At 40.5% G+C, this 288,358-nt stretch overlaps 8 protein-coding genes across 15 annotated transcripts in view; 5 read left to right on the top strand and 3 right to left on the bottom strand.

The window, feature by feature from the left end:
• The window catches only part of si:dkeyp-113d7.10, a 24,949-nt gene extending 19,936 nt beyond the window's left edge, over positions 1 to 5,013 (bottom strand). The window contains exon 1 of one of the 3 annotated variants that reach the window (XM_034113752.1): positions 3,446 to 5,013. In XM_034113752.1, coding sequence (XP_033969643.1) covers positions 3,446 to 3,836 — 391 coding nt within the window. In that variant the 5' untranslated portion in view covers positions 3,837 to 5,013. The remainder of the gene's footprint in view (positions 1 to 3,445) is intronic. The other 2 variants (XM_034113753.1, XM_034113754.1) reach the window with 2 other exon arrangements.
• Positions 5,014 to 11,620: 6,607 nt separating this feature from the next.
• Positions 11,621 to 12,912, top strand: LOC117469323. Its single transcript, XM_034113751.1, has 2 exons — positions 11,621 to 12,120; positions 12,346 to 12,912. Exons 1-2 carry the CDS (start codon positions 11,680 to 11,682, stop codon positions 12,724 to 12,726), a joined length of 822 nt encoding a protein of 273 aa, XP_033969642.1. The 5' UTR covers positions 11,621 to 11,679; the 3' UTR covers positions 12,727 to 12,912.
• A 48,353-nt stretch (positions 12,913 to 61,265) lies between these two features.
• Positions 61,266 to 128,942, top strand: stx1b (syntaxin 1B). The gene is made up of 10 exons (XM_034113750.1): positions 61,266 to 61,714; positions 100,494 to 100,568; positions 100,851 to 100,950; positions 105,305 to 105,379; positions 113,121 to 113,194; positions 115,574 to 115,682; positions 116,695 to 116,768; positions 118,776 to 118,913; positions 118,991 to 119,101; positions 120,414 to 128,942. The coding sequence occupies exons 1-10, from the start codon at positions 61,685 to 61,687 to the stop codon at positions 120,492 to 120,494; spliced, it is 867 nt and encodes a 288-aa protein (XP_033969641.1). The 5' UTR covers positions 61,266 to 61,684; the 3' UTR covers positions 120,495 to 128,942.
• A 5,839-nt stretch (positions 128,943 to 134,781) lies between these two features.
• si:dkey-89b17.4 (zinc finger protein 646) lies at positions 134,782 to 156,684 on the bottom strand. 2 transcript variants are annotated; one of them, XM_034113749.1, is made up of 5 exons: positions 156,518 to 156,684; positions 146,379 to 149,132; positions 144,772 to 145,878; positions 142,814 to 143,676; positions 134,782 to 136,486 (listed from the first exon to the last, which is right to left on the bottom strand). In XM_034113749.1, the coding sequence occupies exons 2-5, from the start codon at positions 148,925 to 148,927 to the stop codon at positions 136,068 to 136,070; spliced, it is 4,938 nt and encodes a 1,645-aa protein (XP_033969640.1). In that variant the 5' UTR covers positions 148,928 to 149,132; positions 156,518 to 156,684; the 3' UTR covers positions 134,782 to 136,067. The 2 variants fall into 2 exon arrangements, 1 of the variants encoding a protein (XP_033969640.1); XR_004554586.1 differs by having other exon boundaries at positions 136,398 to 136,486; positions 142,183 to 143,676.
• Positions 156,685 to 157,656: 972 nt separating this feature from the next.
• On the top strand, positions 157,657 to 168,832 carry thoc6 (THO complex 6). 2 transcript variants are annotated; one of them, XM_034113747.1, is made up of 13 exons: positions 157,657 to 157,788; positions 158,931 to 159,022; positions 159,557 to 159,621; positions 160,316 to 160,419; positions 160,826 to 160,863; positions 160,982 to 161,024; positions 163,544 to 163,615; positions 164,681 to 164,783; positions 164,901 to 164,950; positions 166,598 to 166,660; positions 166,762 to 166,872; positions 167,380 to 167,508; positions 168,682 to 168,832. In XM_034113747.1, exons 1-13 carry the CDS (start codon positions 157,774 to 157,776, stop codon positions 168,760 to 168,762), a joined length of 966 nt encoding a protein of 321 aa, XP_033969638.1. In that variant the 5' UTR covers positions 157,657 to 157,773; the 3' UTR covers positions 168,763 to 168,832. The 2 variants fall into 2 exon arrangements, with proteins under 2 accessions (XP_033969638.1, XP_033969639.1); XM_034113748.1 differs by having other exon boundaries at positions 160,976 to 161,024.
• A 1,919-nt stretch (positions 168,833 to 170,751) lies between these two features.
• On the bottom strand, positions 170,752 to 215,065 carry med15 (mediator complex subunit 15). 2 transcript variants are annotated; one of them, XM_034113673.1, is made up of 18 exons: positions 214,930 to 215,065; positions 206,629 to 206,716; positions 206,453 to 206,504; positions 205,944 to 205,967; positions 205,578 to 205,757; positions 199,813 to 200,141; positions 195,520 to 195,864; positions 194,450 to 194,602; positions 190,587 to 190,742; positions 189,901 to 190,019; positions 188,536 to 188,663; positions 187,217 to 187,351; positions 182,140 to 182,203; positions 181,985 to 182,051; positions 178,383 to 178,540; positions 175,549 to 175,715; positions 174,324 to 174,422; positions 170,752 to 172,378 (listed from the first exon to the last, which is right to left on the bottom strand). In XM_034113673.1, the coding sequence occupies exons 1-18, from the start codon at positions 214,995 to 214,997 to the stop codon at positions 172,242 to 172,244; spliced, it is 2,469 nt and encodes an 822-aa protein (XP_033969564.1). In that variant the 5' UTR covers positions 214,998 to 215,065; the 3' UTR covers positions 170,752 to 172,241. The 2 variants fall into 2 exon arrangements, with proteins under 2 accessions (XP_033969564.1, XP_033969565.1); XM_034113674.1 differs by having other exon boundaries at positions 194,477 to 194,602.
• A 34,730-nt stretch (positions 215,066 to 249,795) lies between these two features.
• Positions 249,796 to 259,996, top strand: LOC117469270 (all-trans-retinol 13,14-reductase-like). The gene is made up of 12 exons (XM_034113668.1): positions 249,796 to 249,961; positions 251,661 to 251,843; positions 252,238 to 252,376; positions 252,461 to 252,563; positions 253,219 to 253,414; positions 254,010 to 254,207; positions 256,185 to 256,304; positions 256,412 to 256,550; positions 256,773 to 256,882; positions 258,608 to 258,774; positions 259,603 to 259,762; positions 259,845 to 259,996. Exons 1-12 carry the CDS (start codon positions 249,796 to 249,798, stop codon positions 259,994 to 259,996), a joined length of 1,833 nt encoding a protein of 610 aa, XP_033969559.1.
• Positions 259,997 to 273,088: 13,092 nt separating this feature from the next.
• On the top strand, positions 273,089 to 288,052 carry LOC117469269 (SWI/SNF-related matrix-associated actin-dependent regulator of chromatin subfamily E member 1-like). Of its 3 annotated transcripts, none has more exons than XM_034113664.1 (11): positions 273,089 to 273,153; positions 273,732 to 273,789; positions 274,905 to 274,948; positions 275,616 to 275,714; positions 282,562 to 282,654; positions 283,248 to 283,379; positions 283,626 to 283,797; positions 284,335 to 284,507; positions 284,639 to 284,740; positions 285,443 to 285,719; positions 285,907 to 288,052. In XM_034113664.1, the coding sequence occupies exons 2-11, from the start codon at positions 273,783 to 273,785 to the stop codon at positions 286,251 to 286,253; spliced, it is 1,446 nt and encodes a 481-aa protein (XP_033969555.1). In that variant the 5' UTR covers positions 273,089 to 273,153; positions 273,732 to 273,782; the 3' UTR covers positions 286,254 to 288,052. The 3 variants fall into 3 exon arrangements, with proteins under 3 accessions (XP_033969555.1, XP_033969558.1, XP_033969557.1); XM_034113667.1 differs by having other exon boundaries at positions 273,090 to 273,153; positions 282,562 to 282,642; XM_034113666.1 differs by having other exon boundaries at positions 273,110 to 273,157; positions 285,907 to 286,253.
• Positions 288,053 to 288,358: the final 306 nt, after the last annotated feature.

Genomic DNA, 288,358 nt, shown 5'->3' with positions numbered 1-288,358 from the left:
CATTCCGTCTAGTGTGTTATTTAGGTTATTGTGCATGTAAATGGTATGCAAAGGCTAAAATCCCTATATTCCCTCCAGAGGGACACACGTGTGACACGCATTGTAAGGTCATGTATAAAAATGAGGGCTGTCAACGTTATCTCTCGCGATCCGTAACGCGTTAAAAAACAAAAATAACGAATATTAATCACAAAGTTTGACCCCAACCTCCTCGTGTAATTCCAGCACGGATGTGTGCCATGAATCACAAGGCAGTGAAAAGGCAAAAAGCGGAGAAATTCAAAAGACATGTATTGCACTGACTGGAAACCCCTGGACAACAGTAGGCACCATCACTACCTCGCTGGTGAAAACAGAGGAAAGACATTTTGTTGATCAATGATCTAGCTAGCTTTTTAAGTTGCAGATAGCGGACGGACACGGTCCCCATTGTAGGAACAGAAAGTGCTAGCAACAATAATAAAACCATACGAGTATACTCTATGCCTTTGTAGCGCAAAAGAGGGCAATCACAGTGACTTCTCCAGTTGGAAAATGTTGAGACTTCATGCAAATAATTATCTTGTTATAAAAAAAGTCTCAAAAGTATCATCATTTTCTAAATCAAGGCGACACATATTTTATGCATCTAAAGGTTGTTAGTTACAATTTCAAATCTACAAAGTTAATATATGGATTAGCAAATCAGGAAAAAAAAGTAAATTGTCAACCATTTTAAATAATGAAATAATAGTTCCAAGACATTTATCAAAGAAAAGGAGAAACAGCTTGCAAAAATTCATTTAAATCACGTATTGATATGAAGCTATATGCAAAAATCTGAAAAATATATCCTCTTAATAGTGTAAATTAGGGATGCTCCGAACGCCAATTTTGGGGCCGATCGCCGGAATCAGTATCGGCCGATACCGATCGCCGATCCGATCGAGTGGGCGGGGTCTATGGGGATCTTCCATTTAAAGTGATGTTTAAAACCCAGTTAATGGGGCTCATTCACTGATGCTTCCACAAACAACCAACATAATTATTACATTCAAATGAAGTACATTATTCAAGTTTACATTAACTTTGGATAATAACACGGGAGAAATTAGCGAAAGCGCTCTCTTTTCCTCTCTCTCCCTCTCTCTCTCTCTCTCCTGACAGCCTGTCAGTATCTCATGCAGCTCACTGATCCAGTAATGAGTGACCCGACAGTGAAGAACAAACATATTTATAACTAGTTTAGCTAGTTCCAGAGGTAGATAAAATAGCTAAGTGTGTTAGGTCTAACTCTTAGTGTGTGTTTCGCTCCGCTCACCGGTCCGTCACAGCGGGTGGAGCTGCAGGATTTCTGCTTCACATACCGCTATTTTATTGTCCTTTTCGGACACCTTAAAATACTGCCAGACTGGTGAAGCCATTTTGGCGAGCTTGTTTTGCCGCGCACTGTCATGTATTTTACGTCATAATTTTACGTAATGCGATCGGCTCTCGCGATCGGCATTTTTAGAGAGCACCGATCGAACGGTAGAGAGTGAGTATCGGCCGATATCGATCGGTTGCCGATCGATCAGAGCATCCCTAGTGTAAATAATATAGTATATGATGCTGTTTGAATATTGTGTTTTTTTGTTCAACATTTTTTTCTTAGAAAAAAGATATTCAAAAATGTTGATTTTTAGTTTGTTATTTAATTCGTTTGGGAACTCTTTGGTTCTTGTCATGGTTTTCGGTTTTTAAAGATTAAATTATTACATATGCAACAAATCCTAGATAGATTGATTGCTAAAATTAATTTCCTTCAAATTGTCACATGACAAACACACACAGCATGATTTCCTGTGAAAAACTCTCATTGTTTCACACAATAAAATGCTTTAAATTAGAATGTTAACGGAGACCGTCGACCATCTTGGATCTGTGTTTACAGCTCGGCTCATATCCTGACAGGAAGAGGAAGTCTTTCTGAAACAGAGCTCACTAATATACCCCCCTTGTGCAGAGTACACAGTAAATTCATTCTTTTAACAAGATTTTATATTATTAAACTCTGTTTTTCAGTATTTACACATTTTGAGATTATAAGGAGTAAAATGTTTGACTTTTATTCCTCAAGTGCAAATGACCTCATGAATTTAGCATCAACCTAAACTTTATATTTTGGTTTTAAAACAAAATAAGAGAACCGTTTAGTTTCAGTTTTAGACAACCCTGGCCTGTATTGACCCAATTAGTAGGGCTGCGGTATATATTAATAATATGTTTACATTCTGATATAAGACTAGACATTGTCTTAGCTGTTGGAGATCGTAATACGCGTCTTCTCTTTCGTTGTAAAAGCTGCATTAGAGCAAAGTGATGCATTTTTATTAATTGTTTCTCATTGTGTGAACATTTTATGAAAGCACTAATAGTCCACCCTACAATATTGTCACAATATAATTTTAAAGATATTTGGTAAAAAATATTCTGATATACTCCATATCGGCCAGCGCTAGAAAAATTGTTATTATTAGGTTGTTTTGTGTAATTTAGTAGTAACTAGCATCAGAAGTTTTCTATCATACCCGATCATGATTCATGACAGACCTTTCGTCGACCTGGTCCAGAGACTACAAATTGAAGCTTGTGGAGACATGTTTTGGCATATGGTGGTGGTGCTTCTCTTGATGATGAATCTGACTTGACACCCGTGAAATTACTAAAAAACACATTCCAGAAAATCTGAATATATCACCGCCTGTGCCACATCTTTGTTTGCCTCCTTTATCCCGCCTCGGTTAATTTCTTCCCCTATGAAACGCTGATTCAACCTCTATGTGGTCACAGACCCATCCAGCACCAGTCTGAGGATTCTATGTCCCTTTAGGGGCAATTTGTCAAATTATTATTTTGATTTCCTTTTTTGCATGTTGATATTTCTGTGCAATATATCATCACTTAAATAGAATACATATTTTTAAGTTTTATACTAGTTTTTTTAAATGGTCCTTTAAGTGCTCCTATTGTACAACTTGTGTTTATGTGTGCACAATTTTACACACAAGCAAATTCCTTGTGTAACCATATTGGCACTAAACCAGATTCTGATTATAGTCCAATTAAACCAGCATGTTATTCACAGAAATGAGTCCTGGTTTGCCATTATAACCAATCTCTTTTCTATTATACTCCAATTAAAAACCCCAATTATAAAGTTAAGATCCATTTTAAGCTTCCCTGAGCCATATTTCTCCCCGTCTGGAGCCTCTTTGTCCGGCTGCACATGTAGGAGCAGCCCATGCGTGGATCTTTGTTGAGCACCTGCAGGCCTCACTTTCTCTCCGAACTCATAAACCTTAAATCGGCCTGAAGAGTTACGCAACGTGTGCGTGCTGTTATACACACAGGGAGGAGTGCCCCCGCGCAACTGTTTGTTTGCGTGACTATGTGTGAATGTGCGTGTTGTGTAACGGCTGCCTACCAACGACTCGTCCCCGCTGCTCCAGGCGGCGTGTGTCGGTGTGGAGGTAGGTCTCGGTGCCGTGCCCGGCGGGGGAGTATAGCTGCGGCTGCTCGGGCTTTGTCCTCCCGCTGTCCGCCCTCTCGTCGCCCGCCGCCCTGCCAGTCTTGTTCCTACCCGCCACCGGGGACCCTCCGTTGTTTTTGCTGCTGTTGCGCTGGTTCGACTCCCACGTCTGCACCTGGAGCCGGAGCCTGCGGTTTTCCTGCTCCTTCACGGCGGTTTCCAGCAGCAGCGTGTTGAGGCTCGAGCCCACCGTCTTGCTTATTTCCTGGACGGCGAGCTGAACGACCTGCTCCAGCACGGACTCCAGCTGGCCCTGGAAAAACGAAATGTACACGGCCCCGTTCATGTTTTCGCCCCCTCCGGTTAGAGGGCTCTCTCATTATTCTGTACCCGAGCCCCCAGGCTTCCCACCTGCCCTGTGTCTCCGGGAAAACTTTGTAAAAACTGAAGCCCGGGTCGCTCGTGGTGACAGCGGCTGCTCGGCTGGGCTCCTCCGGTTGTTGCCGTCTCTGCCTCCGCGCACCGCGCGGCTTCTGCTCCTTTGCAGGATCTGCCGGAAAGTCCCGAGTAGAGGCGCAGCAGCTTTTTACCGCCCACATGTCTAGGCCGTGCACGCTCGCGCCCTTGCAGAAAGCCACCTCGCCATTTTGGCTTTCAGAGAATAACACTCCCAAATGTCAGGAGTGGACCGTGTTATTACTGCAAAATACCCACAAATTACACACTGAGGCTGCAACACTGCAATAATGGTACTTATATAAGCACTTCGGACTAAGAACTGTAGCTTTAAATTATAATTTAAACAACATTAGTAGGCTAATTAAAACAATCTTGTGATATTATTGGAGTTACTGACATTGACTCATAAATTATGCCTCTTTATGTTTTGCATAGAAAGCACTTTTGTAAAATTGTTAGTTGATACTAAATGTTGTCATTTATTTTTTGTTTCATTGTAGTCATTGTGTGTCTCTCTGAGTTGTTTTGTGTGTCTATGTAATAATTTTGTCTTTTTATGTTATTTTCTGTCTTTTGGTAGTCTTTGTGTCTCATTTGTCGTCATTTTGTGCCTCTTTTAATTTGTGTATGTCTCAGTGATTGTTTGTGTCTCTTTGTAGTGTTGGAGTGTCTCATTTGTCGTTAATTTATGAATCTTTGTAATAATGTTATGTCTCTGTCATCATTTTGTGTATTGTTTGGTGATTTTGTGCAGACTGAAGCCCTTTTGTGCCTCTTTGTAGTAGTTTATTTTAGGTGTCTGTTAGGGATATTTTGTATATTTGTATTCATTGTTTGTCTCTTCGTGGTTGTTTTTTTTTGTCTTTGAAGTCCTTTTGTGTGTTTTCAAAGACATTTTGTGTTTCCGTAATGATTTTGTTTCTCTTTGTGGTTATTTTTTGTCTCTATGAAGTAACAGTGTGACTCTTTGCAGTCAGTTTTTGTCTATATGTTGTGTATGACATGGTCATTTTGTGTCTTTGTAGGCATGTTGTGTATATTTTTGTCTTTTGTAGAGGTTTAGTGGCAAATCCACTTTCTGTCTGCTCTTAATTCTTTATCCCCCCCCCCCCCCCCACACACACACACACCCCAGGACCCATGTGTTTCCTCTCTGGGTAATTTCTCATCTCCATGCAGCCTAAAAAACAAGCGTTCCTAAGGAATGACTGGTTTCCAAGGAGGACACAATAAAAAGTCTGTAGGAGCAGCCTATAGGATTAGCCACATATACAGGCCTATACGGGAACTCACGCCTTATAAAACCACCGGACCTCCCTGCTCCACGTCAGCCAAAAAAACCTCCAATCAGCCTCAGCTCTGTTTGTTTCTCTAAGGAAGGCAAAGGTGGTGATCCAAGTGTAAGAGTGTGGAGAGAAAGAAATGTAACATATGTAAGCTTAAAGAAAAGTAGCCAAAGTAATTTGAACATACAGAAAACATCATTAGTGTAGTAGAGGATTAGAATGCTAGATTTGCAATTTATGCAAACCCTTTACTGCCTGGAATAAAACAACAAGATACAAAGAATAAGATTTTTTTAAAAAAGGTAAAGAGTAAATAAAAATAAAATAAGCTAAGAAAAGATAAAAAGAGAATAAAATAAAAATAAGATTAAACGTTATTATTACACAAATAAGTCCTTTATTTGGGATGTGTCCCATAGTAGTACTACATCAAAACTGTAAAGAAATAAAAATGATACAATAACAATAAAAGACACATTTGGTAAAATCAGTAAATTGTAAAAATAAATAAAAATACAAATAATATTGAAGCATATTATGTAAAATACTATTTACTAGTGATGATTGAAAGGATTTAAACAGTTAACATTTAAAAGAGCAGCTCTTAAAGGTCATAATAATAAGGCACAAGATTGTGCACAGTAATGCCTCATAAGCTAATTTTAAAGGGTGTGTGTGCAGTTAAAGTGATGATTAAACATTTTAAAAGGACTCTTTGATGCGTGTACACCGAAATAAATCAGGAAATGATCTGAACTTCCCCTCTGGTTTGTGTCTGCATGAGCATGTACAGAAAACACACTGATGACATAACACAGCGTTGCATTCACATGTTGTATTCACACCACAGGCCATGGATGTATAATAAGAATTGGATACAGCGTCGGAGGCGGAGTCTCGTTCTTTCCTATGAGAGCTGCACATTGGCGCATGAGGACAAAATGGCCCAACTTTTGAGAGAGCGAAATGTCACAGATTACCCATCATGCCTGGCTGTGCGCTCCCAGAGCATGCACCCCTTAAGCCCCGCCCCCCTAGCTCCCACTCTCGGCTCACTAGAATGAGTGGAGAAAAAATAAATCTAGATTCGGCTTTTAGTGCATTTTACAACTTTAAGGACCTAATGATTATAATAAGGGCTATAAAATAGTTCATACTGGGTAATTTATTTAGTTTAAAAAAAATTATCCGCTGATTTACAAAAGTCTCTTTCCCAATGTTAGTCAATGGGAAAAAGTATTTCTGGGCCCAGGGACGCCACGGACTGATACGGAAATTGTAGTACCGCCGTTTGGACACAACGAATATTTTCCTCAGAGTCCGGCGCACTTCCTGGGGGCTTGCCACAGGCCTGCAAACGGAAACTTAAAAACAAGGCTGCAGACGCAGTCAGCGGGCGCCGCTGCAGCGTCAAGCCGCCTCTTGGTTCCACAAAGGCAGCCGTAGAGCGAGAAGAGGCCGCGGAGTGGGGCGTGTGTGCGGGCCAGGTATATGTGTGCCTCCTGCAGATCCTCACAACAAATAGATGGAGCTCAGCGACCATAATGCCGACCCCGCCCCCCTTTCATGCTACAGGCCCGCGCTCGTCACAGTTACCGTAACGCATGGCCAAAACGCGCAGGTTTTTTAAGGGGGAGTGTCCCTCTTCTGCGGCATGGCTCAATGAGAGAGCAGGCTCTGCGGACACAAAGCAGAGCTCCCCCCCCCCCCCCCCCCCCCCCCCCCCCCCCCCCCCCCCTCTGCTGCTGACACGCTGTGGTGTTGTCAGTGATGTAATGCTGAATTAAAGGGCGGTGAGACAGGAAAACTAAACCATTAAAACCTCTGCAGGTAACACATGGGCAGAGCCTCCAGTGTTATTATGTGTTGGAAAAGACAATCAAATACCTACGAAAAGACACAAAGCTATCACAAAGAGACCAAAAAAAACACAGCAACTCGAAGCATGTACAAACATACATAAAACAACTGCAAAGAGACAAAAATAAGTAGAGATACAACATTACTGTAAAGAGACACAAAAGGACTGTAAAGAGACAAAATGACTACAAAAAGACACAAAATGACTAAAAAGAGACACAAAATTACTACATAAGCCGCTTTCACACCAAGTACTTTGCCGTACTTATGGCGCATTTCCATTGCAGGGCCTCGCTCGGCTTAGTACGGCCTTAGTTAGGCCTTAGTTAGGCTAGGTTAGTTAGTTAGGCCTTGTTAGATCTTGTTAGGCCTTGTTAGGCCAGGCTCACTTTATGCTGCGTTTCCATTACAGTTTAGTAGCTGAGGCAGTAACTATAGTAACGCAGTGTAGGCGGAGCCGTGACGTCATCTTCAATGCGAACCACAGAAAAACAACATCAGGCGTTAGCTGTTAGCACTCATGCTCACAGCTCCTCATATCTGTTCAGAAACTAGACAAAAGTTAAACAAGTACAAACCACAGACTGTCTGTGTCATGGTGAATACAGTCTCTGGTTTATTTATGTATAGGCCGTTGTTGTGAGTGTGGACGGTCGGAGCATATACTGCGTTAGCTTAGCCGATCTCCATTTAGAAAACACGCATTTTAAAAGGTGTTTCGCCTGCCGTCTTGTCTGCAGACTTGTCAAAGCATTAATTCATGGTTTTTACTAACCGGTATCAGTATGTTGTTACTTCGGCATCATTTTGAAACGTGTATTACAATTAAATCACGGTCAAATATGTTCATTTTGTTGTAGCCCCCTTGCCGCAGGCCGCAAACCACTTCACGACGTATACTGCCACCCGAAGTCCCCAACCGGAAGTCCCCGGAGTTGGGGACTGGCTTCAGTAGAAGCTGCTGGGACTCCCAGCAGCTTCTACTGAAGCCTTCCGAGTAAATCGCCAGAACACCGACACCTCCTCATCACTCCACCGCTCCAATGTTTTTTTTTGTGTTGCCATAAGTTATTCTCTCTCCGTTGGTGCGCAGGGCTAATGCTAATGCTAATAATGCTAATGCCAGCAAATACAACAAAACAAATACAATGCGGCTTCACAAAACTTTTCAGAGTTTTACGGGGCGTGGTTTGCAATTCGCCCAGCCAATCAGAAATTGGCACTTTTTTCTCCCCAGGATAGTACCACCTCTCTAGCAGGCACTAAAAATGGGGGTAAAAGTTCTCTGAACTAAGTTCTCTTTTTGGTGTGAACGCAAAATTCCAGGCACTATCGGAACTAAACGGGAAAAGTACAGGTAAAAGTACTCCGGTGTGAAAGCGCCTATAGGTAAACAAAATGACTACAAAGAGGCTCAAAAGGACTACAAAAAAATAAGAAAGGACCATTGCAGGACATCTATAAAAAACTGTGAGGTGACATAAATACAACAGAACTTTGAATAAAACAACATTCAGTAAAGCTGTTGTTTGTAGCATGTAAACTGTAGGAAGTGTTTTAAGATAAACTGGTTGGCGAGAAGAGATAACAACAGAAACTTCCTCCTCCACAGCCTCAAACCTGTACACTTTAACTGAAACTCTGCAGACTGGAGTCTATGCAGTTTTATTTTCCTACAATAAATCCCATACAAGTATTGTGTGCACAGAGGGGAAGAACTTATCAGATTTGATACTTTGTTCAAAGTAAATGTCTAGTATACAAACATACTTAAAAGTTGTTAGCATCAAAATATATTAAGAAGTTAAGATAAGATGGACCTTTACTAATCCCCGTGGGGAAATTCAGTAGTTTAACAGCAACAGGGTAAGATTTAAAAACAGGACAGCACAGATTCATACAATTAAGGATAAAGTCAAAGATAAAATAAGAAATGAATTAAAATGAACATATACATATTTGGTCATGTGTACATATTATTTACATGTGTGTGTGAAAACAGTGTATTTTATGTCCAGTAATTGTGTCACATTGATGACATTGTTAAGAGTACCAAAAGTAAAAGTGCTCTTAATCATATATATTATATTTTATATGAGATTCAATTATTATTAATTAATTATTTATGCGTTATTCTGTCCATGACTTCAATGTTGCACCTAATAAAGAAGACGATGTAATTACTTTAAAGGGGACCTATCATGCAAAATGCACTTTTTTATGTCTTTTATACATAAATATGTGTCCCTGGTGTGTCGGGGAACTCACGCAGCATCAGAAAATAAAACCCTTTCTCTTTTCCTCCGTACCCAAATCTTTAAAAAAAACGGGGGTACAACGAGCGTATACAGATTTGCTGCCGATATGACGTAATTTCGGATGGTGGACCCACAGAAAGTTGCTATCAGAAACAATGCCTGACGTGTTTTGGACGTAATCTTGTCTTTGTTTACATTAGCAAGCCTCGCTAACCCTCAGAGCTAACCTGTACTGGAGAGCACATGTGTTTAAAAAGCAGGAAATAAAAAAAGGAACTCAACTTGTGATAAACCCGCAAGAGAAAAAGCATTTGAGCTCCATACTGTTTCAGAAATAATCCTTGATGTGGTTTAGAACAGGATGGCGTTTTATCACAGCAGAATTTAACTTTGTCTCCGGTAGAATTCTGATCAGGCCTCCTCTTTTTTTTTTTTCAAGCTAAGGACCCAAAATCTGTGTTTCTCTAACAGGGCTGGAATAGAGGGATATGAGGGATGTCTAAAATGCATGATCTGTTTGTATTTTGAGCAAAACACATCATAGACATGTTTTTATACATTTGTATATATCTGTGACCCATAATATATGCCTTAAAATAGCATGATAGGTGCACTTTAATGTATAATAATAAATCATTATTAATTCATTTATTAATTCTTTTTACACTTTCTTCATTAGATTTTCAAGAAACATAAAGGATACATTATTTTATCAACGTACAAACATACTCGGAAAAATTAAAATACATAATTACAAAATAGTGCTAATAAAATATACAAATGTTTAAAAGAAATCTCCTACAGCTATGTCCCATTGTAAACATGTTTTTTGTATCATAAATCGGTTGCAGTAAAAATAAAAGTAGCAGAAAACCGTCAAGTTAAACTACTCTACAGTAACATCGTATTTAATGCAGTAAATGTCCTTTGTGTTTTTCTGTCCTCAGTGTTTTCATGGAGACAGATGAGGAGATTTTCTGGACTTTAGTGAGGGGAAGAGGAGATTTAAATAACTGAATAAATGAATAATGATGACGCCCTTCACATATTTGGGTAATAAAAACCTGCTGAGTGTTCTGTTATATAATATATTATTAAATAAAATAACAATCTACTCAGCACTTTTATAACTGGCACAGGGTCACTGTGAGATTTTAGGATGCAGTGTCTAGTGCACATAAAGAAACACATATGCATTATATGATGAAAACAATACTATTTTTCTTTTTAAAGGAGCCCTATTATGCTCATTTTCAGGGTCATATTTGTTTTTAGTGTCTCTACTGTGACATGTCTCATGTCTGCTTTAATGTTCAAAAAGCTCTTTATTTTGCTCATACTGCCTGTGCTGCAGCACCTCTTTTCACCCTCTGTCTGAAACCAGAGCCCAGTCTGCTCTGATTGGTTAGCTGGCCGGGTCTGTTGTGATTGGTCAACTGCTTAGAGATGTCCCGCCCCTTAGCCTATCAGGTACAACGTTAGAAAGCTAGCCAATAGAAGTGCCAGTGTTTAATAGTGATGTCACTATGTCACGGAAGAGCCAAAATATCAGCCAGAGGCGTTTTCAAAAAACATGGCTTAGCAAACAGAAAAAAAATCGTATTCATATGAAGACATCATCTTTTTATCAATTTATTATCTTTGGAATAAGTTATTCAGTGCAATATGTAACCTTTGCCAAAACATGTATGTACTGAATACTGAGAAGTGGAGACAGATTTAATATTTTCATCAGTGTGCAGATTGTGTTCAGTGTTTTACATCGAGCACAGCTGTCGGAATATTAACTGTCGAATCTTTAGAGCTAGGTAAGTTTTTACATACAACAAATTTGCTTTAGTATATCACGGTGAATACATGAGGAACTAAGTTGTAAACTAAGATCAAATATGGAACTATTGTAACAAATAGTGTAAAATAATCAGGTCCTGTGAGCTGTATTGTGAAACCTTGTTTCTGTTGAGTTCCGTTCCAGGGATAGCTTGGTCAACAATTGGGTGCGAATCACTTAATAACCAGTTTGCTTTTCTATTGAACAGAGCCCGGGAGGAGCCACTTAGGCCCCGCTCACACGAGGCCGTTTGCGTTTTATGCACAGTATTCGTATTCAAAAAAGTCTTCCGTTCACATGCATTTGTTTCATTTAACGTGTCTGTTCAAACGAGGCCGCTGGAAACTCTGTAGTACATATGCTGGGACTGTAAGTGGCGCTGTACTTCCACACGAGACCGCTCGAAAGCTGTAGTACATATGGCGGGACTGTAAGTGGCGCTGTAACTTCCGCCACAAAATACACCAAAAGCAGCGAGTATAAGATCCCCCCCGGATGTGTGTGAGGCACAAACAAAACAAACAAACGAAGATGGCTGTTATTCGCGCAAGAAAGGAGCTATTTTCGTGGTCCGACGACGAGGTGGAACTTCTTTTAAGTGTAACACTTGAGTATAAGACGACAAAAATACAGGATAATGTAGACTGGGAGTCCTGCAAGCCTAAATATACGGAGATAGCCGACTTATTTCAGGCGCAATATCCGAGGACCCCGACTGAAAAAGATTTCCCTCACGAGAAGAACACAATTTCACAGGGCCAGTTTACAGCGAAACTAAAACAGGTACAAGGGGACTTGTTCAACATGGAAGAGTCGTCGCCCGGACCAAGTTCATCCCCGAGTTTGGAGCATTCCACGGATTTGCCAGAGTCGAGTAGATCCAACGGAACTCTGCCAACTGCTGCGGTTGTGAGTCATCGCAGGGATCTGCTCCAGGTATGTTCATGATTTCAATCTTAAAGGGCTTGCTATATACTATGATGCAGTACCTTCCACTGAAAAACTGAACCGGTTTAAGCTTGGTAAAATTAGAAAGTATTTAGAGCTGTTTTATTTGTAAAATGTATTGAAAGCTATTTCACAACATGCCTTTTGTGTTCTGTTATCTGGTGGCTATGGTCCTATTGTGTATTAATTCAAACTTTCTCTGGTTTATTATAGGCACGGCTGGACGGCCACAGAAGTGACCGCATGAAGAGGAAGCTTCCAGCTGAACATGCGGTGCAGGAAGAGCTGCGATTAAAAAGCCGGATGTTGGACTTAATGGAGGAAGCAACCAGCCGCAGCGCAGCCAGCATGGATCGTATGAACAACACCATGGACAACATTAATGTGACTGTACAGAATGGCCTTTCCCTGATGAGCCAGTTCATGCAAGTTCATACTAACAACAGTGGATATGGACACTTCCAGGTGCCCTCATACCCACCCCGAAGGCCACACACGGCCACACCAAGATTAAACCCCTCTGTACCACACACCCCACAGCAACAATCTCCTCCATATTCATTCAGGCGGTCACTGGATGAGGAGGAGCAGTAAAGCAGTGAGCTTCTTTTTTTTTCACAGCACTTTTTGGTCAAAGGAAGTCTGTAAACATTTTTATTTTTAACTCCACCAGACTTTGTACAAATGGAGAATCACTTTTTTTTTTAAGCCTTTTTTTTTTAGCTAGCAAAGGTATTTTTTTCCCTTTTACTGTGTACACATTTATAAATAATGTTATTAATAAAAAACCTTATTAAAATAAAAGAACAGTCTTGTCTTTCATGTAAGGGTCAATGTACTCCGCAAGCACTCTCCTCACTCTCTTTCCTTCTCCCTCATTACAGTCAGTGAGATATCTATATCAGTGTGTGGGAGGCTGTAAGTCCTTTTCACCTTGTAAACCTAATTTTGACTAAATACACCACATTTATGAAAAGTAACCCCCCCCCTAGTGTCAAATATCTGAACTGTGATATGTCACATTGGGCCTTAATGGTAAAGCCCAAACTATTGTTAGGCATATATTATAGTCTCAGATATATAAAAAACATGTCTATGAAGTGTTTTGCTCAAAATACCAAAAAAATTACCCATTATAGCCTCATTCCCTTCTATTTCATCTCTGGAATCAATATGATCAGTATTATGCATTTCACAAAGAAAGTTTGCATTATGATTTTTATGAATTGTATAAATTCAACTTTGATTCAACATTTGCTTATATTACTTTTACTGAAAATCCTCAAATATTGGTTAAAATACTATTTAGAGAAGGGAAGGTAACACAATCTTAACAGGTTAATATAATAGTTTTTTACTACAGTGTATGTACTATGTTTCGCTAGTGGCCAATACAGTCTGAAAATACCATATCAAAATGTACGGTTCTTTTACTATATGTGTAAATAAATACGGTACAAAATATATATGGACAACCTGACTCGGTAGAATGGGCCATATAACTTCATTCATGAGGATGATGACATTTGTTGCACATTAAGTTCAAAGAAAGTCTGGAAGTGGTTGCAGCCAATTTTATTTTTAGTTTCACACTTTTGACATTGGAGAATCACATAGTTATTTGCTTAGTTTCACACATGTGACATGCATTAAAAAGTACTAAAAACAGTTAGGATATAATACAAAAAATCCTGTAACAGTCCTCAGATTTAGCAGCCAGGTACATATACCTAGCCAGGTATATGAATATTGTACAGCAGCCTGTCGCTGAAGGAGCTGCACAGTGAGGACAGGGAATGTAACAAAGAATGTTTATCACATCTTAATAAACACCTTTAAAAAAAATGTACAGTCTATGTACATACATGGTATGGCCTCCTCTTCGTCCACAATCTGTTTTTTCAGAGCAGGGATCTTTCCAGTTTTTAAGTACATGTTTAGCTTGGAATTAGCAAAGACCCGTGCATCATGCACACTCCCAGGCCACTTTACCACGACATCCATGAATCGGTACCTGTAATCACAGACAGCCTGTAACTAGTGGAGTCGTTAGATGGCTGCTTGATTTCGATGTGGGTTCCGTCCACTGCTCCTAAACATTGTGGCATGCCATGTGTACAATGGAACCCCTCAACCAGATCCGCGGTCTCGGGCTCAGTAAAAGGCAGCTTGATGTATTTTGGACCCAGGTGGATGGTGATCGCTCTGCATGTCTCCCTAATAATGAGGGACAAAGACGGGCGGGAAACTCCGAAGGCGTTAGCAGTCTTCCGTAGCCTTCCCTCGTCGCTCAGGTAATAAAGAACCGCAGCAACCCTTTTCAGTGGATCAATTGGCGCCCTCATGTTTGTAGTTTTCTTCTCGATATATGGGCGCAGTTCTTCAGTCAGGGCAACGACAGAGGCTTTGGACATGCGGAAGTTCTCCCTCCATTCATCGTCCACGACAACGCCATTGACAAAATTGTCCCACCAACTGCTAGTTCTGCCCGGTCTTACCCAAAACTTTCTCCTGGTCGCCCTTCTGGTTGTTCTCCGCGGTGGATTTAGCCACATGTCGTGTATGTGGTTCTTCATGTCCACTAGTTGCTTGTGGTTGTCGTAGAAGCACCGTAGTTGTAGCACTAACATATTAATCATGGTCAGTAGCGTCTGGAGCACAACAGCAACCCTGTGATCCGCCATTCTTGTTGTTGTTGTTGTAGAAACAAATCAGCAATGAGGCGGGGGAGAGGTGGGAAGAGGTGCGAAGAGGCGGGGCTGTCGTTATTTTTTCAGGCAATATTTGTATAGAGGCGATTAAACGGACTCGGTTGACCCCCCAGAGCGTTTCGTTTGCAAATCTATCCACCTTGGGACCCGTTATCGTTTGTGTGGTCAGTTTCTATCGGCCTCGTCTAAATAATAGGGCTATACGCACGCGAAACTATGCAGATACAAGCCGTTTTCTCCTCGTGTAAACGGCGCCTTAATGACGTCACTGTTTAGAATAATGCAATGCCACACGGTCAATAAAGTCAATGTTTCAGTTTTTTTCAGTGCAGGGGAATATCCTTCAAAACAAGAACAATGGTGGCAATCGTTCAGCCTGTCCTCCTCCAAAAAACGACCAAATAGGTTAATTGTTTAACGCTTCGGTGGGTCGTATATTCACAAATAACCCTCTCTGGAAAATCCTAAATTGTAGGATAGTTTGGCCATTAAAATGCTTTTTGATTAGATTTCTAGCGAGAAGTGTATATTGTACTTTTAGAATCTACGTCCAGTGGATGTAGGATCTATAGTTTGATAGATATTACGAAGATTATTTGAGGTCTCGCTAGGAAAACTTGAATATACTACGTCTTTCCCCCTATTCATTTCTATTGACCAGCGTCCATGTAAAGTTAGCGTCAACCCTCACGGGGTGAAAACAGTATTTCCACTCTCAAAGTTTTCATAGTAAAACCGGAAGTATTCCCCTCACTGTCAAATGATTTTACAGTGATATCTGCAGTACTCATCAACTAAAAACATCAGTTTATCCTTGTTAATTACATTGATTGGTTTAAATTGTGTAAAATGCTTTTGTGTTTTTCCTAGGGCTGTCAAGTTAACGCGTTAATAACGCGTTAACGCAAAAAAAAATGAACGCCACAAATTATTTTAACGCGATTAACGCATGTGTATTTTGTGTCCTCGGTCGCCCCGTAGTTTCAGAGCGCATCGAGTTTAAAATACCATCTACAAGCTGATGCTGACAGCCCCGCTCCTGCCGCCCGCTTGTGGCAGACCACACTTCCACGCTCACCAGCAGGCCCGGACTGGCCATCGGGAGGACCGGGAGGGTGTGTGTATGTGTGGGGCGAGCGAGGCACACCTTACGTGTTGTTGTTGTTGTTAGCATCTGGTGCTAGCTAGCTGCGCTAACGGATATAAGGAGCTGTTTCAATGAAAACAGAGGAGCGACATTTCACCGACAACTGCGCCGAGCACTTGACTTTATGCAGGTAGTCAGACAGTGGGACATTGTACGAAAAGTCAGCACACTCAGCACGGATAGTGCGCACAACATGATTGCAGCGTCCAGGCAGCTCCCGTTCGAGCATATATGCCTTGAGCTGCACATAGCTCCAACGATCCATCACAGTGTCTCCACACACACACACACACACACACACACACACACACACACACACACACACACACCACACACACACACACACACACACACACACACACACACACACACACACACACACACACACACACACACACACACACACACACACACACACACACACACACACACACACACACACTTTGTATTGTATTATTGTATGAGAGAGGTTCCAGGTTGAATTGAGGCGAATATTTGTAATGTTCAGAGGTTGTTGTGTTTAATATTCATGAGAATATTTGTCATTGTTCAAATGATAATAAACAAACATATAAAGCATATTTGTCCACTCGTATGTTGATAAGAGTATTAAAAACTTGAAAAATATCCCTCTAAGGTACATTTAGAACAGATAAAAAATGTGCGATTAATTTGCGATTAATCGCGATTAACTATGGACAATCATGCGATTAATCGCGATTAAATATTTTAATCGACTGACAGCCTTAGTTTTTCCCTTTCGATTCGGAGAAACAAATCGTTTTTTCTGAGTTTAGGATGGCTGAAGACACAACACTACCCATAATCCTCAGCTATCGTTTGGGACTACACCAGTCCGCTTTGCTTGACAAACCCCGTGATTAGTCCTCAAGCTCTGTGATTGGATGTTGGAGTGGCAGTGCGCCAAGATTACGCCGAGCGTCAAACAGCTCTTTGAAATGGAACGAAGAGAACTAGAACTACCCCCCCAGAACTACACATGCTGGATATAAAACTAGTCGCCAAAGACCCCACCGTCTCAACCGTCTTACTGTGCCACAGAACAACACAACAACTTGTATTTTTATTGTTATTATTTTTAAAGTAAAGTAACTAGTTACTTTTATAACTTAGTAACTAATAAAGTAACTAGTTACTTTTTTGAGAGCAGTAACTATAACTATTACTAGTTACTTTTTAAAAGTAACTTGCCCAACACTGGTATTCACTCTCTGTCCTACACGCCTTGTTGGAGCTCCTGCCTCCCTATGAGCCCACTGTGATCTGATTGGTCAGCTCGCCCACTCAGTTCTGATTAGTCAACCACTGTTACAGCTGAACATCAGTATTTATATTTTACAATGGCGTTTGTTAGCAACCAGAAAATGACACCAGTAATGACAAACAGATGAGAATGCTGCGTGGGGTCTGGGTGCCGTGTTGGCGGGACGTTGCAGGGCTCACTGGTCCGCCCTGTGGGGCTCGAGGAGCGGACAGTGTGAGGTGGATTACTGGTGTCGTTTCTGGGGCAGCATAGACAAGTCTTTTCTGTGTAAGAGTTTTACTCGCTACAGGGTGTACTTTCAGGGTTTGTGACTTTGCAGACCGTTTACATGCAGAACAAGCTACAAAGCACACAAGGGAACGGGTAATAACCAGAAAAGCATATGATGGGACCTTTAAACTGTGTACACCCCTGGAGGTTTAGGGGATGGGAAACACATTAGTGTTATCACATTTAAAACATATAATTAATAAATGGGTGAAAATTGCTTGTGTCCATCATGGACAGCATTCATATACCCACATGACAGCTCAGGTCAGAAGAGCTTTATTTAATAGCTGGTCTTATGTCTGTGACCCCTCCTGTTGTTAATTGATAAGCCTTGAAACATGCACTTGTCAAGGTTCAGAGGCAAATTTTGCAAATATGTCAGTAGTCATCGATCATCTTAAGATAAGATAAGATAAGATAAGATATACTTTATTGATCCCAAGTTGGGAAATGTTTTTGTTACAGCAGCATGTAAAACATGCAATTTATTGTTACTTTGTAATTCTACTCCACTACAATTCAGAGGTTAACCTGGTATTTTTACTCCTCTACATTTCAGTGGCGAGCCGTCAGGGCCCTCTAGGCCCTCTCTGAGGGCCTAAGATATTCTAAAAAATAATATTTGAAAACATTAAAAAAATATTTCTTTTAGTTATATTTTTCATTAGTTTTACCAAAATAACTTGATTTAATTGTATTTAAAATAACATTTCCAAAGAAATAAATCCTTCGAATCTGCTTGTTCAGTTTCTGTTGGAATGTGAAGGGTTAAATGAAAGAAGCTCCTTTGGCTCTCTCTGTGAGTTACTGTGAAGACAGGAGCTGATTGGTGGTCCTGCTGTAAATTCACAGAGGGCCCGCTATAGTAACTCAACGAGAGAGTAATGTCAAACGACAGTACAGTTGACCAATCATATCTTCCCTCTAAGTGGGTGGGCTTTATTATCGCAGACTTTATGACAAGTTCCGCCCGCTGTGAAGTCTATGCAAGTGGTGCAGTGACGCGTCCTAAAACCCGGTAGTAAGCTGCGCACGGGTTCCCTCGACAAAAAAGCAATGGGATTTCTCCATAGGATTTTGGAAAATAGCTCGAAATAAGGTCTGTGGAAAACGAACCTGTTAGATAAATGCACGTTTTGTTCAGCCGGATAATATCCACATGTCTACCCTACTTTTATAATTTTCTAATCATAAATCGAATCGATAGATTTATGATTAGCATAAGTTCAATCATGATGGCTCATGTCAGTGATAGTGATGACATCGTTGCAAAATTATTAACCTGTTAGGCCCCAAGCCTGTTTTTCAGGTCTCAGGCTCGAAAATGACATTTCCAGAACAAATGACAATAACTTCACTTCTAAAAGGGTTAAATTAATAATCTTTTTTCTCAAAGTAATGATAAACCTGTGAGTTGGATGTAGAAAAGTCAGAATCAATATAGATCTTTTTTATTTTAAAGAAAATTCAGATTGAACATAGTAAAACATTTTAATTTATAGTGTCCGTCCAAAAATTCTGTTTAACTTATAGTGAAAACCACCCTTGGATGATGGGTTAGTAGACTAAAAGTTTTAGGAATCCAAAGTACAACATATAATAAGTACCCTGTATCAAGATTGATGCAAAACAAGTGACATTTGACCTTTTTAGAGAGGTTTAGCAAAATAAACTCCACCTCTGGGGTCATTTATATATGTTTTATATGCAGATGCCGTGTATTATCTCTTCGATTTACACACGGCATCTATTGCACTTCTGTCCATCCTGGGAGAGGGATCCCTCCTCTGTTGCTCTCCCCGAGGTTTCTCCCATTTTTCCCTTTAAAATGTGGGTTTTTCTCTGGAAGTTTTTCCTTGTACGATGTGAGGGTCAAAGGACAGAGGGTGTCGTTTTTCTCATACTGATATTCTGAACAAACTGTGCTGTTGTATTTGCTGTAAAGTGTCCTTACTGTAGGGTATTTTTATTATATGTACAGCACTTTGGCTCGACCAAAAATCGTTTAAAAATGTGCTATATAAATAAAACTTGATTTGATTTTGATTTGATTTGGGTGGAAATGGGTGTATTTGCCGTTTCTCTGGAACCCATTGGTCGATTTTGATGATTGACATCTCTTTTGAACCGTTAGAGCCAATAGAATCGAAGGGGAATTTCCACATATACACACACGTTACCATTGAGAAATGAGAGCTATGCGCACGCAGTTTGCCCAAAGTGAAACGGGGGGTTACGTATTGGAACCCTAGTTATATAAGCACAGGCGGAGCCCTCTACTGGACTCTATGGGTACTACTCTCTATCATGCTGTGCGTGCTTTCACCTACTGAATTTACGTAAACGTAGCCGGCCAATCGGGGCGAGCCTACCTGAATGCTGACGATGCTTGGAAGTATTTTTATGACAGTTTTATTTTTTAGATAAACATGCTCCGTTTCGCCGGTTCAGGGTGAAGGGCCGTTATACCCCCTGGTTCACTTCTGATCTGGCAGCCCTCTTACGCAAGAGGAATCTCCTTTGGGCTGCTGCGAGGAAGACAGGCTCTGAGGCTGACTGGCTTCTTTTTCGTCAACTGCGAAATCGCTGTACTGCTTCCATTAAAAAAGCCAAAAGCGATTTTTACTTATCCCAGACCACAGACAGTTTGAACGATCCTAGGAGATTTTGGCATGCCATAAAATCCCTCTCTGCCAGCTCTCGCTCCTTAGAGCTGCCTCCAAACATTGTTGTTGACTCCACCCCTGTGTCAAATAAGACAGAGATGCTTAATTGTTTTAATAAACATTTTATTGCGTCCAGTTCCTTGTTTGACACATTATCTTTTGGTAAATCATCTCCCTCCATCGCCAATAGTCATGCCTCCAGTAGCCACACTTTCTCCTTCAACCCCTTCAATGTTGGGGAGGTTTGTAAGGCTCTAAAGGGCCTAGACCCCAAAAAATCAGCAGGCCCGGACGATCTCCTCCCTTATTTCTTACGGCTAGCTGCAGATATTATAGCCAAACCACTGTGTCATGTTTTTAATCTTTCTATAACAAACAATGTCATTCCAGATGTTTGGAAAACTGCAAATGTTCTCCCCTTATTGAAAGGTGGTGATCCCATGGTGATGAATAATTACAGACCAATTTCCAAGCTCTCTATTTTAGCTAAAGTACTTGAAACGCTGGTGAATGATCAAATCAAAGAATATTTAAGCTTGAACAACATTCTATCTCCTCACCAGTCAGGCTTTAGGAAGCAGCACAGTACAGTAACGGCTGCTTTGAAAGTAGTGAATGACATTGTCGAAAGCTTGGACGCAAAGAGCTACTGTGCTGCCCTTTTTATAGACTTATCCAAGGCATTTGATACTGTGGACCATGGCATTCTATGCCAGAAGTTATCTCATATAGGCCTGTCTGACCAAGCTGCTGGTTGGTTTGCAAACTATCTTTCGAATCGCAAGCAATGTGTAAAATTCAGCGGTCTCTCCTCAAGCTTTCTTAATGTGCCCAGAGGTGTTCCTCAAGGTTCGGTCTTGGGACCGACCCTTTTTACTATTTATATAAATGATGTGGGTAAAAGCATTGATGCCTCTGTACATCTATATGCAGATGATACTGTTGTGTACTGTTGTGCTAGCACTGTTGCCCTTGCATTTGAACGTCTGCAGTCTGCTTTTGACACTTTTCAGTCACATCTGTTCCACCTTAGGTTGGTGTTAAACTCAGATAAAACAAAAGTCATGTTGTTTTCCAATAAGAAAAGGTTACCAACTGTTCTTCCCTGCATCATGTCTGCACAGCATAACCCCATTGAAGCTGTTAACACCTACAGATACTTAGGCATCACTATAGATGAAAATCTCTGCTTCAAACCACATATTGACAATCTCTTAAGGAAATTGAAATTAAAACTGGGATTCTTTTTTAGAAATAAGGCCTGCTTCTCCACAAGTGCGAGGAAACGGCTTGTAGCTGCCACATATTTGCCGCTCTTGGACTACGGGGATGTTGTGTACATGAACGCCTCAGCTCACTCACTTCATCTGCTGGACGCTGTCTACCATGGGGCTCTGAGGTTCATAACCAACTGTAAACCCCTCACACACCATTGCACGCTGTACTCTTTAGTCAACTGGACATTATTATCAATGCGCAGATCACTGCACTGGTACAAATTCATCTATACCGCTATGCTTGGACTGCTGCCCCTCTACATATCCACTTACATATCACACAAACAGTACAGCTATAGCCTACGATCTCAACATTACATCACTCTGTCCGTCCCCTCATTTTGCACAGTGCTTGGGAAAAAAGCCATATCATACTCTGCCCCCTCGACCTGGAACACACTTCAGCAGGAACTTAAGCTGACCAGTTTGATACCCATCACGGATTTTAAACTAATTTAAAAAAAGCTGGAGAAATCATCTGTGGGTGTTTGCACCTGCTATATCTGAATACTTTCTATGGATTTCAATGACTACTTTTTTTACGATGTTGTATTTTATTGTTGCCTCTGTGTTTAGTGTCCTGTCTGTCTGTAACTTTGTGTGGTAGTGTTACCACTGACAGGTCTCTCTTGGAAATGAGACCTTGTGTCTCAATGAGATTTTACACCTGTATAAATAAAGGCTAAATAAAAAAAAAGGGCGCGCAGGCCCACAGTATATAAGGCGGCTACACCCGCCGCCCCACTATCCTATACACTCTTCAGCGAGCGGACTAGGAAAGACAGGGCCCCCAGGTAGAGGGCTCCGCCTGGGCTTATATAACTAGGGTTACAATACGTAACCCCCCGTTATATCTCACACAGCCCCGATGTATAAACGCCCTGTCGTCCAACAACATCGACCCACCACACCGTCCCTGACCGGCTTTTGGCTAACATCCACTTCATCCCCACTTCCTCCCATCCGGTTGTAACCGTGGAGAAGTCGGGGCCGCAACTTGGATAAGGCACACTCACACACGCTTACCTCGTGTAGAGTGTGCATGGAAAAAATTGTGCGGAGACTCCGTCTGGAGCTTACTGCGCACCATGTTCCCCAGGTCCCTCAGGAGCATGGGAAAACATAAGTGCACCACGTCCCCCACACTCACACACGCTCCGTGTAGAGGGGGGGCATGGAAAATAGTGAGGAAGGCTCTCCCAGAGAGAGTCCTCCAGCCCTGTATGGGGCTGATTGCGCACCATGTCTCCCGAGTCCCTCAGGAGCATGGGAAAACACAAGTGCTTTATGTCCAGGGGGGGGGGGGGGTCAGACACCACAGCCACCCCCCTCTCACCAGTCATGCGTTGCCTCGGCAAGCACAGACGACGAGAAGGAGCCAGACATGTCCAGGAGATAAAATGTTATGAAGGGGCCTGGCGTAGACCAAGACGCCGCCGTGCATATAATATATGCACGGCGGCGTCTTGGTCTACGCCAGGCCCCTTATCTTCTACACTCACGCCGCTGAATAAGGCTGTTGACACAGCCACAGCCCGTGTAGAATGTGCACGGACCCCAGTGGGGAGGGCTCTCCCCGCCCGTCCATAGGCATGTGTAATGCACCCGCATAGCCATCCTGTTAGGCGCTTCTTTGAGAGGGCTTTTCCAGCAACACCATCCCCAAAGCACACAAACAGTTGTTCAGTGCGCCTAATGGCAGCCGTGCGCTCTACATAGCATGCTAGCGCACGCACTGGGCAGAGGAGGTGCAATTTAGCCTCCCTGGCCCCAATATGGGGTGGAAGATTAAAGCCACCTAACTGAATAGCCCTTGATCTGAATGAACTTCTGATACTCTTAGGAGTAAAGGAGGGGTTCGGCCTGAGTGTCGCCCCGCTACGGTCACCCTGGATCAAAAGACAACTTGGGTGTACCGACAGAGCGGTCAGCTCGGACACTCTTTTAGCCGAAGTCAAGGCAAGTAGCAATGCTGTCTTCCATGACAGTGTTTTCAGGGAGGAGAGCTCCAGAGGCTCAAATGGTTCTGTGACCAGAGCCTCGAGCACCAACGGCAGGTCCCACTGTGGGGCGGAGGCGTGCACTACTGGGCGCTGCCTCCTGACCCCCTGCAAAAACTGCGCCATAAGCGGCTGACTGAAGGCTGACCTGCCTCCAAATCTCTCATGGCAGGACGAGATGGCTGCTGCATACACCTTAATTGTGGAATGAGCCAGCCCCCTGTCCACCAGTATCTGTAAGTAGGTAAGAATAGAGCCCAGCGTGCACGACAGAGGCTCTAGACTCCTTCCTTCACATCGCCGGAATCCCGCCCACTTTGGCCTGTAACAAGCTGTGGTGGATTCTGCTCTTGCTGCTTGGATAGTCTGAATAACGTTATCAGACAGCCCCACCTGTCTCAGCCTGTCCCTCTGAGGAGCCAAGCCTGGAGAGGTTGGCCCAGAGTGGGTAACGCCCCTATTGCACCTGCTTCCTGAGACAGCGCTCCCCAGACCTGAGGAATTGCCCAGGACTGGCCCACCATCATCTGTGTTACCCCCGTGTACCACGGCGCCAGGCGGCGATCTGGGGCCACCAGGATGATTGACAGCTGTTCCCGCCTCACCCTCTCCAGGAGGGGGGGGGATAAGGTGCAGCGGTGGAAAGGCGTAAAGCAGCTTTCTTGGCCATGGCTCGTGTGCAAATGGGTCGACCCCCAAGGGCGGGTTGTCCCACCGAGCCAGGGAGAACCACAGGGCACAGTGGCTGTTGCGCCGATTGGCGAACAGGTCCACCTCTGCTCTACCGAACTGAGTCCAGACCTGCTTCACCACCTCCGGGTGAAGCCTCCACTCGTCTGGCAGGGGTCCGCCTCTTGACATGAGGTCGGCCCCCCCGTTCTCCCGTCCCGGGATGTGCAGGGCCCTTAGAGACAACACAATCTGTGAAACCCACAGCCACAGGTTCTCTGCTGCGGTCAACAAGGCTATTGAGCGGACTCCGCCCTGCCTGTTGATGTACGCCACTGTGAGGCGGTTGTCGCTCCTTACTAGCACATGTTTGCCCTGTATTAAGGGTTTGAAGTGCTGTAGGACCAACATCACTGCTTGCAGCTCCAGGAGGTTGCTGTGCCGCGCCTCTGCCAGAGGCCAGCAACCACCCACAGCTCTCTCTAGGCACGTCCCCCCCCCCCATCCTGTCACTGAAGCGTCTGTGAAGACTGTGATATAGGAGGTTACCTTTACCTGCCCCAGTGGAGCTCCCCTCCGCAGATTCTCTGGGGACCCCCAGAATCGGAGGTTGCTCTCTACTGAGGGGGGGATGGTCACCAGACGTCGTTTGTGTCTTAAGATCTAAACGAAGGCCGGTAAACCACCTCTGCATCCGAGTGGCACTACGGAGTGAGCAGCCGTCATGAGACCCAAAGTCTGCATGATGATCAAAGCTGTCACCGTCGCCCCCTGACGCAGCCTGCAGACTGCCCGCAGCAGGGATGCCTGTCTGCTTTCTGTCAGGGTGGCACGTAGTCTGCCTACATCGAGCATCAGCCCCAGATATTCTACCTGCTGGTGAGGTATGGGGGAGCTCTTCTTCCAATTGACCGCAACTTCTTTTTCAACCCAACTTGGTTAGGCGTAGGATCAATTGGGCTGTGTGAAACATTGCCCATTCCCTGGACCTGGCCATGACTATGAGGTCGTCCAGATAAAAGAACACCCTCATGCCATGGTCCTGCAGCGGTTGCAGCGTCGTGGCTGAACGTGCGTGGGGATAGGGAGTAGCCGAACGGCAGTCTGTTGTACTCGTAGGCTACCCCCTGGAAGGCAAAACGCAAATACTTTCTGTGTTTCGGAGCAATTTCGCCATGAAAGTAAGCGTTCTTCAGGTCGATGGTTGTGAACCAATCGCCTGGCTGCACCAGTCCCAGTAACTGTTTCATAGTTAACATATGGAACTTCTTGCATGCAATGTGCTGGTTCAGGCATTGAAGATCCAGAATGGGCCTGAATTCTCCTGTCTTCTTGGGAAGTACAGGGAATGGCATATGCCGGCACATGCCGGCATATGCCGGCACATGCCGAGAGGAAACCTATCTCCTCCTGGGATGACAGATTTGCCTCTCTCATGCCTCTGAACGGAGAAGGGATGCTGCAAAACTGGAGTGAATAACCCAGTCTCAGTGTCCTGTCCATCCGCTCTGTTAATACACCACTGCTTTTCCATTCCCCATAACATTGTGTTAGGGGATGTGCAATCAGCTGCGGAGCCGCAGCTATGAAGCTGTGGTACTCTCTGGTGGCCCACTCCGCCGTCAAACCCTCATAAAAGGAAGTTTGACCCATGGGGGGCTGACACAGAAAGGGCCGTTTTTCTATAATGCAGTTTCCACTCAGAGAAAAAAACGGCAGATTTTTCACTGAGGTCCCTGAACGCACCATGGCACGCTCCCGTGAGAGCGCACGCTCCGCCATAATGCTGTTAGAGAGAAAGAGGCATTAATCGGAGCTTCTTCTGTCCAATTAACATCGTATGAAAACGGCCTTGCCGATCTCAACGAGACATTATGGGAAAATGTGGAATTGTGGAGAGATATGACTCTTACTCTGGGATAAATGCAATCGTTTTTACTAAATGCATTTTTCACACACACATCACTCTAGAACTAGGGTTACTATATACGTAACCCACCGTTCTTGCAACAGGGCCTCTTTTCGACTTTCTGTTGAAAGGAAACCTATCTCCTCCCAGGATGATAGATTTGCCTCTCTATTGCCCCTGAATGGAGGAGGGACGCCGCAAAGCTGGAGTGAGTAACCCAGTCTCAGTGTCCTGCCCCTCTACTCTGTCAGTACACAGCTGGGCTTCCATTCCCCACAAAACTGTGTTCAGGGGACATGCCAGCAGCTGTGGAGCCACAGCTAAGAAGCTGTAGTATTCTCTGGTGGCCTACTCCGCTGCCAAACCTTCCATAAAAGGGAGTTTTGGCATGGGGGCTGACACAGAAAAAAGGGCCGATTTTCTACTGAGGTTCTTGAACGCACCGCGGCAGGTCCCGTGGGGCCGCGGCTCTGTCAAATGCCGTCTCTTTTGAAACGGACATTATGGTGAAAAGTGGAAATGTGGAGAGAGATGACTCTTACTCTGGGATAAATGCAATCGTTTTCACTGAATGCATTTCTCTCACACACATCACTCTCTTGAACCCGCACAGTGCTTTGACAGCACTACGGTTTATTCCACTCACGTGCACGCGCCCACCTGCTGGCTCCTATACTGGAGTTTACAGAGGGGGCGGGGAGTGTGGGACAGTGTTCTTTCCTCTGGGGATGAGCAAGAAGCAGCCTACTCCTCACCCACGTGACCAAGGAGATCGATCCAAAGAGCCCTTCCGTAAACACGGGGGCTCCCAGGAGATCAACACGGTCCTTTTTGGAAAGTGCCATGCGGCGTGATCCCTCACCAGGATATCACACGGCAGACAACGGCGGCGGCCACGATCAAGCTACAAATAATCGCTCTGATCTGGTGAGGTGGGGGCATCTCCAGCAATGAGCGAGATGCCCAACACACCCGTGTTTATTTGCAGTCGCCCTGTCACGCGGTAGTGTGGCAGAGCTCTTTTCAGCTCCATGCCCAGCCTGCTGCCCGCTAGGGCGGTGGACCTCCATGGACCGAACCCGGAAGTGCCCGACAACGGCAAACGGCGCCATCCGCCCCGCTGGAATGGCGAACGTGAATGGCACCGCCTCGGCCAAAATTCCAATCCAGGACAAGTTCAGCCCATATCCAATGTCATGCTAAATTGCGAATAAAATTGTTTCTAGCTCAATCGGGGAGGTCGTAAGCTAACAGAGAATGTACCATTTTTGATGATTTACATGTCGCAAATTACTCCTACTACTCGCATATAGTTTTTCCAATATTCACGAAACGCTGTATATACATTGCTCTTATGATTGCACACATATTTCTAATTGCTTTTCATTAGCCCCGCCCCCCAGAAGGTTGGCAATTTTGAAAGACGGGCGTTTTTCATGCATTTTAACCTGTTAAGCACCAAGCCTGTTTTTCATGTTTCAGGCTCGAAAATGCCATGCCCAAAACAAATGACTACAACTTAGCTTCTAAAAGGGTTATATGAATAATTTCTTTTATCAAAGCAGTGAGTTGGATGTAGAAGTGTTAGAATCAATATAGATGTTTTTTATTTTAAAGAAAATTCAGATTTTACATAGTAAAAAACTGTAAATGATAGTGTCCGTCCAAAAATTCTTTTTTACTTATAGTGAAAACTACCCTTGGATGATGGTAAGGTAGACTAAAAGCTTTAGGAATCCAAAGTACAACATATAATAAGTACCCTGTATCAAGATTAATGCAAAACAAGTGACATTTGACCTTTTTAGAGAGGTTTAGCCAAAAACACTCCACCTCTGAGGTGATTTGGGTGGAAATGTTTTTTTTCCCATATCTCTGGCCCCCCTTTGTCGATTTTGATGGTTGACACCTCTTTCTGACCGTTAGAGCCAATAGTAGCGGAGCATGTAGGCTTACCGCTCCCCCCACCGCTGCCACCGAGGCCTGTAAACCGCCTGAGATCGGGGTTTTACGGCCCGGTGCGTCCGGCGCAGCCGACCTTCGTTTCGCCCCAGCTGCTAGCTGTTTGTGTGCTTCGGGGGCGGGGTGATCGGGAAAGCTCTGTCCAAGAAACGCCTGGCAGGCTGGCTCTGCGAGTGCATTGCACATGCCTACGGACAGGCAGGGAGAGCCTGCCCCACGGCGCAGCAGGGTGTGCTCTGTCAGCCGCAGCCCAGATTTCTCCTCGGTCACAACCGGGTTAAAGGAGAATGTGGGGCAGCAGCTGCTGACCAGAAAAGCCGGTCAGGGGCAGTAGGGTGGAATGGTGTTGGACGACAGTGCACTTATACATCAGGGCTCCACCCACTGTACCCATAGAGTCCAGTAGAGGGCGGAGCCTGTGAGAGATATAACGTTGGGTTACGTATTGTAACCCTTGTTATATTAGCACAGGCAGAGCCCTCTACTCTGGGCACTGTCTGTCCTATTCCGCTCGCTGAAGAGAGGTATAGGATGATAGTCAGGAGGCGAGGCCTCCTTTTATACGGTGTGATGCGCGCGCATTCACAGTGTGCGAAAAAGCACACGTCCCACCGTCCGGGACGTGTTATTTACAATGTCGGACAAGTAGATCTTTCAATTGACTTGTCCGGCGGACAAGTGACGTTTTTAGCCCTCATTTATTGACAAATTATTGATAAACTCAGTTTACAAAAGGCAGAACTCATTCGCAAATTGTCCGTGTCCGCCATTGTTCGTTTAGAAATGTTAGTTTCGGTTCTGCTTGTCGATTCCTGCATCTCGCCGCTTTCTGTACTGTTAGACGGGCAGGGTTGGGAAGCAAAATTCGGTTCCGAGTAGGAACAAATAACAATTGTCCGGTACCGGGATTAATAAGAGTTGTGAGGACAGGAGGCGAGGCCGAGGCCGAGCCCCGCGGACCGCAGCTCTCTCTCTCTGCTCCGGATCATCTGATCGCTGCACGGTGCAGTTCAGCGTCTCTCTCTCTCCCTCTCTCTTTTTACACACAGCGGACCTGCTGCCCGTTTAACAGCCTAATCTTTGTCAAACTTTATTATGTTCTTTCTTTAACACGTAATGAAGGTTATTAAGCGTTTTAGCTCCTACGTTGTTAATATTGACGCCATTTCCTTTATGAAATAAAGCAGCCTCCCTGTCTGTGTCCTCGCGCTGTCCTCACATCCCCCGACCCCCAGACTCGGAGGAGCACAGGGATGTCAGTATTGTTTATGAAGCAGGGTATAGAAAGTACATTATTGAAATGAAAATACTATTTATTTACAAACAGTGAGCAGCTGGGCAGCTGCAGCATGTGTATTACAGGACATGTGTAAGCATGCAAGCGTCTTTGAGTTGTAGAAAAGCGCTAGGCCTATAGGCTATAAATATAATGTATTATTATTAGTGCGAATGCTGTGCCACAGCATTCCACTATAGTACTTCAATTTCTTTATTCTTCCCCTTATTAGTGCGAATGCTGTGCCACAGCATTCCACTATAGTACTTCAATTTCTTTATTCTTCCCCTTATTATTATTATTTCAACCATACTTTGGCTCTCCATAACTTCAGCTTACTTTCAGATACAGAAACCATTCAAATATCAAACTATTCAGCCTGTTCAGGAATCAATTGGAAACCTTCAACTTTTTAAAAATATTTTATACTTTTTAAAATATTCAGCTTTTTAAACTCTTTTTTTTAACATTGAAGTCAATGGGAGATGCCTTCAAATCCTCTTTTCCTACACTTTGCGCCAAATGCTTCTCCTTCCACATAATTTCAGCTAGACACTTCATTCCAACTTTCAAATGATCACAACACCTTCAGCTATAAAACTTGTTATTCAGATTCTTCATATCTTTTACACTTCTTGATATATTTAACTTAGTTTGGAGCTTGGTAAAGAGGCTTTCTTCAGATTTTAACATTAGTGTGGATGGAGCAGCTCGTTAAGTCTAGAGTGCTTTGATCTCAAAACAGAGTGGAAGAGTGCTTGAAATTCTCCCAAAAAAAATGTTTTAAACCTGCCATAATTCCCAAACCCTACACTCCTCAGACATAACTTTTCATGAGAAATGTAGGAAAACATCTCGTAGCTTGAAAAATGACAAATAATTAAGCAAAATAATTAAACAAAATGCCTCTTGAGGGCATGAAGTGACAAAAACGTTCAACATGTCTCCATTAAAGCCCATTGTAATTTCAGGCAGATATTTCCTCACAGCAGCAGCCGCACACCTTTCTTAAACTGCCAAAAAAGCCACATTATTAACCCTAAAGTAAACAAAAATTACACTTCAGATACTCAACTACCTTGACATGCTTCACGTTTTGAAATTTCACAGATATCTGTTATCGTTCTTCCACAAAACGTTCACATGTAAGAGGTTCATCTCTCATTCAGAACAATGAAGCCTTTGATCTATACATAGCTCGTTAGCTCAACTGTCAACACCTGTGTTATGGAACGCGATGATGTCATCACTCCAACTGACAGCAGTCAGTTCTAACTGACTGTCATTTCATACTCACACACACACTCTCTCTCTCTCACACTCTCTCTCTCTCTCTCTCACACACTCTCTCTCTCTCACACACTCTCTCTCTTTTATATTTTATTATTATATATCATTATATAGAGTCGTTATTCATTTGTTTTAAAGCTCAATAACTAACAAAGAAGACCTTTGACCGGCACTTTTATAATTTTGTCCGGAAGATTTCAACTTTAACACACGTTGACCGGCGAAAAACTCTGCCCGGTTCCCTCGGCCCCCACCGCGGAGAATAAACAGAAGTGCAGCCATGACAACCATTCTTCTTCGCTGCTTTTGTGGAGGAAGTAGCTGCTTTTGTGGAGGAAGTTACAGCGCCACGTACAGGCTCGGCATATGTACTGCAGCTTTTCCAGCGGTTGGATCTAAATGGAGCTGTCTCGTGTGGGAAGACACTATCCGGTGTATATTGCGTGTGGACGGAAGCTTTTTGGCGATTGCGTTTGCGTTAATCCTATGCGTTTTGCCGTATGCGTTCCCGTGGGGCCGGGGCCACAGACAGACAGACAGACAGACAGACGTAAACAGGTATTTTGATAATGTCATCACCATGGTAACCTTTGATCTCTGGGCTTACACACACAGGTGTTTGTAAACATTCCTTCACTACTACTTACATGTAATATCTTATTTAACTCCTTCAGCCTAATTCCAGCTGCAGGAACCATTCAAATATCAAACTTTTCAGCACATGATGGGAAACTTTCAACTTTTTCAAAATATGTTATACTTTTTTAAAATATTCAGCTTTTTTAAAGTCTTTTTTTTAACATGGAAGTCATTGCAATGCATTTGAGCTGTAACAATTTGATTCAAATCATTTATCTTTTCTGCATTTCTCTGCTAAGTTCAGCAACACACTGACTTGGTCTCTGTAGCTAAAAGCAGCTACCATTCAGCTAATAACATATTCAGCTTTTTCTGCATTTTCAGCTAAATTCAGCCACAAATGTTCACAGTTTACAGCATTCGCATGCATTTTCTGCAGGAAATGCATTTTCTAGTTATTATTTCACCAATATTTTGGCTCTCCATAACTTCAGCTTACTTTCAGCTACAGAAACCATTCAAATATCAAACTATTCAGCCTGTTCAGGAATCGATGGGAAACCTTCAACTTTTTAAAAATATTTTATACTTTTTGAAATATTCAGCTTTTTAAACTCTTTTTTTTAACATTGAAGTCAATGGGAGATGCCTTCAAATCCTCTTTTCCTACACTTTGCGCCAAATGCTTCTCCTTCCACATAATTTCAGCTAGACACTTCATTCCAACTTTCAAATGATCACAACACCTTCAGCTATAAAACTTGTTATTCAGATTCTTCATATCTTTTACACTTCTTGATATATTTAACTTAGTTTGGAGCTTGGTAAAGAGGCTTTCTTCAGATTTTAACATTAGTGTGGATGGAGCAGCTCGTTAAGTCTAGAGTGCTTTGATCTCAAAACAGAGTGGAAGAGTGCTTGAAATTCTCCCAAAAAAAATGTTTTAAACCTGCCATAATTCCCAAACCCTACACTCCTCAGACATAACTTTTCATGAGAAACGTAGGAAAACATCTCGTAGCTTGAAAAATGACAAATAATTAAGCAAAATAATTAAACAAAATGCCTCTTGAGGGCATGAAGTGACAAAAACGTTCAACATGTCTCCATTAAAGCCCATTGTAATTTCAGGCAGATATTTCCTCACAGCAGCAGCCGCACACCTTTCTTAAACTGCCAAAAAAGCCACATTATTAACCCGAAAGTAACAAAAATTACACTTCAGATACTCAACTTCCTTGACATGCTTCACGTTTTGAAATTTCACAGATATCTGTTATCGTTCTTCCACAAAACGTTCACATGTAAGAGGTTCATCTCTCATACAGAACAATGAAGCCTTTGATCTATACATAGCTCGTTAGCTCAACTGTCAACACCTGTGTTATGGAACGCGATGATGTCATCACTCCAACTGACAGCAGTCAGTTCTAACTGACTGTCATTTCATACTCACACACACTCTCTCTCACAAACTCTCTCTCTCTCACACACACTCTCTCTCTCTCTCACACACACTCTCTCTCTCACACTCTCACACACACTCTCTCTCTCTCACACTCTCACACACACTCTCTCTCTCTCTCACACACTCTCTCTCTCTCTCTCTCTCTCTCACAGGTGGCAAAATTGTCAGATATACTCCTCAATGCATTATTATGGGACTCAGTGCTGCAGTTGGCTGTCTTTGATCTCTGGACACACACACAGGTGTTATGATTGGGTGTTATGAGTAGGTGCTCAGGAACAGAAACAACACTGACAGACTGGACTTTAACAGACTGTCTCAGCCTATTATTTTCTGTCTGATGGAGACTTCATACTACTTACATCTGATATTTAACTCCTTCAGCCTAATTTCAGCTGCAGAAACCATTCAACTATTAACTTATTCAGCTATTTCAGGACATTGAGGCTATCAATGTTGTTGTTTATACCTTTTTTAAACCTTTTCTTTTAAATATTAAGCTTCTTCACTATTTTTCCTACTCTGCAATGCATTTGAGCTGTAACAATTTGTATTCAAATCATTTCACTTTTCTGCATTTCTCCGCTAAGTTCAGCAACACACATACTTGGTTTTTGTAGCTACAAGCAGCATCTAATCAGAGCAGACATGCCCACAGACAGACAGACAGACAGACAGACGTAAACAGGTATTTTGATAATGTCGTCACCATGGTAACCTTTGATCTCTGGGCTTACACACACAGGTGTTTGTAAACATTCCTTCACTACTACTTACATGTAATATCTTTATTTAACTCCTTCAGCCTAATTCCAGCTGCAGGAACCATTCAAATATCAAACTATTCAGCCTTTTCAACACATGATGGGACCTTTTCTTTTAAATATTAAGCTTTTTCTGCATTTTTGTAGCTAAAAGCAGCTACCATTCAGCTAATAACATATTCAGCTTTTTCTGCATTTTCAGCTAAATTCATTCACAGTTTACAGCATTCGCACGCATTTTCTGCAGGAAATGCATTTTCTAGTTATTATTATTATTTCAACCATACTTTGGCTCTCCATAACTTCAGCTTACTTTCAGCTACAGAAACCATTCAAATATCAAACTATTCAGCCTGTTCAGGAATCAATTGGAAACCTTCAACTTTTTAAAAATATTTTATACTTTTTAAAATATTCAGCTTTTTAAACTCTTTTTTTAAACATTGAAGTCAATGGGAGATGCCTTCAAATCCTCTTTTCCTACACTTTGCGCCAAATGCTTCTCCTTCCACATAATTTCAGCTAGACACTTCATTCCAACTTTCAAATGATCACAACACCTTCAGCTATAAAACTTGTTATTCAGATTCTTCATATCTTTTACACTTCTTGATATATTTAACTTAGTTTGGAGCTTGGTAAAGAGGCTTTCTTCAGATTTTAACATTAGTGTGGATGGAGCAGCTCGTTAAGTCTAGAGTGCTTTGATCTCAAAACAGAGTGGAAGAGTGCTTGAAATTCTCCCAAATAAAATGTTTTAAACCTGCCATAATTCCCAAACCCTACACTCCTCAGACATAATTTTTCATGAGAAACGTAGGAAAACATCTCGTAGCTTGAAAAATGACAAATAATTAAGAAAAAATAATTAAACAAAATGCCTCTTGAGGGCATGAAGTGACAAAAACGTTCAACATGTCTCCATTAAAGCCCATTGTAATTTCAGGCAGATATTTCCTCACAGCAGCAGCCGCACACCTTTCTTAAACTGCCAAAAAAGCCACATTATTAACCCGAAAGTAAACAAAAATTACACTTCAGATACTCAACTACCTTGACATGCTTCACGTTTTGAAATTTCACAGATATCTGTTATCGTTCTTCCACAAAACGTTCACATGTAAGAGGTTCATCTCTCATTCAGAACAATGAAGCCTTTGATCTATACATAGCTCGTTAGCTCAACTGTCAACACCTGTGTTATGGAACGCGATGATGTCATCACTCCAACTGACAGCAGTCAGTTCTAACTGACTGTCATTTCATACTCACACACACACTCTCTCTCTCTCACACTCTCTCTCTCTTTTATATTTTATTATTATATATCATTATATAGAGTCGTTATTCATTTGTTTTAAAGCTCAATAAATAACAAAGAAGACCTTTGACCGGCACTTTTATAATTTTGTCCGGAAGATTTCAACTTTAACACACGTTGACCGGCGAAAAACTCTGCCCGGTTCCCTCGGCCCCCACCGCGGAGAATAAACAGAAGTGCAGCCATGACAACCATTCTTCTTCGCTGCTTTTGTGGAGGAAGTTGCTGCTTTTGTGGAGGAAGTTACAGCGCCACGTACAGGCTCGGCATATGTACTGCAGCTTTTCCAGCGGTTGGATCTAAATGGAGCTGTCTCGTGTGGGAAGACACTATCCGGTGTATATTGCGTGTGGACGGAAGCTTTTTGGCGATTGCGTTTGCGTTAATCCTATGCGTTTTGCCGTATGCGTTCCCGTGGGGCCGGGGCCACAGACAGACAGACAGACAGACAGACGTAAACAGGTATTTTGATAATGTCATCACCATGGTAACCTTTGATCTCTGGGCTTACACACACAGGTGTTTGTAAACATTCCTTCACTACTACTTACATGTAATATCTTTATTTAACTCCTTCAGCCTAATTCCAGCTGCAGGAACCATTCAAATATCAAACTTTTCAGCACATGATGGGAAACTTTCAACTTTTTCAAAATATGTTATACTTTTTAAAATATTCAGCTTTTTAAAGTCTTTTTTTTAACATGGAAGTCATTGCAATGCATTTGAGCTGTAACAATTTGATTCAAATCATTTATCTTTTCTGCATTTCTCTGCTAAGTTCAGCAACACACTGACTTGGTCTCTGTAGCTAAAAGCAGCTACCATTCAGCTAATAACATATTCAGCTTTTTCTGCATTTTCAGCTAAATTCAGCCACAAATGTTCACAGTTTACAGCATTCGCATGCATTTTCTGCAGGAAATGCATTTTCTAGTTATTATTAGTGCGAATGCTGTGCCACAGCATTCCACTATAGTACTTCAATTCTTTATTAGTGCGAATGCTGTGCCACAGCATTCCACTATAGTACTTCAATTTCTTTATTAGTGTGAATGCTGTGCCACAGCATTCCACTATAGTACTTCAATTCTTTATTCTTCCCCTTATTTCACCAATACTTTGGCTCTCCATAACTTCAGATTACTTTCAGCTACAGAAACCATTCAAATATCAAACTATTCAGCCTGTTCAGGAATCGATGGGAAACCTTCAACTTTTTAAAGATATTTTATACTTTTTGAAATATTCAGCTTTTTAAACTCTTTTTTTAACATGGAAGTCAATGGGAGATGCTTTAAAATCCTCTTTTCCTACACCTTGCGCCAAATGCTACTCCTTCCACATACTTTCAGCTAGACACTTCATTCCAACTTTCAAATGATCACAAGACCTTCAGCTATAAAACTTGTTATTCCGATTCTTCATATCTTTTACGGTTTTTGACTTATCAACGTTTAAGTTTTGGTAAATGTACAGGCTGTTTTAGATTTTAGAGTGCGTGACATCATCACTTAGAGTGTAGAGGGTCTTAAAAATCTTCGGAAAAAATATTTTAAAACTGCTCTCAGAGCCAAAATATACGATCTATTAAAATAATTTCAAAAGATTTCAGGAGCATTATTAGTCTGGCCTGCTCAATTGCCTTCATCATATCAAACGGACACACCGTTCTGGCCCAATAGTGATCAGAGTGACAAAAAGTCCACCTAGCTCCCAATAGACTCCCATGTTAAATTTGACCGGAACTTTCTTCAGAACAGAGAGAAGTCAACTTTAGACAAACTGCTCCCATCTTCACATTTGACACACAAAACCCCAAAAAAACCATATATCAGTTCATTGGGGTTCCCTGATGCTCACGGTCTGGTCATTTTTGTATAGGAGCCATAGTTTTTGAACAGGTGGCAAAATTGTCAGATATACTCCTCAATGCATTCTTATGGGACTCAGTGCTGCAGTTGGTTGTCATGGTGTTGCTGGGCAGATTGGAGCCACACACACACCTGAGTGACATCATCTAATCAGAACAGACACCATGGAAACCTTTGATCTCTGGACACACACACAGGTGTTATGATTGGGTGTTATGAGTAGGTGCTCAGGAACAGAAACAAACACTGACAGACTGGACTTTAACAGACTGTCTCAGCCTATTCTTTTCTGTCTGATGGAGACTTCATACTGACTTCAACAGGTTCCACATATTGTATACATTATTGGTGACGTATGCTTTTAGTCGAAAAGTTTGCAGTCAAAATATTCTGCTGCTTTCCCAAGCCTTTTTACTTTCTTTTCTCTTCTTAATACAAATTCATTCACTACTACTTACATCTGATATTTAACTCCTTCAGCCTATTTTCAGCTGCAGAAACCATTCAACTATTACATTATTCAGCTATTTCAGGACATCAAGGCTATACATGTTGTTTATACCTTTTTTTAAACCTTTTCTTTTAAATATTAAGCTTTTTCTGCATTTTTGTAGCTAAAAGCAGCTACCATTCAGCTAATAACATATTCAGCTTTTTCTGCATTTTCAGCTCAATTCAGCCACAAATGTTCACAGTTTACAGCATTCGCACGCATTTTCTGCAGGAAATGCATTTTCTAGTTAGTGCGAATGCTGTGCCACAGCATTCCACTATAGTACTTCAATTTCTTTATTAGTGCGAATGCTGTGCCACAGCATTCCACTATAGTACTTCAATTCTTTATTAGTGCGAATGCTGTGCCACAGCATTCCACTATAGTACTTCAATTTCTTTATTCTTCTCCTTAAAATTATTATTAGTGCGAATGCTGTGCCACAGCATTCCACTATAGTACTTCAATTCTTTATTCTTTCCGCTTATTATTATTTCAGCCAATACTTTGGCTCTCCATAGCTTCAGCTTATTTTCAGCTACAGAAACCATTCAAATATTAAACTATTCAGCCTGTTCAGGAATCGATGGGAAACCTTCAACTTTTTAAAAATATTTTATACTTTTTGAAATATTCAGCTTTTTAAACTCTTTTTTTTAACATTGAAGTCAATGGGAGATGCCTTCAAATCCTCTTTTCCTACACTTTGCGCCAAATGCTACTCCTTCCACATACTTTCAGCTAGACACTTCATTCCAACTTTCAAATGATCACAAGACCTTCAGCTATTCAAAATCGACTTTTATTTTTGATATCTTTTACACTTTTTGAGATAATTAACTTTGTTTGGAGCTTGGTAAAGAGGCTTTCTTCAGATTTTAACATTAGTGTGGATGGAGCAGCTCGTTAAGTCTAGAGTGCTTTGATCTCAAAACAGAGTGGAAGAGTGCTTGAAATTCTCCCAAAAAAAAATGTTTTAAACCTGCCATAATTCCCAAACCCTACACTCCTCAGACATAATTTTTCATGAAAAACGTAGGAAAACCTCTCCTAGGTTGGAAAATAAAAACAAATTAAGAAAAAATATTAAACAAAATGCCTCTTGAGGGCATGAAGTGACAAAAACATTCAACATGCCTCCATTAAACCCCATTGTAATTTCAGGCTGATATTTCCTCACAGCAGCAGCCGCACACCTTTAGTTAAACTGCCAAAAAGGCCACATTATTAACCCGAAAGTACACAAAAATTACACTTCAGATACTCAACATCCTTGACATGCTTCACATTTTGAAATTTCACAGATATCTGTTATCGTTCTTCCACAAAACGTTCACATGTAAGAGGTTCATCTCTCATTCAGAACAATGAAACCTTTGAAGTCTAGGCACCTCGTTAGCTCAACTATCAACACCTGTGTTATGGAACGCGATGATGTCATCACTCCAACTGACAGCAGTCAGTTCTAACTGTTCATTTCATTCTCTCTCTCTCTCTCTCTCTCTCTCTCTCTCTCTCTCTCTCTCTCTCTCTCTCTCTCTCTCTCTCTCTCTCTCTCTCTCTCTCTCTCTCTCTCTCTCTCTCTCTCTCAAAACAGAGTGCAGCAGTGCTCCCCAAAACATGTTTTAAACTTGCCATAATTCCCAAACCCTACACTCCTCAGACATATTTTTTCATGAAAAACGTAGGAAAACCTCTCCTAGGTTGGGAAATAAAAAAAAATTAAGAAGAAATATTAAACAAAATGCCTCTTGCGGGCATGAAGAGACAAAAAGTCCAGCTAGCTCCCAATTGATTCCCATGTTAAATCTTTCCGGAACTTTCTTCAGAACAGAGAGAAGTACACTTTAGACAAACTGCTCCCATCTCCACATTGTACACACAAAACCAAAAAAAACAACATATATCAGTTCATTGGGGTTCCCTGATGCTCACGGTCTGGTCATTTTTTTTATAGGAGCCATGGTTTTTGAACAGGTGGCAAAATTGTCAGATACAAACCTCAATGCATTCTTAATGGGACTCAGTGCTGCAGTCGTCACCATGGTAACCTTTCATCTCTGGGTTTTCACACACAGGTGTTTGTAAACATTCACCACTACCACTACCTCTACCTCTCTACCTCTCTACCTCTCTCTCTCTCTCTCTCTCTCTCTCTCTCTCTCTCTCTCTCTCTCTCTCTCTCTCACTGACTGACTGACTGACTGACTGACTGACAGACACACTCTCTCACACACACACACACACTCCCTGTCTCTCACAGACACATCAAGAGAAGAGAGCGCGATCAAGAGAAGTGAGAGAGGGTGATAGAAGAGTGATAGGGTGATCAAGAGAAGAGAGAGGGCGATCAAGAGGAGAGAGAGAGGCCAATCAAGAGAAGAGAGAGAGAGGGCGATCAAGAGGAGAGAGAGAGGGCGATCAAGAGGAGAGAGCGAGGGCGATCAAGAGGAGAGAGAGAGGGCGATCAAGAGGAGAGAGAGTGGGCGATCAAGAGGAGAGAGAGAGGGCGATTAAGAGAAGAGAGATGAGGGCGATCAAGAGGAGAGAGAGTGGGGCGATCAAGAGGAGAGAGAGAGGGCGATCAAGAGGAGAGGGAGAGGGCGATCAAGAGGAGAGAGAGAGGGCGATCAAGAGGAGAGAGAGAGGGCGATCAAGAGGAGAGGGAGAGGGCGATCAAGAGAAGAGAGAGAGGGCGATAGAAGATTGAGAGGGTGATCAAGAGAAGAGAGAGGGCGATCAAGAGAAGAGAGAGAGTAATGTAACCTCCTAATGTAATGTATAACTCCTATGAAAATGTTCAAAAAGTGCTCAAACTTCACATGTGTGCTAACAGCAGTGTTAATTTCGTCAATGAAAACTATGACGAAAAAATCGATAAGCAGTATTGATAAGACTAGCAGTACCGTAGAAAACCTTAATGATACCCATCCCTAGATATTACACAAGTAAAGTGTTAAGAGAGTGAAATGTTGCTTTACGAATTTCAACACTTGATGCTGTCACCTTGATTACAATTTCAGATACCTGTATTTGCCCAACTGAATTGGTTTAAAGAGAGAAAACATTTTGACTAAAAGTTGACTAAAATGTAATTTTTCATCGACTAAAAGTAGACTAAAACGTTTTGAGTTTTCGTCGACTAAAACTAGACTAACACGTTTTGAGTTTTCGTCGACTAAAACTAGACTAAAACTATGAAGGATAGAAATGACTAAAATGTGACTAAAACTAATTACCATTTTCGTCTAAAGACTAAGACTAAGACTAAATCAAAAACAGCTGCCAAAATTAACACTGGCTAACAGTCCAGCCGTGAAGACATCTACGGGACAGTTTTGAGATTTCTTCAAATGCCGTTGCCATGGCAACACAATGCTCACCATGAAACACGGTTTTCTCATAACTTCAGTGAAAATGCTCGAAATGGCCCAAAACTTCACAGGTTTGGTAACGATGCAGCCATCAACACATCTAAGCGTATTATGGGGTGTCATCAAATGCCGTTGCCATGGCAACAGATAATTCACCATCAAGTTAGTTCAAAAGTTTGTAGTTCAAATATTCTGCTGCTTTTCCAAGCCTTTTTACTTTCTTTTCTCATCTTAATACAAATTCATTCACTACTACTTACATCTGATATTTAACTCCTTCAGCCTATTTTCAGCTGCAGAAACCATTCAACTATTACATTATTCAGCTATTTCAGGACATCAAGGCTATACATGTTTTTTTAAACCTTTTCTTTTAAATATTAAGCTTTTTCTGCATTTTTGTAGCTAAAAGCAGCTACCATTCAGCTAATAACATATTCAGCTTTTTCTGCATTTTCAGCTAAATTCATTCACAGTTTACAGCATTTGCACGCATTTTCTGCAGGAAATGCATTTTCTAGTTATTATTATTATTTCAACCATACTTTGGCTCTCCATAACTTCAGCTTACTTTCAGCTACAGAAACCATTCAAATATCAAACTATTCAGCCTGTTTAGGAATCAATTGGAAACCTTCAACTTTTAAAAAATATGTTATACTTTTAAAAATATTCAGCTTTTTAAACTTTTTTTTTTAACATTGAAGTCAATGGGAGATGCCTTCAAATCCTCTTTTCCTACACTTTGCGCCAAATGCTTCTCCTTCCACATAATTTCAGCTAGACACTTCATTCCAACTTTCAAATGATCACAATACTTTCAGCTATAACACTTGTTATTCAGATTCTTCATATCTTTTAAACTTTTTGAGATATTTAACTTAGTTTGGAGCTTGGTAAAGAGGCTTTCTTCAGATTTTAACATATGGTGGATGGAGCAGCTCGTTAAGTCTAGAGTGCTTTGATCTCAAAACAGAGTGCAGCAGTGCTCCCCAAAAAATGTTTTAAACTTGCCATAATTCCCAAACCCTACACTCCTCAGACATATTTTTTCATGAAAAACGTAGGAAAACCTCTCTTAGGTTGGAAAATTAAAAAAAATTAAGAAGAAATATTAATCAAAATGCCTCTTGAGGGCATGAAGAGACAAAAAGTCCAGCTAGCTCCCAATTGATTCCCATGTTAAATCTTTCCGGAACTTTCTTCAGAACAGAGAGAAGTACACTTTAGACAAACTGCTCCCATCTCCACATTTTACACACAAAACCAAAAAAAGCAACATATATCAGTTCATTGGGGTTCCCTGATGCTCACGGTCTGGTAATCTTTTGATAGGAGCCATGGTTTTTGAACAGGTGGCAAAATTGTCAGATACAAACCTCAATGCATTCTTAATGGGACTCAGTGCTGCAGTGGGTAAATTGTCATAAGTCATCACCATGGTAACCTTTCATCTCTGGGTTTACACACACAGGTGTTTGTAAACATTCATTCACTACTACTTACATTTAATATCTTTATTTAACTCCTTGAGCCTAATTTCAGCTGCAGGAACCATTCAAATATCAAACTATTCAGCCTTTTCAACACATGATGGGAAACTTTCAACTTTTTCAAAATATGTTATACTTTTTAAAACATTCAGCTTTTTAAAGTCTTTTTTTTAACATGGAAGTCATTGCAATGCATTTGAGCTGTAACAATTCTCTCTCTCTCTCTCTCTCTCTCTCTCTCTCTCACAGACAGACAGACAGACACACACTCTCTCTCTCTCACACACACACACACACACACACACACACACACACACACACACACTCACACTCACACTCACACTCACTCTCACTCTCACTCTCACTCTCTCTCTCTCTCTCTCTCACAGACAGACAGACACACACTCTCTCTCTCTCTCACTCTCTCACACACACACACACACACACACACACACACACACACACACACACACACACCACACACACACACACACACACACACACACACACAACACACACACACACACACACACACACTCTCCCTCTCTCTCACAGACACATCAAGAGAAGAGAGGGCGATCAAGAGAAGTGAGAGAGGGTGATAGAAGAGTGATAGGGTATTCAAGAGAAGAGAGAGGGCGATCAAGAGGAGAGAGAGAGGGCAATCAAGAGAAGAGAGAGAGAGGGCGATCAAGAGAAGAGAGAGAGGGCAATCAAGAGGAGAGAGAGAGGGCGATCAAGAGGAGAGAGAGTGCTTTGATCTCAAAACAGAGTGCAGCAGTGCTCCCCAAAAAATGTTTTAAACTTGCCATAATTCCCAAACCCTACATTCTTGAGACATAATCTTTCATGAGAAACGTAGGAAAACATCTCATAGCTTGAAATATGACAAATAATTAAGCAAAAATAATTAAACAAAATGCCTCTTGAGGGCATGAAGTGACAAAAACGTTCAACATGTCTCCATTAAAGCCCATTGTAATTTCAGGCAGATATTTCCTCACAGCAGCAGCCGCACACCTTTCTTAAACTGCCAAAAAAGCCACATTATTAACCCGAAAGTAAACAAAAATTACACTTCAGATACTCAACTTCCTTGACATGCTTCACGTTTTGAAATTTCACAGATATCTGTTATCGTTCTTCGACAAAACGTTCACATGTAAGAGGTTCATCTCTCATTCAGAACAATGAAACCTTTGAAGTCTAGGCACCTCGTTAGCTCAACTATCAACACCTGTGTTATGGAACGCGATGATGTCATCACTCCAACTGACAGCAGTCAGTTCTAACTGTTCATTTCTCTCTCTCTCTCTCTCTCTCTCTCTCTCTCTCTCTCTCTCTCTCTCTCTCTCTCTCTCTCTCTCTCTCTCTCTCTCTCTCTCTCTCTCTCTCTCTCTCTCTCTCTCTCTCTCTCTCACAGGTGGCAAAATTGTCAGATATACTCCTCAATGCATTCTTATGGGACTCAGTGCTGCAGTTGGTTGTCTTTGATCTCTGGACACACACACAGGTGTTATGATTGGGTGTTATGAGTAGGTGCTCAGGAACAGAAACAACACTGACAGACTGGACTTTAACAGACTGTCTCAGCCTATTATTTTCTGTCTGATGGAGACTTCATACTACTTACATCTGATATTTAACTCCTTCAGCCTAATTTCAGCTGCAGAAACCATTCAACTATTAACTTATTCAGCTATTTCAGGACATTGAGTCTATCAATGTTGTTGTTTATACCTTTTTTAAACCTTTTCTTTTAAATATTAAGCTTCTTCACTATTTTTCCTACTCTGCAATGCATTTGAGCTGTAACAATTTTGATTCAAATCATTTCACTTTTCTGCATTTCTCCGCTAAGTTCAGCAACACACATACTTGGTTTTTGTAGCTACAAGCAGCATCTAATCAGAGCAGACATGCCCACAGACAGACAGAGACACAGGCCCCGGCCCCACGGGAACGAAAACGGGTTGTATCCGCATATTTCTCTTGCGTATAGCCCTTTTTGCCACACGAGGCCGTAACGAAACGATAGAAACGGACCCCGCAAACGACAACGGGTCCAAAGGTGGATAGATCTGGGAACGGAGCGCTCTGGGGGGTCCAACGGCTCCGTGTGATCGCCTCTATACGATCATTTTGTGATAATGACGACGCAATAGCCCCGCCTCCCCCCCCCTCTGCTGCTCACCCCCGCAAAAGTACACTGCACACTGAATTCAGATTATTTATCTTTATCTCGATATGGACATAAACGCGAGTGAAGTCTAATCTGACAGGACAGAGACACGCAGCTCCTCCCGCTGTGATACAGCGGGAGCAAGTCACACACTTCAAGTCAGATCATCACCCTTAGCTATTTTAATTACCTCTCAAACTACCTAAACTAGTTATAAATATGTTTATTTTTACTGTCGAGTCATCATTACTGGATCAGCTGCTGCATGAGACAGACACTGACGCTGTCAGAAGAGAGGGAGGAAAAAGAGAGGCTCCGTATATTTTATTATTATATATCATTATATAGAGTCGTTATTCATTTGTTTTAAAGCTCAATAAATAACAAAGAAGACCTTTGACCGGCACTTTTATAATTTTGTCCGGAAGATTTAAACTTTAACACACGTTGACCGGCGAAAAACTCTGCCCGGTTCCCTCGGCCCCCACCGCGGAGAATAAACAGAAGTGCAGCCATGACAACCATTCTTCTTCGCTGCTTTTGTGGAGGAAGTTGCTTCTTTTGTGGAGAAAGTTACAGTGCCACGTACAGGCTCGGCATATGTACTGCAGCTTTTCCAGCGGTTGGATCTCAACAGAGCTGTCTCGTGTGGGCAGACACTATCCGGTGTATATTGCGTGTGGACGGAAGCTTTTTGGCGATTGCGTTTGCGTTAATCCTATGCGTTTTGCCGTATGCGTTCCCGTGAGGCCGGGGCCAGACAGACAGACAGACGTAAACAGGTATTTTGATAATGTCGTCACCATGGTAACCTTTGATCTCTGGGCTTACACACACAGGTGTTTGTAAACATTCCTTCACTACTACTTACATGTAATATCTTTATTTAACTCCTTCAGCCTAATTCCAGCTGCAGGAACCATTCAAATATCAAACTATTCAGCCTTTTCAGCACATGATGGGAAACTTTCAACTTTTTCAAAATATGTTATATTTTTTTAAATATTCAGCTTTTTAAAGTCTTTTTTTTTAACATGGAAGTCATTGCAATGCATTTGAGCTGTAACAATTTGATTAAAATCATTTATCTTTTCTGCATTTCTCTGCTAAGTTCAGCAACACACTGACTTGGTCTCTGTAGCTAAAAGCAGCTACCATTCAGCTAATAACATATTCAGCTTTTTCTGCATTTTCAGCTAAATTCAGCCACAAATGTTCACAGTTTACAGCATTCGCACGCATTTTCTGCAGGAAATGCATTTTCTAGTTATTATTATTAGGCCTATGTGTTGGACATGTGTGGTTGGACTCTGTCTCACAGGCAGGTTGCAGTGTAACATCAGAGGAGACTGGGCCAATTGTACATTCTCAAACTGCACCACATAGAACTAACTAAACAATGCAGAGATTATTTTTATATAATTTTATTCAATAACCGTAAGAAATTAAACAGTATGAAGTGATTTGTAAATAGGAATACAGGTTTGACTTAATGTTTTCATAAATATGTTTTTCTCACAGTTTGTCATGGGACTTATTTTTACCCTCTCAAAGAACCGGAATCGAGAACCGAAAATAACCGGAATCGAAAAGCAGAACCGGAATCGTTAAAATCCAAACGATACCCAACCCTATGTGTGATGCAGTAAAATCTTACCGCTCACTTACGTTAGCGGTGTCGTAAAAAACGTGGGAAAATGTAAAATACGTTGGCGAAGAAGAAGATTCCAGTGGCCCCAATTTTTGTCCATTCTGGACAAGTGAAAAATGTATTCGGACAAGTAAATTGCCAAACTCACTTGTCCATGGACAAGTACTCTCTAAAAACTTTTTCTCACACTGATTCAGGTAGGCCCGCCCTAGGCCGGCTACCTCTATAGAAGTCTCAGTGGGAGAATGCACGCAGGATAAGGTAGTACCCATAGAGTCCAGTAGAGGGCTCCGCCTGTGCTAATATAACAAGGGTTACAATACGTAACCCAACGTTTCATCCCACAGGCAATAAGACTATTAAACACTTGAACTTTGAAACAACATCCATAACATTCATCTGGCTGCTACATAGAAATGAGTTATATAATATATCATATTCAAATCACTTGTATATAGACTCTTATTGCACTATTTCACTATTTACTATTTTACTATTTTTCTTTTTGTATTTACTTGCATTATTTTTTCTGTGTATCTGTTTTATTGTGTTGCACTGTTGCACTGTTGCACTGTTGGAGGAGCCTGTGACCCAAAGGGGGGGGGAGGGTAGGACACGTTCGAGTCCTGTTTTGGATAGTGTGCCGACGATGGGTTTCATTCCATTTCAAAGTGCTTTTTGACGCTCGGCGTAAATTTTGCGCACTGCCACTCCAACATCCAATCACAGAGCTTGAGGACTAATCACGGGGTTTGTCAAGCAAAGCACATGGTGTAGTCCCAAAGGATAGCTGAGGATTCTGGGTAGTGTAGTGTCTGCTGCCATCCTAAACTCAGAAAAAATATTTGTTTCTCCGAATCGAAGGGGAAAAATACAAAAGCATTGCACACAATTTAAACCAATCAATGTTGTGTAATTAACAAGGATAATCTGGTGTTTTTTAGTTGATGAGTAGTGCAGATATCACTGTAAAATCAATCGACAGTAAGGAGAATACTTACTTCTGGGTGTAAAATCCTCCGTTATCCAATGGGAATGGACACTCACATTGCCTTTAACTGCCGCCGACATGGACCGATGCGGTGCTTCCCTGAGCGTCAAATACCGCCGCCGATGGGATTACATTGCAATCAGTTGAAAGCTCTTTGCGTCCATTTATGAAGCTGAAGGAGACTCGGCGCGTCACAACTGCACGCCAAAGGACCCTGACCAAGCGTCGCTATTGGACGATCAGGGAGTGAGACTATGTTGGTTCTCTTGTGCAAATAAACCTCTCAAAGTGTACAATTCTTTTAGCATGCCATTTTAAGAACATTTTTAACAGATTATCTTGAAGTGTTGGGGACAACATTTTCCATTGCCAAAAGTGGTGAGGACATGTTCCCAGCGTCCCCAGTATGAATAAGGCCTATGGCCTCTATGGCAATAGAACAGGACTTATTACTGGAACTGAAAACTCAGATAATCTCTACAACAGAGTAATGGGTCTCTTCTTGAGGAAAGAAAGAATCAGGACAGTACAAATGATTTAATATATATACACTGTGGAATTACTTCTTATACTTGAATACATTTTCTCTATTTCTTTGTTTTTATTGGAATGTTTTCAGCGGATTGATTTTTATTTGTTTTTTCTTGTCATTTATTTCTCTGTTCATTTAAAATAATATATCACCATACTTCTCTTTTATGTATATGTTATTTTTTGAATGTGTTATGGAATCTTATTTACACACACACACACACACACACACACACACACACACACACACACACACACACACACACACACACACACACACACACACACACACACACACACACACACACACACACACACACACACATACCATGTATACATCACTTCAGGGGACATTACATTGACTGACATGCATTTCCTGGAGACTTATCCTAACCTTAACCATAACCAACACATGCCTAACCCTAACCCTAACCCTTACCCTAACCCTAACCTATTCTTCACCCTAAAATTAATGATTCCCCTCATGGGGACCTCCATTATGTCCCCATAAGGGAGGCGAGTCCCCACATGTGACTGTGTAAACAGATGTAGGTCCCCACAAGTATAGTAATGCTAGGCCACACACACACACACACACACACACACACACACACACACACACACACACTGATATTTCCTGCTGCCCTTCGTCCTAATCTGAAGGTGAAACTCAGCTGCAGGGAGGGAGATGCCCTGCAGGGGGGGACAGAGACAACAAGAGTAGGAGGAGAGAAAATACTAAATAAATAGATACCCCTATTCATTTTTGTCCTCTGTGGAGCACATTGGGTTTTGGTCCATTACTTGAAGGTTATACATGCCACAACATTAAGTCCAATTGTACTCCACAGAGGACATCCTGGGCTTTTCAAACATATAACATACGTGGGGGTGTGGCTTTGAAAAATATAATTTCATTGTATTTCAAAATGGCGTCCATCAACACAAGCACTATATATAGAAAGAGAAATGGTAAGTTTGTAATTTTGTAATTACCAGTGTTGTGAGTTCAATATTTTAATTAATTATAGTAAGGGAACATCTTAGGAGTTAGTGTAGTGAGTTTCAGAGCAGTGTAATACTTATTTGACCTAAAACTAAATGTTTTTATGAATGTCCTCTGAGGAGGACATGGGGATTTGCTAACTCTTTATTTCCCCCATTTTACACAACACAAATGGAGTCCACTATGGGCCAAACTAACACTTAGGTTTCTGTAGGGTTCATGGCAGACGGATGCAGTGGGAAAACATACATCAAGTGTCAGATGTATCTCTGCATTTCAAAAAAGGATGGAGTACTACAAATGAGTGCTCAATATTTGTTGCATTGAGTTGTTGTGCTCTAATGTTGTCTAAATGTACTTGTATGTTAATGTTGTTTGTATACTATGCTTCACATAACTAACTCCCGATGTCCTCTACAAAGGACACACAATAAAACAAAACTAAAAATATATATTTTTAGTTTTTGCTAGTCATTATGTTTATACCACCCTAAAGACTCGTGTGATCAAAAAAAAAAAGGAATTGTGAAACCTTTTTCTTTCTGGGTCTCAGGAGGTTAATAAAAAAAGAAAGAATACAATACAAACATATTAAAATGAATAAATAAGTAAATAAATATAATTATTATTATAACATTATTTTGTATTGTCTGGATGTGTGGGAAAATAAAATGAAATATAAACCAAAATGTGTTTGCATTTTTTACAACATTTTTAACATTTTGAAAGAAGTTGCAGATCAACCTGCTTCTTTTTTTTTTTTAAAGGAGTGTGACAGACTTCTTGATTAACAATAGGTCTCACAGAGGCAGTTAATTATTTGGGAAATATAACAAACAAACAACGATAATGAGAACAACATTGGAGTTAAGTTTTATTGAGGGACCTTCTTAGGTCTACAATAATCGTTTGCTAAAACATACAGTGTCACATATAAGATTGTTCACCTGAGGCCTGCACTACGAAGCCGGATTTTCGCTTAGCCGGCTGACTTCAGGGAAAACTCGGGCTTTCCGGTCCTACGACGCTGGTTCTCTTTTTAGCGGGCTAGATCTCCATGGTAACTTATGCTGAGCGGCTAACCTCCTCGGGAGGAGGTTAGGTTGCAGGCTAAGAGATCAACTCAGTGAAAGCACCGCCTGCTGACCAATCAGAGCTCTGTGTGCGGAGTTTAAAGCTATCAAGTCATATTACAGGATAGAGGAAATACAGAAAAACTGCCGTTGCAAGAAAGACGACCGGCAAAAATCAACTGACTGTGTGAACGTGAAAATTAATAGAATATCCCCTCCCATCTTCAGAGCAATCTGACTATTATAACATTAGCGTTAAGAAAGCTTACTTAAATATCTGCCACAACATAAGTAACCGGATCAAAGTAACATTACGTACAGTCCGCGGCACTGTGAGTGCAGGCGTCGATGTGTCCCATTATCATTCATATCATATCACATCATAATGTATCATATATTTCCTTATTTGAGTCAGCTTCTTGAGCCGTATCTGGCCGTGCAACACTAACAGTGTCACATACTGTATGCAGAAGTATTATTTTAAGCAACACATTAAGTTGACGAAACACTCGAGTCAAATGTAATTAATTTTAGTTAATGTACGCATTCAAACGCTTTTTCTTTTACCAGCTGTATTCACCTTGCAGGTGCAGCTATGTGGCTTTTATCCTGGATAAAGTGTTTAAGTCATGGATGTTTAAAGTTTAACTTCTTCATATTTGACTAATATTAAAGTTCACTTTTCATTCAGGAAGTATGACGCTGCGCTGTCAGTACGCTTGTCCAGTGGCGTTTTTATATGTACAAAAGTGGTGGGGCACAAAAAACTTAGATGTCTATATAAGCTTCTGCAGTGACGTGCAGTGAGGTTCATGGCTGGTGAGGCACTGGCACTGACTCTTCAGGTTTACAAATATTATATTTTGACCTAAACCAAAATATAATATTATTTTCAAAAGCTTTTTTTGTCTGATGCTTCGATTAATTTTAAACAGACAGTTCAACAAAAGGATACCCAAAAAATGTAATTTTATCATTTAAATATTGAATTGTTCTCTCTTAGTAAGATCCCATTTTCAATAAAATGGCGGTCTTACCTTGACTTGAAGATGAAGTCCATTTTCCTATCCTTCTGGACAAACATTTCTATTACTTTTTTGTAAAAGTCCTCCTTATCTTCTTGTAGTTTCAAAAGTCTATCATAAATCTAATCCATAGATTTATGATAAAAAAATTATAAAAGTAGGGTAGACATGTGGATGTTATCCGGCTAATCAAAACGTGCATTTATCTAACAGGTACGTTTCCCACAGATCTTATTTTGAGCTATTTTCTAAAATCCTCTGGAGAAATCTCATTGCTTTTTTGTGCTTACTTCCTGGTTTTAGGACGCGCCACTGCAGCTCTCTCGTCTCCTCTTCACACAGCACACTTTTCGCGGCACACGTACTTACAGCCAATCAGCTCTGAATGATTTGAGATGACGTATGGTGGGGATGGTAGCTCCGTGCCCCTCTGGTCATTATTTTTTTGCCACACACATTACATTACAAAATACTCTGAGCATGCGCAGTGTAGTTTTTACAGTCACGTTCACTTCACAGCGAGAGGAAGGGGCATAATCAGGTTTTGTCCCACATGGCTCTAAACAGCTCAATAGGCACACACTGTGACTGTAGACACACTAATTAGAAGAACACAGACTAAAACAGCAATGTACAGACGAATCAGATGATTAAACATGATCTTAAAATATATTTTATATATATATATTTTTTTTTTTTTGCATTTTTGTAATCATTATTTGTAATACTTTCTGCTGACACTAGGTGGGGCTGTGCCCCACCTGCCCCTAATGACCAGTCGCCACTGCGCTTGTCCATGTTTGTGATTGGTCGAATGCTCCAAATACCTCCCCTTTCATGTGAACGCGCACCTAACTAGATAGGACACGGCTGGCTTGAGCGATCCACTTGATAACCAGCGTCGTAGTACAGCTTAGCGAGAGCGCGTATGTTTTGGATTGGGCCAACCGGCTAACTCAAACATATCCAGGTTAGGTTGAACCAGCTTCGTAGTACAGGCCTCTGGTGGAGCACACAGTAAAACCCCAGAAAGGGCAGAATCTAATGAGCCAAAAGTACTATGTCATGCTTATGCTAATCATTATTTAAGCTTGTTTTTATACTCTTCTAATTCCCTCTTAAAACCAACTTAAATGTGTCTTTATAAAAAACAAAAACAATAATATGATCTCTTCAGTTTAAAGAACATGAAACAAAAACAACACAAACCTCAGGTGTTTAAGTTAACTACACAGGTGTTTCCCACTCAGGCAGATTTAAAGACGACCCGGGCCTATAGCTCGGGTCCTTTTTTTTAAACCAGGAAGTGCTGCAGAGTTATGTACATCAAAAATGTTTACATTTTGTTAAACAAAATAATATAATCCAAATATGATCAATGAAGTAAAATATGACATGATCTTTGTCAGGATAGAATAGTTAGAAGAAAAAAAGATATCTCCCTTACAGAAAATAGTTCTTATTTGTTGTGGTTTTTTTCTTCCTAAAAATGAAAGCAATATGTGAAAAAACAAACATTTAAATATTTTAAATGTTCTTTAAGTCTCTTTGCAAGTTTTTTAAGGCTGTTCCACATTCTTTAGGACTGTCCTATGGGTTCCTCAGGAGTGTTCTACAAGCTCTTTAAAACAGTTATATGTGTTCTTTAAGGATGTTTAAAGGTTTTGAAGCTTGTTCCACGGGTTATTTAAGGTTGTTATATGGTTTATTTCAGGTCGTTCTATGAATTATTTAAATGTTGGTCATGGCTGTGTAATGTGTTATTTAGGACTGTTCTACAGGTTCCAGGATTAGGGTGTTCTACGGGTACTCTACGGGTTCTAAAGGTTCTTTACACTGTTCTATTGTTCAGGCTGTCTATGGATTCTTTAAGGCTTTTCTTTAGGTTCTTTAAGGCAGTGTTATGTGTTCTTTAGGATTGTTTTACGTGTTCTCTCTGTTCCACATGTTCTTAAACGCTGTAAACCAGGTTCTTTAATCCCCTTTACAGGTTCTTTAAGGCTGTTCAACATTATTGTTTTAGATTGTTGTACGGGTTCTTCAATGCTTTACAGGCTCTTTAGGCAGTTCTAAATAATACTTTTACAGAAGTATTTTGACACCGTCACATTCGAGCAATATTGTTTTTAAAGTGAAGCACAAGGGTTGAACAGGGTTTTGTTTATTTAAAAAAAATTACTTTAACATTTTTTACATTATTATATTATATATAATATTGTTATTGTTATAATTATTATTAATATTATTGGTTTTTGCAGGTGCATCATTTTAGAATAGAATAAAATAAAAATATATAATCATTGAGAAGTAAACATTTGCACAATGTACTATAGAGAGGCGAAGTCCCTCCCTTTCCGGTGGACCTCCATGGGACCTCATTTCGGAAAAAGTATGTATTGAAGTCATTAGGCGCGTTCACACCGCAGTACTTTTCCCACTTTAGTTCCGATATAGTTCCGAAATGTTGCGTTCACACCAAAACAATCCGGAACTAAAATTAGTTCATGAGAACCTTTTTACCCCCTTTTCCGTCATTCTTTCGTGGGAGAAAAAGGTTCCTATTTCTGATTGGCTGGGCGGATTGCAAACCACGCCCCGTAAAACTGCCAAAAAGTTTTGTGAAGCCGCCATTTTATTATCCTCGCATTAGCATTAGCAGTAGAAGCTGCTGGGAGTCCCAGCAGCTTCTACTGAAGCCAGTCCCCAACTCCGGGGACTTCCGGCCAGGGACTTCGGGTGGCAGTATACGCCATGAAGTTGGTTTACTGGCGGCCTGCCAGTAAACCCAAAGCAGAAGAAGAAGAAGTGACGTCACCGGCTTCATTTGCCTAATCCTCCCCCAGGGACTTATTCCGGTGTGAACGCGATCTGTACTTAGTTCATGAGAACTCTTTAGTTCTCATGAACTAAGTTCTGATGAACCTTTGTGGGAAAAGTACTGCGGTGTGAAAGCGCCTAATGGCGAGAGAAAGATTATCTTTCGATCCCGTTTGAATTGTGCCACGAATTACACATATGATGTTTGTCAATTTAAAAGATAATTTTGCAAGTCAAAAAAATGTAAATGTGTCGTAAAACTGTGAAGTAACACTTCTTTTGTGTGAAACCGCTCAATGAACTACATCTCCCGTCTCGCACCACACACCAAGACGGCCGTCACGTTGGCACATTTCACTTCTTTCTTTCAGAATGAGGCGAAAAGTATTAAAAGAGGTGAAAATCATTACTCTGGGCATGTTGAGAGCTGGACATACACAAAAGGGGAGTTAGTTGGTTCCGTAAGAGCCAGCATGCGGGACCGGGATTCTGGGATTTGTAGTCTTTCTAGTTGCATATTTTTCATAGACTTATATTTCAACAGTTTTACGACAAACTGTGAGTTTTTTGACATGGACATGATTTTTTAAGATTGACAAACATCATATGTGTAATTCGTGGCACAATTCAAACGGGATCGAAAGATAATCTTTCTCTCTCCATTGACTTCAATACATCATTTTTCCGAAATAAGGTCCTATGGGTCGGAAGTAGATGGGCGGGACTTCGCCTCTCTATAATAAAAAATCTACATTACAAAACATACAGTAATGTATAATTGTTAAAAACATTTAATGCTAAAAACAACAACATGTACAGTGTAAAGGAATAGTCCTAAGTGATATATCTAGTATTGCACAGAATACTGCAGAGTGGAGCTGTTGGAAAAGTGTGCACCTGAAGCAGTAAATAAAGACAAGTCGTAGATTTTGGATTTTTTTTTAAAGAGAGGTTTGAGTAAGAGATTGCTTTTTATAACTCAACCCAAAAGATTTGTATAAAGGCTAATGGAAGGAGTAATAAAAGAGGACACTGAGGATGAAGACGAGGAAGAGGAATTCCAGGAGTTTCCCCCGGGCGTCCAGCCAACCACGCTCAGAGTTCATCTTCACCATTAAAACTCCATTTTAAAATCACAGCAGCTGGCCTCATGCATCACTGCTGACACACACACACGCACGCGCATGCGCACGCGCACGCACACGCACACACACACACACACACACACACACACACACATCTCCACAGGAAGGTGGGAATATGTTTTCAAACCTTAAACCTCCATGCTCTCTTGTATCCAACAGGGGGAAACGTTTTTTTAAAAGATGTTAGATTGTGTAGAGGTCTATAAGAAAAGGTGCCTACTTCTTACCTGATTTATTACCTCAGAAAACTTTTTTCTGGTTGAGTTTAAGGTCTCAACCTCTTGATTCAAGTCTTCTTCAATACATCATGATGTCATTTTGGTCGTTATATACCCGTTTAGAGTAAACAACAAAGCAGCATATGCTTTAGGGCAGGGGTGGGGAACCTTATTCCTCTCAAGGGCCATTTCAATTTTTACAACATCCTCCGAGGGCCGTACAAATTATTGAACTCAACCTCTACTAAAAAAAGCAACCTCTTAATCCAGATATCTTTCTGTTTTATTTTCAAAGTTTTTATGTTATGCTTTGGAGAGAGTGTGTAAAAGGCATAAGGAGCAAAATGCAGACACCCACTATGACTCGAGCATGCATGCACGTGCACGGTTGTGGCATGACCACCAAAACAGAAAGATATGGACACAAGATGTGTGCAAAATGTATTTAGTTTCCTATCCATGTGAACATGATTTAAGTGGGGGGGGGACCTAACCTCCTCTAGGGGGGTCTGGGGGGGAAGATTTTTTTTTATATTGAAGTTAATAAATGTAGTGGAGTAAAAATACCAGGTTGACCTTAAAAGCATCAATCTGGTGCACTTTGAGAGCAACATTAAGAGATCTATGGATACATCTCTCAACACCCATATGAAACAGAACTGTAATCAGATTTACTTTTTCTTTATGGATATTTTACAAATCACTCCCCTTTTAAACTGTATTGTTGTTTATTAATAACAACTTTTTTGTTGGTATTTTATACCTGTTTTTCATTTATTCTCTTATTTTTTTATAACTATAATGATCATATAAAGGTGTGCCTTTACCTCACTGAGCTGAGGTTATTTGAGCCTCTCAGTCTGAAAGGAGAGAGCTCTCTTCCACCTGGTTGTAGAAAAAGCTCCTTATATTCGTTAGCATAGCTAGCTAACCAGATGCTAACAGCTCGCTCACTCACACAAAATACGCTCGGGCCACATACACACACACAGCCGAGCTTGAATGACACACAAAGACCCAGAAGTAGTTGTACTGTAATGTAGCATATTATTTTCGATGGCGTTATTGACTGTATGATCAGTATGTCAGATGAACAGATCGCCACTGGGTTTACAACTGAAGACCCAGCCACGCAAAAACTGCGGCATGTGTACGGATCCTTAACCCCTAGATTCCACCGGGTCCGTCTGCGGCGCGTTACGGCCGCGTTACGTCCGCGTTACGGCTGCGCCGTGGCGCTCACGGCGATCGCGGCCACTCTAGTCAATGGGTGCTATTCCACCACACGCGGCGCGTTACGGCTCAGAAGCGTCCCAGAAGCGTCTCGGCGCAGGGCTCCTCTAAAATTAGGATGAATCCTATTTTTGACGTGGAACGTTCAGAGCATATATAGCATATATATATATATATATATACACACACACAAACAAATTTTGCAGACCCTATCCCTCCGTAGTCTTTCAAGTAGGAGGAGAAATGCCAGCGTTCTCCTCCGGTTTACAGGCACTGTGTAAATTATATATATAGAATAATTATGATGATGAATGCATTTTTTTACCACTAAAATACAGCAACACATCTTTGATTCATGTCGTATAACTGGAATATTACAGTTATTATTAACTTTGTCTGTACAACGTAGCCTGCCCAAATCAACAAAAACTGCGAGCCGGCAGGCAAGACGCTCCGCTTCTGAAATGCTTCTGAAACGCGCCTGGTAGGGTATGACGCCGGAGGAGGCCGGACCAAAACCGCGGCGCAGCCGTAACGCGCCGCAGACGGACCCGGTGGAATCCAGGGGTAAGTGTACTGCCATTTTTGAAGTGCTGGAGCGGCGTTCCGGTGCGTTCCGGCAGCACTACACCACGTGATGACACTACGGTCGTGTTGTGTTCAAGGAACCTATCCTTGGCCAGGAAAAACCGGCACTCGCTTGTTTAATTCTGTTGCGGTCTAGATTTTTTTTTTTTGCGTGTGTTTATAAATTACCTTGAGGGCCGTATCAAATGGTCTCGCGGTCCGTATACGGCCCGGAGGCCGGAGGTTCCCCACCCCTGCTTTAGGGCGAGGCTACCTTGTGACTGACAGGTCGCTGTCTGTGTTTTTCTCTTATAACTTTAACCCTTTTATAATTTGTGTTTTCATTTCATCTAAGTTAATTGCAACATTTCTGCAGCCTAAAAAGAGGCTTGTTCAGTGGTCTGTTGTACCCTCTGTATCACTTCAGTTAAGATGGCCAAGATGGCAACGTCCAAAAACAAAGATGATATGAAAAAACAATAATGTGACCAGTGGCGGCCGGCCCATAGGGGCGCTAGGGGCGCCGCCCCCCCTCTTCCCACATTAAAAAAATAAATAAAAATAATAATAAAAAAAATATATATTTAAAAAATATATTTTTTATTTTTATTTTTATTTTTAATAAACAAGGTAAATATTATAAATAGTGCATAGTGAAATAATGCAATAAGAGTCTATATACAAGTGATTGGAATATGATATATTAGACAAATAATTTCTAAGTAGCAGCCAGATGAATGTTATGGATGTTGTTTCAAAGTTCAGGTGTTTAATAGTCTTCTGCAGTGGCGGCTGGTGGAAAATATTTTAGGTGGGGCTGTGGAAATGGTGATCAAATAATACTAGGGGGGTCCTGGGGGATGCTCCCCCGGTAATTTGTTTTGAGAAAAGACCCCTTAAATTATGACTTCTGGTGATGTTAGAGGGGGGGAAGGACAATTTGAGGCTTAAAAATATGAGAAGACTGATCAATACCTCCATAACTTCAGTGTGGTTAGAGCTATGAATCTTCCAAAACTTCCAAACACCTTGTCCTGGACATAGTTTCTACAGCATAAACTGTGCAACAGTACAGTATGCCCACACAAACTGCAGAACACCGGGGCTTTGGGAACACTGATTTAATTCCCATTTAACCTGTTAAGGGGCTTTTTCCCCCCGTTTTTTTTCTCACGAAACTGTGTCTCAGGGCTTCTTAAAATGTAATAAACTATTCATGTGTCCTACTCAGAGTGAAACGCATCTAACTGATGATATGAACCATGTTTACCGAAACAAAACACAAGTCTCACAAGAAGCGTCTAAATGAGCCCTGAGCGAAAAAATGCTAACGCACTCTAGGTATAAATCAATCGATATACTTATCGGATATGCACAAACAAGCTTACAAGCTGAGATTCCACAAATTCTAGAAATATAAGTATCATCACTGAGCGATCAGAACTCGCGACAGGGGAAGCAAATACAGACATCACACAACGTAGCTTTAGGTAGCAAAACATGGAGATATGCTCACCTTTTGCAGAATAACAATTCTGATCAAAAACGAGAAAAACGCAGCTGAAGGTTAATCCATAGGTTAATCCAATGTGTCTGTCACTTTGAAAAATGATTGATGATCCATAATTCCATTTTTATGTCAAAAACTGAGTTTTCATTAGCTGCTAATGGTAGCTTCCAGAGTGTATGACAGCTTCCTTTTTTTGTCTCCTTGGATACGAGTCCAAACAACTCACAGACTGCACCGGGCGCTCACGTAGGAGCCCTGTGACTATCAGATTTGACGACGCTGATTGGCTGAAATTATGTTTCGGCGGCATAGTTTAAAGATAGCAACAGTTGGCTTCTGCTGCACTTGCTGCACTCTCGTCTGGGCGCTGTGCATAGCGCCCAGACGAGAGGGAGTAATGATACACGGGCAAGGCCAGGCAGGAAACATGTGACTTATCAGTAACTTTAGACATCGTAACACAATTTTAAATGAGATTTTATTGTAGATTATACATTTTACTGATACCAATTATATAATATTTACCTTGTTTATTCAAAATAAAAATAAAAATAAAAAATATATTTTTTAAATATATATTTTTTTATTATTATTTTTTTTTTTTTTTTAATGTGGGAAGAGGGGGGGCGGCGCCCCTAGCGCCCCTATGGGCCGGCCGCCACTGGTCTTCTGGCCTGTGGGATGAAACTGTCCCTGAGTCTGGTGGTTTTAGTCCGGATGCTGCGGTACCGCCTGCCAGACGGCAGCAGACAGAACAGTTTGTGGCTGGGGTGATGGGGGTCTTTTATAATCCTGAGGGCTTTCTTTAAGGTTAACCTGGTATTTTTACTCCACTACATTTATTTTAGTTACTTTACAGATTTGGATTAATGATTGAAATATAAACAACCCTTAAATCAGACTTTAGTTACACCTGAGTACAATTCAGTGAAGGTGATTGTCAAGTGCAAACAATCAGGCGAGATATTTGATAGTTGGTGCTTGAGAAGACAAAAAATGTATCTGCAGATCCCTATAAAGCATATTCATTACTCGTTATTCTCTAATCGTTCATCAAAAACTGTATATAATGGCTATTTTACTCTGAGTCCTGACTCCAATTGCTTCAGAAGTTTCCCCCACAGTATCTGTCTGTGACATGGGCCCAAAAATACCGTTTCCATTTTTAACTGAATCAATACCAAGGACGAACACTTTTATAGCCCTTATTTAAATCATTAGCGTCTGAAAGTTGTGAAATGCGCTAAAAGCCAAATCCAAAGTCATTTTAAGTTTATACTTAATTTGAATGAGCTGAGAGCAGGAGATCAGAGGCGGCGCTTAAGGAAAACTTAAGTTCGCAGGCTCCATTGGACCAAGATACGGCTACTGTTGCTCTCCAGAATCAGGCATCATGCGCCACTGAACAACTTTCATCTGAACGGGGTCCCGCCTCCAACGCTGTATCCAGTTCCCTTTATACATCCATGATTGACACCAATTTTATTTTCAAATCATATGTTATGATGATATACAGACAAAACTGTTCACACCATAGATAGATACTGTATTCATCCCAAATTGGAAAATGATTTAGTTTTTTCTCCTGAGCATTATTTATCTGACAGCTTTAATTCAGACTTTTACACAACAATCATATGAGAAAACCGGGTGACTTGTTCTAAAGGGGCCCTATTACGCTTTTGGGGGTTTCCCTTTCCTGTAGCGTGTTTTGGTTTCTGTGGATGTAAATGGTCTGCAAAAGCTAAAATCCAAAAGTTCACAAAAAGAGGTGGTGCAGCACACACTGAAAAAACGTTGACTTTAATTAAAGATAGGTTAGTTGACAGCAATAAGTTAAAATAAAAAGTATTAGGTTCAACTTCATATTCTTGCTTTCTCCAATGTGAAATCTGTCGACATAATACATTTAATTAAAGTCAACATTTCAGTTTTTTCAGTACATTCAGTATGAGAAAAAATAAAGCCCCTTTTGAACATTAAACATGGAAACATGTCACAGTAGAGACTCTACATACTAATATGAACCTGAAAATGAAAACAATATGTCGTTTAAATTAAACTCCGCCACCCTTTATTCAAATACTGCTGATATTATATTGCTAATTTCACTGATTTAATGTTCACTGTTCTGTAATCAGCTGGCGTATAATTTCAAGATTCTTAATTAGCCAATACAATCCAAAATTGTATACAACTGTTTGCATTATTTATGCTGAATATATATTAAGCCATAAAGTATAATATATGTTATACATTTTAAGGATATATATTGGAGCAGTACAATTAACTGATTATTAAAATAATGCATGCAAATCAACGCATGGAAAGTTATTCAATGACATAACATAAGCTGCTGCATTTTTAATAACTTCTAATGTCGTCCTATTTTGTCACGCTGTTTTTTAATTATATGGTATAGCATTACAATTAAAGCATACATTTATGCAATGATTGCATGCACTGTGTGAAATGTATTAAGGGAATTGCTACTTTGGGGTGTGGACACTCACAAAATGAGTTTATATATTTTTTTATGTTTGTTTATTATTTAAGATATAAACATGTTATATATATAAAGCATCGCTCTTTATAAAAACATTTATTTTATTCGAACAAATCTTAATTTTGAGGCTTTTCCAACCATATTTTCATATATGCGATTGATTTTAAATCAATTAATGAATCAGATTTAATTTATTTACATGATAAAACAATTAAATCCATTGATGACCTATAGCTTTACAAGGTTGTATGTATTATATATATATATATATATATATATATATATATATATGCCTATGCAGGCTAGGCTATACGTTTTTATGTAGGCTGTATATGTATATACAGTAGGCTATATTTATAATTTAGATATTAGTGAATGACATTACACTGTGATTTATATGTATCAGATTTGTACCCTCCCCCTCCCTCCCCCTGACCAAATAAGGACACACAGGATGAACAGATTGTCCCCCTGATCTTCATTCACCGGAATCCAAACACACCTCCCTGCTGCGGAGAGAAGGAGGAGAGGGGGGGGGGGGGGGCAGCAGCAGGTACAAATGGAGGGTGGAGGGATTGACGCATGCGCACTCGCGCTCCATCCCCTCCGCATCGCCCCCCCTGTCCTCCCTCCCTCCTCTCTCTTTTTCTGCAGCATCAGTACCACACTCCCTCCCTCCCTGCTCCTCTCTCCCTCCCTCATTCCTCTCTCTCTCCCTCCCTCCCTCCCCCACTCTCCCTCCCTCTCTCTCTCTCTCTCTCTCTCTCTCTCTCTCTCTCTCTCTCTCTCTCTCTCCTCTCTCTCTCTCTCTCTCTCTCTCTCTCTCTCTCTCTCTCTCGGTGGTGTTGCTGCCGGGCTGCTGCTGCTTTGCGCGCTGCGGGGCCACACTGCAACCGCACCGAGGAGGAAGAGGAAAGAGCCGCGTAACCGAAAGGGGGGCCAGGCTGAGCCAGAGCGGCGGAGAGGCACCATTAAAATAAATAAAAAAGAAGAAGAAGAAGCAGCAGCAGCGGAGGGTCTGAACGCACCGGATAATAAAAACCAACCTCCCGTCGGCGGAGACGCGTCACCCCGCGCTGTTCCTCCCTCCATCCCTCTGTCCGCGCACGGGAAGTGAAGCAGAGGTGCAAAACGAAGAGGAGGACGAACAGAAAAAAAAACCTTGTTGGGGAATCTCGGAGCGCAAAACGACGCCGGACACCTCCCCCCTCCCCCCCGCATCAGGGCCGATTCTCCGTTTTCTAGCAGCCAGCTCGGCGCGGCGACACCATGAAGGACCGTACGGCGGAACTGCGAAGCGTAAGCTCAATTTTTCCTCTTTATTCCCATCCATGTTGGCCTCCATGTTCCCTCCTCCTCCCCCTACCCTCTTCCTCTCTCTCTCTCTCCCATCCTCCTGCGGCCGCGGCAGCTGCACGGCCTCGCCACCTCTCTGGTCGATGAAAGCGGCTAAAAAGCCTCGTAGAGCCGGCTTGGTGTGCGCGGAGCGGCGCGGCTCACGCTGTGCATACAGAGTGGGGCTGCAGATCTGGGGGTGGATGGAGCCTGAAAGGGGGGCTTTCCTCACACATTTGATAGGTTTTTCTCTCAGTAGTAGGCCTATCTAGTGTGAGTGGATGCTCGGGAGCTCACTCAGGCTGGAGGTCACGCTCACAGCCGCATGTTCGTTTTATTCTCTTCTCCGCGTTTAGCAGGTGATGTGCGCGCGGCGGGTTTAGACGCAGAGGCCCTGCTCAGGTTTTTCTCTGCTCGTGCAGCGCTGCATGCATGATGGGTAAATGGGTTTAAAAAAGGAAAATAAACCCTTTACCATTAATGCTAAGGTGGCCGTGCAAGTTCACGCATGCGAACCTGGGTGATCTGATGGAGAACAGAATGCAGTGATTTTTTTTGTCTTCTTTTTTTTTACTCAGAGGCCGCATCCCGCAGCCCGCGCGCCTCCTCCCTGATGGAGAGGCTCGTGAGGGTGGATGTGCGGCTGGGTGGAGGCATTACGGTGCGGGCGGAGCGGAGGATGCGGTTTTATCTGCTCCTTTTCCGCGTGTCTCCTTTGCCGCTCTCTTACACCACCCCCCTCCCCCCCGCCTCACCCACACGGTGATAGTGAAACGATGGGGGAGGGGGGGGTTCTTCATTGTACCAAAGCCTCACCCATTTTATGACTAGTGGCTCTGCATCGGGTGACTGGAGGCTTTGACGCGTGCGGTATGCGGGGCGACGCGGTGCGGTAGGGGACTTCTCCAAGCGAACAGCTGATGCAGGCAGTTTGGGCGGATTGTGGGGGGATTTTTTTTTTGGGAGGGAGGGGATGTGTAGGGGTGTCACATCAGCTGCTCAAACTCTGCAGCAGCTCCACGCGCCTCCCGCCGCCACCACCCGGGTTCAACCGGGTTCGTGCTATAGGCAGCGAAATACAGCATCTCTATAAATATATTTGTATTAATACCTCTATTTATATCTGTCAGTGCGCCCATTTAATACTACAGTGATTTATTGGAGATTTTCATGAATTAATTTCCATTTTATTACATTTTCTGCAACTCCATTTTCCTCTCACGTCACGTCTCTGTTACAGATGAATTGTGGGAGATCAGCTGATCAATAGTATCGAGTGTGTGTGTGTGTGTGTGTGTGTGTGTGTGTGTGTGTGTGCGTGTGTCTGTGTGTGTGTCTGTGTGTGTGTCTGTGTGTGTGTTTGTCGAGGTAATTTGCATTAAAAAAGTGACAGGCTCAGCACCGCCTGGAGTTTACCGCACTGCTGTCCATCCATCCGTCCTCCATCCTTCTCCATCGCTCCTTACTTCCTCCATCTTCCCTTCATTCCCCCCACCTTTCTCCATCTTCCATTTGTTGCCTCATTCCTCTATCTTTCCTCACTCTCCATCCTCAATCTTTCTCCATCCCTCAATATTTACTATCTCCATCCTAACTACATCTATCCTTCATCCATCCTCCATGTATCCTCCATGTATCCTCCATGTATCCTCCATGTATCCTGCACATTTCTTTCCATCCCTTCATCTTTTTTTTGCTCAATCTTTCTCCATCTTTTCTTTATCTTTCTCCATAATTTCATATTTCCTCCATCTCTCTTCAATATTTCCTCAATCTCTCCTCATTATTTCCTCCATATTTCTTCCATCCCTCCATCTTTCCTTCTTTCCTCATTCTTTTTTCATCTTTCACTATCTTTCTATTTCTATCCTTTCCGTCCTCCTTCTATCACTTCTTCTAACCATCTTCAATCTTTTTCTTTTCCTGCATGTCTCCATCCTCTACTCCACTTTAACTTCACCTTTCCTCCATCACCTTATATCAATCTTTACATTCCTTCTTCCTCACCTGTTGCATTTCTTTACAATTTACTTTAACTAATACTTATTTGCATTATCTGGCATTTAGTGTATAAAAAGTCACGTCTTTGGTCCGAACCCTATATAGACTAACTATGATAAATAAAGGTATTAAATCATCTAATTTAAGTAGCTGATATTAGAGAATATTTTTACAATTCTGTGACTAAAATGACACATTTATCACCAAAATATGTGGCGATTTCATTAAAAGTCAAACAAATTTGTTGTTTTATTCATCCTTAGATTAGCCTGTTAAACCCCATGCCCCCACCCATGGGGGGCAAAACACAACAATATTCACGAAACTGTGTCTCAGGGCTTCTTAACATTTAACAACCTATTAATGTGTCATACCCACTTAACGGGAAGAAACTCAGCTAACTGACGATATGACATTTTTTTACTCAAACAAAACACAACTCTAACGCCAAGCGTCTGAATTAGCACTAAGCGAAAGAGTGCTAACGCACTTAGCACATAACTCACGTTAGCAATCTTTTATACTTCATCGGATCTGCACAAACAAGATATGAAAGCTGAGATTCCACAGATTCCAATGGTATTAGTATCATCACTGTGCGACCAAAACTCGCAGCAGCGAAGGCAAGCAAACACAACACACAACTTCACTTTACAGAGCCAAAACGGCAAATACGTCTTAGCTTTGCTGTTTTCTGATCAAAAGTTGTGTTCAATGGCATTAAAACGCATAAAAACGCTGCTGTGTATGAGAGCTGTAACCCAGCTTCCGGTTTTGGGCATGCTGGCTGCACATCACTCTCATTCACCAATGGTAATGTTGGATTTAGGAACTTCCCCTCGATTCTATTGGCTCTAACGGTCAAATTTCACTTGCTTTGCATCAATCTTGATACAGGGTACTTATTATATGTTATAGTTTGGATTCCTTAATCTTTTAGTCTACTATCCCATCATTCAAGGGTGGTTTTCACTATAAGTAATGGTTTATTTTGGGACGGAAACTATAATTTACTTTTTTTTACTATGTTCAATCTGAATTTACTTTAAAATAAAAACATCTATATTGATTCTGACTTTTCTACATCCAACTCACAGGTTTATCATTACTTTGAGAAAATAGATTATTAATTTACCCCTTTTAGAAGTGAAGATATAGTCATTTGTTCTGGGCATGTCATTTTCGAGCCTGAACCTGAAAAACAGGCGTGGGGTTTAACTGGTTAGGTTGTAATATTTAGGTGTTTAACATTTCTTTAAAAGTTCTTAAATATACATTTTAATATGATATAAAACACGGACAAGCAGGACATTCCCATATTTGAAAGGGCGAAAACAGCATTTTCTGAATTTATCATGAAAATGACTTGAACGATTAATATTGTCAAAATAGTTGGAGGTTATTCTTCTGTCCCTTGATTAATGGTTGCAGCTCTAATTAAACTGTGACTCGCAAAGATGTAGCCTAAAGAATCCTAGAGGGAGAAAAGAGGAAAAGGGAGACAAAAAGGAAGTAGTGAAAATGGAGGAGAGGAGGAAAGAAAGCTAAAACAAGAGATGGAAAGTGTTGTAGAGGGATGGAGGAATAAAGATGGAAACAAGAAGGGAGGGCGGACAAGGAATAAAAGAAGGGAGGGGAGGAAAGGATGGAGCAAAAAGACGAAATAATGAATGGAGGACAGAATTTCTAGTTAGTTAAGATTGTAGAGCTGTAACATTTAAATGTAAACTCATGTAAAAATGCTAAAAATGTAATACAGATTTTTAAATGTAATATTTGTCTCCTTATTTTCAAACTGAAACGGAGAATTGAATTGAATGTATTATGTCTTCAGATTTGACATAACTGTATTAGGTTAGTTGAAGGCAATAATATTAAGTTCAAATACAAAAGAAGTTCAAATTTTGTGACATTTGTTGACATAATACATTTATTTAAAGTCAACACTTCAGTTTTTTCAATGTACACGGCAGTGATTGAGTGTCATTGGGTCAAAACAAGACAATATAAAATATCTTGAAGTGTAATCTGATGTTTTATGGACCAAATATGCTGCAAAGATTAGTTGACATAAAAAATGTGAACTATTTCCATGATTAAGTAACATTCAAACATTGACATGTGCTGTTTTTCTCAGTTTTATATCAAAACACTGAATATAAAAAAAAATTGCCATGGACTTTGAGAAACTGGCATTGACATTTGTCTTTGTCTTATCACATGTTATACATCAAACCAGTCAGAAATAATGTTTGAATGCAGCCCTAATACAGCCACTTGCCAAATATGAGCGGCAGCCATGCACCATCCAAACTCTGTTACATTTTCTGAGCATTTAAGAAAAACACAACTTCTCTCGTAGTATTATCATATAAAAAGTGTTCTGTGCTTTGCACTGAATAAACTGAATCATTGACTTTAGTGAAATCAACAAATTCCACATAACTTTTTTCAGTGTGCCAAGCGTAAAGCCAAAACTCACAGACATTTCAATGATTTGTACGGCAAAGTTAGGTTTGGAAATGGTATCATTTCCTTTTTGGAGGGCATGCATAACACGGCATAACACCGGAGCCTCGCTGCGGGGAAACTTTGGCGCTGTTCCGAGTTTGTTCTAATCTGTCAAAATGACGGACTGCTTTCAGATTTTTCCGTCATTGTTGAAAAAAATCCGTCATAGACGGATAATATTCGGTTAACGCGACATCTGGCTGAAACAGAGGGGATTATGGGATGCTACAATGATCTGTTTGGTATTTGGAGCCAAACATTTCAGTGACATGTTTTGTATCTGAAACCTATAATATATTGATGTAAAAGAGTATAATAGGAGACCTTTAAGCTTGGACCGGAGCTTGCTTATTCTTCTTCTGCAGTGCTTTAACGGCACACACTGGTCTCTATATACATTAAATTAATATTCACGTAACAGCGGAGTGTAGCCTCTCTCCTTCTTCCTTTGAGCCCTAATGAGTCCTCCTCCTGTCGGCCATGTTGGATCAGTGGAGTGTGATCCGGCTCCGTGCTGCAGCCGGTAACAGATGCTGCTGTATCATGCAGCGGCCGCTCTGAAACAATTCTCATTTATGTAATCGTCCACATTACAGAAGCTGCCTGCTCCTCTTCCTCATCTTCTTCCTCTTCTTCCTATTTTTCTTCTTATTTATTGAACCTAATATTTGTATTTAAACTTAATCTAATAAAGTTATGGGAAATGTGTTGACGTCATACATTTAATCAGAGTCAATGTTTCAGTTTTTTCAGTGTTCTTCCTCTTCTTCTTACTTCTTCCTCTTCTTCCTCCTCTTCAGTTTCTCCTTTTCCTCCTCCTTCCTTCTTCATACTCCCTCTCTTCTTTTCCTTATCTTCATCTTCTGCCTCTTCCTCCTCTTCCTCCTTTCCCACTGATTTCTTATTTTTCCTATTTTCTCATCCTACTCTTCTCTCTCCTCCCTTTCTTCTTCTTCATCTACCATTTCCTGGTTCCTCTTTTTCTTCCTCCCATCCCCTCTCCCATTCTTTTACCTTGTCTTCCTCCTTCTCCTGATCTTTTTCATATTTCCCTTTCTCATCTTCTTCCTCCTCTTCATTTTGCCTCCTCTCTTGAACAGCTTTAGAAATAATGCAAAGATATAGTCTGCTGTCCATGATTGAGTTGGAATAAAAAATGGGGCCCGATTCCCTGAAATGAGTCAGCATTATGAGTGCTAACACGTTAAAGTGAGTCAGCATTTTTCATGTGAGAAGAGAACATTGAAAGAATGATAAAGCTGTTCTTTCTTAAATGCTTTTGGTTGGTGGTATTGTTTGGATTAATGAAATAGATTATTTTGTAGATTCGTTTTTTGGTGTATAAAATGTCAAAAAGTCAACAAAATGTCCATCCTATTTTCTCAAAGTCAAAGGTGATGTCTTTAAATGTCCAAACATTTTCAACTTATTATGATATAAAACTGAAAAAAGAACCAAAATGTCAAGATTTGTGGGCCTGAAATGTCATTTATAGACAATATGTTATGAAATATTCCCAATATTTGGAGGTGTTATTGTAAGATTACACATTACACTCTTTTGGTTTGTGTTTTAAAGCCAAATCTGATTTGATAATCTAAACATCGTAATATCAGACTTTTTATCATTATGTGAATACAGAAAATGTAAATGTTTTTTGTTAAATGCTCTGAAAATTGTACAGAGTTTGGTTGGTAAATTTGACATCTAAAATCCTGACTAAAGTTGCGCAGAAATTCCAAGGCCTATGTATATTCTGAAAGATTAAACATTTGCTTCATGTGTTCAAAAGCAGCTGTGTGTGTGTGTGTGTGTGTGTGTGTGTGTGTGTGTGTGTGTGTGTGTGTGTGTGTGTGTGTGTGTGTGTGTGTGTGTGTGTGTGTGTGTGTGTGTGTGTGTGTGTGTGTGTGTGTGTGTGTGTGTGTGTGTGTGTGTGTGTGTGTGGCACCATATCCCATTTCAGTGTCATTGATTATGACAGAGGGTGGGAGGGTAAGCTGGGACATGATTCACCCTCAGAGGTTTCATATGGATTATTTTATTAAACTGTCACTGAAACACATATACACACACACACACACACACACACACACACACACACACACACACACACACACACACACACTAATAATCCAGGAAATAGCCGATTAAGCCCCAATTTAAATAAGCATTATTTTCAGCAAGTCAGATCATGTTGTTTCGCTTTCGAGAACTTCGAAAAAAAAAAGTTTAGTCCTGTTATGGCACCACTGTATTTTGCACTATTTTACTGCACTGTTTAAGTTAGGTATATTGTATGTTGTGTTGATGGAGGGATATGGGACTTCAGATTTTCATTACCAAAACTACGCTGTAGCTATTCTGCAGATGACAATAAAGCCTTTGAATGTTGAATCGTGAATCCTACTGGCTAGTATAGTTGTCATGAAGGGAGATATTAGCTATAGACACCAAAAACCATAAGCTTTTTAACACGGTGTGTGACTTCCTTCTACAGAGCCTCAAGTGGCCATTAGAGGAACTGCAGTTGTTTGCACTTGTGAAACATAAAGGTTTTCAAAGGTAGTTCAATGATTTACAGACTATGTAACTATTCTTCTTTGTCAAAATACCTTTAATGTTCATTTGTATTTCTAAATATAAAACACACTGATTAAATAGTGTGTCTTTAATAAGATAGTCCAAAACAGACACATGAGCAGCAAACAAAGGATGGTGTTTGGTTTATCTGCCTGGCGGTACCAGGTGGGTGAGGTCTGTTTGTTTTAGTGTTTGTTTGACTTTATCTACACTGAACACACACACACACACGCACACACACACACACACACACACACACACACACACACACACACACACACACACACACACACACACACACACACACACACACACACACACACACACACACACACAGTCATATCTCTAATAATGACTTGCTCAAGGGCACCTTGACTGCAGCAGTTCCTGCTGTGTGACCCTTTCAAATGAAAGTTACCCCTAGCTGTTGCAGTATTATGTTTTATTATTTTTTGACCCTTTCAAATGACTGTAAAACCAAGCTCTAGTGGGTTGACTCTAGAGGTGTGTGTGTGTGTGTGTGTGTGTGTGTGTGTGTGTGTGTGTGTGTGTGTGTGTGTGTGTGTGTGTGTGTGCCAGTGGCCATCCTTTAGCCGAGTCAAGGGCAAACCCACGGTTACTGCTGGCAATCTGGAGGTCACTTTCACATCCTGACGTTATTCTCTGCAGTGTTTTAGGGCTGTGTGTATATATACAGAGCTGCAAAATGAGATTGTAGCCGTTAGCATCTCCCTGGTTTCCCTTTAACAAAAAGCCAATGGGATTTTTCAATTGTGGAAATTGAGGATTATAGCAGAAAATAAACTCAAACAAGTGTTAATGGGGCGCTTTGTTCAGCAGGAATATTACCAAATATTAACACAGCTTTTATATTTTTTTGAGGTAAAAGCTAACATTAGCCTATAAAGGAACTACAGTGAGGTCACATGACTTGACGTCACCACTGCTAAGCTAAAGGTGGCAAATGCTTGTCGTGATGACATTTGGTAGTCTCATGAAGTCATTTGTTAGCAACTGCCATTTTCGTGATACAAAGCAACTTTAAAATTCACAAGTGGGGTATTTTGATTGCCTTCGAGACGAGCGAACAGGAAGTGCTAAAATGCTAGGCTGTACTTGGTTATTACATTTACTATTACAAGTAAAGCATTGCCACCTGGCAATGATGCCTTTTTCAATAATCCACATCGCACAACTTACTAGAAAAAAAGCTATTGTAACTATTGTTAATATAAGCAGGTGATTTTTAGCGAGAATATTAAAGGTCCCATGTCATGGCCATTTCCACTGATCATAATTCCATTGTTGAGGTATACTAAAATAGATTTATACTGTGCATTTTTCCAAACTCACATTGGTTTCGCATACAGCATCTCTGTAAAGTGTGTGTATTCAGCAGTATTCACTCTCTCCACTAAACGGCTCGTTGCAGCTCTTGCCCCCCCCCTCCCTGTGAGCCCAGTGTGCTCCGATTGGTCAGCTCGGGCACTCTGTTCTGATTAGTCAACCACCAGAGAGGCTCCGCCCATGTCCAACAGTGCTTTTTTCGGCTCTGAGCGGAACATCAGTCTTATAATGGCGTCGGTACAGCCGTATATTTTATACGCTAACTAACCAAACTGTACCTACAACTGTTGTTATAGAAGAGTAAGTTATTTTTACCTGTAATAAACTACTACTGTTTGATGAGAAATCAAATCATGGTTTGCTATATATGAATGATATGTTATAGGAGCAAATAATTCAGGGAAGAAAGGATACTAAGTATTTCCATCAAACTTTATTTTTAGAAATGTACAAAATGAACATGTGTAAATATACATATATACACTGTATATCATCCATTCCTCCCCTTATAGGCGTTTTCGGCATCTTGCCTATCGCAGCTTTGTAAACTGGTGCTGGCGCTTTTTAGGACAAGGCATCAGAGTGGTCATCCCGTCATGTGTTGTCCGCCAGATACGCCAGGAGTTTCCTGATCTGGCTGGACGAAATCAAATGCAAATCACAAAATATTAGAGAAACTTAGTTGTTTTAGATTCGTTAGTAGTAGTTGTGGTAGGAGTGTGTATCTATCTAATCTATCTATCTAATCAACACAGTTAGCTTGCCAGATAATATGCTAACCTACGTTTGCTAGTTGTTCAGTGTAATATGCCAATCTACTATGAACAACAGCTAGTCTAGGCTAGCAAGAACATGTTTACAATTGCAATCTTATACGGGTAGTCTGCTACGTTCGGTCATTCATTGTAGCTGGCATGAAAACAATGTTTTCCCTAGCATGTCTAGCTCTAGGTAGCCTTGTTGTTTAGCTAAGTAGCATACACGCTATGAACGGTAGCTCGGTAGCATACACGCCAGGAACGCCAACTATAATGTACTGACCGTACGGTAAATCACCCGGAGTATACTGTCTATGAGTATTTTGTGTGTGATTGCAGACATTCTCCAGCTATGAGATACATGTAAGGCCATCTGTTAACATTGGAGTTGATATATGGAAACGCTAGCAACTTAGTTAGCCCAGTTAGCATTGCTCGTACACACACAGACACACACACTGCTGGAGGAGCAGACAGGCTTGGCGATAAAGCTAGAACAAGCGAAACTCATCCTGAGCACACACAAACACTCACAGCCGAAGTAAAAACAATAACTGTGGCTTTATATTGAGTTAGAAAAAGGTTTATAACGCTGTGAGCATGGGTCTGCGGAGAGCATTTCAACGTAATAGTCCGAAAAACGTTTACCCATTTAAACAGTCGTGGTAGATACCTTGTTTGTTTTAAACATCATAAATACACAAACAACAATGAATACTTACAGGTTGAATCCTGAAAGGTTTTGGGAAGCTTTGTTACGTGAAAGGCTGGCAGAGGGTGCGGCCATAGCTCTGGGCGTGGCTACTGGCCATTCCTACGTCACGATACCCAGGAAGTAAACAATGGACAATGACGTATCTCCAACGAGGCGTTTTGGGGAGGTATTTTCTGTGTTAGAGTTTTACTCTCTACAGGGTGTACGTTGAGGGTTTTGACTCTGCACACCGTTTACATGCATAAAAACCTTCATAACACACAAGGGGACGGGTAATAACCGGAAAAGCATGACATGGGACCTTTAAGACATATCGTTTTTATTTGCTATAAAATATTAAACTCTTATACAATGCGAGCCCCAGTTGTTCTGGTGGAAGTAACACTTAAAACAGAAAAATAATATGTTGTACATTACATTACATATAAGTTATTTTCCCAACACTGACTCTGCTGTTCACTAGGGTTGATTATGTTCCATAAATATTTTAGTTTTATAGGTGAGATTCAGTTAATTAAGATCTGATTGCTGTAAAATTAGATCACCCATTTCCTCTTATTACTGTCTACACTTGTGAGGGCCCTGTGGTTGAAATACTGTACATACCCCTGTCCATAAACTAAAACCATAAGATTTAACCTTCAGCCCTGTGAATAATTGAGGACTAAATGTTGATTTAAAGTTGTTTTTTAAGGTGCTGTTTACACGGGAACGAAACGGGTTGTATCCGCTACTTTTCTCTTTCGTATAGCCCGTTCGTTCACACGAGGCCGTAACGGAACCACGGAAACGGACCCCTAAAACGATAACGGGTCCCAAGGTGGATAGATCTGAGGACGGAACACTCTGGGGGGCCAAACGGCTCCGTGTGTACGTCCTATACGATCATTTCCTGATAACGATGAAGCCATAGCCCCGCCTCTCCCCACCTCTGCTGCTCACTGCTGTAGCATGGTCAGTAGCTACTGTCAGTAGCTACTGCTACTGCTACTGACCATGCTACAGATGTTAGTGCAAAATCTACAGCTCCTCTACCACAACCATCAGCAACAAGTGGACATGGAGAACTACATGAACTACATGTTTCTAAATCCACCGCGGGGCATAAACAGAAGGGCAACCATGGCAACCATGCTTGGGGGTGTTCTTCGCTGCTTTTGGTGTATTTTGTGGCGGAAGTACAGCGCCACTTACAGGCCTGGCATATGTACTACAGCGTCTGCAGCGGGTCGAGTGGTCTCGCGTGAAGGGACACGTGTATTGAGCCGTATCCGTGTGAACGGAAGACTTTTTTGATATCGAATTCGGTTCATTTGCGTTTCGTTTGCGTTCCCGTGTAAATGGGGTCTAAGGCAGCTTTCCCCAACAAGGCAATTCAAAGTGCATCACATAAGGCAGTAAAAGTGTAAATAAAACAAAAGGTTACACATTTTTAGATATGTCCAATATTTCAAATGTCCTCACTCAAATGTCCAACTAAGCAAATATGTCCTTACTATAAACAAAGTTTCAAAAGTCACACCTTTAATAATACATTTCTTATAAAAGCTGTTTCTACCTTTCAGAAATGTCCTTATTTTGTGAAAATGCATTCAATTTAAATGTTATGTCATTTGTATTTTCTGGGAGCCTCTCAGCCTGAGTATTTGGCAAAAAATTGTAATTGTATAACAGTAAAAATAAACAACTTGAATCTTGAATTTCTTAAAAAAATCCTAGCATGTCTAGAAACTGGTCCTCACGAAGACAGATAGACAAAAAAAAGCGCACACACACTCTCCTCCTACATAGTATTGAACCTGCAGTATCTGCTGAGTGAAGACAATCCTGTGTGTGTGTGTGTGTGTGTGTGTGTGTGTGTGTGTGTGTGTGTGTGTGTGTGTGTGTGTGTGTGTGCGCGTGCACATGTGTGTGGGCAGATTGGTCAGTAGGAGGCTGGTCATGTGATTTATGGCAGCATCTCCATTTAATGGCCCTGAAATCGTCCCGGCCCACTTGTGTGTGTGTGTGTGTGTGTGTGTGTGTGTGTGTGTGTGTGTGTGTGTGTGTGTGTGTGTGTGTGTGTGTGTGTGTGTGTGTGTGTGTGTGTGTGTGTGTGCTCATGCATTATAGATGTACCCTTCCCCCCCTCTACATCTTAGCGAGCAGCCTCGTAACAAAAAGCAAACCTCCTCCTCTTCTTCTCTTCCTCTGCAGCGGATTTATTTTATTTATTCATACATTTGAATATTAATTAATCTGTTCAACCAATCAGAGAGCAGCTTGTTTTAATCAAAGCTATTAGGTTAATCCTTTTTTTTTTGGTTGATCCTCGTGTCTGCTTTCAGAGGATGGCGAGGCTGTGACGTGATGATGATGTTTCAGGTCTGATAGGAAAACATGCCGGTGTCCTCTGAGTCATGCAGCAAGCAAAGGGTCATCTTAGATTTAACAGCATTAAGATCCTTTTTGTTGACCTTCATGAATGTTCTCCGTTTGCTGACAAGAAAATCTCACCTTTATCACTGAGCTGTTTTGAGCTGTCAAAAGAAATGATATTTTGTTTGACAGTTTCTCTCAGTGGCTTAGGTATATTTCTCAGGATTTGGCACATTCACACAAATGATTATGTTGCTTTTAGTCAGATTTAGTTTTTCTTTAAGACAGTTTTTGTCAATAGTTTTGTTACATTTCATAGATCAGAATTAAAATCAAGCCTTCATATCATCTAGTCACTTGTATCTTAAAATCAATTCCTCATTAGTTGATGAGTTCTTTTGGTACATTCATGCAAATGATTGTGTATCTATCTGGATTCTCAATGTTGGTTAAAATGTTCCTAAACCGAAAAAACCGCGTGCATAATGTTGCATTGATTAAGGTTTATGTTCTGGCTCTACCTTTTTAAATAGTTACAATTTAGTTTTTGAGATATCAGTTCTCAGTTTGATAGACGGCTCTAAAAACTACATTTCCCATGAGCCTTGTCAATTGCTTAATTTGTGTCATTGATGTTACTGAATTCATCCAGAACTTATCCTACAAATGTTTTAGTTTAAGATCCAGCTGAAAAGACAGCAGGATGTGGAGCTCTGTGATTGGCTGTTTATTGGTGAAATTAGTGATGTTATTTCCACAGCTTTCTTTTAATGAAAGAACATGATGTTTTTGATTCTGGTTTTGTTTTATTTTTGGTCAGATCATTCTACAAGGAGAATTTTTTAAAGACAGAAAACAACACGTTATAATCAACAAAAGGGTTAAAAAGATAAACTGAAATGAAATAAAACTGATAAAACAGGATAATTATTTTTACGGATGCTCTCAATTGACTCAAACAAGAAATTGTAATTGAAGGTAAAACATTAGGTTTGAATAATCTACATATTTTTATTTTTATTCTGATCTTGCGGTGTCTTTGATTATGTGTACTTGTTTATCAGCCTACTAAGTGTTTGTCCTTAAGAAAATATATTTTTATAATTCAATCTAGATTTGGGAAGATTCATATTTGTGAAGATGGTTATTATGGTGTGTTGATATAAAGTCAGTTTAATTTCAAACCACAAAGTATATTGTAAAATCAAACCAATGCTAGATTTGATTGACTTTAAAAAAAGAAACAAACTCTTTAGAAAAATGAATAATCAAATGAACCCTTCCAAAATGTGCAATTAAATAATGAATGCATTTTTGGGTAAATTGCATTATTTGTATGGCTCTCATATGGAGATAGTGTTTTGTGTCTTGCTCATGGGCGTCTGGGCAGCACAGAGAGCAGTTTGCAGCTTTTAAACACTGCTGTGTATAAGATCCAGTAGAGGGAAAGCAGTAGTAGTCCCGGGCCAGAGTCATTACAGGCCGTTATTGAATTGAATTAAGGCATTAAAGGCTGCTAGATCGCTGAAATAAGAAGCAAGGAACTCTGCCTCACCTCCCTCACCAGACTGTACCCTTCCTTTAAATAGATTCCTGCAGCTAATGCCTGACAGGAAGCCGGCGGCGTGCTGACATTACCTCACACTCAGATGTTCAAGGAAAAACATGACGAGGCTTGAGTCTGTGGGGTGACAAGACTGGAAGAAATATTCAGATGCATCAAAGTCAGCTTTATTGTCAACATTTCTACATGTGTTAAAGCATATTCAAATATTTTTTATAACAACGAAAATCTTTGCAAATTTGAAATAACCAAAAAGCAAAAGGTAATTCAATTCTGACTTGTGATACCTAATTTGATTTGGACTTGACTTCAGAATCAGAATCAGAAACAGGTTTATTACCAGGTAGGTTTACACATACGAGGATTTTGTTATTGCAAATAACCCAAGACTTGTAAGACCGTATGACTTCTTTGAAATTACTTGATAGTTGCCTAATGACATGGACTCATTGTCAAATGGTTTGAAACAAGGCCTCTATTTTGAAACTTGACTTGGGTCATTTAAATAACATGAGCACTGACTTGGACTTGTTTCAAGTGACTCAAGACTGCTGTAGAATTGTTTGAGAACCTTGGTTAGAGACTAAACATTTACTTGTTTTGAATTACTTAAACTTGCCTCCAAATGAATCAGTAATAGAGATAGACCTTAACTTAAAATCGAGTTAGACTTGTTGTTATTTTCCAATGACTTGATGCGTGCCAGTAGATTTCGACTGAGTTTAAGACTTGTACCTGTTTCAAGACTGCACTTGCGCTTGTTTGAATGACTCAATATCTGACTTGAATTTATGACAAAATTCCTGAAGACTGCAGTAGGATTTATTTTGGATGATTTAGTGCTAGCTAAATGACTTCTACTATTCTATTGGCTCAAAACTTCACTTAAAAGTGTTTAAATTACTTGAAACCAGACTAGTATTGTTGCAAGTGACTTGAAACTCCAGTCGAACGTTTTTTGGATGACTTTTCCTTGTTTTTAAATAGCTTGAGGCCTGGAATTCTTGACTTGGACCTGTTAGTACGCCGTGTCCTTTGTATACACATATCTTTAATCTGTGGGGACTTGTTATAAACGACTTTTTTGGATTACGTCGTTTTTGCCCAATGACTCATGGTAGATGGTTTGAAACTTGAGAACTTTTTTTCGAAATAATTGGGCTCATTTAGAAATGATTTGAAACCTTGGTACAAATTATTCAATACTGACTTGTTTTTATTAACTACGACTTGGAATTGTTTTGCATTTGTTTGAACATGGCCTTTACTTGATGACAATGACTTGATACTGCAGTGCTTACCAAATAATTTCGACTTGTTTTAAAATGGCTTGAGCCTTGACTTTGTTTCTAGACTTGTCTTGGACCTGTTTATAAGTCTTAGACTTTCTTAATACAACTTGAATATTGACTTTGTATTGTATTTGTTTGACCTACCTTCTGTGACTTAACACTTAGCTTGAATGACTTATTATGATTTACACGTTTTAATTGACTTTAAGTTGTGTTTTTAATGATTCGATGCTGGACTTAAACTAGTTTTGAATTGCTTGGACATTTCATTAAAACCAGATTTGGAATTTAACTTGAGACATGACTTGTTCTTGCAAATGACTTGATACTGCAGTATGATCAGCTTTTCAACTGGCTTTGACTCGTTTTAAAAATGTCTTGAGACTTTTCCCTGATTCAAGAGTTGACCTGAACTTGTTAATATGTTTTGTTTTGCATTACATGGATTCGCCTCAAATAATCAAAACTAAAGTTAGGCTTAAACTCTAGAATTAGACTTAGTTACAAATGACTGCAGTAGGACTCATCTTCAAATGGCTAGAGACTTGGCCTTAATTCAATACATGACTTGGGCTAATTTGAAAGTTCAAGACTTTTTTTAAATAACTAAAATCATGCCTATAACTTGTTTTGAATTTGGAGTACAATTAAATGAAATGTACACACTTCTCTTGTTTGACTTGGACTTGAGACTTGACTTTGACTTGATTTGACTTCCACTCGAATACATTAACTTGCTACTTCACGAGGCTTTATTTTTTCTAATAATTAGAGAACTGAGTCGGATGTGTTTTTCAAAAGATTGTAGGCATGACTTGCCTTTTAAACGACTGGAGAAACTTCTCAGCTCCAAATAAATTCATCTCTAGCAACTGCCACTGAGGCTCATGGGAACTGCAGTTCTTGGATATATAACTACAAAATTGATTTTGAATCCCATTTATTTAATCAGCACCAAGGTAAAATCTTGTTCTTGCCCCAAGCTCTATCTCTGTCCGTTGTAGCTTTTTTGTTTGTTTATTCTGTCAATTAATGAATTATTCTCTCTGCTAATTCTGCCCTTGTATCAGTCATTACCAAATATCAAAAACGACTAAATCTGCTTTCTTTTTTCTGGTCAAATTTAGCTCACTATTACATTGTGAATCATCGCCTCTTCAGATATTTTTGGGGAGGCAAACTCGAAAACTGAAATGAAGAATAACTTTATCGAAATAATATGGATGTCATATAATGGCATCAGTATTACACATGTTTTATAACCAGTTCAACTTTAAAGGGATTTATACTGTTCATAAAATCAGATCTGTGTCACATACATTGTTAAAAATCTGATTTGGGCCACTGTAACATGCAACCTTGAAAATACAGACACACACACACACACACACACACACACACACACACACACACACACACACACACACACACACACACACACACACACACACACACACACACACACACACACACACACACACACACAAACCCCGGGGAACAGGAAGTGGATCAGGATGGCTGAATGTTACAGGTAACACAGTAAATTGATCCTGAAGGACGTTTGGTTTTATTAACACTTCCTTGTTTCTTTTCCACTAATGAGCCTCAAAGTGAGTTTATAAGCCATTATATTTTATATAAAGCTGAAATAATATCGTTTGGTGCCAAATATGAAAAACATCACAAAAAAGGACAGAGATCTGGATTTATAGTATATACATAATACATATAATAGTTTTTTTATATATATTTCTATGTCTGCTTTTATATTAACTCAATGTATCTTACTGGTAATAAAATAAGAACAATTATAAAAGAAAGAAACAGCCTGGTGAAAAATAGGATATAATTTAGGATAAAATGGGCATATATTATTTTCCATTTGCTTTTGTAAAATGCATGCTGCAATAAGAGATCAGATCTTGAAGGTTATAATGAATTTCATTATTTTAGACATTTTAGACATTTTTAACAGCTCTTACTGTACCAGTTTTTACAATATTTCTATATCTTTTTGTTTACATTTAGGCTACTCTTAAAGGGTGTATGTATGAAACATTTTACAATATGATAAGATAAAATAACAGAATAGAAGAACAACATGGAAAAAAGGAAAGAAAATCAATCTATGTATATTTTTCCTGGATAAGATATTCCGTTGTTTCTGCAGTGTCTGAGCCGGTATAAATGGGACGCTGCAGGGTCTCGGTGGATGGATGTGAGCAGACAGCTGCAGACTGACGGCGAGGTCACGTCAAAGACTCGCCGTCTCTCCGTCTCGCCTCGAAGTTTTTCAATCTCCAACACACAGAGGATGACTTTCACTTTTCTGGGATTAATTACTTATTGAAAAAACGTATTACTCCAGCACACACACAGGCAGAACAGCACCTCACACAGAAATATTCATTAAAATCTAAGAAATAATATTAATCTCCGTTTTAAAATTAGGTATTTGTAGGACGAGAACAAACAAAACAAATGTTCCCATCCACTAAAATGATTTGTTTTCTACTTTTATGTCTTCCCTCCAATATTGTCTGTGCTTTTCTTGCTCCTGTATAATATATGATATTATTAATGTTGTTTTATTGTCCTCACTACACCACCAGGACAATAATACTTTCAAAATATTAAATCTAAGAATCTGATAATATATGTATGTATTCTGCAACAAACTGTAGATAAAAGAACACATTTATTGTTAAAAAAATATTTTTTGAATAATATTTCATTTAAAAGGAACTCTCAGCTGCAACATTAAAGTCATGAACACATAATGCATCAATAACAATAATAACATATGTTATTCTGCAGAATAATTACTCTGTTAGACATTTTAATGTGTCCAATAATTGTTTTTTTGACCAAATATTTGCAGATTTCATGATAATCGCCTAAATGTTTTTAGATCTTTTCTCAGCTCTGTTTTGGTTAAAGGTGGGATATGTAATTTATTTCAGAAACACTTTTTGTTATATTCCATGGAATGCTCTTAACATCCCGATAGCAATGAATATATTAAATGCTTTGACAATAAATACATAAAAAAATGTCATCTGTGGAAGCCGTAGCGCTGTAGAGCCGGCCCGGCTAAAATAACTGGATGGCCTACCTGTCTGTCAGCCTTCCATCTGTGCACAAACTTATCTCGTGCCCTCATTGGTCATGTGCGCGTTCGTGTGTGTTGGAGGAGGGGCTCTGTAAGGAAGTGGCAGATTTTTTCTGGTTGTGTATTTTCAAATTCTAGCGCACCCGAGCTGGTTTCTCCAAAATGACATACCCCACCTTTAAGTCATTATAAATGTAACTGATCATAAAGAGTAGATTAGAACTGTGGTTTGGTGCATTTATATATCATTTAGATCATGTTAAATGTTTATCATTTAAGGTATTTATGCTGAAGTATATGTTAAATGCACTGAATGCATGCGAGCAGTTTATTTTGTGGTTTAATGTACATTTGAGTGTTTTTGGGGTATCCCTTTCCTGTGGTGTGTTATATACGTTTTTGTTTGCTTGAAACGCCTCCATTGGAATCCTTTGTGTACTTTCTGAACAGAGTGACATCATTTTGTAAAACTTGCGCTTCTATTGGCTAGCGCTCCAACACATTGTACGGGACATCTCTAAGCAATTGACCAATCACAACAGACCCGGCCAGCTAACCAATCAGAGCAGACTGGGCTCTGGTTTCAGACAGAGGGTGAAAAGAGGTGCTGCAGCACAGGCAGTATGAGAACAATAAAGAGCTTTTTGAACATTAAAACATGGAAACATGTCACAGTAGAGACACTACATACTGATATACACCTGAACATCAGCAGGAGAGGACTCTTTAAAGTAGAGACACTACATACTGATATACACCTGAACATCAGCAGGAGAGGACTCTTTAAAGTAGAGACACTACATACTGATATACACCTGAACATCAGCAGGAGAGGACTCTTTAAAGTAGAGACACTACATACTGATATACACCTGAATATCAGCAGGAGAGGACCCTTTAAAGTAGAGACACTACATACTGATATACACCTGAACATCAGCAGGAGAGGACTCTTTAAAGTAGAGACACTACATACTGATATACACCTGAACATCAGCAGGAGAGGACTCTTTAAAGTAGAGACACTACATACTGATATACACCTGAACATCAGCAGGAGAGGACTCTTTAAAGTAGAGGCACTACATACTGATATACACCTGAACATCAGCAGGAGAGGACTCTTTAAAGTAGAGACACTACATACTGATATACACCTGAACATCAGCAGGAGAGGACTCTTTAAAGTAGAGACACTACATACTGATATACACCTGAACATCAGCAGGAGAGGACCCTTTAAAGTAGAGACACTACATACTGATATACACCTGAACATCAGCAGGAGAGGACTCTTTAAAGTAGAGACACTACATACTGATATACACCTGAACATCAGCAGGAGAGGACTCTTTAAAGTAGAGACACTACATACTGATATACACCTGAACATCAGCAGGAGAGGACTCTTTAAAGTAGAGACACTACATACTGATATACACCTGAACATCAGCAGGAGAGGACTCTTTAAAGTAGAGACACTACATACTGATATACACCTGAACATCAGCAGGAGAGGACTCTTTAAAGTAGAGACACTACATACTGATATACACCTGAACATCAGCAGGAGAGGACCCTTTAAAGTAGAGACACTACATACTGATATACACCTGAACATCAGCAGGAGAGGACTCTTTAAAGTAGAGACACTACATACTGATATACACCTGAACATCAGCAGGAGAGGACTCTTTAAAGTAGAGACACTACATACTGATATACACCTGAACATCAGCAGGAGAGGACTCTTTAAAGTAGAGACACTACATACTGATATACACCTGAACATCAGCAGGAGAGGACTCTTTAAAGTAGAAACACTACATACTGATATACACCTGAACATCAGCAGGAGAGGACTCTTTAAAGTAGAGACACTACATACTGATATACACCTGAACATCAGCAGGAGAGGACTCTTTAAAGTAGAGACACTACATACTGATATACATCTGAACATCAGCAGGAGAGGACTCTTTAAAGTAGAGACACTACATACTGATATGAAGCTGAAAATGGGCATGTCCTCTTTAACTTGTCATATGAGAGCTTTTTTTTTTACTTTACTTCATCACACAGTAGCTTTGCCTAATCTGTACCGCTGTATTTTACTTTGGAGAATACATTTATGAGTTACTGACATTTTTCTGTAGGATTTATGATTTGTTGCAGCTTTACTTATTGATAAATTGAATGCATATATTTAACAAATATCAAAATGTTGGAGCCACAGGTGCAGGCTTGTGTTTCTGCACGTCTTTAGTGTATTTCTGTGTCCTTATGTGTGTTTAGCCGAAAACAGTCAATAAACCAATACAGCTTCATCTTCCGAATGAGCCATTTGCTCTTTAGAATCAAACACACACACACACACACACACACACACACACACACACACACACACACAAGCACGCATGCACACTTATTAGGCTTTATATACTAATTTGAGATAATGGTGAAAAAAGGAAATTATTAAGTTTTACATTTTAATACTTGTGTACATTGTGTAAAACAAACTGTATATCATTCAAGAATGATATAATATTAAGATTACCTGGGCATTTTTGTAAAATGTAACTAGAAGTGATCAAAAAACATGAAACAACAGATTGAGGTATTACCACGTTCAACAATCAATACTGTGATTGTGCCGCGCAGCTGCGATGCTTATTAGTGCATCTCATCAATATCTGATCAATACTCTATTGATGCCGAGTCAGATATGCTGCTGGTGTTGAATTGAACACATGTTTTAACACTAAACACACAGCATTTGGTTTGAAAGGATATTTACTTTAGTTTTGATTCAGGATATTTATTTCCTTTAAAACCCATAACCTTATTTTGTCCAGAATGTTTAAAACTATGGAATAATCTGTTTTTTTTATTCAATAAAAAGTCATTCAAAGTGTTTTAAATTAAACTGACAGAAAATACAGAGGACAGATGGAAATCATCTTAAATATCCATTTATAAAGGGGAAATAAATTAAAAGAATTGCTGGTCAAGTCAAATGGAAAACAACCGAATACCCAGGATTGAGCCTTGTGGAACTCCACTCCACTCGTCATGACGGACTTTTCTTAAGAAGAATTATATAATTGATCATATCAGGAAACGCCCAAATACAAGACATGATATGTTAAAAGCCCTCAAGCTGTAGGGATTATGATTCTCAGCCGTCTTGGAATTCAATCGCTGCAGATCAAATATCTCACATTTGTTGCAAATGTCCAAATGTTATTTTAAATTGCTTGCAAAAACAACACAAGTTAGTACTTGAGCAATCTGAACATAGCATATTTAAAATATTATATTGTTTATGTTTTATAAATGCTAAATAATCTTTAATACTATAGATAGACTATCAAATACAAGAAAAACAAATACCTTAACAGCAGGTACAAATCAGATTATAAAAGCATTAAGCTAAACCATCAAAATGTTTTAATATTGAGAAACATAGATATGTTCGCACAAACCTACCCTGTTAATATGTAGACACACATAAATGCATGTATAACAACAATTATATATATTAATACTTAATGTCGAATGAAATTATTTTCCCTCATCCCATAATCACATTTTTATTTGATTATTTGTATAATTGTATTATTCGAATGAACATTTTAAAATATTGTATTGTTATACTTTAGGATCTATCTCTTCAATATTTCACACAAGACGAAGATTCCACAGTAAAACATACACAGCAAGTAAAGCAAAAGTAACAATAGACCTAAGAAATTATTTATTATTAGTTGTTATCCCATCATCCTCCCCCGTCCTCCCCTTGCTGCAGCAGCACTGGGATGAAGGAGTCGGCAGCACTGAGGCACCCTGGGTAATCTAACTGTTTTCCCAGGATGCAATGAGTCATGGAATCAATACCTAATCTTCTTTTTTAGTCGGGTGGCATTCATGTAGGTGTATGCTGCGTGTGTGCGTGTGTGCGCGTGTGCGTGTGTGTGCGCGTGCGCATGAGTGCGTGTGTGTGCGTGTGTGTGTGTGTGTGTGTGTGTGTGTGTGTGTGTGTGTGTGTGTGTGTGTGTGTGTGTGTGTGTATGTGTGTGTGTGTGTGTGTGTGTGAAAGACATGTACCTGTTTCATTATGATATGCACACATTTACACAGAATACTAAAATGATGTATAGGCAAGGCAAGTTTATTTTTTATAAATGTTGATGTATTTTTTTTTTATTGCGACAAAGTGCAAAATAAATACATTATAAAAGGACATTTAAAAAAGAAATTAAAAACAGTTATTAGAGGAAAACAAATAGAATATAATAACAAGCTTAAACAAAATGATATACTGTGTATTTAAAATATCCAACTGTATTTATTATGATAACATTGAATATCTATAAAAACAGATATATAAATAAAGTGGAATAAAATGAAATCCAACTCAGAAGATATAATGTAAAATAATATAGTAAAATAGAATGTACACCATTTTTATATATTTATATAAGATACACATATATATATAATATTTTATATTTAAAATAGAATAAAATAATATATAAAGATAATAAAATACAAATTAGGTTTAATAAATTATAATATATAATAATGTAATAAATAATAATATGTTATTATATTCCATGTTTATTAAAAATATTTTATTATATTTTTAATGAAATATATTTCATTTGTATTGAAATATATACATAAAATATGCAAAAATAGAAGCATAAAAAAATATATATATTTTAAATATTATCAAATAAAAATATATTTATAAAATATACTAATGACAAAAGCAAAATTAAATTTATAAAATAGAATACAAAATAGAATGTAATTTATTCAAATATATTAACATTTTAATTTATTTTTTCTCATTATCGATCTATAATATTATATCATTATATTAATGTAATAATGTGCCATGCAAGTAAACCGTGATTAATATTGGAAAGAATAACAACCATATCGTCCCTGAGTCCAAATAAAACACATTAAGCACACTCAGGTGAATCCACTGTGCTGTGTGTAAATGAAGCTGTGGTGCATTCATGTGCTCATAAAAGGTCTGAGGTTCTCACTCTCTAAGAACACATTCATTAACTGTGTGATGTTCGAGTTCAATTCCAGCTTTTAGAGAAGTGAAGGTGAGGTTAGTGTTGGTGAGCGGTCACACAGCACAGATGGACTCAGGGTAGAGCCAGAGATCCCAGTGGATTGTGGGTAACGTGGCTCGCTGCTGGCGTGCTCTACTGCTAACACACACACAAACACACACTGTGTATTTATGCATGCAGAAACACACAGTCACTGTGCTGGCATCAGAAACACTGACACCTGAGGTCAACGTCCTGATTTAAGTCTGCATGACATGAGAGGGGGGAGGGGCGGTGTTACAAAGAGAAGGAAAGGGAGGGTTAGGGTGAAGGAAAGGACACACAGGGGGAAGGAAGGAAAGGAAAGGAAGAAAGGAGGGAGGATATATATAATAAAAATAAAAAGATTATTATAAAATAAATATTATATGAAATGAAAAAAGCAAAATAGAATATATATACAATAGAATACCAAATAAAATGGATAGGAAATGGAATAAAATAAAATTGACTGCAAATATATAAATATAAAATAAAGTGGAATATAAAGAAAATTGAAAAGAGACCTGATATTTGTATATTTCTGATATTAATTTGCGACATTAAAGGAAAACTAATGACTTATTGAGCTAATTCTATTTTGAGAATTGTTCATGTTTTTAATGTTTGTGACTGCTGTTTATTGGAACATGATTTTCTAGTATTTTCACACGTTTTATTGCAGTTATTCTGACATGTATTTGTACAGTGCAGCTGCAGTGTACTGTCCTCCCCTCCCCCATGCTGTAAGCACTCCTCACCCCCCCCCCCCCCCCTCTCTCTGTCACCACCCATCCCCCTCTCCTCCATCTTTCCTCCTCACACTGCAGAGCTGCAGGCTCTCTGCTCACTCATTCACATTAATCACATTAATGTGCTCATAAACACGCATGTACACATCTGTGTTCTCACGTTACATATTCCTTAAAAAGATGGGGGGCTCTTTTTAAATATATATTATTTTAATCAATGGGCAGCAAAATCTGAATCACACCTACTCCATTATGTTTGGTGGAGACAGAATATGTTCAAATCCTGCATACACAATTCATGTTTTATTTTTAAGTCTTAAAATGTCCTCATGGACATTGGGCATACAATTAAAAAAAGTAAATATGAGAATTTAAATTGTTTATATTTTTATTATTGTACTAATAAAGAAAAATATATTAAAATATATTTGTAATTAATTAATTATATTTTAATATATTTTAATTGCTGCCATTCATAATTTATTTGGTATAGTATTCTTCCAATTGAAAATAGTGAAACATAAAATTATTTACTAATACAATTAAACTGTATTATTATTATAGTAATTATTTGTATTATTATTGAGCTATTGATTTGTTTAATTAATTTAATATTTATATATACACTCTATACCTTTTTAACGTCTGAAGTGCGGTTGATATTGTTTTGTTTTAAGAGTGCTGAAAACGTAATGGCAGATGATTCATGCAAAAATAAAATTGCTGCTAAAACGTGACAACCTACGACTTGAACGCACTTTAACTTTATGACAGTGGTTCTCAACTGGTGGGTCGGACCCGTTTCGAGTGGGTCGCAGATGTGTGAGTGACAGTGGTGAGACGTGACTTTTATACCTATGCCCTCTGACCCCCACCCCTTCCCTCGAAAAAAAAAAAATTGTTATTACGTCACAGCGTATACTTCAGCAGAATATCAAAACAACGGCCCGGGGTGCAAAACCAAGCGGCAAACTCTGGGGCAGAGCCGGGAGTGCCACAAACTGCAGTTCATCTATTGGCCGATAGGCGATGACTGCAGAAAGGATGAATTTCCATAGACCCCCATGTTAAAATGCCCAACTTTACAGCAGAAATAAACATGTTTCTACCCCTGGATGCAATACAAATTATTCGGGATATAGTTAGATTCCACCTTAATGATTATTAATTGTTGAGTGAATTGTTTTATAACGCGACCCTTTTATTTATATTAGGTCTTAAAGTTTTTGCATAAATTAGGGCGTGGTCACTTTGATGGACAGGTACGTGCCTCACTGTCAGCTAACAGCAACTTGTCCACTCTGCTAGGCTACAACGTTAGCTCGTTGTAGTTACTGTACTTGACCCTTTAGCCGTGTTCGTGGTGATTATGCCTTTTAGGGAATGTTGTTACAAATACCAGACAATTCAAATGTCGTGCTGTGCGGTTGAATGTACTAACAGAACTTCCAAGAAGTCTAAAATGATAATATTATACATGTTAACCCCGTTAGCAGGTGTTTGTGTGCTTGTTAGCTTAGCTTGTTATATAGCTTATTAGCCAGCTAAGGACGTAACCCTTTATACATGTATATATATATATATACATATACAGTTTAGTTTATGATTCAGCCTTGGGTAAGACTTTTATAGTCTATGGCTATGACGCCCATAATGCTAAACGGGAGCAAATGTTAAAAGGGGACCCAATTATCCCAGTGGTTAGCTCCGGGCCTGCGCCGTTATAACTGGAGATCAAGGAATGCAGCGAAACGCGGACTTGGTTCGCCTGCAGCCCGCTGTAGTATTAGCTAAATAAATTATGTTGAACAAGGCTTATTAAGCTGAACATCGCCACAATTGTTCTGTAACAAAAACAATTTCCCAATTTGGGATCAATAAAGTACTATCTATCTATCTATCTATCTATCTATGTATCAGTACTTATTTTTATTTTATTAACGTGTGAATGACAAGCATTAAGAATAATAAAAAATAGCTAATTCTCTTGCAGATTGTCTCGTTTGATTATGAATGTACCGTTTATACAGTGGAACTACACTGTTTTATCAAAACCAAAGTGCCACGTAGTAACTTGGTATGCATGTATTTCATGTTAGCTTAGCTTCTTAGCCTGAGCTAGCTCTGGAACTCCCAGCTCGGTGGCAGCAGGTCCCGCCTCCGCCTCTTTGCTCTTATTTGGATCAGGCTGGAGCAGGCGGGAGTTAGACTCTGACGTCACTGTCGAGACGTTAGTGGCCGACTCCGCCTACTAAGGGCTTCTCGGCAACTCTGCAGAATCCTATGGGTGACGTCACGGACACTAAGTCCATTTATATATACAGTCTATGTGCAAATTGCATCAATGACAGCGACCCTCTACCACACAAAACAACACCTGTAAATAACCCAATTTGTGTTTTTTGAAATTGAAAAGGATATTGCATTGTGTTTGTTACTTTCGTTGCAGTTGTATGTCTTAAGTGTAATTTGGCATGCTTTTATTTTGAAGGCGAGTTTACGCTGTTGACAGGAAGTTGTTGTTGCTATGGAAACAAGAAAAGCTTCACAGCGGGCGGAACTTGTCATAAAGTCCGCGATAATAAAACCCACCCATTTAGAGGGAAGATATGATTGGTCAATTGTACTGTCATTTGACATTACTCTCTCGTTCAGTTACTATAGCGGGCCCTCAGTGAATGTACAGCAGGACCACCAATCAGCTCCTGTCTTCACCTCGCAGAGATGAGCTTCTTTCATTTAACCCTTCACATTCAAACAGAAACTGAATAGGCAGATTTGAAGGATTTATTTCTTTGGAAATTTTATTTTAAATACAATTAAATCAAGTTATTTTGGTAAAACTAATGAAAAATATAACAAAAAAAATATATTTTTTAAATGTTGTTTTTTTTAATGTTTTTAAATATTATTTTGTAGAATATTTTAGGCCCTCAGAGAGGCCCTAGAGGGCCCTGACGGCTCGCCACTGGTGAGTGAAGAAAAAAATAGATATATTATTTTCCAAAAGGTATTATGCTTTAATGGAATTTAAAACTGAACTAAAATCCTTGTGTTTATGATTTTTCACTTTCATGGAGCAGCCCGAGTTTGATGTCCTGAGTTTTAGCAACTGTCAGAAGAACATGCATCGATGAATAGAGTAGGGAACATCCGAAGTAAACACAATCTGGTACATTTGTATTTCCGATCGTAAATATGTGGTGAAACAAAATTCCATAACAACCTCTGGAGGTAGCGTGGTAGTTTTTTTTTAAGGCTTTTAAGCTTCATGGTCTCTCAGGAGGAGATTAGACTCAGCGAGATGAAAACAGAGAGTTTGTTTTTGGCTCGAAAATACTTTAAAAGCACGAGAGAGCAGATTAAAGATTTATAACTAACATTTATGACCTGGTCTCTCTAACATTTACAGGTTGTGATAACCTCTGCAGGTGAACCCATCACAGGTGAAACACCTGCTGACATCAGCACAGCCTCGGCCAATCAGAGAGCAGAAAGCTGTATTAATAATAATATTATATCATATATTTGTTTACTTTACTGTAAAGTCCTGTTTGACATCAAAAATGATTAATTATTCATCAAACGTCTTTCATTAGTGCACATGTCTGCATTATGACCTCTAACTCAATGTGTGTGTGTGTGTGTGTGTGTGTGTGTGTGTGTGTGTGTGTGTGTGTGTGTGTGTGTGTGTGTGTGTGTGTGTGTGTGTGTGTGTGTGTGTGTGTGTGTGTGTGTGTGTGTGTGTGTGTGTGTGTGTGTGTGTTTTTTACTGGTTTACCAGATTGTTCCTTTTTTTAGCACAAACAATTCTGGTGTTTATTTCTTAAAACATTTTCAAGGCAGGAAACTACGGAGCCCCTAAAGGGACATGAAAAAAAATTTAAAAAAAGAGAGAGGAAAAAAAAAGTCGGGATAGTATCTCGTGCGCACGAGAAACTAACCCGTTATCCCGACTTTTTTTTTTGGTTGAGAAAGTTACCGCTGCGCCAAGGAGGAAGTGGAGCACACAGGAGACAACCATTTCATTGCAGACTGTTATGTTTACGTGGGGAAATGACAGTGTATACATTATTTGAGATATATTTCGAACTCAGACTTAATTTTATGGACATTTCGGCCAGGGGTGTAGAGTTTAACCAGTTAAACCCCACGGCCCCGCGGGCGGGGGCAAAACGCAACATTTTGCAAGAAACAGCGTCTGAGGGCTTCTTAACATTTAATAAACTATCAATGTGTCATATCCACTTAACGGGAAGAAACTCAGCTATCAGACAATATTAACCATTTTTAGCAAAACAAAACATAAGGGTAATAACAAGATATCGATTAGCAAGCTGAGATTCCACAGATTCCAGACATATAAGTATCATCACTGAGCGATCAGAACTCGCGGCGAAACAACAACAACAACATTTGCTGTACGGAGCCAAAACGGCTAAAAACGTCTTAACTTTGTTGTTTTCTCATCAAAAGTTGTGTTCAATGGCATTACAATGATAACAACGCTGCTGAAGGTTAATCCATAGGTTAATCCAATGTGTCTGTATCAATTTGAAATGATTACTGATAATCCATCATTCCATTTTTATGTCAATAACGGAGATTTCATATTAGTTGCTAGGAGAGCTACCAGCAGAGTTGGGTGTAACGCGTTACAAAGTAATGTACGCGTTATGTACGTAATCTGCGCGACTTGCACGTCCACATCTCCACGCGCAGTGCTGCATAAACATGGCTGAGTCAGCGATAACTTTCGAGGGGTGGAGGTATGCCCATTATTTTGAGTTCGTCCGAAGAATAGACAGGAATGTGACGGTGAGGTGCAAACTGTGTCCAGGCCAGAAGCTGTTATCCACTGCTGTAAACACCACTTCAAACCTCAACAAACACCTGCAAAGAACACATGCTAAGGTGAAGCTAATAGCTAAGGACCCCCGAACCCAGAGTGAGGAGGATGTTGTGAGTGCGCCGCCGGGGGGTCGTTACTACAAAAAAGTAATATATTACATATTACATATTACTTTTAAAAAAAAGTAATATATTACACTACTTCGTTGCTCTCTACATAAAGTAACTTGTTACTTTACTCGTTACTTTACTCGTTACTTTACTCGCAGGGCCGGCCCGCCCCTCCCTACAGGCAGATCACGCAGACTGCTAAAGTTTGAAATGTTCTCTTTAGTTCAGTTTCCATTGTCGCATAAGACTGATCCAGATAGCTCTGACTATGGCTGTCCTCTGTCTCCTGCTATCTGTATTTTGCGCAGCATATCTCTGAACGATGCGATGGTGATTCCACTGTGCAAATGGGCAACATTACCTCTACTATGAAGGATGCTACAAGCCTGTCCATCTCTGCTTTGGTTACCGGTAATTGTTGCTGCTTCGGAGTCGGCGGCGGCGCACTCACAACATCCTCACTCTGGGTTCGGGGGTCCTTAGCTATTAGCTTCACCTTAGCATGTGTTCTTTGCAGGTGTTTGTTGAGGTTTGACGTGGTGTTTGCAGCAGTGGATAACAGCTTCTGGCCTGGACACAGTTTGCACCTCACCGTCACATTCCTGTCTATTCTTCGGACGAACTCAAAATAATGGGCATACCTCCACCCCTCGAAAGTTATCGCTGACTCTGCCATGTTTATGCAGCACTGCACGTGGAGATGTGGACGCGCAAGTCGTGCAGATTACGTACATATAAACCTGCGGCGGAAACCCCTCTTGTCTGTCAGTGTGATTATGACTGATTTTATAAAAGTAACGAAGTAACGCGTGTCGGGGCAATGTTAGTAACTGTAGTGTGATTACTGAATTATAAAAGTAACGCGTTACACTACTCCGTTACCGACAAAAGTAATATTATTACAGTAACGCGTTACTTTGTAACACGTTACACCCAACTCTGGTAATGGGTTTGTTTTGGACAGACACTATAATTAAAAAAAATTCTATATTGATTCTGACTTTTCTACATCCAACGCACAGGTTTATCATTGCTTTGAGAAAAAAGATTATTAATGTAACCCTTTTAGAAGGGAAGATATAGTCAATTGTTCTGGGAATGTCATTTTCGAGCCTGAGGCCTGAAAAACAGGCTCGGGGCTCAACCGGATTGGCAAAACAGGAGAGTCTGTAAACCAGTCTGCTTTGATCTATGAATTAATGTCCGTGACTCTCAGAGTACCTGCTGCCCGCAGCTGGTTTAAAGGCAAACAAACACTCAGAACACACACACACAGAGCGGAGCTGAGCAGAGCACAAACAGACTCACATCATGCACCCTGGTGACCGGACATCTCCTTCATAAAACGAATAAAAGGGGGAGTAATCGGGCAGTTCGATGTGTGTAGAGGTGTGTGTGTGTGTGTGTGTGTGTGTGTGTGCGTGCGTGCGTGCGTGCGTGCGTGCGTGCGTGCGTGCGTGCGTGCGTGCGTGCGTGCGTGCGTGCGTGCGTGCGTGCGTGCGCGCGTGCGTGTGTGTGTGTGTGTGTGTAGAGGTGTGTGTGGGGCAGACTGGCCATCTGTAGAATCTGGAGAATCACAGGCCGGCACCGCCCTTACATTTTTATGTTTTTAAACGGCATCATTGAAGTTGCGCTGACAGGCGACAGAGGTCCATCGTTTCCCCGCAGCGAGGCTCCCCCCACGTTGACAGTTCACTAGCACCCCCCCCATTGACAATTTACTAGCACCCGCACCCCCCTCAAATACTTTATGCACTGTCATTTCTCTCTCTCTTTTTTTTTTCTTTCCCCATGTCCCTTGTTGCTTTGACACCATAAAACGTCTTTTCAAATTCACAGTATGGAGGACAAAAGCTGCCAAAATAAAAGAAGAAAACAAGTGATTTACTGGATAAATAAAATAAGAATACATTAGATATATTTTAAATAATATAAAAAATAAATGTAGGCTGTAATTCTTTTAATGATTCATAAACTGATTCATAATAAATATATGAATAAATAAATGCATACATTTAAAATAAATGCATGTTAAAGAAGAAAACGTTTTTTTAATTTAAATATTCTTAAAAAATAACAATTAATATAATAATAATGATTGTAATAAATAATAATTGTAATAAATAAAATGTAAAATTACATTCAAACAAATTGAAACAGAAATATCAATTTGCATCGCTTTCATTAATAGCTACATTCATTAAAAACAATTATTCATTGAATATCATTTAAATTAATTCATCATGTCATTTAATTATTTTTTACTTTGGCAGCTTCCCTCCTCCATACAAGTGTTGTATAATGAATATGCAGAGGTTGGAGGTGAAACAATGAGCTTTATTTGATGAAACTGGCAACACGTGAGAGAGATCAGCTGACTCTCATTCACACATCCTCAATGATCAACGATGAATGAACTCATTACTGCCAGCAAATCTGAATAATTATTTCACCGTCGTAGTTTTTTTTTCCTTGCAGTGAAATGAAAAATGGGAGCGACCTAGTTTCTGAGATATTGTGCCACGAGGGATCAAAATAACAAACTAATAAAAAGATGTGAGAAGCACACACACATATACCAGGTTAGAGTCTTAGGGACTTAACATAAGTATATCTTATTTTATTACCATTTGTACCCCTAATTTGCTGCAACTCAGACCACTACCTGTATATTTCTTTTCGTTGTATTATACTTAATATAACATTGTTTGTTTTCATTTTTTTTTTATCATGAGTATTATTTAATTATTTTTATTTTTATAATTATTTATTTATTAGTATGATTATTATTACAATTGTATTTATTGTATTATTATTTATTTATTCAATTGTTATTATTTGTAATAATAATTATTCTTATTTGCACATAGAACTGCATACAATCAGGATAATGAAAACAATATTTTACTATTTGAGCATTAAACATCAGTTTACTACAATCTAAAACAACAACTAAAAAAACTTAAAAATGCAATATAGGAAGATAAATAATGGTTGAAAGGGCAGATAGATCAAAGCAGTAAATAATATTCTTGTTTCTACAACCTGATTCAACAGGATGCTGCAGGAAGATATTTCCCATCAGCCAATGCTCTCTGCTCTCTTTGTTATGGAGCTTATCAGCTGAGAGCAGAGGTGTTTCCCATGATGCTCGGCGGCACTCGTATAGAAACTGAAGGCTGCAAGACTTTCTCTTCTTGAGACACAAACACGGATATATACATTTTTCTTTACATATATGGAGGTTGAGAAGCAGTAAATGCTGTAGTTTCTAACAAACGTATACATTATTGATATGTGGAGGTTTGTCTTCTACAGTCTCCGCTTCTGCTTCTGTATCTTCCTTTTTGAAGATCACTGAGTTATTAAGTAAGTCCTTTTTTGGGATATTTTTTAATCTCATAGACATGGAGTGTTATTATTTATTTGTACATTTTTCCACCTGTAAACAGTCTCACCTTCGGAAGACATGATTTACCTAAATTCTTGTTACATTTCTGCATCTGCATCAGTGGTTATTACAAATAATACAGTAGTTCCGTTTTTCTTCATCAAAATATGATAAATGGTTCATGCATATTGCAGTTCCTCAAATGGCTACTTGAGGCTCTAAAAAGGGATTTAATCATCATATCCCCAAAAGATATAAGCAAAAATAAAGATGTTTACAGCTTGATTGTCTGTATAGCTAATTTCCCCATTCTTGACAACTGTTCCGGGACAACTCACGACTCCAAACATAAAGTTATGCTTTTTTAAGGGTGTGGCCTCTTTGAGTGGCAGGTGTTAGCTGTTAGCTGTCTGTGTCGAAGGGCACATAGCCAGGCTTGTAGTTTTCAACAGTCTTTATGCTAAACTAAGGTAACCAAGGATAGCTAAGCTAACCAAATTAAATTTCTAAATGTTTTTGGGTGGTGACGTCTGATTTTATAGTTGGAAAACAACATGTAAGTCTGGTGTATTTAAGAAGACATAAAAAAAACAGACCAGAAGAGTAAACATTTCGGTTTCATAGACTCCGTTTCCTGCACTACGGTGACTTTTAAAGAAGGGGAAAAAAGGACTTTCCGGTGTTTTCTGGATCAGCAGATTAAATATTTGGTTTTGTATTTTTTTATTTACTTTTAACTCTCAGGAAAAAATAAAGAATAATTTCTTCCCTCTGGTTTGTACTAAAATTCAGCTTTCATACATTTTATTTCATTTTTAGCTCATTAGAGATTTGGTGCATTTTTCCTGATGCAGATTTTTTAGTTGAGTCACCACTCAAAAGGAATGGAGGCAGCTGATTTGGAGTACAATGCACGCTCTCATTCCTCAGGTTCTTCCTTATCACCGGTAGTTATAAGGAAAAAAGTGTGAATATTTGTCATAAACCTGGAGAGATACTGGAGGCTTGTTACTGTAGGAAACCGGGACAGGCCAATGAGGCCATGAGTTTCTCTGTGTATCACAGTATAAACCCAGGCAGAACTACACTACCCATGATGCCTCAGGTACTGGCTGGCTGCAGATGGGTCTGAACGCATCACAGCTATTTATAACCGTCACCGACGTCATGTTTGTTCGGCTGAAGAGATAACACTGCTCTTAGATCAGATATACTGATGGATACCAAGGTCAGGCTGGAAAAACACACACTTCCTATCATCTGCACTTTATCATAAGATTATATTTATTTATTTATATAAGCTGTGCAGCTTCCACAAGTGAGGTTAAAAATATGTGTGACAAAGCCTCTTTTTTAACACAGACATATTACTGCAGTATGTAACTCTGAACAGTCAATAATGACTTGTATTTCATCATTTGTTTTATAGAATCAAAGGCTCCTGGTTGTCTATGGTTTTGCTGAATTTCCCAAGTGGGAATGTCACTCTTCCGATGTTTGCAAATATGACGATATATGGTGCAATAGAAATGTGTCCACTGGTAGAGATTCTGCATTGCGTGTGATCTCGCCATATCCCAATCTTGCACATCCAGCTGATTTGTGCAGACAGAGGTGGAAAGACACTTTGAAAACCTAGGATAAGAAGAACAGAAGGACACAATAACTGCAATATGACCACAAAGAGATGCAGACAGACAGAGCTGCAGGGAGGGATGCTACAATTTGCTACAATATGCTAATATGCTAATATGCTAGTGTAACAATGACTTTATATTTGAAGCCTAGCTACCACTAAAAGGATCAGGAGCTACTGTGGTTCTTTAATCAGGCAAAGAGAGGGGCTGATAATATCAGTGTGTCCTAAATAATACATTTCCCACCCAAACTAAAAACCTTGACAGTCTCAGAAACAGTTAATTTAACAAAAGATGTTCAGACAACTCCAACGTAAGCACCAACACAAAATACAAGTAACGATTAATCTGTCTTTAAGGTTCTAAGGCAGGGGTGTCTACACTACAGCCCGGGGGCCAAATGCGGCCGCGGGCCATTTTGAATCGGTATAATGAAATACGGCCCACAAATGAAACTTGTGCTTGTCTAATATTGTACTTCTCAAATATATATGTAAACATATATTACACAGTAGTATTCATGAATTAAAAGTTGATAAGAAAAAAGCCCAATAAATTATTTACATAACCAGCTTGAAATACACCCTTCCTATTTCCTCTTATTATGTGCAATCTGAGGCTCCTGTTTTAAGGAATGAGCTGCCAACAAGATAAATAATCCCTATGATGTGATGTAGGCTGTTTGTTTTCATAAAGCATATTCAAGTAACAAGCATAATTTATCTACATTTGATTGATTTTGCTGATTTATAACTTAACTTATGAGGCAATATACCTCACCTCTAGTGAGTGGCCCAGCCCTTCGTATATTTTTATGTATGTGGCTGGTGAAAAAAGTTTGGACACCACTGCTCTAAGGCCTTGTCCCGAAATCCAGTCTTCTTAAAAGTGCTGTATAATCTAGTCCAACAAGTCCAATGTAACTCCACAAAAGACAGCAAAAAAGTATAATCCAAGGGAAACATAATTTAGCAAAAGAAGAAAAATATCCAGAAAGGTGACTCACCGGCCGCTGAAAAGGGAAAATGATGTATACTGACTCAGACTCCTTTTGTGTAAAGGGTCCTCTAGCAGTCTGAGGTAACACCCTCAGCTAAACACTGGTGTTTCTCAATGTCGAGGACGCTTCCTTGGTAGGACATGTCTTCCGAGTCAGGTCCTTCAGAGGCTAGGCAAGAATCCCTCCTAGCATTCGGAGAACGAAGAATGGAACAGGCTAGCAAGTGTGCAGGTGTGCGTCATATATGAGGCCCCGTCTTAAATTGAGCGTGATTTGTTTGAAGACTCATAACTAATTTGCGAAGATGTACTTGAGTTACTGTATTTTGTAAAATGATCCTCTCTCCAGGACAGAACCACTAAACTAACATAAAACATTCTCCTTGCCTTGAAAAAGTCCTGGAGGATAAGCAGCCATAAGAAAATCATAAAATCACCATCACCAATCAATAATACAATTTGTATTCATATCATACTTGATGTCTGCAAACCTTTTTTACACATATTGGTGCACATTGTAGCATAAACCACAAATATCAACAAAAGAGGCAAAGTCAAAACAAGATTCATTTGAATTAAACCTAATAGTCCGCTTCTCTGGTGCGCACCAGACGACAGTTTGTTGCACTGTTTCATTTTTCAGAAGGTTCGGTTTGCGTTCACACGGGCAAAACTCAAACGGACTATAAACTTTAAACACAAGTCATGTGCACATTTACTACGCCACTGAACATACTTACATGTACATGTGTACTGCCTGGATTCAGCCATTTTCCGCCAAAGATTTTGGAAATTGGTCCGTGCGCAAAGCATTGTGGGGCTTTTAAGACCGCCGAGGATACACATGTGCATCCTCGAAATTTCCCGCAATGAAGGACTCAGTCCTCGGTAGAATTCCAAGGATCCTGGACATTGGAACAGTCCTTCGGCGGGATTCGATGACGTAGCATCCTTGAAATAGTGGCTCTGAAGGATCCTTCCTTGACATTGAGAAACACCCACTGAAATCAACCCTCACCGACACAGTACCCTCCCTCAGGCTGCCAGGCTTCCTCTTTTCCTTTTCTACCAAAAACACCAGATTCCTAAACAAACAATTCCCTCGCCTTTGTTCCCTAGCCCCCGCCCCCTTTCCTCACCTGTATTCAACTGCCCACCTGATTAGTGCCAGCAGGGAGTGACAGGTGAAAGCAGGGAGTCAGGGGTTGCATTTATAAACATAAGTCTTTTTTTCCTAAATAGGTGGCTATGTTACATGAGCAGGGCTGGGAGGGTTACTTGACAAATGTCGTCCGTTACAATAACTAGTGACATTTCAAAACATTCAACCTAATCGTATCATTATATAAAATTATCTGGATTACTTTCCATTACCTTTGGATTACGTCAATATCAAATTCAATGCAAATAAAAACAAGAGAAAATAAATAAAAATATGTTTTTTACTAAAGTGTATGTGCACAATGTAACCTTAGAAAACAGGAAACCAAGATACTTCATATCAAAAATGTATTAAAAGTAATAGTTTACAAATGCTGTTTAAGCTTAAAGGTCCCATGTCATGCTTTTCCGGTTATTACCCGTCCCCTTTTGTGTTATGAAGCTTTTTCTGCATGTAAACGGTCTGCAGAGTCACAAACCCTCAAAGTACACCCTGTAGCGAGTAAAACTCTAACACAGAAAAGACCTGTCTATGCTGCCCCAGAACGCCTCGTTGGAGATTTCTCTTTTTCTTTCTGGGTACAGTGACGTGCCCATACCCAAATGGACCCATTGGTCCAAATGGATTGGTCCAAATGGACCAATCCGTGGAGCCGTTACGTTACGTCCGCGGAGCCGTTACATTTGGACCAATCCGCGGACTTCCTCACACACACGCACTCAATCTTTTCTCAGCTGCAGCTGCGCCGATTTCTCCTCCCTGAGACGGCGGGACGCGGCGAGGCTGTGAGTCTGTGTGTGAGCACACAGACTCACAGCCAGGCTGCGGGTGTGTGTGTGTGTTCGGGCTGGTTTCGCTGTGTCTCGCTGTCTCGCAGGCGGCCACTGGGCTCACAGGAAAGGGGGGCACAGGAGCTCCAACAAGCCGTTTAGGACAGAGAGTGAATACACATATTATACAGAGATGCTGTATGAGAAACCAATGTGAGTTTGGAAAATTGCACAATATAAATCTATTTTAGTATACCTCAACAATGGAATTATGATCAGTAGAAATGGCCATGACATGGGACCTTGAATACATTAATCAAAAGCACAGACTGTATTTTTGATAATAAATCAGGTCCACTCTGCATTAAAAAATAAATGTATTTAGAACAAAGAAGAAGTAGCCTAAATATAAACCATAAAGAAAATGCATTCAGTACGACTACCTATGATATATGGAACACTGTAAGCCTGCTAGCAATCTCTATTTTTGGAAAAATGTAACAGTAATCTGATTACTTCTTTTTTATAATGTAATTGTAATCGAATACAGTTACCTTTTTTTAAACGTAATCTCATTACATGTAATCCGTTACTCCCCAAGCCTGCATACTAGCTTAGATGCTAAACATCACCACATTTAGACATTATTACATCCTCAGACAATTTCAGCCAATCAGATGGTTGGATACTTTTTTGTTGCCCAAATGTTCAGTTTGTTTTCCAAACTTCATTTGTATTTAGTAACATATGTTTTGACACGATAAGCACATATACGTCTTAAATGTTTGATCATAATCCAGCTGTTTCTCTCTGCTATTGATAGTATAACATTAAGGACATCGATCCTGAACTGAAGAGCTTTTCATTATCTGCAAGCACACACACTCTCACTGTAAACACTCGTCTCTGTTAACAACAATAGAATCCAATCAGTGTAATTGGAAACTGTTTACTCATCCAGGGATGGCTTTAGTCTGCCTCACCTGCTGCCTGTCTGTCTCATGTGTTACTGTACATTTCCTCAAGAAAACATTGTGTTTCCATCGTGACTCCACTGTGAACAATAATCAAATAACATAGAATATTATTACAATTTCTTTTCTTTTTTTTAAAGTACATTTTTATTAAAGTTTTAAGCTCAGGATGTTGCAACTCTCGTAAACTGAGTTAAGGTTACTGTTGGAAAAATTGAAACATCTGAAATGATGGAAGATGTGAGAATAGTTTTTGTGTGGAAATGAAGCCCTTGAATGATAATGCTGGTTGTGCCTGAAACATGACTCAGCGTTACTTAGCTTGTTTACTTCCTGTGTCAGAAACATGACTCAGCGTTACTGTACGCATGATTTTTGTGTGTCTGAAATATGACTCACCATTACTTTAACTTGCCGGAAACATGATAACATGATTCAGTGTTACTTTAACTTTTGTATGTTACGGTCTGAAACATGACTCAGCTTTACTTTAAATGATGTTTTACCTCTGTCTGAAACAGGACATTATGTTACATTCATTTGAGTATTTCCTGTCAGAAACATGACTCGGCATTACTTTATTCATGTTTTTCCTGTGTCTAAAACATGACTCATGATAATAATAACTTGTGTACTTCCTGTGTGTCTGAAATGTGAACTAGCGCTTCATAATTCTTGTACATCCATGTGTCTGAAACATGAATCAGCTTAATATTAACGAGTGTATTTCCTGTGGGTCTGCAGGCTAAGGACAGCGATGATGATGAGGAAGTGGTGCAGGTCGACAGGGACCATTTCATGGATGAGTTCTTCGAACAGGTGAGACACACACACACACACACACACACACACACACACAGCTCTTATTTTGGCCTTTTAATTTCAAAGTTTCATGCTTTTGTCTGTTTAAATGCAAATGGAATTGTTAACCTCAGCTCCTGTAGAGAGTGTAATAAAGTGTGTGTGTGTGTGTGTGTGTGTGTGTGTGTGTGTGTGTGTGTGTGTGTGTGTGTGTGTGTGTGTGTGTGTGTGTGTGTGTGTGTGTGTGTGTGTGTGTGTGTGTGTGTGTGTGTGTGTGTGTGTGTGTGTGTGTGTGTGCAGGTGGAGGAGATCAGAGGCTGTATAGAAAAGCTGTCAGAGGATGTGGAGCAGGTGAAGAAGCAGCACAGCGCCATCCTGGCCGCCCCCAACCCTGACGAGAGTAAGACGCACCTGCATGCTCACTCTTTTACGCATACGCTCAGAAAAAAGGGAAATGACACTCAGCTGCAAAACATCACGTGTCTGCTCTGAAATATCATCTACACAGGCTGCCGTTGATGCAAAAATACATTATATAATAAACACTATACATTTGATAAAATGTTCCAAATATTTCCTTAAAATATTGGGACTCCTTTTCTATACATGCTTTTAACTTGGAATTGTTGGCCCCTTTATTCAAAAAATGTTTTATATTCTGACTTATTCCTCAAAATATTCCTTGAATATTCCAACTATTATCTTAGTTATGCTTTAAATAAAAAAATACTATTTTCCCAATATTGAGACTTTTTCCAATAGTTCAAGCTTTTATCTTGAGATTATCTACAATCTTTTAGCTTCAGATATTAACAAAAGAAAAAATACGAAAAAGAAAAAACCTAGAGGCAACAATATAACAATATAAATGTTGATTGTAGCATTTTCTGGATGTATCTGGCAGCACTCTGCATGCTGGAATAGCCCCAGCTCCATAAGATTAAATGAATATATTTGTGTTGATTCATGGAGCTGTTGCAGCAGACTGTAGATGTTGCAGCTTGCAGTCGCCCTCATGACTCAGCAGTAATGTCAGTATGGCTAATATGTAAAGGTCTGGTTTCACCGGAGAGCCTTTGCTGTCTGGCATTATCGTTTTTATTCATTGAACCCTTTATATATATTATTTGAATATCATATTTAATCCTTTATTTCAACTAACCGTTATCTCTAATCCAGAATAAACATCTGGAGTAAAGGATTTGTATTTCATATAATATTCCACCTTCTCATTTTATTGTGGGATTTTCGACTTTCTCACAATAAGCAGGTTTTTTAAAATAAAATATTCTGAACTTTATTCTCAAAATATTAGGCATTTTTTCTCAAAAGGTTACAACTTCTAAATCATAATATTACAAAAGAAATTCAGGCTATATCTGCCTTTTTTATGAAATCCATCACAATTCTTCAAAATGTCGGCAATTCTTTTAATCAAAATATTTAAAAAAAATGTCCCCCAAAACATTCCGGAATGCTCCGTCCCCTTTTTCTCAAAATAATTCAAAAGTCCTAGTCTTCCAAACACATGGTTTGTAAGAATACATAAATATATCATTCCACAAGGGGCGGTTACTGAATATGCTTGGCTTTAAAAGCTCACTTGGATTTTTTATCGGTAATTTGAATATAAATTCATTTTATTAAAAAAATATATGATTTCCACTGTCAGTGAAAAGGCTTTGAAGCAGCATTTATTTTGGAAAATAAAATGAGCAGAAATAATAAACTGATCAATAAATAAATAAAAGTAAAAAGATGTTTCTGGGTAAACAATAACATTGTAATGTTGTGCAGCTCTGTGTCAACACCATTTTGTTTCGCTCTGCATCTAAATGTGTCATTTATTTCAGTTTTCTGTTACTTCTGCATGTTGATGTTTTCAGTTGTTGCATGACAAATGATGATTTTTTTTATTTTTCTGTTTCCACCCTTCCAAAATATATGTGTCCCTTTTTGATTTCCCCTCCATTCCCCCTTTTATTCCTTTATACCTCCCTGTTGATACCCCCCCCCCCCCCATCCCCCCCCCCCCCACCCACACGCACTGTGGTGTTGCATGCAGCTGTGAAGTCTCGTCTGCAGTATTTAAAGTGCATGCAGTGACCCTGAGAGGATGGGAGGTAAACCTCAGGGGACATGTAAGTGACTGTAACTACTCTTCTTCTACTCTTTCTTTACATGTAGCATTCAATTTATAAAGGATGTTTTCAATTTCTATTTTATTCATCCTCTGAGCGCAATACACGCCTGGTTTGAAAGCATACAAAAAAACATGTAAAAAATAATAAATATTCTTTAAAAAAAAACATTCCTGGTGATATTATCTATCTATTATCTTCACTTTGAATTGATTGTTGTCTTAATCAAATCAGAACAGATTTGTATTGTATAGCCCATTAAAAAAGTATTACAGATTTAAAAAAAACACGAACTACAAAATTAAATGTAACAAAAATAATAAATAGAGTAAAATAAAATAAAATAAAATAGAACACAAATATTTATGGCAACAGAATGTTTAATATGTTCTTTAAAAAAAGTTGTAATCCCTTATCCTTTGGAACGCTTTTATTGTGAAAATATTGGCAGGAAGTTCCATTGACAGCAGTTTAACAGCATTTTGAGACTTAGATTTATCCATCATTTGAAAAATGTATATCCTAATCTAGACTTTCAATGATAAATATATCCAGGCTAAAAAGCACATTTAAAGATGTTATATAGAACAATTCTCAAGAGTTAAAATACAAATGTCTCTAGAATTTTAAAACAACATTTATTCAAAGTTGAAATACTGATTTAATTTGAATTTGAATAAAGATAGTAGTAGTTACAGTTTAATACAAATTTGATTCTTCAGTTAGATGAAAAATAAATCTGATTTGATGAGAAATTAAGCAAAATGCGATGAAGTGAAATGCATCCCATAATACCGTGCCTTCAAAGTGAGATATTTGAACAGAGATATCTCTCTCTCCCTCTTCTTCCCTCCGGTGAAAACACGTCGCTTTATCTCTTCTTCATCTCCCCCTGATTTCAGGGTCAGCGCTCTCCGCCTCACAAAACGCCTGAATAATGCAGGATTGGAGTTGTAGTGAGAGGAGGAGTACAGATGTAGCTCTGCTTCTCAAACTGCAGCCATTCATAAAGACTTGAGAGTGTGTGTGTGTGTGTGTGTGTGTGTGTGTGTGTGTGTGTGTGTGTGTGTGTGTGTGTGTGTGTGTGTGTGTGTGTGTGTGCGATTGTGTGTGTGATCATTATCTGCCTCGTTAACACTAATTCATTAAAGAAGACGTTCCACCAATCAAATCTTAACCTGCTGCTGTGAGTTTGATTAAACACAATTTAAATATTTCCAAAAAAGAGTAAGGAGGAAAGACATAATGCTAGCAAAATACTACAAAATAAAAGCTAGTGAGAACATTTTTCAAAGTAAAAGCCCGCCAGGGACAGAAGGGGTTGTGCTGAATTGTAAGTGACTTCAGTGTAAGTAAAGAAGTATTATCAGTCGAATTAACATTTGTTTCTAAAGTAAAAATAGTCCTTATTCAGAATGGTGCATTTGAAAGTGTTTTCCTATTCCTATTTCATATTCTATTGTTCAGTTTTCATCGGAATACCAACCAGCCAGTTCTAAATTCAGCTATTGTTTTTTATTCGCACTGCTGCACATCATATCTTTTTTAAGTAAAAAAAATATATATATATATATATATATATATAGAGAAATTGAAGTAAAAATGTGAACATCATGCTACAATAAAAAGCAACAATAAATATAAACAATAAATCCACAAATAAACATTAAATCAAATGGTACATTTCATTCTTTAACTGTGCATGGTCCCTTATTGTTAAAATAAATTAAAACGTGATAGCATTGTTTTTTCTTTGTTGAACAAGGTTCACAAATTAATAAAAACGTGGTTAAAAAAATGACTTAAAATGTTTTCATTGTTATTCTCTTCCGTATCAGTTTAGAGCTTGAGCCTCTCGTGCTAATAGAGCGGAGGAGGCGGTCAGACAGAGAGCGGGGGGGGGGGGGGGGGGGGGGGGGGGGGTGAGTCAGAGGAGAGGCACTGCAGCGCTCGTAAATCTGACTGCTGCAGCACACACACACACACACACACACACACACACACACACACACACACACACACACACACACACACACACACACACACACACACACATACACACACACACACACACACCACACACACCCCTCCTCCAACATGACTGACATGATGTGATGTTACTGTTTCTGCACACACATCATCAACCACCTTCTTCTTCTTCTTCTTCTTCTTCTTCTTCTTCTTCTTCTTCTTCTTCTTCTTCTTCTTCTTCTTCTTCTTCTTCTTCTTCTCTTGTGACCTTTTCTCTCTCCCAAAATCATTTTTATAAAAAGTGGTGTCTCAGACACAGAGTTAGTGGAGATATAAATCTAAATCAAAATAAATAAATCAAAATGGTAGGGACTCTTAAAGCTACAGTTCAAAATAATAACTACATTATACTTATTATTATAATATAAATATATAATATATTATTTTAAATATAACATTAATACATATTATGGTAAAAAAGATATGCATTAATAACAACACTGAATATTATGATTATAACAATCATTATAATATTAGCAGACATACAGCACAACTGCCTTACAATAAGAGAACGTTTGTTACTATAAGGGGACTTTTATTGTGAAAGGATCATTATTTAAATCTTTTATTTTGTGTTTGCAGAGACCAAGCAGGAGCTGGAGGACCTCACAGCTGACATCAAGAAGACAGCCAATAAAGTTCGCTCAAAATTAAAAGGTATGAAACATCCGGAAACATTTCTTTTTTTGTGATACAGTTATACCGACTTTGTGTGCAGCTGATGAGTATAAACTGTCCGGAAGAGGCCGGGATCTTAGTTTGGTTTGTTTGTGCATATTTAAATCAGATCTGGGTGTTCTTCAGTGTTAACAGCACAAGTCACATGTACTCTGTTCTTTTCACATGTGCTCAAACATCAGATACAGTTCTGAGTTTGTGCAACACAACATTTATTGTAGACACAGTTAAATAACCATTTACATGTTATTCATGTGTATTTAGTAGGGGGTCCTTGAGCTGTAAATCATTGCAGACCCTTGTCTTTAGCCCCAGAGTTGAACCCTTGTATGGTATTCGGGTCTGTGGGACCCGTTTTCATTATTTAGCTAAAGAAAAATGATATGATACATTATCTTTTCAAACCCACACTCAATGGCCTTGGCTCATTTTCTGTGAAGAACATATATCAGAACACATTTTCAATGACCATCCACTGTACCCCCCCCCCCCCCCCCCCCCCCCCCCCCCACACACATTTACATTAGATACAGGGTGTTAACAAAAGTGTGGAAATTGTAGGTCCTGTGCACCTGTCTGGGCCTTCTGTGTGTGTGTGTGTGTGTGTGTGTGTGTGTGTGTGTGTGTGTGCGTGCGTGTGTGTGTGTGTGTGTGTGCGTGCGTGCGTGCGTGCGTGCGTGCGTGTGTGTGTGTGCGATTAATATTGAAAAGAATAACAACCATATCGTCCCTGAGTCAATATAAAACACATTAAGCACACTCAGGTGAATCCACTGTGTAAGAATGCATCCATTCATCTCACTGTGCTGTGTGTAAATGAAGCTGTGGTGCATTCATGTGCTCATAAAAGGTCTGAGGTTCTCACTCTCTAAGAACACATTCATTAACTGTGTGATGTTCGAGTTCAATTCCAGCTTTTAGAGAAGTGAAGGTGAGGTTAGTGTTGGTGAGCGGTCACACAGCACAGATGGACTCAGGGTAGAGCCAGAGATCCCAGAGGATTGTGGGTAACGTGGCTCGCTGCTGGCGTGCTCTACTGCTAACACACACACAAACACACACTGTGTATTTATGCATGCAGAAACACACAGTCACTGTGCTGGCATCAGAAACACTGACACCTGAGGTCAACGTCCTCCACAATGTGTGTGTGTGTGTGTGTGTGTGTGTGTGTGTGTGTGTGTGTGTGTGTGTGTGTGTGTGTGCGTGCGTGCGTGCGTGCGTGCGTGCGTGCGTGCGTGCGTGTGTGTGTGAGACTTTTGTGTTTCTGCCCCTGCCATTCCCGCACAAGGTTGCAACATTGTTGATGAATTCAAGCACCAACACCTGTCTGCTCTCACATTCCCTCACACTCTCTATCCAAGCTGCAAATTTGGGGCAAGACACAATAAATAAAGCTTCCAGTTTGGGTCCTTATCACAACTGATCAAGATGGCCAAACGATTTTCTGCTCAGAGGGCCTTGCAAATGATTCTGGAAGAGAGAGAACCATTTGATGATGATGTAGAGCAGGGGTGGGGAACCTCCGGCCCCCGGGCCGTATACGGCCCGCGAGACCATTTGATACGGCCCTCGAGGTAATTTATAAACACACGCAAAATAAAAAATTAAAGAAATCTAGACCACAAAATAATTTAAAAAGCGAGTGCCTGTTTTTCCTGGCCAAGGTCAGGGTCCTTGAACACAACACGAGCCTAACGTGTCATCACGTGGTATATGTCTCGTCTGACAGGGGTGCAGTTCTGCCGGAGAGCACCAGAACGTCGCTCCGCCACTTCAGAAATGTCAGTACCCATAAGGAGCCGTACACATGCCGCAGTTTTTGTGTGGCTGTGTCTTTAGTTGAAAGCCCAGTGGCGATCTGTTCATCTGTCATACTGATCATACAGCCAATAACTTTGTTGTTATTAGCATCTGGTTAGCTAGCTATGCTAACGACTATAAGATGCTTTTTCTACAACCAGTGAGGTAGAGGCACATCTTTATATGATCATTATAGTTATACAACATTAAGAGAATAAAGGAAAAACAGGTATAAAATACTATATGACAGTAAAAAAAAGTTGTTATTAATAAACAAGAATACAGATTGAAAGGGGAGTGATTTGTAAAATATCCATAAAGAAAAAGAAAATCTGTTTACAGGTCTGTTTCATATGGGTGTTGAGATGTTTCCATAGATCTCTTAATTTTGCTCTCAAAGTGCACCAGATTGATGCTTTTTATATTATAGTTAAGTAAAACAAGTCCTTAACTGTTAACACCGTCAGTAACTGTACAAAGTTGTATTTTGTCCTGACTAGTCAAACACAAAAGGTCTTTGCGACATCTTTATTCGTCTATTCTCTCAGTATTTTAATTAGCTTTCAATTAATTGATAATGAACATTTAAAAAAAGAAAATCTTCTAGGACCCCCCTAGAGGAGGTTGGGTCCCCCCCCCCCCACTTAAATCATGTTCACATGGATAGGACACTAAATACATTTGCACACATCTTGTGTCCATATCTTTCTGTTGTGGTGGTCATGCCACACCGTGCACGTGAATGCATGCGCGAGTCATGGTAAGATATCTGGATTAAGAGGTTGCTTTTTCTTTGCACAGCATGAAAGAAAGGCCAAATGAATGGGCTGTGATTTTAGTATTTTTAAGCAGAGGTTGAGTTCAATCATTTGTACGGCCCTCGGAGGATGTTGTAAAAATTGAAATGGCCCTTGAGAGGAAAAAGGTTCCCCACCCCTGATGTAGAGGAAGAGGAAGAGGCTTCAGAATGTGAGGATCACATTTCTGAGAATTCTGAGTCTGACAGTGACTTTGAAGAAGAGGAAGAGATTGAGCATCAGCTAGATACAAAAAAAAGACGAGCCACAGGACCAGCCGGTCAGCGGGCAAAACAATGAGTAGCACTTTAATTCATTAATGTGTTCTAACAAATGTAAAAGGGCAAATATTAAGCATATATGCTGTTTATATTGCTTGTACTTGGGATGAAGTAAACATCTGTTGAGTATTTTAACATAAAATAGTTTGATTGTGTTGAATTGAAGCCCAAAAAGGCAGCATGTCCATCAGACCCACGAACACTGGCTGAGTAACAACAATATGAACACCACACGAGGGTTAACTCATGTTGCTTTACTTTCCTCGGGAACTCTGACATTATTTGCATAAAGCTGTATTAGAGGATTTACGGTATTCAGTGGCGACCTTCAGCAGCAGCAGAAGACGGAAATATTCAGAGACAGTGGTGGTGATTTATCAAGCTGTAATCATTGGGACAGCCTCACACACACACACACACACACACACACACACACACACACACACACACGCACACACCGCACCCACACAGTGTCAGTTCGTTCTGAAGGTTCAAGGGCATCACTGCTTTAATGTGAACAGCCAGAGGTTTGCACACACACACACACACATACACACACACACACACACACACACACACACACACACACACACACACACACACACACACATACACACACACACACACTCAGACTGTACATATGCAGTCTGAAAATAGCAGCGATGGTGCAGATAAGCTATAATTGGAGTCCCCACGAGGCTTAAGTGTTATTGTTCTGTCTCACACACACACACACACACACACACACACACACACACACACACACACACACACACACACACACACACACACAGAAGCATGTTTCCTGTAGGGGTCTTGTTCCTGAAAAACACCCTAGCTTTACATAGGAACGTTAACTTAAAGCTCACCTATTATGCTTTATTTGAACAATATATTATAGGGCCATATCGATACAAAACATGTCTCTGAAGCGTTTTGCTCAAAATACCAAACAGATCACCCATTGTAGCATGCCTCATACCCCTGTTACTAAAGTGCTGATTCTGGGTCTGGCCCTTTAAATGGAACAAAGCTTCTTCTGGCCACGCCCCTTTGGAGCGCGCAGGCAAGCTGTGAGTTCTGTGAAGAGAAGGCTCTCTACCGGCAGTACCTAGATTCCACCGGGTCCGTCTGCGGCGCGTTACGGGCGCGTTACGGGCGCGTTACGGGCGCGTTACGGCTGCGACGCGGTGCTCACGGCGATCGCGGCCACTCTAGTCAATGGGTGCTATTCCACCACACGCGGCGCGTTACGGCTCAGACGCGTCCCAGAAGCGTCCCAGAAGCGCCTCGGCGCAGGGCTCCTCTAAAATTAGGATGAATCCTATTTTTGACGCGGCGCAGCCGTAACGTAAGGTCGGGCAGGCAGGAAGTGGAACGGTCAGAGCATATATAGCATATATATATACATGGGCGTAATTTCCACTGGGGACAGGGGGGACATGTCCCCCCCACTTTTCAAAATCCCATTTGTGTCCCCCCCACTTTTTAAATGTGTTTATTATTTATTTTTTACACAAGCGGTCATCGTCACGGAGGATTGGGTTGTTGTTAGCATCTGGTGCTAGCTCGGAGCTAACAGAGAATTGGAAGCTGTTTCAACAATAAGGAGAGGGAGAGCTCTCTCCTGTCGGACTGAGAGAGATAACGCTCAGGGAGGTAAAGAACTCGCTGAGCGATTAGATTGTAAACTTTAGTCTAGTTATCTCAGTGGGTCTCAAACGGTTTGGTCATCTATGTAAACAAATATTTCCATCTATGTAATATTAGTTGTATATAAAATAAGTTAAGAAATCCTTCCAATGTGTACTATCTATAGGTCAGTACAAAAATAAAAAAACACAGTTTCAAAGGGGAGTGATTAGTCAAATATGCATAAATAAAAAGAAAGAAAGCAGACTAGGTAAGATAAAGATATAGAGAGGAGTTTATCAATGATTTGTTATTGCTTGTGAGCATATTATAATGGCTTTTTGGAGTATTCAAATATATACAGTTCTGTTTTATATGAGTGTTGAGAACTGTATCCATACATCTCTTCATTTGTGCACCAGATTGATACATTTAGCTTCGATTTAAAGAAAACAAATCTTCCCGGGGTGCATGCCCCGGGACCCCCCTAGAGGATGTGAGGTCATCACAAATAAAACAGGTTCACATGGATAGGATACTAGATAAGTGTGCACACTCATTATATACACTACACATTTTTCTTGGATTTGTTAACACTATAGTCCCTAATATATTTGTAGAAAGGCAGGAAATTAAATTAAATTGAGAAAATGTTTCATTGCGGAGGACCCCCTGTTTTGTGTCCCCCCCACTTCTCAAACCAAAGTTACACCCTTGTGTGTATATATATATACACACACACAAACTAATTTTGCAGACCCTATCCCTCCGTAGTCTTTCAAGTAGGAGGAGAAATGCCAGCGTTCTCCTCCGGTTTACAGGCACTGTGTAAATTATATATATAGAATAATTATGATGATGAATGCATTTTTTTACCACTAAAATACAGCAACACATCTTTGATTCATGTCGTTTATAACTGGAATATTACAGTTATTATTAACTTTGTCTGTACAAAGTAGCCTGTCCAGGAAATATGCCCAAATCAACAAAAACTGCGAGCCGGCAGGCAAGACGCTCCGCTTCTGAAATGCTTCTGAAACGAGCCTGGTAGGGTATGACGCCGGAGGAGGCCGGACCAAAACCGCGGCGCAGACGGACCCGGTGGAATCTAGGGGTGACTCAGCTAAATGCTGCCGTGATTGTTCCAAACCACATCAAGCATTATTTCTGGAACAGTATTGGGATCAAACGCTTTCTCTCTCGCAGGTTTACCACAAGGACAGTACCTTTTATATCCTGCTTCTTTACACATATTCTCTCCAGTACAGCGTTAGCTCTGAGTGTTAGCGATGCTTGCTAATGTAAACATAGACCATATTACTTCCAAAACACATTGTTTTCTGATACAGCATATAGCTTCACATGTTCTTTATTCAGTGTTTACCGCTAGAACAGTGTCATGGTATGTATTATATACAGGGGCGGACTGGCCATCTGTAGAATCTGGAGAATCACAGAACGGCCGGCTCGGTTTGCTGACGGCCGGCACCGTTCGTTGCATCATCGAAGTAGCCCCCCCCCCCCCCCCCATTGTCAAATTACGTGGGCCCGGCTGGGGGAGATTCCAGGGCTGATTTTTTGTCCCAGTCCGCCCCTGATTATATATATATAACAACTTTACTCTAAGTCCCGTAGACATCCTGCTAAATACACAGACACACAGCTAAGGGAGGGGATTCAGCTAGCCGACTGTATATGGGGACGATAGGTTGGGACGTGGGCGGTCCGTTGCCAGGAGTTCAACGTAAAGCCAGCCCACATTTTAGTAATGTCGTTAAGTTCTCAGAAAATCTGGATCAGCTCCGTTGTACCCCCGTTTTTAGAGATGTGGGTAAGGAGTAAAGAGAGAGGGTTGTATTTTCTGACACTTTGTGAGTGTCCTTACACACATGGGACACATATGTATGTTTAATAAGCCAGTGCAGTGTGATATTGCTGAGTCACTGTTGAGCAGCTGGGCCATGAGCCAACACTAACACAAACGCATGCACACACACACACACACACACACACACACACACACACACACACACACACACACACACACACCCACACACACACACACACACATTATATAATCATTCAGTTCATCTCATCACTTGCTGGAGACACGAAGAGACAGAACGGCAGCCACACACACACACACACACACACACTTCAACACATTATACGTTATAGGCTAATGGGCTGGAAATCCTGGAGCGGTTGACCAATCACAACAGACCCGGCCAGCTAACCAATCAGAGCAGACTAGGCTCTGGCTTCAGACAGAGGGTGAAAAGAGGTGTTGCAGCACAGGCAGTATGAGAAAAATAAAGAGCTTTTTGAACATTAAAGCATGGAGACATGTCACAGTAGAGACACTACATACTGATATGAACCTGAACATCAGCAGGAGAGGACTCTTTAAAGTAGAGACACTACATACTGATATGAACCTGAACATCAGCAGGAGAGGACTCTTTAAAGTAGAGACACTACATACTGATATGAACCTGAACATCAGCAGGAGAGGACTCTTTAAAGTAGAGACACTAAATACTGATATGAACCTGAACATTAGCATAATAGGGCCCCTTTATTTTTTCTTGTGCGCGTTTTAACAAAAGGTGGCATGTCAACAACTTTGCTAACACAGCCGGACATCAAGCAAGTGCAACACCAGACGTTTTTCTTAAAAGATTGACTTTGAAGAGGACCCCGCTCCTGCATATGTATAAACTGTATGTGATCCTAGCTGCGACTCTCTGAGGACAGCAGTGTCCTCGTCCTGCTGACAGACACTTTCTCTGCAGACCAGAATATCCTCCCGCTATTAAACTGTGCCTCCTCGGTTTAATATAAAGTTTTGAAGCTCCAGTTGAGTGAAGTGGAGGGGATTAGGGGATGCTGATACAGAGGCTTTTTATCAGAAACTAAACCTGGAAAATAACCTATAAATTAAGCATGTCATCTAAAAGACTGTGGTTTATTATTATTATTGTGAATACTGACTCACTATTATTATCCAAATCCTAAATAATTGTCGGTCTTTCGTTCGTTTTTGTGGTCGCTACTCCTTCTGCATACATTCAGCTACAGAAACTACTACTTTAAAGCTTTTATAGACATTTGACATAAGGGAAGCAAATAAGAGAAATCTTACAATCCAACATTTTCGAAATAAAAGCATGAACTGAAATGTCCAGTGTGATTTCCCCGCAGCAATCGAGCAGAGCATCGAGCAGGAGGAGGGTCTCAACAGATCATCAGCGGACCTCAGGATCCGCAAGACACAGGTCAGACTTTTTATTACACTTTTACAAAAAACTCTGCTTTAAACACATTTGTGACACAACTTAAAGTAATTTAAGTTATGTGTTCTCTGTTCATGTCCAAGCTCATACTATAAGCAAGGTGTTTTTATTTCAATAATTTATTATATTTTAGAAAAAAACAGAACAAGTATAGTTTGATTATAAAATGCCTTAAAGGGAACCTATCATGCAAAATACACTTTTGTACGTCTTTTATACATGAATATGTGTCCCCGGTGTTCCAGGGAACTCACCAAGTGAGTGACAACCCTCTCTATTTTCCTCCATACCCAAATCTCTAAAAAAGGGGCTGCAACGGATCTGATACAGACTGATCCAGATTTGAACACTTCTATGTCGTCACAGAAGTGGCGCTACGGCTATTGGGCCAACTCTCCACCTATCAGGGGAATGTGGGGTTGGGCCAAGGCCGGCCATTGCCGCTCGTAAGCGCTGGAGACGCTGTAGTACATATGCCAGGCCTGTAAGTGGCGCTATAGTCTGCCACAAAAGCAGAGAAGAAGACTTCCCGCCCATAGTTACCATAGTTACCCTTCTGTTTATTCTCCGCTGTGGCTTTTTTTCTCCCTCCCCGAGGCAAGCGTTTACTCCCGCTGCTTTAATTCAATGCAATCCCTCCCCGTCGAGGCAAGCACTGTAATTCTCTCCGGTTAGTCCACCAGCAGAGGACAAACACCCACCTCTCCGCCTCTTCCAAGGAACGAAGGGACCGTGCGGCAGAGTTTCAGTTTCAGTTTCTTTCGCCGGTCAAGATGTCCGTTAAAGTTTAAATCTTCCGGACAAAATTAGAAAAGTGCCGGCCAAAGGTCTTCTTTGTCATTTATTGAGCTTTAAAACAAATGAATAACGACTCTATATAATAAAACACGGAGGACGGAGATCTCTTTTTCTCCCCCTCTTCTGACAGCCCAGCAGCTGATCAGAGCACGTCTCCCCTCTCCTGCAGGGGGGCGTGGTCAGCAGAATCAGACCCGTAGACAGCAAACAGCACATAGAGCGAAATGAGGCATGGCTAAAATGCATGATCTGTTTGGTATTTTGAAAACAGAAACGTATAAATATACCTTATATAGGTATGGCCCTACAATATATCATTTAAATATAGCATGATAGGTCCACTTTAAGCTTGGGAAACAAGGAGCACAATTAAGTATGTATGAATGAATACAAAGATTTAGATTTTCTTTGCCCACTTGAATTGTATTTTTTTGTCAAACGAAGATCTAAATCTAGCAACAAATTCACTCTTATTAAATGATAGTTATAAAAGGAAATAGTCATGTATTTTCACCTTTGGTTGACTGATTTTACGAGACAGACTTTGATATATTAAGTTGCTGTGACTTAAAGAAAATAACACACAGCTGAGTTTAAAACACACACTGATGTAAGAGGATGCAGTTTGTGACCCTGCAGTATCCTGCTCTGTCATTGGCTGCTCCCGCCATCAGTCTGCCCCCTGGTGGATAAGAGGAGAACTGCAGAATCTTATACAACACACACACGCACACACAGTTATGTTAAGTCTCCATTTCGCCCGTTCAAATATAATTTTACTGATTTATTTTTAGATAAATATTTGTATATGCCCAATATGGCTGAAATTATTTTCATTTTTGATTGATAAAATTGGTAATTTAAATTGCTTTTTTTTTTACTGAACAACGGTAAACAAAATAAACAATTAAATATATTTAAACAAAAATAGTAATAATGTTGATCAGAAGAAAATCAATCTGTTGTAATTGTAATAATACAATTTAATAATGAAAAATAGTCCTTGAAGTCATTTGAATAAAGTAGAACTACAAAAGGAGCAAGAATAAGGGCAGTTCCTGTTCCCTCGATTATTTTCATCTTTAACTAATCTGCAGATTCTTTTATAGATCAATGGTGTGTAAACTGTGAGAAAATATATAAAAATGTTAATTACAGCTCATCAATGTCCAAGGTGAAGGCTCTAAATATCCAAAGATTCACTTTAATATGATATAAAATGAAGAAAAGCAGCTGTATTTTAGAGGCTTTTAAAGACAATTGTGTTCTAAAATATTTCGGGATTTTGGAGCTGATTATGTATAATTACATATTACTCATTTTGTGTTTGTGTTTAAAAGCTAAGATAAAAATGAAGGTGTTATTTGTTAAATCCTCAGAAATCTGTTTGGTTGGTGGCTGCTGCTCAGAAATGTTTCACGTGGTTTCTGTTTCTTCAGGGCTGAAACTGTCTTCATCATATATTGACTATTTGTTTGGTGTATCAATCGTCGCCCCAAGTGTCTCAGAGTCTGATTTGATGACTTTAAATGTTTCATGTTTTAATTATTTGATAACATGCAGCACTCGACGCTGTCTCGTAAGTTCGTGGAGGTGATGACTGAGTACAACACCACGCAGTCCAAGTACCGCGACCGCTGCAAGGACCGCATCCAGAGACAGCTGGAGATCAGTGAGTACACGCAGTACACAACTCACATACACAGTACACAATATACCATGTACTGTTACTGCAGACAGCTGGAGATCAGTGAGTACAAGTGCTACACAACTAATACATCCAGTACAAAACGTATACAAAATGTGGTAACAACAGGGAGATCAGTGAGTACACACATTACATGACTGTTATACTCAGTACACACAATATTCAACATACACTTTAAATGCTGAACAGAGAAAACACAGAAGAAAACTAAAACATGTCTTTCCATCAAACATGTTGTAACAAAAGCAAACTACATTTATTTAAATCTAGCTTTATCAGATGAGCCTTTATTAAACAATAATTTAGGGGATTAGCCAAGGTTCAAATGTCCACATGAATAGACAAAAGCAGCTTTAATTCAAGCTACAAAATCAAATTAAAATATTATATTTCATGAGATAATACAATTCAATTAACCTCAGACGATGTCTTCATAAAATTCCATTCATATCAAATTAGGTGAACAGGCTCATAAGATCAGAAAACTGTAGAGAAAATCTAAATGTTATAAGAAAGAGAGATACAGATGTCTTCGTGAACTAATAAGGTCAAATCTATTTTTATAAACTTTCCAGAGTAAATTTAAAATATGTCATGTTATGTAACGTCAATGTGATTTAGAGTTTTCTTGGGTTTTACATTCAAGGAATTTGTATTTATCCATACATGCAAACACAGTAAGAGAAACTAAGGGTAACATAAGCTAAATTCTGAAAAAGAATATTATGAAATAAAGTGTATATAAGAAAGAAATATATACCAAAAGAAAAGAAAAAATATGAGAATACAAAATATATATATTTCAATTAATTAAGTTATAAAAACTAATATAAATATATGCACAAAAAGTGCAGTTTCTTCATGGTTTTCTTTTTCATTGTTATTTATCAAAATATTCAACCCAAGCTTTGCAAATAAGACCTGGTCAAAAGAAATGAGCATAAATGGCAGTTCCCTCTCTGTTTTCTCTCTGCAGCTGGGAGGACCACCACCAATGAAGAACTAGAGGACATGTTGGAGAGTGGCAAGCTGGCCATCTTCACGGATGATGTAAGCATCGCACCTGAGCCTCACTGTTGCCTGAGCCATTCTGCGTCCCCTCACCAGTTTTAATTGGGATGCAGAATCGCCATGAGGTGCGCTGAAACATCAAGTGAACACGGCCATTGCCACATGGCATGTAACAATAGGATGATGCACTGGGAAGCTTTTATTTTGACGAGTCAACTAAACATGAATTACTGGCTTGCTCAAAATAAAAGCTAAAACATGCATGCACCTCTACCTCTGGCCCGAGCAGATTGATCTGATGGTTGTGATCAGGTCTGTAACTTAACACTGCGCTGGAAATCTTCACATTTCACGCTGAGCCCCTCAGTCAATAACAGGTTTACAGCCGGTGTTAAGTTACTCTACAGACAGGTAAGTTAGTCGGACATTTTGAATGTCAGAAGAAACTGGAGGCCAAGTCAGCACCACATTTTACACCAACTTAACTTTTAGCGTAATACTAGAAACTGGTTTAAACCTCCAAAACTGCGTATATCAACCCCAAATATTTTATTTTGAAAATCTCATTGACTTTGTTTACTTGCACATAGGGTCGCAATATCAGATTTTGATGTTAAGAATTAGGAATGCTCCGATTGATCGGCCGCCGATCATTATCGGCCGATATTCACTCTTAATAGTGTGATCGGTACTCTCTATAAAGGCCGATCAGGAGAGCCGATCAGATGACGCAAAATACATGAGACTTTTCTCTGTGAGCGGCAAAACAAGCTCGCCAAAATGGCTTCACCAGTCAGGCAGTTTTTGAAGGTGTCAGAAAAAGACAATAAAATAGCGGTATGAAACGTGTGTGAAGCAGAAATCCTGCAGCTCCACTCGCTGTGACGGACCGGTGAGCGGAGCAAAAACACACACACTAAGAGTTAGACCTAACACACTTAGCTATTTTATCTACCTCTGGAACAAGCTAAACTAGTTATACATATGTTTATTCTTCACTGTCGGGTCACTCATTACTGGATCAGTGAGCTGCATGAGATACTGACAGGCTGTCAGGAGAGAGAGAGAGGGGGAGAGAGGAAAAGAGAGCGCTTCCGCTCATTTCTCCCGTGTTATTATCCAAAGTTAATGTAAACTTGAATAATGTACATCATTTGAATGTAATAATTATGTTTTTGGTTGTTTGTGGAAGCGCAAACATTTATTGTAAAATGTATCTGAACTTTTCGATCCGTTACGATTATAAACTGAAGCAATATAAAAATGAGCCCCATTAACTGAGTTTTAAAAATCACTTTAAATGGAAGATCCCCATAGCCCCCACCCACCCTATGATCGGCGATCGGTGTCGGCCGATTCTGATTCCGGTGATCGGCGATCGGCCCCAAAAACCCTGATGGATAAAATACTTGAAGTAGAAACATTTAATAATAATAATGTTAGCAATCAAATTCATATTTTTGGGGAAATTATTGCACTCAAAACTCAAGTGTGGGTAAAACATGATTTTGTGTATATTATTTAAATTATATTAAAATCAATTTTAATGTCACAGTTATCAACACTAGTATATCACAATACATTAGCATTATGAATATATTCCTAAATATGACAGTATTTTGAATTTGATACATTATCAAACATTGGATATCAACAGATTTTTGCTTTTGAACATTATTAAAGACTTGGATATCAACAGGTTTTTACTGTTCTAAATTATCCAAGATTTGGATTCATGCAGGTTTTTACTTTTAAACATTCTCAAAGACTGGAATATCAACAAGTTTGAACTTTAAGCACTTTTAAAGACTTGGAAATCAAGAGGCTTTACATTTTGAACATTATCACAGACTTGGATATCAATAGGTCTGGTTTTAAAGAGGCTTTATTAATATGTTCCCAAATGTATAGTGTTTTTATTACCTATAAAAAGTATGTATATATATATATATACATATGTTTATTTTATTTTATTTTAATTCAATTTATGTTTTCTTTCACTTTAAAGATGTCAGTGTAAATGAATGTTTGTGGTAAAACCTGTAGATCAAAATGGACTCTCAGATGACCAAGCAGGCTCTGAATGAGATCGAGACCAGACACACCGAGATCATCAAGCTGGAAAACAGCATCCGCGAGCTGCACGACATGTTCGTCGACATGGCCATGCTGGTCGAGAGCCAGGTTTGTGACGTGACATTGGGAAGTATGTGCAGCATTGTTTGGAAGTCTTCTGTAAAACTGTATACATATGTTTTTAGGGAGAGATGATTGACAGAATTGAGTACAACGTTGAACACTCCGTTGACTACGTGGAGCGAGCCGTATCCGACACCAAGAAGGCCGTCAAATACCAGAGCCAGGCCCGCAAGGTAACATTTTCATCAGAAAAACATAACAACTGTGTCTTTAGCATGCTGCAGGAACGAGTCCTAAAACCAAGAACGGGTTAGCATCTTAGCACTTCCTGTTCCATTGTTTAAATTGGGTTTTTGTTAGATGCCTGAAAAGAGGTCTGGTCAAGTGACGTTTTGCTCTACAACATGTAAATTCACCACTCAACTGCTACCAAGTGGCTAAATGAGAACACTAAAAGTCATCACGCCAAATATGAACTGCCTTTAGCTTAGAGTGTTGGTGACAAGAAATCATGTGATCATGATATAGTCCCTTTTTAGCCTAACGTTAGCATTTAACCTTGGATGATTCAGGGAGATTAACCTGATTATTCTTATTAACCAGTGGTGAACCGTCAGGGCCTTCAAGGTATTCAGAGAATACCCTGGAACACTCAGATAAAACAAACAAAAAATCGATTTAATTAAATAAATACAATTGAAGATTGAAAATAAAAGTAGAAAAATCCGACTGAGATGATTATGACTGCAACGGAGATGAATAAAATGAATAAATGAGAATCATATCTGTGTTGTTGATCTGTAATATTACAGTGTTACGTTGATTGGTTTGTCTTTCTCGGTCCATGCACTACGCATTTGAGTGGTTTTGTGTTAGAAAAAAAATGCAACCAATCAGATATTTTTCTGGGTGTCTGGGTAGAATATCCTTCAACCAAGGTATTCTATATCCTTGATAGAATGCCCTGGCCGTTACACTGAATGAGAGTGTACATTTGGATTGACAGTTTGATCAACCTATCATATATTGATTTGTAGCCAATGGGCGTATTCTTTCAGAGTTTCCCACGGTTCCAGGGTACTCTAGAAGGCCCGTTAGTTCACTGGCTCGAGACAGAGGATAGATAAATGCGACGTAGCAATTCATTTGCCGTTTTATTGTTTTTAACGTTGAAATGGCAACAGGTAAAGATGATAATGTTGCGGAATTGTTGTCAGTACCCTTTTCAAGACGACAATCTAGTGAAAAGACGGACATTATGTGTGTGTGTCTACAGAAGGTCCAGTTGTGATAGACACGGTTCGCCACTGTTATTAACAAACGTTTGTATGCCACACATCCTATTTTCTTCAATAATCCAAATTGTAAAGGGTAAAATCACATAGTCTCTTTGTGGAGCGAACCAGGCTAATGCTAACTTTAGGGTAGGACTAAAACACGAGTCACCCCTGCACCACTTTTTTCATGCGGAAAGATCTGCAAATTCCAGAAAACATTCCCGCAAGAAAAATTATTCACAGATCTGCGTCTCTTTTTTCCCTGCAGAAGAAGATCATGATCATCATCTGCTGTGTCATCCTGGGCGTCGTCCTGGCGTCAACCATCGGCGGCACGCTTGGCTTCTAAGACGCTCCGCCTCTTGCCGGTGTGACGACCGACACGACCGACCGTCTGACCGCCAGCAGAGAAGAGAAACACCGACGATAACAACACAAAAACTTGAAACACAAATGCAAGACAGATAACCAATCAGCTAGGGAGAGATAACAATCCAATCACTGATAAGAGGAAACACCATGGGGTTGGGTGGGGTTCAAAAAACAAAGACAAAAAAAACACAATAAAAATGCCATCACATTATAGCTGACCTAAATACATAACGCATACAAAAGAGGGTGCAAATAAACCTACTATTTATTACAGTTGTACATGTAAATGTATTGAACATATGAAGCAACACATGGGTTAGCTACCTGTAAAAAATGATGACCTAGAATATGACATTTACTTGTTTGTTTTGCCTTTTTTTGTTCTTATTTTTTTTAAGTTTCTTTCTTTTTTCGGGAGTCTCCAAGGACAGTAATGGTGACTTGCTGCTGGGTGTGAGTTCTCCGGGACGAGCATTCAAGAACATTTGTTTGTTCATTTCCTATCTGTATTTCCAGCAGAGGTTTTGGAACAGAGTACGTTATGAAAACGTCACCGAACACATTCTTAATAAATGTGTTTGTGTTGTCCCACTAGAGGGCTTTCAACTCTGAAGGAGATAAATGTTATCGGCTCCGTCAGAACTTTGTGGAGCTCTGGAACTCTGCGCTACATTCTAGAACAAAAGGTTCCTGAACAGATTAGGTTCCGAATGCTGTCAGTAATGCTGGAGTGTTATGAAAAAGCTGTCAGTAATGCTGGAGCGTTCCGGAACGCTTGAGTGTTCCAGAATGCCGTCCCGAAAGACACGCACCCGCAGGCTTTGGTAGAACCAACTATGTCTCCTTGTTTCTGAGAGGGAGGGACCAACCTCACTCTTTAGACCACCTTTCATTGGTTGCTCACTCCTGTCATTCACCCTAGTCAGCCTATTATGAAATTAGTTTAGACTGGCAAAGCCCGACCTGCCACACCCAATTTATAACACATGAAGAAAAGAGCGTGACACACAATGTGCGCCAGTGAGGGGTGTCATTGCAATGTGGCAGGTTTCCAATACAAAAACCTCCCCGTCCTGTCACATCTATCCAACCAAAGAGCAGGGGGAGGGCGGGCCTCTGTTTTTTTGCTGAATTTGACGAGAACATTTGTTGTTTGACTGACAGGTGAACGGTGGGAAGGACGGGGGTGTAATAGAAGGAAGGCTTGAAGGAGGGTGGGAGGAGACGGACGGTCAATCTATGCAGTTTAGATAAGAGGAAGACGACATGTCCCGCCTCCCCCACCCAAGATAGCCAATAAGGATCGAGGTTCACGTTACCGCACCAAAAGGCTCATCACACTGATCACTGTAGAAATATCGCAGTCAAAGCCAGTATCATCTCCAAGCTGTCACAACTGTTCTTCTGGATGATTCTAAAAAATGAAGAGAACACATTAAAAAGTAAAGAAGAAAAATGAAATAAAACGTAACATTATGAAACAAATGAGATGAACATTTCGGAAAACTCTAAAAATGCTGGCGTGCCCTGGTTACCTGAGTGTCGTGGTAATATTGTTGCGTTTTTGTTTTATTAATGGGGAACGTTTGTTGCTTCGTTGTACCGTGGTGCTGCTGTTTTAGTGCGTGCGTGACGTGTCCCGTGACGTATCGGCCTGACATCATTTAGCGGTTACTGTTTAGTCTGTATGGTTTGATGCATTCGCCTGTTTCCTCCCTGCATCCCTACACCTCATGCCTGAGTGTGTGTTTGAGGTTTGTGAAATGTGATTCACAACATTTTAATGCCTGAGTTGCACCGGTGCTACTGAACAGGAGAGGCTTTTCCTACTGGGGAATTTCCTCTGTGGAAGGTGGAACATGTGACACAAACACACAAACTCACTTGCATGAACACCTCTGATGTATACATTTTACACACAGGACACACTGGATATACTCCCCCTAACATTTCACATTTCGGTGTTACATATCATGCCAGTGCTAGTGTTAGACTTTGTCACTTAGCATGCAATAGCGTTAGCTCGTGTTACGTATAGATCATGTAGAGCTGCTAGTTGGAGTTTTTTTTAAAGACACTTTCCGTGTGTTCAGACCAGTGTTGGGGAAAGAATGAGACCTAAGAAATAATACGGGAAGTTGATTCTTGATCTTGGAAATAGTAGTTTGACAAAATAATCTCAACACTCTTACTAACTTTTTAACTAGCTAACTAATTTTGCAAAGATAATCAATCTGCCGATGATTGTAGAATGCTAGTTAGATTATTTGGTCAAACTAGTTTAATTTTAAGTAGAGCATTTTGCTTTCCATTGGCTCCTTCACTAAGGTGTAGCAATATACAGAAATTAAATTATTTAAATGATATTTACAGTAGCGTTAGCAATAGCTGTTAGCAGCATGTCTGCTGGAGAAGACAACCTCGACACTGTTCCAGATTGGGACAACATGCATTTGTAGTTTTGTACAAGCATGTTTTTGTTTCTTAAGTGTGGTCTGTGTTGAGAAGTGAATGTGTGTGTTGCCCTAACCTGGACACACGGTTGTGTTGAAAATGACTGGAGGAGGGGGTTTAAAGGAGGAAGGTTTGTCTGAGTGAAGGCTCTGTGATACGTAGGTACCTTCATCTCTGTTGAGGCCTACCCTGGATGTTCCAAGGAAGAAAATAAGTTCCAAAGGTCCTATGGCCCCCAGCTCAATTTAAGATATTGTTACCTCCACAGTGGCTGAATGAAATGTTACCTATCCATCCATCTCTCTTCAATCTTTTGAATGTTGAACTGCGACGATAGCCCTTACCGATCCCTTACAATGTTAGTTTATATCAAGAACATAGGGCCATGGGAACGTAGGTGTGACCCAAACAGGGTAACAAATACCACCTTACATTCCACAAAATAAGTCTAAACTCAGTGTCAAAGCAATAAAGTCAGTTTGTAGAAATTAACATTTATATTACAGAAAAAGTGGTAACTAGCTAGCTAGCTTTGTGTGTCTTGATTGTCACCCCAATGTCGAGGTTTACAGTTGCAAAGTATTGTTACGTTTGGTAAAAGTCCTTTCAAGGAATCAAAGGATAATATCTGGTTCTATTGATTGAAAAAAAAAACCTTTGCAACTCTCTTGCTCTGGAAAGCTTTGCTATGACAGGAAGCGTGCGTTGTTTATCACATTAGCCTCTTTGTCCCAGCTAACAGTACTTCTTGCTGCCAAAGGCGAAGTGTAGGCACTAAGGAAATTGTCACTGCTTTGTTGAATATATTGTGTGTTTTCTTGGAAGTCATAAAAGTTAATAGCGCTGTTAGTTCTAGATGTCTGAGATACTGTATTACTAGTCGCTAGTTTTAAATGAAGAACGAGGTTTGGAGAAGAGTGGAAGTGGGAGTTTTCATTTTATTCTTCCCAAAACCAAAACTTCTTTGTGCACCAAAGCTTAGCAATCACCCCTCCAAGCAGCAAAATCCAATAGATGTTTGTAGATTTAGAATTTAGCACTTTTCTCTGCTGTTTTGTTGTTGAAACATTCATGGCGTTGTCTTTATAAGTGTTTTTTAGACTGTAGAACAGACACTGTCCATATCATATAATGTGTGTAAATGAAACACAACTATGATTTGTGTCTTTGGATTTTTTTAGTGGTTCATCTTGGAAATGTCAGGCATGTATTGAGGGATTTGATTGACATTTCACCATTCTTCGTTAAATCATCATGTCAGCCGCACAATATTAGATTCAATCACGTGTTCTCAATGGTCGACGTCACGGTCGTGGTGTTAGTCTTGCAATGGTTTGGCGGTGGATACAAAATCAGCAAAGAAAGGATGCCGTCGTAGCACCAGCCAGCTTGATGACACTAAAGTTTATTTGCCGTATGTGTGTATGGGCGTGTCTTTTGGTTGTGTGTGTGTTTTCTGTAAAGTCAGCCGTCATTCCTCTTGGGAAAGAAAAAACGGACAAACATCGGAAAACCATAATTAAACAACTCTGTGAAGGTTGGGTAGTTTGTTCGAATTTTCATCCCCCAACCCCGTCCTTTTGTCTTCCCTCTTCCTGTTTGTGTTGTAGCTGTTTGGTTGTACTAAAAGACAATGTTGAGGATTGGGAGTCTGCGCCTTCCCCGCCCCAGCAGACCCTGCCCAACTCGTTGTGTGTAATAATGATGATAATAATAATAATAATAATAATAATAATAATAATAAAAAAGGCATGCAAAAGCGTTGTGGAGTTTGCATGATGGTGTTTTTTGTACCCCACCCCCAACCTGCCCTCCATGTCGTGCACTTTACCGCTGATGGACCTGACTTTGGTTAGCTTGTTAGCTAACTATTTTACTTGCTCCTCCTTAATCTGCATTCTCAATTTTCTTTTCAATCTAGACACATGTTGGCTCATGTTACTTGCTCACGTGTGCTCTGTTTGTAACATTGTTGGAACAGTAACTGTATTTTTAGGGTGTTTAAGAAGCAGTTGATATTTAAATGTGAAAGGCTACATTTTCAAATACCCTCGACTTCAGCCATCCTGCTCCCCACCACATCAACAGCCAACCCACCTTACACACCTCAACTGATCTGTGTTTGCATTTGTGTTGTTTTTTTGTGGAGGAATCGTCCCCTCAACTATTTATTATTGTAAAAAACCTTTGCCTATGGGCTGACCTCCTGCTGCCCCTCCACCTGGCCTCGTGTGTGTGCAGCATGCCTCCCTTCCTTTTCAGTAAAACAAGTTTGGTGCTTAAATGCGCGAATGTGTGTGTGTGTGTTTGTGATTGTTCGGAGCAGCACTAGTTTGTTTTGTTGTGCGAAGCATCCGATCGCAGGTCCACGGGTTGAAGCTGTTTGATGAAATCCACATTGCGTGTTTTTTAAAAATGGTGACAGATGGGAAGAGATCAGACATATTTATGGATGCCATGATCACTGTTATTATTATGTATTTGTTAAAATTCAAACCAAAGCGTTTTTGCCCTCCCCTCATGTGTTCTCAAACGGTTCGCCGCTAATATCAAAGAGCACAACACGAGTCAAGTTTACACAGAGTCGTTCGTCACAAATGGTGATAAAATAAATTTAAACCGAAACTATAATAAATAAATATAAAAGCCCAGCCCCCCAGCCACTACCAGCCCTCACTGTATGTGGGTCTGTCCACCATTACATTGACAAAATAGTAATCTCACGCCACAACAATGATGTCTGCCTCCACACCCCTTTCCCTTTCTCCTTCACCTGTAAACATTAGTTTGTGTAAAAAAAAAAGACGCATACTCATCTGTTAAAACGTTAGCATATGTACACTTCTCCTCCACTTTGAGGCATTTACGGAGACAATGGTGGTGCTTTCTTATTCTACTTATTAATTGCTGTAGTTCTTGTTATTTTGGTGTTATTTTCTGTATAGCTTGTTTATCAGTCTCTGTGTGCACACTGCAGGATCAATGCTTCCCTGCAAGGTTTTGCTGGCTAGTTAAATGGCCTAACTAGTCAATAATTTCCACAAAAATAACAATGAAGCAGTGCTAGCTTACAATGCTACTCGATTTCTTTCTGCTGCAGGATTCATTACCTCTACTGCACTTTTATGTAAAAGTGAATACAGTAGGTTTAAGAGGCGTTTTGTCTTACAACAACCTGGACAGTATTCTTAATCCTATGGACTGCTTATTGACCCCCAAACTGGGGTCAATGAGCACAACACTGGTCCTATTTCTTTGCGGGGATTTAGAAACTATGCTAGCAGATTTCCACCAGCTATCGTTGGCAAATAATGTTGCATAAATTACATAGTTTCTCTTACACTAACGTGCATATCCGCTTCCAAATTATTGTGCATGTGCAGTAGAGATAATGGATGTTTTACTGTGACTAGTAAACCCTTCAGTGAGCATTTTCCTGTGTGTGACAGAGGACTGCAGCCTTGTCATCTGTAGTCACATGTAGACAAGAAATATATATGAATCTTACATCAACATACTGCATTTCTATTACTGTGTGTATGTGGCTCTGTAGCCATATTCGCTTCTCCTGGCTGTGTACAGTTTCTGTCAGGGTGGGGTGCAGAAAGCAGGAAAAAATCATCTAGAGAGAGTTTGGGTTTGACACAAGGACTTCAAAGATTGATTAGCCGGTAGCCACATTAGATCATGTGTGGAAGTACAAACACACATATTGAACAATGACTTCCTTTCGTTTGAGGTCGAATGTGTGCGGGCTAAATGCGGCTATTTATGAAAAATGTACTTTCTTCAGTTTGAATCTGCCCAACGTGTGCAGAGGCGTGTCTGTCTTCCAAGTTTGTTATCAACAGACACCGACGATTCAAGTTAATGGTGCGTTTTCTTTTTGTTCCTCAATTGTCGGACGATTAAACTCTTCTCTACGATGATTTTTGTCTTCCTGAAACAATTTTCAAAAACCAAAACCTGTTCCTAGTGCCCTGCTCTGGAGGATAACATGTTTATTTGTTGTCAGCTGTGATATTAATTGTTGTTTCTGATGATTTTCTTTTGACGCTGCACCCATATGTCTTTCTACTCTCCATCGTACGAGACAGTATTTCCTTTGGAATCAGTGTTTTTGGGGAGGGAGGAGTCAGGGGGGGGACATGAAGATAGACCCACATGGTCTCTGCCATAGCAAGTAAGAAAGACACTTATATAAACATTGTTATTATCATTATCATTATTATTCTTAATATTATTATTATGATTATTACCATAAATGACTAATTCATTACAGTAAAACATTTGCAAAAACCCAGAGGGAGAACGAACGGCTTCACACAAAGTGATCAAACATCTAAACTTTAAAAAAGGGAGGTTATGACGATTCTATAATAGCAATGATTTAAAGAAGTACAAAAGGAGTTATGTTATCATAAATAATAAGTAGTAATATTGAATATTGAATGCTCGCAATTTTGTCAAACTGAAACTGGATTATTTGTGTTATGTAATTATTGTAAATAACTTCAAAGAGAGAAAAAATGACTTGCATGTCTATGTATAAATCTACTGAGATATCTATTCCCGTCAAAGTTGACACGCAGTTCGATCTCTGTCCTTTTTGCCATTTTTGTTCTCCCCCACCCTAAAAGTATTTCCCGCCCTCACTTCCGTGTCCCCCACCTCCGCAGCCCTTCGATTTTTTCTACGTGGGAGAGACGCCAGCAGAGAGACAGAAAAACATATCTTCCAGCGTGTTCGTCCGCCATGCTCAGCTCACATGCTGCGTTTAGGCCCAACCGCGGAAGAAAAAACGTACGATTGTGTTTTTCCATCGAGAGGCACTGTCACAGTCTTTTTTTAAAGAGCCCTTTAGTTCCGTCTAGAAAAAAAAGGGCAGAATATATTTAGACGGGAATGAAGAGAACTTGTGTATCCGCGGGAATTTTGGGTTTGAACGCAGCCACCGCTCATCACCACAGCTCCGGAGGATCCACCCACTGGCTCCTCTGATGAAAGTGCTTCCCTCCATTATAGGAAAAATTAACCCCGCGGCCCCTGATCACTTAGCGGGTTCTGATCTCTTTCTTTCTCTCTCTCTGTCTGACTTGTAGTCTCTCGAACACAGCTAGCTAGCCAAACGACAAATCTATAACTCATTGCCTGCCTTGTTCCCCAGAGAAAAAAATGCACCAGACTTGTCCCCTTCCAGTTAGTAGCCGAATCCGGAGAAATAGTCTGCACACACGTCAGACTATGATTGGTGTAAGCAGCTCCAAGGTAGCGGCTAATTTGTTTATGGATGCCATGTTGCTTATACCCATCGAACAAGCCCACTATTTCAAATTCTGCAGGAAGTCGCTTTTAAAAGATCTTTGTCGTAACACTTTCATGCTAACAGCAACAAGTGCAACAACAATGGAAACACCTGAGTTGAGAAGCGTTTTAATGCTAACATCTCAGTTTCATTGGAAGTCAATGGGCGGAGATCATTGGCCTTAAAGTGCTTTTGGGAAAGGTTTTAAAACCACATCACGTGTTACTCTTCAAACCACCCCAGTCTTCCGTCGTTGCTCCATCATTTAGTTCTCACCCAGTTCCTGGAGGAGGTCTGAGCTTCTGTTTCTCAAAGGCGTCAAAGTGCAAACAGGAAATTGGATTAAAGCTACATTTGCGTTCCTGAAAAGAAAATGATCTTCTGGTTTTTTACCTTTCAGGCTTCGGAATGTAATTCAGATCAGAGTCACGCCTTCGAGGTGTTTGAGGAACACGGTGCTCGAGTCGCCTCCTGACTTTCGGGCCCTGGTCTCTAGCCTCACACAGGCCTACCGTAACAAAGCGTGCAATATTCAGAGAAACAAAAAGGGCTTTCTTTATCATGCAGAGGTGTTCAAGGCCCTGGACCTCGTGCAGGAACTCGATTTAGAAAACAAAATCCAGTTTAAGACCTTCTGGAGCAACAACAAAGAAATGAAATGAAAAACCCAGCAGATGCATGAATAATAAAGAAAGAGGGGGGAATATGGCAAGCAAGAGACGGCAAAAAATATTTCCAAAATAAAAAAAAACAAAAAAAGAGGACAGGGCCATCGCTCTGCAGACGCAACTTTGACCGGAAATGCAACTTGTGTCCCGTTTTTTTTGTGTGTGTATGTGTGCGTAGCGTAATGTAAAGCGATCTGTCCCCCCCTACCCTCCCTCCCCCTCTAAAAAATACCCCCCCCCCTTGCAGCCCTGTCTCCCCCTCCTCCCCCTCTCTCGTACTGCTGTTGGCTGTTCTGTTTAGTTCATGTGACGTGCCAGTATTCCCCCCCCTACTTTACCCCTTTGCCTCCCCACTCTCCCAATCTCTCTCTCTCTCTCTCTCTCTCTCTCTCTCTCTCTCTCTCTCTCTCTCTCTCTCTCTCTCGCTCTCTCTTAACCCCCCCTCTCTCTCTCTTCATGGATCTTTAAGATGACAACTCTATGCAGATGCTGTCTTTTATAAGTGTGTCAACATTTTAATTTAAAATAAAAACTTAAAAAAAACAAACCCTGACAGACATATTGAAATGATAACAAAAAATGAATAAAGAAAAGGATTGTTCAGTGTACTCCTGTTTCCCGTCTCGTGTCTTTTTATTACATGTCACAACATTTTTTATTTTATTTTAAAGATTGTTTTAGTGCAACCATTGCCTTTATTGTAGAGATAGAACTGAACGGGAAAACAGTGGGGGTGACATGTGGCATGTGGTCCCGTGCCGGATTAGACACAATATATCCATGGCGGCCCATTTGATAACATTTAATTATAGTGAAATTGTCTTTTTTTTAACCGATGCCACACTTGAGGCATTATTGGCTTTTACATTTTTCAATCATTTTTCTGAGTTCACACATATGGCATACATTTACTAAGTGTTCCTAAAAACAAAAGGGTATACAGAAAATAAAAATGAATATTTTCTAGTTTGTAGGATTAAATGAAAATAATCTACAGTGCGAATATAGTTTTTGTGTGTGATAACTTACATAATTAGCATCACTTCGCAAGTAATTTTACCCAAAACACAAACTTTTCCTGGTCTCACAAATGAAGTTTGAGGAAGGGACACAAAATGGCTGCCAGAAAATGTTTCAATTAACATTGTTCTGCACTTTTAAAAATTCTGCATTAGCTGTATGGAAATGGCAGGAAAATTAAACAAAACTTCTTCAAATGTGTGAACATAGTTTAGTCGCCCGATGTGTAACTTACATAATGAAGTAGCGCCACTTCTGAAGTTATTTCAACGCAAAATACAAACTTTTTCTTACCATAAACAAGTGGTTTAGACAGAAGTTTATTTTTAAAGGACAGTCTATATATAACGAGCAGAAAGACGTCATTGTTGTATATTCGTAGGAAAACGCATGAAAAACAAACATTTTTAACGTATTCTAACCAAACATGAGGATACGTTGCAAAAAGGTATAGCAACATGGCTAATTTCATTTCCTTTTTTGCAACATTAACAAAAGATTTACTTGACAGTTTGACTACAGTTTGTAGGATGCAGGATTTTATTAAAAACTGTAGAGGACATACAGTAAATACCAAGAAGAAGACAATGAAAAAGTGATGAAACCTTTTCTCTCAACACTCGTTTGTTATAATAATAGAAATAAAGATAATCTACAGTTGTTTTGTATATAAAAGTCATACAGAGGTTATAATTCACTGACGATATACCAACAGCCTTCTGCTACACTTTCTACTGCGCTGATCTGTCTGCAGATTCATCTATTCTAAACTAATCAATATTTCCTCTCAGTCAAAAAACATTGTGTCAACGAGGAAAAAGTTTTTCTTAAATTCACATGTGAACCGTTTGAACAGCATTGTACCTCTTCATAATCAGCAAAGACCAAAACTATGAGACGTGTTCTCCTGATTGTGACTTTGAAACTTATACTGAAAAATATTCACATATATTTTCCTTTATTTTTCATATTGAAGATCTATATCTAATTATTATAATACATTATTTTCATTATTAAAAGACCTGTGTATTGGTAATGATGAGGTTTTCTCATTATTATGAGATCTTTGTTTTTTCAATGTTTACAACAAAACAGATTCATAATTACAATACGAAAATCTTGTAATTATGAAATAATTTTCTCATAATATAAATTATGAGAAACAAGGTCACAATTAAGTGAAAACGTCTCTCTAATCTCTCTGACACTCGAAAAATGTAGTTTGAGGAAGGGACACAAAATGGCCGCCAAAATAGCCGTGCTTCCATTCAAAAGATTTTGCCCTTTTTAAAGTATCGCATTAGAAAGCTGTGTTGAAAAAGAAGAGAAATTCAACAAAACTTCCTCAACTGTGTGACGTAGAAGATGGAGGTTTATTTTGAAAGGACAGTATTTATGTAATGAGCGGATACTAAGACGTGTTTCTGTATAAAAAAACACATTAAATTTTTTTTTATCTGGAATACGTTGCATGAGGAGCAACATGCCTAATTCACATTTCTTTTTTTGTGCCATTTAAAAGGTTTCAAATTCACTTGACAATTGCTTAAATTCACATTTTTTCTGAATGAGTCACAAACCATTCAATCTTTATAATTTCTGATAAAAACAAATACATGTTACCCCCAAACCCTCTGTTATTAGAAACATTTACAAAAGTAAAAGTAAGTTTTTTTGTTTTCCTTTTTTATTACTGTAAGGGATTAATTAGCAGATAGGACCAAAACACAGTAAAACACAGGAAGCTGGTAAGAAAGTTCAAACAAAAGGCTTTGCTAAAAACCCGATACAAAGAGGGGGACCAGTGGCCTGTACTACGAAGCAGGATTTGCGGTTAGCGAGGTAACTTCAGGGTTAACTCTGGGTTTTCGGTCCTACGACGCTGGTTCACTTCTTACCGGGGTAGATCTCCATGTTAACTTATGCTGAACACCTAACCTGCTCCGGAGCAGATTATGTTCCAGTTAAGAGATCAACTCAGTGAAAGCATCGCCTGCTGACCAATCAGAGCTCAGTGTGCGGAGTTTTAAGCTATCAAGTCATATTACAGGATAAAATAAATACATTCTATGAATTAATAGAATATCATCTCCCATCTTCTGAGCAATCTGACTATTATTACATTAGCGTTAAGAAAGCTTAAATATCTGCCACAACATAAGTAACCGGATCAAAGTAACATTACAGTCCGCCACACTGTGAGTGCAGATGTCGATGTGTCCCATTATCATTCATATCACATCATCAATCACATCCTATCACATCCTATCACATCACATACTTCCTTATCCGAGTCAGCTTCTCGAGCCGTATCTGGCCGTGCAACACTTACAGTGACACATACTGTAGGCAGAAGTATTATTTAACAACACATTAAGTTGACGAAGCGCTGTTCTGTATTCACCTTGCAGGTGCAACTATGTTGTTTTTATCCTGGATTAAGCGTTTAAGTCATGGATGTTTAAAGTTTAACTTCTTCATATTTGTCTAACATGATAGTTTACTATTCAATCATGAAGTATGACGCTGCGCTGTCAGTACGCTTGTCCATGTTTGTGATTGGTCAAATGTTGCTAACCCCGCCTCTTTCACGTGAACGCGCTCTCAGCCGGACAGAGAAACCCTGGGTTGAATTACTGAGTTGATAACCAGCATCGTAGGACCGCTTAGCGAGATCTCGTTTGTTAGGGTTAGTTAAGCCAGATAACTCAAACATATCCAGGGTCTGTTGAACTGGCTTCGTCGTACAGGCCACGGACCAGGTAAAACAAAACAACAAAAACGAAGAACAAAATAAACAAGTAGAAACCAGAGGGCATGAGGAACAGGAGCAGAAACGCAGACAGGAACTTGGGGAAACAGGCAGGAACATAGACAACGATATAACAAAGAACACAAGGGAAGACAAACCAAAATACATACAAGCCTAATCACAGAGACAACACACAGCTGGAGAGGGGGGGGGGGGGGGGACACAGGGGCAGCAGGTGAACACAATCAGGCACAGGCGGGAAAACACAGGAAGTAAAACTGGAAGAGACACAAAGAGAAAATACATTTCAAAATAAAACAGGGAACATTAAATACAAAAACCCCAAGTCTAACAAAAAAAGGTGTTGAGTAAAGTATTTCATAATTGTGGCAGATATAGGCTTCCATAGCATAGGGCCTAATTTACGTTTTTTCAGAAGTCTGCTTAAATTCACTTGATATTTGAATGGAAACACGACTACTGGCTTCAGCTGTTTGTTTCTGTATGAACCACAAACCATCTTTATCATTTCTGATAAATAAATAAAACACACGTAACCCTTGACTATGCATCGATTGATGATTTTACAAAAGCAAAAAAGAAAGGAGCTGCCGTTTGCAACCATGTGATAGTAGAAAACAGACTACCACCACTTTCTAAAAACCTTAAGTTATTAGAAAATACAGAAATATAAATGAGTGTTTTTAGTTTTGCTGGTCGACAAGCGACTCGCTGATTTTCTGCAGACAAAAACAAAATGGCTCCCGACATCCGCTTTGTCCGTGACAGAAATCCAACAAGCTCACATTCAGAGAAAACATGGATGAAAAATCCACTAAAAAGTGTAAGCCCTCCCATCTTAATAACATTTTTTTCCAAATTATGAGATATTAGGACTTACTATCTCATAATAAAGATTTGTACAACTATGTGAAACCTTCACGTAGAAACTCTTTGTGATTTGAGTCTTTTTTTAATACTTTCATTATATGTGATTTTACATTTTCTTTATTAATTTATTGTTTTGTTTCCAGTAAATTAATTAAATTAAATGTTTTCTTCTAAATCTTTTTTATTCACAAGGGATAGTGTTATTGCTGTTTATTCACACAGGCGGGGAGGCGTGTGGTGCAGTGGGTTGTGCGTTGGTGTTCAGATCAGGAGGTCACAGGTTCAAACTCCACTGCAGTCAGCATGTCGTTGTGTCCCTGGGCAAGACACTTCACCCCAAATTGCTCTTGTGGGGATTGCCCACAGTATTGAGTATGTAAGTCGCTTTGGATAAAAGCGTCTGACAAGTAACATGTAATGTATTCACACGGGTGTTTTCTTCAAAGTGTTTGATGTTCAATCGTTTTTACACTATATAAGATTGAATAAAAAATATGAAGAGGTATTTATACAAATGTTCTTTTCTAGGTCAGAACTATTATATTCCTTATGTAATGATGAGATAATAAAAATAAAATAAACGTATGTGGTAGATTTGTCTCCACGTGGCATTAATGAACTGCCATACTTGATGTTAAAATCAGACGTCACATTGTGAAACAAAAAATCTCAACGAAGAACCGAACGCTCTCGATTCTGACGGCCCTCAAACGCTCCACAGTGGAGTCGAACCACATTAAATCCCTTAAGGTGGAAATGTCAGTTAATTTTAATAGCTGTACCTGAAGGCATCCCAATATTTCTCTCTGCTTTACATCTTCAACAGGTCAAAGATACATTTTTGGGAGAAATTCGCCTTTACTTGACAGTTATCAGTGTCAAAAAAGTGAGAAAAACATGGGGTGTGACGTGCCCCACGGCTGGAATCGAACCTGGAACATTGCGGTTATAAAAAAAAAAAAACATTTATAAAAGAAAATAAATTATGTTTAAAATGTAACTCTTTTGGTGCACATTGGCCTTTTTTACAATAACAAACACACCCTCACAAAAAATGTAAATGTTCAATTAATACACTCACAATAACTTTAGGAGCTTTGTGAATTTCTGTAATGTTGCCTATCTAACCACAAAGTCCCAGGTTTTATTTGAAATACTCAAACAAAGGCGAAAATACATCAACAAAGAAATCGACCTGTTTTAAAGATGAAAAAATATTCACACACTTTTGTCATTCAGCTGTTTTCAACTCATAAAATAAGAGAAATCTATTTAGGTCAGATATAGAAATTGTATCACCAGATTTTTTTTGTCCTCACTTGCCTCTCAGAGCTTCCGTATGTTTTCTTTATCGTCTGCAGTATGAAAAAACACTGAATGTGCTTGTGTTTGTCCATGGTGATGTTGCAGTTCCTCCACTTCTACTTCAAAGTGTGTGCAAAGTTAACGAGAGTCTTGCACCTGAACACATCACAAAGGTCGGAATCTTTTATCTGAAACTCCTGAACGCAGCATTGTTTCTCTCTCGTGTAATCACAGTTTTTACATCTGAGAGTTTTGCGTTAAGCTGCTGATTGTTTAAGGAGATCTTCAGAAATATTTCATACTTCCGTTATTCCATCTGTAGCCTCCTCTCCACGATGGTGGTTAACAACTGCAACATTTTTGGCCAAAGGTGGGTTGGTGGGTTTTGGATACAACACTCAAAGTCTGGGCATCATTTTTTCCAAAACAGAATTTGTAAATTGATGTCGTTGATTCAGTTTTATATATATTTTTTAAGTTAGTTTGCTGCCAGGAGTTCTGTTGTTGGCTGTGTGTTCGGGAAATGCATTCTGGGAGTCGGAGTTGCCTCCTCAAAATTGATTTGGTGAAATATTTAAATCATATAGAGATATTGACAGAGTGGTGGTGGGATGAAATTAGCATCTCCCTGGTTCCCTCCCCAAAAAGCCAATGAGATTATTCTATTGGATTTTGGATTATTGCAGAATGTATTGATACTTTACAGGTTTTGTTCAGCAGAATATCTTTAGAAATTGACACAACTGTTTCAATTGGAGTATCCAGAAGTAAAAGTTAACGTTGGACTATAAACAAACTAAGAGCTGGTCACATGACTTTACGTCGACATCGCTAAACTAAGGTTAGCTTATGTTTGGCATGATGACCTTTAGTAATCTCATTTAGCAAACACGGTTTTCAAAAAACGTCGAAGCTTCAGGCATTCACCAGTGGGTTATTTACTGATGTATTTTATGTTGCAGAACAAAACCTGAAAGTCTGTTAACCACAGACCTTATTTCAACCTCTAAACAAAAACTCATTCAACAAACCATTGACTTCCGGACGAGGGAATAGCTAGTGCTAAAATGCAAACTAATGTTAGGGTTTTAGGACTCATTCCTGCAGCACGATATTTAGAAGTTTTAAATGTGTTTCCCTCAATGTATTGGAGGTCTAGATGAACGGTCTGGAGGGGACGCTGAGGAAGGCGGATGGCCTACGGGACAGCTGGGGCCCCCTCCAGTGCACCTTCATGTGGTGCCGCAGGTTGGCCCGAGACGAGAAGAGCTTGTCGCACTGCTGGCAGGAGAACGGCTTCTCCTTGGTGTGGATGCGACAGTGGCAGACGAGCGCCGCGGACACGCGGAAGGATTTCCCACAGTCGGGACACTGGTAGCGTTTGGGCTCGGTGTGGATCCGGCCGTGGTTCTTGAGGGACATCAGGTTGGGGAACTCCTTCTGGCAGGTGTTGCAGAAGTAGGTCCCGGTCTTGTGGCTGTTCTTGTGGTTGAGTAGGGAGCTGGCGTGGCGGTAAGAGCGGCCACACTGATTGCAGGCGAAGGTCCGGGAGGAGGAACCCACCGGACTCAGATCTGAGAGGACACAGACAGGGGACTTTAGTATCAGACTATAAACAACCACCGACACGGACCCCAAAGGTCTTTGGTGTTTAAAGATTTAGTTCAGATTACCAACTCTAATTCTTTTTTTTTTACTATAGGCTACTCTGACATTTTTTTAATTTGTTTTTAAAATATATATCTATAACCTTTTTCACAATTTAGTATGCTATGAGATATTCTACTCTTTTATGAACTTACTATTCTAGGACTCTTTTAAGACCGTTTGCATGACATAACATACTATGACTTTGGTACAAGATACTAATCTATGTACTGTGAATTTCAATTATATTTTATATGGCATACTATGACTTTTCTTCAACAACAGAACAGAGTTTACTGAGTATTTTAACAACGTTCTATGCTATGACTTTTTAATGACTTTTTTACAACATACTATTATGTGACATTTTTCATGACATACTATACTATTACTATGCTGTGTTATGCTACGCTATTGTTTTACCAAATACTATTCTAGGACTTTAAATGACTTTTCTATTCAATGTATTTTCAATATACCTTTCTTTGTCTTTTTTATGACTTACTATAGTAAGATTTTCTTTTTGTGCAATTTATTATGGCAAACTATACTTTTTTTAAATGTAATTCTTATATTTTTGGAATATAATAGAATAATAATTTGTTATGACTTTTTTATGACATGATATATACTAGGACTTTTTGGGACTTTCTACGACTTACTATGCTGTGACTTATGTACTTAAAAAAATATATTTCTAGACATACTCATATGTCTGTTTATATTTTTCCACATATTAAACTATGACTTTTTGCGACATACTGTCCTATTATTTGTATTTCACATTTTAAACATACTATAGTATGATGTTTTTTCATATTCCGTAAAACTATACTATGACTTCTGTTTAATTCAATTATTTTTGACATACTATGACTCCTTTTTTACACACTTGATATGAAATGTTTTCCTATTTTGTACATACTAAAATATTTTTAAAAGAAAGTATTACTGTTTTATATTTTTTACGATAAAGTACTATACTTTTACTTTTTTCAGGATATTTTCAACACAGTACACTATGATTTTTTTATACCTAAACGTTTTTAAAGATATTTCGACATACTATACTATTACTTTTTCAGCATATTTTCATTTTAATTTTTACGACGTGGTATGCGATAACTCTTTTCTTTATTATTCAATAATTTTTTGACTTAAACAAAAACAAAGACGTTGGCTTGTTGAACATTAATGAACGTTTCCGTTAATACGAACACATTTGTTTTCTTTAGTGGATCTGAGCTGCGTGACGAAAGGATTCATTCATTGTCCGACCATAAAGGGTTATTCCAATCACATTACACACTCCACATTACATAATCCAAAGGATCAGCACATTAAACAAAACAAAAAATCAAATTAGCAACATCACTTTGTGCCAGCAGCAGTTGGATCTTCTTTTTAGTTTTGTTTCTTTTGTTGAATATAAACACTTATAATTAGCTGTTGATAATTGAACATGTTCACGCCTTTCTCAAACACAGACTTTAATCCCAGAAAGCCCCTGTGACACAATGAAAACATGCACAGAGAGGATGGAGTTTGGTTCAGAAACATATCACTGCTTTCTGCTGGAAACAGTGATGTTAATTCCTTATAAAACATCAGAAAGTGATTATGGGCATCTTTAAAATTATTATTTTAAAATCTCAATAAAGAAACTAAATTTCTTTAAAAAAAGAGAAACATTTTATAAATAACACATTTTGGTTCTGATTTCCAAAAATGTACAAAGTTGCCGTTTGTGGTAGAAATAAAGAATACAATGTATAATTTAAGTTTTATTCCCGCACGTACCAAATACAGAAAGAGAAACACTGACTAATATTTTCCTCCAATATTAAATATATATGTATAATATAAACCCCTTTAACGTAACGTATTATATGATATTACATCATATTTAATACAATTTTAACTGGTAATTTTCCCATTGACAGGATTTTATCATTCTAATAGTTTGTATTAAAGTGACGCAGACAGCAGGGACCGGAGAATTGTTGACGTTCGGTGATTATAAAGTTGGCCAGCTATCAATGTTGATAAGTTAGTTACCTAAAATATTTTATTGGCTTTACTTAATGTGATCACATAATTCCTTCCAATATTTTTGCAGATCTGCTGTAACTTAGTCATTTCACAAATACTGACAATACTGAGTTATGAAACAGACCAACTCTGCCCACACTAACAGTTGGCCAACTTTATCCTCCTCTTCCGTCAACATGTGCTCCGGTCCCAGCTGTGTGCATCACTTAAAGTGTCCCCATTTCTGTTGTGCTTTAAGCTTCTTGCAGTGTTTATTTAAATTGCAGTGTTTAAAAAAAAAAAAAGACTGCGCATGTAGAGTCCAGTTGGTGAAGGTGCTTCTTAATTTGCATGTGTTTTGGCACATTTGTGTTTTTGTATTTCCATATTGTTTTTTTTATAAATGCAGCACGTTTCTCCTAATGGAAATACTTCGGGCCGTTGTTCTGTCAGCCCCCGTAATTTCAGGTTTAACAATAGAATATCAAAACAAGGCAAACGATTTCAGTTGACAACGATTTGGTGTTGAATCAGTGCAGAGATCAAATATAAATGATAACTGTTGTACTTTATTTCCACCATATATCGAGAGCAATGCAGATTGGTACCGTTTTTATAATCATAACATCCATATTAATATTAGAAAACAGTTTTTAAACTGTATGTCTAAGGTTTTAAATGTAAATGAAATATTTCAGTATGTAAAGCAGGCTATATAAAGTGTTCCTAACATTAATCTGTGTTTAGCAGAAATATTGAACACGATGACCTCCGCTGGGTTTTTCAACTATTTATTTTCAGTACTCAGCAGTAAGGGTTATAGTATATGGACAAGTTTTTTCTGTTAAGAAATGAATTATCAAAACATAGTTTATAAAAGTGTATAGTAAGCATTACATATATATGCATGGAAACAAAAAGTTAAAACAAAAAAGTGGGTTATAGTTAGGGATGCTCCGATCGATCGGCCGCCGATCGATATCGGCCGATATTCACTCTCTGCCGATCGATCGGTGCTCTCTATAAATGCCGACCGGGAGAGCCGATCACATGACGTAAAATACATGACACTTTTCTCTGTGCGCGGCAAAACAAGCTCGCCAAATGGCTTCACCAGTCTGGCAGTATTTTAAGGTGTCCGAAAAAGACAATAAAATAGCGGTATGCAACGTGTGTGAAGCAGAAATCCTGCAGCTCCGCCCGCTGCGACGGACCGGTGAGAGGAGCAACACACACACACACACTAAGAGTTAGAACTAACACACTTAGCTATTTTATCTACCTCTGGAACAAGCTAAACTAGTTATAAATATGTTTATTCTTCACTGTCGGGTCACTCATTACTGGATCAGTGAGCTGCATGAGACGGATACTGACAGGCTGTCAGGAGAGAGAGAGGGAGAGAGAGCGCTTCCGCTCATTTCTCCCATGTTATTATCCAAAGTTAATGTAAACTTGAATAATATACTTCAATTGAATGTAATAATTATGTTGGTTGTTATTTGTGGAAGCGCCAGTGAATGAGCCCCATTAACTGGGTTTTAAACATCACTTTAAATGGAAGATCCCCATAGCCCCCACCCACTCGATCGGATTGGCCGATACTGATTCCGGCGATCGGCCCCAAAATTGGCGATCGGAGCATCCCTAGTTATAGTTGTTCCAAAGCAAATCTTTTTCTTCTTCTTCTCTCTAAAACTAGCTGAAATGGGTCCAACAGGAAGATGTGAAGGAAGATGTGAAAATGTACAGTTATTATAATTTCTGTGTTTCTAGATCACATCGACTCCTACAGCACTTGACGGTCACTGCACGGCTTTTAACTTTTTTTTTTTTTTTTAACTAGCGCCAGTGCTCCTGAATACGCTGACAAGTTGTGTTCTTTAAAAAAAAAACGCACACAGAGGCTTTCCAAATAATGCAATTAAATACAAAAAGGAGAAAAATAAAATAAAAACACCAATAAATACAAGAGGTTACCATAAAAAAAGTTTCAAATGGAGGAGAATCACTAAGGCGTCCCTTTGCCATGTGAGCTTGATTTTTGTGAAACAGGAAGTAGGTGGAGAGGGAGAGATAAATATGGAAGAGATGGATGATGGGAAGTCTCCACCGTCACAACATCACTTGGTAAAAGGCAAGAAAACACTTTCCATTGTTTACACATAGTGTTTAAATCTTTTCCACTGAAGAGGGGATTGTGGGTAAGAGAGGGGGGGTTTACATCAACACAGCTCTAAACTCACACATCCTAAAGACTAGCGCCGTCCATTACAAGTGTTAATAATAATAATATAAATAAATGCATTATTACAATGATCTGTCGTCTTTTTCCTTCTTACAAAAGAGTTCCCGCAGATAATACAGAGAGAAGTACGATTACAATACAGGCCCGACAATATACACCGTCAATTTGTGTGTTTTACTTTCTTTCCTTTGTTCTGTAAACCTGCAGCCACGTTCACACACAGATTCACACACAGCGAGCGTGAGGTAAGAAACGTGATCATTTTTGTTTTAATGCAAAAGTGAAAGAAAATATTTGCTTGTTTAAAAAAAAACAAAAAACAGCCAAAATATTGTTCTATCTTTTGTTGGGTCTTAAATAATTGTATTAATTTTTGTTCCGCATAATTGAAACCTCATTTACCATCGTACCTCTAATGAACTTTGTAGTTGAAGGCAACACTAGAGAACCAATACGATAAAAATAAAATTACACGTTAAACGTTAACATTTGTTCGTAAATGTAGATCTAACACAAGGACTTAAAATGCATTCCTGAAACTATCCAAACTCAGGGTCCACTTACTTTCTTAACGTCAAAAGCAGATGGACTGGATTGTTTTGTCCAAGCCTTAGGAGTTTTCCGACATTTTCCGAGGTATAAAACAAACCAATCGTTGGTTAACAGTTTGACAGTTCTCTACGATTCAACTTTAACAAGCAAACCATAAGTGGACAAATCAACCCAATCACGCCTCAGTGTTTATTCTTGAAAGATTTGGGCAAAAATATCCCCACTTAGGGGTGGGCTTACTAGTCCTTTTCTGGGGCTTTCAACCATATCACCCTTCCTCTTCAATAGGGCTGTCAAATCAAATAGATTTGATTTAAAAAAAAAAAAACATCTGTAAAACTTTACTTTCCAACTTTCAAAAATTGACAATAATGAAAATGTGTTGGACAGGAAATAATCTTGTGTGCTATTGACATACAGTATTTTTAAAATGACCCGTTTACCGCTGAACACGCCTGCGGGGTTTAGACTAAAAAGGTGTGACACACGGCTGCTGCTGGATCTGTTTGTGGGAACAAGGCTTTAGGAAGTTACAAAGTTAAGAAGCTCATCTTGGTGCTAAACACACACAAAAACACACGTTTAAACCCAACCATTCAATCTACTGGTCCTAAAAGCTCCCACAAGTCATTGTTTCCTCCCGTCAAAACCATCCAGGTACAAAAAAAAGCAAAAACAAACCAAAAGTCTCCACTTTACCTACATGTTGGTCTTAAATAAAAACACTGTGTAGACAGACTCTGTCTGAATATGGTTTTAAAAACGTTGTGACAAAGGCCACGCAAAACTTACTATGAACATCGTCAGAACAGGGATGGAGGCAGGAAACAGAGAAACTGCAAACACAGGACCAATGAGCTCCTGGGGTTGAAATGAGCACGCATCAGACTTCCTCAACAGTCACAACCACAGGACTCGTCAGTCTCTACGAGCTGGGCTTTCAGAAAAGTCCCTGCAGGTGCTCCGGAGAAAGGTTAAACCTCTCCCCAGGCAGTATGGGGCAACATGCAGGCGGGAGTAAGGCAGGTGTAGTAAAGTCTATGAAACTACATCATGTCTGTCTGTCTGTCTGTCAGTCTGCGTGGGACAGTTCTACAAACAGGGCCTTGTGGGAGCATCCGCCAAGGAAGCATTGGCGCAAGAAAGGTTAGAAACAAGTGTGTGCATGTCCTCCGTTTTGAGTTCTCTGTGTGTGTGCGCACAAGCGTCCATTTTGCGCTCTGCTTTACGTGTATGTTTAGTCATGCAGGACCTGTCCTTCACACACACACACACGCACGCACACACACACTACGGCCGCACATGGAAAAAACCTTGGCATGTGACTTCAAAGCACCCGCTACCCCATCCCCCGCCCGCCCGCCCCGCCCTGACTCCCATCCTTCCCTGATCCCATATTATATGAAGGGGCCGCCGGGCATACCCAGGAAGTTGGGCGCACCCATGGCCATGGGAGGGGGCGCCGTGGATCCGTTCCAGTGCACCTTCATGTGGTGCCTCAGGTTGGACTTGGAGGAGAAGTGCTTGTCGCACTGCTGGCAGGAGAACGGCTTCTCCTTGGTGTGGATGCGGCGGTGGCAAATGAGTTGGGTGGAGACACGGAAGGACTTCCCGCAGTCGGGACACTGGTAGCGTTTGGGCTCGGTGTGGATCCGGCGGTGGTTCTTGAGGGACATCAGGTTGGGGAACTCCTTCTGGCAGGAGTTGCAGAAGTAGGTCCCAGTCTTGTGGCTGTTCTTGTGGTTGAGTAGGGAGCTGGCGTGGCGGTAAGAGCGGCCACACTGATCGCAGACGTGGGGTTTGAGGACCTCGCTGTGACCACCACGGCTGCGGGCTTTGGCAATGCTGCTAGGGTGCAGTCCTTGCTCTTGCATCAACGTGAGGTCCAGGCCTGACCCCCAGCCCAGCTCCTGGGAGCCCCCCGGCCGAGGCTGCTGGGGTCTGGGCTGACGGGGCTGCGGCGTCTGGCCATGGGTGATCTCCATGTGGAGGCTGAAGCTGGCCTGCGTGGGGAAGGATCTTTGGCAGGACCGGCAGGTGAGCTCCCGCTGCTTTTGGTGGACGCGTCGATGGTTGTGGAGCTGGGAGGAAACGCGGAATGCCTTTCCGCAGTCGTGGCATTGGTGGCGCCGTATCTCTGAGTGGATACGACGGTGGTTCTTCAGGGCAAGCAGGTTGGAGTAGGTCTTGAGGCACACGGCGCAGTGATAGATGCCGACTGTGTGGGTGTTCTTGTGGTTGAGGAGGGAGCTGGCGTGGCGGTAGGAGCGTCCGCATTGATCACACCTGTGCAGAGACAAATTAGGACAAACATGGGGATGGGACAGAGGGTAAGAGAAAAGGGAGATTAGAAACTGAAAATGATAGTCCGCTTACAAAATTCTATCCAAATTTAACTCTGGTTACCACTTTTTCTTAGAATTATTGAAATATTTTGACAACTCATCTAAGATGTTGTTCATACAGGTATATGATCTGAAATCCGGCTTAAAGCTTTCAAAGAAAGAAGACTACTACAAAGTGGTGTACCATTTAAAGTTATGATTTCTACACAGATGATAGGGAGGGAGGGAGGGGCATGGGGGACAACTATGGACAAACAACTGGGATTCATGTGGGGGACTGGGAAGTATCTGCTGCTCCCTGCACTGCACAAATGGACGCAAGCTTCTTTCACATATGGGAACAATTTAATAAACCTTCTGTCACAGCCGTCTTTTGGGTAATCACTCTTTTCTGTATATAATGATGAAAGATCCATCAAAAATGCCAAAGAACCTCTACCATGTCTGCCTGTAATAACGAAAGATGTAAGATTAACCCCTGACGTGTGCAGTGCAGCTAGCTCCAAATACTTCCTAATCTATCCTCTGACTTTTATTTGACAGACATCAAAATGCAAGTGTCCCATCATAAAACTGCATGTTCTAGTCTAATAACTGGCCAGTATTATTAGACTACCTAAAGAAAACAAACAAACAAATCAAAGACTACAATCAAAATCATTACAAGAGCAAGGAACAAACATCAATACTAAAAATGTTGCTAATATGCTACACACAAAATACTTAAAAAGCAAATCTGTGTTAAGTTTGGCTAAGTAAAGCAAAGCATGAAAACAAAACATCTAAACATGAAGGTAGCCTTAAAAACTAAAGTGTGTGATATGCTAACTGAAAGCAAACGGGGTTGACTTATCTGGTCTCTCCACTAATTCAATTTGTCCAAACTTCAGAAAAATCCGAATTCCGGCACGCGTATGGTCCCAAGGAAGCCGGATTGGAGATCATATACCTGTAATAGACACGTAGAGACCTAAATTTATCTTCACTATTTTTTGGGCCAACTTCGTAGAATCACAAACAACTGACGAGAACTCACGTGTACCGACACTCCTCGCCCTCTCCCGGGGTCGCAGCAGCCTTCTTCCTGATTTCCATGCCTACCTGGTTGTCCCCGCAGCGGTGCCTGGCCAGGCCGGATCTCCCCTGGAAACTCTTCCCACAGGTGGGGCAGCCAAAGGGGGTAGCACCCTCCTCGTGGACCTTCTGGTGGTTTCGGAGGAACCTGGCAAGCCGGAAGGCTTTCCCACACGTGTGGCAGATGTGCTTCTTCCGCTGTGTGTGGATGCGCATATGGTTGCGCAGGGCCATATAGTTGGTGTAGGGCTTGTCGCAGAAATTGCAACGGAAGTTGCCCGTCTTGTGGGTGTGCTTGTGGTTCAGCAATGAGCTTGCATGTTTGTAGGCACAGCTGCACAGGTCACAGGCGTAGGGTCTCTCGTCAGAGTCCAGGTCCACAGAACTTCTCTCCAAGCTGATATTGGGGGTGTTGCTTGAGGAGGATGAAGGCAGGTGCTGAGCCGGGCAGTCGTGAGCTGCAAGCTCATCGGCCGTGGCAAAGCCTTCGCAGCAGCCATCGCACTCAAAATCCATCTGGACCCCGGGGCCCTGCGGTCCTTTGCACAGGCCAGCTGTAGTGTGGGTAGCTAGCTGCCTCTGGGTACGGAAGCCCTTGCCGCACTCTTGGCAGTTGTGCTTCTTCTGGGCAAAGTGGAGACGTAGATGGTTTTTCATTGCCAGCCTGTTGGGGTATGTGGAGTTGCAAACGTTGCAGTGGTACTCCCCAATTTTGTGAAGGTTTTTGTGATTGGCCAGGCTGCCTGCATGTCGGTATGTCTTGCCACATTCTTCGCATGCAAAAGGCCGACGTCCAGTCTCAGTTGGATCAAACTTCTGGGGCCTTGAAGTTCCAGCTGAAGAGTAGGGTTTCTTGAACCCTTGCTGGCTATATTTCACGCCCATCGGCTGGGCCTTTGATGATTCTCCTCTCACATTCTGCATTTGAGATGTCCCAGGCTGCTGGAAGCGAGAACTGTTGGGGCCAGTCCGAACAAGACCTTTGGCTCGGTGCTCCTCGTGGAGACGAAGGTGGTTGATCAGCTGCTTTTGGATCTTGAAAGCCTTTCCACATTCTTCACACTTGTGCCTGCAGCATGGATGAGCAGAGATGTAGAAAACTCAGTAAATACATTCAAATCTAGGACTAATATCAGGGGGGATGGTGGTATTAAACATGACACTTGGGAAGGCTATTCCTTATTAGAAATATTTTGGGGATAATGTTATTATGATCAACTTACTTGCAACATGTTTGGAAACACATGGACTAAATCTGAGAGTCTACCATGGGAAACATTTTACAAAAGATTATGCTAAATCTTGTTAACCGGTTTCCACTACAAGCTAAAAAGATGTCAAAATAAATGAGGAAATGAGTCAACTTGATTGAGATGAAATAAGGGTTGCACAGTTAATCAAATGAAGATCATCATGTGCAATATATAACATTTTCTGGTCATGAGAACTCATGTGCATATCAAACCAAGGGCTTCATAATCTGGCACAAATGTTATCTTTAACATAAACTGCACCAGCCAACTTTCAAACATCTATATAAAACAAAAAATGACAGAATCTGGGACCTACCTCTTTAGATCAAAGTGGGTCCTTTGGTGATTCTTGAGAGCCAGCAGATTGTAGTAGCGTTTCTGGCACACCAAGCAGCGGAAAACCCCCGTCTTGTGTGACTTCTTGTGGTTAAGGAGTGAGCAGGGGTGTCTGTATCCTCGCCCGCATTGGTCGCACTTATGGGGCTTGTCACTTTGGTCCACCATAGGCCTACGTCCATCGCCACCAACCTCACGGCTTCCACCAGCAACCCCCCCACCAGCGACACCTTCTCCTCCGGACATACCTTTGGCTCCATTCAGACCCTGCTTGCTCAGGGAGCTAGACCTATTCTTACCAGGACACAGGTGCGTGATCAGGTGGTGGCGGTCGGCAAAAAACATGCCACAGTCAACACAAATATGGTTGCGTCCGTCCATCTTGTCATTGCCATTAGCTGAGCTGCCTACAATACTCTGTTGCTGGCCATCAGGCCTTTGGGGGCCATGGACTAACTGGTGATTCAGGAGGTCTTGCTTCCTTGAGAAGCTCTGGCCACAGGTGGAGCAGATCATCCTCCACTCCTGCTCCAGGGAGGAAGGGCCAGGCCCTGTTGGGTTATTCGCATGGCTACGCAGGTGGCTCCTGAGGGCTCGGAGGCTGGCGTAGTGATTGCCACACACCGAACACTGATACACTTCTCCATCATCGTCATCATCTTTGTCATTGCTTCCCATTCTCTTGCCTCCGCTCTGGGAATATTGTCGCTGGCTGCTGCCTTCTTTCAGGCTGCTGGAGCTTCCAGCAGGCAGTGAGGTTGCACTGGAGCTGTGGTAGTTCATGTTTCCCATGAAACCGTTAGACATGTTCCCTTGCTGCTGTTGAGGCTGCTGGCCACGACGAGGACACATGTGCGACTTGATGCCAGATACATCTCCATACATCTCGCCGCAGTCGGCGCACACATGTCTGTCAGCCTGACGGTGAGCAGAGTTGCTCTGAGAAAGTGAGCTACCATCAAAGCGATCGTGAAACTCAAGAGAGTCCAACCCACTGCTATGGCCACCATCTTGTACAAAGTGGGCCGCATCACCAAGATTCCCTGGCAGGGAAATTGGAGTGGTGGCGCCGCTGCCTTCCTGGACGTAGCTCTGCTGGGAGTCCAGGGTTAGCGGCTCTGGAGACAGCCAGTCACTGCCGTCATTATTTAAAGACGTGTTGCCAGAACGCCCCTTGTGGCTTCGTAGGTGGCTGTGTAGCGCTGCCAGGTGGGGGTACTGCTTACAGCAGATTGTGCATTGGTAGTGGCCTGTCTGATGGCAGCGCTTGTGGTTGACCAAGCTTCCTGCGTGCCGGTAGCTTTTGCCACACTCTCCACACTTAAAGCGTCGCTCTCCATTATCTGGAGAATTGGCCTGGGGCACACGGCCTCCGGACGGAGAGGACACTGAGCCCTGCGATCCAGAGCTGAGAATGGAGCTTTCCTGGCCGTGAGAGGCAGGGTTAGGGTCATGGGTCAGATAGTGGACCTTTAAGGTCTCCAGATCTGGATGTCCTGCGCCACAATATGCGCATGTGTAGATGGGATTGTTGACTGGAGGGCCCATAATGGGGTCATAGGGGCCTCTTTTGTCAGTGGGCAGGGGTGGCAGGGGCAGAGGGTCACCCAGCGCAGGGGTGTATGCTGGGGATCGAACCGCACTCGTGTGGGCCATGATTCCTGGGAAATTGCGCGGCAGACCAAGGGAGGGCGAGGCTGCGTTGTGTAGCAGTATGTGCTCCTGAAAGTCTGTCTTATTTGGCAGCGCTATCTGGCACAGGTGGCAAAAGCACGAGGCAGTGTCGTTGCTCTGAGACGACTGGGTGCCACTGCTGCGCGAGTCGTGGAGGCTGCTGCTGCTGCTCACCATTGAGGCGCCAGGGGTCTTGAACTTCGAATGAGTTCTCTCGTGGCTGTTTAAGGCAGCCAGGTTGCTAAATTGTTTAAAACACACAGAGCACTTAAAAGTTCCTTGCTGATGACACTTCTTGTGGTTCACCAGGCTACCGTGATGCCGGTAGGTTCTCTCGCACTGATCACACTTGAATGGTCTGTCCCAAGCGTTGTCGTGCTCGGGAGAACCTTTTTTACCGTGGTTGTCTGTCTCGTGGCCTTGTAGGACACTATGTCCCATACCACTATTGTTCAAATGTGAGCGCCCAAACCCGTCTGAGAGGTCTTGGGCGAGACCGTAGTCCCTCTCGTCGTGGCCCGTTTCTTCGGGAACTTCTTCACTCTCTTCTTCTGCGTGTGCACTACTGGGGGACAAAGTATGGATACGTAGGTGGTTTTTCAAAGCTACCGCGTTGGGCAGCGTACGCGTACAAACTGGACACTGGAATGAACCCACTTCGTGAGATTTTTTATGATTGGCTAGGCTAGCTGCGTGCTTGTAAACTCGCCCACACTGTTCACACTCAAAACGTCCGTTTTCTTCTTGCTGATAATGTGCTTTCATATGTTCTAGAAGACTTGGAGTACTCGGACAAACCATATCACACTCTTTACAGGGGAAACCCTTGGCACGACTCATATCATGCATTGCCATAGTACTCTAAAGCAAACAGGACGGAGGGAATCACAGTTCACATCAAAGAAATGAACAGTGACGTAGGGGGGATGGGGGAGGAAACTGCGGGGCTTAGCTCTTCAGCTGAGGGTGCCGATTGCTTCCCCAGGGCAGGTCCAGCCAATCGGGGCCCACCTTGGGAGGTGGCGGGCCGGCAGGGGTCACACCAGCCAATGAGGTATCACTGTAGGGACAAGAAGAAAATGGAAGGTTACTTAAATTAATAAAATCTTGTATTTATCCACTTTTACCACAATGCAATCCTGTAACTGTCAGGCATCCAGTATTTAAGATTTTAATATTTAATAACCATTTTGATAAGTGCCAGTTCTTTACCAAGCAAATAGTACATTTGTATTGCTCTTTGACATCCTTTAAATATATTGGTATTTACTTGTAATATACATACACAGCAAAATATGTAAACAGTCATTGTCTTATAATTGTAGCCCTCGTGAGATTTCAGACAACAGATTCTACTCATTTTTTGACCCTTCTATTGTTAAACCTTTCAATCTGTAAAATATGTTAACGTTGTCATGATTTTATAATATAAGACAATTGTTATTATCATACAGATAAATGTGGTTATTTCAACACTTATTTCAACATCACAACAACTTCCTCTGATTTCTTAAGGATTTGATTTGTTGCATGTGGAAAAAGTAATTTGGTTTTCCTCCACACAACAGGACACACCTCTGTTGACAGTGTAAAGAGTACGGGGCTTGCTGTAAAACAGTGGTGGCAGTGGCACCTGCCTTTTACAGCACAAGCACACGCTCGCCTCTGGGAGGGAGAAAAAGAGAAACAGGGGCCGCCGAAACAGCCAGAGCCCTGCCCCTCCCCACCTCTGCTGCTCACCGCTGAATCCACGCGGAGAATAAACAGAAGGGCAACCAGGCAACCATGCTCGGGAGGTCTTCAGGGTTCTTACACCTTTTCCAAAATCAAATTCAAGCACTTTAAGCATTTTCAAGGTGCATTTTCAAGCTTTTCAAGCATCTTACAGCTGTTGTAAATGACATATTTATATACACATACTTCAGGGTTCTTACACCTTTTCCAAAGTCAAATTCAAGCACTTTTCAAGCATTTTCAAGGTGCATTTTCAAGCTTTTCAAGCATCTTCCGCTGTTGTAAATTACATATTTATATACACATACTTATACTCAAATGATTATTTCCCTACCTCACATTAAATCAGATGTTCTTTATGCTATAAACAACCAAATGTGTGTTTCATAATAGCATTCTACATGAGGATGAAAAATTAAAGAAAATAAAACTAAGTTTAATATTTCAAAATGAGTGACCCATCTGTACGTAGACTGGGCATCCCATATAACCTGGCTGAGCCAATATAAAACAATCAGCCAAATAACTTTTCAATATATTATTGATTACTATTTTTGAGGTACTTTTAGGTTGGCAGTAAACATAAGTCAGAGGTAAATGGTGTACCTTTCCTCCACTACATGTATTTAATACCTTTAGTTACTTACAGATGTGGATGAATGATGTGAAATATAATCAAGTGTTAAATCAGACTTTAGTTCCACCTGGAGTAAATTCACAAGCTACTCTGTAGTATACAAAGTCATTCAAACTAGCTGCACCTTTACCAGCTTTGAGAACACTTTCATGATCAATCATTATAAAACATATCATATACAATTATTAGGGATGCTCCGATCGCCAATTTTGGAGCCGATCGCCGGAATCAGTATAGGCCGATACCGATATCGCTCTCTTTTCCTCTCTCCCCCTCTCTCTCTCTCCTGACAGCCCGTCAGTATCTCCTGCAGCTCACTGATCCAGTAATGAGCGACCCGACAGTGAAGAATAAATATATTTATAACTAGTTTAGCTTGTTCCAGAGGTAGATAAAATAGCTAAGTGTGTTAGGTCTAACTCTTAATGTGTGTTCTGCTCCGCTCACCGGTCCGTCACAGCGGGTGGAGCTGCAGGATTTCTGCTTCACACACACGTTGCATACCGCTATTTTATTGTCATTTTCGGACACTTAAAATACTGCCAGACTGGTGAAGCCATTTTGGCGAGCTTGTTTTGCCGCGCACAGAGAAAAGTGTCATGTATTTTACATGCAACGATAGCCTAATCTAAAATGTTCTTCTACAGCGTACCTTTCGTGTGGTGTGTGGCTCGTCAGCGCAGACTCTCGCATCGTTATTGTTGCACACTTTGCAGGAGGCTACTCTTGGGCTTCGCTTGACCCTCGTCTTAGCCATGGCTTGTATTTGTCTTCTGCTAGCCAACGCTCGTTGAAACGGCAACCTCCTGGCATACCGTCATCTATCACTCTCATCAGAATGCCCAGGTCACACACGTAACAAAAACACTTGCCGGTCACGCGCATTGCGCGGGAAGGCCGGAGCGGAGCTGTTTTATGTAAAAGCGAAGCAATTAAGCGCGCTCCGACTTCTTTATTTTCTTTTAATCTAAAAAGCGAAGTAAAGCATTTACAATTTCAAGCACTTTATCCCAAATTCAAGCACCATTCCCAAAATTCAAGCACTTTTCAAACCTTGAAAACACCTCGTACAATTTCAAGCATTTTCAAGGATTTCCAGCACCCGTACGCACCCTGATACTTATACTCAAATGATTATTTCCCTACCTCACATTAAATCAGATGTTCTTTATGCTATAAACAACCAAATGTGTGTTTCATAATAGCATTCTAGATGAGGATGAAAAATTAAAGAAAAGAAAACTAAGTTTAATATTTCAAAATGAGTGACCCATCTGTACGTAGACTGGGCATCCCATATAACTTGGCTGAGCCAATATAAAACAATCAGCCAAATAACTTTTCAATACATTATTGATTACTTTTTTTGAGGTACTTTTAGGTTCTTCTTCGCTGCTTTTGGTGTATTTTGTGGCGGAAGTTCAGCGCCACTTACAGGCCCGGCATATGTACTACAGCGTCTCCAGCGGGTCGAGCGGTCTCGTGTGGACGGACACGTTTATTGAGCCGATTCCGTGTGGACGGAAGACTTTTTTTATATCGAATTCTGTTCGTTTTCATGTAAACGGAGCCTAAAGTGCGTTCAGGTTTGTTACAGTTTTAACAAGATAATCTGTAATCTGTACAGATTACATCAAGCGGCTTCGTTAATCCGAACTCTCTGTTACAGACCATCAAACTCAGGTCAGGTTCACTGACCTGAACCTCGCTATAAACAACACTCTAGATTTATATGGATAAAGGATTTGTATGAACATAACTACACATATTTATTAGGGATGCTCCGATCGCCAATTTTGGGGCCGATCGCCGGAATCAGTATCTGCCGATACCGATCGCCGATCCGATCGAGTGGGCGGGGCCTAAATGGAAGATTTAAACATCACTTTAAATGGAAGATTTAAAGTGATGTTTAAAACTCAGTTAATGGGGCTCATTCACTGGAGCTTCCACAAACAACAATCAACTTAATTATTACATTCAAATTATGTATATTATTCAAGTTTACATTCACTTTGGATAATAACACGGGAGAAATGAGCAAGCGCTCTCTTTTCCTCTCTCCCTCTCTCTCCCCCTCTCTCTCCCCCGCTCTCCCTCTCCTGACAGCCCGTCAGTATCGTCTCATGCAGCTCGCTGATCCAGTAATGTGTGAGGCCGACAGTGAAGAATAAACATATTTATAACTAGTTTAGCTTGTTCCAGAGGTAGATAAAATAGCTAAGTGTGTTAGGTCTAACTCTTGTGTGTTTCGCTCCGCTCACACCGCCCATCACAGCGGGCGGAGCTGCAGGATTTCTGCTTCACACACACGTTGCATACCGCTATTTTACTGTCTTTTTCGGACACCTTAAAATAATGCCAGACCGGTGAAGCCATTTTGGCGAGCTTGTTTTGCCGCGTACAGAGAAAAGTGTCATGTATTTTACGTCATGCGATCGGCCCTCGCAATCGGCATGTTTAGAGAGCACCGATCGATCGGTAGAGAGTGAGTATCGGCAGATCTCGATCGGTGACCGATCGATCGGAGCATCCCTAATATTTATGTTGATTCTATTCAAATTTTAAAACTTGTATGCATTTTTTATGTGTGTGTAATTTAAAGAGGCAACAATTTGCATTTCAGTTTGAAACTTTGTTATAACAAGCAAAAAAGCAGCAAGGAAAAAACTAAATATACATATTTGGAGACATATATGGAGGTGAAGGTGGATAAAAATCAAGAATAAAATTAAAAAAAAATCAAGAAGAGGTAGGAGAGTGGAGGACAAAAACAGATTTAGGAGAGGATTAAATTGGCAGGAGACGACTTTTTCTCTATTTGAAATAGAAAAAGATGAATAGATAACGCAACATTGAAATTGGGGAGGTAGAGTATTCAAGTATGGTGATGCTGTAGAGATGTCCCTAAACAATCTTTGCTGGATAGGTACAAAAAAAGGGGGGGGGTGTTGTTGGGATATTTTATTTTTTTAAATCCTCTGGAGCAGAGAGAGGAGCTGTGGATTATTGTTATTGATTAGTGCATCAGTGTTTCTTAGGGTCAAAAACACTAAACTCATAACTTAAATTGAAAGTATTTAGTTTATTTAATAAAAGGGTGCATGTTCAATGTGAAAAGTGACAGTAGATTAGTTGCAGCCCTCATTTTAAATTTCCCACCACTAAAACCAGCTCAAGCTATTCAGAAAACCTTAGAACTGTAGAAAAATAGCGCAACCCTAATTTAGCCACTTAAATCCTTTAGAAAACCTGTCTAATTGACCACCATTACTGATGTGATGAGCTAAATTAATAAGCAATACATTATTATCTTAATAGAAATGTTTAAAATCATTTGTAGCATGGTTTAATACATTATTAGGTCAAAACAGAGCTGATTATTTCTTCAATAACCTCAAAGATTGTTGAGGTTTTAAATATGTCTGATTTGTTTTCCATTATCAATTAATTAATCAATTATTCAAGCAATTAATTATTTAATCTAGGTATAATCGAGGTAATAATTTGGGTTAAACCCTGACCTTTGTGCACATAGCATTCTGCATATATATCTTGGATTAATGGTTAATTGTATATGTTTCCTGTACATCCTGATTATTGTGCTGCTGTGATGATGAATATCCATCCAAATGAATAAGACAATGATTCTGATTATCGTCGAAAAAAAGTGGGTAGAAATCTTGTATAAAATTCAAAGAAACCTGCACAATTTTGAACTTGATTTCAGATATACTAGTTACCAGTTGTTTACTTTTTTGCAGGTTTGTGTATTTTAAGCCTCTCCAGTTTTTTATTTGGAGTAAACATGTAAAGAAACTTGAATAATTATGTAACACTTTTTTGCCTAATGCTTTCAACTAAAGAAAAATAAAAAGTTGGAATGCCCCTTACAGTCAAATATCTTCTGTATACCTCCACTAGTTTTCACTTTAAGATTGTGAATAAATTAAGTATAAATTAAGTGCCAAAGATTGTAGAAATTAGGCTTCGGAGCTGTAAACCTACTTTTTAAAAGATATTCTGACTTTGCAATTTACCATGAAGGACTAATTTAATTTCCTTGCATCTTTATATTAATATATGCGTTTAGATTCATATCTGTATTTATGGCATGAAAAAAAATTAAGATGTTTTAAATCCCATCAATTGATAATTTCTGTAAACAAGCATTTCTTCCACCAATAAAGTTGAATGTAATATTTAGCACAGGCAAAATTATCCAAAAATAATCTAGCAGAAAAGTTAGAAATTCAGCATCTCAATCAGGTAATTGCATTAAAATAATAATAATCGCCTGGTATCAGCGATAAATGTCTCCTGTGAGACAGGACTGACGTTTTTAAATATAATACAGATCTGAGTGTTTGGTTTGGTTTGTTATGACAGCGTGACTGTAAACTGCTGGTTCAGATAACCGGCTTAATTGGCATTTAATTGAACCTACTGTTGTGCAAAACATTTTATACCTCTGTATGTGCAGGCACATTACTACATTCCTGTTTACATAACAGTGAATTGACTTTGCCATTACTTAACACAAAATCCATTTTGTTTTATATTCACGTTATGTTTTATCCCTATATTTAAATTACCCAATATGTTTCACTTCCATGTCTTTCTTTTTTTACATATTTACTTGCCATGAATCGAAAAGTTCATTTGAGGACATATGTTGAAAGGAATTATGTCTGAATTTACAGGGAAAATGTTGTGTTAAGCCCTTAGAAATAAGCTGTTGAACAATTTTTATCTTTTTAACATGTATTTGTTAATCAGGGAGATCTTACAGCTGCATCTCTTTAATTAGTGTGAATATGAGAATAAACATGGAATTATCCACAGTAATCTGGTACAGATCTTTTAAATGAAGCATCTCATTCACACACAAATTTGAATCAGACCGTTCAGGACCAGCCAATCAAAACCCTGTCTTTCTTTTTCCCGTCCAACTTTTTTTCTTCCTCGGATAATGTAAACAAACGGAATTTGCTTTGCACAGCAACAAAAACAACTAGTAAAGCTGTACTTCACAAACAAAAAGGTATTTCAATGTTGTGGTGCCAAAAGTGTCTCAGGTGGATTCACACACCGTGCAGAAATAACCCGGGTCTGTTCACACATGTATGGGTTGTTTTGATCAGAGACAACAATCAGCTTCGGCAATAAACTCATGAAAACTATCATTCTGTTAATATGATTACAGCAGATTTAACACCGAAAGAGCCGTGCCAGCTGCAGCAGGGCGGCCTGACCTTGGCCCTTCTCTTCTTGCTCGGGTTCAGCCCCGGCATGGATTTATCGGGACAAAAGCGGGGCATCTTCTCCGACACACGGCCGACATTTCCTAAGGCCGACTCCCCGAATTTAATCGGGGGAGTGACACCCGAGCCCGGCCGTGGATCCGGGAGCAAAAACAACAGGGGGGTCAAACTGAATAAAATCGCCCGGTGTTAGCGATGTTTCTCTGACAGGATTCTCACAGCATAGCGGGGACAACACCTACAGCCACCAACCCACTTTCACTGAGACCCCATTTCATCGGAAAATGGCTTTCGAGCAGCGAGACATTTTCCCCATGCTAACGCGCTAGCATCTCCTTTTTAGCCCACAAACACAAACTGATACCCCACTGCGCTACAACCAGAGGCTTGGGGTGTTTATTTCCTCAAAACAAGGTGCATATACCATATTCAGCAACATCAATGCTTTTAGCATTTTGGTAATATAAACAGTTTGGTGGATAGGAGGTAAAATATACACGGCCGCACTAACATTAGCATTAGGCTAGTTAGCAACCCCCCGTGATGAGAGAAAATAGGTAAAACGGAAGTTTGTAAATAAAAGCTTAAAATACAAACGTGCAGAAGCTAGCGAGACAACTATTGTTTATTTTAAATAACACAAAGCAGATAGTGGGTGCAAACTGTCGCCGATGTATGCGCTCGCAGAGAGGTTAGCATCTCAGCTAACCCCAGGCTAGCCCGGAGCTACACAAAGATCTCGACAAACACACCGCGGCCCCCATTGATGAAAGCCTCGTTTTCGAGACGTTTTTTCCGCTCCACACTTACCCCTCAATCGGCCTCTGCGCCCGCACGGGTGGACGATGCACGGCGTGGAGATGCAAAAATACGCAGATTTCACGGATTCGGCATGATTTCCTTTTTCCTCCTCCGGTTCAAACACCGACTTTTGCTTCTTGGCTCTTTTCCCCCCTCTACCTTCTCTCTACCGCCGCTTCGACAACATACTTCCTGCCGCTGCTGGCTGCGCGCCGCCGGAGCGCACACCGCTGCGCGTCATCATGCGCACAAAAAAAACCCAGTATGTGGTTTTAACAATCAGTTTCTGGGTTTTATTTTAATAATGAACCCCAGAGCTCATTAGGGTCATTGTATTACAGACAATCACTGAGTCTCGGTGCTGCTCTGCCTCACCGCTGTCGGGGATAGCCGAGCCGAGCCAGGCTGCCGCTAGATCTTCATCCCCTTCATCTTCTTCTTCATTAACATCATGGGGCAAATGACATTCTGAGGTCGTTTTAATAATCAACAAATACATTATATTAGAAACACAGTTTTTTAATTAGAAAAATCCTCTGGAGCTTTGTTCTTCCTTATGTATATGGGGAATACATTTTGAATTTCAAAACAATGATTAATGTGTACTTGTATTTGATATGTTTAAAATAGTAATTATTTTTTATAACAAAATCTAAAAATGAGCATACATATTTACATAGTTCTACCTTCATAACATTTTAATATTTACTCTACCTCCCTTAGAAATGATGATTTGCAATACAATAATATTTGTAACAATATATAGTGTATTATTATTAAAATGTACATTGATTTATTATCTTAAATATATGATATATATTTTGTATTATCATCTTTAAGTTTATTTCTCATTGTAGTTCCTAGTTCCTTTTTTACTTTCTTGCCATTTCTTTATATACAAATAATTATAATTGAACCTGCTCTAAAAAATAATTTAAAATGATAAAATACATACTAAAACATGTTTTGAGACAAAGTGATTTCATACTGTGTTTTTTTTATCGAATCCATTTTGAGTATAATTGTTTTATTTTCTTGCATTTATGAATTACATTTGTCCTGTAGTTATACATAAAAAAACACCTCGCTGCTAGAATGTGTACTACATGTGCCAGAATCCTTTGCGTTAGTGCATACGTCATATTCCCTCGACTGCATTCATCTTGTTCACTCCTCGCATCGTTTGTAAAAAAAAATACTTAAATTACCGACTTTTTGCTCCTTTTGCAGCCGTTATAAAGGCACGAAGTGTCCGTGTGAACAGAATGGGTCCCGTAGAGGTAAACTATTATTAATATGTTCTTAAAACTGTGGAGGAAATTCAATTAAATGTAAAAATCTCACTCACATTTATACTGAAATATGCGCTTAGCTTTACTCGCGCTTTGTTGTTGTTGGAAATGTGGCAAATAACGATAATATCTGATGGTGTAATAGATTAGTTAGAATACGTTAATACACACTGATTTAAACTTGAATGAATCCCCTTAGCTGTACCTGTGTGCCTTGGTCTTAAAAGTTAAGGCTTTGCGGCAAACACCACTTAGAATTCCGCTAAAATGTGTGTTTTGTGCTTATTAGTTAAACAGCTTACACAAGTTAACACGTTTACATCAACTTCATCTTAACGAAACTGTCGTTGGTGTTTAAAATACGTTTTGTTAGCTAATAAACATGCTATTTTTTTTCTGCTAAAGTTGGGTTTTCTTGTTAGTTTGTAAAAATGCTCGCATAGGATGACTGGTTAAAATATGTTCTAATGGTAAAGGGACTCCTATTAAATGTGGGTATTGATTGAATACGTTCAAAAGTTATATATGTTTTTAAAATGGAACCAAGCACATGTTATAAGAGCATTTATTAAGGTCCTTAAATCAAGTCCCATTCGGTAACCCGTTTTTGTATAAATGTTAACCAGAGTTTGAACTGTATTTTGTAATTTGTCTTTACTTGTTGTATAGGCTATTGTCTTTTGTCTGAATATGTGATACAGTATTGGTCTTCACTTGTCCTGGAATTACTTAATCATTCAATATTATTAATTGGATAATAATATATTACTTCTTCTAAAAACCCTTTACGTTTGATAGGTGTGATGCCCAGTAATACATGTATATTACTAATAATAATACTTTTGTGACACTTGATTTTCTTTATCTTTCTTTAATTATCTTTTTATTATTTTCGATTATTGTTTCATATTAAGTGGGCTTGTACTGCAATTGTACATCTGAGACCACTCTTCCTGCAATCCTGCTGTTTCCATTTGTAATACCTCCAATAAATGATAGATGGCTGATAGAAGTCAACAGACAGATTTATGTTGGAAATAATGAGCAGAGAAAACACAGAGCTGCAGATGGGATTTCATAAGTTTAATAAAGATGAATATGAATATTTAATGTGCGTTTTGTTGTTGCAGCTCCTCCACATGTCCGTGTTCTCGCAGAGTTTTTCTCCCTGTGGACGATTTCTGGCAGCCGGGAACAACTATGGCGAGATCGCCGTGTTCAGGTCCGACACACACAACTATGATCAAACTCATTAAAGAGGCCCTATTATGCTTTTTTTCAGGTTTTCCCTTCAGGTGTGTTCCGAATCCCTTTGTTCCCTCCAGAGGGAGTTTCTCTCCCACACACTCCCCCCCCCTACCCCCAACGCTTCCATTGGACTCCTTTTCTTACTTCCGTAACATAGTGACATCACTGTGTAAAACTCACGCTTACATTGGCTAGCGCTCCATAACATTGTACGTAATAGGCTAAGAAGTGGGACATCTCTAAGCGGTTGACCAATCACTACAAAGCTGGCCAGCTAACCAATCAGAGCAGGCTCTGGTTTCAGACAGAGGGTGAAAAGAGGTGCTGCAGCACAGGCAGTATGATAAATATTAAGAGCTTTTTGAGTATTAAAGCATGGAAACATGTTACAGTAGAGACACTAAATACAAATATGAACTTGAAAATAAGCAAAATAGTGCCTCTTTTAAACCAAATGTATGAATATATTAATAATCATATTAATATATTGGTTATGTTTGGGTTGCAGCCTGTCTGCAGCTCTGAGTCCAGATGCCACAGCCCTGAGTCAGAAACCTGTTCTAACCTTCACAGGTGAGATATAACACATATCCCCTAACCCTAAATATTTGTTTCATTTTATGTGGCTCAAAAGTTGATTCAGTTATCTTACTGTCATTACCATTGTATACAATTAATGAGAATTGTAAAAAATACCTTTTTTAAGACCTCAGTATACTTTGATTTGTCACACTAGTTAGGGACTAATAACTTTTAATGTTGAGTATTTTGTGTTATTTTTAGTTGGTTAGTAAGTAATGAAAAAAAAACAAGTTAGTTGTTGTAAACTAAGTGTTAATACTTATGTCCTAGAAACGATAGTTTTATACAGAGGTGTAATAATACACCTCTGTATATATTCTAATAAACCTGTTTATGTTTTTACTTTAAGTTATTATGTTTATATTAATATTTTTATTTTATTTGCTCTTTTGTTGGACATTTTACTTTCATAAAAACAAACATTAGTGGCACTTTGTAAATTAACTACCATTTAAAAGTCTCAAATTGTCCAAAAAGGATATAAAGTATGTATGATCAGGCCTAAAGTTGGTTATAAGAGCTAACCCGAAAGTAAGTGGAGAGTAATATTAATATGTACATTTGTTCAACTTTTTGAAAGTGAGAAAGAGTCACCATTGCTGTATTCCTGCCTTTTCTCACTGAGTATCTGTGTTGTGATTAATGGGGTTTTTATAATGAAAGTGTGTGTGTGTGTGTTTTTTAGCTCATGAAGGACCTGTGTTCTCGCTCCTCTCCACCGACTGTCACCTCCTGAGCGCAGGAAACGGAGAGATCAGCTGCTGGAGCTGGAGCGACCTCACCAAGAAGGTCAGACCCTATTTACATTATTATTGGTATTATTAAAATACATCCTCACAGTGATTTGGTGCCCAGTTATTGTATAAAGTACAATCTTAGTGTACAAAAACAAAGAACAAAGAGTTATTTGTAAAGGAAGTGTATCAGAATGATTTATAATAACAAGATGACCAACAAATGTTTGTATTTATTCAAATGTATTATTATTATTTTAATATGTATACACTGTATTTATAATATGATATTATAATTATTGTATTATTGTTTAATATATACATATATTTGTATGTATACACTGTATTTGTTTTATATTTTATTATATTATGATGTGTTGTAAAATCTGAATTTGCTGCTGTTACTCAGTTAGTTAAACTTGACTTAAAAAAAGAAGTCTTTTCTAATTTTGTCTCTTCAGAATGTGAAACCTCTGTGGACAAAGAGACCGAACTACAAGTGAGAGACGCTTTCTTTCTGTTTGAATGACCTCATATTTTATTATAATATTTAATATTATATGTTACTGTAATAAGTGAGCAAAGAGCTGACTGAAGTTTTTATTCCTAAGATCCAGTCTAGAGATACCGGAGATCAACGCCATGGTCCTAAACACCCGGGTGAGAACACACACCTAATATAGTTATTAAGAACTATTTATATTTAATATTTATAATGACTCAAAACTGCGTAAAATATAATATACACTCACTGGCCACTTTATTATTAGGTACACCTGTTCAACTGCTCGTTAATGCAAATATCTAATCAGCCAATCACATGGCAGCAATTCAATGCATTGAGGCATGTAGACATGGTGAAGACGACCTGGTGAAGTTCAATCCACATCAGAATGGGGAAGAAAGGGGATTTAATGCCCCTTTTCCACCAAACCGGTTCCGGTTCAAGAACCGTTCTTGTGCTTTTCTGGTGCTTAACTGGTTCTTCTCTGTAGCACCACTTATGTTTCCACCGCTCGGAGCCCGACTGGTGCTCATGACGTCACCGTTTACGTCACTGATTTTCTCCCCAACGCCGCTCACAACAACAACAATAGGGGACTGCATTGGGTCGATGATCGTGTTGCTTTTAATCAAACGAAGCCAGATTAAATTAAATAACTACTTCTCGACCCTTTTCTCCAGAGTGCCGTGGTTCATTGTTTATTAATGTGGTTCAGCGGCATTTACCGACCGCTGCAGTGCTGCTCGTCCACCGGAGTTTAGTCTACTTTTAACTCACGGCAGAGTTTAGTCTCCCGTTAACTCACGGCAGCGGCCGCTTGAAAGTATTCACTGTCTGACTGTCACACAAGCAGCTGATAAATATCCCCCATCCTCATAAGTGAGCAACCTGTGCAGCTCATATATTGATTCCATCCGATAGCTGCTATAATATAAAACGAGGAGGCATGTGGCGCAGTGGGTTGTGCGTAGGTGTTCGGATCAGGGGGTCACAGGTTCAAACCCCACTGCAGTCAGCATGTCGTTGTGTCCCTGGGCAAGACACTTCACCCCAAATTGCTCCTGTGGGGATTGCCCACAGTATTGAGTATGTAAGTCGCTTTGGATAAAAGCGTCTAACAAGTAACATGTAATGTAATAAAAAACAACAGGAAAACGTCTGCTTGCTCTTCACAATGATCAATAACAGCGAACAGATGCTCAAAGTAAGGTACAAATAAACAGAAACACACTAAGCCTGGTAGTGTTGCCTGACTTTATAAAGTGTGGTTTTTTTGTAAGTGTGGTTGCGTTCTAGTCACTTTTCTCAGCGCTACTGCTTGTTACAACTCGTATTTGCTGTATTCGCCATTAACTGTTATTGCGGGGTGCGGGATTCGCCCTCCGACGTAAGCGTGAAGTATTAGTTATTGGTTCTTGCCGGGCAGTTGAGTGTGGCCAGCTAAGAACTGGTTTTCGGCTCTTAGAGGCGGCTCCTTTGCGGCTCCGTTGCAGCTCCGTTGCGGCTCCGCTGCGGTGGAAACAGGAAGAACCAGAGCTTAATCAGGCTCTAGCCCGGAACCGGCCCTGGAACCGGTTTGGTGGAAAAGGGGCATAAGGGACTTATGGCATGGTTGTTGGTGCCAGACGGGCTGGTCTGAGTATTTCAGAAGCTGCTGATCTACTGGGATTTTCACGCACAACCATCTCTAGGGTTTACAGAGACTGCTCCCAAAAAGGGAAAATATCCAGTAAGCGGCAGATCTCTGGGAGAAAATGCCTTGTTGAAGCCAGAGGTCAGAGGAGAAAAGCCAGACTGGTTTCAAGACGATAGAAAGGCAACAGTAACTCAAATAACCACTCGTTGCAACCAAGGCATGCAGAAGACCATCTCTGAACCACAACACGTGGAACCTTGAAGCAGATGGGCTACAGCAGCAGAAGACCACACCGTCAACTCCTGTCAGCTAGGAACAGGAAACTGAGGCTACAATTCACACAGGCTCACCAATATTGGACAATAGAAGATTGGAAAAATATTGCCTGGTCTGATGAGTCTTGATTTCTGCTGCAACATTCGGAGGGTAGGTCTGAATTTGGTGTAAACAACATGAGAGCATGGATCCATCCTGCCTTGTATCAACGGTTCAGGCTGGTGGTGGTGGGGTAATGGTGGGGGGGATATTTTTTCAGATCTAAATCCTATAGAGCACCTTTGGGATGTGGTGGAACGAGAGATTTGCATCATGGATGTGCAGCCGACAAATCTGCAGCAACAGCGTGATGCTATTATCTCAATTTACACCAAAATCTGTGAGGAATGTTTCCAGCACCTTGTTGAGTCTATGCCATGAAGAATTACGGCCGTCCTGAAGGCGGGTCCAACTCTGTACTAGCAAGGTGTACCTAAAAAAGTGGCCGGTGAGTGTACTGTAAATAATAGAATTGCCCAAAAATCCCTACCATACATTTATGCAAACATGAACTCATATTTTTTAATTAATACTAAGTGGTGGTATGAGAGGCTAAATGTGATAATTTTTTTCTAGAGAATATGAAGTCAGAATTGTTGATAATTCTGCATTTTTTTTGGTGAATATTCCCTCTAAATATTTGTGCTGCAGACTTGTATTTGCGTATAGTACTGTAGTGAAAGTATGCTTCCCCTGTATGAGGCCGATGGTTCTGTGTTTCAGGATAACAGTCTGGTGGTGGGAGGAGGAGACAACAACATCCACATCCTGGACCTGGAGCACGGCATCTTCAAGGTGAGTCAGCTTCACATGCAGCTTCCAGTCAGCCTGCAGTCAGCCTCCAGTCAGCCTCCAGTCAGCCTGCAGTCAGCCTCCAGTCAGCCTGCAGTCAGCCTCCAGTCAGCCTCCAGTCAGCCTCCTGTCAGCCTCCTGTCAGCCTCCTGTCAGCCTGCAGTCAGCCTCCAGTCAGCCTCCAGTCAGCCTCCAGTCAGCCTCCAGTCAGCCTGCAGTCAGCCTCCAGTCAGCCTCCAGTCAGCCTGCAGTCAGCCTCCAGTCAGCCTCTTGTCAGCCTGCAGTCAGCCTCCTGTCAGCCTGCAGTCAGCCTCCAGTCAGCCTGCAGTCAGCCTCCAGTCAGCCTCCAGTCAGCCTCCTGTCAGCCTGCAGTAAGCCTCCTGTCAGCCTCCAGTCAGCCTCCAGTCAGCCTCTTGTCAGCCTGCAGTAAGCCTCCTGTCAGCCTCCAGTCAGCCTCTTGTCAGCCTGCAGTAAGCCTCCTGTCAGCCTCCGGTCAGCCTCACCTATAACCCCATATAGAACTTCCTGTCTGCTTTAATACAACTATAAAAACTTCAAACAAATTATATAAAAATGTAAACTAACTACACGTGTATAAAAAATGTGTAAATTAATTAAAAATTAAACTTAATACATACAATTTTCAAACGTAACCCTAATACATAAAACCTAAGTGAAACTGTAACTGAACTGTAACTGAACTGTAACATAAAACTGTAACTGAACTAAAGAAAATTGTAAAATGATGCAAAATATATATCAAATGTTTTAAACGGCTATTACTATACCTTATTCAAGAAACAACAAATATTCCAAAAACTAAATAAAATAACTTTATTTTCAAAAAAATGTGTGTGTGTGTGTGTGTGTGTGTGTGTGGTGTGTGTGTGTGTGTGTGTGTGTGTGTGTGTGTGTGTGTTGTGTGTGTGTGTGTGTGTGTGTGTGTGTGTGTGTGTGTGTGTGTGTGTGTGTGTGTGTGTGTGTGTGTGTGTGTGTGTGTGTGTGTGTGTGTGTGTGTGTGTGTGTGTGTGTGTGTGTGTGTGTGTGTGTGTGTGTGTGTGTGTGCAGGCGGTGCTGCAGGGACACTCAGACTACGTGCACTGTTTGAGTGTGAGAGAGAGGGAGGCAGAGATCCTGTCTGGGGGGGAGGACGGAGCTGTGAGGATGTGGGGTGAGTCACCTTTTCTTCTTCTTCCCCTTATTATTATTATTGTTGTCAGTGATAAGTAATGTCTCATCTAGCAGCAGACTGTAAACGTATTGTTAATTTCTCCGATTTGTATTCCAGACAGCAGGACGGGTCAGTCTGTGCATTGCGTCGAGATCTACAAGTACGAGGTGAGGGAACAGCCCACAGCTTTAACGCCTGATACTGATATATATATATATATATATATATACAGCTCTGGAAAGATAAATAGACCACTGCAGCATTATCTGTTTCTCTGGATTCACTATTTATCGGTATGTGTTTGAGTAAAATGATTTTTTTTTATTCTATAAACTACTGACAACATTTCTGTGTGTTGGAATTCAATAGACACTGGAATGGAATGCTGCCATACATGTAGAGATTGAGATTTAAGAAATATTTGTAGTGGTCTCTCAATTTTTTTCAGAGCTGTGTATATATATATATATACACAGTGGAGGAAATAAGTATTTGATCCCTTGCAGATTTTGTAAGTTTGCCTAATGAGAGAAAGAATATAAGAAAGAAAATCCAGAAATTGACATTATATTAACTGGGAAATAAGTATTTGATCCCCTTGTTAGTACTTGGTGGAGAAACCCTTGTTGGACAGCAGAGGTCAGACGCTTCTTGTAGTTGGTCTCTCTCTCTTCCTCCAAACACGGCGTGTCGAGTTGATGCCAAAGATCAACATTTTGGTCTCCTCTGACCACGTCATCTTCTCCCAAGCCTTCTCTGAATCATTCAGATGTTCCTTGTCAAACTTCAGACGGTCCTTTCATGTCCTTCTTGAGCAGGGGGCCTTCAGGCGCTGCTGGATTTGATCCATTATGGTGTGGTGTGTTACCAATAGTTTTCTTGGTGACTGTGGTCCCAGCTGCCTTGAGATCATTAACAAGTTCCTCCGTGTAGTTCTTGGCTGATCCCTCACCTTTCTCATCATCATCAATACCCCACGGGGCCAGATCCTGTGTGGAGCCCCAGACCGAGGGCGACTGATGCTCATTTTGTCTTTTTCTATTTCCGAATAATGGCACTAACAGTTGTGTCCTTCTCACCGAGCTGCTTTCTGATGGTCTTGTAGCCGATCCCAGCCTTGTGCAGTCATCAGAGGGTGCTGATCTCAGGGAAAATCTTGTCCCTGAGGTCCTTAGACAGCTCTTGCCCATGGTGGAGAGGTTGGAATCTGATTGATTGATTCTGTGGACAGGTGTCTTTTATACAGGTAACAAGTTGATACGAGTACTTTTTTAAAGGAAGAGGACTTATTTAACCGGTCTGTGGAAGCCAGAGTCCTTGTTGGTTGCAAGGGGATCAAATACTTATTTCCCACAGTTAAATGCAAATCAATTTCTATCTTTTATATAATGTCAATTTCTGGATTTTCTTTTTGATATTCTTACTCTCACTGTTCAAATAAACCTACCATTTAAATTATAGACTGTTCATTTATTTGTAAGTGGGCAAAGAAGGGATCAAATAATTATTTCCTCCACTGTATATAGCAAGTATCTCTTAAAAAAACGAATTTAACTTTTGAAAAAATGTGTTTCACCTTACATTGGAGCAGCAGATTTGAACTCTTACTTCATCTCCTTTATTCTTTCACCTCTCTTCTTCATATTCTTCCTTTCTTCCTCCCTTTTATTTTTTGCTCCTCTTGCTCACCTTCCTTTCCTCCTTCCATCTCTGTTCTTTATATGTAGCTGCATCTCAAAGTCATCCTCCCATCAGCTCTGCATTTGTAAAAGTCTTTAAAACGGTAGAAAAATGAACAGACTGGTGTGTTTCAGAGTTGTGCTCGACCTCAGTACGGTAAATGGATCAGCTGTCTGACCACCGACTCAGACTGGATGGTAAGGAACTAAAAATTATTAATTAATTGTAGTTTTATTTTCCTTATGATTATCCCCAATGAAAACTCTTTCAGTGCTAATGGTGTGGTTGTGTTCTGCAGCTGTGTGGTGGAGGTCCGTCTCTGTCTCTGTGGCATCTCCGCTCTCTGTCCCCGACCTCCATCTTCCCTCTGACGGGCTGCCAGAGACAGACGTCCTTCTACCAGGACATGGTGAGACCCCGCGTTGCACACGTTAGTGGTGTTGATGTGAAGACCTGACCAAGATGTAATTTGTTTATAGCATAACGTTAGCTTTGAACTTCTGGTTATTTCATTGACATTTCATCATTATACAAGTTTTATGTGGAGATTATCCACTGGATAACCAAATCCAATTGAAAAGTCTAAAAGAAAATAAACATGAAAACAAATGCTAAAGTCTAAATGTCTTAATCTCTGTAGAATACGTCAGACATGAGAAAAGTAAACATTTACATTTTAACTAAACTTTTCGGTTTCAAAATAAAAGCCCTTTCGTGTTTTTCCGTGGACAATATCTCTTCAGTTGTTAAGGCTTTTATTCTGAAATATTAGCAGCACAATGCTGTGGATACTGTGACTCCATGAAATAATAAAGTACTAGCTTTTTAATTGTGTATTATTATTCTTTATTACACCTTTTTATGTTTAAACTGAGTATTAATTAAAACATGTACATCCTACCTTCCTCCTCTGTAGATCCTGGCTGTGGGGGAGGGCCCGTCTGTGGCTCACTGTCTCCTGGGGGGGGAGGTCAAGGCTCAGATCCCCTGTACGCCACAGAGCCTCAACACGCTGCAGCTCAACACCAACAGCGCAGAGCACCGGGTGAGACACTGAACGCACCACAAGTTATATATCACAGCGAGCAACTGAACGTACCACAAGTTAAATAACATACATGTTACATCTGCGGTTACTTCACAGTGAGACAGTGAATGCACCGCAAGTTATTGGGTTTTTATTGGTGTATAATATGGGGACCCACAGGTGCAAACGTGCAGCTTCAGAAACGATACAAATATATAAACACAAATGTGCCAAAACACATGCAAATGAAGAAACATCATCACCAATTTGAGGAAACATCTGCAGCGTTTACTAAAAGCGCTGCATAAACAAAATGCTTCAAGAGGCTTAAAACACAACGGACACGGGGACCCCAAAAAGAGACGCACACAGCTGGGCCCGGAGCGCTTTTTGATGTGCAGGGATTATAAAGTTTGCCAACTTTCCCTGTTGGCAGAGTGAGTCTGTTCCATAATTGTAAGTGTTTTGTCAGGATATTTGAAAATATTAGGTTAGCTATAGCTAGCCATTTTACAGCTAATCTGCAATAATATCAGAAGCAATCATGTGATAGCTTTGTTGTTGGAAACGTACTTAACATGTACGTATTATTGGCTTTTTTGAACAGCGACAGTTGGCCAACTCAACAAGCACTCCGGTCCCGGCTGTGTCCGTCACTTTTTAGTGTCGCTCTTCCGTTCTGCAGCTTCTTGCAGCGTTTTGTATTTGCAGCGCTTTTACTAAACGCTTTGCATGGGTTGTCAAGATGGTGAAGATGATTCTTCATTTGTATGCGTTTGGGCACATTAGTGTTTTTATATTCACATAATTTCTGAAGGTGCAGCTCGTAAACCTAATGTAAATGTTTTTGCGACAGTTATCTTTTTCGCGTTTGCACCTGTCAGACACCGTAGTTATAATCACCTGAAACATATGGTTTTTTTTGTTTTTGTGGAGTGAGCCCTTTTTTGCTCCTGAAGTGTTAAAAAATGATATTTTTGACAAGTTACAATGCAACATATATAAAGGACATGGAACAAATAAAACAGACAGTTGTGTCTTTGGGTTCTTAAAGGGATGAGAGATATTCTGACCATGTGGAGGGATTATTTTCTCTAAAATATATTGCATGTTTAGAGTAGACAAGACACTGATCCAGAATACTGAATATATTAAATAAAAGATGAATAAATGTTTGTATTTTCTGTGCAGATGCTGACGGTGGGAGGCAGCAGCAATCACATCGACGTGTTCACCAACCTGTCGTACAGAGCCTTCTCCCTCAGCTTCTGACACACACACACACACACACACACACACACACACACACACACACACACACACACACACACACACACACACACACACACACACACACACACACACACACACACACACACACACACACACACACACACACACACACACACACACACCCACACGTACGTTTAATGATGTATGAATATCTGTATTTCTTTGTTGGAAAATCACCTGACAACTTTTGTACCATTTAGTCTGAAAATAATAAAATATGTCTCATTTTATACAGTTTTTATAATTATTATGTTCATTATCTACAACAGGGGTGTCAAACTCAAGGCCCGGGGGCCAAATCCGGCCTGCGACTTCATTTAATGCGGCCCCACAAGAGCTCTGAAAGAATATAATACGTTTATTATACGGTTACATGCCTATTTACAGAAGCACGTTGCCCATAAACTACATGTCCCACAATGCATCTCAAATATGATTTTATTTTTCAGAATTTGACTTTTTTTCCCAGAATTTGACTTTTCTTTCTTCAAAATCTCACCTTTTTTTACATTTTCAATTTTTTTTGAAAAAATCATTGTGACATTCTCACTGAAGAGACTTCCAATGATTTGCCCTAGACTTCTGCTTTCAGACGTAGTTAATTATGAAGTTATTACCCTATCCGATAATGATCCAATGCAGAGGCAATAATGTCATATAATACATACGTTTATATTAAATATTTACATATGTATTTTCATACAGGTTACAACCGGCCCTTTGAGTGCAACCAAAATGCTGATGTGGCCCGTGATGAAATTTAGTTTGACACCCCTGATCTACAAGGTTCCTTCAAAGTTATATTTAAAACATATGTATAATGTAATTCTGAATTAAATAGAAAGGCTTTACAATAACCAACATTTGAGGAAAAAAACAAATGACGTGGCTTTAGAGAGAAAAAAAAGTCAAAATGTTCATTTGAACATAAAATATTTCCCTATGTTCTTATCTATGAGACATCAACATTTAAAGGGACCCTATTCTGCGTTCTGGGTTTTCCCTTCCCTGTAGTGTGTTATAGGTTGTTGTGCAACCTATAACACACTAGTTGAGTGTAGGGTTTTAAGGGGTGGGGGCGGGAAATGAGAATCTGTAAGGATGCAGAGAAAAACGTACCTTGAAGTCCTAGCAGGCCGGGAATGCAGGTCAAAGGAGGATGTTGGAGCTCCTGGGTTCAGTACGACCAGAAACACTCCCCAAACATCCAACTGGGTTATTAAGCTGCATCAGACTTCCACTTCTTCCATTTTCTGGAGTTCAGTGTCTCCTCTCCTCCACAGCTCACAGCTGTGACTTACTTGTCTAATTAGCTTCCTCCAGCTCTCAGGTGTGGCTTGTTTAGCCACTCCCCATCGGATCAGGGAGGGAATATTTATATATTGTTGTTTTTATTTTCCCCTCCTGCTACACCTCCATTGGACTCTTGTTTACTTCCTGAACATAGTGACATCACTATGTTACACTGGCGTTTCGATTGGCTAGCACTTCAACACATCATAAATGATAGGCTAAGGGGCGGAACATCTCTAAGCAGTTGACCAATCACAAGAGAGCCGGCCAGCTAACCAATCAGAGCAGACTGGGCTCTGGTTTCAGACAGAGGGTGAAAAGAGGTGCTGCAGCACAGGCAGTATGAGAAAAATAAAGAGCTTTTTGAACATTAGCGCATGGGGACATGTCACAGAGGCACAACATAATTATGAACCTGAAAATGAGCAGAATAGGGTTTGTTTAAGTGACGTTAATGGCATATTTTGTAAATTATAATTACCAATTATTTTAAGATTTCAGAGATTCTTGTTGAGATTAATATTTGTTATTTTTAACTACCTTCTCTACATCCAGCAATTATAAAGCTGATGTTTTTATAACAAATGTTAAATGATTGTTGCTTTAATCCAACAACAGTGAACCTGAAGCTGTTGCAGAAAAGTACATATTATCTTCAGTGACTGAAACAGTTTCTATATTTAAAAAGTTGAACTGAAAAGTTTTTATTCATGATAGCAAAAAAATATGTTTATATTTTCATTTGAAAAGCAAAGTAGAGTTTTTCTTTACAACAGCGCTCTTCTGTGGTACAAAACTGAAATGACATCTCAAACAGGAAACAGAATAAACAGAAGCAATGTGATGCATTCAGGGAGCAGAATATAGATCGGGATAAATGACCTTTCAGGCGGTCCGGTTACTGTTTTTTTCCCTTTTTGTGTTCATGTTATATACAAGCTGCTAAAATCTGCTCTCTGTCTATGGGACTTCTGAATGCAGCGTGGAAGAAGTCATTTCTGCAGCCGAGCAAACGTCTGAATTTACCCAGAATGCATCAAGAGAAATGTCGGGATCAGAATACAAGATATCAGTCACGGGGCATTCAGGGGACAGCTGCACATGTATGACGAGGAAAAGTCCTGCAGGTTCTGTAGTGTATGGGGACGACGACTCACGCTGTGTCCACACCAAACCAGATTACACTGCTTTCTGTTTCATGATTACTATTTTCTTATACTAATCAATGAATCTTGTTTTTGTGTTTGCTTTTATGAAATGTTTGTTATTGTATACTTTATTTGGGTTCTTAAAAAGTGCTTTATAAATTAAATGGTTTTTTTTCCTGATCAACGTCAATGCAAAGACGTGTCTCCCTATTCGAAGGAGAAGTGCGTGACGTTAAATTAGAAATAAAGGAAAGATTATTGTCATTGTTAAATGCGGTGGAGTTTATATCATTTTAGAGATGCACATTATACATAGAAATATATTTAAGGGATGCCAGGGTGAGGAACATTGGCCACCGGATAACTTACACTGTACTTACAGTAGACATTTAGCAAGAAAAATATATTTTTCGGACTCTCAGAATGCTTACTTTGCACGTCCTCCACACAAGAAAATACCAACATTTTACTGACTTTATCAGTTTTTCTTTTAGCATTTGGTTAAACCTAGATACTGCCATGGTCTTGTCAGTAAACTCTCCCTGATTTTCTCTTTACTGTAGCCCTGATGCGTTACAAAGTTCAGTTTTTTGGTTATTCACGTGGGCCTTGAACTCCTCAGCGATTATTCACCAAATGGGTTTTATTCCTGAGTAATGTAATTGCTGTTTGTCCATGAAACACCGGGTAAATACTTCGGCACGCCTAATATCTCTATGTATAAACAATAACATCGCTGCCGTATTTAGAGGTTATCTTAGGCAGCTAACGTGTTAGCATAGCCACGATCAAGCTCCATTGAGAAAACAAGCATTCCAAAAGCTATTTGGTCCTGCATTGAGTCAGATTCTTTACAAATAGCCATCATGATGGAGTAACTCAGTAAAGCAAGTTAGCGGAAATGATGCAATGGTTGGTGTGAACACAGAGAGGAGGAGGTGTCTGCAGGTTGGGTCAGGTGATGGGTGGGGCATCAGGCAATGGTGGGCAGGGCTTCAGACAGAAGTGGGCGGGGCTTCAGGCGGCAGACAGGCAGGCCTGCCGGACGCTCTGCGCCCAGGTGTTCAGCAGCTCCGTCACAGAGTGTTTGTCGGGGAGCTGCAGCAGTTTGGACGTCATGTTTCTGTGCACCGTCTTCAGGAAGTTGTTGGCGTCTGGAGGAGCACAGGGTCATGTGATCAACAACACATTTATTTCATCTGTTATTCAAGTAGATCATGATCAGCATCTCAGTTTATAGAGAGATCTGAAGACGAAGAAATACACGTAAAATGACGGCATAAACAGTTTGTCACAGACAAACATCATATATTTTGATGTTAATACATAATCATGATCAGAATATTATAATTAATGAGAGTTAAGGTTTAATGTTGCTCAACCAGCAAGCTGTTGTTCCAATTTTTTCTCTCAAACAGGAGGCAAATATTGTGCATTAAAATATTAGCTTTGATAATATTAGCTTTCCTTCAAACAACTCACTTTAAGAGACTACATTTGAACACATCATGATAATGTTCTAATTCACTTTCTCCTTATTCTAATTTTATTTTTAAGCATGAATGAATCATATAGTTACTTAATAGCACTGGCAGCTAAATGCTAATTCTAACTAGCTCCCTATTATTATTCTTTTTTGTTTTCTCTTTCCTGTAGTGTGTTATTTAGGTTTCTCTGCATGTGAATGGTGTGTTCTCCAGAGGGAGTTTACTCTCTCACACACCCCCCCCCCCAACCCCCCTGCCTGAAACGCCACCATTGGACTCCTTTGTTTGCTTCCGGAACATAGTGACATCACTATGTAACACTTGTGCTTCTATTGGCTAGTGCTCCAACACATTGTAAAGAGGCGGAACAGCTCTAAGCGGTTGACCAATCACAACATTAATGCTGATCTCCCAATATCATATTTCTATTAAATATATGTCAATCAGTTTTTTAAAACTTCAAAGATGTGAAATATTTGCATGCTAGTATTGCAGATTTTTGTCATGGCCTTGGGCTTTTTCTGACTTTTCACAGCATTTAACCATCAAGTATCTACAAAATAACCGTAGCATACATTCAGGACAAAGAACAACAAGATGATGGTGTATTATTATTTTAGCTGGAGCAAACATGTTTTACTGTGAGCAGTTTCAGAGACTTTGTATTTAATACCTCATTAACATAAACAGCTTATTTTGTACTTTTCATCTTTGATTTGTCACATTACCCCTGATTAAGTAAGTAAGTACAACTTTATTTATATAGCACCCTTCTCAACACGAATGTACAAAGTGCTTTACAGTACAGTACACAATTCACAGTACAACTAAAATGTAGAATAAAAGGCATAAAAAGGCATAAAACAGCAGCAGGTAATACATACGATAAAACACCAATAAAAGACAGCTACTAACTCACCTCCTCCGACGCCCCAAAGGCCTGTCGGAAGAGGTGGGTCTTTAACTGCCCCTTAAAAATCTCTATCTCATTTCTGGGGGAGTTTGTTCCAAAGCCTTGGGGCCACCGCCTCAAAGGCACGGTCCCCCTTAGTTTTTAGCCTGGTTCGGGGCACCCTTAGGAGGCCTTGCTCAGAGGACCTCAGGGCCCGGGTTGTGCTATGAGGGAGGATCAGGTCGTTAATGTAGGCTGGGGCTTGGCCATGGACAGCTCTATAAGTGAAGACCAAAACCTTGAATTGGGTTCTGAGATGGACAGGGAGCCAGTGCAGGGCAGAAAGAATCGGAGTGATGTGGCATGTTTTTTTGGACCGAGTGAGCAATCTGGCTGCAGCATGTTGGACCTGTTGTAACCGGTTTATTGATGTTTTGTTGAGGCAGGAGAACAGAGCATTACAGTAATCAAGCCGGGATGAAATAAAGGCATGGATAGCCATCTCCATTTCTGTGTTTGATTGAACCCCCCTGAGCTTGGCAATGTTTCTGAGATGGAAAAAACAGGTACGGGTCAGAAGTTTGATGTGTTTGTCTAGTAGCATAGACTGATCGAAAGTTACACCAAGGTTTTTTATGTTTGCCCTTATGTTACCACTGAATGAACCCAGGTGGCTTGCTACCTTAGAGGCATCAATGATTAAATAAGAAGTGCTCTCACCGTAACGGTCCCCGTCGTCGGCCCAGTACGGACTCTGGTCGGGATAATCTGCAGGAACGCTGAGCTGCAGAGGAGGAACGCTGGGAAGGTTTTTATCATCTGAGAACACACACACCACACACACACACACACACACACAGCACACACACACACACACACACACACACACACACACACACACACACACACACACACACACACACACACACACACACACACACACACACACACACACACACACACACACACACACACACACACACACACACACACACACACACACACACACACACACACACACACACACACACACACACACACACACACACACACACACACACACACACACACACACACACACACACACACACACACACACACACACACACACACACACACAGAATTAGAAGAACATCCTGCAAGCCCAGGGTTTCCCAGCATAATCCCTTCTTTAAAGCTTGTGCTCCCATCCAGAATACTTGCCAGCAGTGTGAACCTGGAAATGTTGTACCCCAAAGTGTTATGTTAGAAATGTATAGTATTGGTCAGCAGCACATAGATATACACACTATTTTTACACATACATGTAAATATATCTAATATGTATATATGACCCAATATGTATACATGTTCATTTGAATTAATGTCTTATTCTATAGTTACTTAACTGTATATAATTGTATTTGGATCTTTGATTGTATCTTGAATGTTATGAATCTGTGTGAATCTGTGCTGTCCTGTTTGTCATTCTTACCCTGTTGCTGTTAAACTACTGAATTTCCCTACGGGGATTAATAAAGGTCCATCTTATTTTATCTTATCGAAACTGTCGGATGCTAACTTGCATATGTTGGGCAATTTGCACTATTAGCATTAGTTGCAACAATTAGCATATGCAGACGATAGCTAAAAAATGTCTTGGCTGATTTGGACAGTTTTGGTGTGGTTTTGTATGTATATTAAGGATGTTGTATCCATTACTGATATTTATAGGATCAAAAATGCAGTTTTGAGTCCCCTAGAAGTAAAAAATTGACCCAAAATTAATCAAAATCAGCCCACTCATTTCTTAGCTATTGTCTGCATATGCTAACTAATGCTACTTATGCCAATTGCCCAACATATGCAAGTTAGCATCCGGCAATTTCTATGAGCTGGGGACCCTATACATTTCTATCAGTAAACTTTGGGGTACTCAACATTTGCTGGCAGACAGACTACTGACCCAGTTTGCAGACGAGGTGCACGGTGCCGTTGTTGCTGCAGAAGGCGGGATCCAGGTTGACGAGGAACTTGACGTCGAGCCGGGCCACCTCCCCCTGCAGGATGTTGGGGATGGTCTGCCGCTCGTCCTCCTCGTGCTTCCTCTTCCTGCCTGTCACGTTGGGACCCCTGAGGACCAGAAACACAACCTTCCTTTACTTTTACTTTTTATGCAACTCTTAAATCTTTCTTCACCCCGGTCTTTTTATGCATTTCAATTAGAGCTGTCAATCGATCAAACTTTAATCGTGTTGATAACAAAATAATAAGTTATTTACAAAGATGGGAAGTAACTAAGTATATTAACTCAAGTACTGCACTTAAAGGTGGGGTAGGTAAGTTTGAGAAACCGGCTCGAGATCGCTAGAATTTGAAAATACATACCGGAAAAAATCTGCCACTTCCTTATAGAGCCCCTCCTCCAACACACACGAACGCGTACATGACCAATGAGGGCACGAGATAAGTTTGTGCACAGATGGAAGGCTGACAGGCAGGTAGGCCATCCAATCATTTTAGCCAAATGATTGGTCGTGTTTTTTACAGTACTACGGCTTCCACAGATGAATTTTTTTATGGATTTTTTGTCAAAGCACTTAAGATATTCATTGCTATCGGGATGTTAAGAGCATTCCATGGAATATAACAAAAAGTGTATCTCGAGCCGGTTTCTCAAACTTACCTACCCCACCTTAAAGTACAATTTGGAGGTACTTGTACTTTACATGAATATTTCCATTTTATGTATTTCTACTAGGGCTGTCAGTCGATTAAAATATTTAATCGCATGATTGTCCATAGTTAATCGCGATTAATCGCAAATTAATCGCACATTTTTTATCTGTTCTAAATGTACCTTAGAGGGATATTTTTCAAGTTTTTAATACTCTTATCAACATATGAGTGGACAACTATGCTTTATATGTTTGTTTATTATTATTTGAACAATGATAAATATTCTCATGAATATTAAACACAACAACCTGAACATTACAAATATTCGCCTCAATTCAACCTGGAACCTCTCTCATACAATAATACTGTGTGTGTGTGTGTGTGTGTGTGTGTGTGTGTGTGTGTGTGTGTGTGTGTGTGTGTGTGTGTGTGTGTGTGTGTGTGTGTGTGTGTGTGTGTGTGTGTGTGTGGAGACACTGTGATGGATCGTTGGAGCTATGTGCAGCTCAAGGCATATATGCTCCAATGGGAGCTGCCTGGACGCTGCAATCATGTTGCGCGCACTATCCGTGGTGAGTGTGCTGACTTTTCGTACAATGTCCCACTGTCTGGCTACCTGCATTAAGTCAAGTGCTCGGCGCAGTTGTCGGCGAAATGTCGCTCCTCTGTTTTCATTGAAACAGCTCCTTATATCCGTTAGCGCAGCTAGCTAGCACCAGATGCTAACAACAACAACAACAACACGTAAGGTGTGCCTCGCTCGCGAGTCGCGCCACACATACACACACCCTCCCGGTCCTCCCGATGGCCAGTCCGGGCCTGCTGGTGAGCGTGGAAGTGTGGTCTGCCACAAGCGGGCGGCAGGAGCGGGGCTGTCAGCATCAGCTTGAAGATGGTATTTTAAACTTGATGCGCTCTGAAACTACGGGGCGACCGAGGACACAAAATACACATGCGTTAATCGCGTTAAAATAATTAGTGGCGTTCATTTTTTTTTGCGTTAACGCGTTATTAACGCGTTAACTTGACAGCCCTAATTTCTACTCACTACAATTTAGAGGTACATGGTGTACTTTTACTCCAATACATGTATTTAACCTTTAGTTACTTTCCAGATGTGGATGAATGATGTGAAATATAATCAAGTGTTAACTCAGACTTTAGTTCCACCTGGAGTAAATTCACAAGCTACCCTGCAGTATACAAAGTCATTCAAACTAGCTGCACCTTTACCAGCTTTGAGAACACTTTCATGATCAATCATTATAAAACATATCATATATATTATTCTGAAATGGACCAATCTGAAGAATCACTACTTTTACTGTCGGTACTTTTGATGCTAATACTTTTTTACTTTTACTTGTAGCAGAGTATTCCTACTCTCTGGTACTTTTACTCAAGTACAAGATCTGAGTACTTCTCCCCCCTCTGGTGATTTATCATGATTAATACCTTGATTCATAATCACATTAGTGCATACATCTAGAATTAGAGAGTAGATTGGTTAAAAGATAATTATTCTATTTATTTAATAATTGATTACTTGTTTTTGAAGCAGAAATAAAAATAAAAAAATCATACTTCCGTTTCTGTTTTCTATTATTTGTATTTTTAGACATTTGAATGAGTCACTTTTTCAACTTTCGGACATTTCTAATTCTATATATTTTTTATTCAGTTAAACTTTTATATATGTCTTGTATTAAAATTAAAATATGCTAATTGTCTAATTAATCATTATAACTGAATATAAATGAATATAAATGACTTTGTGGGTAAAGGCAAAAAGCAGAATAGTCTGAGTTTAGAAAATGACATGTAAACAGCTTTTAAAACCAGGACAAAAATACACATTTGTAATGTGAGGATATCCAAAATCCTCACATGGTGTCTAGTCTCTTTTCACAATATTAATATTATATCTAAATATAGCCCAGCACTAGTCAAAAGCATTACAAATTATGTTTTAAATACCACTTAAACACCAGTCTCTGTTAATCCAGAGTACTCAGTTGTCTACTAATTATACTGTAGAGAAGTACTCCAGTGTTTTATTTGTATGTGACCAGAACTTGAATGTACTGCAGATGTACTGCAGAGTGGGGGGGGGACACATACGTGATGGGGGGGCCGTGGATGGCAGTCATGGCGGGGGCGAAGGTTCGGTACAGCGAGTGGTTGAAGACCGGCGAGCGGATGTTGGCCATGACGGCGTCCAGCAGCGGCTGACACAGGTACTGCTGCTTGGTGGGCACTGGGGGGGGCGGGGGGGTCGGCTGAAACAACAGGCACACACTGAGACTGCAGCCACAATACATCCACAAAACGTTCAATGTTAACAAGGTACCAGGGTGGATTAACAAACAGTTAGTAACAGAGCGCAGTGCAGGGGCGTCCAAACTACGGCCCGTTGTTGAGCAGATTCCAAACGTATAATGGAATATGACCCACACCTGAAACTTGGGATTGTCTTATATTGTACTTCTTAAAAAAAAATATATACATTATAATATAAACATATAATAGTACCCATGTGTTAATAAGCCCACAAATACATTCAGTCAATTAAACCTGCATAACAAGCTTGAAATATACCCTTCATATTTCACTTTCTCCCCCCTTTATACATGGCTGTGAAGGCAGAGCACGAGCCTCTGTTTAAGGAACGAGCTGCTAACACTGTTTCTAACTAAATAAATGAAACCCTATGGAGAGCTGTTTTCTCAAAGCATATTTAAGTATCAAGCATCATTTACATACATTTGATTGATTTTTTAAACTTAACTTATGAGACAATATACCCCACCTCTAGTGAGGGGCCCAGCCCTTAGTATGTTTTTCTGTATGTGGCCCTCAGTGAACAAAGTTTGGGCCCCCCTGGCGTAGTGATTCCTGGTTTCACAAGCTGCATTACCGTAAAGTGCTTTCATTTTTCACTTAGTCATCAAATACTAGGGCTGCACCCAATTAAGCAACTAATCGTTAGTCGGCTAAACAATTCCTAGTCGAGCAATTCTTCATTGGTCTATTAGTCGCAGGAGAAAATAAATAAAACTCTATCCGGGCGCTGCTTGTGCTTTGAGCTGGAAGACCCGTCACGCTTCATTCAGAGCTGCGCCTGGTTATTATGGTTATTTTGTCGGTCAGGAAATCCAAATTGTGGGATCATTTTTGAAAGTGTAAAAAGGACGACCGTAAGAAGGTGTTGTGCTAACTCTGCAGCGGAAAAGTCACCTACCACATCAACATCGGATCTTTAAAAAAAAAAAAAACGGCTTTGAAGTTTTCGTTCCATAATGAGGGCGTTATGCACAGTGTTTCCGTTTGCTGTGTATTATTGATTTGATTCATTTATTCACAGTTTAAATATATGGTAATGTTGATTTTCACTAACGTTTTTTTATTATCATTTGTTGAGTTATTCTGTTGGTGCTAAAACTTAGATACACATACACAAGTTGTGTGTGTGACGATGTACAGTATATGTTATACTGTGTTGAGAGAACACATTAACTAAATGTTCAGTGTGTGTGTCCCGCTGCTTGTTCACACACACATTAAGGATCATTTCTGGAGCTGGGACTTATTTCCACGTGTAAAATTACAATTATATTTCAAAGGCTCATTGTTACAGATCTATACTATCTTCTATATGTACGACAACGTACCATGATGTTATGAATAATGTTCTTTCAGCCCTGGAACTGAAAACATTTTTTGGAAATAAAAAATAAATATATATCATAAACGTGCAACGACGTGTCGACTAATCACCTTAATTGACGGCTACTGGTCAACTAGATACATCTTGAGTTGAGGGCAGCCCTATTAAACACAATAACTATAATTATTTATCAACATTCTCAGTGTTTTACAAGCTCACAGAATCCACCTGTTCCATTATTTGCTTTAACCACTTTACCCATATTAAATCATTAAAAAATGTACCTGGTCATTTAGTCCACAATAATTATACTTATTCCTAAAAATTCTCATTTTGAAAATAATTAGGGAAAGCAGGGAAAATCAATATATGCAAATGGGATCATTTCAACGGTTAATAAGGTGCATTAAAAAAACATTAAAATAGTGTAATGAGGCTGAGAACATTAGGCTGAAGAAGAGCAAAAACTGAAATGAGCATCATTATAACCCTGAAATATTTGGCATAAAAAAGAAATGTGACTGATTCTCAAACGCCTACTTTAAATACTCATACACCTAGGTAAATACTTGTCTTACTATTTTGGATCCACATTAGTTACCGCGGTATCATCTATTCTTGCTGGGGTCTATATTTAACTATGGCGGCCGACAGGTGCAAACATGCTACAACGACCCTAAACACTTTCATTAGGAGAAACACTTCACCAACTTGATGGAACATGCGCATCGTTTACTAAAAGCGCTGCATGAACGAAACGCTGCAAATACAAAATTAAGCAGCAAGAAGCTCAAAACACAACGCAAACCAGGGGACAACTTTATAATCCCTGAAACATCAACAAGCGCTCCGGTCCCAGCTGTGTGCGTCACACGTGTGTTTTTGGACGTTAGTGTTTTTATATTTGCATTGTTTTTAAAACTGCAGGGCGTTTCTCCTCATGGAAGTGTTTTGGGCATTTGCACCTTTCGGCTACCGTATGCAACACATTCAAACTCCACATTCTTTACAATATTTATAATATACATATTATATTCAATATGGTTACAGTGTTTCCCACAGAATTTGATTCTATTTGTGGGGGCACCCCCCCCCCCCCGGCAAGAAAAGCCAAAGGCCCCTTAACCTATTCGGGTGGCCCACACATCCACCCCCCCTTAAATATCAAACGATATTTAATTGTGGCGACCACAAATGAATCAATGTATGGGAAACACTGGGTTATATGAAAAGTCTCTATTCCTGGTTTGAAGGCAGCATAAGTGATGGACATTTCCAATTTGTATTATTTGCCTTTAGCCGCTTAGTCATTATATCCACATTCCTGATGATAAATATTTTTGTGAACGCACCAATGGCCATCATTTATCGTTTAGGCATCTTTCAATCAACTTACATTAAAGGTGGGGTAGGTAAGTTTGAGAAACCGGCTCGAGATACACTTTTTGTTATATTCCATGGAATGCTCTTAACATCCCGATAGCAATGAATATCTTAAGTGCTTTGACAAAAAATCCATAAAAAAATGTCATCTGTGGAAGCCGTAGTACTGTAAAAAGTACGACCAATCATTTTAGCCGGCCCGGCTAAAATAACTGGATGGCCTACCTGCCTGTCAGCCTTCCATCTGTGCACAAACTTATCTCGTGCCCTCATTGGTCATGTGCGCGTTCGTGTGTGTTGGAGGAGGGGCTCTGTAAGGAAGTGGCAGATTTTCTCCGGTTGTGTATTTTCAAATTCTAGCGCACTCGAGCCGGTTTCTCAAACTTACCTACTCCACCTTTAAACAGTTGGCTTTAGATTTGCTATGCTACAACTCGATCTTCTCCGTGATCAATACATTTGAGTATAAGATTAAAGTGTCCTGTCTGTTAATTAGCTTATTATGTAGCTTTCAAACCATGTTACGCAGATTTGAATTGTTAATACAAAAGCAAAGATAGTGCACAGGTCCTTTTAGGTGGAGACGATAAGAAGTGAAGATGAATCATCCTTCTTCTAAATATGAATGGGCAGGTAATTATTGTTAATGTTAAGTGAGAAAAGGTTTTCTTACCACGGCCATGTCGTTCTTCAGCTTCTCTAGAGCGATTTCACACTTCTGTAGCGTCTTCAGAGGACACCTAAAGCTCAGAGGATACACATTTTATTCACAAGAAAAACTGTGTGGTGGTGTTGTTGTTGGTGTTGTCGTCGAGGATCAACTGTTACCTGGTGTTTGGATCCGTCAGGATGTTCAACAGACTCTTCATCTTACTGAGGTCCTTCTTTCTGTCTGTTAACACAACAAGTCATTCTTAATATCCCTCCATTTAAAATAGTATAACAGTAGACTCAGACATTCAAATGGAAACATGTTGTAAATATAGGTAAATCATTATCAATTTGTTTCTCAAATAATCTATAGTGTTTGTTTACTATTGTATGAAAGCCCATTTTTGCCAGCTAAGAAGAAAACAAGATGAAAACTGATATTACTTTCAGAATAACTCTAAAAACAAAAACAAAAAAGATATATAGATTAGATGCATGAGATATTAAGTTATTTATTTGAGATACTAAGTCTTTATTTTAAAATACTATGTTACATACATATTGAAATTCTTAATCATTCATTTGAGATATTAAGTCATTATTTTGAGATTTGTCATTATTCTTAAATACTGAGTCATAATTTTGAAATAAATAAGCATTATTTTCAGATACTTTGTGACTCTTAAATGTCATTCTTAAATATACAATTATTTCATAAATATCATTATTTTGAAATACTAAGTCATTATTTTTAAGATCTTTAGTCATTCAAATTGAGATTCTTAATTCATATTTTAAATTGTTATATCATTATTTTTAAGATCCTTAGGTCATATTTGGACATTATCTTTTTGTAAATTATCCTGATAACTGGCAGAGAAGGGTTTCCATGCTAAGTGGAAAATGTCAAATATTATATCAGGGTTCATACACTTTTTCACCAATGATTTTCAATGACTTCTCCATGACCTTTACCTCATTTTTCATGACCCAAAAAAATGACTCTTTCTTTCATGTGGCTAGCAAGCGCTGCCTCGCCCATATTCGAAATATCGAATATTTTACAACACAGTTTGCATTTAGCACGTCTTGAGTCAATGTCTTTTGATAACCACAATTGGTACTATTTTTTAATTTAGTTTTAGTCTTAGTCCTGTGTTAAATTTCCTTTTTAGTTTTAGTCATATTTAGTCACCTTCATCCTGTTTTTATTTAGTCAAGATTTAGTCGACTAAAAGTCTGAGCATTTTAGTCTTATTTTAGTCAAAGAAAACTAATTATTTTAGTCTACTTTTTGTCAATGAAAACTGTTGAGTCTTTTTTAGTCATCAGATTATATAGAACATTTCAGTCAAACTAGTCTAGCCAAAACCAATCATTTGTCATTTTAGTCAAACTTATTTCACAATAAGATGATATCTTGTCCTTATTTGATGAAAAACACAGGTTGAATGATTAAGAAAGCAGCTTTGCAGAGAGACTCTCTGAGAGAGTATCTGGTCAGGTTTGAGGTGTTTTTACCAGCTGTGTTATGGCCACATTGCTTCCCTTCTGATAAAACAATGCATTCACTTTTTTTCTCCGCCTCATTGTAGCGAAAATGGGCCCAAATATCACATTGTTTCTTTCTCCCAAGCAGTGGTGGCTTTATACTTTGTCGTTGTCAGTCATTTTGACGGACAGGATCGTAACATTTCTGTCATAATCCATTATTACCCGTCGAGTCTGTACACAACTCATCACTCACTCGCGCTGACGGGGGGGGGGGGGTATTCGGTTAACTGCTCCCAAGCCCTGTTGTTGCCATTTTATTTTCTGTTAAATAAGGTTAGTTAGACCATGAGTTAGACCCGAGTCTTCCTGACAGTTCATATTGTGCCGCTGCCCAGTGTAATTCAAATGTACCGCCGCGCGCAGCACAGACACACAGCTGCTGCCCAGCTGCAGCACCGGAAATGGAACTGCTGGGAGAAAAACTGACTATCAGAGATGTAACGTTATCTTGGATAATATTTCGTCTCCTAATTTTTCGTCAACGAAAGTAAAGAGAGATTTTGGCATAGTTTTTATTTAGTAAACTACATTTTCGTCTCGTCACTTTTCGTCAACGATATTGCATGTTGATTTCGTTACAGTTATTGTTTACTGCCGTCGGTGCCGTCTCGTCATCGTCTCGTTTTAGTCATGGAAAAAAAGGTCGTTGACGAACATATTTCGTCATAGTTTTAGTCAACGAAATTAACACTAATTGGTACATATCCTTTAAAAGCCATACATTGTTGAAACTGCACTTCCCTGGCATCTTGGCAGCCTTATATCAAATAGTAGCTGCTCCTACAGGCTAAAGCCACTGTAGACTAGAGGGCGTGATTGTAAACATTACATTACATTACATGTCACTTGTTAGACGCTTTTATCCAAAGCGACTTACATACTCAATACTGTGGGCAATCCCCACAGGAGCAATTTGGGGTGAAGTGTCTTGCCCAGGGACACAACGACATGCTGACTGCAGTGGGGTTTGAACCTGATCCGAACACCAACACACTAACCCACTGCGCCACACGCCTCCCTAAACATCTCTCACCAGCGAAATACTGCGACAGTTGCCATTTTACGTTTCATTACTATACGATAGGGCTGCTCGATTATGGCAAAAATCATAATCACGATTATTTTTGGTCAATAATTGATATCACGATTATTAAATACGATTATTAATTGACTTTGAAAACATCCATTTATTGAACTTTAAAACAAATAATAATTTGAACAGTATCTTTTTAACTGTTGATTACCCTGAACATATAATTCAACTGAAAAACCAATACAAAATAAATTAAATGATACATTTAAATAAATAATATCAAAATAATAAATACCAATAAACAAGATCAACACATATTTTGGAGCGCACTTCCACAAGCTACTAAACATATACAAATATGATAAATAAAAATAAATTAGACTAAAATGAATTAGATCAAATATGTTGTAGTGCACTGTCACAACCTAGCAAAGCTAAATAAATTATGTTGTTTTCGTAATTGTGGCAGGCCAAAATCGTAATTGCGATTAAAATACGATTAATTGCACAGCCCTACTATACGATACAATATTTATTATCTGCCTCTCAATCAAAATGCCAACTCACTCGAGCAGCTGATGGACTGCTTAACAGAGATTAAATCCTGGCTGAGCCAAAACGTCCTCACCCTCAACGAGAGCAAGACCGAGGTCATCTTTTTTGGACCTCAACCTCCAGCCTCTCCAGTTGACATTCTGGGCTCCCTCAATAAAAACATCCTCCCCTCTGTCATGAACCTTGGAGTGACCTTTAATAGCGCTTTTAAATTTGATAAGCAGGTCAGCACCGTAGTCAAATCCTGCTTTTTTTAAATACGACTATTGGCCAAAACCAAGTCGTTTTTATCTTTTAAAGACCTAGAAAGGGTTATTAACGCCTTTGTAACCTCAAGACTGGATTACTGCAATGCTCTGTATGTGGGTATGGACCAGGCCTCAATTAGACGCCTGCAGCTAGTTCAGAACACAGCTGCACGTCTTCTCACTGGCCATAAAAAGCGTGACCACATCACCCCAATTCTGGCCTCCAATTCGGTTCAGAATAGATTTTAAACTCCTTTTATTTGTTTTCAAAGCCCTAAATGGGCTGGCTCCGGCCTATATAGCCGAACTCCTCCATCGCTACACCCCAGCCAGAGCGTTAAGGTCTGCTGACCAGCTGCTGCTGGTAGTGCCCAAGACTAGGCTTAAAACCCGAGGGCACCGAGCATTCGCAGCAGCTGGCCCCAGGCTCTGGAACATTTTGCCCCTCCATGTGAGGTCGGCCCAGAACCTAGGGGTTTTTAAATCAACACTTAAAACTCACTTCTTCTCTCTGGCCTTCACTTAAATCCTAAAAATGCGGAACTTATATTGAAAAATAAGGTTATTACTACTCATTCTTCTAAATCTTTTCTCGCTCTACTTCTCATATTCTAATAATAATAATTGATAATCGATTCTTTCTATCCTCTCTTTATCCAAAAATATTTTCCCTCTCTAACCTCTCGAGGTTTTATTAGAGGGAAACAGGTTTGCAGAGAAACAGGTTTGCAGAGAAGCTTATCCAGGCAGGGGAGTGTTATGGCCTCACAGCTTTCTCCCTATCTCTCACCAATTTCCAACTGGCTCCAGTGGGGCCTTTGTTCCCTGCGTGTGCCTCTCCACCTCTGTTTCTTACTCTCTTACTTGCTCCCCTTTTCCCTCAACCTATCCTAAGGGAGTGCTTGTTCTTCCTTCTGTCTGTCTGTGTCTGTGTACTCTCATGTTCCGATTAACCCAGCCAAATTTTTCTTTTTGTGTCTATATCGACGCCGGGATCCGGAGTGGAGGCTGATCCTCTTGCTGTGGTCCTGTGCCCTGGATCCTCTATCCTGAGTTCTGGATTAAGTCGTGGACTTCGAGTCGTGGCTGGGCCTGTCTCTGCGGTCCTGCCTGGGTCTCGTCATGCTGCTTCCCTGATGGCTCCCACAGGATGTTTGATATCCTCGTGGATTCATCTTCTTATTATAGACACATGCATTTCCAAACATTCGGTCTACCTACGCTGTAAAATGTATTATCTCTTCGATTTACACACGGCATCTATTGCACTTCTGTCCATCCTGGGAGAGGGATCCCTCCTCTGTTGCTCTCCCCGAGGTTTCTCCCATTTTTCCCTTTGAAATGTGGGTTTTTCTCTGGAAGTTTTTCCTTGTACGATGTGAGGGTCTAAGGACAGAGGGTATCGTTTTTCTCATACTGATATTCTGAACAAACTGTGCTGTTGTATTTGCTGTAAAATGTCTTTACTGTAGGGTATTTTTATTATATGTACAGCACTTTGGCTCGACCAAAAATCGTTTAAAAATGTGCTATATAAATAAAACTTGATTTGATTTGATTTGATTTGATATAGTATTACTATTTCGGCGATTAGATAAAATATTAATTATATTTGATGCAACTTTAGTTATATTTCCATGACTTTTCCAAAACTTTGGGAAAACTATTGTTTTCCATAACTTTTCCAGGGCCTGGAATTTGCATTTTGAATTTCCATGACTTTTCCAGGTTTTCAATGACTATACGAACCCTGTTATATATATATTATCCAATGAGTGAAGTGAATAAATTACTTCTTCTTTTTTTAAAGTTTCCAACTCATCATCTGTCATTGGGTACATCATTTTTGCACTCTGAGTCCGACCTTCATTTTTGTCGATCTTGTTGATCATCCTGCGTAGCGGCTCGATGTATTTGGAGAGCTGTTTGAGTTTCTCCATGTACTGCTGGTCCTCCAGCGACGTGGCTCCCGCCGGACTCATCACTGAGCTGGGATTACCTGTGGGGAGGGGGGGCAGGAAGATAAGGGAAGGAACAGAAAAGACTCAAGGTAATCTGAGATTTCATGAGTGAAGTGAGGATTTAAGAGCACAATCTTCTTCCCATGAAAACCTGAAACATTCTGAGCTAAGCTGATAAAATATGGTAATTTTTTTGTCTTGAAGTTGTGTGCGTCTCAAAAGCCTGGATTTAACGCTTTGCAAGAGATTTATAAAATGTATTGAAGACAAGGAAGTTTTCTTAATGAGGGCTGGCAATGTTGTTTAATATAATTTAAAACAAGTTTGATTTATTTAAAAATCCTGATTACGAGATAACACATTGTTGAATCTTCAAATAACATTTATGATATATATTCATAAATATTGTTTTATTGTGTTGTATTTTGTTTTCTTTTAAATCAATAAATGCTTGTTTGTAAGTGTTTGTATAGAGCAGCGGTTCCCAACCTTTTTCAACTCAGGGCCCACTTAAGAATCTAAAAAATGTTGCGGCCCACATTCAACCATAAACAATACGGAGGCTAAATAAAGTACTTTTTATTTTAAATAGAAAAGGAGCTGGCCATCAGTAACAAACAGACATTTTTATTACACGGTTTAGTTGAATACTCTATTCTGATTGGTCAATTCAGAACATGTGACACGTTGTTAATCCAGTAGTACAGACCGCTGTCAAGGACTGTAAAGACCTTTGCTAAGGAGGATCAAGAAAGAGAAAGGAAAAGAGGTTAAAATAAAAAAAAATCTTAATAATGAAATGGTTCCACACAAATCATAATGTTTTGCAAATGATTTGGTGGCCCACTTGCAATGCCTTTGCGGACCACTAGGGGGCCGCGGTCCACAGGTTGGGAACCGCTGGTATAGAGGAATGTATATTTCATAATTTTGTTACAATCACAAATACATATATGTACAGCATATATATATATATGTATATATATATATAGATACAAATACAGAATATATATATGTGTATAAATACAGTATATATATGTGTGTATATAGGGATAACGATTTATTTTTGTCCAATCATGAATTTATATAAATGCCTTCCTATTTTTTATTAGAAATGTAAATGTATTTCAGTTGTTTACTGTTAGCATAAATGCTAATGCTAACTTAAATAGAATGTGATTTATGTAGCTCTTAATTGGTGCGTCTGTGTTTGTGTAAGTACCTGGAGTATTTAGGGGCCCAGGTGAGGGAACTCCGTAGTTCTGGGGGGTCCGGGCATTGGCGGGGCTCTGTGAGGGCTGAGGGGACGGGCTGGGCTGGAACCCCCCCGGCGACGGTGTGGGGCCGGAGCTGCAGACAGGAAGCAGTTTAAAACCCGCGTCACAGACGGACAAAAAGATGCTTTGATGCCAAAACATTTTTTTTTCACTTTCGGGGATTTATTTATTTTCTGAATTTTAACCCAGGCGTTTGTTTGAGTGTTGGACCACAACTTTAGACTCTTCATTTGTTCTTTATGTTTTTCTTTTAATTTTGTTCTTCGGATAGTTTTTTTTAACCTGGGATAACAAATATGCCAAATATTTTGCTAAATATTTTTTATTAAATAAAATAAAACAATACTGTAAGAATTACAGAATGCTTAAAAATAAACACTTTTAAATAAAAAAATAAACTGTGTGTAGCACCTGAAACTAGGATACTTTACAGTGGTTGTTTGTTTACATAATGCTGTTATTTCCTGTAGGCCTGTATTAAATACTAGATTGAATATTTTTTCGCAGTTTGTGATAAGTCAATAATTAGCACCAACATTGAATTTGATGCATTTTCATTTTTGTGCAGGACACCAAGAAAATAGCATGTCTTTTTTGTAATAGAGCGAACATGAGAAAATGTCTCCATCTGGCTGAAAATAGTATAAAGTTGCATCTTAAAGCCAGGGCTTTAGATGTAAAGCCTGATATAATAAAAAAAACTGGATTTTATACATTTTCAATTTGGGTATTTTTGACTGAGTGTAGTTTGGATTAACTATTAAAGGTGGGGTAGGTAAGTTTGAGAAACCGGCTCGAGATCGCTAGAATTTGAAAATACACAACCGGAGAAAATCTGCCACTTCCTTATAGAGCCCCTCCTCCAACACACACGAACGCGCACATGACCAATGAGGGCACGAGATAAGTTTGTGCACAGATGGAAGGCTGACAGGCAGGTAGGCCATCCAGTTATTTTAGCTGGGCCGGCTAAAATGATTGGTCGTACTTTTTACAGTATTACAGCTTCCACAGATGACATTTTTTTATGGATTTTTTGTCAAAGCACTTAAGATATTCATTGCTATCGGGATGTTAAGAGCATTCCATGGAATATAACAAAAAGTGTATCTCGAGCCGGTTTCTCAAACTTACCTTTAAATATACACTTAATATAGGAGCTAATGTATACTTACTTAATGAAGGACAAATGCATTTACACAAACAGAATTATTAAACATTTTAAGATGTCCTTAGTGAGGCATAAGGGTTCATTAATGTCATAATTATTATTTATGTTGTTATTATAATTATGATACAGCTAGTAGTACCTGGCTGAGTTAGGCTGTGAGCTGGGGGGCTGAGGTGACGGCTGGGGAGGGGGGGGCATCGACTGTGGCGTCTGCACCTGCACAGGTGAGGGCGATGACATCATCGAGTGCTGCTGTACCTGAGGGAAGTGACAAAAGGAGAAGGCCAATTCAGTATTACATTCACTCCTCCAGGGGGCCGGACACATTCGCTTCAAAGGGCCCTTTTAGGCTTGTGGTTGCTCCCTTTCCTGTAGAGTTTAGATTAAAACCTCTTAGTTTAGAGTTATGTCTCTGGCATAACTTCCCTCTTTATATTTTAACCTACAGTGGCCTTATGTGTGCAAAGGCTTGGATTTTTAAAAAACCAACCTAAAAATAGAGTAATAGGTGTTTTGTTTTTTTAAAAGGAAACAAAAATAATTTCAGTGTTTTGTTTTCAGAAAGTTTGGAGGGTTTTTGTTCTCGCACATTTCAGACTTTATAACCTCAGAGAATACTTAGTTTTTTGTAAATTTGCCACTTGAATCTCAGAATATTGGGATTATTCTTTCCAATTTTCAAGTTTTTTCCCTCTATAATAAGACTTTAATCTTCTTATATGACACCATACTGTTTTGTGCTGAATCTTTTCATAATAATACACGTCCCTAGCAGTAGACAGAGGCACACGGGGGAGGGGCAGAGGTCAGAGTGTGGATAAATACCTGCTGTGTCATAGGCTGTCCTCCCACAGCGGCAGCAGCAGCGGCGGCTGCGGCAGCTGCAGCGGCGGCGGCGGCGGCAGCTGCAGCGTTTGGAGGCGGGATAGAGGGATTCAGGGCTCGAGGCATCCGGGCTGGAATCATCCCGGGACGAACCAACTTCAGAGGACAGGGGAGCATACAGACACACATTAGCCCCTATCCTCCACTCTAACCCTGATGACTTATGGTGCGTTTGGACATGAACCAAAGCCATTAGGCGCTTTCACATCGGAGTACTTTTCCCGTACTTTTCCCAGAAATAGTTCCGATAGTTCCTGGGATGTTGCGTTCACACCAAAAATATCTTTTTTTAGCATTAGCCCAGCGCACCAACGGAGAGAGACTAACTTATGGCAACACAAAATAAAACGTGGGATCGGTGTAGTGATGTCGGCGCTTCTGACGAGTTACCCGGGGCTTCGGGTGGCCATTTACTGCCACCCAAAGTCCCGGACTCCGGGGGGCTCCGGGACTTCGGGTGGCAGTATCCGCCGTGAAGTTGTTTGAGGCCTGCCAGTAAACCCAAAGCAGAAGAAGAAGAAGTGACGTCAGCGGCTTCATTTGCGTAATCCTCCCTCAGGGATTTATTCCGGTGTGAACGCGATTTACTAGATAGTTCCGGGGAAATAAAAGTTCTATGCTATAACTATTCCTGGGAAAAGTACTTGGTGTGAAAGCTCCTAATGTTATACATACATACAAGGGTTTCCGATAATTACCGGTTTTTAGCTGGTAAATGTATTTAAAAAACTGTAAATTCAAAACCTGCCGGTCAAAATATCCGGTAATAATTAGGGATGCTCCGATCGATTGCACGCCGATCATTATCGGCCGATATTCACTCTTAATAGTTTGATCGGTGCTCTCTATAAAGGCCGATCAGGAGAGCTGGATCTGATCGATATGGACATAAACGCGAGTGAAGTATAACCAGACGCGAGAGAGAGATCAGAGATCAGATCAGCTGCTGAGTTTGACGGAGACACGCAGCTCTGCATGATCACCTGAAGCCCCGCCCACTGTTTAGCGAGCTGGATGAGATACAGACGGGCTGTCAGGAGAGAGGGAGGGAGAGGGGAAAAGAGAGGATCCGTTTCTCCCGTGCTATTATTCAAAGTTAATGTAAACTTTTGAATAATGTACTTCATCTACTAAAAGTCGTTTGTTTGAATGTAATAATTATGTTGTTTGGGGAAGCGTATCATTTTTGGAAAAATGAATCTGAACTTTTCGATCTTTTACGATTATAAACTGAAGCAATATAAAAATTAGCCCCATTAACTGAGTTTTAAACATCAGCATATCCAGTCATAGTCCGGTAATTACCTGCTAACGGAAACTCTGCTACACAATTATTATTATTATTATTATTATGAAACATGAACGGTAAGTTTTGAATTTGTCCGGTAAAATAAATAGTTTCCGGACATTTGACCGGCAAGAAAAAATCCTAGCGGAAACCCTGATACATACACAAGTCAATCAAAGGTAGGGTAGGTAAGTTTGAGAAACCGGCTCGAGATACACTTTTTGTTATATTCCATGGAATGCTCTTAACATCCCGATAGCAATGAATATCTTAAGTGCTTTGACAAAAAATCCATAAAAAAATGTCATCTGTGGAAGCCGTAATACTGTAAAAAGTACGACCAATCATTTTAGCCGGCCCGGCTAAAGTAACTGGATGGCCTACCTGCCTGTCAGCCTTCCATCTGTGCACAAACTTATCTCGTGCCCTCATTGGTCATGTGCGCGTTCGTGTGTGTTGGAGGAGGGGCTCTATAAGGAAGTGGCAGATTTTCTCCGGTTGTGTATTTTCAAATTGTAGCGATCTCGAGCCGGTTTCTCAAACTTACCTACCCTACCTTTAATTGATGTGGATAAATAGAGCATATTTTCCACTTGCTCAGGCCAATACAAATATCGCTCTTTTTCCTGTGGTACTGGTATTTTGTCAAGGAGTTTTGTGAAATCTTTCTGTTAATTACAAAGCGCAACCGTGCACTCCCACTGCTGTGCATGTTTACTACAGACACGGCACCTTTCGATAAAATATTTTTAAAACCGTAGGTAACGGGCCAAATGCCGGGCAAAAAGGAGTTTCAAATAAGAACTAGAGAATGCAATTCCTGAAGAAATTGCTAGTGGGAATGCTTTATGCTGAAAAGCTGACGCTGAATTGCTATGCTGAAATGTAATGTGTAAGAAGAAAGTGAAGAATTTAGATTGAAATGATACATGAACACTGGGGGCTTGAATGTGTGATGAGAGAAGAAAAGAAAGTAAAAAGGCTTGGAAAAGCAGCAGAATATTTGAACTGCAAACTTTTGAACTAACTTGATGGCGAATGATCTGTCGCCATGCCAACGGCATTTGATGACACCCCATAATACGCTTAGATGCGTTGATGGCTGCATCGTTACCAAACCTGTGAAGTTTTGGGCCGTTTGGAGCATTTTCACTGAAGTTATGAGAAAACCGTGTTTCATGGCGAGCATTGTGTTGCCATGGCAACGGCATTTGAAGAAACCCCATAATTGACGTAGAGCTGTTGAGGGCTGGACCGGTGATATACAAGCGAAGTTTGGGGGACGATCGACCGTGTCCATTGGACTTACAGCGACATCGTGCTTCATGGCGAGTGGTCTGTCGCCATGGCAACGGCATTTGATACACCATATCACAGACACCCCATAATACGCTTAGATGCGTTGATGGCTGCATCGTTACCAAACCTGTCAATGTGACATCATCGTGTTCCATGACACAGGTGTTTATATTTGAGCTAACGACGACAGCTGTGTGTCACCAATAATGCATAAAATAGGTGGAACATGTTGAAGTCAGTATGAAGTCTCCATCAGACAGAAAAGAATAGGCTCAGACAGTCTGTTAAACTCCAGTGACCACGTCGTTAGCTCAAACACGAACACCTGTGTGTTATGACATCATCGTGTTCCATGACACAGGTGTTTATATTTGAGCTAACGAGGTGTGCAGAGATCAAAGGTTTCCATTGTTCTGAATGAGAGACATGTGAACGTTTTGTCGAAGAACCGTAACAGATATCTGTGAAATTTCAAAACGTGAAGCATGTCAAGGAAGTTGAGTATCTGAAGTGTAATTTTTGTGTACTTTCGGGTTAATAATGTGGCCTTTTTGGCAGTTTAACTAAAGGTGTGCGGCTGTTACCGTGAGGAAATATCAGCCTGAAATTACAATGGGCTTTAATGGAGGCATGTTGAAAGTTTTTGTCACTTCATGCCCTCAAGAGGCATTTTGCTTAATTATTTTCCTTAATTATTTGTCATTTTTCAAGCTACGAGATGTTTTCCTACGTTTGTCATAATAGCCATCGATTTCCGACCGAGCTGAACGTTTTGATGTTTGAACGGAGTTTCTGCGATGTTCAATGCGGGAGGAGAAGAGGTGCAAAATTCCGGCGGAATAATAAAGAATTTTGTGCGTAGAAGAACAGATAGTTGGAATGCTGTTAACAGCATTCCCACTAAAAAAGTAACAGGAAGAGTAAAAGGAAGCTGATTCTCTCATAGATAAACTGCTTTAATATTATACAAGCTACTCTTGAATTCAGAGTTATGTCTTCTGTCAATTGAAAGGATTTTTATTTTGAATACTATGAGCATGCCTTTTATAAAATAGTGTTCTATATTTTTTCGTCTCTCGATTACTTGCTGTAACAATGTTATTTCCCCCTCTGTGGGAAATGTGATGTAAAATTAAACTGACACAAATTACCACCTTGCGACTTTATAAATTGTTAAACTGTGTGATTTCATTCAGAGTTTTTACACATAAAGCACCTGAGGTTGAGGCGTCTGCAGTCTCACCTGTCCCGGGGCGGTGGCAGCAGCTGCAGCGGCTGCGTTGATCTGCGCCTGCGCGGCAGCCTGCTGTGCTGCCTGCTGAGCTGCCTGCTGCTGCTGGACCTGCTGCTGCTGCAAGGCTGCACGGGCCTGCTTACACACACACACACACACACACACGCACACGCACACGCACACGCACACGCACACGCACACGCACACGCACACACACAAAGCATGCAAGCAGAGGAGAGGGGTAAGCATACTGCTGGAGTGGTGATTCATCAGGCTCAAGTTTGACCAACACATTTGGGTTTTTGGAAGCAAAAATAAATAAATCCAAACCAGTAAGGAAAAGGAACTATAAAAAGATTGAGATAGATTACATTATAATAATTAACCCAAAAATGTATATTACAAAATGACAATTCATTTATTAATATATAAAAAATAAATGGAAAATAAATTCATTTTTACTAACCTATTTGTTCTTGTATTTATTTGTATTTCACATGTTATTAACTTATTTTAATTATTAGTTTATAAGTCTACATTTGTATTTACTTTTTTATTACTAAATGTTTGATTTACTTTGATCTACTACTTAATTTACTTACTTTTATCTTATTTAATAGTCTTTATATTACCACATTATTTATTTACTTAATTATTTCTTATTTGATTCGTCTTTACATTTCCACATTTTGTATTTATCAAATTGTTACTTTATTTATCTTTGCTTTATATTAGTCTTTTATTGACATATTTATTTGAGGCTTTTTTCCCCTATAATTTATTTTCTTGATTAATCCTTAATTTATTTGTCTTTATATTTACCTTTTTTTTCCACTTTTCTTAAATACTTACTTATTTTGTATGTATCAAATTGTATATTTCCGATATTATTATTTTACAGAATAATCTTCTTTATTTTATGGCCACACAGTTAATAGTGAACCAAATAAAATCCCCATATTGCTTGAGTATATTCTGTCAACAGTGATGCAGTTGATTCGAAGAGGACTCCAACAGAAGTTTCAGGTTTTAAGGGGGCTGCTCTGTCTCACCTGGAAGGCCTGGATCTTTTGCTGGTGCTGCTGCTGCTGCTGCTGCTGACTGAGCGAGCTGATGGGAACGTGCTGAGCGGAAGTCATCTGTCCGGCCAGAGACTGAGGCACCATACCGGGCTGTTGCTGTTGCTGCTGTTGTTGTTGTTGCTGCTGCTGTGGGTGTGGAGGCATCTGCCCCGGCTGAGGCTGAGGCTGAGCCTGAACCTGCTGCTGCTGGACCATGTGCTGAATGGACTGGGCCTGAGCTTGGGCCTGGGCCTGGGCCTGAGCCTGGGCATGCTGCTGCTGGAGCTGCTGGAGCTGCACCATCTGCTGCTGCTGCTGGATCCTCGTCTGGTGCATCTGCAGACACAAACAGATATAAAACTAGCACCAACAGAACATCAATGCTGACATATACACTCATGCCCCTTTTCCACCAAACCGATTCCAGGGCCGGTTCCGGGCTAGAGCCTGATTTAGCTCTGGATCTTCCTGTTTCTACCGCAGCGGAGCTGCCTCTAAGCACCGAAAACCGGTTCTTAGCTGGCCCCACTCGACTGCCCGGCAAGAACCAAGAACCAATACTTCACGCTTACGTCGGAGGGGGGAGAGATTAACGAGCAATAACAGTTCATGGCGAGTACGGCAAATAAAAGTTGTTGTTGAGCAAAGTGACTAGAACGCGACCACACACTAAAAAAACAAACTTTATAAAGTCAGGCAACACTAACCAGGCTTAGTGTGATTCTATTTATTTTTTACCTTACTTCAATGATCATCCGTTCGCTGTTATTGATCATTGTGGAGAGCAGGCAGACGTTTTGTTTTGTATTATAGCAGCTATCGGATGGAATCAATAAATGGGCTGCACAGGTTGTCATTAGGGATGCCAGAAACTGACCATGATCAAATTCGAAAATCGGACAGCCCTGGCGAATATTAAGCGATTATTGGGGCTAAAAAGAAGAACCAGTTCGGAACCAGAAAGGCTCCAGCATGGAGCTAGAACTGGAACTGGTTTGGTGGAAAAGGGGCATAACTGGACACTTTATTAGCCCGAGAACACTAGAACACCATCACTAACGTTGGGTATATTTTACCCAATATGATATACCCGATAAAAAATACAAAATATATTAAAGTACAACAATACATGGCAAATTAAAGTACTCTCCTTTTATTTTACCCTATCCAACATCAAAAGGTATCAATGGGGGACCCTATAAAAAGGCTCTAAAATAAGTGAAAATTAGGGATCGTTAATGAAAAGTTCTAAATTAATAAAAAAATGAATCTCGGAACTTGTTCTTTGTTCCACCCGTTCCTGGGACATATGAGCCTTGTCCGGTGAAGGCACAGTCTCCTTGCATGTCAAATCCACCAGATAAATGTTTTACCCTCAATCACTAACGTCGGGTAATAATCACCCCAACATGTGCCTGTTGAAAAAATAGGGATTGGAGCATGGAAGCACGCCTACCTTCGATGACGACAGTGAGCAGCCTAAAGCTACCCAATAACCCACGCAACTCAGACCGCAGCAACACAATGAAAATCACATGAACACAATCGCATGGGTGAAAATCACCCAACCCTAGTGTTTTAGGGTTATGTACACCTTATTCAATAATAAAAATATCCAGTGAGCAGACGTTCTCTGGGCGAAAATGCCTTGTTGATGCCAGAGGAGAATGGCCAGACTGGTTAAAGACGATAGAAAGGCAACAGTAACTCAAAAACCACAAGTTACAACCAAGATATGCAGAAGACATTATCTGAACACACAACAGGTCAACCTTGAAGCAAATGGGCTACAGCAGCAGAAGACCACACAGAGTACCACTCATGTCAGCTAGGAACAGGAAACTGAGGCTCCAATTCACACAGGCTCACCAAAATTGGACAAAAATGTTGCCTGGTCTGATTAGTCTCTGCTGCGACCATGTCCATCTCTTTATAACCACAGTGTACTCATCTTCTGATGGCTACTTCCAGCAGGATAACGCGCCACAAATCTCAAATCATCTCCAACTGGTTTCTTGAACATGACGATGAGTTCACTGTTCTCAAATGGCCCCCATAGTCACCAGATCTGAATCCTATAGGGCAGGGGTTCCCAACCTTTATTGTGCCAAGGACCGGCAGATACATAAAAAAAAAAATCGCGGAATGGTTGTCAATTTTAACTGATTTATAATATTTACTCACCAGCAGGTAGCAACAGAGACTAATTGTATGTAACAGCCTGAACAAATACTAGAACAATATGCATCCAAAACATATTAACGTTTAAAAAAAAAAAAAAGAACCTGTGTTTTTCGGAAAAACGGAAAACTAAAAAACTGACGTTATTCCGTTTTTAAACCAAAACGGGAAAACAGATAAATCAACGTTTTGGTTTTGTTTGTATGATTTACGGATAATCCAGTGAATGCTGGGAAAACGAGGAGAAGGCGCATTATGAAGGAGATGTCCGGTCGCCAGGGTGTGTGTGTGTGTGTGTGTGTGTGTGTGTGTGTGTGTGTGTGTGTGTGTGTGTGTGTGTGTGTGTGTGTGTGTGTGTGTGTGTGTGTGTGTGTGTGTGTGTGTGTGTGTGAGTGACACTGGCATTTGTTTTCAGAAGATATTATGATAGTGTAGTTCGTTCCGGTGCGCACACACATCATGCGCCTTGGTGACCGGACATCTCCTTCATAAAACGAGTAATAGGGAGAATAATCGGGCAGTTCGATATGTGTAGAGGTGTGTGTGGTTAACACGTAGCAGCCTGCAGTCACTCTTACGGCCCGTCCACACAGCGGCATGCGTTGAAGCTTGCTCCATTCACTTGAATGGGGTGACGTCACGCTTCGCCGAACTGCATTGTGGGGAGCGTAGCTACGCGTTGCTCGCTGCAAAAGTTGAGCCATGTTCAACTTTTGAAGCTTCTGAAGCTTCGGTGGAAGCGTCAGCCAATCAAATCCCGTTTATGCAGCCAATCAAACCGCGTGTATGCTGGGAGAGACACACAGGTCATTTCCCCATATTCCAAAAAATGGAGCAAGCTTCAACGCACGCGTTGTGTCCGTGTGGACGGGCCGTTAAGCTGTTCTGAAGAAGGTAAACACAGTGAAGGCGGTGCGTAAAAAGGCACAGCTCTCGGTGCGCTGGTGCTGCACTTCTCAGAAAAAACAATATTTCTGTTCATCAAAAACTGTATAAATACTCCAAAAATAAGAAAATGGTGTCAGATAGACCGTCAGACGGCGGAGACAGCTTTGTTATTACGGAGCTCCGTCGTCGCGTTGTTGTTTACGTCCATGGCTCCATCTTGTATACTGGTGTCATGTTCTCGCGAGATTTGATATATCTTATATACAATATCAGCGCCCTCAAATTATATTTTTTCAAGAAAAACCCCTGCAAAGCAAAAATTGTGAAGGTTGCGATAACATGTAAAGTCAATGCAAAGCCGCAAGAGACATGAAATCACCCCTGCGGCGCAAATGACGCAAATTAGCTTAATTTGCTAGAGATCTTTTTTTTTAACTCAAGCCATATTTTCGCGTGACGCTGCCTCGCAAAAAGCCTATCATTGGTGAGAATCTCAGCCTGTCGTCACTGACGTTGTAGAATGAGAAAACCAAAACAAAACACCAGCTGTTGGCTCTGGGCGAAGGCACACAGAGCTTCCTAACTGTTTAGAAACTGGACAAAATCAGTGTTTATAAAAGCACAAACCACAGAAGGTCTATGGCATGGGGAATACAGTCGCTATTTCATTAATGTCTGTATGACGTTGTTGTGAGTGTGGACAGATCAGCTATAACGGTAGCATAGCCTGAGCCTGATTGATTGGACCTCCATTCAGAAAGCAGGCATTTCAAAAGTGTTTTGCCTGCCGTGTTGTGTGCACACTTCGAAAAGCATTCATTCAGGGTATGTTGTTATTTCGGCATTGTTTTTTGATATGTGTATTACAATTAAAATCACGCAAAATATCTTAATTCTGTTGTTGGTATCTACATGAATATAAGCCCTGCCTCCCAGCCAGCACGTCTAGTTTGAGGCGTGTGGTGCAGTGGGTTGTGTGATGGTGTTCGGATCAGGGGGTCACAGGTTCAAACCCCACTGCAGTCAGCATGTCGTTGTGTCTAACAAGTAACATGTAATGTAATGTAATGTAGTTTGAGTGATGCAAGTAAACACAAATGATGCAGCAGTCAAACTGGAATCGCGTCCAGTGTGAATGCACCATTACACAACATTTTTCAATATTTGTATTGATATTAATCAAGAAATGAATGGTTAATTACAGCTCTACAGTACCTGGTTCTGCTGCTGCTGGCTCTGGGCCTGCTGCTGCTGTTGGCTCTGGTGCTGCTGCTGCTGCTGCTGCTGTAGTTGCTGGTTCTGGTGGTGCTGCTGCTGCTGCTGCTGCTGCATCTGCTGCGCCCTCAGTTGCTGCTGCACCTGAAACTGCTGCTGGATGGCAGCGTTCTGCTGCTGCTGCTGTTGCTGTTGCAAGGCGTTCTGCTGCTGCTGCTGCTGTTGCTGCTGTTGCTGCTGTTGCTGCTGGAACTGCTGGAACTGAATGGACTGCTGCTGTTGCTGCACCTGTACCATCTGTTGCATGGGGATCTGTCCTGGACCCCCTACTGCAGGGTGATGGAGAAGAAGATAAGACACAGTTTAGAGTCAGTCCTAAACACAAACATAGGGCCAAATGTCTGCGTGCAGTACTGCACTCTTAGCAAGCTGCCAAGTGAGCATGCTCCTGTTATGTTCCATGTTCAAGTCCAGTTGGTGCCGTATGCAAGTCTAGTAAATTTACCGGGAGGTATAAAAATAAAAAAAACGAATTAACAAATTCAAAAATAGCTTTGAAGAGAGTTTGTGTGATCAGATTTGCTACCATGATGAAAACAATTATTTAAAAAAAAAAAATCACTTTAAGACAGAAAATTGATTTAAACTCCTCCTTGAGAAGACCTCTTTAGCGAGTTCACACCGGAGTACTTTTCCCACAATAGTTCATCAGAACTACGATATATTTGCGTTCACACCAAAAAGCCCCAGGAAATTAGTTCATCAGAACCATTTTTACCCGCTTCTCAGTCCCACTTTCGTGGGAGAAAAAGGTTCATATGTCTGATTGGCTGTGCGGAATGCAAACCACGCCCCGTAAAACTCTGAAAAAGTGTTCGTAGCCGCCATTGTATTTGCTAGCATTAAAAACTGTGCAGCGCACCAACGAAGAGATTACTTTTGTGAAAGCAGTTATTATGGCAACACTAAATAAATCATCGGAGCGGTGGAGTGATGAGGATGTGTCGGCGCTTCTGGCGATTTACTCTGAGGACGCGATCCAGAAGCTTCTACTGAAGGCAGTTTCCGTTGTTCAGCTAAGTTAGCCGACCTGGGAACCGTCCACAGCGCAAAGTCATGCCGGGACGACGACAAAGGTAAAATAAACTACATGCACTGCACTGTTTTAATCTGCACAATACTGGTCTCAGATGTACTTTTATTTGCTCAGTAGATCGAGCTAGCCATGCCAGCTGAACTGGCTATCATAGCTCCAAGCTGGCTAACAACATCTAGCTAGCTAGCTATTCTCAGCCGCGCCCGCTATGAAAACGTTTTGACTTGTGAATAAGTGTGCAATGTTCTGTAATTTGCTTCACTAACTCATGGCACTAATCGTGTGTTTCAGGCGAGGTGTTTCTCTTTGGATTGGAAACTAGTGAGCTTTCCCCTCCGGGATAAAACGATAATATAACGTTAGCAATTAGCATGCTAGCTGGACATAATGCTACATCCAAATAACTTGCATGGTAGTTGCTATAATTTCATGTGTCATTTGCAACATTCATTCTACATGTTAATGGTAAAAGCTTAAACAGTTGATTACCTGCATGCCACAAAGACTGATGTTCTAATATTTTGCACATTTAAGTAAAAATGTAATTGAAATTCAATTTATTTTTCCTTTTTTGTATTGATTGTTATAATTTTACTCAGCCATGTTATGTTAGATGTCAATCCACTTGCACTGTAACTACTCTGGCCTTGAAAGAAGGTTATGCATCGAACTGATGTCCACTAATCCCTATAAAACAAAGTTCAAGCATACATTAAGCACAAAACAATAAATAAGGGCACTTTGATATTTATTTTTTATTTGATATTATTTGATCCTATCTTATCTTCTACTTTACACCTGCATTTTGTACACTGTCCCTGCCTGCACCATGTCCAATGTTGTCTCTGTTGACAACCTACTAGGCGATTAAACTGATCTTGTATCTTGCTTATTTCTCCTCCTTAGGAAAGCGGGCACGGGATGACAGCTTCCTTGACACCATCATGGCGATGGAGGACCGTCGTGCCATGGTCAGCAAGGAGAATGAGGACCTGCGTGCCAAGGAGATGCACGACGAACGGCTGTGCTGCATTCACACAAGGCCCAGGAATCGGACGACCAGCTGCTCATGCTGATGACGCGCCATGCTGACTCTGCGGCGTGCCAGGTGGAGGTGTCGGCACGCCAGGTGGAGCAACAAAATACCTTTCAGGCTGGGCTTCTGGCAGTGCTAAGCGAGCTGATTAAATCCAACAGGCCTTCAATAAAAAAATAAAAAATTGTCGTAGTTGATAAACTGTACAATGACTTGTTGGGAGGCGTGTGGCACAGGTTCAAACCCCACTGCAGTCAGCATGTCGTTGTGTCCCTGGGCAAGACACCTCACCCCAAATTGCCTACACCTGGGACAGTTAATTTTGTATTATTGTGATTATATATATGCCACTGTTATTAATACTGACACTTCACTTTGCACTAAGGTGTGTCTGCTGCTGAGCTATTGTATATTGTTATTATATATATATTGCCACTCTTATTATATTATTTTGATACTACTGACACTTTCTTTTATATTGAAAATGTTAACTTCTATTTACATTAAAACTTTTAACTTGTATTTACATGCATACGACACACCTGGGACAGCGTGATGCCGTTATTGATATTGTCTTGAGTGTGCAATAAAAGAGAACCTACATGGCGATTAAACAGATCCTGTATCTTGCTTATTTCTCCTCTGACACTGTATCTTTACAGTGACCTGTGTAGCATCCTATACATCACATGTAAGTGATTATTCTGATACCATCATGTTTCATCGGTTATAAACTGGCGAAGCTTTATTCGTTGTGTCCCACCCCAAATATGTGGCTTTGAAAAAGATAATTTCATTGTATTTCAAAATGGCATCCATCAACACAAGCACTATTTATAGAAAGAGAAATGGTTAAGTTTGTAATTACCAGTGTTGTGAGTTCAATATTTTAATTAATTATAGTAAGGGAACATCTTAGGAGTTAGTGTAGTGAGTTTCAGAGCAGTGTAATCATTATTTGACCTAAAACTAAATGTTTTTATGAATGTCCTCTGAGGAGGACATGGGGATTTGCTAACTTTTTATTTACCCATTTTACAAGACACAAATGGAGGCCACTATGGGCCAAAACTAACACGTAGGTTTCTGTAGGGTTCATGGCAGACGGATGCAGTTGCTCTCGGGAGGATATATAATAAAGGTGTGTTAACTGCTGAGCCTATTTACTGTGCATACGAGTACGACACACCTGGCACAGTTTATTCATTTCACACAGGTTACGCAATCCATAGCGCGTGCATGTCGTCGTCCGATCCTTTTGTCAATCCTTCTTAACCGCCTTCGCTTCCGAATCAGCATTGCTATTGCATTTGACTGGTCGACGATCTGAATTTGTGTTTGCTTAAATAACTCAGACGAAGCTCATGTCTGAGGTCGGAAGGTAAACAGACGCCTCATATACAGCAGGTGGGCGTGGCAGTATACGCGGGAGGTTCTTCTTCTTCTCTCAGTTTTTTGGCGGATTGCAACTTTAAGGTGCATACCGCCACCTACTGTACTCGCCGTGAAGTTGTTTGCGGCCTGCCAGTAAACCAAAAGCAGAAGAAGAAGAAGTGACGTCAGCGGCTTAATTTGCCTAATCCACCCCCAGGAACTCATTTTGGTGTGAACGCGATCTGCTTTAGTTCATCAGAACTAAAAGAGTTCTCATGAACTATTGTGGGAAAAGTACTTGGTGTGAACGCGCCTCTTGTCTACCATGAGGACTTCAAATACTGTGGGTGCATGAAGAGGAATGGCAAGACATAATAGATTTGAACTGGTCAAAGATAAGCACTGTTAATAGTATATCTGTGTAGGTAAATAGAACCAATATTGAATACTGCCTTTCATAAGGGATATTGGGAATGGGGGAGAAGATTGATTTAAGGGGACACTTGATTTCTTTGGAGTGTGGATAGGTGAAAGTGCAAACAATGGAACACCAACCACAGGCAACAAGGAAAGTGTGTGTGAGCCTTGTCACACAGCCAGTTTTGGGGTAGTTGCCCAAAAACAGTATTGCATTACACTTTACTAGTTACTTTAAAAAAAAGTAATGCCTTATTTTTCTAAATGACTCACTGCTGAAAGTAATTAGTAACACTTTGTTACATTACTTTTGGATTACTCTGTAACATCCCCTGAGATGCACAGTAAATCAAATGACAAATAACAATATAAAGTTAACCTAAATTAGAACTAGATCAGCCAAAATCCTTAATATAATAAGGACAATACTGTACACAGACCTCTTTTTTCTGCTCTTTGTTTGAACAGCAGCCATGTTTGTAATGTAGTTGCCAGCTTAGTGAACCCGGAAATGTTGAGTACCCCAAAGTTTTATGTTAGAAATGTATAGATGTATATAAACTGCCAGATGCTAACTTGCATATGTTGGGCCATTTGCACAAATGAATGGCATTATAGCCTATGTAAACAAATGTACAAAAAAGACTTGGACAATTTGGGAGTGGTTTTGGGGGGTTATTGAGGATGCTTCTCAGTATCAAAAATTGCAGTTGTAACCAGAAAGTGGCCATATTTGTACTCTCGGTGGGCCGATCTTGACTACCATGAGTAGTGTTGCGAGCATTGGATATAGAGAGCACACTATGAAAATGATTGACACAAATGTAAACAAAATCAGTGCTTCGAGGACAACTATTTGCAGTTTCTGATTAAAACTGTTGTTTGTGATCCTGAAAATGGCGGAAATGAATTCAGCATCATAAGTAACCTCAAAAATCACTCCAAAATTGTCCAGATCAGCCAAGTCATTTTACAACTATTTTCCACATAGGCTATAATGGTAATTGATGCTAATGGATGCTACTTACGCCAATTGTGCAAACTACCCAACATATGCAGGTTGGCATCCGGCAGTTTCTATGTGCTGGGGACCTGTACTATAAATTGCTAACATAAAACTGTGTGGTACTTAACATTTCTGGGTTCACAATAGGACTCTATGAGCTGGCAAACAGACTGATATGCAGATAGTTGAAGACATTCAAGTATCTCATTTATTTAAAGTGTCGTGTGGGAGGATGGGGAAGTTAAACGAAGATGTGTTTTCTGTGGTTGGTGAACTGAACTGAAACTAATACGATATGTGGATTATTGTTTTGGAATAACCGGGAACTGTACAAAGAAAACCTGGAACGGAGTTTTGTGGATTATACTATTTTTGTTGGACTATTTTTCATGAACTATATCGATTACACTTTTTTCACTCACATGGGACTCACTGTTCTTGAACTATTGAATATATTATTTGTCTGCATTTAAAGAGATGTGTTTTTGTTTTTGTTCAAAGGTATTAATTTACTATATTGAAAATACAGAAATATTGTACTGGTTAAGAGGGGCATGTGCTGTATGTTTTTCCCGTCGGTAACATGTACTCTTTGTAGGGTTTGACTCGATCTTAACTATAAATTGTCAGGCCTGACCTGACTGGCACCCAGCAACTATAGTCGAACCACTACAAGGTAATGAGATAATGTTGTGCTTGGTAACTGTATTGTAATTACTGCTGTCACCAGTAACGCGCTACATTACTACCTTACAGACAAATGTAGTTTGATTAAAGTAACACGTTACTTTGAGGCGTGTAACGCCCATCACAGCACACAGAGGAAACACACTCACTGGCTTGCGGGTTTCCAGCCACCCCCGCCATGGCATGCTGGCCTATCTGCATCTGCCCCCCTATCTGCATCTGCCCCATGGCCCCCATGCCAACAACGGGAGCCCCAGTAGGGCGAGGCCCCATGCCGATGGCGCCCGGGCCTCCAACCCCTGTCAGGTTAGTCAGGGCATTCATGGGATCTGGCAAAGGATAGACAACAGAAAAATATTACCCAGCTCCAGCATAGTCAAATTTCAGACTTGATCTGACCAATAAAGTATTATCGTATCGTATCGTATACACAGCAGAAACCCTAAAACACCATGAGACTATATTGAAAGTAAAGGACAGCAAAGACAAGTGAGAAAACAACACAGCGCACTCACCCGGGCCTCCTAGGGTCTTCTTGTCTGTCAAAGAGAGACATGTGATTAGAAACTCCTGCACTTACTGTGGAGCATGGAGTGGTTATTGATGCTTTAAATCATCTGGATTAATAATAATTAAAATAATAATACAAACATTTAAAAATAAAGTGATATAGTAACTGTTGAAACATGATATTACGGTAAAACGTTGATCATTTAAATAAATAAAGCTTTATTATTATTATTACCTGACATATTTGATGTCGACAAAATGTGAAATATCTCTTCATCTTGTGTTAACCACAACCTTATTTTTCAGGCATCTACCCAAAAAGCCATTTACTTCCATTTGAGGGAACAGGAAGTGATCACATTCTGACTCAATTATTGGTTTTAGGACTCATTCCTGTACCACTTTATAATAAATTATGACAAAGACTTTACAACCCAAATCCATACATTAAAACAACTGTTTAAAAGTTGTGTAGCATATCAGTACCGCCCTGTATTAAGAGTCAAATACTCACGAATGTCTCTGAAGTGTATGATCAGCCTCGCGACCAGAGATAAATACTCTTCCTGAGGAAAGAAAGAGGGAGAACTGTTTCAACATCCATCATGAAAATAATCCTTATTTCATCTTTAAGCAAACTCCTGCTCTGAAAACATGTTTCCTGCCGTGGGAAAGACTCCCAGTACTCACTCTGGATTTGGCTTTTACGTAGACGTGGTTCTCCATGTCAATGCTCGATTTGGTGTGTGCGGTTCCTGCCTTCCTCATAGCTTCTTCACTGGAATCATGCACATGGATGAAAAACTTTAACAAGGTTTTATCATTCACACTATGGCTTTAAACACGAAAAATATTCAACGCAGTTACACCTTTCTGAACATGTTAAATTCTTATAAACTACACATTCATGAATCTTACTGCATCTTGTGTTTTGAATTGTATGCATGCACGTCTGTATTAGGGATCGACCAATATGGCTTTTTCAAGGCCGATACCGATACCGATTATTAGTAATCAAGGAGACCGATAACCGATATTTGGAACCGATATACATTTGCAGTAAAATCAGAAAATCTTGGTGTGAAAATGTAGAATAACACAACTTCTTTGAAATGCCTTTTTATGTTTAATGAACTTTTCAACATCTTAAAACTGGTTTCCTCTCTGTGACCCTGAGTAAAGTAAATGAAGTAAAAATAAAATAAAAACTACTAAAACTTGTTCTGAACTTCTGATATTTGAGTCTCACTCATTTAGTAGTCCCAATTCATCAGCACCAGATTGTGGTGCAGAAAGCAGTTGCTGCGAGGCTCCACTAGCAGCCGTCACAGTCCCAGTCGTCCCAGCGCGTCACAGTTTCTCCGCTGCGAGACGCTACCCGCCCCCCCCCGGTCCCTTTGTAACTGGGAAACTGATAGAATTGGATCATAAGATCGTGTTGTTTTTGCAACTTCAGCATAGGGGATTGGGATGTTTATTGAACTTCGGCTTTCAACTGATTTACCTTCGAAACACCGATCGCTGCTGCTGCTGCTTGCCTCTGTCTGTGTCTGCGTTCTTCGCACCTGCCTGTAATCTGAGAAGGTCCCGCCTCTCTGGCTGGGAAAATCTTCAGTGTTGATTGACACTTCAGTAATAGCCTATCAGATAGCGCTGTGGGCGGGACATTGCTCGAGAACAGTGGTGACTGCAGCCAGAGAAACGGCCGCATCAGAGCCAAAGTTTTATCGGCAATTTGATTCAAAAAAGGCCGATACCGATAATCTGTAGAATGCGGAATATCAGCCTCGATAATCGGCCAGGCCGATAATCGGTCAACCCCTAGTCTGTATGCTTTTATGTAATGTTTAGGTTGAAAAGCACCTTTGAGTATATGAAAAATGAAATGCATCATTGATTTTATTACTGTATATAAATATATTAAATGCTGCAGACAATTCCATTTAAATAAACATACATGTTCAAAACGTTCAGCTCGAATCGATGGCTATTACTTTTATCATTCATAACTTTCATAATTCCAGAGATACATCCCATAATACATCACATTTTTAACATGGAAGTCAATGGAGAAACTCTTCAGACTTCAACAATCTTCATGAAACTTCAACTGCTAACTGCTCCTTCATACTTTCACTCAGAAACCTCATTCCAACTTTAAAATGTTACACATCTTTCTGACATTATTTGTGTAACACAACTTTTAAATCTGATTTGTACTTTTAGAGATATTAAACATTGTTCAGACCTTGGTAAAGAGGCCTTCTTCAGATTTTAGAGTGCGTGATGTCACAGCTTGAGTGGAGGACAGATTTAATTTTGCCTTCATATTTTCTTTTAAATCTGCCTTAATTCCCAAACCCTACATTCCTGAGACATAATTTTCCATGACAAACGTAGGAAAACATCTCGTAGCTTGAAAGATAAAAAAATAATTAAGCAAAAATAATTAAACAAAATGCCTCTTGAGGGCATGAAGTGACAAAAACTTTCAACATGTCTCCATTAAAACCCATTGTAAGTTTAGCCTCACCTTTCCCCACCACAGCAGCCGCACACCTTTAGTTAATCTGCCAAAAAGGCCACATTATTAACCCGAAAGTACACAAAAAGTACACTTCAGATGCTCAAGTTCCTTGACATGCTTCACGCTTTGAAATTTCACCGATATCTGTAACGGTTCTTCAACAAAATGTTCACATAACAAGTTTATCTCTCATTCAGAACAATGAAAATGCTCTCCTCTCACTGATCACCATGGAAACCTTTGATCTCTGGACACGTCGTTAGCTCAAATATAAACACCTGTGTCATGGAACACGATGATGTCATAACTCCAATTGACATAATTAGAGCAGCACACTAATGACGTGGTCACTGGAGTTTAACAGACTGTCTCAGCCTATTCTTTTCCGTCTGATGGAGACTTCATACTGACTTCAACATGTTCCACATATTTTAGACATTATTGGTGACATTATTGGTTATTATTTAGTTCTAAAGTTTTCAGTTAAAATATTCTGCTGCTTTTTCATGCATTTAGACTTTTATTTTCTTGTTATTTCACATTCAAGTCCCCTCTATTCATGAACCCTTTAAAGTACTCAGCCACACCACTTATATACCAGGTGCGACTGTTGCTATGTGAGTTAGGCCTAGGCTCCACGGGAACGAAAACGGGTTGAATCCGCATATTTCTCTTGCGTATAGCCCTTTAAGCTAGACGACGCCGTAACGGAACGGTAGAAACGGACCCTGCAAACGACAACGGGTCCAAAGGTGGATAGATCTGGGAACGGAGCGCTCTGGGGGGTCCAACGGGGCCGTGTGGTAGCCTATACGGTCATCCGTTTCTGATAATGACGACGCAATAGCCCCGCCTCTCCCCGCCTCTGCTGCTCACCCCCGCAAAAGTACACTGCACACTGAATTCAGATTATTTATCTTTATCTCGATATGGACATAAACGCGAGTGAAGTCTAATCTGACAGGACGGAGACACGCAGCTCCTCCCGCTGTGATGCAGCGGGAGCAAAACACACACTTCAAGTCAGATCATCACCCTTAGCTATTTTAATTACCTCTCAAACTACCTAAACTAGTTATAAATATGTTTATTTTTACTGTCGGGTCACTCATTACAGGATCAGCTGCTGCATGAGACAGACACTGACGCTGTCAGAAGAGAGGAAAAAGAGACAGGCTCCGTGTATTTTATGATTATATATCATTATATCGTCGTTATTCATTTGTTTTAAAGCTCAATAAATAACAATGAAGACCTTTGACCGGCACTTTTATAATTTTGTCCACGGGAACGCATATGGCAAAACACATAGGAGTAACGCAAACGCCAAAAAGCTTCCGCCCACACGCAATATACACCGGATTGTGTCAAGCTACACGAGACAGCTCCGTTTACATCCAACCGCTGGAAAAGCTGCGGTACATATGCCGAGCCTGTACGTGGAGCTGTAACTTCCTCCACAAAAGCAGCAACTTCCTCCACAAAAGCAGCGAAGAAGAATGGTTGTCATGGCTGCACTTCTGTTTATTCTCCTTGGTGGGGGCCGAGGGATCCGGGCAGAGTTTTTCGCCGGTCAACGTGTGTTAAAGTTTAAATCTTCCGGACAAAATTATAAAAGTGCCGGTCAAAGGTCTTCTTTGTTATTTATTGAGCTTTAAAACAAATGAATAAGGACGATATAATGATATATAATAATAAAATACACAGAGCCTGTCTCTTTTTCCTCTCTTCTGACAGCGTCAGTGTCTGTCTCATGCAGCAGCTGATCCAGTAATGATGACTCGACAGTAAAAATAAACATATTTATAACTAGTTTAGGTAGTTTGAGAGGTAATTAAAATAGCTAAGGGTGATGATCTGACTTGAAGTGTGTGTTTTGCTCCCGCTGCATCACAGCGGGAGGAGCTGCGTGTCTCCGTCCTGTCAGATTAGACTTCACTCGCGTTTATGTCCATATCGAGATAAAGATAAATAATCTGAATTCAGTGTGCAGTGTACTTTTGCGGGGGTGAGCAGCAGAGGCGGGGAGAGGCGGGGCTATTGCGTCGTCATTATCAGAAACGGATGACTGTATAGGCTACCACACGGCCCCGTTGGACCCCCCAGAGCGCTCCGTTCCCAGATCTATCCACCTTTGGACCCGTTGTCGTTTGCAGGGTCCGTTTCTACCGTTCCGTTACGGCGTCGTCTAGCTTAAAGGGCTATACGCAAGAGAAATATGCGGATTCAACCCGTTTTCGTTCCCGTGGACCCTAGGCCTTAATCTTTCAAATACAAGGTTGCTTGTTTGATTCAAGCTCTTGTAGTCAATATGTCAAGGTATTTATCCTTAACATTTTATCAGCTAACTAATGACACACACTCAGAGGATCTTTATAAACGTTTTAAGTATTGCACATCTTTAAACATGACTCTTATAAATCACTTTTAAAACCAGCGATGCACTAGTGTCACCTTTTCTAAAATAGAAACTTCAATGTTCACATCTTTCTAAATGATTCTACTGTTCAATGACCTACAAATAATCCTAATAATAATAATCCCATTTTCAATCTTCCAACTGTTCATATTTTTTGGTCAATTAACAATCCTGTTACAAATGTGTTGTTCAACAAATTTGAGCCTTTGCCACATTTATTTGATCACCATGGAAACCTTTGATCTCTGGAAACGTCGTTATTCAAATATAAACAGCTCTATGTCAATTATGGGGGGTCATCATATGCCGTTTCCATGGAAACGCATCCCTCGCCATAAAACACGATGTCGCTGTAACTCCAATGGACACGGTCCGATCGCCCCCCAAACTTCGCTTGTATATCACCGGTCCATGCCTCAACAGCTTTACGCCAAATCTGAGATCTCACCATAGGCTGTTGCCATGGAAACGCATCCCTCGCCATAAAACACAATGTCGCTGTAGCTCCAATGGACACGGTCCGGTCGTCCCACAATCTTCACCTGTATATCACCTCTCCATGCCTCAATAGCTCTACGTCAAATCTGACATCTCACCATATGCCGTTTCCATGGAAACGCATCCCTCGCCATAAAACACGATGTTGTCGTAACGCCTATGAAAAGGGTCAAAACAGCACCACACTTCAGATAATGGTTAACGGTCCAGCCCTCAACAGCTCTACGTCAATTATGGGGTTTCATCATATGCCGTTTCCATGGAAACGCATCCCTCGCCATAAATGACGATGTCGCTAGAACTCCTATGAAAATGTTCAAAAAGTGCTCAAACTTCACATGTGTGCTAACAGTCCAGCCGTGAAGACATCTACGGGACAGTTTTTGAGATTTCTTCAAATGCCGTTGCCATGGCAACACAATGCTCGCCATGAAACACGGTTTTCTCATAACTTCAGTGAAAATGCTCCAAATGGCCCAAAACTTCACAGGTTTGGTAACGATGCAGCCATCAACGTATCTAAGCGTATTATGGGATGTCATCAAATGCCGTTGGCATGGCGACAGATCATTCACCATCAAGTTAGTTCAAAAGTTTGCAGTTCAAATATTCTGCTGCTTTTCCAAGCCTTTTTACTTTCTTTTCTTCTCTCATCACACATTCAAGCCCCTAGTGTTCATGTATCATTTCAATCTAAATTCTTCACTTTCTTCTTACACATTACATTTCAGCATAGCAGCTTAGCGTCAGCTTTTCAGCACAAAGCATTCCCACTAAGCAATTTCTTCAGGAATTGCATTCTCTAGTTTATCATGATATCCGTCATGCATATTTCAATACCAATATATCACAATAAAGCGTGTCATTTTACAGTTTTGTTATCAACCTCCATATGCCCGCAGTGTTTCTCCTACCATTGTCTTGGCGGGGCGCTGCGCCCTGCCAACGGAGCCCCGCGCCCCGCCTGTAATTCAAGGTGTTTTTTTTATTTAAAAAATATATATATATGGCACTAAATTGCAACTGAAGTAATCTATCTACGGTCACTTTTCACATTGAACATGTGCTCTTTTATTGAATAAACTAAACGCCTATGTTATTTATCCAATGTATGTGCATGTTTCAGTGTCCACTGCTTTGCGTATTCACATTCTCCCTCCGCTCTGTTTCTGAAGGGCTCCACTCCCCCCCCCACACACACACACACACACACACGCACGAATGCACACACTCACAATCAGAGACAAGAGCGGGAGGAAAGGAGGAGAACAACAAAGTGTAAAAAAGTCAAACAAATCTGCATTATTGCCCCGAGCTCTGCTGTCTGCCCGTTTGTGTGTCCCCCCCCAGTTTCAAATTCGTTTATTATTATTTTTTAACCTCAAGCCGTTATCGTCACGGAGGAGAAGGACACACACAGCCTGCCCAGGTGGACGAACGCGACAACGTAGCGTGCGCATTCTAAAAATAGCTCACAGATGGTGAGCCGGTACCGCGGTTTTGAACTACAGTATTGAATTTGACAGAAAACAACAATGAAACGCCAGCAGAAGAATAGTCTAATGAGTTGGGTGAAAAAAAAGACAGGAGATGTGAGTTGGTTTATTCAGTAAATTAGCTCAGGATAATTGGATGTTCTGTCTACACCTGTTGATGTGAGGCTAATGCAGGATTTGCTAGCTTGATGCTACCGGTATTTAGCGGCAGTGACTCAACAAATTGCCTCTTAAAATGTATCGTCAGCAATGTATGACAAGCAGACTGCTTGTTTAATGTTAGACTCACACCAATAGCTCAATATGATCATAACAAGATTGCTTTTATATCAGAGAACAGATGAGGTGGAGCTGCCTCCAGCAATAGAGGATGAGGCAGAGAGAAGCAGCAGCAGCACAGGGTTGCAGCAGGTATGTTATATGCTGTAGTCAGGTGATTTAAATGTATCAATGAAAGGAAGAAGTGTAGGCTACATGATAAGAAGGGAATACAGTTTGTACACTGTACTTTATTACTTTTTAATGTACAAATACTTTGTTACTGTACGATAACAATAACAATAATCCACAGCTCCTCTCTCTGCTCCAGAGGATAAAAAAAGAAAAGTTCAGCACCCTGCCAAGGCAGTAAACCTAGGGGAAACACTGTGCCCGTCTTGTTTACATGCGTGTTTGTTTACATAAAAACATCGCACTGTCACAATATCCCATATAACATCGTAGGCACCATGAAAAATCTGCGAGTTTCCCTATTATTATAATATTTGGCCTAGTATTTTTCCATGTGTTTATTATTGTTGTTGTGTAATTTTATTATTTATATATATTTATTTTCTATTCTAATTGTAATGTCTGAATATTCTTTAAAATTACAAATGTGTTGATAATGTAATTGCCAGTTTGTAATTTTTTTAAGCCAAGCTTAATAGGTTTTGGTAACAGGGTTGCACGCATGTTGAGGGACACACATTCAGTGTAAAATGATTGTTAGTTACAATATGTTTATAATTAAACAAATAGCTTTGACCATTACAAAAGACATATATCTACACAATAATTGCAAGACAAGTGAATAAATAACCAATTGTAAATGTTATATTTGATATGGAAGTTGGTCACCAAGGAGGGATAAGAGAAAAATGCATTTTAGGGGGTATTTGAGAGCTATTTGACAATGTAAATGATATTGAGAAACCGCTTTTTCTACAACTGAATTTACATTTTGTGTAAGGACAAGTATATCTGAAATAACAAGTGCATGTTCTGGGATTTTGGCCGTGCATTATTTGAAATGTCATAGGTGGGACAGAATATTTCCTCCAATTCTGCAATGGCCCTTACTGTATGTATACCCCTGTGGCCTGCATAGTAGCGGTGATTCATATGCACTTGTATTATTAAATGTAGAGCCATTTCCATTAGACTTGTAGAATACATATTTATTTATGTTGAATGCGTGGATATTTTTGTTTTGCTTTATTTATTTTTATCTATGAAAAAAAAAATGTTGCCCAGCATAATTAAACATTAAGAAAAAAAGTTGTATCCCTATATGTCAGGAATGAGTAATGAACGTAGAATAACGTAATGTGGTAGTACAAGTATATAAAAAACACTTAAATAAATGAGCTCGATATTTCTGAGAAGAAACACATTTAAAAAAAAAGTGTATATGAAATGTCTCAACTCGAGTGATGCTTAAACGAGTAAAGAGTTAACTCGCTGTGTGGGCAGACTAACGTTAGCAGCTAATAATGCTAATAATAAACTATGACTTATATATATCCATTAAGCATTGTTTTATTGCTGCTATGTACGCCGAATTGAAGAGTGGGTACGGGTCTTGCTTGATGTATTTTCCGCTATGTTTGTGGACCTGTGCTAAGTTTAATATCATGCGAGTCGGTGTTAATTTACAGGTTTTTTAAGCACGGTTTGACGTGACGTGCTTTCTCTGCAGAGCTAACGTTAGCTTAGCTCAATTGGCTATCGCAACAGTAACAGAAAGAGAGATTTAGCCAACAACAAAACACTGAAGGAAAATATCTCACATCTGAGCAACGACTTTCTGTCGGAACTGAGGGCTCCTCCAGTCGCTATCCGTCCCGGGGCCGTCCATCACAGAATTTATATATTTATGGAGGGTTTTTACTGCAAGAGTTTAATGTTTTCCCTCTGCGCTTCCTCCTTCCGCTCAGGGGAAAATGGCGGCTGATGTATTTTTCTATGAATAAACGGTATCGCCGCCTGCTGGCAGACCGCAGAATTGCAGCTGCTGGAGAGACGTATCCAGAGACTTTACTGCAGTAAAAGTAAATACGCAGAGGTGGAAAAAAGTCACTCGGATGTTGTAAAAGTAGAACTATCAGAATGTAAAAATACTTTGTTACAAGTAAACGTCCTGCAATCTAAATGTGACTCAAGTAAAAGTACAAAAGTATTAGCATCAAAAATACTTATGTTTTAATGCATTAAAGTGTTATCAAAGCTGGTAAAGGTGCAGCTAGTTTGAATGACTTTGTATACTGCAGGGTAGCTTTTAATTATACCAGGTGCAACTAAAGTCTTATTTAAAGGTGGGGTAGGTAATTTTGGAGAAACCAGCTCGAGTGCGCTAGAATTTGAAAATACATAGCCGTAAAAAATCTGTCACTTCCTTACAGAGCCCCTCCTCCAACACACACGAACGCGCACATGACCAATGAGTGCACGAGATAAGTTTGTGCACAGATGGAAGGCTGACAGGCAGGTAGGCCATCCAGTTATTTTAGCCGGGCCGGCTAAAATGATTGGTCGTGCTTTTTACAGTACTACGGCTTCCACAGATGACATTTTGTAATGGATTTTTTGTCAAAGCACTTAAGATATTCATTGCTATCGGGATGTTAAAGGTAGGGTAGGTAAGTTTGAGAAACCGGCTCGAGATCGCTAGAATTTGAAAATACACAACCGGAGAAAATCTGCCACTTCCTTATAGAGCCCCTCCTCCAACACACACGAACGCGCACATGACCAATGAGGGCACGAGATAAGTTTGTGCACAGATGGAAGGCTGACAGGCAGGTAGGCCATCCAGTTATTTTAGCCGGGCCGGCTAAAATGATTGGTCGTACTTTTTACAGTATTACGGCTTCCACAGATTACATTTTTGTATGGATTCTTTGTCAAAGCACTTAAGATATTCATTGCTATCGGGATGTTAAGAGCATTCCATGGAATATAACAAAAAGTGTATCTCGAGCCGGTTTCTCAAACTTACCTACCCCACCTTTAATTGTGATAGAGTTCATTTAATTGTCATAGTTGAAGAAATGTTGCAGATGCGACCCTAATATCTAAAGTTTTAATAAATAATAATGCTGGACCATATAGCAGCTGCAGAGAAAAAAGGACAACTGGGGACTGTTTTAATACAGAGCTGGTGATGCTCATGTTGCTTTAATCTTACGAAGCCAGATATTTTCCAGAGTTCAGTGCTTATTTGTTCACCTAAGTGGTTTAAGGGCATTTGCCGACCTATGGTGTGATACTCAGAGAAGTATTAGCATCAAAATATACTTAAAGTACGAAAAGTAAATGTAGCAGTGGCGAGCCGTTTAGCCCTCTAGGCCCTCTCTGAATGTAATATTTTAAAACATTAAAAAAAAGTATATATATTTTTTTTACTATATATTTTTTACAATATTTTTCATTAGTTTTACCAAAATAACTTGATTGAATTGTATTTAAAATAACATTTCCAAAGAAATAAATCCTTCGAATCTGCCTATTCAGTTTCTGTTGGAAGGTGAAGGGTTAAATGAAAGAAGCTCCTTTGGCCGTCTCTGTGAGTTACTGTGAAGATAGGAGGTGATTGGTGGTCCAGCTATAAATTCACAGAGGGCCCAGCTATAGTAGTACGAGAGAGTAATGTCAAATGACCAGTGGCGAGCCGTGAGCTTTATACCTAGGCCCTCTGACCCCCACCAATTCCCTCGAAAAAAAGAAAAAAAAAGAGTTATTACGTCACAGCGTATACTTCAGCGGAATATCAAAACAACGGCCCAGGGTGCAAAACGCATCAATGACAGCGACCCTCTACCACACAAAACAACACCTGTGAACCCAATTTGTGTTCTTTGACATTGAAAATGATATTGCATTGTGTTTGTTACTTTCGTTGCAGTTGTATGTCTTAAGTGTAATTTGGCATGCTTTTATTTTGAAGGCGAATTCACGCTGTTGACAGGAAGTTGTTGTTGCTATGGAAACAAGAAAAGTTTCACAGTGGGCGGAACTTGTCATAAAGTCTGCGATAATAAAACCCACCCATTTAGAGGGAAGATATGATTGGTCAATTGTACTGTCATTTGACATTACTCTCTCGTTCAGTTACTAGAGCGGGCCCTCTGTGAATCGCAGAGAGGGCCAGACGAGCTTCTTTCATGTAACCCAGAGCCGTATATATGGCGCTGATGTAACCCTTCACATTCAACAGAGACTGAACAGGCAGATTCGAAGGATTTATTTCTTTGGAAATGTTATTTTAAATACAATTAAATCAAGTTTTTTTTCGGTAAAACTAATGAAAAATATAACAAAAATAATATTAAAAAAATATATATTTAAAAAAAAAAAAATGTTTAAAAATGTTTTTAAATATTATTTTTTAGAATATCTTAGGCCCTCACAGAGGGCCTAGAGGGCCGTGACGGCTCGCCACTGCAAATGACAGTATAATTGACCAATCATATCTTCCCTCTAAATGGGTGGGCTTTATTATCGCGGACTTTATGACAAGTTCCGCCCGCTGTCAAGTGTATGCATGTATTATAACAACGGGTCAAGCTAGGGGGAAGTAGCTAATTAGCATAAGTTTGTTCATGATGGCTCACGTCAGTGATAGTGATGACATCGTTGCAAAATTATTAACCGAGTCATTTTCAAGATTGAGTTACAATGATAAATTGGAGTTAATTACCAAAGGGCGACCAACACCACAGCTTAATTTAACGGTTCGAGAGGCATTTTAATATCGGCAATTACGCCAGATACAACTGGATGACCGTATCAACCAGGGAACAAAAGCTTTACTGCTGAGATTGCTTGCTTTTTGGCGCGGACAGTGGGTCATAGGCCAGAGATGGATATTCTGATTTAGGAAGTTTATCCAAATCAGCACATCACCATCAGAATGCTTCAAGTCACCTCAGAGCTACTATTCACCTTAAAACATTTAGGGACACCAGGATAGAGCTCCAGCTGGCTGAGCAACAACGCCGGGATGTCATCGCTCATAATGAGAAGGTGAAGGGGAACCGAGGAATTTTGAAACGCCTCATAAATTGTTTGGTGTACTTGGGCACGCAGGAGTTGCAGTTCTGAGGTCACGATGAGAGTGTAACTTACGGTGGCTGAGAAGTGCAAATGACAATTACAAAGTGTGAAACACTTTGACAAAGCTTGAGACAAATTTACATATTATAAAACAAAATTACATTTTATAAAAACAAAATTACATTTTATAAAACAAAATTACTTTAGCGAAACACTTTTACAAGAAATTAGACAAATGTACAAGTCTCTAAACACTTTAACATTTGCCGAAACACTTTAACATTTGCCGAAACACTTTAACAGACTGGAGAATCAAACCGGAAAGGGAATGTCCATCATACAGTACCAGAAGTGACGTGCAAGTGATTGACACAAACTTACGTTTGTTTTGGCGGATAGACCGCCGGTACCTATGGACGATACGAGTGTGTTTATGGTCGTTAAACATGTTTTGTCCGTTCTGTGGAAACCACCTGGGCCAAGTGACACGGTTTTGCTCATCACGAGATACGTTCTCGTGCGCACGAGAAAGTTACCGGTTCGCCAAGTAAGAAGTGGAGCTGTGCCTTTTACACACAGCCTTTGCTGTGTTTACCTTCATTAGAACAGCTAAAGAGCAACTGCAGGCTGCTTCGTTTTAACCACACACACCTCTACACACATCTAACTGCCCGATTATTAGTGTGAATGCTGTGCCACAGCATTCCACTATAGTACTTCGATTCTTTATTAGTGCGAATGCTGTGCCACAGCATTCCACTATAGTACTTCAATTCTTTATTCTTCCCCTTATTTCACCAATACTTTGGCTCTCCATAACTTCAGCTTACTTTCAGCTACAGAAACCATTCAAATATCAAACTATTCAGCTTGTTCAGGAATCGATGGGAAACCTTCAACCTTTTAAAAATATTTTATACTTTTTGAAATATTCAGCTTTTTAAACTCTTTTTTTTTAACATTGAAGTCAATGGGAGATGCCTTCAAATCCTCTTTTCCTACACTTTGCGCCAAATGCTTCTCCTTCCACATAATTTCAGCTAGACACTTCATTCCAACTTTCAAATGATCACAACACCTTCAGCTATAACACTTGTTATTCGGATTCTTCATATCTTTTACACTTCTTGAGATATTTAACTTAGTTTGGAGCTTGGTAAAGAGGCTTTCTTCAGATTTTAACATTAGTGTGGATGGAGCAGCTCGTTAAGTCTAGAGTGCTTTGATCTCAAAACTGAGTGGAAGAGTGCTTGAAATTCTCCCAAAAAAAAGGTTTTAAACCTGCCATAATTCCCAAACCCTACACTCCTCAGACATCATTTTTCATGAAAAACGTAGGAAAACCTCTCCTAGGTTGGAAAATAAAAAAAATATTAAACAAAATGCCTCTTGAGGGCATGAAGTGACAAAAAGTCCAGCTAGCTCCCAATTGATTCCCATGTTAAATCTTTCCGGAACTTTCTTCAGAACAGAGAGAAGTACACTTTAGACAAACTGCTCCCATCTCCACATTTTACACACAAAACCAAAAAAAACAAACATATATCAGTTCATTGGGGTTCCCTGATGCTCACGGTCTGGTAATTTTTTGATAAGAGCCATAGTTTTTGAACAGGTGGCAAAATTGTCAGATATAATCCTCAATGCATTCTTAATGGGACTCAGTGCTGCAGTTGGTAAATCGTCATAAGTCGTCACCATGGTAACCTTTCATCTCTGGGTTCATTCACTACTACTTACATTTCATATCTTTATTTAACTCCTTCAGCCTAATTTCAGCTACATAAACCATTCAAATATCAAACTATTCAGCCTTTTCAGCACATGATGGGGAAACTTTCAACTTTTTCAAAATATGTTATACTTTTTAAAACATTCAGCTTTTTAAAGTCTTTTTTTAACATGGAAGTCATTGCAATGCATTTGAGCTGTAACAATTCACACACACACACACACACACACACACACACACACACACACACACACACACACACACACACACACACACACACACACACACACACACACACACACACACACACACACACACACACACACACACACACACACACACACTCTCTCTCTCTCTCTCTCTCTCTCTCTCTCTCACACACACACTCTCTCTCTCTCTCTCTCTCACACAGACACATCAAGAGAGAGAGGGCGATCAAGAGAAGAGAGAGAGGGGTGATAGAAGAGTGATAGGGTGATCAAGAGGAGAGAGAGAGGGCGATCAAGAGGAGAGAGAGAGGGCGATCAAGAGGAGAGAGAGAGGGCGATCAAGAGAAGAGAGAGAGGGCGATCAAGAGAAGAGAGAGAGGGCGATCAAGAGAAGAGAGAGAGGGCAATCAAGAGAAGAGAGAGAGGGTGATAGAAGAGTGAGAGGGTGATCAAGAGAAGAGAGAGAGGGTGATCAAGAGGAGAGAGAGAGGGCGATCAAGAGAAGAGAGAGAGGGCGATCAAGAGAAGAGAGAGAGGGTGATCAAGAGAAGAGAGAGAGGGCGATCAAGAGAAGAGAGAGAGGGTGATAGAAGAGTGAGAGGGTGATCAAGAGAAGAGAGAGAGGGCGATCAAGAGGAGAGAGAGAGGACGATCAAGAGAAGAGAGATAGGGGGATCAAGAGGAGAGAGAGAGGGTGATCAAGAGAAGAGAGAGAGGGCGATCAAGAGGGGAGAGAGAGGGCGATCAAGAGAAGAGAGAGAGGGCGATCAAGAGAAGAGAGAGAGAGTGATAGAAGAGTGAGAGGGTGATCAAGAGAAGAGAGAGAGGGCGATCAAGAGAAGAGAGAGAGGGCGATCAACAGAAGAGAGAGAGGGCAATCAAGAGAAGAGAGAGGGGGTGATAGAAGAGTGAGAGGGTGATCAAGAAGAGAGAGAGAGGGCGAGCAAGAGAAGAGAGAGAGAAGAGAGAGAGGGCGATCAAGAGAAGAGAGAGAGGGCGATCAAGAGAAGAGAGAGAGGGCGATCAAGAGAAGAGAGAGAGAGGGCGATCAAGAGAAGAGAGAGAGGGTGATAGAAGAGTGAGAGGGTGATCAAGAGAAGAGAGAGAGGGCAATGAAGAGAAGAGAGAGAGGGTGATCAAGAGAAGAGAGAGAGGGCGATCAAGAGGAGAGAGAGAGGGCGATCAAGAGAAGAGAGAGGGCGAGCACGAGAAGAGAGAGAGAAGAGAGAGAGGGCGATCAAGAGAAGAGAGAGAGGGCGATCAAGAGAAGAGAGAGAGGGCGATAGAAGATTGAGAGGGTGATCAAGAGAAGAGAGAGGGCGATCAAGAGAAGAGAGAGAGTAATGTAACCTCCTAATGTAATGTATAACTCCTATGAAAATATTCAAAAAGTGCTCAAACTTCACATGTGTGCTAACAGTCCAGCCGTGAAGACATCTACGGGACAGTTTTGAGATTTCTTCAAATGCCGTTGCCATGGCAACACAATGCTCACCATGAAACACGGTTTTCTCATAACTTCAGTGAAAATGCTCGAAATGGCCCAAAACTTCACAGGTTTGGTAACGATGCAGCCATCAACACATCTAAGCGTATTATGGGGTGTCATCAAATGCCGTTGCCATGGCGACAGATAATTCACCATCAAGTTAGTTCAAATGTTTGCAGTTCAAATATTCTGCTGCTTTCCCAAGCCTTTTTACTTTCTTTTCTCATCTTAATACAAATTCATTCACTACTACTTACATCTGATATTTAACTCCTTCAGCCTATTTTCAGCTGCAGAAACCATTCAACTATTACATTATTCAGCTATTTCAGGACATCAAGGGTATACATGTTGTTGTTTATACCTTTTTTTAAACCTTTTCTTTTAAATATTAAGCTTTTTCTGCATTTTTGTAGCTAAAAGCAGCTACCATTCAGCTAATAACATATTCAGCTTTTTCTGCATTTTCAGCTAAATTCAGCCACAAATGTTCACAGTTTACAGCATTTGCACTAGTTCCCCCTATTACTCGTTTTATGAAGGAGATGTCCGGTCCACAAGACGCATGACGTGTGTGTTTGTGCTCTGCTCAGCTCTGTACTTTTTGAGTAATACTCGGTTAAACTCCTGTCCTGAGTACAATAATTCATAGTTCATAGAGTACAATACATTAATGATTGTACTCAGGACGGGAGTTTGACCGAGTATTAATCAAAAAGTACAAAGTAAAAGTACTTGATTGTACTTGTGGGAATAGTCCAGGTAGTACTGAGTCCAACAGTATCAATTTCACTAAAAACCTATGGCAAACATTTTTTTTATCCCTCATTAAATATAGCAGAATACATGCATTATTGTAGTCAGGAGGGGAGTTTGACAGAGTATTACCCAAAAAGTACACAGTAAAAGTACTTCATTTTATTGTTGGTAGCAGTCAAACTGACACTGTTTGACTGAGTCAAACAGTGTCAGTTTTATTAAGAACTTATGGTACAAATTATTTGTATCGCAAATAAAGCATAAAAAACATGCATTCTTTTACACTTGTACTAGCTTCAGTGCCGCTTCTCGGCGATTACCGTAAAGGCGCGATAAATCGTGCACTCAAAAATGAAGAGCTGCTGATTTGACCAAGCAAACGCGAGAGACGGCTGAGTTTGACGGCAGTAGGCTACTGGAACGGACGTATCATAATCATAATATCTTCTGAAAGCAAATGCCAGTGTCACACACAGTGGCGTAGCCAGGAATTATTGTGTGGGTGGGCCTGGATAAATGTAGGTGGGCCAGAGGGAGACTTATTAAGCATGGGGTCTGAGCTGAAACTTCATTAATGATTTTCTTTATTTTTTAATCCACTAATTAAACATAAGCATAAACTAGCAGTGAAAACAAAAACATAAGAATGTGTGTAAAACTGACATCCACATGACTGGCTCAGCGGCCACAGGTTGTTTATACTTGACAGTCGCACAGTGGGCACACACTGAGAGTGTTTTCCTATTCAGCAAATGTGTACACGCTTCACTGCAGACCTCAAGAAGAAATAAGACTTTCATTCACTCACGGCAAAACTTACTTTACTTACTAATTTACTCACGGTAAAAAAATTCACTCCCTATTCCACCTCCATTGTCATGAAGGTGGAATCTAAATATATATTGTCGATCAGAGCAGGAGGGTCGATCCGATCAGAGCAGGAGCGTCGATCCGATCAGAGCAGGAGCGTCGATCCGATCAGAGCAGGAGCGTCAATCAGAGCAGGAGCGCCTCACCTGGCAGTGCTTTTACTCATCCGACTCACGGAGCGTGAAACGTGATGGGCAGGGCTGCCTCTCTTCCGCCGGCGTGGAAAGGAGGATTTGCACCGAGGGCATTGCGGAGTGGCCTAAACGTTCTCCACGTTCGGGCTGGGGCCTGCTTTCTGCCTGTCTTGTACTGCTGTAGCGGAGGCCTGCGTCCACCTGTACTGTGCTGCTGTGGTGAGGAGGATTTTGCTCCGGAGACGTCGTGGAGAGACGGAGCGTCTCCACGTTCGGGCTGGGGCCTGCTTTCCACCTGTCCTGTTTCTGCTGTAGCGGAGACCTGCTTCCACCTGTCGTGTGCTGCTGTGCTGAGGAGATTTTAACCCGGGGACATCGCGGAGAGACCGGAGCGCATCCACGTTCGGGCTGGGGCTGTGCTGAGGAGGATTTGCCCCAAAAACATCACGGATGCTGTGCTGGTCTGGGAAAATGGCCCTTATCGTGATTCTGCTGTGCCTGTTGGCTGTTTTGGAGAGTGAGAAGTTTTCTCGTCATCCTGAGAAGTCGACTGGATTCAGGTCTGTTCTGGCGCCCGCTGTGGGCATCCCCTGCAAAGGATCGGGTGTGTTTCGCGAACGATTTCCAGTTGCCTTGTCAATCTGATTGTCAATCAGTTTGGCAAACAAAGTTTGTCTTTTTCGCTTGCCTGCCATGGTTCTTCAGGACTGTTACTTGAGCTCAGACCTTGCTGGTGATTTTAAAGTAGTGTGTGTATGTGTGTTGTGGAGGAAACTTCTGTGTAGTAATGCATGGAGTCACCGACTCAGGAAGGAGACACGGTGAGAGTTGGAGCTTTGATGTCAAACACTGATGGGTTTATTCAGAGTATTCGGCCGGAGGATTCACATCACAAATCAAAGAGTCAGAGGTTCTGACTACACGGTAGAGTTGCCACGTCAATTCTGAAAAACCTCTCTCTATGCTAGACCTTTTAACAGGTTCACAGAGAGAAATCAACATCTCTGAAGGAGTAGACTAAACACTGAATCACCTGCGTCCGACGCTCATGGCCTCAAGGATTTCACATCCTAGAGCCCACAAACACCGATAAAGAAGTGCCTCAGTGTTCCCACAACAATTACCCTTCGTGCCAGTCAAGTTGACCGGTCACACACTGGTGACAACAACACATATGGCACCAAGGCCTTTCCTTAAAGGAGATAACACATGTCAGAGTAAAAGGTTAGATATCTAGAAGAATTATTCCTTAACAGTTCCTCTCTTTTTATCATTTTTGATAACCTTAAAACATTAGTCTAATAATTCTGGTCAATACTTAAATCAATAGGCGTCTTCAGATTCGAGTGTGGTCTCACCTCACATCACAAAGTAGAGTAAGATTGAAACATTCAATCACAATGATTGATACAGGCAATCATAATAGGAAAAATTATCTCTCATCAGTGTTTGGAGCATCTTTTGTCAATAAGTACAATAATGAACACACATAAAAACACAGATACATAATAGCAAAATATTTGTTTTAAACTAATATCTTTTATCATTTAAACCATTAGTTAATGTCATTTATCAAACTATAAAATCAAAACCAGAAACAGCTTAAAGATTTGCTTTAAGGCAATCACTAGTCAAAAGCATTTAAAACTTAGGATCATAAGAGATCCAGCTAAGGCATAAAATTCACAGTGGTGATTTGATCAATCTGTAATCGGCAAAGTTGCAGTGTCCTCAATTTTAGGATTACTTTACGTTTACTTCATTACGCTTTAGTCAAGAGTAAGGCACTTAGTCTTAGTAAAATCAATACATTCATTTTAGTCAAGTACATTGTTCAAAATCTGAAAAGGAAAAGTTAGGCAAATATTCAAAGACTTTTGTAAAAACCTGGAAAGGAAAGATTAAACATTCTTAAAACTTTAATTCATACATTTGTAAATGCTACAACTGATCTGTACCAAATTAAGTCTATCACTTATTCTTATTAGCCATACTTACCTGAAAATCTACTTATGGTACTTGGAAAGGGTTCTTCTGTGTTTATCTAATGTTGAATATCGAATATCAATTTCTTTAAATTATAATTCTCTAATTTGAGGATCAAATATGCTACATAATTGTTATATCAATTATTATAAATATTTGTTTTGGGCCAAAACTGAAATTAATCCAGTACTTGAAACACCATTTTAGGTCTGTCTGTGCATGGACAATACATTAAAGAGTAGTGTTGTTAAGCCTGGTTGCTGGATGATTAAGGATATTAACATTATCTGTTATAATATTAGAAATACCTTATTATTCAATACTTTATAATCTGAAAATATTTATTTATTAATTTTGTTTAGTGTGAAAGTGTAATCTGATTTTACAAAATATATTTATCACCACTATTTAACACATGTCTGGTCATTGGAAATATAAAAAACAATCATTAATTGTACATCTTTAAACATCTGGACATTCAATTCAAAGTTCATCTTTGTACGAGAGCTGGAAGAACATTTCCGTCAGTCTTCGTTCTCCTCCTCCCTTTATGACACAGAGTGTCTGGTGTGTAAAGGCATCCTGATACTGTAGATTAGCACTGAGGTGCTGATTGGCTCAAACTCTTCTTCATCAGAGCGCCATAATTCAACCCCCCAATTGCTCTGCTTTTGTATGGCTCATTCAGTGAGCACTGTAGTTAATCCCCCAGTGAGACGGAGGCTCATCTGCCTGTATTCCTTCTGCTATCTGCTTGAGTACAACTGCGTATTCCTGATGCATCCAGGTGTCCCCCCCGTGATGGGAGAGGTTAGGAAGACATCAAACTCCTCCAAGAAACATGGAACATTGTATTATAGAAGCCTCTGAAACCCTCGCTCGTCCTGCAGGGTTGTCTGCTAGAGCCCACCGAGCAGAAAGATGAAGAGAAGAACCCCCTCTTATCAGAAAGGTGAAGAGAAGCATCCCCTCTTATCAGAAAGGTGAAGAGAACCATCCCATCTCGAACGACCTCGTGCTTCCTTGCACGTGGCTGGGGGTGCTCTCTGCACCCGGAGAGTGTGACCCTCTCTCTCTGACCCTTGGCCTTGAGAGCTGTCCTAGTTATTGGGTTAACACCTGATAGGGATGTTTTTCTGAGTGAAGACAACTCAAAGTAATGGATTAGCACATTATCATTTAATTACAAAAATAGGATAGGCCCCTCAGAATTATTTGGGAGCCTTCCTGACACATGCACATTATCATTTTGAAGGTTTGTGTTAGTCATTTAACATGCAAGAATCATATACTCATCAGTCCATAGCAGAGACATGTTATTGTAAGTTAAAGGTGAGCTTGTCCCTGTGGATATAACCCCTTCGCAATGATTCTAAATGTATATTAATTCACCATTTACCTTTTGATAAAATATTAGTTTATCAGAAATATTTAGTCTCTTCCATAAAACATAGGTTTGAGAAATAAATTGCCCAATATAAAATAAATTACCCAATATAATTGACTCTTCCCTCCCTTTTCTTACATATGGTACATATGAAATAATAACTTCGGAGTCTATTTAAGCATGGTATAGTTTATAATCTATTAATCGAGAAGACTCAGTATCACCTGTGTGCAGCTTACAAAAAACCATTGTGATAAACATATATTATGCAGGAAATTGATACATTTGTTGAAAAACAAAGCATATCTGATTTGGGAGGAAAAGTTTCATCCCTTTAACATCTGAGTTATTACTGATGGCATAGCATGAATGATACTGGGTGTCTGAGGGTGTCATTACTGAGAAATGTCAAACAAAATCAAAACCTTACATTTGAAAACAGGTTTGCATTCCTCCACTTAAGGTGACGTTATCATTGGAAACAATAAAAGCTAATTGTTTTGATGTAGAATCTATATATTGAATCGTTAGAGCAGAACAGAATGGTTGTATTGTAGCCTGAGTTTTGTGTAGCCTTTAGTTTTACCAGGTGGAAACATTGTCTATATAATGTGAATACATGTAGAACTAGACATTAAAAGGCCCCTGACATTAGGCCTATTTGAAACAATAGTAGGGGCTTTTACCAGCTCGCCAACTTACAGGCATCATAGCAGTATGAATAGCCTTAAAAACAACCCACTCTGCGGTAACGAGAGTCATGTATCTGAACCAAATGCCCTAAGTGAAGCCGTTAGTCTCATCTGACTGACCCAAGGGTTGGTGCTGGTGTGACAGGGAGGCTTCCAAGTGTTCATAGCAGATGTCATGCTTTCAGTTCATGGCTCAGTGGGGGGGAGCAGACCCATGTGAGACAGTATCAATGGCTGTAATGTTCAGTTTGAGGAGTGTCATTCTCTCTGGGAGCAGGAAATGGTGTCCATTCTCAGACCAGACCATTAATGTCATGTAGAGCAGCCATAGCATCTCTGTGACTGCACTCAGCCGGACTGTAGCAGGGCAGAACTGGGTGACTTTTAGTGAAGCCGTCCAAGGCCATAGACAAAATGGAACCACGTACTAACAAAAGGGACACAAGAGCCGCGTTCACACCGGAGTACTTTCACCGTACTTTTCGCGTTTTAGTTCCGTGAGTACCCCTTATGTCGCGTTCACACCAAAAATCGTACTTAATCTCGGGTACTTTTACCCCCATTTTTAGAGCCAGCTCAGAGAGCGTACTTTTCTGTGGGTGAAAAGTGCTCCAAAAGTTCCCCAGTGCTGATTGGCTGGGCGAATTGCAAACCACGCCCGTACAACTCTGAAAATGTTGTGTGGAGACGCCATTGTTTTTCCTCGCTACAAAAACACAACGCTCCGTGCGTTGTGTTTGTTTTTGAAAGCAGTTATGGCAAGCATCAAGAAATGATGAGGAGGTGTCGGCGCTTCTGGAGATCTACGCCGAGGAGGCGACCCAGGGAATGCTACTGAAGCCAGTTCGGTAGCTTTCACTCGACCTGGGAATTGTGCACAGCCGGCTAAATATAAAGAAACTCAGGACTACAAACGGCGGATTCAGTGGCCAACGATGACTACCACGATGAAGGTAAAATCAACTACATGCACTGGGGTTTTAATCTGCACAATAATGGTCTCAGATGTACTTTTATTTGCTCAGTAGATCAAGCTAGCCATGCTAGCCATAATAGGCTAACACCGGCCCCGGCTAGCTACATCTAGCTAGCTAGATATTCTCCGCTGTATGAAAACGTTTTGACTTGTGAATAACTGTGCAGTGTTTCTGTAATTTGCTTCACTAACTCATGGCACTAATCGTCTGTTTCAGGCGAGGATGGACAACTCTCGGGATTGGAAACAAGTGAGCTTTGCATTCTAGATCACAGCGCTTTGTCGTCCTCCTTACCAGCAACCAAACGCAAAGGTACACACACTGTAATTTTGTCTTGAAAGAACGTTACGCATCGAACTGATGTTCACAATCATGTTTATTTCATAATATTCATCATATTTTATGTTTAACTTGCCTCAACAACATTAAACAAAGTTCAAGCATACATGAAGCACTCTTCAAAAAGGAACAATCCTCCGTGTTTGAACCTCTTAAATCGCTGCATAGCCGATTTATTTGGACTGGATTATCCCAGAGAGGCCAAACATTCTTTATAACACAGTTTCAGATTTGTGAAACCTTAATTCTATTTGTGAAAATAAAAAAAAGGGAGATTTCAGTGCTTTTTTTACATGTAGACCACATTAGACCAGGTCCTGATGTAAAACCACTATACCTACACTCATCAAATCTGGACTGGATTATCCCAGAGAGTCAAAAGATTCTTTATAACACAGTTTCAGATTTGTGAAACCTTAATTCTATTTGTGAAAATACAAAAAACACATTCCTAGTATGTTGTAAAACTACATGGCGACTAAACTTGTATATTGTATATTGCTTATTTTCCCCTCTTAGGAAAGCGGACACGGGATGCGAATTTCTTTGACACCGCCCAGGCGTTGGAGGACCGGCGTGCCGTGGTGAATGAGTCGCTGCGTGGAGATCAGATGGTGCTGTTCACCAAGGCCCAGGAAACGGAGGACAAGATGCTCACCTCGATGGAGCGCCAGGCAGCAGATGGAGCGCCAGCAGCACCAGGATGAAGTGTGGGCGCTGCGCCATGAGGAAGCGTCGGCGCAGCGGCAGGATGAGCGACAAACTGCATTTAATAACAGTTTATTTGGTATAGTTTTTGTAAATACTGACACACGACACACAACGTTGCACTAAGGTGTGCATGCTGCTGGGAATATCCCTACACCTGGGACAGTTTATTTTATATTGTTATTACTGTTATGACTTTATTTTATATATAATGTTTACTGACATGTACAACTGACACTTTATTTACATTTAAAATTGTTCTATTTAATGTTATGTCTTGAGAGTGCAATAAAGAAAACCGACATGGCGATTAAGCTTATTTCTCCTGACACTTTATCTTTAGTGACCTGTGTAGCATCCTATACATCACATGTAAGTGATTATTCTGATACCATCATGTTTCATCGGTTATAAACTGGCAAAGCTTTATTTGTCATTTATTTATCATCAATGTTGCAACCTTGTGGGGGAATGGCAGGGGCACATACACAAATATGACAATTTATATAATTTTAAATATTATTTGACCTAAACTTTTAATTCCCCCCATTTCACACAACACAACATGGAGTCCACTATGGGCCAAAACTAACATGTATGTTTGCATAGTGTTTATGGCAGACGGATGCAGTGGGTCTCAGGAAGATATATAATAAAGGTGGGTTTGCTGCTGAGACTCCCTACAGCTGGGAGTTTATTTTATATTGTTATTACTGTTATTATATAGTACAACTGACACTTTATTTTATATTGACAATGTTTACTGACATGTACAACTGACACTTTAGTTACATTTAAAATATTTCTATTTAATGTTATGTCTTGAGAGTGCAATAAAGAAAACCGACATGGCGATTAAACAGATCCTGTATCAGTTTTTCTTCTTCTCTTGTTTTGTAGCGGGTTGCAAACAACTTTAAGGTGCTTACCGCCACCTACTGTACTTGTAATCTTCCCTCAGGGAAAAGTACTCCGGTGTGAACGCGATCTGTACTAAGTACCCTGGGGTTAAAAGCGCCAGGGCTCTTAGTGCCGGAACTAAGTACAGGAAAGTACTTGGTGTGAACGCGGCTATTGTCATCAATGTCTCTCTTTACCTTTGGCCTAATTGTAAAACAAATTAGTGGAAGAAATGTGGAACACTAATCCATCATCATGTGACATTTAGAGTTAATTTAAATAATTACTTATGGGTTGAAGTCAAATTAACATTAACATTAGAACTAAAGTCAGTCAAAATTGGACGTGCACGGATCAGAATCTAATCAATACACCATTTTCCCAGCTCTGTAATGAAAAAGATATCAAGATTAGGTACATTACAGGAGTGTTAAAACATCCAAACATGCACACTTATCTTATTCTAGTAGAGATTAGAGGACAGGTCTAATGTTGTGAACAAAATGATCAAGTCAAGTTATTTTATCTTATGTACCACATTTAATTGAATAATTAATCTTAAATGACTAATAACTTTAAAGAAGGCAACAATTTACAATGTGGATAAGGTGACTACTTATCCAAAGTGTGTGGGTGTGTGTGTGGGTGTGTATGGGTGTGTGAACAGCTTGTCTGCCCAAGGTTAAAACATTTGGGACAGCAGTGAGAATGTTATGAGAAACAATTTGTTGCTTAGACTGAACTCGAAAGAAACTGAGATTAGAACATTTGAAATAAATCAAAACACTTGTACATTAATTAAATACATTTGACATTTAGCTTGAGCTGGGTTCAATACTTTCTTTATGGTATTTAAATTGGGCTCAAGTAGAACCTTTACATGGATTTGGCTTGCAACACAAAGTGATACTGATCTCTGTCTGTTATGATTTGAAAGTCTCATGATTTAAAGTGTAGGGCTGTGAAGGAGAGGCCCTTGGAAAACAACCTCTACTTCTTTGTTAACTGTAATTACTTATTGTAAAGAGATTGCAACATTATACTTTTTAAATAATTGCTCAATTCATTTAACACATTTATTATGCACACTGTAATGAAAACGTCAACAAATATATTGATCCTGGCTTAACCAGCGACCTTTACTCTTTTGTTCATAAGCTCGGTTTCAGAAAACTTGTCAGTAGTTTAACAACTATTAGAATTTTAGTAATGTCTATGGAGACCAATTGGTTGATACGAGAAATAATTTGAAGCAGTTTAATAAAGAATGTTAAACTATATTTAAAACTGTAATTAAACTTCAACTTATATTAATTATCTGAATCCAGTGGCCAGTTGGAATAGATAATCAACAAAGTTTCCATTTTGCAGCAACAGCGCAAAAGGTTTCAACAATAATTTGTATTATGTCTGAGTCAAGTTCTGTCTTATCAGCTTTGTTTCGGAATGTGTTCAATACATTACGTTTTTTTTCATTATTACCATACAATACATAGATTTAAGAATAAATGAAACAAATAATACAATATTGACCTAAAACAGCAGACAGATTTTGCCACCCTGACCTCCTCAGGCAGGTTTTTTTACGACCAGCAGTGATGCCTCTGAGGGTCTCAGGGTGCAGGACGGGGCATAGGGTTTATAAAAGGTCACAAACATATCTTAACATAACAGCAATACAATTTAAAATGTATTCTTAAAATAATATAATCTTATTTTCTTCTTACACCTACAGCGCACACCCTGAACAGTGTGCTTCTTGTTTACATTTCCTCTGCACACTCAGATGCAGGACATAAAAACACTCTTTTGCTATTTATTTTCATTTTGCAGCACATTTATTCTACCAGAATTTTGCAAAACACTATATATTATTTATTTTTCTCAAGTCATTTACTTTTGGTGAGTTAACTAAAGCTTAGTTTATTTTACCCTGGCTATGGACTGATTCATTATTAGTTGTTACAAAACATGCACAAGACGGCGGTTAGACAAACCAATATAGACCCCTGATACAAACAATCAGACAAACAAACATGATGAACTCGTAATAAACACCAGTGCGACAGCAAAGTTCATCCAGCTCAATTTAGTCCGGATTAAAGAGGTTTCAGAGGGGGTAGGGACTATATGATCTCTCCCCAATGGGGAATCCAGTGGGGCACCTTGACTCGTGCGCCCACCCTTGTATACAAGTCCTTAGATCGGTGCCTGAAGACCGTCCAAGAGCAATAACTAGCTTATCCTCTTGCGACCCCACTATCCCTGCTCTAGTGGTGCTATGCACCCCCGATCTGGAGCACATAGACTTTTTTCCTCTACCCTTTCTATCCGAAACCACACAGTTAACTGTAGTCCTACTCGACCAGCCTATACACCTCCCATCATGTTCATCACAACGATGAAACACAGTTTTGCTCTACACTTGCATACCACTGCCCACCCATGATCAATTAGCCTATAATTTTATGTATGCACCCCGGACCGACACCAGCTCCTCCAGCAATGTAGGGAGCCTGTCGCATCAGGTAATGTACGCACCTCGCACCGGCCAGCACATCGTAAACGGCCACAAGCCACGAGAGTGCTTTTAAACCGTCTCGTTTTTAATAGAGACGGCGGTGGTGTGAGTTAAAGTTATAGACAAAAGCTGTGATTTTCTCCCTCTGAGTTCAATTCACCAGCTCATGCAGATACGGGGAGGTATTTTACACACATTTCCCGGAGCCGCAGCTGGAGCCGTGTTTTTTTTAGAGGCGCTGGGGGTAATATCTCTGGCTGCTTTAGTTAACTGCTAGTGTTGGCCGCTGAAACCCCCGGAATCTCGGCGATTTGTTCATTACAAATCTCTATTTTGATTTCACACAGAAGTTCCACTTTACTGCTGCCCTCATTAAGGTCTTTTTAAACATCTCCGTGTATGCCTGCACGGCACATACGTCCCGAGCAGCACACACAGAGGGAACCAGCCAAGACAGAGTCCCTGGATGATCCCCTGGGGTTACTAGCCCCAAATGTTCATTAACCAAAACGAAACGCAGCCGCTTAGCTTCACAGATAATTTTAGGATACCGTCAATCACAGATTCTGGTAAGGCAATGTCCAAATGTAGATTTGAAATCACACTTACCAGTCTCTGAAGATCTGTTGGTATCCTGCCGACAACGCCAATTTGTGGAGGAAACTTCTGTGTAGTAATGCATGGAGTCACCGACTCAGGAAGGAGACACGGTGAGAGTTGGAGCTTTGATGTCAAACACTGATGGGTTTATTCAGAGTATTCGGCCGGAGGATTCACATCACAAATCAAAGAGTCAGAGGTTCTGACTACACGGTAGAGTTGCCACGTCAATTCTGAAAAACCTCTCTCTATGCTAGACCTTTTAACAGGTTCACAGAGAGAAATCAACATCTCTGAAGGAGTAGACTAAACACTGAATCACCTGCGTCCGACGCTCATGGCCTCAAGGATTTCACATCCTAGAGCCCACAAACACCGATAAAGAAGTGCCTCAGTGTTCCCACAACAATTACCCTTCGTGCCAGTCAAGTTGACCGGTCACACACTGGTGACAACAACACATATGGCACCAAGGCCTTTCCTTAAAGGAGATAACACATGTCAGAGTAAAAGGTTAGATATCTAGAAGAATTATTCCTTAACATGTGTGTGTGTGTGTGTGTGTGTGTGTGTGTGTGTATGTGTGTGTGTGTGTGTGTGTGTATGTGTGTAGAGGTGTGTGTGGTTAAAACGAAGCAGCCTGCAGTCGCTTTTTAGCTGTTCTAATGAAGGTAAACACAGTGAAGGTACAGCTCCACTTCCTACTTGGCGAACCGGTGACTTTCTCGTGCACTCGAGAACGTATCTCTTGCGCACGAGAAAGTATATCGTGATGAGCAAAACCGTGTCACTTGGCCCAGGTGGTTTCGACAGAACGGACAAAACATGTTTAACGACCATAAACACACTCGTACCGTCCATAGGTACCGCCAAAACAAACGTAAGTTTGTGTCAATCACTTGCACGTCACTTCTGGTATGATGGACATTCCCTTTCCGGTTTGATTCTCTAGTTTGTTAAAGTGTTTCGGCAAATGTTAAAGTGTTTCGGGAAATATTAAAGTGTTTAGAGACTTGTAAATTTGTCTCAGTTCTTGTAAAAGTGTTTCGCTAATGTCATTTTGTTTTATAAAATGTCATTTTGTTTTTATAAAATGTAATTTTGTTTTATAAAATGTAAATTTGTTTTATAAAATGTAAATTTGTCTCTAGCTTTGTAAAAGTGTTTCGCATCTTGTTAATTTGTTTTTGTTAATGTTAAATTGTTTTTTCTTTGATAAAAGTGTTTTGCTAATGTAATTTTGTTTTATAAAATGTAAATTTGTTTTATAAAATGTAAATTTGTTTTATAAAATGTAAATTTGTCTCAAGCTTTGTTAAAGTGTTTCACACTTTGTAATTGTCGCTTGCACTTCTCAGCCACCGTAACAACTTCATCAAACAAGGGGATTTACATAGAGTTGCTGGATTTAGTGGCAGAATATGACAGCGACCTGCACACACACCTCGCCACATCAACAGTCTTTACCGGCACGTCTTTGAGGATTCAGAATGACCTGATCAGCGCTGTTGCTAGTGTAATAACGGATAGCATGAAAGAGGAACTGAGGAAGGCACATTTTGTAGCGGTCATGTTGGATGAAACAACAGACACTAGAAAATGCATTTCCTGCAGAAAATGCATGCGAATGCTGTAAACTGTGAACATTTGTGGCTGAATTTAGCTGAAAATGCAGAAAAAGCTGAATAGTTATTAGCTGAATGGTCTCTGTAGCTGCTTTTAGCTACAGAAACCAAGTAAGTGTGTTGCTGAACTTAGCGGAGAAATGCAGAAAAGTGAAATGATTTTAATCAAAATTGTTACAGCTCAAATGCATTGCAATGACTTTGTTGAAAACTTGAAAGTGAAATGTTGAACTGGAAGAGTAGGAAAATAGTGAAGAAGCTTAATATTTAAAAGAAAAGGTTTAAAAAAGGTATAAACAACAACATGTATAGCCTCAATATCTTGAAATAGCTGAATAATGTAATAGTTGAATGGTTTCTGCAGCTGAAAATAGGCTGAAGGAGTTACATATCAGATGTAAGTAGTAGTGGATGAATGTGTATTAAGAAGAGAAAAGAAAGTAAAAAAGCTTGGAAAAGCAGCAGAATATTTAAACTGAAAACTATTTAACTAACTTGATGGCGAATGATCTGTCGCCATGGCAACGGTATTTGATGACACCCCATAATACGCTTAGATATGTTGATGGCTGCATCGTTACCAAACCTGTGAAGTCTTGGGCTGTTTGGAGCATTTTCACTGAAGTTATGAGAAAACCGTGTTTCATGGCGAGTATTGTGTTGCCATGGCAACAGCATTTGAAGAAATCTCAAAACTGTCCCGTAGATGTCTTCACGGCTGGACTGTTAGCACACATGTGAAGTTTTAGCACTTTTTGACAATTTTCATAGGAGTTATAGCAATATCGTGTTTTATTGCAAGGGGTGTGTTGCCATGGCAACAGCTTTTGAGGAAAACTCACTAATGGCACATAGACATGTTGAGGGCTGGACCATTAACTGTCATCTGAAGTCTGGTGGTGTTTTGACCATTTTCATATGAGTAACGACAACATTGTGTTTTATGGCGAGGGATGCGTTTCCATGGAAACAGCCTATGGTGAGATCTCAGATTTGGCGTAGAGCTGTTGAGGCATGGACCGGTGATATACAAGTGAAGATTGGGGGACGAATGGACTGTGTCCATTGGAGTTACAGCGACATCGTGCTTTATGGCGAGGGATGCATTTCCATGGAAATGGCATATGATGAAACCCCATAATTGACATAGAGCTGTTGAGGGCCGTACCATTAACCATTATCTGAAGTCTGGTGCTGTTTTAGATCATTTGCATCGGTATCACGACAACATCGTGTTTTTTGGCGAGGGATGCGTTTCCATGGAAACAGCCTATAGTGAGATCTCAGATTTGGTGTAGAGCTGTTGAGCCATTGAGACGTGATATACAAGTGAAGATTGGGGGACGATCGGACCGTGTCCATTGGAGTTACAGCGACATCGTAGTAAGTTGTAGTGAATGAATTTGTATTAAGATGAGAAAAGAAAGTAAAAAGGCTTGTGAAAGCAGCAGAATATTTTGACTGCAAACTTTTGAACTAACTTGATGGTGAATTATCTGTCGCCATGGCAACGACATTTGATGACACCCCATAATACGCTTAGATGTGTTGATGGCTGCATCGTTACCAAACCTGTGATGTTTTGGGCCATTTCGAGCATTTTCACTGAAGTTATGAGAAAACCGTGTTTCATGGTGAGCATTGTGTTGCCATGGCAACGGCATTTGAAGAAATCTCAAAACTGTCCCGTAGATGTCTTCACGGCTGGACTGTTAGCACACATGTGAAGTTTGAGCACTTTTTGAACATTTTCATAGGAGTTATGCATGACATTACTCTCTTCTCTTGATCGCCCTCTCTCTTCTCTTGATCACCCTCTCAATCTTCGATCGCCCTCTCTCTCTTCTCTTGATAGCCCTCTCTCTCTTCTCTTGATCGCCCTCTCTCTCTTCTCTTGCTCGCCCTCTCTCTCTTCTCTTGATCGCCCTCTCTCTCTTCTCTTCATCGCCCTCTCTCTCCTCTTGATCGCCCTCTCTCTCTTCTCTTGATCGCCCTCTCTCTCTTCTCTTGATCACCCTCTCACTCTTCTATCACCCTCTCTCTCTTCTCTTGATCGCCCTCTCTCTCTTCTCTTGATCGCCCTCTCTCTCTTCTCTTGATTGCCCTCTCTCTCTTCTCTTGATCACCCTCTCACTCTTCTATCACCCTCTCTCTCTTCTCTTGATCACCTTCTCTCCTCTTGATCGCCCTCTCTCTCTTCTCTTGATCATCCTCTCTCTCTTCTCTTGATCGCCCTCTCTCTCTTCTCTTGATTGCCCTCTCTCTCTTCTCTTGATCACCCTCTCACTCTTCTATCACTTCTATTCATCATCATCGGTGTGTGTCTGTGTGAGAGAGAGAGAGTGTGTGTTTGTTTGTGTGTGTGTGTGTGTGTGTGTGTGTGTGTGTGTGTGTATGTGTGTGTGTGTGTGTGTGTGTGTGTGTGTGTGTCTGTGTGTGAGAGAGAGAGAGTGTGTATCTGTCTGTCTGTGTGTGAGAGAGAGAGAGTGTGTGTGTGTGTGTGTGTGTGTGTGTGTGTGTGTGTGTGTGTGTGTGTGTGTGTGTGTGTCTGTGTGTGAGAGAGAGAGAGTGTGTATCTGTCTGTCTGTGTGTGTGTGAGAGAGAGAGAGTGTGTGTGTGTGTGTGTGTGTGTGTGTGTGTGTGTGTGTGTGTGTGTGTGTGTGTGTGTGTGTGTGTGTGTGTGTGTGTGTGTGTGTGTTAATTGTTACAGCTCAAATGCATTGCAATGACTTCCATGTTAAAAAAAGACTACAAATCTGAATGTTTGAAAAAGTTGAAAGTTTCCCCATCATGTGCTGAAAAGGCTGAATAGTTTGATATTTGAATGGTTCCTGCAGCTGAAATTAGGCTGAAGGAGTTAAATAAAGATATTAAATGTAAGTAGTAGTGAATGAATGTTTACAAACACCTGTGTGTGTAAACCCAGAGATGAAAGGTTACCATGGTGACGACTTATGACGATTTACCAACTGCAGCACTGAGTCCCATTAAGAATGCATTGAGGATTATATCTGACAATTTTGCCACCTGTTCAAAAACTATGGCTCCTATTAAAAAATGACCAGACCGTGAGCATCAGGGAACCCCAATGAACTGATATATGTTTTTTTTTGTTTTGTGTGTAAAATGTGGAGATGGGAGCAGTTTGTCTAAAGTGTACTTCTCTCTGCTCTGAAGAAAGATCCGAAAAAATTTAACATGAGAATCAATTGGGAGCTAGGTGGACTTTTTGTCTCTTCATGCCCTCAAGAGGCATTTTGTTTAATATTTTTTCTTAATTTTTTTTATTTTCCAACCTATGAGAGGTTTTCCTACGTTTTTCATGAAATAATATGTCTGAGGAGTGTAGGGTTTGGGAATTATGGCAGGTTTAAAAAAACAAATGTGGGAGAATTTCAAGCACTCCTCCACTCTGTTTTGAGATCAAAGCACTCAGTAAACAGCATTCGCACTAAATATGTGTCAGGGAACTCACCAAGTGTCAGAAAACACAACCCTCTCTCTTTTCCTCCATACCCAAATCTCTAAAAACGGGGCTGCAACAGAGCTGATACAGATTTGAAATTGTTCTGACGTCAGAAACAGGGAGCCCCGCCTATATGGGCAACTCTCCACCTATCAGGGGAATGGGGGGTTGGGCCGCTCGAAAGCGCTGGAGACGCTGTAGTACATATACCAGGCCTGTAAGTGGCGCTGTAGTCTGCCACAAAAGCAGCGAAGAAGACTTCTCACAGAAACAGCCCCTGCAAAAACAGGGCTGGAAAAGAGCAAATAGAGCGAAATGAGGCATGTCTAAAATGCATGATCTGTTTGGTATTTTGAAAAAAAAACTTCACAGACATGTTTTATATAGGTATGGTCCTACAATATATTATTCAAATATAGCATGATAGGTCCACTTTAAATAAAAAGCTAATCTTAGTATTTACTGGAGGTCTATAAGTAGTTTTTTCTAAACTAAGCAATGTTACTCGCGTAGGTGTTCGAGCACATCGTAGACCATCACACAGAGTTTGATGACGAAACTGTTCATTGCGCTGATGGATACATCGCCCTCCTTACCAGCTTCGATTTCAGCTTTTGGTTGAAAACTTTCCACGCCATCTTCTCCTACTCGGATATAGTTTTTGGAATTCTTCAAAACAAAGGTTTTGATATGCAGTTCTGCCTGGCCAGAGTGGATGAGCTACAGCGAACAATTGAACAGGAGAAGGAGAACTTTTAAAGGGTCTACGATGAAACCCAGGCTTTGGTTGGCCCTCCGCGTGGCCGTGGAGCTCAAGGAGACGTTTGCGCACGGTACAGGGAGCTCCACTGCAACGTAATTGACAGCCTGCTAACCCAGATTGCCAACCGCTTCAGTGACCACAAAAAGCTGGAATTCCTGGCCCTTCTGGATCCGCATCAGTTCGGGCATTACCGTGACTATTTCCCAACTGCTGCCTTGAAAAGTTTGATGGAGAGCTATGGCGGATATTTCAACCAGCCTCGACTGCACACGGAACTCACCGTGATTTACGGCATGTTTGACTTTTTTGGGAAAAGCCCAGCCGACATTCATCAGTTTCTCCTCAAAAAAGGACTGAATGAAAGCATGAAACAAGTGTACACCCTTACATGCATCATCCTGACAATACCTGTGTCCACTACCTATGTGGAGAGGTCATTCTCTGCGCTGAAGCGCATAAAAAGCTTCTCGAGGACCACGACTGGTCAAGTCAGACTGTCAGACTTGGCCTTAATTTCTATCCAGAAGGAATTGCTGATTGCTTTAAAAGCAAAGGATCAGCTGCACGACCCCCCCCACCATCAAGTACTTCATCTAAAAGGACAGGAGGATGGACTTTGTGTTTAAGTGATTTGATCATCAAAGGTCATTTTCAATGTGGGCCGCCGTGCCGACTTAATTCATTTTTAATTGTTACTTGGCTGTGAGTGCGTTGTCATGATAGGTGTTTATATAAATGGTGTGGTAGAGGGTCGCTGTCATTGATGCGTTTTGCACCCCGGGCCGTTGTTTTGATATTCCGCTGAAGCAGGGTTTCCCACACATAGACTTAACGTCCGCCAAAGTATATTTCGCCACGCGTTTATTTATTTTTTATTTTATCCGTCCGCGAGCCAGACGCCATCTGCGATCGATTAACTAGGGGACAATGATCCCTCGATCTACCCCTCCTGTACCTGTTCGCTCTGCTATCGCGTGAAGGGTCTGCAGTATGCGCTACGCAGTAGCCCCGCAGTAGCCCCGCAGTGAGGCTCCGGCGAACAGTTCATGAGCTAGCACCCCCCCCCCCCCCCCCCGTTGTCGAGCCTGCTCCACTAGCAGCCTAGATGGCCTGATGTAGCTTGTCTAGTCTTATGCGCTTCGAGATTTGTCTTGGCAGATGAGAAGCGCTATATAAATTAAATGTATTATTATTATTATTATTATGGCCATGCTCGTCTCTTGTGTAAACTATTTGATCATAAAAATATCTGTGGGAAACACTGCGCTAAAGTATGTGCTGCATCGTAATAACTCTTATTACGTCGCAGGGGGGCAGAGGGCCTAGGTATAAAAGTCACGGCTCGCCACTGAAATGTAGTCATTGCGCAGATTGATCCATTTCAGAATAAGATATATGATATATTTTATAATTATTGATGCATTAAAGTGTTCTCAAAGCTGGTAAAGGTGCAGCTAGTTTGAATGACTTTGTATACTGCAGGCTAGCTTGTGAATTTACTCAAAGTGGAACTAAAGTCTGATTTAACACTTGATTATATTTCACATCATTAATCCAAATCTGTAAAGTAACTAAAGGTATACAATACATGTAGTGGAGTAAAAGTACACGATTACCTCAGATCTTTTGTGGAGTAGAAGTACAAAGTAGCAAAACATTTAAATATTTAAGTAAAGTACAAGTCCCTAAAAATGGTACTTAAGTACAGTACTTGAGCAAATCTACTTTGTTACTTTACACCACTTGTTTAGCATACCGTTTACTCACGGCAGCTTGAAAGTAGTATTATTCGCTGTCTGAATGTCACACAAGCTGACATATTTCCCATCCCCATGAGTAAATTATTAATTTAGTGTGAATTGACACTACATGACATCATGCCATAACATATTTATAGTTTATCTGGTATTACATGGGGGATGTTAGCAAAGTGATCCACAGCTAGTCGGACTACTTGTTGCAATCATATTGTGGGAGAAGCCGTTTTGGCATATTTTAGTGGCGTATTTTTCATTATGATCTTACTTGATATAGTCTGACATGAAAACCGATAGCTTTCTATCAAACAGAAAAAACAACGTATGCCACTGTAGCAGTGTGCTGCTCCTCCAAACGGTCAATAATAGCAAACGGCCATTAGAAGTATATTTTAAAAAAAAAACAGCATACAATTCATAGTTAATATTGCCTGACTTTGAATTGAATTGAATTTGAAAGGAGAACTTTTTTAATTTTAAACATCATGAGGTCAGGAAAACTCTGAGAAGAATGTGCCAAACAATTAGTTAAAAACAATGCATAAACATTCATCAGTTTCAAAGGATGTAAAAAAACACCTTCTTGGAAAGATATTGGAGAGACGATAGGTGCTCTAATGGCGCATTTCCACTACAGCGCGGAGTGCGGATTAAGTGTGCCGTGCCGTGCATGGCCCGTTTTTTTATATTTGTTATATATATAAATTATAATAGCAGTTATTTATAACGGCAGAAATTATTTAAAGGACTATCAGCAGTTAAGGAAGGGGTGGGAATTAATAAGCATGTGCTTCCTCCTGCTCCTTTTATAACACTATTATTATTATTTTTGTTAAATATATTTATGTTACACAATTTTTGTCAATTTATAAAACATTTTTTTTAAAACTGTGTTTTCTACCAATACGGTATTCTGTTTAACATTTTGTTTTTATTATTATTATTATAATATATCTGTGTGTTATCATAATTGTGTGGTCGCGTTCGAGTAACTTTGCAATCTGAGCGCTACTGCTTGTTACAACTTGTTTCTCTTCCCCGTACTCGCCATGAACTGTTATTGCTGAGTTAATTCGAGCCAAGCCTCCGACGTGGGATTGTGGAGTTTCTATTCAACCTGAGCCTGAAGCAAGGGAGGGTACCTCAACTGTGTGGGACCTGTGCCAAAGATCTCCCACCCCAAGGAATTCAACAGCTACTGGCCGGTGGCGCTGACATCACAGCTGATGAAGACCCTGGCTGGTCCTTGGACACCTTCGGCCCCTTGTGAGACCATCAATGGACCCGCTGCAGTTCGCCTACCAGCCTGACATCGGGGTGGATGACGCTGTCATCTACCTGCTGCAGAGGTCCCTCTCCCACCTGGAGAAGGCTGGGGGCTCTGTGAGGATCATGTTCTTTGATTTCTCCAATGCCTTCAACACCATCCAGCCCCCGCTCCTGGGGGACAAGCTGCAGCTCTCGGGGGTGGGTCATCACCTCACCTCCTGGATCCTGGACTACCTCACCAACCCACCAAGTTCTCTGACGACTCCGCCATCGCTGGCCTCATCTCCAACGAGGATGACAGGGAGTACAGGGAACTGACACAGGACTTCACCGTCTGGTGCCAGAGGAACCTCCTCCAGAGGAACCACCTCCAGAGGAACCACCTCCAGCTCAACGCAGGGAAGACCAAGGAGCTGGTGGTGGATTTCAGACAGCGCCAATTCTGATTCTGATTCTGTAATCCTCTGACGTATCTGGTTCTTGCCCAGCAGTTTTTTGGTTCCAAATTCGAACCAGTTTTCGGGGCTCCTAACGGGCCCTGGAAGCGCTTTGGTGGAAAAGGGGTAGTGCTGCACTTTAGTGGGGCCTTTAACTTTTGCATTTATGATGCAGAAACTGTGGCGTTGCTTTTATAAAGTCGTGCAGATACTCACTTTGAAACCAAAGAAGCACAAACTCATCCTGAAAGGGCAATAGAGAGTAAAGGGAGAGGTTTAATCTGTTGTTGGCCATTCTCACGAACCCACACACCCAGACACACGTTCCAGCTTGCCTGCATTGCAGAAACAAAATTAGTTTAGTTTCTGCCTTAGATTTCAGTCGGTGTTCATGTTCGTCCATCACCACATGTAAGTGTTGTTATATTTGCATTTCAAGGATATTAAGGACTTTGTACAGTGAGTTTACCAGCTTATTATATGGAAAACACGCATATATGTATCGAGTGGCAGCTTTTACCCATGTATGTGGTCTGTATAGTTACATTGAGTTTATAGTCTTCAGTATATTTCGCATTTCTTTCCTGTAAATGTAGAGAAAAGTTAGTCACCATCTTGGGTTATCAGGTTAGTTAACATCATACGTGGACGAAGATAAAATCGAGGGGAAGTTCCTAAAATCCATCTAAACATTGCCATTGAGGAGTGAGAGTGACGCAGTTTGCCCAAAACCGGAAGCTGGGTTGTAGCTATCATAGCAGCTAATATGAAATCTCCGTTTTTTAACAAAAATGGAATGATGGATTATCAGTAATCATTTCAAAGTGACACAGACACATTGGATTAACCTTCAGCAGCGTTGTTATCATTTTAATGCCATTGAACACAACTTTTGATCAGAAAACAGCAAAGGTAAGACATATTTGCCGTTTTGGCTCCTTAAAGCTAAGTTGTGTGTTGTCTGGTTTAGCCTTCGCTGCCTGAGTTTTTTGCACAGTGATGATACTTATACCTCTAGAATCTATGGAATCTCAGCTTTAATCTGATATCTTGTTTGTGCAGATCCGATAAGTAATAAAGTATTTCTACCGTGAGTTCTGTGCTAAGGGCTAATTCAGAGGCTTGTTATTACCGTTGTGTTTCGTTTAGCTAAAAATGGTTCATATCGTCAGTTAGCTGAGTTTCTTCCCGTTAAGTGGGTAGGACACATTCATAGTTTGTTAAATGTTAAGAAGCCCTCAGACGCTGTTTCTTGCAAGATGTTGCGTTTTGCCCCCGGTACCGGGGGCATGGGGCTTAACTGGCTAAAAGTTCAGAATTCTGAGATTTTCATGTGGCCCTAATCCTCTTATGTACTAAACCATCACTGTATTGAGTGACTTTTATTTTATTTTATTATTAGTGCATTTAGCCAGGCTGTCATTCAACGCATCCCATCAATGGAATTCAATACCACAATCTAAGAGAGTCCTCATCCTACTACTCATTCAAGCACAGTGTTAAAAAGTGGCTCATTGATAACCAACAGTGTTAGCACTGATGTGTGGGTGTAGGTGTGTGTGTGAGTGTGTATTGTGAATGTTTTCTTTATTATTATGACTTGCTCCTTACCAGTGGCGACTGGTCATTAGGGGCAGGTGGGGCACAGCCCCACCTAGTGTCAGCAGAAAGTATGATGATTACAAAAAATGCAAAAAATAAATTAAAAAATATATAAAATATATTTTAAGATCATGTTTAATCATCTGATTCGTCTGTACATTGCTGTTTTAGTCTGTGTTCTTCTAATTAGTGTCTACAGTGTGTGCCTATTGAGCTTTATATATACAGTCTATGCTATTGAGCTGTTTAGAGCCATGTGGGACAAAACCTGATCATGCCCCCTCCCTCTCACTGTGAGTGAACGGTGACTGTAAAAACTACACTGCGCATGCTCAGAGTATTTTCCTATTTAATGTGTGTGACAAAAAAATAATGACCAGAGGGGCATGGAGCTACCATCCCCACCATACGTCATCTCACATAATTCAGAGTTGATTGGCTGTAAGTACGTGTGCCGCGAAAAGTGTGCTGTGTGAAGAGGAGACGAGAGAGCTGCAGTGACGCGTCCTAAAACCCGGAAGTAAGCTGCGCGTGGCTTGCCTCGACAAAAAAGCAATGAGATTTCTCCATAGGATTTTAGAAAATAGCTCGAAATAAGATCTGTGGGAAACGTACCTGTTAGATAAATGCACGTTTTGTTCAGCCGGATAATATCCACATGTCTACCCTACTTTTATAATTTTTTAATCATAAATCTATCGATTAGATTTATGATAGACTTTTGAAACTACGAGAAGATAAGGAGGACTTTTACAAAAAAGTAATAGACATTTTTGTCCAGAAGGATAGGCAAATGGACTTCATCTTCAAGTCAAGGTAAGACCGCAATTTTATTGAAAATAGGATCTTACTAAGAGAGAACAATTCAATATTTAAATGATAAAATTACATTTTTTGGGTATCATTTTGTTGAACTGTCTGTTTAAAATTAATCGAAGCATCAGACAAAAAAAGCTTTTGAAAATAATATTATATTTTGGTTTAGGTCAAAATATAATATTTGTAAACCTGAAGAGTCAGTGCCAGTGCCTCACCAGCCATGAACCTCACTGCACGTCACTGCAGAAGCTTATATATAGACATCTAAGTTTTTTGTGCCCCACCACTTTTGTACATATAAAAACGCCACTGCTCCTTACCTGTATTCAGTGATGTCGTCTATTGTAAATATGTACATTTTTTTTGTATAACAATGTAGTGGTATTTTTATTTTTGCTTTTAGGATGCCTATCACCATATGGCAAAGGGACTATCGGGGAAAACTAGCCTTTTGGCTAATTCGAGTACATTTACATGTTTTTAATATGTTGATTAATGTACACTGTCCCATGTTTTAAATAAATCAATTCAATCAATTCAATTCAATCAGGGATGGGCCATAAACATAAATAAATAAATAATTATTGGGGATCAAAGTCAACTTTTATAATGTGGTTGTTTCATTTCCTTATATGCATTGTTGTTGAGAACGTAATTGAAATAATTTTAACAGTGGAACGGCATAGTGCAATTTCAATGTTGAAACAGTGTATTTTTTTTTCTCATGAAATTCCACGTTGTCCCAGTCTTTTCCTGAATCGTCCTTTTGTCTGCTCTTTCTGTAAAAGCACACAGCACGATGCGGAGGGTGTGTGTTTCTGCACAATCCTTAGACTGAGAATAGCGCGTGGCGCGATACGGGAACTCACCTCACAGCTGCTCACACCTGGAGAAGGGTACATCCGGACTTAAAACTTGCTAGTCCAATCGCCAATGTGCGAGTCCGAGTCCAAGTCCATCAGTGCGCGAGTCCGAGTGCTTGTGTGCGAGAATTCATGAGTCCGAGTTCAAGTCAGAGTCCATCACTGGGAGGGTCTGAGTCAAGTCACGAGTCCTGCAAATCGGCACTTAAGTCCAACCCGAGTACTCCACGTCTGGTTGAAGTATATGTGGGGTTTTGTTTAATACTGTGCGAGTTGGTTTCAAGAATTGTGGTATTTAATACTTTCTGGTTTCCCGACATCCCTCGCTTGTTGTAATTCGCTGTGAACAAAACGGTCTTTATTATCTATTTGTGGGTACAAAAAAGATGGAGTACAAGATTTGTTTGGCTGAAGAAGATTTTTTAAATATTTGTGTTGCATAGTTACAAAGAAATCTCCAACTCCCATCTTTGATCTGACCCTAAAAAACTAAAACATGGCCGGTTGCTTGAGCACAGCAGACGTGCGGGAGAAAGAACAAATGAACCAGTTTGTGAAACCCTCAAAGAGGGTCCAGATTTGAGAGTCAACAAGACCATTGCAAGGTTCTTTAGTCTCGCTTCCTCAAACCACCTGAGACAACTCTACGAAAAGCGGAAAATGCAAGCAGACGATGGGGGATGGTACGTCAGCGGCATGATGAGTGTGGTGGTCAAAGTGAGGTCAGGTCCTGAAGTGACAGGCCTTGGAATGCTGGGCATTGCCCTGTACATCGACAACTGTTCCTCCAGTCCACCAGAAGACAGCACAAAGGAAGCTCTGCGGTGTGTGTTTGCTGAGGAGCTGGAGATGTCCAATCTGATCGTCAACTGCCTCTTATATTGCATTCTTGTCGCTAAGGAAAAAGACGATCTGAGGGGCAAAATTGATCAGAGTGAAGGCCAGATGAGCGCCGCCCTCACCAGGCTGAAGAACTCCATGGTGAGCGAGGGGCACATGTCGCCTGAGGCTCTGAAGGCCTGGGTGAACGGGGCAGCATTCCACATCCAGATACTGATTCACCTGGTGAGACTGGGAGGGAATCAAACCTGCAACTCCATAGAGACACTCCTCTCAGCTTACCAGAGCGACCTGGACCCACTGTTCAAAAAGCTCACGTTTATTCAGTCGTAACAGTACGAACTGGCCTAAACATGAACCCAGCCGACTCTGAACAGCTGAAAGCAGCGATTCGCTCTCAGGGAGTCCGCCTAGCTCAACAGGAGGATCAGTTATCGGCCATCCAGCAGGGAGTATCGCACGTCACGGACAGCCAGAGGGAGTTCGAGTCATCTGTAACCAACCAGATTAACCACCTGGCGGGGCAGATCCAGAGTGATTTAGTTTGTTGTACCATTGTAGTTGAGCGTTGGTTTGAATAAACTCTTTTTTGTTAAAACCTGTGTGCATTTGAGTTCAAACCCGTTTATTCAGTCGTAACATCTATTACATGTGCATTCAGTCTTTTTTTCTTTGCACTATTTCTTGTAAGGAAAATGTTAACACTTGACTTGAATATAGACATTGTCATTTGTGGTTGGTTATATGAACAGTATCTCCACCGTGTAAATACTTAAGGTACATTTGGCTGCCTATTTTCTAATAACATATTTATTGTATTTGAATTAATAATGGATTAATGTGTTCATCTATTTAATGTCGCAGCACCTCAAGGTGAACTTTATTTTAACTTGGGTAGCTTGTGAACGTCACCAAAGATGTACATCAAGAAACTATTTGCCTAGTTTATTTTATTTGAATAATTTGAATCATCAAAGTGATTTCAGAACAGTAGTGCCGTTAAAAGTTCCAATATTTGCTCTGAGATTTACTGCAATAAAAGCTTAAAGGAAATACTTTAGTACAAGTAACTCAAATGATACTTAAGTGTAGTAATAGAGTACTTAGTTACTGTCCACCCCTGCCTCGATGTACATTAAAGTTAGTGTTTATATGAACCTATCTTTACTACTTTTATACATCTAATATCTCAGCCAATATATCTGAAGCAAACCAAACATACTGTAATCCTGATAGAGCACCAATATATGTTTAATACATGTAATAATCAATTATAACATCAAGTACACCTACAGCAGAAACTCTGCAGATCTTCGCCGCATTCTGAAAACGCATCTGTTTCGATTGTTCCTTGAGAATTAAATCCTTGAGAAAATAAATAAAAAAATAAAAGCACTTAAGAAATAAAATAAAAATGAATTTAGGCCTTGTAACTAATTCCAGTTGTTGTTCTGAGTTTGAATCTTTATGGTGTTTGCACTTATCGTAAATCGCTTTGGATAAAAGTGTCAGCCAAATGTAATGTAATTTAATGTAAAAATCTAAAATGTTTACATTTCAGAGAATCCTTTGGGACCACTTATTCAAAGATTATTTCGTCAATCTTTGTGAAATCCATTCCATATGTGTAAATTAAGGGTTAAAGTATTTAACTTATTTGTATTTGGGTTGAAATTGTGTTCCCACTTACACAGTTGATTGATTTGAAGGATAAGAAATAATCAAATTTTGTATATTTATATTTTCCTTGATAGTGAACGCTCGCTTCACGAAAAGGGGTTCTGAATGACGTTGAAGACCCCTGATTTGTAGAGTAACACGAGTGTGTGTGTGCGTTCATGTGAGTGGTTGAAGAAATGTAGACAAATAAAAACAAACTAGTTTTTTGTTTGACAAACTAGTTTTTAGTTTGACCCCAAACAAAAAAAATATTTTACTTCCTGTTTTTTCCCCACATCATGACCAACACACACTCAAAGGTATTGTAGGGTCGGATAAACGTTGCTGCTAAAATGTAATGGACCAAGCTGGATCAGGATGGAGGCTCTGCTGGTTCTGGTTCCTCCTCTGGTCTCTGACAGATTTCAGCGTCAAAATGTCAATAGTCAAATGCTGAAAGTAGGACAAAAATACATTGTCAAATTTGTCTAACTTGTTCTTATTATTACCTCAAGTCCATTAAATATTCTAAGTGTATGTATACGCTGCATTTCACTGCTCTCAATCTTGGAAAGTTATGAAACCAACAACATGATTAAATTACTATTATTACAACAGAAAAAGCCGTAAACGTTTTAATGTATGTGATAAAAAAGAAAGCCAAGTGGTCCAAACCTCCTCCTCACAGCATTGCATCTCTGAAAGCATCTTTGTTCCCAATCATGCAGTGGAACCGGTCTGATTTCAGATATACAGTGAGGATTTTGTAAAAATAATCATCCTAAGGCAGTTTAGGAGGTGCAGCAAATTGGTGGCAAGCGTGTGCTCCGGTCGGCGGTGATAAACAACCAGCCCTCTCTAATCTCTGAGTCTCATGTCCTTGGCGTGGCGAATGTGTTATCTGCTGTGCTCTTTGTGCCGTAGAAATTTCCAAAATGTCATGTGTTACATATCCCTGAACTTTAATAAGCGTCTTCCCTCATCATCCTTCTCTCCACCCCTCACTGTAACTCATCTCCTCCCCTGAATTTAGGAGCTCTTTCTGGGGAAAGTTTGTTGGAGGATATCCTTTCTTAGTATTTGCTCTCCTACCTCTAATTTTGAATCTTGTATTCGACCCCAGTGTTCTTCTTCTGAGTTTTCCTCGTTCCTCTCTTTTCCATCTTGCTGTGTAGTGAACACACCGCTCCCCTCTGCGATGTGGTGGTGGCTGCTTGGCGTTTCGAGCTGTGTGCTGCTGGTGGTGGTCGTGGTCTTCTTCCTGATCACCGGGAGACGCTACAACGTGTTCAGCGAGAAGTGCCTGAGGCCCCCAGGACCCCTGGTGACTGACAGCAGGCAGAGAGACGACAGGCTGAAGAGAGGTATGAAAGATGGTTTTTGACACGAGTGATAAGCAGACAGAACTCCTGTCTAGAAGAACTTTCTGCACTGAAAAAACAGCAACGTTGACTTTTATTAAATGTATTATGTCAACAGATTTCACTTAGGTTAGTTGAAAGCAATAATATTACGTTTAAATTAAAAACATTAGGTTCAACTTAATGTTATTGCTTTCATCTAACCTAATACAGTTCTGTGACATCTGTTGACATAATACATCAAATTAAAGTCACTGTTTCAGTTCTTTCCTTCATCACCCCACAAATGAACCTGCCTGTTGTCCTCGGGTCCAATTCCACCAGTTTCCAAATTGGTTTATGTTGGGATAAGGGTTATTTCCATCTAACTTCCACAAAAATAACATGGATGGTTTCAAACTCTTTGCAGTCTCACTTTCACTACTTTCATTCAATTAGGGTTGTTTTATTTAAACGTATAGCATCCCCGGTCTTGCCGTGTCAATTATGTAAATGATTCATATATTTATTTATATGTATTCCAGGGGTTGTCGGTAGGGCTGGTGGAAGGAAAATTGTCGGGAGAAGGGAAACACAGTGGCTTGCAGAGAAGTCAAATTAGATGAAAATCAACGCAACATTTGAAAGTAGATCTCTACTCGAGGGATGTTGATCAGTCCATCCGTTTAGTCGAGACTGAAATATCTCAACAGCTATGCCATGCATCTAATTTTCATATGTGGTATAAACTGTCATAATGAACAGAGGCAGAGGTGGAAGAAGTATTCAGATGCTTTACCTGAGTAAATACATTATTGTCAAAATACTTCATTACAATTAAAGTCCTGAACTCAAAATCTTACTTAAGTAAAAGTACAAAAGCATTATCAGCTAAATGTACTTAGAGTACAAAAAGTAATCATTGGGCAGAAAAACTGCCTTTATATGTGTATTTAATTATATTTTAAATATGGGACATTTCTAAATAACGTTGTGGCACCAAGTGGCATTTTACTGTTGAAGAAAAACAAAATTCCGTTTGACTTTCTTTGTAAACATTTTAAATAATTTGACACTTTGGTAACTTAAAGAGTTAGTCCACTAGTTGAATTTGGAGATAATTTGTTAACAGTATAAGCTGTTTAATAAATGTACTGGAGAAATATTACAAGATATCGGTTTTAAATGTAGTGAAGTAGAAGTATAAAATAGCATAACATGGAAATACTCAAGTAAAATACCTGTAAAAGTACTCTGCCAAAAGGATGCATCTGACTGACTTGTGTAATGATTGTCATTAATGCTACTAGATATTCATGGTCCCCAAAGGATTTCCTCTGGTACTATTAGCAGGTCACTTATTAAATGAAGTAACTTGGCACTCCAGTTTGTCCGTATGTTGTTGACTTCCCATGATTTACATATAGCGCAGGCAGGACATGGCTTAAGTTTAGACAGACCCTTTCATCTGCAGCACGGATGAATCACTTCAGTTCAGAAGTAGTTTTCAACCCGCCCTTTAGAGACATGGTTACTTTTATTTTTTAAGAGATGACGAAAATAATTTTGTTTCTAGGGTCTATAGAACTGCCCTAGGCTGATAAACAGTGACTGTGGATGAAAGTTGTGTTATAAATTATAACCCTAATGTTCAGGACGTCAAGAAAGGGTTCTTGAGGCCAACCTATCTGCCAGACTGATGTTAAAATGTGCTGCCATGCAGGGTTTCGTGTGGACCGAGTACCCCCCGCTCTGGATGCGGTGGTGATTGGCAGCGGTGTGGGAGGTTTGACAGCAGCAGCGGTTCTGTCTAAAGCCGGAAAGAGGGTCCTCGTTCTGGAGCAACATGATCAGGCTGGAGGCTGCACACACACCTTTCAGAATAAGGGATTTGAGTTTGATGTGGGTAAGAAGACGAAGAATACCGACACACACATCAGCACACATGACAATGTCTTTCCTGTAATTGCAATGTAGCTTTGAAAAAAAAATTCAGCTAAATAAAAAGTGATTGATGATAAGGATAAGATGGGGATTGACCAACATACAGGATATGGCAGTCCTTCTCAACCCTGTGCTCCAGTCACTACAGCATTTTTGACTGATTACTTTGCTATATTTTAGTTTATTTATACATTAGCATATTGTATCTGTCTTTGCACCTGCTGTGCTCCATGAAATCCTTTAAGCAAACTTCACTTCCGATTGCCACAATACAGTCTTGTCCTGTTTTCTATGTATGTTTTACGTTTTGAATCACTATATATATGAAGGTGATTTAACCCCGCTGCCACCACCAGGTATCCACTACCTGGGCCAGCTCCATGAGGGCAGCCTGCTGAGGGTGGCTCTGGATCAGATCACAGAGGGACAGTTGCAGTTCACAAAGCTGGAGCAGCACTTTGACACACTGATCCTGGGTCAGAATGACCAGCGCAGGTATGGCAAATAAACACATAATGATTAGGTTGCAGTTAATTTACTCTGTCTTTCAATGTTTCTTCTTTATTTTGTCATTCTCAGGGAGTACCATATCCATTCAGGGAAGACTGAGATGGCAGAAAGCCTGAAGAAGCAGTTCCCAGGAGAGGAAGAGGCCATTGATGAGTTCATGAGATTGATGAAGGTAAATAGGGTGGGAGGAAGGAAGGTAATGATTATCAGAGTATAATTAACGAACAAGGATGTGTACAAGGTACATCTTTGACAAAACAACTTTTTTATGTGACACAAGGCTCAAGCTTGAGTCAGATACGTTTATGTTTTTTTGTGCTACCCCTTGTGCACATACAAAATAATACCCGCTCTGGTACACTGAAATGTGAAATGTTGATTTTAATTAAATGTATACTGTCAACAGATTTTTCACTTTATTAGGTTAGTTGAAAGCAATAATATTAAGTTTAAATAACAAATATTAGGTTCAACTTAATATTATTGCTTTCAACTAACCTAATACAGTTATGTGAAATTTGTTGACATAATCCATTTAATTAAAGCCCAAGTTTCAGTTGTTTCAGTATACCTATGTACAATCACTGGATAAGAATTTAACTCACATTTTTTTTTACATTTCCCTTTATACTGTTAATACATGTTTATACTTTATATATTCTTATTTTTCTCCGTGTTTCTTTCTTATTCTGTTGCCTCTGATCCCTACGGGGATCAATAAAGGTGCATCTCATCTTATCTTAAAATGTTTTCAGAAAACTAGTGGACCTTGTGATCCATACGTGTATTGATGATTATAATTAACCTTGTATGTCTTCCTCCTGCAGCTTGCTTCACGGCGGACGCCACTTATCGCCACCTTGAAGATCATACCTTATTGGCTTGCTAACTTCCTGGTTCGAACCGGCCTGTTGGATCGCATATCTTCCGTGTTCAGCCTGGCAACAACCAGCCATTCAGAAATGATGTCCCGTCTCACACAGAACAAGGACCTGCAGGCACTGTCTGCGTACCTCTTCTATGGTGATGGAAACACTCATATTCATCAAAGATCACACTTTCTACTGTATATCAGGGGGGTCAAACATAAGGCCCGCGGGATGACTTTGCAAAGTGTAGAAATTACAGAGAAGACTGATTTTTCACAACTTGTATGTATTTTGTATGTATACATTTTCAAGGAGGGGGGTAGATTAACCTTCTTCCTGAATAGCTCCCACTTTAGTTTGTATGGTGGTGTGTCAGGATTCAGGGGCGCCGTAAGGGGGTGAAAAGTTAGGACGATTCTAAGGGCCCGTGACTGACAGGGGCCCAAACAATTTTAGAACATTAAGAAAAAAATGTTTAAGTAACCAATGTGATATCTTTTCATGGGGCCCAAAATCCCTGGCGGCACCCCTGTCAGGATTACTACACAGATGTGGAAATTAATGTAGAATAATTTCTAGACCATAAAGTAAAATAACTATATTGTTTAGTTCCATATACCGGTGACCAAATGGTAAATGGTTTAAATGGCCCTTATTTTCTAAATGTTTACTGGTCCGGGCCATAGAGATCAAATGTGGCTGTACGCTGCTCTATATCCTCTTCATTGGTCTATTTCATATCATTTCAGGTGTCCCTCCTAAAGACTCCAGCTTTCTGATCAATGCTCTCCTTCTTCAACACTACAAGCGTGGTGCGTACTACCCACGGGGGGGCGCCAGTGAGTTTGCCTTCCACATCATCAATGTCATTGAGAAGACGGGCGGTGCTGTTCTCGTCCGGGCTCCGGTACAACGCGTCCTGCTCAACCGGCAGAACAAGGCCTATGGTGAGAAAAGAGTTGGAGACGAGTTCTGGAATGCAGTTGCTTTTTTTAATGAGAGCCTGCAAAGGTTGATCTGTTCATAGAGTTCATGAGACATTCCTTCACACTTTTATTAGTCTTACCCCTAGATTCCACCGGGTCCGTCTGCGGCGCGTTACGGGCGCGTTACGGGCGCGTTACGGGCGCGTTACAGCTGCGCCGCGGTGCTCACGGCGATCGCGGCCACTCTAGTCAATGGGTGCTATTCCACCACACGCGGCGCGTTACGGCTCAGAAGCGTCCCAGAAGCGGCTCGGCGCAGGGCTCCTCTAAAATTAGGATCGAATCCTATTTTTGTCGCGGCGCAGCCGTAACGTAAGGTCGGGCAGGCAGGAAGTGGAACTTTCAGAGCATATATAGCATATATATATAGATATATACACACACACAAACTAATTTTGCAGACCCTATCCCTCCGTAGTCTTTCAAGTAGGAGGAGAAATGCCAGCGTTCTCCTCCGGTGTACAGGCACTGTGTAAATTATATATATATAGAATAATTATGATGATGAATGCATTTTTTTACCACTAAAATACAGCAACACATCTTTGATTCATGTCGTTTATAACTGGAATATTACAGTTATTATTAACTTTGTCTGTACAAAGTAGCCTGTCCAGGCAACGCGCCGCAGACGGACCCGGTGGAATCTAGGGGTTACCCCTAGATTCCACCGGGTCCGTCTGCGCCGCGTTACGGCTGCGCCGCGGTTTTGGTCCGGCCTCCTCCGGCGTCATACCCTACCAGGCGCGTTTTAGAAGCATTTCAGAAGCGGAGAGTCTTGCCTGCCGGCTCGCAGTTTTTGTTGATTTGGGCATATTTCCTGGACAGGCTACTTTGTACAGACAAAGTTAATAATAACTGTAATATTCCAGTTATAAACGACATGAATCAAAGATGTGTTGCTGTATTTTAGTGGTAAAAAAAATGCATTCATCATCATAATTATTCTATATATATAATTTACACAGTGCCTGTAAACCGGAGGAGAACGCTGGCATTTCTCCTCCTACTTGAAAGACTACGGAGGGATAGGGTCTGCAAAATTAGTTTGTGTGTGTGTATATATCTATATATATATGCTATATATGCTCTGAAAGTTCCACTTCCTGCCTGCCAGACCTTACGTTACGGCTGCGCCGCGACAAAAATAGGATTCGATCCTAATTTTAGAAAAGCCCTGCGCCGAGCCGCTTCTGGGACGCTTCTGGGACGCTTCTGAGCCGTAACGCGCCGCGTGTGGTGGAATAGCACCCATTGACTAGAGTGGCCGCGGATACCTTGAGCACCGCGGCGCAGCCGTAACGCGTCCGTAACGCGCCGCAGACGGACCCAGTGGAATCTAGGGGTTAGATTCCTCTCTATATACGGGGGAGGTCCATATATTCGCGCGTAGTTTCGCCCGAATATACGGACCTCCCCGTATATTCGCGCAAAACTATGTACGCTTTTCAAAACACTCTAGAAATTGTTAGGCTTGAACTAAAACAAAAATGAGGCACCAGTTTCCAAGCATTTTTAGGAGTTGGGTGAACTTCTGCATTTTTAGGAGTTGGTTAAACTTACCAATATTGTCATTATCTTGGTTTGTTACCTGTTTCCTTTATTTTCTCCTTTTTTTGTCTGCTTTTACTTCCTGTCTTTGTAATTGTTGATTGTGTGATCTCCAGCTTTGTTAATGTTATAAGTACTGTTCCTAAATATGTTTAAGTGTTGATCATTTTGTTTGGTACTTTCACTTTTTTGCACTTGCCTGCTTTTTAGTTTTTGTAACCAGCTTTGATTTGATAAAGCTCGATTTTGGTTTTTCATACCTGCCTCCCCTCTTTTGAACTGCTTTTAAGGCCTTACTTCCTTACCCTTGTGACAATGGTACTTTAAGGCTGAAACATGCACTGATGTTATTTTCCGTATGATTAAAACTTTGTGTGTTTGTGTCAGGTGTGACGGTGCTCAAAGGACAAGAAGAGATTGAGGTCTATGCCCCTGTTGTCATTTCTAATGCTGGCATTTTCAACACATTCGAGAAGTTTCTACCTCAGCCCATACAGGAGAAACCAGGTAACACAGCGTTATCACTGCAGCCACTAAATAAACTGTACCTTGCACTGCTTTCTTTTTCTACTGCATATTTTCTGTCATTTGTGAATGTGTGTGTGTGTGTCTAGAGATCCAGTCACTGTTGGGTTTGGTGCGCCATGGCATGGGTTCCTTCTTGGTCTTTGTTGGTCTGGATGGAACCAAAGAGGAGCTGGGCATCGTTTCCACCAACTTCTGGATGTATAAAGACAATGACTTGGACTCACTGTAGGTTTTTATATACAGAGAAATATCATAATGTGTTGTTCACATTTCTCGTTTTTCACAACCTATGTTATTTTAACTTTGTGTGTGTGTGTGTGTGTGTGTGTGTGTGTGTGTGTGTGTGTGTGTGTGTGTGTGTGTGTGTGTGTGTGTGTGTGTGTGTGTGTGTGTGTGTGTGTGTGTGTGTGTGTGCGTGTGTGTGTCTAACCCTAACTCTGTGTGAAGTATGGAGCAATACTCTTCCCTGAGCAGAGATCAGGTGTTGGGGAACATTCCCATGATGTTCATCACCTTCCCATCTGCTAAAGATCCTACAGCCAAATTCAGACACCCAGGTAACACACTCACATGTGCACAGATGTATACTTGCTTGGTAGATGGCAAAGCACATAATTCAGCAACTTATTCTGTCTTAAAGAGGCCCTATTCTGCTTTTTGAGGTTTTCCCTTTCCTGTAGTGTGTATAGTTTGTGTGCATGTAAATGGTCTGCAAAAGCTAAAATACCTGTGTTTCCAGAGGGAGTTTCTCACCCACACACTCTGCCGCCCCCGAATGAAACGCTTCCATTGGACTCCATTGTTCTTCTGTAACATAGTGACATCACTATGTAACACTCTTGCTTCTATCTGGTGCCTAGCGCTCCAACACATTGTACGTGATAGGCTAAGGGGAGGGATATCTCTATGCAGTTGACCAATCACATCAGAGCTGGCCAGCTAACCAATCAGAGCAGACTGGGCTCTGGTTTCAGACAGAGGGTGAAAAGAGGTGCTGCAGCACAGGCAGTATGAGAAAAATAAAGAGCTTTTTGAACATTAAAGCACACAGTAGACGAACAGAATACAAATATGAACCTGAACATGAGCAGAATATTTCCTCTTTTATCATGTGATCAGCCACAGTGAATGCCAAGATGTTGGTTATCTGCAGATCTGCTATCTGCTAACTGCCTACAGTTGGAATACTTACTGTATAATCTACCATTCAGAAATGGCATAGAGTTCACAACGATAGCTTAAAATGCTGTCCTTTTTTTTTTAACAACAATGGGTTTTTGAACTAACAAACAAATAATCCAAACAGGCAATTCATTTCCCGCCTGCAACTGTCTATCTTTTTTTAAACATGAACCTCTTTAAGGGGACATATGCTATTTCAGGTTTGGACGAGAACCTGTTTACATGCTTTAATTATCGGAAAAAAACGTTATTTTCCTTTTTTTGTAGAAAGTAAGTTTGTCTGAAATGCTCTATTTTAGAACATCTGTTTAAGCCTCACTCCTCACTCAGCTCTGACGGACCGTCTACACAGCAGCGTTAAAAAAATCTTGAAACGCTTCTGCCCATTCACTTTGAATGGGGTGACGTCACTTTCCCTCACTTTTCGCCGAACTGCATTGTGGGCAGGCGAGCGGAGATTTTCAGGATTTTCAGGATTCAAAGTTGAGCAATGTTCAACTTTTGAAGCTGAGGTGGAAGCGTCAGCCAATCAAATCCCGTGTACGCAAATCTGACAGTTCAAGTTCTAGCCAATCAAACGGCGTGTATGCTGGGAGAGACATACCGCAGGTCATTTCCTCATATTCCAAAAAATGGAGGAGAAATTAGCGGTAGGGAATCACCCGGTGCTTTATGACCAGTCCCTATTTACCTACCGGGATATAAACCGGAGGAGCCAGGCATGGAGGGAGGTGGCAGAGACAGTGGTATGTTTTCGCCTGTTTGGGGAGTTTATATCCAGTTTACTTCAAACTTTTTTGCTTCGTATGTCGCGGGCGGGAGATTCATGTGATTGGTTGTTCGCAAAAAATCCCCAAGCTTCAGATACGCCCACCTCCAAGATTTTTTTAACGCTGCTGTGTAGACGATCCGTGATAGGCTTGTGAGTAATTCTAACCCATTTAAAATACCAAAACACCACAGAGCAGTTTATCCTCCTGGATGGTTGTACTATACACCCAAATAGGCAGCAATCATTTATCCTCTTAATGTTATGCACTGTTAATGCTACTAAAACAGTGGTATCACTCTCTTTTTATCCCCCTTCTTTATCTCTGGAGGTAAGTCCTGTATGACGTTGCTAACCATGGCTCGCTATGAGTGGTTCGAGGAATGGGAGGGGACAAAGCTTGGCAAGCGGGGACAGGACTACCTGGATATGAAGAACAGCATGTCCCAAGAGATGCTAGAATGGGCACTAAAAATCTTCCCTCAGCTGCGAGACAAGGTAACATTTTACAAAGACAAGGTCCACACAATAGTTCTTCTATTGGGGTTTAGACTATATCCTGCAACCGTTCTCAGCAATTTAACTTAGGTGTCACTCAGAGGTGGGAAGTACCTACGTACATTTACTCAAGTACTGTACTAAAGTACCATTTTGAGATACTTGTACTTTACTTGAGTATTTCCATGTTATGCTACTTATACTCCACTACAAATCAGAGGTAAATCATGTTATTTTACTCCGCTACATTTATTTATACCTTTAGTTACTTTGCAGATGTGGATGAATGATGTGAAATATAATCAAGTGTTAAATCAGACTTTAGTTCCACCTGGAGTAAATTCACAAGCTACCCTGCAGTATACAAAGTCATTCAAACTAGCTGCACCTTTACCAGCTTTGAGAACACTTTCATGATCAATCATTATAAAACATATCATATATATTATTCTGAAATGGACCAATCTGCATAATGACTACTTTTGGTACTTTAAGTATATTTGGATGCTGATACTGTACTTTTGTGCTTTTACTAGAGTTACATTTTGAATGCAGGGCTTTTACTTGTAACAGAGTATTCCCACACTCTGGTACTTCTACCTTGACTCAAGTAAAATATCTGAGTACTTCTCTCAGCTCTGGTGTCACTATTATATTTGAAGGCAGTGGGCGACGCTCATATTTAAGTGTTTTATCATATACAGTATCGAACACAAATACCTTTTTCTTTACTGATTCCAAAACAAAAGCCAATATTACCTGAATTCTCCTGTATTGGCTTCTGTTGAAGTACTTTTGTCTACAAATTGCATGTGTGTTTATGCTCAGGTGGTGATGGTGGATGCTGCCACCCCTCTAACTAATGTACACTATCTGGGCGCTCCAAGAGGTGAGATGTACGGTGCTGAACACAACTTGGAGCGCTTCAGCCCAGACACGGTTGCGAGAACACGCCCGCAGACACCGATCGATGGACTTTACCTGACAGGTGACCTAGCTGCCAGAATATGGTCTAGATTCTGAAGAGACTGAAACCCCTGCTTAATGTTTCCGTGTGTTTGTTGGTGCAGGTCAGGACGTATTCTGTAACGGCATGGCTGGGGCTCTGCATGGAGGACTGCTCTGCGCCTCGGCCGTCCTCAACCAGATCCTCTACATTGACCTTCTAGCCTTGAAGACCCGCATCAAAAACAAACAGAAGAATCAGAAGAAGAACTGGTAGTGACATGTTGTCAAATAGCGTACTCTACGCTTTTACACATACTTTAGGCTACTTACAAACACCTTAGCATTACCAATGGACTCTTTTCCACCGTTTCTGTTGTGAAACTTAAGGATCGCTTGTGTAATTTTCCGTATTACGCTGCATCCTCATGTCCGTACCATTCTTTTATTAGCAAATACCAGCAACCCAACAATAATTTGTGCTACTCAGGATTATAGGAATCAAACATTCAGTAATAAAAGGTAGCAGGCAGAACGTTGCTTGGATATATTACAATACAAAAGGACCGACATATGACATCATCAACGTGCCAACTGGCTCAAGTAATTCTAGAAACCACCAAAAAATATAAATTCCCCATACCAGGAATTTTCTCTTAGTGATGCATCCTTGGAACAGAAAAACAAAGGAAGTAGTTTCAGTACATTTCATAATCTACATTCATTTAGTTAAACTGTCAGCCATGATAACATCTGTTCGGATTCTTTAGATGATAGGAAAGGAGCTTCAATGCCTCCTTTATAACCTCCTTTAGCTTAAGAAACACTAGACCAGCCTTTACGAAAGGAAAGGAGGACATGCTGTCCCACAATACCTTGCAGTCGCAACATTTAACGTGACACAACATTCAGCCGTTCACGAAAACAACCACTCATCAGAGTCAAAGTCAACTTTATTGTCAATCTTCTGTGTGGGTGGTACAGACAAGGAGAGCGAAATGCTGTTTCTTACAATCCCGAGGAATACAACATTTAAATATATACATATATATAAACATACATAAACACTTGTACACCCACTTATATACTATATATATACACATACATAATCAAACATCGACACATATATACTGTACATTTACACACATTAAGATGTATAAATAAAAGGCACAACACCATAAGAGCACACGAGGTAAAGTAGCAAATCTAGGTGCTTATGGTATAGTCCGGAAAATTGTAGTTTTCTCACAGCAGATGCACATCATTAACTGGCGCATCAAAATGACGTCCGATGCAGTCGGATTCTCTAAGCACCGCAGTTTTCTTTTTCTAAATCTGATGAATTCTCCTATCATCGTTCTTTACGCGGTGACGTTTCTCACAGCGGTTAAGGAACAGTGGTGAGAAAATGATGATAGGACCTGATTTATGACAATACGACTGCAACCAAGGTATTATCACAACATTGCGTTCCTTTTACCACATTCGCTGGTACTTACACTTTGCAGGGTAAAGTTAGATAAAATGCATGGTATTTGTATCTTTCCAGTGACTGAAGAAAAGGATGAAGAGAGAGGAGACAGAGGCGAGAGAGGAACTCAATGAAGACAGAAAACATGTAGGAAGTAAAGAAAGTGCAACTGACTGAATTTAATGAAAACAGGAAGGATGAAAAGAAAGAAACTGATTCGGCCCCGAGTCAGAGGGAACGTGGTATGGTCTATAGCGTATAGTTTAATATTCATAATGTAAAAACAAAAGGTTGGAACCAGATATCATTTAGTTGACAGATATTTTAATACAGGGACTAACACTACACATCCATACAGTAAATCCACTATAGCCCTGGTAAACAACATCATCCTTTTTGGTTTTTGGCTACAATAAAGGCATCATTATTGTGGCTCAGTCTGTAGGGACTTGGCCTTGGTGTGCCCTTGAGCAAGGCACCAAACCCCAAGCTGCTCCCCGGCGCCGGACAAACTGGCAGCCTGCTCGCTCAGACATCTCTCTGTGTTTGCATACAGTATGTATCTCTGTATATGTATTCAGACCAATGTGTACAGGTCCTGTCCTGGGCATGTGTGTGTATTGTACTGTGTGTTTCAACTGAGTGAACGCCTGGATTTCACCTTGGGCATATAATAAAGCTTCATCTTCTTCTAATTCACTATACCTCTTTTCGCTTTTAAATACTCTTGTAATAAACTTTGATAATAAACCTACAGAACTTATTACATTCTCATTAGCCTCAGCTTTATTTTGGCAGTTCCATTATTGCTATTGAATGTTAGCATGACCTTAAAGGTAAGGTATGTAATTTATTTCAGAAACACTTTTTGTTATATTCCATGGAATGCTCTGAACATCCCGATAGCAATGAATATCTTAAATGCTTTGACAATAAATCCATACAAAAATGTCATCTGTGGAAGCCGTAGTACTGTAAAAAGCACGACCAATGAGCCGGCCCGACTAAAATAACTGGATGGCCTACCTGCCTGTCAGCCTTCCATCTGTGCACAAACTTATCTCGTGCCCTCATTGGTCATGTGCGCGTTCGTGTGTGTTGGAGGAGGGGCTCTGTAAGGGAGTCTGAAGGAAGTGGAAGATTTTTTCCGTTTGTGTACTTTCAAATTCTAGCGCACTCGAGCTGGTTTCTCCAAAATTACATACCCCACCTTTAACAAAACTGATGAACATTTTAAGATGCAGATAATATTTACCAACAATCATTATATAGAATTGTCTTTAGAATAGTGTAAAAGTGTCAGATCCTTGTGTCAGACTACATGTGTTCTTATAGTGTCTAATCCTATAGTTCTTTTAAGCTCAAAATGTTTGCCAATTGTTTATTATTAGTTTAGATAGACCGCTCGTCAATCCCCAACTGTGTTACGATTAAGATTGGTCACTTTGTGTTAATATATATTAATGTCTTTACAGCTCATTTCTCCCTTGCTCCGTCAACTAATCTGCTCTTCACACATTACAGGTCTTAAAAACATTAAAAACATGCTATTGCATGACTTGGGCAGACCGGCATGAACAGACTTTTGAAAGGATTAAAAGGATGATCAGCTGACATGCTAACATTACAGTGTGATGCATCAGAGAGCGGGCTTGGAGCGGCCCTAATGCAAAGTGGACAACCTGTTGCATACGCCAGTAGAGCACTGACAGAAACAAAAAAGGGCTATGCATAAATTGAGAAGGAACTGTTGACTGTTCTCTATGGAATGGAGAGGTTTCATCAGTTCACATATGGCCGGCCTGTGGAAGTACAATCAGACCAAGCCCCTTGAGAGTATTATGACAAAACCACTGCTGTGTGCTCCAAAGAGACTACAACGCATGCTGATGAGACTACAAGCATATGAGATCAAACTACGTTATTGCCCTGGAAAACACCTACTGCTGGCAGACACGCTCAGCAGAGCCTATCTTACAGGGCAGGAGGACAGAGGCTCAGTAGAGATTGAAGTGGAGTCAATCAACATGGTACATTATCTGCCAGTGTCCAGTGAGAGACTGCAGGCAATTCAAAGAGCGACAGAGCTAGATGCAGAACTGCAGGTCTTAAAGAGTGTTATTCAGCGGGGATGGCCTGTGATAAAAGAACATGTCCCCATAGAAGTGGCAAAGTATTTTCACCATAGAGATGAACTGAGAATGCAGAATGGAGTCATTTTCCGAGGGGAGCGAGTGGTGGTGCCTGCAGCACTGAGGTCAGATATCATGCAGAGAATTCACTCCTCACATATAGGCATCGAGGGTTGTCTGAGAAGAGCACGTGAGTGTGTATACTGGCCAGGCATGAATGCACAACTAAAAACATTCATGGAACAGTGTAGTACATGCAGTGCATGGGCAGTAAAGCAGCAAGAAGAGACTCTGAGACCACATGAGACACCAAAGCGTCCCTGGGAAAAGATAGGAACCGGCCTGTTTATGTTCAATGACAGGGACTACTTGATAACTGTGGACTATCTAACAAACTTCTGGGAGGTGGATCGTCTGGAGAATACAACATCTAAAACAGTGATTCGGAATCTAAAAGCTCACTTTGCCAGATATGGAATTCCAGATGTGGTGTTCTCAGACAATGGTCCTCAATACACATCGGAGGAGTTCAGGAATTTCAGCAGGTCATGGGACTTCAGACACAAACCGTCCTCTCCAGGATACCCGCAAAGCAATGGGAAAGTGGAATCGGCTGTTAAAACAGCCAAAAGGCTGGTGGCTAAAGCTAAACAGGCAGGCAGCGAATCACAGGAACACTCCACTGCAAGGTACGGACTGCAGCCCAGCAATGATGCTCATGGGGAGATGAACCAAAACCCTTCTGCTAATGAGTGAGGCTCTGTTGAGACCTACAGCAAGCAGACGGAATGAGGGTGTCAGAGAAAGTGAAATGAGACGAAGTGAACACCACAACTCGACTGCAAAAGACTTACCTGAACTGCACAGAGGGGACAGGGTGCGAATCGAACCACTCAAAGGGCAAAGGTCCTATGAAGTAATGACAGAGGAGGGTCAGGTCTTGAGAATAAACAGGAGACATATCAGGATGACCAAGGAGCTAGATGAGGACATCACAGCAGGGGAAGGAGCTTATGCTGAGCTGAATGGTGAGCCTGAACAAACACAGGACGAGAGCAGCAGCGCAGATGCAGAAACGGGGCCGGACGGGATGCCCCGCACTCCGCGCACGAGGTCAGGCAGGCCTGTCAGAAGGCCGGCGCATCCGAAGGACTTTGACTGACAGTTATACTTACTCAATACTAGTGAATAGGTATAAGAACAAGATAATATGGATACAGGAAAAGACATTAAGATACTAAATGTTGTTCAAATGTGTGACTGCTAGTCATTTGTGTAATATTGTTGTTTGTGTTGTTCTTGTTAAGTATTGGCAGTTTGTTACTTATATATATTTTTTAAAAGGGAACATGTTGCAATATACGTTTGCCAGGGGGACATTATTTGTTGATGCACAGCTGGCCCGGGGGGACCACAGGAGCCGAGGGACCAGGCATGAGCGTCAGTTCTGAAGTTAGCACAACTAGGATGTTGCATTGTATCTTGTGGAACATTACAAGTAAAGTACGTGAGAGTAAGATAGAGTGTGTCGTTATTATCAGTATAGTACACAATACATATTGAAACACTTATGGCTACAAATCATTTGTATCGCAAATAAAGCAGTACTCTTGTACAGCGATTACCGTAAAGGCGCTATTAATCGCACACTGAAAAATTAAGAGCTGCTGATTTGACCAAGCGAACGCGAGAGACGGCTGAGTTGACAGCAGTTATGCATAGCAACCGAAGCTAAACTGACTATCTTGACAACTTGTTGCTATCCTATTGTGGCATAAGCCGTTTTCTACAGGCACATTTTACCGGCATATTTTTCATTATGATTCTACTTGTGATAGTCGGACATGACAACCTGTGCAGCCCATGTATTGATTCCATCCGATAGCTGCTATAATACAAAACAAAACGTCTGCCTGCTCTCCACAATGATCAATAACAGCGAACGGATGGTCAAAGTAAGGTCAAATAAACAGAATCACACGAAGCCTGGTTAGTGTTGCCTGACTTTATAAAGTGTGTTTTTTTGTTTACAAGTGTGTGGTTGCGTTCTAGTCACTTTGCTCAGCGCTACTGCTTGTTACAACTTTCATTTGCCGTAGGCTACTCGCCATAAACTGTTATTGCTCAGGTTAATCTCGCCCCCTTCTGACGTGAGCGTGGTTCTTGGTTCTTGCAGGTCAGCCAAGTGGGGTCAGCTAAGAACCGGGTTGCGGTCGAATAGTCCATTTAGCTTAGGAACCTTCCTAACGGAGTGAAATGACCCGGAAGTCCCTCAGTGGCAGCCATGATAAGTGCCGTTCGAATTCTCTAAATGAAAGGAAAGGAGGTTTCAAACTTCCTTTATAACCTCCTTTAGCTTAGGAACCACTGGACCTCCCTAACCTAAAGGAGAGGAGAAAATGCTGCCCCACAATGCCTTGCGGCCGCGGCATTTGCCGTCACACAACAGTCGGCCGTTCACAGAAACAACCGATTATGAACGAGAAATGATATCATGAAAGTTACGGTGCTTATTAAGCATTTTAAAATGTATGTGGTAAGTTGCCAAAGTGCTTTGTTTTGAACGTTCATCAGTATTATAATCAAAAAGAGAAATATGAACGTTAGTTTTTACTGAAATGATCAAATAAAGTCAACATTTCACAGTCTTTACTGAGCTGTGTGGGGTTTGTTCAACTTTTAAAAGATGTTTGAATGGTGATATACACAGTGATAGATGTTAAGGACTAACGTTTATAATAAATACATTTGTATTGATTTTAAGATCTTTTCATACAATCATACGTATTGGGATCATTTGTATTAATGTGGACCGGAGGGAGAGGGTGACGAGCATAAGTTTCACTTTCCTTTTTTATTTCAATTCCAACTTTGGTCATGAAGAATATGTTTCTCTGTTGTCCCCGTTCATAAAGCATAAAACAACAGCATCAGAGCACGGTGCAGAGTCTCTAGATGAGTTTACAGTAGTCCCTCGTTCTTATTAAACATCCATGTTGTAGTCCGCTGTATAGAAAACTGTAGTTTCCATAGTTTCCCCACAGCAGCAGGCGCACATTTATGACCTCCGCTGGCGCATCATAAACACGTCGGATAGTGAAAGTGCAGTCGGATTCTCTAAAGTACCGCAGTCTCTTCTCCTAAATCCTTTTGAATTCTCCTATCCACTATCCCTTAACCCCGTGACGTTTCACTCAGAGGTCAAGGAATAGACGATAGGGTTAGAATTTAGGAGCTGATTTTTGGACTATTCGACCGCAACCCCGGTTTTCGGTGTTTAGAGCCGGCTCCGCTGTGGCTGAAACAGGAAGAACCAGAGCTAAATCAGGCTGTAGTCCGGAACTGGCTCTGGAACCGGTTTGGTGGAAAAGGGGCAGAACCAGAGAAGAACCAGTTATGCACAAGAAAAGCACAAGAACGGTTCTTGAATCGGAACCGGTTTGGTTTATTGGCAGTTTGCAAACCACTTAAGAGTACTGGAGTGTGAAACAAGAGCTATTAGCCGCGTTCACACCAAGTACTTTGCCGTATTTAGTGCCGGCACTCAGAGCCCCGGCACTTATGACCCCAGGGCATTTAGTACAAATCGCGTTCACACCGGAGTACTTTTCTCTGAGGGAAGATTACGCAAATGAGCCGCTGGCGTCACTTCGTCTTCTTCTGCTTTGGGTTTACTGGCAGGCAGCAAACAACTTCACGGCGTATACTGCCACCCGGAGTCCCCGGCCGGAAGTCCCCGGAGTTGGGGACTGGCTTCAGCTGCTGGGACTCCCAGCAGCTTCTACTGAAGCCTTCCGAGTAAATCGCCAGAACGCCGACACCTCCTCATCTCCACCGCTCCCATGTTTTGTTTTGTGTTGCCATAAGTTAGTCTCTCTGAGTTTGTGCGCTGGGCGAATGCTAATGCTAATAATGCTAATGCGAGGATAATACAATGGCGGCTCTACAAAACATTTCAGAGTTGTACGAGGCGTGGTTTGCAATTCGCCCAGCCAACCAGAACTGGGGCACTTTTTTCCCCCAGGAAAGTACGATCTCTCAGCAGGCACTAAAAATGGGGGTAAAAGTTCCCGAGATTAAGTGCTCTTTTTGGTGTGAACGCGACATAAGGGGTACTAACGGAACTAAACGCGAAAAGTACGGTGAAAAGTACTCCAGTGTGAACGCGGCTATTGAGTCAGTTTTGCGGTGCTGTTGCTTTGGTCTGGATCTGTGAGCTAACCACGCCCCGTTCATTTGCATATAAGAAATGGAAATGTGTCATTATGAAATACAAGTCCCCTGAAATAAATAAATGTGTCATTATGAAATACAAGTCTCTTGAAATAAATAAATGTGTCATTATTATGAAATACAAGTCTCTTGAAATAAATAAATGTGTCATTATGAAACAAAAGTCCCATGAAATAAATAAATGTGTATTTAAATGTACATGTATACATATTTATTGCCTCATTTATTTATTTCAGAATTTATTTCATAGGCATATTTATATATATATTTATTTAATTATTTATTTATTTATTTAATTTTGGCTTAAAGTGGACCTATCATGCTATATTTAAATGATATATTGTAGGGCCATACCTATATAAGGTATATTTATACGTTTCTGTTTTCAAAATACCAAACAGATCATGCATTTTAGCCATGCCTCATTTCGCTCTATGTGCTGTTTGCTGTCTACGGGGCTGATTCTGCTGACCACGCCCCCCTGCAGGAGAGGTGAGCCATGCTCTGATCAGCTGCTGGGCTGTCAGAAGAGGGGGAGAAAAAGAGATCTCCGTCCTCCGTGTTTTATTATATAGAGTCGTTATTCATTTGTTTTAAAGCTCAATAAATAACAAAGAAGACCTTTGACCGGCACTTTTGTCCGGAAGATTTAAACTTTAACGGACATCTTGACCGGCGAAAGTAACTGAAACTGAAACTCTGCCGCACGGTCCCCTCGTTCCTTGGAAGAGGCGGAGAGGTGGGTGTTTGTCATCTGCTGGTGGACTAACCGGAGAGAATTACAGTGCTTGCTGGAGCAAATCTGGAGCAAGCGTTTGCCTCGGGGAGGGAGAAAAAAAGCCACAGCGGAGAATAAACAGAAGGGTAACCATGGTAACTATGGGCGGGAAGTCTTCTTCGCTGCTTTTGTGGCAGAATATAGCGCCACTTACAGGCCTGGCATATGTACTACAGCGTCTCCAGCGCTTTCGAGCGGCAATGGCCGGCCGTGGCCCAACCCCACATTCCCCTGATAGGTGGAGAGTTGGCCCAATAGCCGTAGCGCCACCGTCCTGACGTCAGGACAGTGTTCAAATCTGGATCAGTTTTTATCAGATCCGTTGCAGCCCCTTTTTTAGAGATTTGGGTATGGAGGAAAATAGAGAGGGTTGTGTTTTCTGACACTTGGTGAGTTCCCTGGAACACCGGGGACACATATTCATGTATAAAAGACGTACAAAAGTGTATTTTGCATGATAGGTCCCCTTTAAATGGCATTCCATAGTTGCATACCTGCAAGATTCACCTGTGACAAATGTCAGCGATGTGAACAGAACTGTCGCCCTACTTTCACCTGCACCCAGCAGCAAGCTGGAGAACGATATCTTATACAGTCAACCCCTAAAGCAGTTCACACAGTAATGGAACAGTTGTTAAGCATTATTTTGTCCAACTAGTCTACATTATGAATTTGATGTTTGTCTAAACTGCTAAGAAGTGGACAGCTGAGTTAGAACAGAAAGACATGCAGGCCATAATCACTAGACGCTCAAAAGAGGAATGTGTGTGTAAGGCTTACATGAACTGAATTGAAACACTGTCCATTAGTTGATTAAACAAGACATTCAAGTCAAAGTTTTAGGCATTTTCATTTGTAGCACGCTGTAAATATGGACTATGAATGAACACATGCAATGTGGAAACACACAAATAGGTTTATTCTCAATACTCATAACAGTATCAGACACAATGACTTTACTGAGAGTGAAGATGACATGAACATAGTTACTATATGGTACTGAAGACAAAATACAGTATATTGCATTTACCTCTTCCTCTAACTCTCTCTCCGATATTGGCCTCCATTGTTGTGCACATAGAGCTGACGTGTTCTCAACATTTAGCATTTTGCTTATTATTTAATTGAATTTGCTTACTTTAACATCACTTTTCATGGTGGGGCTAAGGTGGGGCTAAGCCATTTCTTGGTATGGCTGTAGCCTACCCCAGCTATACCCTGGCGCCGCCACTGGTTATACTTAAAGACAGGGCTATTCAGTTAAGAGAAGAGAAAAAAGGAAAGCAAATTGTTATAATGGGTGATGTAACATTAATGACATACATAATATGAGGTCCTTGGCACTCAGACTCTAGAGGGGTCATTTTGTGATCATGGGGCATCACCCTTGTATACAGCATCAGGACAATATCATATGGAGTCAGACACTGGAAGTGTGCTGGAGGCTGATGCGTTGACTGCAGGGGACTGATGGAAGGATGAGGCTGATGAGACTGAAGAATCTGCGAGGAACGAACTAGCGGCTAAGAAATAATCATATATTAAAAGACAGCAGCTTCATAATAGGCCAACCAGAGTGACAGAGTCTGTCAGTGTGCTGAAGGATAGACCAGCTATCCAGGCCAGACTCTAAAGACTTTCCAAGGTGTAAAATGCTGCTGCCGGAGTACTGACTGGAAGTATTGCTGATATCATGTCTACCATATCCTCTTAAAATACTCTGTCCAACAATATAAGTCTCATGAAGAAAGGTTTTTTAACGCTTATTCAAAAATAGCAGAGAAACATGCATTCTTGTTCTCCGGAGGGGACATTGACAGAGGATTACTGGAAAGGTACACAGTAAGTACTTCATAGTACTTGTGGGGGTTTCACTAGTACTGAATCCAACAGGATCAATCTCACGAAGAACTAATGGCAACAAAAAATAATTCCCTCATCAAACTTAGTGGCTTGATTTTGTTCTCAGCAGGGGACTTTGACAGAGTATTTCTCAAAAAATACATAGTAAAAGTACTTCAATGTATTGTTAGTAGTAGGCTAACTAATACAAAGTCAAACAGTATCAATTTCATTAAGAACTAATGGTAAAATTATATTTTTATCATTTATCAAAGATAGCAGAAAAACATGCATTATGGAGGGGACTTTGACAGAGGATTACTCACAAAGTACACAGTAAAAGTACTTCATTTTATTTCTGGTAGAAGTCAAACTAGAACCGAGTCCAAGAGTGTCAGTTTCCTTAAAAACTTGAGGTAAAAAAATATTTGTCGTCAAATATAGCAGGAATAATAAAGAGCAGCTGATTTGAAAAAGCAAACTCGAGAGGCAGCTGAGGTGACCGCAGTGCAGAATCGCTGTATAGTTTAAATCTCCTAACAATGTTGTCAATTTTAGACATAGGCTTATTATATTTACAGCCCTTAATAACATCCATTATCTGGGCTCAATATGGGTCTTGGCCGTTTTCGTTGTGATCGCTAAATTCCCCTTGTTTATAATAATCACCGTTCCTTCAGCAGGATACTATTGGAGTAAAGTGTGATTTTAGCAAACGAGTGCTTTTGTTTTGAAATCACTTCCGTGAGTTTCGCCCCGCCCCTCGCTCCAATGACCATTAGACCATTTAGTAAGGTAAAAAGCAAAAAGCAAAAAGGCCTCTCAGACGCTCTTCCGTTTACGTTTAATAAAGAAAAACAATTGGACGGTAGATACACGGATTTGATATGCACAGATTTATTGTCCATATTACAAAGCATACAATCAACAACAACTGCCAGAGAAGCCATTCTCATAGACAGTGGCGTTTTTATATGTACAAAAGTGGTGGGGCACAAAAAACTTAGATGTCTATAAGCTTCTGCAGTGACGTGCAGTGAGGTTCATGGCTGGTGAGGCACTGGCACTGACTCTTCAGGTTTACAAATCTTATATTTTGACCTAAACCAAAATATAATATTATTTTCAAAAGCTTTTTTTGTCTGATGCTTCGATTAATTTTAAACAGACAGTTCAACAAAAGGATACCCAAAAAATGTAATTTTATCATTTAAATATTGAATTGTTCTCTCTTAGTAAGATCCCATTTTCAAAAAATTGCGGTCTTACCTTGACTTGAAGATGAAGTCCATTTGCCTATCCTTCTGGACAAAACATTCTATAACTTTTTTGTAAAAGTCCTCCTTATCTTCTTGTAGTTTCAAAAGTCTATCATAAATCTAATCGATAGATTTATGATTCGAAAATTATAAAAGTAGGGTAGACATGTGGATATTATCCGGCTGAACAAAACGTGCATTTATCTAACAGGTACGTTTCCCACAGATCTTATTTCGAGCTATTTTCTAAAATCCTATGGAGAAACTTCATTGCTTTTTTGCAGCTTACTTCCTGGTTTTAGGACGCGTCACTGCAGCTCTCGTCTCCTCTTATTATACATCCATGCTCTTCACACACCACACTTTTCGCGGCACACGTACTTACAGCCAATCAGCTCTGAATGATGTGAGATGACGTATGGTGGGGATGGCAGCTCTGTGCCCCTATGGTGTTTTTTTTTTTGCCACACACATTACATTGAAAAATACTCTGAGCATGCGCAGTGTAGTTTTTACAGTCACCGTTCACTTTGACAGTGAAAGGGTGGGGCATGATCAGGTTTTGTCCCACATGGCTCAAAACGGCACTGTAGACACTAATTAGAAGAACACAGACTAAAACAGCAATGTACAGACGAATCAGATGATTAAACATGACCTTAAAATATATTTTATATTTTTTTTTATTTCTTTTTTTGCATCTCTTTCCATTTTTTGTAATCATTATGTGTAATACTTTCTGCTGACACTAGGTGGGGCTGTGCCCCTAATGACCAGTCGCCACTGCTCATAGAACTGAATCATAGCCTGTTAATACTGCACAGAGGCGGTATAGATCTGCAGTTCTGCTGGGTGCCTGCACATGAGGGGGTGAAAGGGAACGAGTGTGCTGATAAATTAACAAAAAGTGCACTACAAAAGGAAATAACATTACCAGTTCAACTTGGTAAAGGAGAAGGAAAAGCAGTAATTAAGAAAAAAGGGATGGAGATCTGGCAGAAAAGGTGGGAGAAAGACCAGAAAGGCAAAGACTATCACAAAGTACAAAAGACAATTACAATTAATATTTATAAAGAAAGAAACAGAAGGGAGAAAATCACGATCGCTAGACTCAGAATAAATCACACGGCTTTGAATGGTACGCTGTATATCATGGGGAAAAGTGACAGTGACAAGTGTGGGAACTGTGGAGTAAAAGAAGATGTAGAACACATCTTGTTACATTGTGACATCTATAAAGCGGAAAGAGAAAAACTAAAGGCTAAAGTTTTAGAGGCAGAGAGGGAATGGAGTGTGGTTGGTGTTTTGGGAACAAAAGGAGAGGGAGTAAGAGCTACCAGAAAGGCACTGTTTACATTCTTGAGTGAAACTGGGGTAGGAAAAATAATTTAACATTAGGTCAGGAAAGAACATAGATTTTTATTTTTGTTTTATTTATTTCATGTTTTTGTTGATTTATTTATTTATTTTTGATTTATTTTTGATTAGATCATAGGTTAAAGAGTTGGAATGATATGATGATTCATACTCATGTACAGTAGGTGGCGGTATGCACCTTTTAAGTTGTTTGCAATCCGCCAAAAACGAGAGAAGATGAAGTAACTACACTTTATTCTGAAAACATCCTTTTTCCGCCGGCAAGAACAGAGTTAGCACTTCCGGTTTGTGTGTATGGAGGGCGGAACAAGCTGGCCGACGGAGGGAACAAAGGACGATTGAGTGAGTATGTTTACGTTTGTTTTCAACATAATACATTTAAAATACAACACTTTTATAAAAGTGTGACAAAGGTGTGCAACATATTCAAATATGCTTATTTACCATTCGTTAATAAGCTAATAATGGTAGCTTATTTACTCCTATGTACGTTAGCGGTAACGTTAGCGTGTAGTGTTCATTAGCCTAGCCTAGCAGGGCTAATTCAAATATCTTGCAAGCGCTGCACACTTTTTCAGTGAAAGAGCCTGTGCATAAACGCCTGTTTTGTGTATTGTGTCCTTTTCTGGCGTACTGAATTGCTTTGAAATCTATTGGGGCAAATGTTCTCTTTGTGTTAGCAGGTTTGGCTAATAGGCCGAGCCGGTTAAGCTATCTCTGGTTGTCCCGTCAGCCATTGTAATCATTCATTGTTATCATCGTTACGTTGAATACGTTTGCCGATGTTTTTCTTGCTTCTTAATGTGCCAAACGAGTCACTGCGAAGAGTGTATAGTGCATCTAATAATGTGGGTATTTTCCCGTGTATAGTGCATCTAATAATGTGGGTATTTTACCTTTTACTTTGTTTCCTTCTCCAGGTTAACAAATATGAAAATAGCCTCCTCTACTTAGCCCCGTCTGCAGCCACGATGTCAAGTAAGTAAACACACATTATAAAGAACAAACTAATGTTAAGTTCATTGTTGTTGATATTATGAGAGCTGGTATGTTATCGTTTGTAAATAACCAACACAATTATACCAAAAACCACAGCTTAAAAGAAAGGCTGCTGTCAATGGTTTCCAGTGTTGGAAAGTAACAATTACTCAAGTACTATTTTGACATACTTGTACCTTACTTGAGTAGTTCCATTGTATCCTTCTTTATACTTCTACCCCTACACGTTTATACTTTAACTTCACTACATTCATTTAACACTCACATTATTAACTTTTTACAAATTGAAACATGTGATTTGCTTCTATGATGATGCAGTACTGCACTACCAATATACACAATTACAAACCAGTATTTGTATTTTAAGTATATAAAATTAGCTCCACATTGTCAAACTACAAAATGTAAATGTCCCATATGTTTTTGTTAGTGATTTAAAACAGGATCATATCGTGTATATTATTATGTATATTGTGAAAGGTGCCATTATTCATATTGAGGACTTTTGAGACTGTAAGTATGTATAGCTGATATTACTTACTTCTACTGAAGTAATATTTCGCACTAAAGTCTTCTACTTTTAACGGAGTATTTTAAGACCATAGTATTTCTACTTTTACTCAAGTAAAGAACCTGAGTGCCCTTTCCACCCCTGATGGTTTCAATAAAAGGGATGTATCCCACAATAACTTGTATTGCTGTAGGTTTAAAATTGCAATTTGCTTTGGTGTTGATGGCGCATTAAAACAGTAGGATGAATTAGGTTGTAAGAGAAGGACAAGAATAGTAAATAAAAAAAAACAATTATATTACATAAAAAAATTAAGAGAAATATACAAATAAAATACCTATATTAAAAATATGTGCAATTTATCAGACTTTAAAGTGGAGAGTTATGCTATGTTATGCAGATTTAAAAACTGATATAGTTTAATTAATATCAAAATGTAATATGCTTTAAGATATCCAGCTTATTTGGCTTTCAAAATAATAAAAGATATGAATACAAAAAATGTATGCATATATTGACAACAGCCTTTTAAATGCTTAATATACACCAAGTTTTGACATTTCTTTTTTTCTTTCACACACAGAGCGACCATCCTACGCCCCTCCCCCTCCCCCTGCCCCCACCACAGTAAGTGTCCCCCCTCTCAGCTTTTAACGTTCAGTGGCCAAAGGGCCATGTTAGCCACACACATTATTTTGTTTTATTTTTTTCTTTCTTGCCGCTGTACGCCTTCTCTATCCACAATTTCCTTTACAATGCTTTCATTTTCTTTCTTTCTTTCTCTGTCTGAACACAAAGAGGTGTCCACCAAGCAGTTCAGCTCTCCATCTTCACACTCACTCCTGTTTTTCCTCTCTTACTACCATTTAAAAAAAAAAAAAAAAGAGGTTATTGTGCCTCATGGGGTATTCTGAATAAAATCAAATTTGAGATATTTAGGATGAGTACATGTGTACAGTTTTAGAGTCATCATAGTTGTTGTGAGGCTTTAATTTCCTTGCATTGAGTAAGAGGCACAGCACTGTTTAAAGTTGAAATTCAATGTCTCAGTTACATGGCTTATATAATGAAACTCGTGGGGGCTATGGGAGCTTGTTGCTTGGTACATGCAACATTCCCATGTTGCCTGACATGGTCTGCGTGTTGACATCATGGAAAACAAAACAAAACAATACATTTATATTTTCATGTTTTTCCCGTTTTCACTTATTTGTGTTCACTTATTTATCCCTCTTCCTCCTCTTGTTTGTGAACCATTTCTCATTCGTGTTTTGTCTCATTTGTCTTCCATCAGCAATTGCCTACCGCCCCAGGGTTTGTGGGATACAACCCTTACAGCCATCTGGCCTACAACAACCTCCGGCTGGGAGGGAGCTCCGGAGGCTCCAGCAGGGTAATGAACTGACGGATGGATTTGGAGAAAATAATCAGAAAAGGGGTTGGGTGCAGGATTGGAGGGAGGGTAGATAGAAAGAGTCTTGGGCTAGATATAGGGGCACAGCCATGGGGAAAGGAAGCATTCTTAATAGTTTTAGAAGGTGGGGCTTATGCATAGAGAGGGAAATTGTTTTTAATAAGGAAACGGGTATTTAAAGGGGCCCTATTCTGCTTTTTGGGGTTTTCTCTTTCCTTTAGTATGTTAAATACGTTTTTGTGCATGTAAATGGTTAAACAAAAAAAAATCCCAACATCCCCCTGACTGAAACGCCTCCATGGACTCCTTTGTTTACTTCTGTATCATAAGCCGCTTTCACACCAAGTACAAGGTTCAAGGTTCTTTATTGTCAATCTGACATAGCTACAGAGTAATTATGTAGTTGAAAATCTTATGTCACAGGCTTCTCCAACAATGCAACATAATAACATAATAACAATAAGAGCAAGAGCAATACAAAAAGAAAAATAGTTATAAAATAAAGTGATGATGTGGAATAGTGCAGTACAAGTCTATATACAAGTTATTGGAATGATGTGTATATATATATATATAAGGTATTAGATACATAATACTGAGTAGCAGATGAATGTTTTGAAGTTGTTTCAACAGTTCAATTTTTTAACATTCTCACTGCCCGCGGGAAGAAACTGTCTCCGAATCTTCTTGTCCTTGCCAGGATGCTGCGGTAACGCCTGCCAGACGGCAACAGAAAGAACAGTTTGTGGCTGGGGTGATGGGGGTCTTTGATAATCCGTAGTGATTTCTTCCTGAGCCGCTGGGAGTAAAGGTCCTCCATGGATGGCAGCTCCGTCCTGGTGATGTGCTGTGCAGTTTTCACCACCACCTTACGATCGAGGTCGGTGCAGCTGCCGTACCAGGCCGTCATGCAGCCAGTCAGGATGCTCTCTATGGTGCACCTGTAGACGTTGCACAGTATCCTGGAATCCATTTTGAACCTCCTCAACCTGCGGAGGAAGAAGAGCCGCTGTCGAGCTTTCTTGGTGATGGTGGTGGAGTGAAGAGACCATGTCAGGTCCTCAGTGATGTGGACCCCAAGGAACCTGAAGCTGCTGACTCTCTCCACCGTAGTCCCATTGATGGCGATGGGGGCGTGTCCCTCTCCCTGCTGCTTCCTGTAATCCACAATCAGCTCCTTTGTTTTGCTGACGTTGAGATGGAGGTTGTTATCCTGGCACCAAGATGTCAGGTTTTCGACCTCCTCTCTGTACGCCGTCTCGTCATCGTCTGTGATCTGGCCGATGGCGGTCGTGTCATCAGCAAACTTCACGATGGTGTTGGAGCTGTGTGTGGCCACGCAGTCGTGGGTGAACAGGGAGTAGAGGAGAGGGCTGAGCACGCAGCCTTGAGGGGCACCGGTGTTGAGAATCAGGGTGGAGGATGTGATGTTTCCCACCCGCACTGCCTGGGGTCTGCCCGTCAGGAAGTTCAGGATCCAGTCACAGAGGGCGCTGTTGAGCCCGAGGTCTCTGAGCTTGATGGCCAGCTTGGAGGGCACAATGGTATTGAATGCTGAACTGTAGTCAATGAACAGCATTCTCACATATGTGTTCCTGTTCTTCGGGTCCAGGTGTGAGAGGGCAGTGTGGAGGGTGAGGGCTATGGCGTCGTCTGTGGACCTGTTTGCTCTGTAGGCAAACTGCAGGGGGTCCAGAGATTCAGGGAGGGAGGAGGTGATGAATGATTTGACTAACCGCTCAAAGCTCTTCATTATGGTGGAGGTGAGTGCTACTGGGCGGTAGTCGTTGGGGCAGGTGATTATTTCCTTTGTGGGGACAGGAACGATAGTGGAGTGTTTTAAACATGTGGGGACTACAGACTGCAGCAGGGACCTGTTGAAGATGTCTGTGAACACCTCTGCCAGCTGAACTGCACACACCCTGAGAACACGGCCAGGGATGCCATCAGGTCCAGGAGCCTTGTGTGGGTTAACCCTTTTAAAGGATTTGCACACATCTGCCCTATTTAAAACAAAAGGGCAGTGTAGCTCCTGGTCCTTCTGTGCCTCCACAGCCCGGCTGCTCTCAAAGCGTGCAAAAAAACTGTTCAGCTCATCTGGGAGAGATGCGCACGCAGACACTCCCGCAGCACCCCCCGCTGCTCCTTTGTAGTCAGTCATTGTTCTTAGTCCCGCCCACATATTCCTGGTGTTACAGCCTTTGAAGTCAGATTCCACCTTCTCTTTTTACTGTCTCTTTGCATTTTTAATTGCTCTCCGGAGATCATACCTAGACTTCCTGTACTCCTCCAAATCTCCAGCTCTGTGCGCGATAGTGCGCGCTTTCAGCTTGCCGCGCACATCGCAGTTTATCCAGGGCTTTTGATTTGGGAATGTCCGTACAGAAACCTTCGGTACCACGTCATCGATGCATTTCCCAATGTAGCAGATGACAGTGTCCGTGTGTGTGTTGATGTTATTGTCCTCAAACACACTCCAATCCGTAGATGCAAAGCAATCCTGCAGTGCTGCATCTGACTCCTCGCTCCATCGCTGTACTGTCCTTGTTACCGGTCTGTCCCTTTTAAGTTTCTGCTTGTAAGCAGGCAGCAGCAGCAGCAGCGAGATATGGTCTGATTTGCCAAAGGGAGGGCGAGGGAGAGCCTTATATCCATTTCGGAAAGGGGAATAAACATGGTCCAGTATGTTTCCCCCGCGCATTAGGCCGCTGATGTGTTGGTAATATTTTGGCAAAACCTTCTTCATGTTGGCGGTGTTGAAATCTCCGGCCACAATGAACGCTGCATCTGGCCGTGAAGTCTCGGTTTTATCAATAATCCCAAACAGCTGATCGAGTGCCGTGTTGTTGTCGGCGAGCGACTGCGGGGGGACATACACTGCTGTTATCACAACAGATGTGAATTCCCTCGGCAGATGTGATCATGAGGTGCTCTAGATGAGCGGAACAGTCCGAGGAAATAATCTTCACATCTGAGCACCAGTTGTTATTAGTCATTACACACACACCGCCTCCCTTACTTTTCCCCGAGTTAGCAGTCCGGTCCTGACGAAAAATAGAGAATCCATCAGGAACAATGGCGGAGTCCGGGATAGCGGGGTTGAGCCAAGTCTCAGTGAGAATTAACACGTTACAGTTCTTAATGTCCCGTTGAAAAGCAATCCGGCTTCTGAGTTCATCTAGCTTATTTTCAATGGATTGAACATTAGCCAGAAGAATACTCGGAAGAGGGAGTCGATTCTCTCGTTTCCTCAGTCTGACCAGCAGCCCGGCCCGGCACCCGCGCTTTGTCTTCTTCTTGCGTCTCTCAGGTAGAACAGCAACAGGTAGCCATGGTGAATCTCCATTGTTTGTCGGAGGGTTATTATTGTCCACAAAGTTTCGCAATTGAAGAAGTTCCCCTCTGCTATATTGTATGGCAGAGTAGGTGCGGTCGGCTAACATGTTAAAGTACCATGTTAAAAGTAAAACGGCAAAAGTAAAATAAATATGTACAAAATACGAAAATGGACAAAGTTGGAGAGGAGCACAAAGACGATGCGGCCATCTTCACCGGCGCATCTTGCTTCCAAGTACTTTGCCGTACTTAGTTCCCAGCACTTATACCCCTTTCACACCAAGGCTTTTCCCGTTCTAGCTCCGTGCTAGAGCTTTTCTGGTTCAGAACCGGTTCTTCGGTTCAGCTCCCGCTCTGTTCACACCGCTCAGAGCCCGACTGGTGCTGCCGCTGCTGCGTCATGACGTCACAGTTTACGTCGCTGATTTTCTCCCCAACGGAGCTCACAACAACAACAACGGGCCAGGGACTGCGTCGGGTCGATGATCGTGTTGCTTTTAATCATACGAAGCCAGATTAAATTAAATAACGACTTCTCCAACCTTATACTTTTCTCCAGAGTGCCGTGGTTCATTGTTTATTAATGTGTTTCAGCGGCATTTACCGACCGCTGCAGTGCTGGCTGCTCTTCCACGGGAGTTTATTCTCCCGTTAGCTCCGGGTTAGCTCACACGGCTCTAAAGTATTCACTGTCTGACTGTCACACAAGCAGCTGATACATATCCCCAGTTCCCCTTAAGTGAATGTGTGTCAGTCTGAATTGACGCTGTTTGGCATCACAACGCTGTTATGAAAGTTTCTCTGGTATAAAATGGGTGATGTTAGCATAGCAACCGAAGTTAAACTGACTATAACTTGACTACTTGTTGCTATCCTATTGTGGCATAAGCCGTTTTCTACAGGCACATTTTACCGGCGTATTTTTCATTATGATTCTACTTGTGATAGTCGGACATGACAACCTGTGCAGCCCATGTATTGATTCCATCCGATAGCATGCTATAATACAAAACAAAACGTCTGCCTGCTCTCCACAATGATCAATAACAGCGAACGGATGGTCAAAGTAAGGTACAAATAAACAGAATCACACGAAGCCTGGTTAGTGTTGCCTGACTTTATAAAGCGTGTTTTTTTTTTACAAGTGTGTGGTTGCGTTCTAGTCACTTTGCTCAGCACTACTGCTTGTTACAACTTTTATTTGCCTTCCTCGCCTTAACTGTTAGCTCAGGTTAATCTCGCCCCCTTCCGACGTAAGCGTGACGTATGCGGTTCTTGCTTCTAGACGGACAACTTTTTGGTGCTCGAAACGAACCGGATTCCGGAGCTTATAGGCGGCTTCGCTGCGGTGTGAACAGGAAAAACCGGTGCTTTTCAAGCTCCAGCTCCGAACCGGCCCTGGAACCGCGTTGGTGTGAAAGGGGTATTAGTTCCCCCATGGAACTAAAGAGCAGATCGCGTTCACACCGGAATAAGTCCCTGAGGGAAGATTACGCAAATGAGCCGCTGACGTCACTTCTTCTTCTGCTTTGGGTTTACTGGCATGCCGCAAACAACTTCACGGCGTATACTGTCACCCGAAGTCCCTGGCCGGAAGTCCCCGGAGTTGGGGACTGGCTTCTACTGAAGCCTTCCGAGTAAATCGGCAGAACGCCGACACCTCCTCATCTCCACCGCTCCCATGTTTTCTTTTGTGTTGCCATAAGTTAGTCTCTCTCCGTTGGTGCGCGATAATAATGCTAATGCCAGCAAATCCAATGGCGGCTTCACACAACTTTTCTGAGTTTTACGGAGCGTGGTTTGCAATTCGCCCAGCCAATCAGAAATTGGATTTTTTTTCTCCCCAGGATAGTACCACCTCTCTAGCAGTGACTGAAAAGGGGGGGAAAAGTTCTCATGAACTAAGTTCTCTTTTTGGTGTGAACGCAAAATCCCAGGAACTATCGGAACTAAACGGGAAGAGTACGGGGAAAAGTACTCCGGTGTGAAAGCGCCTATAGTGTCATCACTACGTTACACTTGCCCTTTAATTAGCTAGCGCTCCAACACATTGTACGTGATAGGCTAAGGGGCAAGACATCTCTAAGTGGTTGACCAATTACAACAGAGCCAGTCAGCCAACCAACCAATCAGAGCAGACTGGGCTCTGGTTTCAGACAGAGGGTGAAAAGAGGTGCTGCAGCACAGGCAGTATGAGGAAGAGCTTTTTGAAAATTAAAGTAATTGGTACCCAGTAGAGGTACCAAATACAACTATGAACCCGACAATGAGTAGAATAGGCTTCTTTAAAGAAAGTAGCAGGAGGGAGGGTTACAACGGATGGGAAATAGCATTTCTATGCAGTGTAACACCACACTCCATTGTTAGGTATTATTGTTAGGTTGCTAAGTGCAAAATTAAGAGACCACTCCAAATGTTTCTTAACTCACAATCTCTACAAGTATGGCAGCCATTCCATTCCAGTGTCTGTTGAATTCCAACACAGAGAAATGTTGTCAGTAGTTTGTAGAATAAAATGAAACATGTACATTTTACCCAAACACATACCTATAAATTGTGAAACCAGAATCTGATGTTGCAGTAGTCTCTTGATTTCCAGAGCTGTATATTTAATTCAACGCATACATCATTTTTGCGAAATTACCAGAAGCATGGTTATTTTTGAGTTTTTTTTTTTGTAGGATTTAAACCATAATCAAATTATTCTGACTAATTTAGACTTTTCAATGCAAACAGAATATTAAGTAAGATAGTCTGGTTCACCAAACTTACTTAAATACTGGAGGAAACATATACAATCATTGTGATTTAACTTTCTATTTATTTATTATTTCTATTTAATTTGACCTAAATCGCTTAAAATCAGCAAGAGCCTTCACCAACCAGGACGGTTAAACATTTATGAACTAATCAAATAAATCCTCCGCGCAACACTGTTAAAGTATGGACATAATTGTTCCACCCTTTTTAGACTTGTGCACCACTTTCAAATTGTAGAAATGAAATATAGAATTTGATATTGTCATGACAAGTAGATCAGCTGGTGCGTTCCTGGGCATTACACGTGTGAATGTTCTAAATATTTGTACACTTGTTTGTGGTAATGTTTTATTCAAAAAAACATTGTAATTTATTTAAATCTGCTGGATATAATCTGCATAGTCTCTCAGATGCAGTGGTAACTGAATACCAATATCATTTTCCCTTCCCTTGCAGTGCATTAAAGCATGGCCAAACATGAATGAACCTGCATCATAAATGCTTTTATTCAGCAGTAGGAAAACCTTCAAGACCCCTTGACCACATGTATGCCCTGCTTACCTACACAACTCAGAATGAAATCATGTTTAATGACAGTATTTTCTTTTGTTTCTCTCTCCAAACCTTTGTCCCTTTTTTATCACTTCCCTTCTCTCCCTCCTCTTTCAAACTCCCCACCCCCCCTTCTTTGCCCCCGATTTCCCCTTTCTCTTTTCCTTTCCTTCCACAGACCTCCTCTGGGATCACCGTCCCAAAGCCCCCAAAACCTCCAGACAAGCCCCTGATGCCTTACATGCGGTACAGCCGGAAGGTAAGCAGGAAGGTAAGACACCCATCCACGGTGTCTGCTTTTACTGCTTGTCCTCCCATCCCCTGAAAAGTTGCAGGGGTGTTAGGGGGGGAAACAGCCAAGCCATGACGCCTCCACCACCACCTCAAACCACCCAGTGGTGCCTCTCCACTCTGTTGGCTCTAAGTAGCCTCCTGTGTTTGTCAACCATTAGAAAAAGAAAATACATCTCCCTGTATTTCCTTCTGCTAGCATGATCTGCCTCTGGCTTCATTTCCCCCTGTATTCGCTTTGCTGCTTCTCTAGTTTTTAAACATTTTAATGGCATAAAGACAAAATCTGCTCAGAAATCAGTTGACTTAAGACATGAGATTCTGTCTTTAGATACATTTCATTCCATCCAACCTTTTAGCCATACAAAAAGGGCTTTACCTTTTAATGCTAGATATAACCTTTACCAGTAGATCCATAATATGGGAGCTTATTTCCCCTTTCCTTTGCACTTTTCCTCCCTTATTTTGTTCACTATCTTGTAGTTACCTAACTTAGCATTTAGTGCAGTTGCCCTGTGGTGACCATATGTTTTTTTGTTGTGTTTGCATCTTGCGTTCATATGCAAACAAAAGGTATGGGACCAAGTGAAGGCCTCCAACCCAGACCTGAAGCTGTGGGAGATTGGAAAGATTATCGGAGGGATGTGGAGAGACCTGACGGATGAGGAGAAGCAGGACTACCTGAACGAGTACGAAGCTGAGAAGGTGAGAACCCGGAAGTGTCCCAATTACCACAGAGGTTCTCGTAGGATTTTTATTTGTGTATATTTAGTCCAGGGTATTTACGATTGGATGGAAGGGGTCACATATTTTGTTGAATAACCTTTTAATTGCTGTAAGAAAATAAACAGTGCAAATATCTTCTAACAGAAAACTACAACGGTCCAGGCAGGAAGTGGCATCGTCCTGCTCAGCTTGTTTTTTTGAACTCTTTCCCTCTCCCCACCTCAGATTGAGTATAACGAGTCTTTGAAGGCCTACCACAACTCGCCGGTGTACCTGGCCTACGTCAACGCTAAGAACCGGGCTGAGGCCGCGATGGAGGAGGAGAGCCGGCAGAGGCAGACTCGTATGGATAAAGGAGAGCCGTACATGAGCATCCAGCCAGCTGAAGACCCTGATGGTGAGTTTGCAAGGCATTTATTCATGGTAAAAATGTACTACATTTAGATAGCACTTCTCCAGCTTCTGGACCCCTCAAATTGCTTTTACATAAATAAGTCGGCATTTAACCATTCACACACATTCATACAGAGACAGAGTGTGCCATAGAATGTGCCACCTGCCCAGGAGACTAACATTCAAACACATTTACAGACCGTTGGCCAATTGCAGCAATTTTGGGTTTAGTATCTGGCCAAAGGACACATCGCCATGTTGACTGCAGGGGCTGAGAGTCAAACCACTGACCATCCAGTTGTTGGAGGACCATAGTGCCTACTGAACCACAGCCGCCAATAAAGCTGTTCAATAATGGCTTAAAATCACATTTATAATGAGAAAGCACAGTTTTTAGTTTTGTGGGAGAGAAACTCCCTCTGGAGATTATAGCCTTTGCAGACCATTGACATAAAAACCTATAGAACACACTACAGGAAACAGAAAACCCCAAAACGCATAATATGGCCTCTTTAACCTGCTTCCCCTTTCCTCTGTCTAGACTACGATGATGGTTTTTCGGTGAAGCACACGGCAGCCGCTCGCTTCCAGAGGAACCACCGGCTCATCAGCGACATCCTCAGTGAGATCGTTGTCCCCGACGTCCGTTCCGTGGTCACCACCGCCCGCATGCAGGTCCTGAAGAGGCAGGTCCAGTCTCTCATGGTGCACCAGGTAGGTTCAACAGACATACTCTCCGCTTCAGGGAGGCCTCTGCTAATCATGCATTATGTTTTAGTCGAATGTTGGTGAACAAATGTCAAATGAACTTCAGAGACTCACCTGTGATTTCCTTTGTGTTTCAGAGGAAGCTGGAGGCAGAACTTCTGCAGATCGAGGATCGCCACCAAGACAAGAAGAGACGCTTCCTGGAGACCACCGACTCATTCAACACTGAACTCAAGAGGGTACAGCAGCACATTTTCTATCGAGATACGGCCGAGTGGCGGGCAAAAACAATGTATAACCGCAGATGCATGCTGGTCATTTACCCCTGAACTAAATGGAGTAGTGCAAGTCCTGAAACCGTAGGCTTGATTAGAAGCCTACGGTTAGTACTGTGGAGCAACAAGACATTTTAAAGTTTTGTTTTGCAACATGTATTACATCAGTAAATACCCTACTGGAAAACATCAGAACCTTTTCAAAGGGACTGAATGAGACGATCGAACGTCATCATTCCGCACATTAGCCACCTTTAGCTTAGCGATGATGACGTGAACTCCTGTGACCATGATGTAGTTCCTTCATAGCCTAGCATAAGCGTTTTACCTTCAGCTAGTATCAAAGTGGTGTTAACATGAGGAGATGATCCTGCTGAGCAAACGTGTAAGTATCCTAAACATGTGTTATTCCATAATGGAATTCCTGAATCCAATAGACAAATCCCATTGCTCTTAGTCCGGGGAGCCTTTCGGATGCGAACTTCTGCTTCGGCCTTCAAAAATACGTCATCACTGCAACACGACATATGATTACTGTTAGCATTGAAGTCTTGCATTCTGATATATTAAAGAGAAAAGAAGAGGGTTTAAGACTTAATAAACACGTTTGCATTCAATTCAGTTTTTATGAAGCCGTGGTTTGATCCGTGTTCTGTGTGTCTCCAGCTGTGCGGTCAGAAGGTGGAGGTGGACATGGAGAAGCTGGCAGCAGAGATGGCTGCTGCTGAGGAAGCGGCCAGGCGCCGGGCGGAGGAGAGGGAGCGGGAGGCGGCGGAGCAGGCGGAGAAAGCTGCTCAGCAGGCGCAGCAGCAGCAGCAGCAGCAACAGGAGGAGGAGGCTGCCGGGAACAAAGCAGCAGAGCAGAGCAGCGATAATGCGAGCAGCACAGCTAATACAACCTCAGGGACAAAGGAGGAGGACAAGCCCACACCCATGGAGACAGGTACTTAATGCTTTTGAACATTTTACATTCATTTGTGTATGGATATTGCTGAACCCTTAAAAAAGAAATCTGACATCTGAGTGTGCTGCTGTGTTTGTTTCCAATATTAAAAGTCTTCAAAGTCTCTGATCTAAATCAAACCTTTACCCCCCCCCCCCCCCCCCCCCCCCCCCCCTCCAACCCACAGATGAAGCAGTGCCCTCCGAGCCCTCCTCCGAGCCCTCCTCCGAGCCCCAGGCTGCTCCACCTCCCCCGTCTGACCCCCCCTTTGATAAAGCCTCGCCTCACCCTGAGCCCCCCAGGGAGAGCAGCAGTCCTGTGAGCAGTGACGACAGCAACAGCAGCAGCATGCCCCCCCCCCCCTCAGACGGCGCCCCCGGAGCAGCAGCCCCTGATCCCCCTGCGGCTCCGGAAGCATCTAACCCCATCGCGGGGGCTCCTCCACCTCCTCGCCCCGCCTCTGAGGAGGCAACCCCTCCACCACCAACACCTATACCTCCCCCCAGCCAGGGCAGCCAGCAGTATGACGTGTAGCAGTCTGTAAGACACACAGTGGGAACTATAGGACCCCCTTGCGTGTATGGTGCGTCCATCTTCACACATCCTGTGAATGAGGGTCTGATGGTGTGGTTAATAAACAGTTAGCATGCCTTTCATGCTCCAGCCTCGTGAAGGGGGGGGGGGGAAACCCTGTGAATCTTTCAACATTAATCCTCACACACAGATTCTCACATCTAAGAGGGGCTATTTTTCTTGGTAATTTGAGGGAAATATCAAAAATCAGCTCGCTAAATCTCTTCATTGAATCACTGTGCTACAGCGGCCACGTGTTTCAGAATACTTCCTCCTCTCTGACACCAGGAGGAAGTCATGTTGTTCATCTGTAGTTCAAATGTGAAGCTCCCACTGTGTAGACTGTACTGTTGGCTGTGGCTGAAACACTTCTCTCTATAGTCTAGTTGACCGCTCCCTATTGTGAACCCGGAAATGTTAAGTACCCCACAGTCTTTATGATAACTAACTGCTAACTTGCATATATTGGGCAATTTGCACAATTAGCATGAGTTGCATACATTTCCATGCAGACAATCGGTTAGAAAATGGCTTGCCCATTCCGGACATTTTCATGATCAACAAAGGCAGTTTTAACCAGAAAATGGCAATTTACTCTCTGTAGACTTTGATTACATTTGGGTTGTTTTTGAAGATCTATGGGACTCTGGATCATTTGGATTGGGCAGGTTGCTTATTTATTTGAAAGATAATTGTCCCCAGTAGAGGTTATCGTTCTCTTCTTGTGCTCTCTATTTCCACTGGTCGCAGCACTTCTCATGGTAGTCAAGATCAGCCCATCGGTGCACAAATATGACAGAAATGGTATCCTCAATCACCCCCAAAACCACTCGGGGAATCGGCAGAGCCATTTTTGTACTATTTTCCACATAGGCTATAATGCAATTGAATGAAACTGATGCTAAATGTGCAAGTTGTCCAACATATGCGAGTTAGCATCTGGCAGTTTCTATGTTCTGGGGACCCGTGCTATTCATTTCTAACATAAAGCTTTGGGGTACCCAACATTCCCCGGGTTCACACTGCTGACAGGAAGACAGATATGGCTCAGTGTTGATGTATAAACCTTTACATCAGCTTCAATCTGCTGCAGCGGTGGAGGGGTTCATCACTCTGTTCAGAGTCTGAATCCCAGCGTATGATAAAGGACCCCCCCCCCCAGATAAAAACCTCAGACTTTTCTAGTTCCTCAGTTTGTGTGATTTCTACTGCTGTTACCTCTTCTTTGTTTTTAGAGATCTAGTGGATCCTTTTAGAATGTTATTCTCAAATGAAGCCTTCGTGATGAATCCAACGCTATCTGGAACATGTCACAGTTTGACTGGTACGGATTTCAATTGTTGCGCCACACTTTTTCTGCATGGTTTACTCAATCCTGCATAAAAACCATTCAGGCCGAGGAAAGCAGTTTTTAAAATGTGGGAAAAAGATCATGATGTGTGTAAGACATGAAATGTCATACACGTCTCCAAGCTGCTCTTTGACACCTGGGTGATAAAGTGACTTGAGTATAAACAGTTGACATGGATGCTACTTCCGCTGTATTCATCACATGGACTCTGTAAGATCTGTTTTAAATGGAGATGCTGTGGTCACACTGTTCCTGCTGTAGATGCATTTGAACACCACAGAGATGCGACCTGTGCGTTTAAAGGACTGTTTCTTACTCCAATTGGACCGTTTTTAGAATATGCCTGTTTTTGGATCTTTCTTTTTTACTGTCAGGACTTATCTCTCCAAATAAAGATGATTTCTCAGTCTATGGCTGTTAGCTTTTTCTTGCTGGATCTCTGGCCCTTTTTTTAATGTATTGGACATTAAATTAGAGTTGGACTGCTATTTTCAAAGGAAATGATAGAAACGCACGATAAATCATAGTTTGGAAGCTACACAGATGTGAACAAGCTACAAAGGACAGTGAGTTTAAATAAAAAAAACTTGATACAGTTTTCAATATATCATAAATAGGATGTAAAAAAAAATAGATATAGAATATTTAAAATATCAGAAATAATGAAATAATGTAGCATGGAAAGAATAATATCAAGAAGAATAACATAACCACA

This window comes from Trematomus bernacchii, unplaced genomic scaffold, assembly GCF_902827165.1.
Source record: "Trematomus bernacchii unplaced genomic scaffold, fTreBer1.1, whole genome shotgun sequence".
NCBI classification, from domain to species: Eukaryota; Metazoa; Chordata; class Actinopteri; order Perciformes; family Nototheniidae; genus Trematomus; species Trematomus bernacchii.
This window is presented reverse-complemented; position numbering and strand designations above follow the sequence as displayed.

Coding starts and splice junctions, on each gene's coding strand:
- LOC117469323 (XM_034113751.1), top strand. CDS start 11,680: ATGTGTGTGAGGCACAAACAAAACAAACAAACGAAGATGGCTGTTATT. Junction 12,121..12,345: donor ATCGCAGGGATCTGCTCCAG/GTATGTTCATGA, acceptor GGTTTATTATAG/GCACGGCTGGACGGCCACAG.
- stx1b (XM_034113750.1), top strand. CDS start 61,685: ATGAAGGACCGTACGGCGGAACTGCGAAGC. Junction 113,195..115,573: donor TCAGGATCCGCAAGACACAG/GTCAGACTTTTT, acceptor GATAACATGCAG/CACTCGACGCTGTCTCGTAA. Junction 118,914..118,990: donor CCATGCTGGTCGAGAGCCAG/GTTTGTGACGTG, acceptor ATATGTTTTTAG/GGAGAGATGATTGACAGAAT.
- si:dkey-89b17.4 (XM_034113749.1), bottom strand. CDS start 148,927: ATGGCAATGCATGATATGAGTCGTGCCAAGGGTTTCCCCTGTAAAGAG. Junction 145,879..146,378: donor ACCCACTTTGATCTAAAGAG/GTAGGTCCCAGA, acceptor TCCATGCTGCAG/GCACAAGTGTGAAGAATGTG. Junction 143,677..144,771: donor GGCGAGGAGTGTCGGTACAC/GTGAGTTCTCGT, acceptor GTCTCTGCACAG/GTGTGATCAATGCGGACGCT.
- thoc6 (XM_034113748.1), top strand. Junction 160,864..160,975: donor ACAAAGAGACCGAACTACAA/GTGAGAGACGCT, acceptor TTTATTCCTAAG/ATCCAGTCTAGAGATACCGG. Junction 164,784..164,900: donor CGGAGCTGTGAGGATGTGGG/GTGAGTCACCTT, acceptor TTTGTATTCCAG/ACAGCAGGACGGGTCAGTCT.
- med15 (XM_034113673.1), bottom strand. CDS start 214,997: ATGGACGGCCCCGGGACGGATAGCGACTGGAGGAGCCCTCAGTTCCGA. Junction 190,020..190,586: donor GACAGCCTATGACACAGCAG/GTATTTATCCAC, acceptor CACTTCCCTCAG/GTACAGCAGCACTCGATGAT. Junction 172,379..174,323: donor CGACGACGGGGACCGTTACG/GTGAGAGCACTT, acceptor GTGCTCCTCCAG/ACGCCAACAACTTCCTGAAG.
- LOC117469270 (XM_034113668.1), top strand. CDS start 249,796: ATGTGGTGGTGGCTGCTTGGCGTTTCGAGCTGTGTGCTGCTGGTGGTG. Junction 256,305..256,411: donor GCCCATACAGGAGAAACCAG/GTAACACAGCGT, acceptor GTGTGTGTCTAG/AGATCCAGTCACTGTTGGGT. Junction 256,551..256,772: donor GACAATGACTTGGACTCACT/GTAGGTTTTTAT, acceptor CTCTGTGTGAAG/TATGGAGCAATACTCTTCCC.
- LOC117469269 (XM_034113664.1), top strand. Junction 283,798..284,334: donor GCCAGCTGAAGACCCTGATG/GTGAGTTTGCAA, acceptor TCCTCTGTCTAG/ACTACGATGATGGTTTTTCG. Junction 284,508..284,638: donor AGTCTCTCATGGTGCACCAG/GTAGGTTCAACA, acceptor TTTGTGTTTCAG/AGGAAGCTGGAGGCAGAACT.